Source organism: Nycticebus coucang, chromosome 16 (genome assembly GCF_027406575.1).
Source record: "Nycticebus coucang isolate mNycCou1 chromosome 16, mNycCou1.pri, whole genome shotgun sequence".
NCBI lineage: Eukaryota > Metazoa > Chordata > Mammalia > Primates > Lorisidae > Nycticebus > Nycticebus coucang.
In genome coordinates, this window is record NC_069795.1 from 50057121 (window position 1) to 50270055 (window position 212935).

The 212935-nt window shown below is 39.3% G+C and overlaps 3 protein-coding genes, 1 non-coding gene and 1 pseudogene across 9 annotated transcripts; 3 read left to right on the top strand and 2 right to left on the bottom strand.

Moving 5' to 3' along the window:
- Window positions 1–4237: 4237 nt before the first annotated feature.
- Window positions 4238–187795, bottom strand: SENP7 (SUMO specific peptidase 7). 6 transcript variants are annotated; one of them, XM_053565517.1, is made up of 24 exons: window positions 187668–187795; window positions 173862–173914; window positions 152439–152543; window positions 129298–129395; window positions 109145–109342; window positions 94101–94295; window positions 66333–66427; window positions 60420–60595; window positions 59012–59336; window positions 57727–57884; window positions 55064–55210; window positions 32951–32984; window positions 29210–29389; window positions 27359–27627; window positions 24977–25110; window positions 21758–21874; window positions 17909–18031; window positions 13131–13223; window positions 12372–12496; window positions 10471–10523; window positions 8957–9000; window positions 8796–8864; window positions 7411–7561; window positions 4238–6042 (listed from the first exon to the last, which is right to left on the bottom strand). In XM_053565517.1, exons 1-24 carry the CDS (start codon window positions 187705–187707, stop codon window positions 5905–5907), a joined length of 3120 nt encoding a protein of 1039 aa, XP_053421492.1. In that variant the 5' UTR covers window positions 187708–187795; the 3' UTR covers window positions 4238–5904. The 6 variants fall into 6 exon arrangements, with proteins under 6 accessions (XP_053421492.1, XP_053421493.1, XP_053421496.1 ...); XM_053565518.1 differs by lacking the exon at window positions 152439–152543; XM_053565521.1 differs by lacking the exon at window positions 109145–109342.
- LOC128568060 (protein NipSnap homolog 2-like) lies at window positions 81570–90037 on the top strand (annotated as a pseudogene).
- LOC128568235 (U6 spliceosomal RNA) lies at window positions 132670–132774 on the bottom strand. Its single transcript, XR_008375056.1, has one exon. It is a non-coding gene; the product is annotated as a U6 spliceosomal RNA (small nuclear RNA).
- LOC128567909 (heat shock factor-binding protein 1-like) lies at window positions 135360–135590 on the top strand. Its single transcript, XM_053565523.1, has one exon. It carries the CDS (start codon window positions 135360–135362, stop codon window positions 135588–135590), a length of 231 nt encoding a protein of 76 aa, XP_053421498.1.
- A 23659-nt stretch (window positions 187796–211454) lies between the features above and the next one.
- Window positions 211455–212314, top strand: LOC128567633 (putative protein FAM172B). Its single transcript, XM_053564995.1, has one exon. The coding sequence runs from the start codon at window positions 211511–211513 to the stop codon at window positions 212312–212314; it is 804 nt and encodes a 267-aa protein (XP_053420970.1). The 5' UTR covers window positions 211455–211510.
- Window positions 212315–212935: the final 621 nt, after the last annotated feature.

Sequence of the window (212935 nt, forward strand, 5' to 3'; positions counted from 1 at the left end):
ATTAAATTAACTAATTAACTTTATCCTTACATTGTTTAGAATACTGCCTGGAACATATTAAGCATTTAATATAAATAATAGCTACGTAATGTTTACTTTCTTGTTTAATTTACTATCAAATGTGATATCCAGTTATTCAGTGTGTTTATCTACAGAACTTTTTTTTTTATTGTTGGGGATTTGTTGAGGGTACAAAAGACCAGGGTACGCTGATTGCATTTGTTAGGTAAATTCCCTGTTATAATTGTGTCCTGCCCCCAAGAGGTGTGTCACACACTGTGACTCCCCACCCCTCCCTCTTTCCTCGCCTCTCCCCACTCCCCTATACCCCACCATGTACTAGGTCATCAATTGTCCTCATATCAGAATTGAGTATACTGAATTCTTGCTTCCCCATTCTTGTGATGCTTTGCTAAGAGGAACACGTTCCACCTTCATCCAGGTTAATACAAAAGATGTAAAGTCTCCATCTCTTTTAATGGCTGAGTAGTATTCCATAGTATACATATACCACAGCTTGTTAATCCATTCCTGGATTGGTGGTACATGAAAAACTCTTAACCAAGAAAGTATTTCCTCCACCCCATAGGATCAGATGAAAGTCTCTAAATAGGATAGTTGTTTTTATCAAATAAACCTAGTAGAAAGCAATTAAGTTAGTCATAATCCCTGTGGAAGCTAAGATTTGCTAACAAATAGTAATGAATTTATATTTTATTTCATGCATCTCTGGAGAGATTCTCTGAAAAAAAAAACGTTTTATAAAGCTCTAAGCCACATTTCTATTGAGAATCCTTAATTAATGTATTAGCTAAATCACCTTCAATGTTATTTTACACTTGAGGAAAAGCTCATTGAGTGTATTTTTCAATACAACCTCAAATGAACCATATTTTCAGCTCTTGTTTATAAAAGCTAACAAATCTAAATGACCATTAAATACATTTGCATAGTTCCATTTGCAAAACGTTGGTGAGTTTATACACCAATTGTATTATTCTCCAAATATTGGAGAAATTATTTGCAATACTTTATTGTATGAGTAGGAGAAAAAAGCTGAAATTTTTGTTCACTAAGCCAAATTTTAAAGTCTTAAGAAAAGCTTCATGTTGACAATTCAGAATAAGAGAGAACTTCTGGGTAACAAATATTAGTTGGATATTATTATTTTTTTTTCTTTTTTGCAGTTTTTGGCCGGGGCTGGGCTTGAACCCGCCATCTCCGGCATATGGGCCAGCACCTACTCCTTTGAGCCACAGGTACCGCCTGAATATTATTCTTTTTGATGGCCTAGTCCAAAAGGCTGGAAAAATCTTCTGAGAATCACAGCAATCTAGAAACAGTTCCATATCCAAATTGAGAAAACCTGGGTTCAAATCCTGTCTTTTACCACCTAATATTTGATTTTGGTAAATCACCTAAGCTCTTTTAGCTGGTTTACTTACAAGAGAAATTAGGTATAAGTTCTGTATTACAGAGTTGGTGTTAAGAATTACAAAATATGACAATTTTTTTTATAAACTAATGTATTGCATACTAGTTGTCTTGTATTACAAATGGAAAATTCCAAAGAGGCTTCCAGCTTTGGAATTCTCTTTTGTTCAAGATCCAGAATGAAATAAGTTTTTTGGTTTTTTTTAGACAAAATCTCACTGTCATCCTCAGTAGAGTGCCATGGCGTCACAGCTCACAGCAACTTCTAACTCTCGGGCTTAAGCGATTCTCTTGCCCCAGCCTCCTAAGTAGCTGGGACTACAGATGCCCGCCACAATGCCCAGCTATTTTTTTTGTTACAGTTGTTATTGTTGTTTAGCTGCCCTGGGCCGGGTCTGAACCCGCCAGCCTGGGTGTATGTTATTGGCATCCTACCCACTGAGCTACAGGCGCCGCCCAGAAGAATGAAATAAATTTTTCCAAACTTATATTACAAGTAGAGAATTTATGTTAAGAACTTCAAAAATATTCATTATATTCTATAAAACATTGTTTGTAAAATTTCAGAAACCTGAATATACTCCTTTTTAAAAAAACAACAGTATAAAAAAATTAGCTAGGTTCACGTTTCCAAATAGGGTCATCATTTGATCAATTCATTTTGACATTTGATGTAATTGTAACTTTGCGCCATTCTTAGAATAACTGTATTTGTGATAAAAAAAAAAAAAAGTAAATGATAACTGCCAAAAGTTTGTGCCATGAGAACTCAAGATTAACTCCAAAGTGGAGAGGGTTTATTTCAGCTGGGCCTTCAGTGGGTATAGGTGGGCATAGTTAATGGGTCAAATTAAAAATTAGTAAAGAAATTCATGGTCATGATCAATAAACTGGAAAAGTATACTGTTTATACAGAAAATACACAGTTACTTGCTGGAGCAGGATTGGCACACACAGTAAACAGGCTAGAAAAAAAGGCTGACAAGTTTATAAAGATAATATAATACCTTGAAAGTCTTACCAAGAATTTCGCATTTTTACCTACAGGTGACACAGATGATCTCTTTAATGTTTAAGTACTCAGAAAAAAATATTTCTTGAGTTTTTAAGGAGATTCTTAAAAAAATATTTCAAAATATCATATGATAGTTCTTGAACCTTGTTGTGCTTCAAGAAATAGCCCCAAATCAAAAGATGTAAGAAATTAAACATAAAACTCCTTGCTCTGGAGATAAGTACAGATTCCTTCATCTATACTTAATTCCAACTCAGCTGAGGATCATTTACTGACTCAACAAAATTTTCTGAAATGTTTATTGTATTTTACTAATATACTTAAAGGAAACAGAAAATGTTTCCAGTCTTGAGGAGTTCACAGTCTAAATGGAAAAACATGTATACAAATAATGTAATAAAAGTGATTACAGAGGTACATATAAATTGTTATGGGACAGCAGGAAAATGAATCATTTTGTGTAAGCAGGTGTGGGAGTGGTGACATTTGAGATAGATTTTGAGAAAAATTAAGTTCACAAGGAGTAGTGAAAGGGAATACCATGTGTGAGGCCCATAGGAATAAAGATATAATTTCATAACTACCACCCACACAACGATTTATGGTTTGGGGCTTAAAGTAACATTTACATTCATGGGGCAACAGTCCATAACCTGGCTTTGGGCTTACTTTGTAGATACAGCACAGGAAATAATGTTATCATGATAATTTCAGATAAAGTGCCTCTTGATCTGGGGTCTTTATAGGAGTTCTGACTCTGATTTCTCCAGCCGCCAAAAGTTATGCTCTAAGTTGTGAGAGAAGAGACCACCCAGGTGAGTATAGGTCACAGCAGCCTCATACACACAAAACCATTATCTCTCAACAACCCATGGGCAAAGTTTCCACATCTCCACAAGGACAAGTTCAGTTACAAGAGACTCCAAAGTGACATACTTAATGCATAAATGAATTTTTTTTTTTTTTTTTTTGAGACAGAGTCTAACTTTGTCACTCTGGGTAGAGTGCTGAGGCATCGTACCTCACAGCAACCTCAAACTCTTGGACTCAAGTGATTCTCTTGCCTGACCCTCCTGAGTAGTTCACTCTGGCTCAGGGCTGGTCTTGAACTTGTGAGCTCAGGCAATCCTGTCACCTTGGCCTCCCAGTCCTTGGATTACATGCATGAGCCATAAACGAATAATTTTATATGACTGAAAAATAGGGGACAATGGAAAGATGAGGATAAAATGCAGGCTGGAACAAGATTCAAATGGGCTCTACATGACAAGTCTAAATCTTTTTCCTCCTGACATAAAAAGAAGCTAATTTTAAAAGATATTAAAGTCATAATTCAGTAAATGGAAATGTTTTTTAAAAACCTGCATTTTGTTTAATCACATTATCTTCTCTAGAAAGGATTGCTGTGTCCATGAACAAACCTCTATCTACCTCTCAACCTCCTGTTACTAACACTCACAACCTCCTCTAGGCTGAGTTCCCCTCTGTATTGCCAAAGAAACTCTATGATTGTTCTTACCAGAGAATATTAAAATCATTCACACGTCCATAAATGACTCAGGAATAAAAGCTGTAATTCATTTTTTTGTGTCTAGGAAAATGCTTGCTAGCAGTAAATGCTAAAAAAATTTCCATGAATTAACATTCAAATAAACTATACAGTTATGAAAATAGGAAGGAAAACTAATTTAAATGTTAATTATATGATATGCACTGGGCATCATACAATTGGAAATTCATTCCTAACAATGGTTCATGTTTCTTAAGAAAAATATTACACTTCTTTGCAATGAATTGGAAATATTTTTAATATAAAATGTTGATATCATCAAGGCATTATTTGTACATGAATTTAGGAAAATGAATTTTAAACAATCTTCCATACATGATAAAGGACAGTGGTATCTTTGAAAAACATACAAACAAAAAAGTTCAGAAATCACAAGGTATCTTACTTGCTTTCCCAAAATTAGATGTACAAAACAATTAATAGTCACCTTAAAAAGTCTCACACACACAAACACACAAATTGGGAATGAAATATGTAATTATGATCATTTTTCTATGAAACCTCCAAAAGACAACTATCTTTAATAATATAAAGATGGTGACAAGATAACAAAAGCTTAGGACACAGGCTTAACTGACAATCTCAATTCACATGATTTTGAAATAATACGTCCAAATGTTTTAGCTTTATCTTAACTTGCTTTGCTTCACTGCTTTACACACAGTTACAATGTAAATCCAAGAGACGCTTAACACAGAGGATTAAAATAATATTGTTAAAAAGTATTTTTCTTATCTGAGAAAATACACTATAATCATGTCTCCCTCAAAATATTCCTGATAACTTCAGAAGGTTCTGAAATGTTTAATCATAGGTAATACCACCATCATCACATGAATTTAGAGCTGTTACCTTAATATCTGATAAAAAAAATTAAGCTCAATGAGGATCATAGGTCTCTTAAAAACTACAATTTAAAAATATAAAGGCAATGACAGCAATCTGGCTTTGCAGATGAATACTGGCTAAACTGAGCTATAAAATTATATATTTATTTCTAGCAATAAATAGGACATGAGGGTATTTTTTGTTAAAGTGTGAGGACATCAGTTTTATCTTCTATATTGTAGAAACTGTATACATATATTCTAGAATACTGTAGGAGTGAATATTTATACAGCTATACCTCAAATAAACAAAGGTGAGCTACATGTATAATTTTTAAAAACCTATTTTGGAAAGCTAAATGTTTTTGTTCCAAATTTTACCCTGAACAAATGAATTAAGTTCTCAGACCCCAACATATGATATCAAAAGAAATGGGAGAAAATGCATTTAGCAATTAAGAATAATAAGCTGCGCTGTAAAAGAGTGGATTTCCGTCATCTTCCTGACATTATGAATGTCTTTTTTTACAACATACAGAAGGGATGCCGTAAATGGCATTTTCTGAAGCCTTGATACTAAATTCTTTTCTAAAAAAAAATACACAGTATTCATACTGCATGCTTGAGCTGCAAAGAATAGAATTACAATATGGTGTGACTTGTCAACAAATCTGACAAGCTCTGGGGCTGGCACTGGGAGGACCTAACTCCCCTCAACACCCAGTCATGTGGAAGTACAGATCACGTAGTTTTATTATCTACAAAAACATTCCCACATTACATATACTATTGCATAATCCAAGCATATTTACTCAGAAAAATATGAAATATTTATGAAATTTTAATTTCTATCTAATAAGTTTATATCATCCCCATTCCTACACCATCTATAAGATCCAAACAATTCTAATAATATATCTTATATATTTTAAATAATGTCCAATGACTTATAAAACTACCGCAAGTTATTTTCACTCTGTGAGCTGGCTAACACAAATGCTGGTAAGAGGCTTTCCAGTAATCTTAGAGAACATCTGTGTCATGTTTGTACAGATTAACTAGTTACTGCTGCCCTTCTGTTGCTGTAAATGAAGTTTCAAAATGAGTTCTCGAATATCTTCCCGTTTGGTCTTTATTACATGACGAGGAAACCACTTCTCCAAGTGAATTGGAAGTTCAAAATTCACAATAGGATCCTAATGAGAGAAAAGAAAGAACGCAATCACCTTAGCTGCATAACTTCAAATTTGTTTTAATTTTACAAGAAATAAAAATTGCTAACTTTTAAAAAATAACAGCTTTATTAAGATATAACTCACATAATTCACCTAAAGTACACAATACAATGGTTTTTTAGTAGACTCATAGAGTTATATAACCATCACTACAATCAATATTAGAACATTTTCATTAAGTTGCTAACTTTTGAACATCAAAATTAAATACTGTCTGTTCTACTCTGCATGTTCAAGGGAATCAGCACAAACAATAGGGAGAGAATGACTCAGAGTAACACAACACAAAGGATCAGGAGAGAATGACTCAGAGTAACACAGAGGTCAGGTTTTGTCACAATTGTATCACAATTTTTCCCAAGATGTTAATATTTTGAAAGTACTAAAACTAAAAGTACTAAGCTTTTTTTATCTGAGATTCTTCATTTATTGTTTGAAAATAACAGCCATGTTTATAATTCTTCCAGCTACAGGTCTCTGAGCTTCTTGAATGAACAGGTCTTTCAGTTTTAGAAAAAAAATTTTTAAATATTGCCCTTATTCTGTCTCCCAATCCTTCTGGGACTCCAATTACATGAAAATTATACCTTTTGACTGTTTCACACTTGTCTGTGATGCTGTGTTTTCTCTTTGCATTTTTCGTTCACTTTGAGCTGTAGTTGGATACTTTATATTGTCCTTTCTTAAAGTTCATTTAATCCTATTTTCTGCTGCATCCAGTCTGCTATTAAACCCACCCACTAAATTCTTAATTTCAAATATATCATTAGATATTTCACCTCTAAATGTCTATTTGAATTTCTTTTCTTTTTCTATACTATATCTCTTTTTTTTGGAGACAGAGTCTCACCATGTCACCCTTGGTAGAGTGCTGTGTCATCACAGCTCACAGCAACCTCCAACTATTGCACTTAAGTGATTCTCTTACCTCAGCCTCCCAACTAGCTGAGACTACAAGCACTTGCCATACACCTGGCTATGTTTTTGTTGCAGCTGTCATTGTTGTTTAGCTGGCCTGGGCCGGGTTCAAACCTGCCAGCCTCGGTGTATGTGGCTGGCGCTGCAACCACTATGTTACAGGCACCGAGCCAATATATACTTTTCATCCATTTTGTTCATCTTTGGCTTTATTTTTTCTGACATATTAATCAAATCATTTTAAAGTTTTTATCTGCTTGTTGCACTATATAGATCACATATGATTCTATTCCTTTCTTTTTTTAACTCTTGATTAGCTATAACATTTTCTTACCTCGTTGCTTGCCCAGTAACTTGTGATTGTCTGCTGGTTAATTGTGAACAAAAAAACTTATTTATACCTTCACATACCTCAAAGAAGCTTTCCACATACTGCAGTAAATATACTCCACAATCACTGCTATTGTCTTGTTTAGGAACTTTCGGACATAGGTCCACCATGTTTGTTTTGCTGAATTCACGATGAGTTTTTCTCTTAACTTCCCACTCTACCTCTAAGTACCTGAAATTATCAATAAACAGAGTGACTCAAGTAGAAATCTCTTTATCTATATGCAACATTTTCACAAAGGTAGGAAAATATTTGCTGTCAGATGTATTATGCTGTCAGATGTATTATTATCTCAAGCCAAATTTCCACAGACTGAAATTTAACAGTATAAACTATATTTTGTGAGCCTTCCCAAATGCCACCATAAATATGCAATTTTCAAACCAAATGCTAAACTTTTTCAACAATTCCACTTTCACATGTCAAATACATTATGCTATTTATATAATAAACTAACAAATTATTTTTAAAAATTCTTTGTTAGATTTTTCCAGACCCCAGAGTAAATTACAAAATAAATTACAAAAATACACAAACAATACAAATGTGAAGACTTATTATTTTTTTCTAAAGTAGTATTTTGGAAAATAGCTAATATTTGCAATGTGTTCATAAATTCTGAACTTACTTTTGATATAATCCTTGAGAATTTTTTTTTTTTTGAGACAGAATCTCATTTTGTCTCCCTCAGTAGAGTGCTGTGACATCACAGCTCACAGCAACCTCTAACTCCTGGGCTTGGGTGATTCTCTTGACTGAGCCTCCCAAGTACCTGGGACTATAGGCACTCATTATAACACCTGGCTATTTTTTGTTGCGGTTTGGCCGGGGTCCAATTCAAACCCACCACCCTCAGTATATGGGACCGGCACCCTACCCATTGAGCCACAGGCGCCACCCAATTCCTTGAGAAATGTTAATACTTTAATATTAACACAGAATACAGTTATTAATGATTAAGGTTCATCAGCCTCATTTTAATTTAAAATTAAATATAATTCCTGGTACATGTCAGATCTATTAGTATAGAGTGTAAATGTCTTAACACAATAACTAAGTAAATGATATTAACCAGTGTGATGTAAGCATTCCCAATTCTATATGAAATCAGCACATTGTACCCCATAAATGCATTAATATATACATGATCTATGTGTTTATGATTTAATTAAAAAAGGAAAAAAAATTTTTATTTTTTGGCCGGGGCTGGGTTTGAACCCGCCACCTCCGGCATATGAGACCCGTGCCCTACTCCTTGAGCCACAGGCGCCGCCTGGAAAACAAATTTTTTTAATAAATATATAAATATAATTCCTGATATGATCGTTTCAGTAACTCTTAAAGTAGCTTCAAACTTACTGAGGTTTTACATAATAGACTAAACAATAAAACTGTCTTGACTTACTCTCGTAAATTCTGAACTGTGTTTTGTATAGAAGCAGCTTTCAAGGAGTCAAGTATGAGAATACATGGCCTGTGAAAAGTAAGGAATGAAATCAAAATTTATGTAGTTGTATATGAAGTATATCTAAATATCTAAAAAGCTGTTTTATAGCATGAACATACCTTTTACACATTTTCTTTGGTACTGACATGTTCATCTCGGTACTCTGAAATAATATGAATATTTGTGACTTTGCAATTAAAGCTAGTTTGCATAAATTAATATTTAAATTATGGAATAAAGCGATTATGAATCTTTACGGTATGTTTAATACACATCATTTAGATAGGTTTTAATTGTAATTTTTATGCACAGTAGCAATTAAAAAATACTTGAGGTCTATTTAATTTTTTCGTGGTCAATGTTATGAATAAAAATTCAATCCTTAAGACTGTGTCAAACAATTTTGAAATTAAAATTTCAAATAAGAGTTCTTTCTATTACCTAAAGTGAGCTAACTTCATTTTACAAAAATTCATTAATTTATTTTCTTATACTAGCAAAACAGCTTATATACTTTTGATTGTGACCTCAAGCAGTTATGGAGCTTTAAGCTGGCGCAAAAAACAATCTGGAGCTTTACTTCTATTCAAATCATCTTAAGCAAAGATAAACAAGTTAATTTAACCTATCTTTATATACATTCTCTAGTATAATTTATGATGTCAGAAGAGACATTTTTCTTCCCCTTGAAGCACAAGAAGCAGAGTATTAATGTATAGGAAGGGGAAAAGGATGGGAAATTTTATTGTTTTTTTATTGATGAAGTTTGTTTTTGTTCATAAATTCAAGAAACAAAATACCAAACTTAAACAGATTTCTTTAAGTGTAGATCTCTGCAGTACCTTTATTATTCTTATATACACAGTGAATCTCCAAGAGATGAATAGTACCCAGGATTTTCCCAATTTAACTGACCTTAGAATACTTTTTATCATAAACTGCATTTGGAATTAGCATTCCAAGGCACTCAATCTGAGAAACCTGGCCCTAGAAACAAGAAGAAACTCTCCTATTTTGCCACTGTGACAGCAGAAGTGATATTCATTACCAGCGACGGTAAAGACATAGGCCTGTGCCAGGAAGGCTGCTGCTGTCTGTACATACAAAATATTCATTTGGTGGCCATCTTAATTAGAACACCGAATCTAGGTTATGCACAGTAGTTTGGAACACCATATAAAGAAGAGTTAACAGTAACTATTTTAATATACAGTCATATGGGTTGACCTTGAGTCTAACTTGAATGATTTTTACCAACAATTTACAATAGAAACTAGAATATAAAATCAGCTTAAGATTATTAAGTACACTAAATTCAAAAGGTTACAGACATAATTAAGAATAAATGCAAACATGATCCTTAAAACTTAGAAAGTAGTTAACCAAGATGGACATCAGATAAATTACTAATTAAACAAACATAGGAAGTAAAGAAAAACTAAACATAAAAATGACAACCTCTCTTGTTCTCTCTCCTAGCCCCACAAAACCCCCCAAAGAATCATAAGGCAGCACAGTTTAATGATGGGCCACTAATATGCAGCATAGTGCAACTAGCCATGCCCTCTTTTATAGTTAATATTATTATATTTATGCGTGTTCCTTTCTTCACATCTGTAAAGAACATACTTACTGGAGAATCCTCTGCACTCAAAGACAGTGCTGAAGTAGCTTGTGGATCATTATCTAGAAATTAGTTAAAAATAACAAGGAAATTATGAGTATTGTATTTTTTTCTTTTTTTTTTAGAGTCAGAGTCTCACTTTATTGCCCTTGGTAGAGTGCCGTGGTGTCATAGCTCATAGCAACCTCAAACTCCTGGAATTAGGCGATTCTCTTGCCTGAGCCTCCTGTGTAGCTGGGACTACAGGCACCCACTATAACGTCCAGATATTTTTTAGTTGCAGTTTGGCCAGGGCCGGGTTCAAACCCGCCACCCTTGGCATATGGGGCCGGTACCCTACCCACTGAGCCACAGGTGCCACCCAAGTATTGCATTTTTAATGCAAATAATTTAGTTAAGCTTAAATTGTAATGTGTATGCACAATGGTAATTAAAGAAAAAAATACCTGGGACCTATTTGATTTTTTCATGGTTAATGTTATGAATAAAATCCGGTCAACATAAAACTGACAATGGTTGGCTGTTATCAGACAATACATAAACCCCAGAGCCAAAACCTGAAATACCAGTTAGCTGGTCCAATTTCCTATAAAAAGATAGTTTTCAAATATAACTCATTAATCAAAATGTCTGCTGTTTTCATGTGGAGGACAAATTGCTTAGTAACTGTTCTTCTAACTATGACCACAGAGTTCTGTGTTAAGTACCTACCTCACTGAAGCTCAAGAGAATCAGAGAACTAAAAATAATTTGTTGCTTTATTATCAGTTTTTCTTTCTTCCCTCCTAGGTTTTAGCCAGCACTAATAGTGATGGATATTATTCTTTCTGCTTGTTACTCAGGCTACAGCTATAAAACATTTAATTCTGATAATTTTTTCTTAAACAAAACAGGCTTATTTGCTCACTTAAAATTTTGGGTTACAATGTAAGAAAAACCATGGAAGAATTATAAGAGATACTGTATTATGTAGCCAAATTATTAAATTCCACAAGACTCTAATAAGTAAAAATGGGAAACTCAAGCTATGCCTGACAATAGGTGGCATGAATTCTTTCTTAGTCATGTTAGCAAAACTATTTTATTTAAAAATGCTGTAATTGGCTACATCCAGTTATTCCAGAATGTATATATACTTCAAAACACATGCTGAACATAATAAAGAAATCCAATTTTTTCTGTCAATTTAAAAAGAGTTAAAACAAGCAAAAAATGTCAATGGGAATAGTAATTTGAAATACATGGGAATAAACATCAAATTTAGCTTGATGGTTACTTCTGTACTAAAGAAAGAAGACTGGGAAGGACCACAGAGATTTTTATTATATCTGCAAATTTAATTTCTTACAATAAGTAAAATGAGTATCAATTGTTGGTTATGTTATAACTATACTTTTTATACATTTGCAATATTTCATAATAAAATCAGTAATAATTTTTTTTTTTTTTTGTAGAGACAGTCTCACTTTATGGCCCTCGATAGAGTGCCATGGCCTCACACAGCTCACAGCAACCTCCAACTCCTAGGCCCAAGCGATTCTCTTGCCTCAGCCTCCCGAGTAGCTGGGACTACAGGCGCCCGCCACAACGCCTGGCTATTTTTTGGTTGCAGTTTGGCCGGAGCTGGGTTTGAACCCGCCACCCTCGGTATATGGGGCCGGCACCCTACCGACTGAGCCACAGGTGCCGCCCAAATCAGTAATAATTTTTAAATATAATAAAACTTGATACAATGGTATAACTTAAGAATTACATGAAACTGGGTTTTTATTATGAAAATTTCAGCCTTTTTCTTCTTTCTTCTAGTAAGTTAATAACAAATAACCATGCTACGTTTAACTTCATAGTTCCCTGTAAGCATTGTACTACCGTCATCATCGTTAAAAACACCATCTACATTAGGATGTCACCTATTGTTTTGTTGTCATGTTGGGAGTCCTGAGCCTGTGACTGCTGGGATATAGTTTGTGGAAAATCTTCATACACAGCCTCTTCTAACCATGGAAAACAAATGACTGCAAGATACCAGTGAGACCTGTTAAAAAAGAACTACAATCTTAATAACATGCAGTCGAAACAATGTTGAAGAATACATTCTAGAGCTATGTCTGAGAAAGTGAATATGATAAACTTCATATTAATTGTGAAAATGCCCGTAGTAATATCTGATTATAACATAGAACACACATTCTAAAACTAATTAAATATCTAAAAATACCAAGCCATAAGTAACACTATTTAGGGTAACATCTTAATAATTCAAACTTACTTGTATACACAGTAAGTATTTCCCCTAAAGGAACTGCTTTATTAAACAAACTCATAGTCTCACCTTTTTCATACTAGTCCTTAAAGAGTTTATTCTCTTTAAGTATTTAAAATCTACCCTAAAAATATTTTGATTATTTATTTTAAAAAGTCCAAAGTTTAGTCATTATAGTCTTGTGATCATTTGTCATTTGGTTTTTTCACTCTATTTACAACATAACCATTGTCAAACCAAAATCAAAGATAAGTAATTTGTCTTAACTACATTGATAGAAAATAAATTTATATAATACCTGAGATCTATGTACCAATACTTGTTACTGATTATTAATCTAAAAATGCTACAAGATATTTTTTTCTGAACTCTCTCAATTTATTCTTCAATAATCTGAAATACTCACGATTCATTTACAGGTACAAAGATGTAATCTTTATTAAAAATGTTTATGTGACGAGTCCATGTTCTTACTCTTTTATGTCTTCTCTGTGCCATTCTGGGAAAATTAAAAATAGATTTGATATATAAAAATTTATAAATTTAAGATAAGGACTTCAAGAACCATTTTTATATACTGAAAAATGTTAGGTTTATTTGCCCACCTTCCTCTCGAGATATATACTATTTAATGCACTAGAAATACATTCCTTTTCATTGATTCCTGGTTGTTGTTGAATTTAATCACTATTAATAAACAATAATGAAATGGACAAAATAAAGACAGTGATTTATTGAATGCTTTATGGATTCCAAAACTGACTCAGCAACTGAACACAAGAAAGTTAAACTTTTCTATTCTGCTTAGTTCCATCTAGGTTGTCCAAATGTTGTATCTATAAGGAGAGAGGTTTTAAAACTTAATGGAGAAGAAATGAGGCTTCCATTCTTAGATTTATAAAAATAAAACTAACTCATCTCCCTTCCCGTCATATGTAAGGAAACTATAGGACAATGTAGTTAAGTATACCCACCATTCATCCATCTTTCCTTTTATTTCTTCAACAAATATTTACTAGGTTCCTAAGAACAAATAAAGAAAATCACCTACACTGATCTAAAACAATTTATATACTAATGAGAGCAAAAAAAAAAAAAAAATCCCAACAACAAATAACTGAAATATAAATATTATAAGGGGTACAACAGAATTATGTTAGAGCATCTAAGACAGCCACCTACAACAGGGTTGGCATGCACATAAACAAATAATAGTTTCTTTCCTTTACCTGATCAGAAGAATTAAGGGGAAAAAAAACCACACCAAGTTTGGATGTCAAAAAAAGTCTTAGTTCATTTCTGAAGGATAGGATTTTTTTTTTTAAGTCTTAAAAAATGATATTTAGGGCCGGGCACAGTGGCTAATGCCTGTAATCCTAGCACTCTGGGAGGCAGAGGCAGTGTATTGCTTGAGCTCATGAGTTTGAGACCAGCCTGAGCAAAAGAGAGACCCTGTCTCAACTAAAAATACAAAAAGTGAGGCAAGAGGATTGCTTGAGCCCGAGTTGGAGGTTGCTATGGGCTATGATGCCACAGCATTCTACCCAGGGTGACAGTTTGAGACTCCGTCTCAAATAAAAAAAAGAAAGAAAATGATATGCAGGGGCGTAAAGGAGGTGGTATGTGACTTCTGTCCTTTGGAAAGAGCTCTTTATGCAGGAGGGGGGGGAAAAACCATTAAGTCCTTATACACTTATTACCAAGTAATGGAGGAAATGAACACCTTTGCCTGATCCTTGTACATCTGAGTAATATCTAACCAAAACCACAAGGGGTAAACATTAGGTGTACATTAGAATCCAGAATAAGGTAAAAGATGTGATAGGAATTAGACACTATGTGGGAGATTATACTAAAAAGATCAGAAGTCACATCTTTGTTGAATTTTCTCATTTCAGAAGGACTCAACCATCATGATTACTATAACTAATTACTTTCAACTAGTACATAGTCTATTAATTTTTTTTCATTTGAAAAGCTTAAGGATAGACATCTGGTTTTCTTTGTTTTGTTATGTTACTGTTTGTAGAGCTTCTGAGTATACTAAACTTATTGGACTGGGAATATATTAGACATAGAATGGTGGTGGAGAGGAAAGCAGAGAATTAAGCCCATATGATCTCTCAGTCTCAGTTGTTAATTGTATAGAAAAACCTCAGTTAAATGCCAACAGTTCTCTTATTATTCAATAACAGGCATTATTATTCTCTTTATTTTGAATTCCTAGTATGTTCCAAGCACTGGGTAAGGCACTGGGGATAAACAGAGTGAAAAATAAGACAGACAGTCCCTGACCTCATGGAGCTTAGGATATGAAACCGAAAATGAGCAAACAAACAAATAAAATGACTAGAAATCATGTTGTGAGACCAAAAACAAAAAAAGTGCCAGGAGAAATGGCTTCAGATGGAAAATAGGGAAGAACTTTTAAAAACTGAAAGGAGGTAGCTTGAACTGAAACAGGGAAAATGAGGGGAGAGAATGTTATGAGTTTAGGGTGATGGGAAGCTCTTGCAGGATCTCATAAACCATGGTAATGAGTTTGCGAATCATTTAGTCTGCAGTTTCCTAATACTGGTACTTTGAACCCTTTATTGTCAATTTATCGTCTATTCAGGTTTGGATCTCTTGCCTCTCTGCCTCTGGGTTTGTAGGGATTCTTTTTGTAAATAGTAATACTTGGTCTGATATATCAGACTGTCTGAATACCAATGCTTGATCTGCTAAGTATTCATTAGCGTCCACACAGTTTATTAACATGAATACGTGACTGTTTATCAGACCAGGCAATAGTAAGGGTACCTAGAGTATACTGCTCATGTAACTTTGTTTTTATTACTTTATATATAATCAGGTGCATAACATCTAATATGTATTTTAAAAACCTAATAATACAGTAGATTCTACCTACTTTCATTTCATTAGTTTGAAGGTGGGTATGCCAAATTCACAATTTCTACATTGAATAATCTTAAAACAAAATGCCTATTAAGTGCCTGATACTAACCATTAATTTCGGCATACATAAAATAAAACAAGAACATCAGAGATGTTAAGTATCAAATTTACTTTAAAAATCTTCCCCTTTCATATAACTCCCTCTCCAAAAACCCTGATTATGAGGAATATTTTCAAATTGTGATTTTCTCCCTAATTGATCTGGGCAGGCCTTGTCCATCAGCACAAATTCCAAACCCATTAAGACACTCAAAATATAGTTGATTATACATCCCAGTATATGTAATAGTGGCCCAGTGTAACTATTAATAGAATCTCCTATTATTTCCACAAGTGTTCAAGTTTAGACCATAAGTTTCATAGTCACAACACTGTAAAATGAAAGAGCTAAACTTTGAAAACTGGAAAACTATACTCAACTTTGGAAAATTTATCTAACTTCTTTAAGCTTCAATTAATAAAGACAATGACACTTATCTAACAAGAATATTGCAGATGGAAATAATTTCATGTTCACTGTCTTAGTTACAGGCAGACATTCAATATTTATAGTTTACCTATTCCAACTCTCTTTCTCCAACAATACAACAGTTGAAACAGTTTATCTATTTAATCATCTTCTTACATGTTTATTATTCCTCTTGTTTTAATGAGAAAAAGCAAACTTTCATATTCATTTTTCAAAGCACTCTAATACAACGAAAACTTTAGACTAATTGGCTAAAAGATATGATTTAAGTACCAATCAGTTCTGCCACTCACTAGCTATTTGTCCTCCATCAAACATCAAAATTCTTAATCTTTATTAAATTGCTTTCTCATCTGAAAAATTAGGATATAATTTACATACCCTATCTATCTAAAAGCACTGCTATGAGAAGAAAACTTGAAATAATGTACATAAGTATATCTTATAAACTGTAAAGTAGTAGACAAAAATGTTTACACTAACTTCTTTTTTTTTTTTTGTAGAGACAGAGTCTCAACTGTACTGCTCTCGGGTAGAGTGCCGTGGCATCACACGGCTCACAGCAATCTCTAACTCTTGGGCTTACGCAATTCTCTTGCCTCCGCCTCCCAAGCAGCTGGGACTACAGGCGCCCGCCACAACGCCCGGCTATTTTTTGGTTGCAGTTTGGCTGGGGCTGGGTTTGAACCCGCCACCCTCAGCATATGGGGCCGGCGCCCTACTCACTGAGCCACAGGCGCCGCCCTACACTAACTTCTTACAAAATAAAAACTATTAATTATATCATAAGACTACTCAAATAGATTATAATATTAGGCCTTGGGAAAGAAGAAAAATGCTCCATGGTTCAATAACTATCCAAGTTACTGCTATCTAAAAAATAATACCTCCTTTTTCCTTTTTGCCCATCCCTATCCACTGCTCCAGGTTTTAGTATTAATCAAAAAATTCTTGGGTAGCAGGGTGCTGTGTTATATGCGTATAGTTCCAGCTACTTAGGAGGCTGAGGTGGGAGGATCACTTGAGGCCAGAAACTGGAGGCCAGCCTGGGTAATATAATGAGACCCTGTCTCTAAAAAATATCAAATAAAATAAATACTTAAGCAGAAATTCAGCTAAATTGTATAAACAAATATGGTATTTAATATTACATATAATATAGTTAATTAAATAGAAGTATGTCAATGAATAGGCAACCAGGAAAAAGAAAACAAGTCCACATAGTTATAACAGAATGGAATGCAGGGAACTGGCAACAGAAGTGACAGAAAAAGTACAAAGCTGAAAAGGGGGACAGTGGGACATTGAAGCAACAAACATCAACATACTAGAAAACCACCATACTCTTAAAGTGGAGGCCAAAAGGAAGCAGCAGTGCCTCCAGGTAGAAGCTGGAGCTCTAACAGGTCTGCCCAGTGGGAGATGGAGGAAATACAGGCACTACGGGAATCACTGCGCAAGGTAAGAGGGTAGGGAAAACATTCTCTGGCTTCCATATTCCTTGCCCTCCAACTTCCAGTATCCCCCGGGGACATGCAGCTGGAAATGCAGCTTGCAAGTGTCAGCTCCCTGCCATAGGGAGCAGAACAGTGGAAGGATGAGAAATGGCTCTCATGGCAAACAGACCCAGGACCTGCACAAATGGTAATTCTGCCCATGCTAGGAATTACTATTAATATAAAGAAGCCACTTCATTAGGAGCTTCAAAAATAGTATACTTTCTCTTAAAACGTAAGTACATTAGAGGATTAACTTACGAAAGATTTGGATTATCTTCTGTTAAATTATTTTCCTTCCTTGTCAAGCACTTATAGAAAAAGCTACTAAAAATGTGACTTCGTTCAACAAGTTCATCCGATGCCTTCTCCAATATAAGATACCTGTAAAGTAGTAATCCCACAAAAGTAAATTATTTTAAGATTTTACCTGGTCTTCCCCCAATTATCTTGTATGTTCTTGAAATCATTTTTATATACAATTAGATTTCACAGCAATCTTGCTGATCCCTCTCATTTCAGCTTTAAGTTTGTTCTTTAGTTACTTCACCTCTATCAACATCATTTTAAGCAGACATTGCCCACTTATTCCTTAATTTACTTACTACATATTTATCAAATTCCTACCACGTGGCAAACACTATGTTTACTCCAAAAACACAAAATAAAAGGGGAAAAAATAAAGTATCTGTCCCCATAGAACTCATAATCCAGAAGATTGACTTTAGAAGAAAATATTCATCAATAATCACACAATAAAGTGTAAAACTGAAACTATGATCCTCTTAAATAAATCCAGAAAAATTTAATAACTGAGCTATGACTAATCTCTAAATCTTTATTCCATTTCTATAGTAAAACCATTATTCCACATAAGCTTATAATTCAACCATGTAATGATTAAACCCTTCATAATTAGAAAACTCTGCTATTCTTGATAGTTTTTTGCAGATTTTAAAATGCCCTTGCAATTGTTTTTCAAGAACTAAGTAGCCAGAGTCTTCAGATTAGTACACTGATAAGGAAAGCTGTATAGGAGGGAAGAACTCCAAACAGCTGCAGAGAGTCCTCCTCAAGTATTTAGCAGAGTATCGATCACTGCAGGCATGTAAGAAGTTCCCCAAAAGACTGGAGGGAATGGTATCAAGCATTCACTCAGACCAGGAATGGTGCCTGTTCCTATAAGCCAGATTGGAAAACCTCATTAATTCATGAGGCATTGGGTAAAGTACTCAGAAGGGTCTTTCCACAATAGATGAGGATTAATTTGTTGGTTTCAACTAATAAATCTTAAATGTATCAAACTTCCAAATAATTTGTGTCCAAGAACAAAATTCAAGTATGCTTACAGGAATACAAAAATACCCTACCCAGCACTCAGTAAAAAACTACAAGACACATGAAGAAGCCAAAAAATGATTCATAGTGAAAAGAAACATCAGTCAGTTAAAATCAACCTGGACTGGCATGTTAGATAAGCAGAAAAGGAAAGTATGACAGTTATAACTGTGTTCCATACATTCAAAAAGTCAGAAACATGGAAGGTATTTTTTAAAGGTCAAAATTAAATTTATAAATATTAAATATACAATATCTCTCTATATAAATAACTGTGTAAAACTGTAAAAATGTGACTCTAAACCACTAGAATAAAGACAGTGTTATCAGTAAAACAGTAGAACTTAGGTTAGATGATGGTAAGTTTGGTTTGAGAGGGATCTGGGAAATAATTAGAAATATCTCAATCAAGTATCAGAAATTTAGATCTAAGGATACAGCACAAAATGAAAGCTAGAAACAAATTTCCTTGGCATAAAACTTTTTAAGGCTTCCATATCTATTCCTTCATCTTTGGGAAAAGCTGAAAAAAATTTTTAAGAGAATAGTGATAGAGTTTTTTTAAATGACAGTTAACTCTCATGTTGCTTAAAGACAGAACAGACAACTGCACAGAGCAGCTTCTTTTTGGATCCCCAAGTGATCTGTAATTATAATTATGCAAAGTGGTCTGTATAATAACATAGTAAAGAAGTATTAGGTTATTAAGTAAGAAATGTCTGATTTCCTTAAGTACTAAGTTTGACAGTTGGTATCTTGACATTTCACTTTGACACTTCTTTTTTTTTTTTTTTTTGTAGAGACAGAGTCTCACTGTACCACCCTCGGGTAGAGTGCCGTGGCATCACACGGCTCACAGCAACCTCTAACTCTTGGGCTTACGCGATTCTCTTGTCTCAGCCTCCCAAGCAGCTGGGACTACAGGCGCCCGCCACAGCGCCCGGCTATTTTTTGTTGCAGTTTGGCCGGGGCTGGGTTTGAACCCGCCACCCTCGGCATATGGGGCCGGCGCCCTACTCACTGAGCCACAGGTGCCGACACTTCTTATTTTTTATTTTATTGTGAAGGTATATCCTCATTCTTTCAAACACACATTTTGGCTTATGATTATCTTTCAATTTTTTTAGAACAATTTTTGTAAAGCCATGAATAAGTCAAAAATTTGTGTTCAAATTCATTTTCAAATATGAGCTCCATCGTGGAATAAATTTAGTGCAGATAGCTGGAAATATCAACTAAGTGGAAAGAACGTGGCTAATGAACACACAGTACCTCAATGGTTTGACAAGTTCCATTCTGATGATTTTAATCTTGAAAATGAGTCACGTGGGCGACCTGAGACCAAGGTGGGTAATCATGAGCCAAAAGCTGCAGTAGAAGTGAATTTATATCTCAACCTACGTGTGAATTAGCAGCAAGATTTGACATTATTCTTCCGAAATATTGGACTATTTGAAACAAATTGGCATGGCAAAGAAACTGGATAAGTGGGTTTCAAATGAATTAAACAAGCATCAAAAAAGAAATAGTCTCAAAGCTTGCCTGTCTTTGCTGTCATGACATAAAGGTGAATCATTTCTACATTGTATTGTTACATGTGATGAAAAAATGGATTCTTTTTGACAATCAGGACTGTTCAGCACAATTACTAGATAAAGATGAAGCAGCAAAAGACAGTCCAAAACCAAATATTCATCAAAAAATGCTGATGATGGGGCAGTGCCTCTGGCTCAGTGAGTAGGGCGCCGGCCCCATATACCGAAGGTGGTGGGTTCAAACCCAGCCTCGGCCGAACTGCAACAACAACAACAAAATAACCATGCATCGTGGCGGGCGCCCATAGTCCCAGCTACTTGGGAAGCTGAGGCAAGAGAATCAGCTAAGCCCAGGAACTGGAGGTTGCTGTGAGCTGTGTGATGCCACGGCACTCTACCAAGGGCAATAAAGTGAGACTCTTTCTCTACAAAAAAAAAGAAGAAAAAATGCTAACAATGTCTGTTTGGTGGTCCAGCACTGGTATCCACTATACCTTCATGGAGCCAGGTCAATTATGGTAGATATATACTGCACCAAATAGACGACATGATGAGGAATGTTGTGATTAAGCAGCTGAGACTGGTCAACAGAAACAGGCCAATCCTTTCCCAAGACGACACTGTTGCACAAACAACACTGCTCAAACTACGGAAGCTGGACTTGGAAACTCTCTGCCATCCTTCGTATTCACCAGACCTTGCACCAACTGATTATTACTTCTTCTAGGCTTTGGACCACTTCTTGTAAAGAAAAATGTTCAATTCTCAATAAGCTGTGAAAAATACCTTTTGTGATTTCATTGCCACTCATTCTCCAGACTTCTTCACTGCTACCATACACGAACTACCACTAAGATGGTAAAACTGTGTTGGTAGTTTAGGCACATACTTTGATTAACTGTACTGCTTCTTGTCTGAGATGTAACAAACTAAACTTCTGATTCAAAATCAGACATTTCATATTTAATGACCTAATATAAAGACCAACCAACAAAAAATAAAACAATAAAAAAGCCATATATCGCCTTAAGTAGATAGTATCTATGAGAAGTAAAACAACAAAACTGATTTAGTCACAATTCTAGGAAACCCTGACAGGCAAAAATTTTCCAGATCTGTAATCTAGGCACATTATTTTTAATTAGAGTTCAAATAACTCAAAGATAAAGACATTTGTGTTAAGTTTCTCAATAAAACCTCTAAAACAAATGAGAAGACCATTTATCATTGTACTTACTTAAGGTAAAAATCAATGATTACATCATTAAGAAACTCTCCTTCTTCTAAACACTCCAAATCTTCATTAGTTACCCCTAATCCTCCCTTGGTAGGTGGTGGAGGATATACAATCAACCTTTAAATGTAAAAAAAAAGTTTAAAATGTTGGTATTGAAAATTTTAGTTATCTAACAGATTTCTATATGAAACAATAACTGTGCTATGTAATATTCTATCAACTAAAATCTGTAAGGTAAAAAATATTTGGCAGGACACAAGCAATTATATTTTCCTACTTTTACTTTCACAAGCTATTAACGTCATTTTAATTGAGAATCATCTTTTCCTTTCCAATTCTTTACATGTTGACTTATCTCACCAGACTACTACACAGTTACAATACTACTAAAGATGTCTCTTTCTGCATAATTTTTAACTTTCAACAGTTGATGTAATAAAATGGATTTTCTTATGCTCAATTTTCTAATTCTAGAGTTGGACCCTCAAGACTACACTAGTTCCTTAATGCTCTCCTCTGGTGGCTAGTCTATACAGGGGCTTGTCAATAAAGAAATAGCATGGGAGCTTAGGGGGCAAGCTCCCCCATAAGAAAGTGCTTGTAATGTTAAAATTAAGAGAACTTACAGGAAATGAAAGTGCAGATCACAGCTAGAAAGTAGAAAAGAACAGATGACAACAAACTCTGGCACTCTCTCTTAAAGTTTAGAAATTAAGAACAGTGTGAATTCCTAGCTATAATCTTGGAATAGACAGGGTGGTCCTTGATGAGCAAATGTAGACAATAATAGACATACACTATGTATTTCTTGCACCAGAAAGGTTCCAGAAAATAAGAATTATCTACACTGATTTAATCTCTTGGTACCATAGCATCTAAATCATATAACAACACCAAAAATTGTAAATGATACCATGATAGTTTCTATATTATTGGCTATTTCCCTATCCTGTGCTTTCAATTGCCTTTTTTTAAAAAAACAGAAGAATCACATGGAGATATAGAAACCACCCTCAAATGCACACTGTATATTCCACTTTACCACCATAAGAAGACATATAAAAGACAAAATATAGGGTGGCACCTGTGGCTCAAAGGAGTAGGGGGCTGGCCCCATATACCGGAGATGGTGGGTTCAAACCGGGCCCTACCCAAAAAAATAAATAAATAAAAATCTGTATAAAAAAAAGACAAAATAGAAACAAAGAAGAAACTTCTGAAAGGAAACATGTGACAAACTTTAAATTGCGTGTATATGCGTATAAGACAATGGTTTATAGCTTAAGATGATAATGGCTGTTATCCTTCCATGGTTGGAGTATAAGCTTTTTTTCCCATTATGCTTTTTCTGTATTTTCAACAAGGAACTGTTATTACTTTGAAAATTCATTAAAAAGTAAATGTAATATAAAAATTGCAATATATCTGGGTGGTGCCTGTGGCTCAGTGAGTCAGGCGCTGGCCCCATATGCCAAGGGTGGTGGCTTCAAACCCCCCAGCCAAACTGCAACCAAAAAAAAAACATTGCAATATATCCAATCAAAAAAGTTCATGTCCAAAGATTATAGAAACGGAATACATCTGAATTAGTTTCCACTTCATTCCAAAACCCCAGAGTAGGGCAAGAGACATGAACAGAATCTTTTCTCATGAATGGCCCACATCCCAAGGTCCCAAAGCAACAGATGCTGGCATGGGTGCAGAGAGAAGGGAACACTCATGTACTGTTGGTGGGACTGCAAACTAGTTCAGCCTCTATGGAAAAAAGTACAGAAAATTCTCAAAGAACTAAAAGTAGACCTTCCATTTGATCCTGCAGTCCCATTACTACGTATCTACACAAAAGAAAATAAGTCATTTTGTCGTAACGACATTTGCATTAGAATGTTTATAGCAACCCGATTTATAATTGCAAAGGTATAGAAACAACCCAAGTGGCCTTCAACACATGAATAGATCAATAAACTGTGGTATACGCAACCATAAAAAGATGGCTTTTTATACAACTTGGATGGATTTAGAGAACACTTTCCTAACTAAAGTATCACAACAATGGAAAATCAATCATCTCATGTACTCAATACTAAATTGAAACTTATAGATTAACAATTTACACAAATGAGAGAAAAATGCAATTAAATTCAAGAAAAGGGGAGGAACGAGGAGGTTTGGTAATTTCCCATTTAATTACCTGTACAAGGTACAGGTGAACAGCACACTTTCTGGGTAAAGGTCTCAACTACAACTTGGACTTTACCTTAAATGCAAACAATATAACTTAATCATAGGTACCCTTATATTAATCCAAAAAAGAAAGAACAGAGTAGAAATACCAGGCCTTGTTTGACTTTTCTGATTTATGGAATTAGATTCATGTTCCCTCATTATGAAAGGGTAATCTTTAGCATCATTGAGTTGATGAGGAAATGTTATTTAGAATCAGGATGTCATCATCCTCTATTACATTTATGAAATAAAAGCAAATTAACAAAGCTATATATATTAACAAAGTAAGTCTACAGGGCCTCCAGAAAAGAATATGTTCTATATGTGAAGATAATCATGGCACTATGATCATGTTTTGTGTATCCAAGTACAAAAGAAACTGTAGTAAACATTAGCAATTATGTGTGGGTACAGAACGTGACTAATAACATAAAACTGAAATTTGATGAACTATCACATATATTATGTTAAGAAATCGGTAAATATAATGATCATACACTGCAAAGAATGACGAGGAAGAAAACTGTTTCAATATTCAGGTTTAAATACTAAACAAAAGTATACCAAATTCTGTGTCTACAATAATTTTTGAAGTATATACAAGTGCAGTGCAAAAAACAAAGTTTTTAAAAAAAAATTTTTGAAGTACCTTAAGTTGAGGCATATTTTAGCAAGCAACTTTCTTTTTCCTATCATACATTCAGATATGAACTTATCATCAAATATTTTCAATAAATATTTGAATATAATATTTTGGCTCACATTTGTTTTACTGACATAAAACTAAACAAAAATGGCACCTATTATTTTCTTAATAAAATTTTTAATTTCCTCATACGTTTAAAAAACACAAAAATTATTTCCATTGTTAACCATCAGCTTGAAAGTAAAACTCAAACATTTCAAAAGGTAATCTACTTAAAAGCAGCAACGTGAATAAAAACTACTAATATGCCCACCTATTATAAAAACAGGATACGACATAGTACATACTTCTGAACAGGTCCAGTGTGCCTGACTTCTTGCCATTCTTCATCTGGGTTAGATGTAATAGAAAATGAGTAGCAACCACTACTTTGCTTCTGCAGGAAGGTGTAGGTAGGTCTGGTTGCATCTGTATTAAAGGGCTGACAGAATGTAGGAAGGAAAAAGATCTTATGAATACATAAATACAAACATATTAACTGTCAAAAGAACAAAGTCAAAACATAGCCCGCTAAGAGAAAATGTAACTAAAAGAAATCTCTCTAAATGAGTTATATCTACGCTTTCAGAATTTCTATAAAGATATAACCAAGCCTGGCTCAGCACCTGTAGCAAGGTGGTTATGGCGCCAGCCACATGCACTGAAGCTGGTGGGTTCGAACTCAGCCTGGGCCAGCTAAACAACAATGACAACTGCAACAAAAATATAGCCAGGCATTGTGCGCAGGTGCCTGTAGTCCCAGCTACTTGGGAGGCTGAGGCAAGAGAATCGCTTAAGCCCATGAGTTTGCAGTTGCTGTGAGCTATGATGTCACAGCACTCCACCGAGGGCAACACAATGAGACTCTGTCTCAAAAAAAAAAAAAAATATATATATATATATATAAAACCAAGCCAAAAATAATACTTCTCATCAAAAGATACTGTATAAACAACGGTCCAAGTTTAACTTGAAGTGCTACTTCGTCATTTAGGCTCTATAATTAAAGAAGAATTTGACAGCTTTTCAGTTGAAAATAATCAAGACAAGTGACAAATTAACAGGAAAAAGTAAAATTTAAAAGTAAGGGAGGCTGAGTTTAAAACAACATAAATTGAAATTCTATTACTAAATGAAAAATAATATACAAATTTGTATATACAATTAATTAGCATGGAGAGTTTTTGCAACATTATGCATAAAGCGAGATATGGGTGAAGGCTTATGCCTTGTCTTACACTAACATGGCTTTCTATAGGCATTTGATTAAAGAATTAGGCCCATACCAAACCTGTGTATGTGTGCATGAACATGCTTGGGTATAATTATGCCATAGCTTCTTAATAAACATTTTTCTCTCTAGAAGTATTTGGCAGAAATATACAGACTACTTGTACATTGCCACACTCCTATAACGACAAATATAGCATCTTAAAACTTACTACTGTTTTCAAGATAATTTTAGACTAATAGAGTTACAAAAGACAAACCTCACCCAGATTCCCCTAATTTTATCATATATAACCATAATACAATTATCAAAACTAAGAAATTAACATTGGTATAATACTATTAACCGAACTACAGACTTTAATCTGATTTATTTAGTTTTTCCACTAATATCCTTTTTCCTTTTCACGATCCTACAATTTCTCCATTTTTCCTTTTCTTTCACAACTTGTAAAGAGTATTGTTCAGTTATTTTGTAACTGGGTTTGCCTTACTTTTCTCATTACTAGACTGAAGTTATACATTATCAAGAAGAAAGCTATAGAAGTGATGCACCCTTCTCAGTGCATGGTACAAGGGGTACATTATTTCGCTGTATTTTATTACTCATGCTGTTAACTTTGATCATTTGGTTAAAGTGATATCTGCCAGGTTTCTTTGCTATGAAGTTACTACTTTTTTTTTTTTTTTGAGACAAAGTCTCACGTTGTTGCCCTCAGTAGAGTACCGCAACCTCATAGCTCACAGCAACCTCAAACTCTTGGGCTCAAGTGATCCTTTGTCTCAGCCTCCTGAGTAGCTGGGACTACAAGTGTCTGCCACGATACCTCGCTATATTTTTAAAGCTGGGGGCTTGTTCTTGCTCAGGCTGGTCTTGGACTTGTGAGCTCAAGCAATCCGTCCACTTTGGCCTCCCAAAGTGCCAGGATTAAAGGTGTGAGCCATGGCACCTGGCCCACTACTTTTCTTTCTGTAGTTAATTATTTGGCGCCAGAGACTTTAAGAATATGTACATATTTTCTTTCTTCCTCAATTTTCAACCATTAAATTTGACATCCATCAGCAGACTTTGTAACAATCACAAATATAGTATCCTAGTGGTGGTAATACATTTCCTTTATTCCTTTTGCATTTATTAATTGGATTCTTTTCTAAAAAATAATTGCCCCTTATCTACCATTTATTATTTAATAATTTATTCATTAACTCAGTTATCAAGTTACATCAATAGAGACTCATAGATATTTATTTTATTCATTTTATTCATGGGTTATAATCCCATGCTATCATTACTGATGTTGGTGAACAAACTCTTCCAGCTTTGACCTCTGAGCTTTCTTTCAAGCTGGTCCCTGTGCCCTTTTAACAAAACACAACATTTTGAAATCAGCCTAATATCAATGAAAGAATTGTCACTGAACCTCCTCACCCCTTCCCAATTATATTAATCATATGCTAACCTGAGATATTGATTTCATCTTCACTTCTTCAATAGCAGCAGCAGGAGCAGAGAAAGAATGAGTTGGAACACAGTAATAATGAATAAAAGAACTTTCTTTTGAAGAGAGGCTCTGAAACAAAGGAAGTGCCTGAACCCAAGACAATGGGTAAGAAAGCTCTAATTCTCCATTGGTTGCACTTATTTCCATCATAATATCTTTCAATTTCAATTCTTCTCTTTGTGAAATAGGATTGTGTAGCTCAAGGAAAATGAATTCACTGGATTTTGCTATAAAAGAAAAAAATTATCAATGCTATTTTTAAGGGGATAATAATTACAATAATTTAATTACTAATTACTGTCAGACTGATATGTAACCCTAAGTATTTTGTATGTTAGGTTAAAAACCCAGGCAATTTAAAATCCTGAAATAGGGCATTCGTAACCAAGAACTAAAACTCACAATTTTTAGACACCTGTTTTACTGAACTAAAATGGAAATTCCACAAAGAGATTGATTGCTATTATCACCAATGCCTGGCATTTAGTAAGTGGTAGTAAACATTTGGTAATTAATTTATACATGGATGAATAATAATTAAGCAATTAGTTATTTTTCTCTACCTCCTCTACTGATCAAATCTATCAACTAAGGAAGTATTCCAATCAAATACTTTCTACATTTTCTTTCCTCAACCATTTTAATGGTGATCTCAAAAGACATTCTCTCCCCCCATAATGATTATAAATGGCTCATTATGTTTTCCCCAATTTCTTTGCTATTTAGTCATAAATTTTCCTAATAAAAGTCATTAGGATAGGAAAACGAACTAAATTTAAAGGTATAAAATTTACTTTATTACTTAACATCTTTAATGTGCAAGAGGGTAGGAGGAAGGAGGCAGAGAGATCAAAGAGGTGAGAAAGGGGTAGGCCATGGTGACTCATGCCTACAATCATAGCACTCGGAGAGGCTGAAGCAGCAAGACTGCTTGAGGCCAGGAGTTGGAGACCAGCCTAAGCAAGAGTGAGACCTGACTCTATAAAACAGAAAAATCAGTCGGATACGGTGACATGTGACTATATTTGCAGCTACTTGGGGCTGAGGCAGGAGGATCACTTAAGCCATGGAATTTGAGGTTGCAGTGGTGCCACTACACTCTAGCCCAGGTGACAGAGCAAGACCCTGTCTCAAAAAAAAGAAAAAAAGGGCAGCACCTGTGGCTCAAAGAAGTGTGCTGGCCCCATATACCAGAGGTGGTGGGTTCAAACCTGGCCCCCCGGCCAAAAACTGCAAAAAAAAAATTTAAAAAGAGGTAAGAAAGAACTTTATTAATGTGACTTATCCAATTCTAAACCAAATTCCTTTACAATTTGGAAACTAAACAAAGTTAGAAAATATCTCAAAATGCATATTACGTAAATAGGTACTGTAGGCACATAAAGAAAATTATTCAATCCAGTCTTTGAGAAATGATATATAAGAAATTTGTTACTGATCAACTCTATAGCAGTTCATTATGAAACAATGTCAAGAAACCCATCAGGTCATCAAGGGTGACAACTGACTAAAAGATAGGCATTACTTTATTTTATAGTATAGGAACTTTTTATTTTCAAAGTAAACAACATTTAAGATTTCTTTAAGGTATTATTTTTATTTTAGAAGATAATTTCACTTGAATAAAATTATCAGAAATTAAGTAGGCAATAATTTATATAATACAGTAACAGGATTATTTCTCATTCAATGAAATTAATTTCAATTCACTGAAATAATTACAATGTATTGAATTATTTTAGAAGAAAACTACTTTACTCATATGACTTTTCAGGTTTGCCAAAAATTTAGAAATCATTTTATACTCACACTGATGGCTTAATATAGAGTTTTCTAATTGGGTCTGAATCTCTTGAAGATAATTTGAAGCAACCCAGAGGAAAAGGATAGCAGAACTCCTTTTACTGTGATCATCATCCTTACTTTTCCATAACCCGAACCTTTTTAAATGTGTGGTATCCACTAGCAAGGAAACCTCATTCAGAGATACTGAAACAAATAAAAGATAACAATTTAAAAATTAACCTATTTAATATTATAGCCTCTAAGCACTATATGACACTTCTTAATATATTATATATTTTTTAAAAGAATTATATGCAAAGTTTTTAAAAAATAATATAAATATAACATACATTATAATATATTTCACTAAATTTAGCTAAAATACCCCAAGCAGTATTATTAGAGTAAAAAAAAGAAATCACATTACAATTAGGAAGAGCTAAGTAATTATTAAATAATAATTAGAGATTTAGTCTCTCATAGTTTATCATTTCAGTTATATCCCAAAAAGATAAATTTGAATTTAAATATCCATAGCATAAAAACCTTGTCTAGACAGATTTCTCAATAGGAATTTTGAAATTACTAGCAAAAGAAAAAAAGCAGTCTACCAATGCAGAAAATAAAGTACACAAAACTTTAAAAATTATATATTTCCATCTTTTCTACTTGATCAATGCTATAAAGTAAGATTCCAAATGCTATCTTAAGCCAATTTCTGTCCATCTTTCTTCTCCCAAAACATTTACATTCCACTATACATGTACAGATAAGCCACTGTCAAAAGTGTCTCAAGAATAATACAAAGTTCTGATTGGTCTATGAAGATATTTCTTGTAAAATTCTTACAGGTTTTATTTCTTAAAACTCATAGGTAATCATTCTAAATTATTAGTCTTTCTCCCTCTTAGTGATCCAAAGGAATCTCTTCTGAAGACTTTTTTTAATTCAAAGAAACATAGAAAACTGATTTAAAGAAGTCCTGAAAGTCATCTAGTTCAACTTTAAGAAAGCAAGCAGCTAAACCAGGAATGCAAATATATCAGTTAAGTATAAGCCCAATATGGGTGCCTATTTGAAACAAATCTCTCAATACTCCTCCCTGCTTTATCCTTGCCTTTTGCCTGCCTGGAACTGTGCTATTCACAGTGTGGGTCCCTAGCCTGTAATACTGGCATTACCATGAAGCTTGTTAGAAATGCAGAATATCAGACCCCAGCCTAAATCTACTGAATCAGAATCTCCATTTAACAGCCCACCCCCACCCCCACCCCTAGCATTCACATGAGTATGAACATTAAAGTATGAAATTATTTTACAATGAGGATCAAATAACCAGTCATCTCAATGTTCCTAAACCAGCCGTTCTCTTCTTTAACTTTCCCAATCTGAAAACTATCAGTAAACTGGCAACAAAAACAAGCAGATTAAATTAAAAGAAAACAGGAATGAGAAGCCTCAGAAAAATCTGCTCAGCCTTTCCTCCTCATAAAGCTTATAGCAGACTTATTATTCCAAACTTTTGAATTGAAAGCTAAAGTTTCTTAACAAACACTGATTTAAAGTTTCTCTTCTTAAAAAAAGGAATTCAATACCATCATGAGAAAAATGTACACCTCATTACCAAATCTTCCACCAATATGTGGTCAATTCTGTTACAGAGATACAGCAGCTAGCTGAAAGCAGAAGTTGCTTACCCACTTTGTCCTTAGTAAGAGAACCCTAATTTTATTAAGGGAAGCAAGATACTCAGCTTTTAAGAACTCTATTTCCTAGCTTCCTTTGCAAATAGGTGAGTGATCATATGACTAGTTAGCTAATAAACATAAGCAGAAGTCTGGTGGCATGCACATCCAAAACGGCTCCTTAAAAGGGGCATGAAATAGGTAGCATGTGATCTTTCCACCATTTTCCCCTTCCTCCTGTTTATGCCTGACATGCTAACATGATGATGGAGTTAGCAGCCACAACAGCCACAAGACAAACTTGAGGATACAAGTCATGTGTTAGGGATGGTAGAGAAGAAAACTAAAAGACCCTGGACCCTGATGACCAAGGAAACACCATATCAGTTCAGCATGCCTCTAGATTTCTTCCATGTGAAGGCAAAATAAACTTTTCTTTAAGCGACTGTTACTAACAACCGAACGTAATAGCTAATTTGAAAATTTAATATTTTCCCTCAACTGCATGGAAAAGGAGTAAAGATTTAGAACTTTAGGCTCCCATCCATAAAACCTTTTATACACATGCCTTGGTTTAAAAACATATTGCATATGAAAATATGGACAGGACTTGGAGAAGAACATTTTCTTCTTCATGATATAACTATAAACCTATTATCACTAAAAAGACTATTTTTCCATAATTAGTAATTGAAAATTTCTTTTAAAAATCTTGTGGGATTAAAAAAATCATAAATAAGAGAGCAACATTTGAAAAAAGTACAAACACTAACTATGAAAACCTAAAATATTATTTTTGACATCTACATCACAAGAATTTGAGAGGTAGCACTCTCTGTTATGCAGGTCTTCAACTATATATTATATAAACCACTATCATTTCGGAAATTATTCCTTTAAAAATCAAATGTCCTTTTGTTTCTTCCAATATTATCTTAATCCTTAATAATTTATTAATATTTACTAATATTACTAATACTAATTGATTAACATTTACAACTATCAATATGCTTATTCTGTGCTTTATATAGTCTTATTACATATGTGATAATCTAAACACTAGAATCATTATCATAACTTAGTTTTGGATTCTTTACATGAGGTATCTGGAGAATCCAATTAAAGTTACTCTGATCACATCTTCAATCTTGAAACAAAAGCCTCCTCTTCTCTAGTTCATAGCTAAAGTGTTATTTATGTTTTTCTTCCTCATTCGTTTTATAATTCATTATCCAAGGAGATTATTCTCTATTATTTTTTCTCCTTAGTGTCATTTCTTATTCTGGAAGATTTTTAGTTGAAATGAGAGTAAGAAAATGGTCTGGGTCTTGTAAGTTGCACATACATTTTCTTTTCTTTTCTTTTTTTTTTTTTTATAGAGACAGAGTTGAACTTTGTCACCCTCGGTAGAGTGCCATGGTGTCACAGCTCACAGCAACCTCCAGCTCTTGGGCTTAGGCAATTCTCCTGCCTCAGCCTCCCAAGTAGCTGGGACTACAGGTGCCTGCCACAACGCCTGGCTATTTTTTTGTTGCAGTTTGGCCAGGGCAGGGTTCGAATCCGCCACCCTCAGTGTATGGGGCCGGTGCCATACTCCCTGAGCCACAAGCACTGCCCAGCACATACATTTTCTTACTCATATGAGAAATGATTTAAAAATCTTTCTTAGTCTGTACATTAAAACACTTTAATATGTACATATTAGACATTTTTCTTATGCTTCTTTCCTTATAGTTTCTATTTTCATCCATTTTTATATATACCAAAATATTTTTGCTATCTACCAAAGCTGTTAATCTGAAAAAAATCACTATGAATCCTTTAATATTGTTTGACTGAGAGTCATCAAAATAATAGTGTATTATTTTCAATGCTGGTGTATTATAAAACATTTTGACTCCCTTTGTAGCTGTTAAAAAATGTTAAGATGAAACACTATTAAACTTAGTTTTATTTAAGTTCTATACTGAAAAAAATTATGGAAAACTGGTTGCAAAAGGATTTTAGAAGTTTTGCTGACCATTATTTTACAGTAAAAATTACAATGAAAAGACAAGGTCACAATAGAATGATAACTTACCTTGAAATGGGATCTTTACATACTTTTTTGTGAACTAAACAAAAAATTAAAAAGCAATAAATGAGTTAATCAAAATGTGTTACTATTCAAATTTTTACCTTTTTTCTTTTTCAAACCATAAGCACATATTCAAATTCCCTTTTATCAATAAATCAAGAAAACATTTCACTGTAAAGACTTAGTTTTATAGAAGTTAAAGAATCCCAAGCAAGTAATTTAATTCTCAATGTGCTCATTTATAAAAACCAGTTAAGACTTTACTTAATATATTTTTCAAAAATGTTTTCTGAAAATTTAAAGAAAAAAAGACGAAGTATATATATTATGTCTGCTGTGACAAGAAAAAAGACAAAACTGCAGAGAAACCCCTAAGTAACAAGGACTCTAGTAAACAGACCATAAAGCATAATCTGAGTCTTGGCTTTGCTGACTCAGCAGCACACGACCATTCTCTCAGGGATGAACTTATCACAAGCAAGTACTGAAGAAACTAAAATGCCAATATTGCTTATATTGAGAAATTAAAACTGTCAAAAGACTTAATCTGTGGCCCACCTGGTATGTACATTTGTTTCTGCAGAAAAACAACTAATTACAATCAAAAGGTTTAATGTGAAATGGCTAAAAAAGATCTAATTCCATAACAGTGATGAACTTGTCAAAATTAAAGTCCCTAAGCCGGAACACCCTCTCCTCTGGATGCCTTTTTGGTGGAGACCACCAACTCTTTCATCCCTAACATTCATCTAGCTCTGTTTCAATGTTATGAACTCCTTTCTAACTGAGGCTTTTGCTCTTTCTGCTCCTTCTGCTCCTGGAGAAACTACCTTTCGTATATATCTGACCTCCTTCAGTCTTGTCTTCATAATAAACTGTCAAGAATTGTAGAGCACCTGGCTAAATCTTGCATGTACCATCTAAAACACAAGTTTGTTTTTCCCTAATGCGCAGTGAATTTGTGCTTATTTTTTGTTAAGTTTATCTTGTGATCAATATAATTATAAATAAACATATTCATAATAAATGAATTGATATCAGAGGTAAAGTCTGTAAGTACAAAACAAAATCAAAATTGTCTTGGTACATGAGCTCCCTATCAGTAGAAAACTGAACCTGTGTTTCATTGAAACCACAGGTTTATTGTGACTCCATTTATTTTTCTAATTTAAAAATTATTTTATACTTCACTACATTATACAATAGGATGTATTAACTAAAAACCAAGTTAAAATTCTGCTCTACAATCTATACCAGTTACATAAATACTAACTAGATGAACTCAGGCAACTTACAGAACCTTTCTCAGCTTTAGTTAAGATCCTTAAGAGTAGGGCAGCGCCTGTGGCTCAGTGAGTAGGGTGCCAGCGCCATTACAGAGGGTGGTGGGTTCAAACCCGGCCCTGGCCAAACTGCAACAAAAAAATAACCGTGCATTGTGGCAGGTGTCTATAGTCCCAGCTACTAGGATGGCTGAAGCAAGAGAATCACCTAAGGCCAAGACCTGGAGGTTGCCTTGACCTGTGACACCACAGCACCCTGATGAGGGTGACCAAGGTGAGCCTCTGTCTCTAGAAAAAAAAAAAAAAAAATCCTTAAAGTAGCTATTATCCCCGGAAGAACTGCGCTGCGACCCACAACAGGCGCCCGCCCAGACCTCCGAAACTGCTGTGCCACAAACGCAACCCACGATTGGCGCCTCCCCGGACCTCCATAACAGCTGCGCTGCGATCCGCACCTGCCCAGAGGACTTCCGTATGAGTGGCTCCACGACCCGAAACCCATACCTGCCCGGCCTCTGCAAGCCCTGAACAGGAACTCCGTGAGCTGCACAACCCCGCATCCTCCCTCCTATACCCTCCCTTCCTCCACACCGGGCTGCTCATCTGGCCAGGGACTATGGTAGCCGTGTGCCCTCCAGAGCCCTCCCTGCCTCTGCACAGAGCCCTTCTCCTGGCCAGAGACTGCAGGAGCCTTGGGCCCTCTGTGGGCGCACTGCACTCCCAGAACCGTATGCACCACCCCCCACCCTGTTGCTGGATCCAGGTGTGTCACACTCAGGAGCTGCTCCCACTACCAGAACTCCCTGGATGGGGCAGCCCCAGAGAAGCTACACAGAGTCACTCCCTACAAAGATTCAGCAACAACAGAGTCATCCCGCTGGGGTCTAATCTTGGAGAGACACCTACCCAACTCTGAGAACGGCCACAGGCAATGATAAAAAACAATCACGAGGCGAAATCAAGGGAAATACTCTGGCAATATGAATAATCAGAGTAGATCAACTGGACCAAGGAACAATGGGGCAGACACAGCCCAAGATCCCATGCACAAACAAATAGCTGAGATGTCAGAAATCGAATTCAGAATCTGGATAGCAAATAAGATCGAACTAGAATTCCAAGCAGTAACCCAAAAGATAGCTCAAGAATTCAACGAATTCAAAGACCAAATGACCAAAGATTTTGACAAATTGAGACAAGAAGCTGCAGCCCTCAAATATCTGAGAAAAACAGTAGAATCCCTCAGTAACAGAATGGAACAAGCAGAAGAAAGGATTTCTGACATTGAAGACAAAGCTTTTGAACGCTCCCAAACTTTCAAAGAGGAAGAGAAATGGAGGGTAAAAACAGATCACTCTCTCAAAGAGCTCTGGGACAATTAGATGAAAATCAATATTCGTCTTATACGGATCCCCGAAAGCGACGATGTGGCTTCACAAGGCAGAGTCTCTTCTCCATGAGATAATGAAGGAGAATTTTTCCAGACATGCCAAGAGATTCTGAAATTCAGATAGCAGACAGTTTCAGAACTCCAGCACAACTCAACCTGAATAAGACATCCTCCAGACACATCATAATCAATTTCACTAAAGTTAATATGAAGGAGAAAATTCTGAAAGCAGCCAGACGAAAGAAAACCATCACCTACAAGGGCAAGAATATTACAATAACTGCAGATCTCTCTGCTGAAACCTTTTAAGCTAGAAGAGGATGGTCATTGACTTTTAATCTCCTAAAACAAAATAACTTTCAACCAAGGTTCCGTACCCACCTAAACTGAGTTTCATTTATGATGGAGAAATTAAATACTTCAATGACATTCACTTGTTGAAGAAATTTGCCATAACTAAACCAGCTCTCCAGGATATTCTTAGACCAATCCTCCATAAAGACCAGTGTAATCCTCCACCACGAAAGTAAACCCACCCAGAAAGTTCTGATCAAATTCCAAAAGGATTAAAAATGTCCACCGGACTCTTGAAAGGCTTATCAATATTCTCGATTAATGTGAATGGTTTAATGTCCTCTAAAGAGGCACAGGTTGGCTGACTGGATACAAAAACTCAAGCCAGATATCTGCTGGATACAAGAATCTCATTTTACATTAAAAGACACATTTAGACTCAAGGTGAAGGGATGGTCATCTATACTCCAGGCAAATGGAAAGCAGAAAAAAGCAGGCATTGCAATCCTATTCACAGACACAATAGGCTTTAAACCAACCAAAATAAGGAAGGATAAGGATAGACACTTCACATTTGTTAAAGGTAATACTCAACATGATGAGATCTCAATTATTAATATTTATGCACCCAACCAGAATGCACCTCAATTTATAAGAGAAACTCTAACAGATATGTGCAACTTGATTTCCTCCAGTTCCACAGTAGTTGGAGATTTTAACACCCCTTTAGCAATGCTGGATAGATCCTCCAAAAAGACGGTAAGCAAAAGGAATTTTATATTTAAACTTAACCATTCAACATCTGGACTTAACAGACATCTACACAACACTACATCCCAACAAAACTGAATACAAATTCTTCTCATCAGCCCACAGAACATACTAAAAAATCGACCACATCCTAGGCCACAAATCGAACCTCAGCAATTAAAAAAAATGGAAATAATTCCTTGCATCTTCTCAGACCATCATGGAATCAAAGTTGAACTCAATAACAATAGGAATCTGCATAATCACACAAGAACATGGAAGCTAAATAACCTTATGCTGAAGGATAGATGGGTTATAGACGAGATGAAGAAGGAAATCACCAAATTTTTGCAACAAAACAACAATGAAGACACAAATTATCAGAACCTCTGGGATACTGCAAACGCAGTCCTGAGAGAGAAATTTGTAGCACTGCAAGCCTTCCTCAAGAAAACGAAAAGAGAGGAGGAGGTTAATAACATAATGGGACATCTCAAGCAACCGGAGAAGGAAGAACATTCCAACCCCAAACCCAGCAGAAGAAAAGAAATAACCAAAATCAGAGTGGAATTAAATGAAATTGAAAACAAAAGAATTATACAACAGATCAATAAATCCAAAAGTTAGTTTTCTGAAAAGGCCAATAAAATAGATAAACCTTTGGCTAACCAAACCAAGAAAAAAAGAGTAAAATCTCTAATTTCATCAACCAGAAATGGTAATGATGAAATAACAGAACCCTCAGAAATTCAAACAATCCTTAATGAATATTACAAGAAACTTTACACTCAGAAATATGAAAATCTGAAAGAAATCGACCAACACTTCGAAGTAAGCCACCTACCAAGACTTAGCCAGAATGAAGTGGAAATGTTGAACAGGCACTTATCAAGTTCTGAAATAGCATCACTATACAAAATCTCCCTAAAAAGAGAAGCCCAAGATCAGGTGGCTTTACGACAGAATTCTACCAAACCTTTAAAGAAGAACTAGTACCTATATTACTAAACCTCTTCCAAAATATAGAAAAAGAAGGAATACTACCCAACACATGCTACAAAGCAAACTTCACATTGATCCCTAAACCAGGGAAAGATCCAACAAGAAAAGAAAATTATAGAACAATATCACTAATGAATATTGATGCAAAAATACTCAATAAGATCCTAACAAACAGTATCTAACAACACATCAAAAAAATTATACACCACGACCAAGTGGGATTTATCCCAGGATCTCAAGGCTGGTTCAATAAACGTAAATCTATAAACCTAATTCAGCACATAAACAAACTAAAAAATAAAGACTATATAATTCTTTCAATTAAAGCAGAAATTTTGATAATATCCAGCATCCCTTCATTATCAGAACACTTAAGAAAATTGGTATAGAAGTGACTCTTCTTAAACGAATACAGGTCATTTACAGCAAACCCACAGCCAATATCGTATTGAACGGAGTTAAATTGAAATCATTTCTACTTCGATCAGGAACCAGGCAAAGATGCCCATTGTCTCCATTCCTCTTTAACATTCTGATGGAAGCTTTATCCATGGCAATTAAAGAAGAAAAGGCGATCAAGAGTATCCACATAGAGTCAGAAGAGATGAAACTTTCACTCTTTGCAGAAGATATGATCATATATCTGGAAAACACTAGGGATTCTACTACAAAACTTTTATAAGTGATAAAGGAATACAGCATTGTCTCAGGCTATAAAATCAACACCTATAAATCTGTAGCCTTTATATATACCAACAATAGCCAAGCCAAAAAAACAATCAAGGGCTCTATTCCTTTCACAGTACTGCCAAAGAAGATGAAATGTTTGGGAGTATACCTAACAAAGGACATGAAAGATCTCTACAAAGAGAACTATGAAACTTTAAGAAAAGAAATAGCTGAAGATGTTAACAAATGAAAAAACATACCATGCTCATGGCTGGGAAGAATCAACATTGTTAAAATGTCTATACTACCCAAAGCAATATATAATTTTAATGCAATTCCTATTAAAGCTTCATTGTCATATCTTAAAAAAATAATATTTCATTTTATATGGAATCAGAAAAACCCTTGAATAGCCAAAACATTACTCAGCAATAAAAATAAAGCTGGAGGAATCACACTACCAGACCTGAGACTGTACTATAAATCGATAGTGATCAAAACAGCATGGCATTGCCACAAAAACACAGAAGTAGATGTCTGGAACAGAACAGAGAACCAAGACATGAATCCAGCTACTTACCGTTATTTGATCTTTGACAAGCCAATTAAAAACATTCAGTGGGGAAGATTCCCTATTTAACAAATGCTGTTGGGTAAACTGGCTGGCAACCTGTAGAAGAGTGAAACTGGACCCACACCTTTCACCATTAACTAGGACTCCCACTGGATAAAAGATTTAAACTTAAGACATGAAACTATAAAAATACTTGAAGAAAGTGCAGGAAAAACTCTTGAAGGAATCGGCCTGGGTGAATATTTTATGAGGAGGACTCCCCAGGCAATTGAAACAGTATCAAAAATACACTACTGGGACCTGATCAAACTAACAAGCTTCTGCACAGCCAAGAACATAGTAATAAGTAAAGCAAGCAGACAGCCATCAGAATGGGAGAAAATACTGGCAGGTACACCTCCAATAAAGGTCTAATAACCAGAATCAACAGAGAACTCAAACATATTAGCAAGAACTCAAACATATTAGCAAGAAAGGAACAAATGATCCTACCTCAGATGGGCAAGGGACTTAAGTGAAACTTCTCTAAAGAAGACAGACGCACGATCTACAAACACATGAAAAAAAGCTCATTATCCTTAATCATCAGAGAAATGCAAATCAAAACTACTTTGAGATATCACCTAACCCCAGTAAGAGTAGCCCACATAACAAAATCCCAAAACCAGAGATGTTGGTGTGGATGTGGAGAAAAGGGCACACTTCTACTCTGCTGGTGGGAATGTACCCTAATACGTTCCTTCTGTAAGGATGTTTATAGAATACTTAGAGACCTAAAAATAGACCTGCCATTCGATCCTACAATTCCTTTACTAGATTTATACCCAGAAGACCAAAAATCACAATATAACAAAGACATCTGTACCAGAATGTTTATTGCAGCCCGATTCATAATTGCGAAGTCATGGAAGAAGCCCAAGTGCCCATCCACCCACAAATGGACTAGCAAATTGTGGTACATGTATACCATGGAATACTATGCAGCCTAAAGAAAGATGGAGACTTTATCTCTTTCATGTTTCCATGGATGGAGCTAGAACATATTCTTCCTAACAAAGTACCTCAGGAATGGAAGAAAAAACATCCAATGTACTCAGCTCTACTATGAAGCTAAATTATAGCTTTCACATGAAGGCTATAACCCAACTACAGCACAAGACTATGGGGAAAGGGCCAAGGAAGGGGTATGGAGGGGGGAGGTTATGGTGAAGGGAGAGTAATGGATGGGGCCACACCTACAGTGCTTCTTAGAATGGGTACAGGCGAAACTTACTAAATGCAGAATACAAATGCCTACATATAGTAACTAAGAAAATGCCATGAAGGCTATGTTGAACAGTTTGATGAGAATATTTCAGATTGTATATGAAACCAGCACATTGTACCCCTTGATTGTACTAATGTACACAGCTATGATTTAACAATAAAAATAAATTAATTAAAAATATATATATCCTAACAAACAGAATCCAACAACACAACAAAAAAATTATACACCATGACCAAGTGGGATTTATCTCAGGTTCTCAAGGCTGGTTCAATATACGTAAATCTATAAATGTAATTCAGCCCATGAACAAACTAAAAAATAAGACCATATGAATCTCTCAATTGATGGAGAAAAAGCTTTTGATAATATCCAGCATCCCTTGGTGATCAGAACACTTAAAAAAAATGGTAAAGGGCGGCACATGTGGCTCAAAGGGATAGGGCACCAGTCCCATATGCTGGAGGTGGTGGGTTCAAACCCAGCCTCGGCCAAAAACCACAAAAAAAAAAAATTGATACAAAGGGACATTTCTTAAAATAATAGAGGCCACCTATAGCAAACCACATCGAATATCGTATTGAATGGAGTTAAATTGAAATCATTTCCACTTAGATTAAGAACCAGGCAAGGTTGCCCATTGTCTCCATTGCTCTTTAACATTCTAATGGAAGTTTTAGCCTTTGCAATTAGGGAAGAAAGGCAATCAAGGGTATCCACATAGGTTCAGAAGAGATCAAACTTTCACTCTTTGCAGATGACTTGATCATATATCTGGAAAACACTAGGGATTCTACTACAAAACTTTTAGAAGTGATCAAGGCTGAGGAGTGAGGATTGCTTGAGCTCAGGAGTTCGAGGCTTGTCTGAGCGAGAGTGAGACCCCGACTCATGGAAAAAAATGGAAAAACCCAGCCGGGCGCTGCGGCAAGAGCCTGTAATCCCAGCAGCTTCAGAGGCTGAGGCAGCAGGATGCCCATAGCCCGAGTCTGAGGTTACAGAGAGCTACGATGCCATTGCCCTATGCTCAGGGCATAGGGTAGAACTCTCTCTTGACAGAAAAAAAACAAGGCAACTGAGAAGTGATCAAGGAATACGGCAATGTCTCAGACTACAAAATGAATACCCATAAATCTGTATCTTTATATATACCAACAATAGCCAAGCCAAAAAAACAGTCAAGGACTCTATTCCTTTCACAGTAGTGCCTAAGAAAATGAAATATTTGGGAGTTTATCTAACAAAGGACGTGAAAGATCTCTATAAAAAGAACTATGAAACTTTAAGAAAAGAAATAGCTGAAGATGTTAACAAATGGAAAAACACCATGGTCATGGCTGGGAAGAATCAACATTGTTAAAATGTCTATACTACCCAAAGCAACATATGATTTTAATGCAATTCCTATTAAAGCTTCATTGTCATATATTAAAAATCTTGAAAAAATAATACTTCGTTTTATATGGAATCAGAAAAAACCTCAAATAGCCAAGACATTACTCAGAAATAAAAACAAAGCAGGAGGAATCACGCTACCAGACCTGAGACTGTACTATTAATCGATAGTGATCAAAACAGCATGGTACTGGCACAAAAACAGAGAAGTAGATGTCTGGAACAGAATAGAGAAGCAGGAGATGAATCCAGCTACTTACCGTTATTTGATCTTTGACAAGCCAATTAAAAACATTCAGTGGTGAAAAGATTTCCTATTTAACAAATGGTGCCTGGGTGAACTGCTGGGTGATCTGTAAAAGACTGAAACTGGACCCACACCTTTCACCATTAACTAAAATAGACTCTCACTGTATAAAGATTTAAACTTAAGACATGAAACTATAAAAATACTTGAAGAAAGTGCAGGAAAAACTCTTGAAGGAATCGGCCTGGGTGAATATTTTATGACGAGGACTCCCCAGGCAATTGAAACAGTATCAAAAATACATTACTGGGCCTGATCAAACTAAAAAGCTTCTGCACAACCAAGAACGTAGTAAATAAAGCAAGCAGACAGCCCTCAGAATGGGAGAAAATATTTGCACATTATACCTCCGATAAAGGTTCAATAACCAGAATCCACAGAGAACCTCAAATATATTAGCAAGAAAAGAACAAGTGATCCCATCTCAGCGTGGGCAAAGGACTTAAAGAGAAACTTCTCTAAAGAAGATAGACGCATGATCTACAAACACATGAAAAAAAGCTCATCATCCTTAATCATCAGAGAAATGTAAATCAAAACTACTTTGAGATATCACCTAACCCCAGTAAAGGTAGCCCACATAACAAAACCCAAAACCAGAGATGTTGGCGTGGACGTGGAGAAAAGGGCACACTTCTACACTGCTGGTGGGAATGCACACTAATACATTACTCTTGGAAGGATCTAAAAATAGAGATCTAAAAATAGACCTGCCATTCGGCCCTACAATTCCTTTACTAGGTATATAACCAGAAGACCAAAAATCACAATATAACAAAGACATCTGTTTATCGCAGCCCAATTCATAATTGCTAAATCATGGAAGAAGCCCAAGTACCCATCTACCCATGAATGGACCAGCAAATTGTGGTACATGTATACCATGGAATATTACGCAGCCTTAAAGAAAGATGGAGACTTTACCTCTTTCATGTTTCCATGGATGGAGCTGGAACATATACTTCTTAGCAAAGTATCTCAAGAATGGAAGAAAAAGTATCCAATGTACTCAGCTCTACTATGAAGCTAATTTATAGTTTTTATATGACGGCTATAGCCCAACTATAGCACAAGAATATGGGGAAAGGGCCAAGGGAGGGGAATAGAGGGGGGAGGTTAGGGTGGAGAGAGGGTAATGGGTGGGGCCACACCTATGGTGCATCTTAGAATGGGTATAGGTGAAACCTACTAAATGCAGAATACAAATGTCTATGTACAATAACTAAGAAAATGCCATGAAGGCTACTTTGAACAGTTTCATGAGAATATTTCAGATTGTATATGAAACCTGCACATTGATAGAGGTGGAGCATGATGTCGGACAGGATGGACGTGTAGCCTACCTCTCCCAAGCCACCAGGTGAGAGGAAAGGCGGTCTGGACCTTCCCTGTGTGTGGATTATTGGAGTGGACAGCGAACTGGCGGTTTGCTATACATGAGGGGTAATTTAAAATCACAGACTCTGTTGTAGAGATTCTTCCCTGCTCGGCCGTGCTGGCCAGCAGACCCCTCCCCTACGGAGGTCAGCAGCTTGTAAATGCTGACAAAATCCAATTGACAAATAATTAATCCTGAACTGAGGGAGGCATCCGAAAGGAGAGCCACTCAAAACCAAGGGGAGCTGGGCAAACTGTTGGACAATTGAAGGGAAGGGATCCTGCCTGGGAAACAGACATTTTGAACTACCCAAAAGGGCAGGCACCTTTCCCCCAGGTGATGGAGGGGGCTGGCGGTTCAGGCTGCGCGGCGAACTGGCGGGCGCCCATCCAATAGGGAAACTCTGAACCATAAAACTCAGAATAAGTCCACCGAGCACTCCAACCACGGAAACCGGCTTGAAGCCTAGGACCCGGCTTTGGCTTCTGGAGCCGCGAAGCTACTGAAGCCACGGACCGGCTTTGGCTGCTGAAGCCGCAGGAACCAGCTACACGAGATACAGCCGCGAGCCCGCCAACGACCGCACGAACTCAGCACCACTCCCCTTATGGTTGACTGCAGTTGCCAGTTTGCGGGGGAACCTGGGAACAGAGTGGAGGGACTTAGGAAGCATGGACACCTGCACTGAGTGGGAAAGTTGGTGGCAAGTGCTATCTGGAAAAGAACAGCCGAGGTTGCACAATTCTTAGGCAACAAACTTTTACGGAAACTCCAAAATGGCGATTGGCCATGGAAGGTGGTTACCATGGTAACGGTATAAACTGTAAACCAGGTATAAGTCTCGGAACCACTCACAGCGCCACCTGGTGTCCAGAAAGTATATTGCAGTATGAATATATTCCTACAAAAGTTGATCCCTACAGCAGACATATAGATAAATATAGGTACATTTCTACACACAAGAATATTTTTGTAGCTGGTGCCTTTTTTTTTGTTTTGTTTTGGTTTTCGTGGGGGTTTTCTTTGTTGTTCTGCTTGTTGTTGTTTTGTTTTTGTCTGTTTTCTCCTCACCATTTTCTTAGAGGAGATTTCGATAATTTTTTATTATTACTTTTTATATAGATATATTTTCTATTTCTATGTCTTCTAATTTTAATTTCTTCTTTCTTCTCATTTAACATTCCTTCTAACACCACTTTTTTCTCTCTCTTTTTTTTCTTTCTTTCAATTATTTTACCATTATCACTATTTTTATTGCAGTTGTTCTTATATTGCTGTTGTCGTGGCTGTTGCCTGCATGTCTATGTGTTTCCGTCTGTCTCTGTATCTATGGGCCCATGTGCCTGGTAACCTTTGTATCTGTTTATTTGTTCATTTGGTCTCAATGAGCTTGGTGTTACGACCTGCAACTCTGAGCTCCTAACACTCCCCTCCATTCTCACTCTGTGATCTGGAGACCTGCCCCCCCAGGAGTCCAGATTCTTGGGTGAACTCTCGAGAGGTGTAGACAGGACCTGGAATGCAGCTGGCCAGTGCTGACTCTGTAGCAAAGGAGCAAGAAGACGATAGTCGGCTGAGAGGGAATTACACTGGAGCGGTGGTGCTCAGAGGTGCAGAGCAACAGCCGTCTTCAGCAATAACAAGGCCCACCCCCAGATATCCCATAGCCTCTCCTCCTGTCTTCCTGGGCAACCAGATGAGGCCGAGCATCTTCTCAGATGGCAACCACCATGGAACAGACCTGGGACTGAAACACAGGCCCCCTGAGACTTCAACCCAGAGTAACTGTTTCACTAGGGTCACACAGAAACCAGCTGAAAACAAGACAGAACCACTTGGCCCCTCTACACCAAACAGGGCCCCAGTTTCTCAGGCCACAGCACTGTACGGGTCCTCGACAAAACACCAGAGGAAAATCAAAGGGAGTAAAACAATCATGGGGCGGAATCAGCGGAAAAACTCTGGTAACATGAATAACCAGAATAGATCAACCCCCCAAGGAAAGATACGGAAGATGTAATTGAAGATCCCATTCACAAACAACTGGCTGAGATGTCAGAAATCGAATTCAGAATTTGGATGGCAAAAAAGATTAACAAAATGGAATTAGGAATTCGTGGAGAAATTCAAAAGCTCTCTCAAGAATTTAACGAATTTAAAGACAAAACCACCAAACACTTAGACACACTGAAACAAGAATTTGCAGCCCTCAAAGATAGGAAAAATACAGTAGAATCCCTTAGCAACAGAATGGACGAAGCAGAAGAAAGGATCTCCGACATCGAAGATAAAGCCTTTGAACGCTCCCAAACTCTCAAAGAGGAAGAGAAATGGAGAGCAAAAATGGATCACTCACTCAGAGAGCTCTGGGATAACTCAAAGAAGGCAAATATCCGACTCATAGGAATTCCTGAAACAGATGAAGTGGCCTCACGGGGCACAGAGGCCCTTCTGCATGAAATTATGAAAGAGAATTTTCCAGACATGCCTAGAGAACCTTAAATTCAGATAGCAGAGAGCTTCAGAACCCCAGCACGACTCAACCCCAATAAGACATCCCCCAGGCATATCATAATTAACTTCACTAAAGTTAATATGAAGGAGAAAATTCTCAAAGCGGCCAGGTGAAAGAAATCTATTACCTTCAAAGGGAAGAACATTAGAATGACTGCAGATCTCTCTGCTGAAACTTTTCAAGCCAGAAGAGGGCGGTCATCAACGTTTAATCTCCTCAAGCAAAATAACTTTCAACCCTGGATCTTGTACCCAGCTAAACTGAGTTTCATTTATGACGGAGAAATTAAATACTTTAATGACATACATATGCTAAAGAAATTTGCCATAACCAAACCAGCTCTTCAGGATATTCTCAGACCTATCCTCCAAAATAACCAACCCAATCCTCTGCTACAAAAGTAAACTCACTCAGAAACTTCTGATCAAACTCCAACTTCCACGATGGCAAAAGGATTAAAAATGCCCACTGGACTTTTGAAAAACTCAATACCCCAAATTTCACCAAACTTATCAATACTCTCCATTAATGTGAATGGCTTAAACTGCCCTCTAAAGAGACACAGGTTAGCTGACTGGATACAAAAACTCAGGCCACACATTTGTTGCATACAAGAGTCACATCTTAACTTAAAAGACAAATACAGTCTCAGGGTGAAAGGATGGTCATCCATATTTCAGGCAAATGGTAACCGCAAAAAGCAGGAGTTGCAATTTTATTTGCGGACACAATAGGCTTTAAACCAACAAAAGTAAGGAAGGACAAAAATGGTCACTTCATATCTGTTAAGGGTAACACTCAATATGATGAGATTTCAATTATTAATATCTATGCACTCAACCAGAATGCACCTCAATTTATAAGAGAAACTCTAACAGACATGAGCAACTTGATTTCCTCCAACTCTATAATAGCCGGAGATTTTAACACTCCTTTGGCAGTGATGGATTGATCCTCCAACAAAAAGCTGAATAAAGAAATTCTAGATTTAAATCTAACCATCCAGCATTTAGATTTAGCAGACATCTACAGAACATTTCATCCCAACAAAACTGAATACACATACTTCTCATCAGCCCACGGAACTTACTCCAGAATCGATCACATCTTAGGTCACAAGTCTAACCTCAGTAAATTTAAAGGAATAGAAATTATTCCATGCATCTTCTCGGACCATCATGGAATAAAACTTGAGATGAGTAACAACAGGAATCTGCATACACATACAAAAACATGGAAGTTAAATAACCTTATGCTGAATGATAGCTAGGTCAGAGATGAGATCAAGAAGGAAATTGCCAAATTTCTGGAACAAAACGACAATGAAGACACGAACTATCAGAACCTCTGGGACACCGCAAAGGCAGTTCTAAGAGGGAAATTTATAGCACTGCAAGCCTTCCTCAGGAGAACGGAAAGAGAGGAAGTAAGCAACTTAATGGGACATCTCAAGAGACTGGAAATGGAAGAACACTCCAACCCCAAATCCAGTAGAAGAAAAGAAATAACCAAAATCAGAGCAGAACTAAATGAAATTGAAAACAAAAGAATAATACAACAGATCAATAAATCAAAAAGCTGGTTTTTTGAAAAGGTCAACAAAATAGATAAACCTTTGGCCAACCTAATCAGGAAAAAAAGAGTAAAATCTCTAATCTCATCAATCAGAAATAACAAAGATGAAATAACAACAGACTACTCAGAAATCCAAAAAATCCTTAATGAATATTATAAGAAACTTTACTCTCAGAAATACGAAAATCTGAAGGAAATTGACCGTTACTTGGAAGCACGTCACCTTCCAAGACTTAACCAAAATCAAGTGGAAATGCTGAACAGGCCCATATCAAGTTCAGAAATAACATCAACCATACAAAATCTCCCCAAAAAGAAAAGCCCAGGACCAGATGGTTTTACATCAGAATTCTACCAAACCTTTAAAGAGGAATTAGTACCTATATTACTCAACCTGTTCCAAAAGGTAGAAAAAGAAGGAAGACTACCCAACACGTTCTATGAAGCAAACATCACCCTGATCCCCAAACCAGGAAAAGACCCAACAAGAAAAGAAAATTATAGACCAATATCACTAATGAATATAGATGCAAAAATATTCAACAAGATTCTAACAGAATCCAGCAACATATCAAACAAATTGACCAAGTTGGTTTTATCTCAGGGTCTCGAGGCTGGTTCAATATATGTAAATCTATAAATGTAATTCAGCACATAAACAAATTAAAAAACAAAGACCATATGATCCTCTCAATCAATGCAGAAAAGCTTTTGATAACATCCAACATCCCTTCATGATCAGAACACTTAAGAAAATTGGTATAGAAGGGACATTTCTTAAACTGATAGAGACCATCTACAGCAAACCCACAGCCCATATATTGAATGGAGTTAAATTGGAATCATTTCCACTCAGATCAGGAACCAGACAAGGCTGCCCATTGTCTCCATTGCTCTTTAACATTGTAATGGAAGTTTTAGCCACTGCAATTAGGGAAGAAAAGACGATCAAGGGTATCCACATAGGGTCAGAAGAGATCAAACTTTCGCTCTTCGCAGATGTTATGATTGTATATCTGGAAAATACTAGGGACTCTACTACAAAACTCTTAGAAGTGATCAAGGAATACAGCAGTGTCTCAGATTACAAAATCAACATTCATAAATCAGTAGCCTTTATATATTTAAAAATAGTCAAGTTGAAAAAACAATTAAGGACTCTATCCCATTCACAGTAGTGCCAAAAAGATGAAATACTTGGGAGTTTATCTAACAAAGGACGTGAAAGATCTATATAAAGAGAACTATGAAACTCCAAGAAAAGAGATAGTTGAGAATGTTAAGAAATGGAAAAATATATCATGCTCATGGTTGGGAAGAATCAACATTGTTAAAATGTCCATACTACCCAAAGCAATATATAATTTCAACGCAATCCCCATTAAAGCTCCACTGTCATACTTTAAAGATCTTGAAAAAACAATACTTCATTTTATATGGAATCAGAAAAAACCTCGAATAGCCAAGACATTACTCAAAAATAAAAACAAAGCAGGAGGAATTACGCTACCAGACCTCAGACTATACTACAAATCGATAGTGATCAAAACAGCATGGTACTGGCACAAAAACAGAGAAGTAGATGTCTGGAACAGAATAGAGAACCAAGAGATGAATCCAGCTAATTACTGTTATTTAATCTTTGACAAGCCAATTAAAAACCTTCAGTGGGGAAAAGATTCCCTATTTAACAAATGGTGCTGGGTAAACTGGCTGGCAACCTGTAGAAGACTGAAACTGGACCCACACCTCTCACCATTAACGAAGATAGACTCTCACTGGATTAAAGATTTAAACCTAAGACATGAAACTATAAAAATACTAGAAGAGAGTGCAGGGAAAACTCTGAGAAGGACCCCCCAGGCAATTGAAGCTGCTTCAAAAATACACTATTGGGACTTGATCAAACTAAAAAGCTTCTGCATAGCCAAGAACACAGTAAGTAAAGCAAGCAAACAGCCCTCAGAATGGGAGAAGATATTTGCAGGTTATGTCTCCGACAAAGGTTTAATAACCAGAATCCACAGAGAACTCAAACGCATTAGCAAGAAAAGAACAAGGGATCCCATCGCAGGCTGGGCAAGGGACTTGAAGAGAAACTTCTCTGAAGAAGACAGGTGCACGGTCTTCAGACATATGAAAAAATGCTCATCATCTTTACTCATCAGAGAAATGCAAATCAAAACTACTTTGAGATATCATCTAACTCCAGTGAGACTAGCCTATATCACAAAATCCCAAGACCAGAGATGTTGGCGTGGATGTGGAGAAAAGGGAACACTTTTGCACTGCTGGTGGGAATGCAAATTAATACATTCCTTTTGGAAAGAGATATGGAGAACACTTAGAGATCTAAAAATAGATCTGCCATTCAATCCTGTAATCCCTCTACTGGGCATATACCCAGAAGACCAAAAATCACACCATAACAAAGATATTTGTATCAGAATATTTATTGCAGCCCTATTCATAATTGCTAAGTCATGGAAAAAGCCCAAGTGCCCATCGATCCACGAATGGATTAATAAATTGTGGTATATGTACACCATGGAATATTATGCAGCCTTACAAAAAGATGGAGACTTTACCTCTTTCATGTTTACATGGATGGAGCTGGAACATATTCTTCTTAGTAAAGTGTCTCAAGAATGGAATAAAAAGTACCCAATGTACTCACCCTTATTATGAAACTAATGTAGGACCTTCACATGAAAGCTATATCCCAGTTATAACCTAAGAATAGGGAGAAGGGGGAAAGGGAGGAGAGGGAGGGGGGAGGTAGGTGGAGGGAGGTGGATTAATGGGATTACACCTGTGGTGCATCATACAAGGGTATATGTGAATCCTAGTAAATGTGGAATGTAAAGGTCTTAGCAAAATAACTAAGAAAATGCTACGAAAGCTATGTTAACTAGTGTTATGAAAATGTGTCAAACGATCTATGAACCAAGTGTATGGTGCCCCATGATCATACTAATGTACACAGCTATGATTTAATAAAAATAAATTTAAAAAACCCTGCACATTGTATCCCTTGATTGCACTAATGTACACAGCTATGATTTAACAATAAAAAAAAAGAGTAGCTATTATCATTAGACGGTAGCATCTGATTAACAATGTTACCTAGTTTAATGTAATCAAATATGCCTTATTATTCTGTTATTTTCACATAACCACCATCTATATTTAATGAATATTTTTGCATTGTAAATTCTGGCATGTATCTCTCTTTAATATCATAAAATATGTCTTTTAAAATTTAAATAATTATTCCTAGAAAGTAAATATAAGAGGTGTTCGCATTTCAGAATTTACACAGCCATTACCACAAAATTATGAAGTAGAAGTACAACTGTATGTCCATAGCATCTATTTCTGTACTCTTCTCTCACCACCCCCGCCCCCAACAAGTACTCTTGTCCTCTACAACTTTCCTACTTGCCAAGGATCTGGTATACATTTATACCTATGAATGATGACTGGACCAACATGTTATCTCTCCAGAGTTAAAACTCTGTTCCCAACAAAAATGTAATGCCTGGTTAAGAAAGAAAGTAAGAAAAATGTTTTTGTGGCAGTAAGGTAAAAATAGTCCTTTGAAATCATAACATATGTTTAAACTTAGGAATAAAGTTAACCATAACAGCTATTTTACAATTTCATACAGTAGCTAGTATAGTTCTCTGAATATAGAATAAACATTTTTCCTACTATCAACGAAAATTTTAAGAAAGAAAACGTTGAGCTTAGGACATAATGAAATAATACCTTTTACAGCAATTTGGATGAAGCTAGAGACCATCATCCTAAGTGAAATATCTCAGGAATGGAAAAACAAATACCTCGTGTTCTCACTTAGAGGGAGAACATAATGATGGGTGTACATATATATACAAGATATATATAATGTGTCATAATGACATTAGAAACTAAGTAAAGTAGAGGGTGGGAGGAGGGTGAGGGATCAGAAATTACCTATCACAAACGATGTACAAGATTCTGGTGAGAGGTACACTAAAACACATACAACAAAAACTAATACCACCTAAATCTGAAATTTAAAAATTTACTGCAGTACCCCTTCAACAAGGCCAGATGTGGTGGCTCATATTGTAATCCCAGGACTATTGGAGGCCATAGAGTTGAGAATCATTTGTGGCCAGGAGTTTAAGAATAGCCTGGCAATACAGTGAGACCCTGTCTCTTTAAAATGTGAAAAAATTAGTTGGGTGTGTTGGCATATGGCTGTAGTCCCTGATGCTCGGGGATCTAAGTTAGAGCACTGCTTGAGCCCTGTGTTTGAGCCTGAAGAGAGCTATGAAAATGCCACTGTACTCCAGCCTGGGTGACACAATGAGACCCTGGTCTCTAAAAAGGAAAGAAAAGGAAAAAAAAACAAACCTAAAAACAACTTAAATGTCCCACTATAGGAAAATGGCTCTAATTTATGTAATAGTTTCTGACCAAAGTGTTAATTCAGCTAAATTTTAACTGTCATGAGAGTGAGAACAATATATCTAGTGTCCACAACAATGTCTAACACACAGTTGCCACTCACTGAATGTTCAGAGAATAACTAAATTTAATTCCCTAACATAAAAAGTTCTTTAATTTCTCCTAAAGAGCATTCTTAATTCTTTCTGAAGAAGAATACATATAGAAAGTCTTCTGAAAAACCTGAATGTTTTTGGGTTTTTTTGGCAGTTTTTGGCTGGGGCTGGGTTTGAACCTGCCACCTCTGGCATATGGGGCCAGCGCCCTACTCCTTTGAGCCACAGGCGCCACCCAAAACCTGAAATTTTTAAGACTTTTACCCTTTTCCCTTTTTTATGTTATGCTTAAGTATCATTGTAAATTTTTAGTTTTCAAACTGCTTGTATTCTTTCCTTCATAACTGTCTTTATTTTTATAGAATTCCTCTCAACCTTGATCCACATGTATAAATTTACTCTGATTTACTAAATCACTCTCTCATAATAAAACATTTAAGGTTTTTATTTTAATTAGAAATGTTCCAACAAACATGAGACAATAAAATTTTAAAACCTACTTTGTAACACTTACTGAATATTTGCCCTCCCCAACTATTTGTAAAGGCAGTATTAGGATAACTGAAATAACCAACAATTGAAAAACTTTTTTTTAATCTGATTCAGGTTTGATTAAAACAATTAGAAATTTTCAAAGACTCAAATATCCAAACAGAGGCACAGAAATTAATTTAATTTTGGTAAACTACAAAATATTATTATATAATATCCTTTTGTTTTAATATACCTATGGAAATGAGGAATATGGAATGATATACACTATGGAGTTAGTGATGGCTACCTCAAGAATAGCATATCACATGTGTTCTTACATTGTTCCTTTACTCATTGTAGTCTAGTATTTTTTGTTTGCTTTTATTATTTAACCATAACATGCCCATGTGACTATATAATAATATGATTAATACATCAATTAATGAAATCCCATTGTTGATTTTTTTTTTTTTTTTTTGAGACAGAGCCTCAAGCTGTCACCCTGGGTACAGGCCAGGGCATCACAGCTCACAGCAACCTCTAACTCCTGGACTCAAGCCATTCTCCTGCCTCTGCCTCCCAAGTAGCTAGGACTACAGGCACCAGCCACAACTCCCGGCTATTTTTTGGTTGCATTGTTGTTTGGCGGGCCCAGGCTGGATTCAAACCCACCAGCTCGGGTGTATGTGGCTGGTGCCTTAGCTGCTTGAGCCACAGGCGTCAAGCCCCATTGTTGAATATTTATGTTGGATTTTCCTCCCCTGGCTAATCAATTATCGTCATTTAGTTAAGCTATCCAATTTTTTGTCATTATAGGGAAATCAACAGAAATAACCAGTTGAACCTAAATTTAAAAATAAAATAGCAAAATACAGGAGAAAATTCTGAAAAATTCATAAAATTCTTTACAGAAAAAAACTAGAAAATCACCTCATGCATGCCAAGGTAATTATTATTTGAAAACCAGTGGCCAAGAAATATTAATTTTAAACCAAATCATTCTTGGGTATTTAATCAAAGCAATTTTGACTATATCACAAGCTACCATTATTTGCTGTTCTCAGAATTTGCCAGATTTGTACATGATATTTATTCCACGAGGATTATGTTTTACCCTGCATGATCCCTAAGTAAAATCTACTTTATGTCTTAACGCATGTGCTGTCTTCTCTGTGAAGCCATCCTTGATTCCTCTAGACATGTACAGATAGCCATTCCCATATGCACCTTTATTGTACATATTTCCACCGTACGTTTTACCATGATGTAAAGTAAATATCTATTTACACATCTGTCTTTTCCATTAGACTACAAGTTCCTTGGAAGCAGAAACCTTGTCTTACTATTTTTATGTTCTCTGCCCCATCCTATCACAGTAAAATGTTAATAAAACTGCTAGAAAAATACTTGAGTTACAATCTGACATAGTCAATTCAACATTTATAAATGCCTATTTAGGACTGGCCATTTACAGAAGGTATAAAAGGTTATGAACAAAAGCATGGATCTTCACCATAAGAAGCTTAAAGGTTAATGGAATATAAGTAATTATAAAACCCATAAAATAAATCTTATAACAGATGTACAAATGAAGTGGTATATGTACACAGTAAAGAAAGAAATTAATTCTATATGGAAAGGAGGGATCAGGAAAGAGTTCCTAGAAGAGGTAGTAAGTATTTCAGATAAACCTTAAAAAATGATAAGGACTTTGAGAGACAGAAATGGTAAGAAAATAGAGAACTAATTGAAATGCAGTCTGGCTTTCATATATAATATGTGAGGATGAATACTAAAAAAGAATAAAAAATAGATTAGGCAAGGGAAATATGGGGTGGGCAGTGGGGAGAAGGAAGCCAAAGGTGTCAACCATAATGCCATGAACAACTACACAAACAAGAGCTGTGGTTGCAGTGAGTATTTTTTTTTTTTGTTTGTAAAATGCATGTGTTCATTTGTATGTAATAGTCATTCTTTTTACCTTTCTCATTCCCATTAAAAATGGATTTATATATGAGTAAAAAAAAATAGATTAGGATCAGTTCCTGGACATACTTTATTTATTTATTATTTATTTATTTATTTATTTTTAGAGACAGATTCTCACTTTATCACCCTCGGTAGAGTGCTGTGGCATCACAGCCCATAGCAACCTCCAACTCCTGGGCTTAGACGATTCTCTTGCCTCAGCCTCCCAAGTAGCTGGGACTACAGGCCCCTGCCACAACACCCAGCTATTTTTTGTTGCAGTTTGGCCAGGGCCAGATTCAAACCCGCCACCCTCAGTAAATAGGGCTGGCGCCCTACCCACTGAGCCACAGGCACGGCCCCCTGAATATACTTTAAACGATTTGGAATTTAGAGAAGTCAGTTTGTAACAATTTAGACTGGCAAATGAGATTTCTTCTTTGTATTCTAAACTACACTGTCAAAACTATTCACTATCAAGTAACTTTCAAAGCCCAAAGAATAGCAATACTACATGTGATTTTTTTATATGTATTTTCATCCAAGTAGTCAAATCAGATAGGATTTTAGGAGGGGGGAATTAAAGACACATTTCAAAGTAGGGATAATGAGTTTAAACATATCCAAAGTGTCCCATATAAAATTAATCTCAATTATATTTTCATTTACACTACAAAAAAACAGAAAAAAAAATAAAAAAGTTAAAAAATATATATACTTACTGTAACACAGCCTTTTGAAGCTCCTTTTATTTTACCAATATAGACAGAAGTAAAAATGAAATCCAGTTGTAGATCCATCTCATTACTAGGCATAATACAGGAAATGTTTTCCATGACAGGATTATATGGACATGATTCAGATGATGCCTGACAAGGAATAAATTATAAAATACATATAACCCTAAACATTATATAAATGCCAAAAATGATTTTTCACAAATTCTTCATTAAATTACTCTTAATGAATATTGAAGGATTTTATACTGTTCTTACTGTATAACTATCCAGATTTTTTCTTTCTGAAAAGGTATAGGTATATGATTTACCTTGAGAAAATTATGCCAAATAGTTGAATCCAAAATTAAGCCATGGTATCCCATCTGATATTCTCTAATAAGCTTTATTCATATTCTTAACTCTATAGAAATAAATTTAGATTTACATAGTGCTATAGTTTAAAATGAGTTTTAAAATATGTTATCTCTTTTAATCTCCACAACCACCCCACAGGTAGGTTTTTCTCCCCTATTTCATGAAGAAAGTTAACAGACGTTTGGATTGGTTAAGTGACTTACCCAAGGTCATGCAATTTGTAAAAAACAAAACTAAGATTCAAACCTAGGCCTCTGATTCCAAGTCAAGTGTTATTTCATTCACCTAAGATTGCTTCCATTGACCAAGATAATGTTCTTGCTTTTGCAATGAAAAGATCTAAGTGCCTAAGCACCAGCTGTTACTATGTATATCAAATCTATATGCTTCACTTGAAGACAGCCAAACAAAAATGGTTCTGACTTGCCTAAAACCTCAAAAATTCATACCATTTCCACTCAACTACATAACTTTGCTTTTAAATTATAACAGACCACCAGGCAATGTCAGTGGCAATTCTTCCACCATCTTTTACACCGCTTTCAGGTCACTTATTAACTCCACATTTGCCTAGAGCCTCTGCACATTATCTTTTTCCCAACACTAATATCACAAATGACTAAATAAATTACCACTACAGCAATTATTATGCATGTGTACTCACTCCCCTTCTACTTTTAATGAATGTGATTATTCCTCATCTAAAACATATATCATACTCATTTTTAACCCAGCTCACGATGCCATTTACCTGCTTAATTGAATTTCCTTGTCATTCTCATCTTTTATTGTATCTTTTTAGTATACTATCTTCTTATTCCCTAAGTAAAGAAGGGAATCAAATCAACTATAAGTGGCTCCAACCAATCAGACAAATAACTGTGATTTTTTTTTTTAATGATACAAGGAAGGAAAGTCTAGTTTAGAAATAATTTCTTACTGGGTCTCATATTTCATAAAGACTGCCTCCTAAAAATGACCAATCCATGTTTCTCATAACTCAATTAAAACAGGAAACAAGGGAGGGCATGAAGATATGACATTCTGTCTCAGATGTCCTGACAGATCTCTACAGTATTTGCTGTTAATCTATGATCATGAATTCTGTAAATTCTACAGGAGCTGTTATTTTCTTATAATATGAGCATTTCGTACTGCCTTGTCAATTTATGTACTGCCAAGGCAACTATAATTCTTCTGTAAGTTCAAATTCATTATCAACAGTGATAACTTTAAATATAAACAAAATTAAGCCATCATCAAGTAGGCTATTGACCCAATCTGGCAAGAATGTTTATATTTTTGTAGTCATTCAGAACAAAGCTGCTGTGGTGATTTCTGTGTGGAGTGCTAAATGCAAAAGAAACACTCATGAAACAATAATCAGACCAAACTTTTTGCATAGATCCAGCCAAACTGTTCATCACATGCTCTGACAGCCTCTGACATTATTCAAATAACAAATCAATAGAATTTTACCATAATTCTGCACTAGGAGTCACTGCCAAACATGTCTTACAAATAGGGTAATCAGGCTAAACAAGAAAGAATACAGACAATAAATGCTTTGAACATTATTTTGGACATACATTCTTCAAAGGACTGAATTAACTAGCTAACTTAAACTGACACACTTACATTTATTATTTTCTATAAGAAGAGACAAAGGACTTATCAAACTTGATGGATTTTTGACACTGTTAGAAATGCTTTTGTGTACTGTATTATTTAATACTTAAAATAATCTTGTGAGGTAGATGCTATTATCCTCATTTAACATATGGGAAATTCAGAATTAAGGAAGTTAAAGTGACTTGCCCAAATGGCACAGCCAAGATTTGAAAACAGGTCTAGGTATCTTCAGAAGTCATGTTCTTTCCTCTATCTCATAATGCCTTCTGGCAAGTGGGGAAAAGGAATAATTCCAAGTAGCCATAATACTCCAAGACCAGACAGATAAATACCAGAAACTGTTTAATTCTAGAAAACGTTTTGATGAAATAGTTAGAAATATCCAATGAGAACCATTAAAAAATTGAAAATCATTCAAGTCTTAGGCTAGATTGAAAAAATATAATTATTTGTTGACCAGGAAAAAAAATGGTATAATCCTTTTGTTTCAAAATAAAAATAATTACGTACTTCACTCAAACTAGCACAAAAATCATAAAATCCAAACTAAGAAAATTTGTAATTTTTATTACAGTATTCTGGTTGATAAAACAAACAATAGTCATTAGTCAATAATGTATATTTTGCTGTTAATCTGTGACAAGGAAGAAATAAATTACCTGTACAGATTCACATGTAGTCAATGGTAATTCTGACAACACTGATTCTGAGGTACTCTGATTTTCATTAGTGATCTCATAGTCTTGCTTAGGTTGTAATTTAAGAATTTCTGAATCTTTATGTTCGATGGGTCCTTCTTCATCACTGGAAACAACAACTAAAAAGGAAAAATATATTTTAAATGTGTCACAATAATCATATTAAAAGAGAACTTTTATTTATTTATTTTTTTTTTTTTGAGACAGAGTCTCATTTTGTTGTCCTCGGTAGAGTGCTGTGGCGTCATAGCTTTCAGTAACCTCAAACTCTTGGGCTCAAGCGATCCTATGCCTCGGTCTCCTGAGTAGCTGGGACTTACAGGTACCTGCCACAACACCTGACTATTTTTTTAGAGAAAGGGTCTCATTGCTCAAGCTGGTCTCGAACTCCCGGCTCAAGCAATCCACCCTCCTCGGCCTCCCAGAATGCTAGGATTACAGGTATGAGCCATTGCGCCTGGCCGAGAACTTTCACCTAATGCAATATATCTTTAATAAGCCCGTTAAATTTAATCATCAAAATTTATTCAATTTAGAAACCTGCCTATCAAGTTTCTAAATCTGATTTATACTAGTTATATACAATGTCCCCATATCAGTGTTATTATTCAACAGTTATTTGTAACCTTACTTTCTAGAGAATAAAGCCATAAGGAAGCCTTAAGTACAAGTTCCAGCTCTAACTATAGACCATGCCATCACTCTAAATTGTACTTTAAATCTTGATACTTCTGGAAAGGTAAATGGATAGCTAAGGAGAGATGTGGGATGCTATTGACTATGTATCCTTTCAAACATTTTAAACTTTTTGTATCATATGACTACATTAACTACTCAGAAATAATTAAATCAAAATGATAATAGTTGAATAGTATTCAAATTCTCCATACTTCAGCTTCCTTAACCAGCTGACAATAATAATAGTCCTTGGAGTATATATTGAAACTACTGAGTTACACTACCAGTGTACTAATGAAAGAAAAAATTAGCTTCTCTGCCAAGTATTCCATTGGAATACCTAAATCAATATTGAAATATTTATGAAGGAAATCCCAAAACTCCAAGTCTTTTTTCCTACAGTTAATATATTCCATAGCAATGTTATAGACAACTTATTTCCTTAGTAAAATTTGCTCAATAACAGAAGAAAGAAAAGAAAAGAAAAGACAAGACAAGAAAAGAAAGAAAGAAAAAAAGAAAGAAACTAAGTAAAGCAGAGAAAATCGGTGCCTTTCCTGTTACTTACTTGGTTCAGCAGAGATGAATGAATGGTTCCCTTCACTGTGTCCACTTAGAATAGGCTTTTCTATTGTATTCAACTCACTCTCATCCTTCTCAACCACAGTATCACTGAAAATAGAGCTCTCAAAAGTTTCGGTGGTTGAACAGGCAGAGGCACTTTTGGAGGCAGCACTCAAATCCACCTCTTGACTATTTGGTGAGGGTGGTTTAGGAAAATCACTTTCTATATGTTTAGGTATAATTTCTTCAAGCATTTCTGAGTCCTGTTGATAGCTTTCACTTGACTTTTCAAATTCAGTGCATACTGTTGAGTCATTTTCTTGTTCTTTCTGAATATAAGCATATAAAAAAACATTTTTCAAATTTGGCTTGTTTAAACTATAATTGTGAGATTTAAACTTAAAAAAAGATAAAAGTAAAAATATATCATTTCTGTAACTACATGGGTAGAAAACTAGACAATTATATTACATTATGCCTGCCAGTGTCTCCCAGGTATAAAAATGTAGAAATTGGTCTGTCCAATCTAATGCCTTAATAATGATTATGAGAGATTCCCATCTTTTCAGATGGTCTCTCACAACATATATCAACTTCAGAATGACATTCTTTTAACATTTTTTATTTTGCAAAAGTAATAAGACCTTGTGAACAACTGCTTTAGTAACAAAAGCAAAAAATTTAAACAGGGTAACAACATTAAATAATTATGAAAATCAACCATGGTCGTCAATATCTCCATTACTATATCACTCTGAATTATGTTTATAATTATAACCCAAAGCCACTACAAGGTCCTGAAACAGCTTGCAAATTAAAAGAATCAAAAAGCTATCTTACAGTATCATTGTTTTATAGCTAACTACATGCTAAGGCTTTGAAAAACAGGTAATGTATATACAAGGTATGGTAATTATTACTTACAATAAATTGCATAAAAAAAAAAAATAAAATAACAAATTGCCTAAACTCTAGATAAGTAGAAGCTCAAAGAATTTGGTAAGTAAATGGCTGCTGAAAAAATAAATCCAATATTTATTTTACAGAGCAAGTGAAAAAAATAAATGACTGGACAGCATGAATAGCATAGCTAAAATAAGGACAAAGAAACAAAAATAAATCTGGAAGATGTACACCAAACTACTAAGAAGAGACTGGTATTGGAAAAGGAACAATTTTAACTTTTTACTCAAGTATAACATTTGAAATTTGTTCAAAAAACTGTATTACAAATAAAAGTTACATTTAAAATGTTTTTTTTTTTTTTTTTAAATAAAGCTAGCAGAGAACCAAAAAAGAGAGAAATATGATCAGAAAAGCAGGAAGCTGGAGGAACATTATTTGGCTATGGTCAGTTCATTTTTATTATAGTACAGAAATATTTACTATGACATTTGAATACCTCTACTTACTATCTGTTCTGTTGACATATCCAAAGAAGGAATAGAATTACAAGAATTAGGTAAATTACTTCTCATCTTCTTTTTTGTCTTCCTGGAAATCTGAGCAGGTTCCATTTTAAAATCAGAACATGTAACATCCTTGTTTCTACTGCCCTTTTCAAGATGATCACTGCCATTGTTAAGGTCTGAATAAAACAAAAGATATATAAATATGACCAAAAAGTATAGAAAGAGGGGCTGGATGTGGTGGCTCACACCTATATTCCTAGCACTCTGGGAGACCAAGGCAGGTGAATTGCTTGAACTCAGGAGTTAGAGACCAGCCTGAGCAAGAGCATGACCCCGTCTCTAAAAATAGCCCAGCATTAGGCTCCTGTAATCCCAACTACTTGGGAGGCTGAGGCAAGAGAATCACTTGAGCCCAAGAGTAAGAGGTTGCTATGAGCTATGACACCATCGCACTCTACTGAGTGTCACAAAGTGAGACTCTTGTCTTCAAAAAAAGAACAGAAAGAAGAGCTCAAAAAAACATCATTAAATTTACCATACTACTTCCAAAGGTCATTAAAACTAAGCCCACTGTTAAATTCTCAGATGGACACCACATAAAGTAAGGCATGCCCTATTTAATCTATATAAACAAAGTAAATGTTCATCATACAATAGATATGAAGTAACAACACATAAAGGAGTATCCTTTTTTGAGAGTAACCAAAGCAAAGCAACCAAACTATATTTTTCCATTTGCTATAAATGCATTGGGTATAACACCAAAAAGGTCTTAATAAAATTTGGAAAATTCATGTCTTAAAAAAGTTTTGCTAATTCATTGTGATTTCATAAACCAGCCTTTTAAAAATGTAAGTCACATAAATACATAAATTTTTAATAGGAAAGGAACTATATAACTTGAGTAGAATGTTCATTGCTACTCTAAAAAGGAGCCAAAACACATTTCCTTAGCAACTGACTGTAATCATTCACGAGGCTATCAATTTTCTTGACAATTTGTTTCTTCTTAATTATCAAAGCCCTGTCATTTTAAGTTTCCAATAAATCCATGCCTCTAAAGAGAAAAAAGTGCTTCTTTTTGTAAGTGAACAGGCATCATTTTGAAACCCATGCCAATTATTACTAAAAATACTTAGTATTTCAGTTAGCAAGTAAATGTACTGTACAAAAATACTTTCCAAATACTTCTACTTAAGTAACTGAATCTGTATTTTGCTTTCTGAATCTGTATCAAACAAGTACTAACTCAAAATTTATATACAGTGAGTCACAAAGCAGTTTTCTTTAATTCACAACTTTTAATCTTAAACTGGCCTGACTTCTCCATTCAATGAAAAGTTCTTCAACATCACACTTTCTCTTCAAACTATTCTTGCTCTTAACACTACCTTGAGCAACTGATAATAACTAACATTCATGATAATCTGTCTTCACTGTTGCTTGAAAAGAAGGAACAGAACTAAAGGCAAAAACTCCAAGATAGTCAATTGCCTTTCAATTTCCAAAAAAAACACTATACTCGCTCTTAGAGAAATTAAACCCCCCTCTAAATTATGAATACAATATTTAGAAAAGCCCATTAAATCTTATTTGCAATACTATAAAGTAGTCAAATACAATTGCTAAACATAAATAACGCATCATATTATAATTTCTAAACATAAACACTAGAGTTTAAAAAAACTGATGAAAGTAAAAGGGGCTTGAGAAAAAATAATATTGGAATTTTCCTTTAAACAATTCGTTATTTGTATACCAGTCAAATGTATCTCATGGGAAACAGGAATAACTTTATTATATAGAGCTAGACATTGTAAAAATAGGATTCTAGCTACAGAATGCAATTTAGTCTGCAAATATTACCAATATATAAAATTAAAGAAATGGGAGAACAGACAGAGAAAATACACCGTGACACACCTTTTGGGAGCAGGACACAACTATAAGAGGGACTTTACTAACAAATGCAATCAGTGTAACCCAATTCTTTGTATCCTCAATGAACACCCAACAAAAAAAAAAGGTATTTCCTATTCCAAGGGTACATGAATATTAATCTATATTTTAGTCAGTATCTTAAAAGTGCTCCCGATAACTAATTCTGAGTTTAGTAAGAAGTAGAGCCTTAAATGTATTTTTTTCTAAACAAATATCAAATTATCTGATCATTACATATTAATCAGTCTATCCTTTGCCCAATGATTTGAAGTGGCATCTTTATCATACCATAAATTTTATATATATATTTGAATTACTACATTGTTATATTGATATATTTTCATAATATGTTTTAACATATGGTAGAACATGTTCACCCATTAATGCAAAGAGTTAATCTTCAAAGAGTTTTTATTCTCTTTTGAATTATTCTTAGCTACCTGCACAATTCTTCCAGATCAATTTTTTTTTTTTTTTTTTTTTATAGAGACAGAGTTTCACTGTACCATCCTCGGTAGAGTGCCGTGGCGTCACATGGCTCACAGCAACCTCTAACTCTTGGGCTTATGTGATTCTCTTGCCTCAGCCTCCCGAGTAGGTGGGACTACAGGCGCCCGCCACAACGCCCGGCTATTTTTTTTTTTGTTGCAGTTTGGCCGGGGCTGGGTTTGAACCCGCCACCCTTGGCATATGGGGCCGGCACCCTACTCACTGAGCCACAGGCGCCGCCCCAGATCAATTTTAAAATAATTTTATCTAGCTAAAAAACTGCCAATGGTATTTTTTTTTTTTACAGACAGAGTGTCACTTTATCGCCCTTAGTAGAGTGTGGTGGTATCACAGCTTACAGCAACCTCCAATCCTGGGCCTAGGAGACTCTCTTGCCTCAGCCTCCCGAGTAACTGGGACTACAGGCACCCACCACACGCCTGGCTATTTTTTTTATTGTTGCAGTTTGGCCAGGCCCCCCACCCACTGAGCCACAGGCACCGCTCCTGCCAATGGTATTTTTTTTTTTTTTTGAGAAAGAATTTCACTATGTCACCCTCAGTAGAGTTCTATGAAATCACAGCTCACAGCAATCTCAGACTCTTGGGCTTAAGTGATTCTCCTGCTTCAGCCTCCCAAGTAGCTCAGATTATAGGCACCCACCACAACAATCTAGGGCTATTTTTTGGTTGTAGTTGTCATTGTTGTTCAGCAGGCCCAGGCCAGGTTCAAACCTGCCAGCCCCAGTGGATGTGGCCAGCGCCCTAGCTGCTGAGCTATAGGTGCCGAGACTCAAGCTCTCTTTTTGATTATTCAATAACTTTTACAGTTTTTCATATTAATCCTACATATTTTTTTTTTTTTTGTGGTTTTTGGCCGGGGCTGGGTTTGAACCTGCCACCTCCGGCATATGGGACTGGCGCCCTACTCCTTGAGCCACAGGCACCACCCCAATCCTACATATTTTTATTGAGTTGCTGTTTTTTTAATATAATGCCTTTCATGGCATCTTCTAATTGCTTATTGTTATTATAAAAATGCTGTTAACTGGCTCAGTGCCCATAGCTCAGTGGTTAGGGTGCCAGCCACACACACAGAGGCAGGTGAATTTCTAACTGATTCATTTAGGTTCTATGTTATCTCTAAATATAATGTTAATTATTTTCTCTTTGCCAGTACATCAAGTTTGCTCTATTGCCTTATTGTTTTGGGTTGAATATTAAAAATAACATTAAACAATAAAAATAAATCAATTAATTAAATTAAAGAAGTGGCTCGGTGCCTGTAGCTCAGAAGCTAGGGCGTCAGCCACATACATTGGAGCTGGCAGGTTCAAATCCAGCCCGGGCCTTCCAAACAACAATGACAACTACAACAAAAAAAATAGCCGGGCATTGAGGCAGGTGCCTGTAGTCCCAGCTACTTGGGAGCCTGAGGCAAGAGAATAGCTTAAGCCCAAGAATCTGAGGTTGCTGTGAGCTGTGATGCCATAGCACTCTATCCAGGGTGACATAGTGAGACTCTGCCTCAAAAAAAAATAAATAAAATAAAATAAAATAAGTGATTAAAATATTGTAAACAAAAGAATATTAAATATTTCTAACATTATTTTGGTAAAATCAAAAACCATAACGAAAACTTAGTACACTACAAAAAGAATGGTATACCTTGTGTTTAATTCAGAATTCTCATTAATTTATGGGTTTATGTTATACTGATAATAGACACAACTATTTATACGTGAAGAAATATTGTGATTTTTAATAAAGGTTCGATAGCTAATTGTCTTTAAAACACTTTACCTATCAGTAGTACCTTTAGGGATATTAAAACATAAAGTGTCCCTTTTATTATGTAATCTTAGCCAATGCACATCTAAAATTTCACAGTAATACTCCAGTTTCTCTTTAGATTGTATAAATCTTTCACCTTTTTAAAAAATTCCACTGTAATCTTGAGGTAGTACACATAGACACAAATAAGAAAGCTTTTAATTCAAATATTCTTCTACTCTTCCCAGGAAAACAGTGGAATCTAAGTCTAACAATTGTTTTAATAGTATCTCAACTGAGCCCACTTGTACAAATACTTATATTTTTAATTGGTAATAAAAGAGATAGTCCTCTTCAGTATCTGCAAGGGATTTGTTCCAAGATCCCCAGAACAGCAAAATCCAGGAATCCTCAAGTCTTTAATGGTGTCGTATTTGCATATAACCTATACACATTCTCCTATATATCTCATACCATTTCTAGATTATTCATAATACCTAATACAACATAAATGTTGTGTACATTGTTATTACAGTATATTATTTTTTACTGTTGTGTTATTTTTTTTCCCCAAATATTTCCCATCAGTGGTTGGCTGAATCCACAAACATGGAAATCATAGATAGAGACAATCGACTGTAATTATTTCTGACAAAAGTACAATTCATTTTCTAAAATGTCTTTCATTATATACTGAGAGTACTTAGTGACTAATTGGATATTGTCTTTATAAAGTCACAATATTTTCTCCAAAGATTGCCCTCATAAGAGGTTCAGCTGGGGGCAGCGTCTGTGGTTCAAAGGGGTAGGGCGCCGGTCCCATATGCCAGAGGTGGCGGGTTCAAACCCAGCCCCGGCCAAAAATAAAAAAAAAAATTTAAAAAAAAGAGGTTCAGCTGATTTCCTATACACCCAAAAGTTATTAGTCTAGTTTCCTTTTTCTTTCCTATGAAAAAGGCTACTAATAGAATATAGAAATAGCTGTGTTCCAAATTGAGTATAATAAATTTTTATGCAGTATCATTAAAGAACTTTTATTATTATGAATATCATATAAAATCATTCAGAAAATTAAATACCTGAACTGTTTGAAGCTATCTATTATCCATGAGACCCCTGAAGGTGTTAGTTTCATAAATGAATAATATGGTAATTTTTCTACAAGTTTTGGTAAAATATTTTTAAATCATGAAAGAGAGATAAAAAGGAGAAAAGTCAAATCATTAAACCAATATGCAAGGAGGCCTACAAAACATTTTCAGAAATCTGGACTGTGTTTACCTTCAAATTTGCTAATAGTGGCTTGTTTTGGCATCTCCTAGAGCTAAAAGAAATTCTAATAAAAAAGGTAAAAAGAAAGATAGCAGGAAGCTAATAATAAAAACTCAGTAGTATGATCAATATCGATGGAAATAACATTTAGAAATACCTAAGCATTATAACTTTACACCTATATCTTCAGCCTCCACAAAAAAAGAAAAAGGAAAAGAACATTTAACTTCAGGGATTAGTAAATTTAACATTTAGCATTAGTGAATAAATCAAGAAATGTGTACTACAGTACATAAAGAGGTTTAACAATTTTCTTCATGTTATGAATTAATCTCCCTTTGAAAAAAAATAAGGTGAAATAAAGTTATTTATAACTTGAAAACTATTATATATGCAATAATCAAAAATCAAAATTCCAAGTTTTCTAAGGTTCACAAACCTTTAGGCTCAGAATCAGACATTAAAACAGAAGGGTCATCATCATCTCTTCGCTTTTCTTTACTGCGTGCTATCTGCTTTCCTGACTGTGAACCCCTGCAAAATAGAACGATATTATACTGAATTCTAATAAAGCCCACATGAATTTAGAAGCCACATGGCATATATTCAAAATAAAAAGTTACAAATACATTCCTGTATGGCAGACTGTATGACCTGAATAGTGCAAAAAATACTGAACTCAGATATCAGAAATAATTTATCTTCCCCATTCTACCTTTAAATTTCCATGTGTCACTGGGGAAAAAATAGGATATCCATGCTGCAGGATTGTGCACATGTGAAATGAGTAAAAGAGTAATACTATGCAAGTATTAAATAAGTCAAAGAGGTTTAAAAAGTAAAACTCCAAGAACACAAGTACCAAGTTAAATGAACCTATGTGTAATCAGAATTGTAAGCCAAAGCTAATTTTTCTTTTTTTTTTTTTTTTTTTTTTGAGACAGAGTCTACTTTATCACCCTTGGTAGAATGCTGTGGCATTATAGCTCACGGCCACTTCAAACACCTGGGCTTGGGACTACAGGAGCCCACCACAACACCCGGCTATTTTTAGAGACAAGGTCTCCCTCTGGTTTAGGCTGGTCTCGAATCTGTGAGCTCACGCAATCCACCCACCTCGGCGTCCCTAGTGTTAGGATTACAGGCATGTCCCACCACACCCGGACCCCAAAGCTAATTTTAAATATATTTCAAGCCTGGTTCATATATCAAATAGTGAGTATAAAACAAAGTATAAAGTGTGGTAATGAATTCTGCCTACAGAGAAAATAAGTTAAACCATCTAAGGTACTACATAATATTAAAAATATAATGTTAAGTGGAAAACAAACAAGTTTTGGAATGACCAGCATAATGTCACTAGTAATAAATATTTAGAAATGGAAAACATACTATAACATGTAAGTACATACATGTGAAATAAAATATTATATAAAAACTTAGACCAGAAATATCCAAACCTATTTGGATAGTGGATAACTCCAAGGAGGAACAGTAATAGAATCAGTGAACACAATCAAAAAGAAATACTGGCAGCCAGGCACAGTGACTATAATCCTATAATCCCAGCACTCTGGGAGGCCAAGGTGGGTGGATTGCCTGAGCTCACAGGTTCGAGACCAGCATGAACCAAATTGAGACCCCATCTCTAAAAACAGCCAGGCATTGTGGTGGGCACCAATAGTTCCAGCTACTTGGGAGGCTGAGGGAAGAGAATGGCTCAAGCCCAAGAGTTTGAGGTTGCTGTGCACTATGATGCCATGGCACACTACCAAGGGCAACAAAGTGAGACTCTGTCTAGAAAAGAAAAGAAAAGAAAAGAAAAGAAAGGAAAAGAAATACTGGAGATCAAAACACTGTAATAGAAATGACAAAAGCTTCCGATGGGCTTACTAGTAAGCTGGACATGAGAAAAAACAAAACCTTGAATCTGAGTATGTATTAATAGAAATTTTTAAATCAAGCAAGAAAAAAAGAGAAAAAATGTAATATTGAAGAACATTATATCAATTACAAAAGATGTGCTACAGACATAATTGGACTACTACAGAGAGAAAGAGAGAAATAGAAGAAATACATGAACCTAAAAAATGTCCCCAAATTATAGACCAGGAAGTTCAAAGGACACCAAGCAGGATAAATGCTCAAAAAACACCACCTAAGGCATATCATACTAAACTGCAAAAATCAAAAAAATCAAATCTTTTTTTTTTACATATTCATAAAATGCAGAGGGGTAAAAATCCTTAATTACAAAAGAATGAAGATAAGAATTACATCTGGCTTTTTCTCGGAAACCATGCAAGTGAAAAGAATGTGGAGTGAAATCTTCTAAGTGTTCCAAGAAGAAAAAAGATTCAACTAAATTCTGTTTCCTACGAAAATATCCTTCAAATATAAAGAAGAAATAAAGACATAGACAAACAAAAAATATACATATCTATTGCCAATCAGCCTTTCAATGTTAGAAATTCTTCAGAAGAGAGGAGTCAAGATGGCCAACCAGAAGCAGTTTTTGCCAAAAGCTCCTGTCCAGAGGGAGAGATATTAGACTGAAGTGAACTCAGAGAAGCCAAAGGAGGGGACCTGAACACAGAAAGAAGAAAGCGAGGCACACATCATTCCTGCTAAGGCAAGTGGTGGGGCCAAAAAAGAGGAAGAAAGACAACTAAGATCAGGTAAGGAGCAACTACTTGGAAGGGACCATTGCCAAGAGGATGGGAGACCCCTCCCCCAAGTGGGAGGCCCACAGTGGGCTTTTCGGAGCAAGCAGGGAACAAAAGGACCTCTCACCTCACCCATAAGAGAGAGCTGCTAAATTCTAGGCCCACACCAGTGAGGTCCCACCTCCAAGCCTAGGCCCCATCCTACCTGGCACAAAAATGAACAAGTATTTTCTCCACAGTTCTGAGCACACAGCTCACCACTCTCCCTTTCCTGGCTGCCTGAAAGACTGCCCCCTGCAGAGGCCAGAGTGTTTGGAGAGTTTGTTGAGAGGCTGGGGCATTATGTGGCCGCTGAACTACAGCCCAGAAACAGTGGTGCTGCAGTTCTAACTTTGGTGGGAAGAGGAGTGAAACTTCCTGACTCCCTTTTCCACTAGAAAAGACCCTTCTCTAAAAAAAATAATAAAAAAAGAAAAGACCCTTCTCTAGCCCCTCAGGATTTCTCAGACAGATCTGCCTGCAGATTTCTGTTTCCTGTCCACCTGGCAACCCCCTGAACACCACTGGAGCAAGTTTGAGTGAACTAGTGGCCAGATTTTCAGTCCAGTGACCCTCTGAACTTGTTTAGGTGGGCGTTGCCAGCACAGCCTAAGCAAATTTGTCGGGAACTCATAGCCAAAGGGGTAGAAGATTGAAACTGGACCCAACCTTTCACCATTAACTAAGACTGTCACTGGATAAAAGATTTAAACTTAAGACATGGTGGCGCCTGTGGCTCAGTGAGTAGGGCGCCGGCCCCATATGCCGAGGGTGGCGGGTTCAAACCCAGCCCCGGCCAAACTGCAACCAAAAAATAGCTGGGCGTTGTGGCGGGCGCTTGTAGTCCCAGCTACTCGGGAGGCTGAGGCAGGAGAATCACCTAAAGCCCAGGAGTTGGAGGTTGCTGTGAGCTGTGTGACGCCACAGCACTCTACCAAGGGCAATAAAGTGAAACTCTGTCTCTACAAAAAAAAAAAAAAAAAAAAGAAACTATAAAAATACTTGAAGAAAGTGTAGGGAAAACTCTTGAAGGAATTGGCCTGGGTGAATATTTTATGAGGAGGACTGAAATAAGTATCAAATTGAAACAGTATCAAAAATACACTACTGGGACCTAATCAAACTAAAAAGCTTCTGCACAGCCAAGAACACTGTAAGTAAAACAAGCAGACAGCTCTCAGAATGGGAGAAAATATTTGCAGGTTATACCTCCGATAAAGGTCTAATAACCAGAATCCACAGAGAACTCAAACGCATTAGCAAGAAAAGAACAGAAGTAACAGAAAAGACATTGCATGCGAGTAATAAAATACAGCAGAAATACCTAGACTACAATCAGAGAAAAAAGACCTTAAAATCAAAAGAGACAATAAGAGCCAGGCATAGTAGTACATGCCTATAATCCCACCTACTCAGGAGGTTGAATTGGGAGGTCTAACTCTGAGACCAGCCTGAGCAACATAGCAACTCCTCATCTCAAAATAAAAAAAAAGAAAAGAGGCGCCAGCCCCATATACCGGAGGTGGAAGGTTCAAACCCAGCCCCAGCCAAAAACTGTAAAAAGAAAAAGAAAAAGAAAAGAAGGGAACAAGAGACAAAGAAGGATATTATATAACAGGCACCATCTCAGGGTGGGCAAGAGACTTGAAGAGAAACTTCTCTAAAGAAGACAGACGCAATATCTACAAACACATGAAAAAAAGCTCATCATCCTTAATCATCAGAGAAATGCAAATCAAAACTACTTTGAGATATCACCTAACCCCAGTAAGAGTAGCCCACATAACAAAATCCTAAAACCAGAGATGTTGGCATGGATGTGGAGAAAAGGGCACACTTCTACACTGCTGGTGGGAATGCACACTAATACGTTCCTTCTGGAAGGATGTTTGGAGAATACTTAGAGAGCTAAAAATAGACCTGCCATTCGATCCTATAATTCCTTTACTAGGTTTATACCCAAAAGACCAAAACTCACAAGATAACAAAGATATCTGTACCAGAATGTTTATTGCAGCCCAATTCATAATTGCTAAGTCATGGAAGAAGCCCAAGTGCCCATTGACCTACAAATGGACTAGCAAATTGTGGTACATGTATACCATGGAATATTATGCAGCCTGAAAGAAAGATGGAGACTTTACCTCTTTCATGTTTACATGGATGGAGCTGGAACATATTCTTCTTAGCAAAGTATCTCAAGAATGGAAGAAAAAGTATCCAATGTACTCAGCCCTACTATGAAGCTAAATTATAGCTTTCACATGAAGGTTATAACCCAACAAGAAGATGGGGAAAGGGCCAAGGAAGGGGAAGGGAGGTGGGAGGTTTTGGTGGAGGGAGGGTAATGGGTGGGGCCACATCTACAGTGCATCTTAGAATGGGTACAGGTGAAACTTACTAAATGCAGAATACAAATGCCTACATATAGTAACTAAGAAAATGCCATGAAGGCTATGTTTAACAGTTTGATGAGAATATTTCAGATTGTATATGAAACCCGCACATTGTACCCCTTGATTGCATTAATGTACACAGCTATGATTTAACAATAAAAATAAATTAATTAAAAAAAAGTAAAGAAATCAAAATAAAATTCTGGAGCAAAAAAGAACAACAACAGTTATTAAAAATTCTAAAGAGGTACTCTAAAGTCCCTCTGAGCATATCTACAGAGCCCTGAGCATCTTACAAGGTATCACCATGTTTGGATACTCCATGGCAGTGGCCGACAGGGGAGTCTTTGCTTCCTACCATCTTCATCTGGATCTGCTGTACAGTGTCCTATGGTCACCTATGAGCTTCTTCAAGCAACTCCCTCCCCCAGGAACCTAGTACAACACTTTTCCCAGGAGCTGGACACAGTGGACTCTATCCTACAGGTCATAAAGATGTTCATGGGCTCACGTTCTTCATATAGAATGATAGTGTACCCTCCTTTCTCCTGGAGGTAACCCAGCAAATAAGCAAAGCCTTATGTCTAGAATGGAAATTGCATACATGCTGGAATTGATGCAGGAAATCCCTAAGTAGGATAAAGTTGCCCTCCTCCAGGTAAGGGTAGCCCCTAGAAACAGGCTTAAGTTAAGCCCCTAAGAAATAGTTTATAGGAGACCCTTCATAGCACCCACAGAAAAGTATGGTAATATAGCCACAGATGAGGAAAACAGACTAAAGCAATATGTCAAACAGATAAATTAAATTCTAACTACTATGCATGGGTTTGCCTCTTTCAGGTTCCCACCCTAGTTGGAAGCAGAGAAGTGGAAGGGACAACTTATATCTCACTGAAATTGTCAGGAGTAAAACCCTTGAGTCCATCATACTACAGTAAAGACGTGTCCCATGGAAGAAGAGGACCTGGCCTCCAGTGGATGGGCCAAGTGGATGGGTGATATAAAGTATCTATTTAAGAAGGAAAAATGAGTATTTAAGAAGGACAAATGAAAATGTTAATACGCTTGCTAATCTTTCCTCCGTTATTTGTTCCATCTATAAAACAGAGAGGCAATTCCTCAGGAGGCTAAGGCAGGAGGAGCTCTTGAGCCCAAGAGTTTCAGGTTTCCATGAGCTATGATGCCACCACATTCTACCCAGGGTAACAGAGTGAGATTCTGTCTCAAAAGAAAAAATGAAGTAACAGAAAAAGACATTGCATGCGAGTAATAAAATAGAGCAGAAATACCTAGACTATAATCAGAGAAAAAAGACCTTAAAATCAAAAGAGACAATAAGAGCCAGGCATAGTGGTACATGCCTATAATCCCACCTACTCAGGAGGCTGAGTTGGGAGGTCTAACTCTGAGACAGCCTGAGCAACATAGCAACTCCTCATCTCAAAATAAAAAAAAAAGAGGCGCCAGCCCCATATACCGGAGGTGGCAGGTTCAAACCCAGCCCCAGCCAAAAACTGTAAAAAGAAAAAGAAAAAAGAAAAGAAGAAAACAAGAGACAAAGAAGGGTATTATATAACAGGCACCAAACAGCAAGAAGATACAACAATTATAAACATGTACACATCTGGGCAGCGCCTATGGCTCACTGGGTAGGGTGCCAGCCTCATATACCAAGGGTGGCAGGTTCAAACCTGGCCCCAGCCAAACTGCAACAAAAAAATAGCTGGGTGTTATGTCTGGTGCCTATAGTCCCAGCTGCTCAGGAGGCTGAAGCAAGAGAATCGTCCAAAGCCCAGGAGTTGGAGTTGCTGTGAGCTGTGATGCCACAGCACTCTACCAAGGGTGACACAGTGAGACTCTGTCTCCAAAAAAAAATGTACACATCAAATAAATAGATGTACACATCTATAATATATAATAAATGTATAATAAATGTACACATCTAATAAAAGACCACCAAAATATATGAAGCAAAAAATAACAGAATTAAATGAAACTGACAGTAATATAATAACAAGTGAAGACTTCAATACTTCACTCTCAAAATGATGGACAAAACCAGACAGAAGATAAGAAACAGAGGACTTAACACATTAATCCAACTAGATCTAACACATACAGAGAACACTTTACCTAACGACAATTGAATATACACTTTCTTCTCAAATACATGTGATACATTCTCCAGGGAAAATGATGTACTAGGCCTCAAACTGCATCTCAATAATTTTAAAAACAAAGACACCATAAAAAATTTCTTCTGCGGAGGAGGAGCAAGATGGCAGCCAAGTAACAGCTTCCTTACATCTAGGCACCGAGAGTCTGGGGATATAGGACTCCAGGCATCTCTGGCTGGTGGGATCTGCCTATCATCACCCCTGAGAGGATACAGGGAGTCAGCGAGAGACTTCTGGACCCCAAGAAGAGGACTAAAACAGTGGAAAACCAGCAAGTGGTCGCATGTGTTCAATCCGTCTAAACCCGCCCGCAACTGTAAGTTCAGTAGCAGCGAGACTGCAAACCAGAAAGGCCTTACCTGTGAACTGTTTTGGTGTCTTTGGACTTCGCACTCAGCTGAACTGCCTTGGGGAGAGCCTGAGCGGGAGTGCGGAGAACTTTGGCCTTTGTCTAGGGCCCCAGTCTGAGCCACTGAGCCAGACGGAGCTAATAGTGTTTGGCTCAAGGTCACAGGCAGCCATTGTGAGCGATCTGCCCTGGCAAGCTCCGCCCTCAGGGTTGCAGAGCTGGAATTGGGTGGGAGCTGGTAACCCAGCGACCAAGTAGCCTAAGGGCGGGGTCTGAGCCGCCTTGCAGCCCTAACCCTCGGGGGCAGAGGGAGACCAGTTTTGGCACACAGGGTAAGTGGATAGCCACTTCAGCACCGATTCCAGCGACAAGCACTTCCCTGGGAAAGCTTCTGCTCAGCAAGTGAACAAGCGCAAAGTGCCTTTTAAGTGGGCTGAAGAGAGATTTAGGGTGTCTACCTGCTGGGGTTTGAGAAACTAGCAGCCTCCAGTCGTATCAGAACTGTGATTAACATCTCATACCCCAGAAGACCACGTGTTCCCCAGACAATATTCAATAACATATACATACTGCTTTGGTTTTGGTTGTGTTTTTTTTTGTTGTTTTTCTTTTTTTTGGTTTGGTTCTTTTTTTTGTTTATTTTGATGTTGTTGATTGTTGTTTTGTTTTTTAAGTTCAACCTTTTCCATACAGATCCTTTTTCTTTCTCAATTTTTCTAGTTTAATTATAATTTCCCATTGCTGCCTATTTCAATAATTAGAACTTCATTTTTGTTAGTGTTTCTACCGCTATTATTTGGTTTTGCCAGCCAATTTTATCCCGTAAAGTTTTCTGTTTGCTTGTTTTGGTTTGATTTATAGCATTTTTGTCTTTCCTCTCTACTTCTCTATAGCATTTTGTCTTTCCTCCACCTCCGTTTGGTGGAGGTGGGGTACTGTGTCTGATCAGGTTAGCAAAGAGCTGCTGACCTCAAGGGAACCACCCAAATGGGCACCCCCAGAAGGTTGTTTCTTTTTTTAAGGTTGTATCAAAGTACCCTACTGTACACCTATATTGCTCTGTCACCCTCTTTCTGTGCCTCTCTTCTTTTTGTCAATATTCCTTTTACCCACCCCCTCTCCTTTCTCTATTTTTCTTTTTTTTTTTTCTTATCACTCGGTCCTCCTTTCTTTCATCCCTTTTTTTCTCTTCAACCTTCTCACCCTTCTGGTCCTGTAACCCGTAGTCCACAGGCACGAAAACTTAAAGAGCAAGAGGAAGTGAAAGGAAAATTAGGGCAAGGAAACAGATAAAAGAAATCACTCATGAGGAAGAATCAGCAGAAAACTCCAGGCAACATGAAGAACCAGTCCAGAACAACCCCGCCAAGGGACCATGAGGTAGCTACTGCAGAGGATTCCACCTATACAGAAATGTTAGGAATGACAGAAAGGGAATTTAGAATACACATGTTGAAAACAATGAAAGAAATGATGGAAACAATGAAGGAAACTGCTAATAAAGTGGAAAATAACCAAAAGGAAATTCAAAAACAGAATCAAATAAGAGATGAACGATATGAAGAATATAAAAAGAATATAGCAGAGCTGAAGGAAATGAAACAGTCAATCAGGGAACTTAAAGATGCAATGGAAAGTATCAGCAACAGGTTAGACCATGCAGAAGAAAGAATTTCAGAGGTAGAAGACAAAGTTTTTGAGATAACTCAAATAGTAAAAGAGGCAGAAAAGAAGAGAGAGAAAGCAGAACGTTCACTGCCAGAATTATGGGACTTTATGAAGCGTTCCAACATACGAGTTATAGGAATTCCAGAAGGGGAAGAATAATGCCCCAGAGGAATGGAAGCCATACTAGAGAATATTATAAAAGAAAATTTCCCAAATATCACCAAAGATTCTGACACACGGCTTTCAGAGGGCTATTGGACCCCACGTCGCCTCAACTCTAACCGAGCTTCTCCAAGACACATTGTGATGAACCTGTCCAAAGTCAAGACAAAAGAAAAGATTCTGCAAGCTGCCAGGAGTAAGCACCAGTTGACCTACAGGGGCAAATCCATCAGAGTGACCGCAGAATTCTCTAATGAAACTTTCCAAGCAAGAAGACAATGGTCATCTACCTTTAATCTACTTAAACAGAACAAATTCCAGCCCAGAATTCTGTACCCTGCTAAGCTAAGCTTCAAAATTGACAGAGAAATCAAATCATTTATGGATATACAAAATTTGAGGAAATTCGCCACAACAAGACCAGCTCTACAGGAAATACTTCAACCTGTTCTGCACACTGACCACCACAATGGATCAGCAGCAAAGTAAGAACTCAGAAATTAAAGGACAGAACCTAACCTCCACACTGATGCAAAAGATAAAACTAAGCAATGGACTCTCACAAAATAAGACGAATAGAATACTACCACACTTATCAATTATCTCAATAAATGTTAATGGCTTGAATTCCCCACTGAAGAGACATAGATTGGTTGACTGGATTAAAAAACACAAGCGATCCATTTGCTGTCTGCAAGAAACCCACCTGGCTTCAAAAGACAAATTAAAGCTCCGAGTCAAGGGTTGGAAGACAATTTTTCAGGCAAATGGAACTCAGAAGAAAAGAGGAGTTGCAATCTTATTTTCAGATACATGTGGACTTAAAGCAACTAAAGTCAAAAAAGACAAAGATGGTCACTTTATATTGGTCAAGGGAAAAATACAACAAGAAGACATTTCAATTCTAAATATCTATGCACCCAATTTAAATGCTCCCAGATTCTTGAAACAGACCTTACTCAGTCTGAGCAATATGATATCTGATAATACCATAATAACAGGGGACCTTAACACTCCTCTTACAGAGCTGGACAGATCCTCTAAACAGAAATTAAACAAGGATGTAAGAGACTTAAATGAGACCCTAGAACAACTGTGCTTGATAGACGCATATAGAACGCTCCATCCCAAAGATAAAGAATATACATTCTTCTCATCACCCCATGGAACATTCTCCAAAATTGATCATATCCTGGGACACAAAACAAATATCAACAGAATCAAAAGAATTGAAATTTTACCTTGTATCTTCTCAGACCATAAGGCACTAAAGGTGGAACTCAACTCTAACAAAAATGCTCGACCCCACACAAAGGCATGGAAACTAAACAATCTTCTGTTGAATAACAGATGGGTGCAGGAAGAAATAAAACAGGAAATCATTAACTTCCTTGAGCATAACAACAATGAAGACACAAGCTACCAAAACCTGTGGGATACTGCAAAAGCAGTTTTGAGAGGAAAATTCATCGCTTTAGATGCCTACATTCGAAAAACAGAAAGAGAGCACATCAACAATCTCACAAGAGATTTCATGGAATTGGAAAAAGAAGAACAATCTAAGCCTAAACTCAGTAGAAGAAAAGAAATATCCAAAATCAAATCAGAGATCAATGAAATGGAAAACAAAAGAATCATTCAGAAAATTAATGAAACAAGGAGTTGGTTTTTTGAAAAAATAAATAAAATAGATAAACCATTGGCCAGACTAACGAGGAATAGAAAAGTAAAATCTCTAGTAACCTCAATCAGAAATCACAAAGGGGAAATAACAACTGATCCCACGGAGATACAAGAGATCATCTCTGAATACTACCAGAAACTCTATGCCCAGAAATTTGACAATGTGAAAGAAATGGATCAATATTTGGAATCACACCCTCTCCCTAGACTCAGCCAGGAAGAAATAGAGCTCCTGAACAGACCAATTTCAAGCACTGAGATCAAAGAAACAATAAAAACGCTTCCAACCAAAAAAATGCCCTGGTCCAGATGGCTTCACTCCAGAATTCTATCAAACCTTCAAGGAAGAGCTTATTCCTGTACTGCAGAAATTATTCCAAAAAATTGAGGAAGAAGGAATCTTCCCCAACACATTCTATGAAGCAACCATCACCCTGATACCAAAACCAGGAAAAGACCCAAACAAAAAGGAGAATTTCAGACCAATCTCACTCATGAACACAGACGCAAAAATTCTCAACAAAATCCTAGCCAATAGATTACAGCTTATCATCAAAAAAGTCATTCATCATGATCAAGTAGGCTTCATCCCAGGGATGCAAGACTGGTTAACATACGCAAGTCTATAAACGTTATCCACCATATTAACAGAGGCAAAAATAAAGATCACATGATCCTCTCAACAGATGCAGAAAAAGCATTTGATAATCCAGCATCCTTTTCTAATTAGAACACTGAAGAGTATAGGCATAGGTGGCACATTTCTAAAACTGATTGAAGCTATCTATGACAAACCCACAGCCAATATTTTACTGAATGGAGTAAAACTCAAAGCTTTTCCTCTTAGAACTGGAACCAGACAAGGTTGTCCTCTGTCACCTTTACTATTCAACGTAGTGCTGGAAGTTCTAGCCAATACAATTAGGCAAGACAAGGAAATAAAGGGAATCCAAATGGGAGCAGAGGAGGTCAAACTCTCCCTCTTTGCTGATGACATGATCTTATACTTAGAGAACCCCAAAGACTCAACCACAAGACTCCTAGAAGTCATCAAAAAATACAGTAATGTTTCAGGATATAAAATCAATGTCCACAAGTCAGTAGCCTTTGTATACACCAATAACAGTCAAGATGAGAAGCTAATTAAGGACACAACTCCCTTCACCACAGTTTCAAAGAAAATTAAATACCTAGGAGTATACCTAACGAAGGAGGTGAAGGACCTCTATAAAGAAAACTATGAAATCCTCAGAAACGAAATAGCAGAGGATATTAACAAATGGAAGAACATACCATGCTCATGGATGGGAAGAATCAACATTGTTAAAATGTCTATACTTCCCAAAGCAATCTACCTAGTCAATGCCATTCCTATCAAAATACCAACATCGTACTTTCAAGATTTGGAAAAAATGATTCTGCATTTTGTATGGAACCAGAAAAAACCCCGTATAGCTAAGGCAGTTCTCTGTAACAAAAATAAAGCTGGGGGCATCAGCATACCAGATTTTAGTCTGTACTACAAAGCCATAGTGCTCAAGACAGCATGGTATTGGCACAAAAACAGAGACATAGACACTTGGAATCGAATTGAAAACCAAGAAATGAAACTAACATTTTACAACCACCTAATCTTTGATAAACCAAACAAGAACATACCTTGGGGGAAAGACTCCCTATTCAATAAATGGTGTTGGGAGAACTGGATGTCTACATGTAAAAGACTGAAACTGGACCCACACCTTTCCCCACTCACAAAAATTGATTCAAGATGGATAAAGGACTTAAACTTAAGGCATGAAACAATAAAAATCCTCCAAGAAAGCATAGGAAAAACACTGGAAGATATTGGCCTGGGGAAAGACCTCATGAAGAAGACTGCCATGGCAATTGCAACAACAACAAAAATAAACAAATGGGACTTCATTAAACTGAAAAGCTTCTGTACAGCTAAGGAGACAATAACCAAAGCAAAGAGACAACCTACACAATGGGAAAGGATATTTGCATATTTTCAATCAGACAAAAGTTTGATAACTAGGATCTATAGAGAACTCAATCCACATGAAAAAAGCCAACAATCCCTTATATCAATGGGCAAGAGACATGAATAGAATTTTCTCTAAAGACGACAGACGAATGGCTAATAAACACATGAAAAAATGTTCATCATCTCTATATATTAGAAAAATGCAAATCAAAACAACCCTGAGATATCATCTAACCCCAGTGAGAATGGGCCAACTCACAAAATCTCAAAACTGCAGATGCTGGCGTGGATGTGGAGAGAAGGGAACACTTTTACACTGCTGGTGGGACTGCAAACTAGTACAACCTTTCTGGAAGGAAGTATGGAGAAACCTCAAAGCACTCAACCTAGACCTCCCATTTGATCCTGCAATCCCATTACTGGGCATCTACCCAGAAGGAAAGAAATCCTTTTATCATAAGGACACTTGTACTAGACTGTTTACTGCAGCTCAATTTACAGTCGCCAAAATGTGGAAACAGCCTAAATGCCCACCAACCCAGGAATGGATTAACAAGCTGTGGTATATGTATACCATGGAATACTATTCAGCCATTAAAAAAAATGGAGACTTTATATCCTTCGTATTAACCTGGATGGAAGTGGAAGACATTATTCTTAGTAAAGTATCACAAGAATGGAGAAGCATGAATCCTATGTACTCAATTTTGATATGAGGACAATTAATGACAATTATGGTTATGGGGGGGGAACAGAAAGAGGGAAGGAGGGAGGTGGGTGGGGCCTTGGTGTGTGTCACACTTTATGGGGGCAAGACATGAATGCAAGAGGGACTTTACCTAACAATTGCAATCAGTGTAACCTGGCTTATTGTACCCTCAATGAATCCCCAACAATAAAAAAAAAAAAAAAAAAAATTTCTTCTGCAACCAGAAGATGAAGTCAGAAATCAGTAAAAAAAGAAAACTTGAAAATTTTAAAATTTATGAAAATTAAACAGCACCTTCTCTTTTTTTTTTTTTTTGGAGACAGAGTCTCATTTTGTTTCCCTTAGTAGAGTGCTGTGGCGTCACAGCTAGGCTTAGGCGACTCTCTTGCCTCAGCCTCCCAAGTAGCTGGGACTACAGGCACCCACCACAATGCCCAGCTTTTTTTTTATTGCAGTTTAGCCGGGGCCAGGTTCGAACCCACCACCCTTGGTATATGGGGCTGGTGCCCTACTCACTGAGCCACAGGTGCTGCCCAAACAACACCTTCTTAAACAACCATGAGTCAAAGAAGAAATCACACCAAAAAAATTAGAAAATGCCTACAGGTTAATAAAAATTTAAACAAAATATATGGGACACAGCAAAACGTGCTAAAGAGAAAATTTATAGATGTAAATGTGCCCATCAAAAAAGAAGAGCTAGGCACAGTGGTGTGTGCCTGTAAGTCCCAACTACTCTAGAAGCTGAGGTAGGAGGAAGGAGGAAGAAGAAAGAAGGTGGAGGAGGAGGAAAGCAGGAGAGAAGGAGATGATCAGGAGGAAGAGCCAGGAGAGGAGCAGAAGAAGGAAGAAAAACAAAAAGAAGAGGTGGGAGGAGGAGGAGAGGAAGAGGAGGAGAAAGAGGAGAAGGAGGAAGAAGAAGAAACATCTCAAAACAACAACCTAACTTGAAAACTTAAGCAAGCATAAAGACAACAACATACTAAACTCAAAGCTAGCAGAAGGGAAAAAATGTTAATAATAAAGAGTATGTCAGAGGTAAATAAAACAGAATAGAATAACAGAGAAAATCAACTAACCCAAAGTTTGCTTTTTCAAAGACAATTAAAATCAACAGACATTTAGCTAAATGGACTAAGAAAAAATTAGAAAAAATCAAACTGCTAAAATCAGAAAGGAAAATATGGGCTGGGTCCAGTGGCTCATGCCTATAATCCTACCAAATCTGGGAGGCTGAGGAGAGGATTGCTTGCACTCAAGAGTTCAAGAGCAGCCTGAAAGCAAGAGCAAGACCTCATATTTCTTTCTTTCTTTTCTTTTTATTTTCTCTCTCTCTCCTTTCTTTCCTTTCTTTCTTTATTTTTTGAGACAAAGTTTCACTATGTTGCCCTCGGTAGAGTGCTGTGGAGTCACATCACAGCAACCTCAAACCCTTGGGCTTGGCAGTGCCTGTGGCTCATGAGTAGGGTACCGGCCCCATATACCAAGGGTAGCAGGTTCAAACCTGGCCCCAGCCAAACTGCAACAAAAAAATAGCCGGGCACTCTGGCAGGTGCCGGTAGTCCCAGCTACTAGGGAGGCTGAAGCAAGAGAATCACCTAAGCCCAAGAGCTGAAGGTTGCTGTGAGCTGTGACACCACAGCACTCTACTGAGGGCAACAAAGTGAGAGTCTGTCTCTAAAAAATAAATAAATAAATAAAAAATAATTGTCATGTGGGAAGGAGTAAGGTCCCTGAAAGCCCACTACAAATGCTCAAGGCATTGAGCCTGTGATTTTAAAATTACAGAAAATCATCACATGAAGATTCCCTCTTCCCAGCTCCAACTGAATGCTGCATGGACAGAAACAAACAAAGCCCTCCGAGCAACACAGATAAGCCAACCAAGTTGAAACCTGCACAGGTGAATCAGAAAGAACACCACTATCAACTATATTTCTTAGAAGTGAAATAACGGACCAGAACACAATCTGTACCAAAACTTTCATAGTGTCCTTCATATATCGTGACCAAGTGAGATTTATTCCTGGAATGCAAGGACAACTCAATATATAAAAATCTATCATTGAGATGTGTGTGACACACCTCTTGGAGGCAAGACACAATTGTAAAAGGGGCTTTACCTAACAAATGCAATCAGTGTAACCTGGTTTCTTATACCTTAGATGAATCCCCAACAATTAAAAAAAAAACTATCAAAAAAATAAAAATAAAAATAAAAAACCTATCAATGTAGTAAACCAAAACAATGGACTAAGTCAAGCCCCATACCAATTATAACAGAAAAAGCACTGACAAAATTCAATACCTTTTCATGGTTTAAAAAACACTCAACAAACTAAGAATAGAAGGAAACTACCCCAACATAATAAAAGTCATATATGAAGAACTCACCGCTAACATACTTAGTGGTGAAAAGCTAAAGTTTTTCCTCTAATACCAGGAACAAGAAAAGGATGGCCACTTTCACCACTGCTATTCAACGTAGAAGGTAGAGCCAGAAAAATTATACAAAAAAAAAAAAAAAAAGGAGAATTAAAAAGCATTGACAGTGTGCACCTGTAATCCCAGCTATTTGGTAAGCTAAGGCAGGAGGATTGCTTGTACCTACCCATGAGTTCAAGACCATCCTCACCAACATGCAAGACCCTGTTTCAATGTTAAAAATTAAAATTAAAATTAAGCATCCATTACAAGAAAAGAAACAAAATAATCTGTTCATAGATGGTGTGATTTTGTATGTAGAAAACCTTAACTAGTTCATGCAAAGACACTCTTAGAGGCAATAAATGAAAAAGGAAATTAAGAAAACAACTCCTTCCTTGATAGCATCTATGGTTGTCTTGGGATATTGTTCCCCTCCAAATCTCATGATGAAATTTGATCCCCAGTGTTGGAGGTGGGGCTTACTAGGAAATGTCTGGGTCATGGGGGAGGATACTTTCATGAAATGTTTGGTACCCTGTAGGTGCTAAAGAGTGAGTTCTTGCTTTATTAGAGCTCGTTGTTTAAAAGAGCACAGCACCACTTCCCCCTCTCTTGCTCTGTCTCTCGCCATGTGACATGCCTGCTTTCTCTTCACCTTCCAGCTTGATAAGAAGCTCCCACCACAAGATGATGCAGGTGCTATGTTTCTTACACAGCCTGCAGAACTGTGAGCAAAATAAACCACTTTCCTTTACAAATTACCCAGCCTCAGGTATTTCCTTTATAGCAATGCAAACAGACTAATACAGCACCAAAAACAATAAAATACTTGGGAACTAACCAATAAGTCAAAAGACCTGTACATTTAAAACTAAGAAACGTTGTTAAAAGAAATTAAAGTTGACATAAATAAGCGGAAAGCCATTCAGTGTTCATGAATTAAAAGACTTAATATTGTTAAGATTTCGATACTACTCTAAGCAATATAAAGATTCAACAAAATCCCTATCAAAAACTCAGAGGTATTTTCTATAGAAATAAAAAAATCCAACCTAAAATTTATAGAGATTCCAAAACAATAAAGAAAAACGTTGAAGAACTTACACTCTCTGATTTCAAAGCTTTCTACAAAACTTCATAATCAAAACAGTGCTGGCAAAACGACAGACATTTAAACCAACAGACAGAATAGAGAGCCCAGAAAAAATTAACTAGGCTTGGTGGCATGCACCTATAGACCCAGCTACTCAGGAGGCTGCGCCAGGAGGATTGCTTGAGCCCAGGAAATTGAGGTTACAGTGAGATATGATGATGTCACTGCACAATGGCCTGGGCAACACAATGAGACCCAGTCTCAAAAGTAAAGAAAGAAAAGAAAAGAAAGGAAAAGGAAAGGGGAAAAGGTAGGAGAAAGGAAAGAGATAGGGAAGAAAGAGAGGAAGAAAGGGAAGCAAGGAAAGAAAAGGAAGGAAGAAAACACAGGGAAAAACCTGTATGACACTGGTCTGAGCAATGATTTTTTAGATTATGACCCAAAATGCACAGGCAACAAAAACAAATATAGACAAATGGGATTACCTCAAAATACAAAGCTTCTGTACAACAAGGAAACAATTTTCAAAGTGAACAATCTATGGATTGGGAAAAAATATTCACAAACCATATATCTCATTATAGATTAACATCCAAAACATATAGAGTTGTCAAATTTAATAATCCAATTAAAAAATGAGTAAGGGACCTAAATAGACATTTATCAAAAGAAGGCATGCAAATAGCCAATAGATATTAAAAATGCTCAACATCACTAATCATTAGGGAAGTGCTAATGTATTTGTTTTGTGTTGCTGTAACTGAATACCTGAGACTAGGTAATTTATAAAGAAAAGAGGTTTAGCTCATGGTTCTTTAGGCTGGTAAATTCAAGTTTGGATGGCCACATCTGGTGGCTTCTTAAAGACCTAATGCTGCTTCGCTGTACGGTGGAAGAGAGAAGTTAAAGTAGGGCATGCAAAGAGGTTAAATATGAGAGGCAGCCTTGATTTATAACAACTCATTCTCACGAGAACTCAGTCTCAGAGAAAGACATTAATCCATCTTAACCACCTAACCATTCTTAGAGGCACCACATCCCAACACTACTGCACTGGAAACCAAGCCTTAACATCAGTTTTCATGGGGACAAATCATATTCAAACCACAGCAGCCAATTAAAATTGAAATAAGATACTGTCTCATACCGGTCAGAAAGTTAGTATCAAAAAGACGAGAGATAACAACTGTTGGCAAGGATGTGGAAAAAAGGGAACCATTATACATCGCTAGTAAGAACATCAAATAGTACAGCTATTATAGAAAACTCTGTAAAGGTTCCTCAAAAAGCTAAATTAGAATTAGCTTATGATCCAGATATCCTACCCTGGGTATCTACCAAAATGATTTGAAATTAGTATGCCAAAGAGATTGGAGATGGACATGTGGGTACTTAAGGGAAGAGTCATATCTTCATGTGCTTGCATTGCTAGAAGTATGATTTAATAAGCTCAAAACCAATTTTCAATTGTTTATTGTAAGTAGGTTAGGAATTGAATTAAGAAAATGATTGCAGATAATGGACAAAAGGGAACAGAGACAGGAGAGAAGTGGATCAGAAAAACTCAAAATCTGTTGCAAAGTGCATCAGCCTAAAGCCTGGTGTTTTCAAGCAGATTATCTTGCTGGAGCTTCACCCCTCCCGGAGCACAACTGGGCTCAGAGGTCACTGAGCACTGAGAGACAAGGCTCACCTTGAGCAGGGCTGCCCTCTCAGGGAGAATTAGTGCATTCAGGGAATTATCAAGGAGTGATGAAATTGCTGGAAACAGGGAGGACACCTAAACCTTGTTAAGAGAGAAAAGGTCTATAAGGAAGATAAGCAGGGAAATACCTCCTTTCTTCTGTCATCTCAGTATTGGCAACAGTGCCAGTTTGGCTGCACACAAAGCTTCAGGGGTGGGAGGAGGTGGTTTAATCGCCACTCCTGAGATTTGTGCGCATGGTATAATTGAGGTCTGCTTTGACATCCTGTTCTGGACTGTGTTCCCTGTCCCACGCTCTGTGTTAAGATGATAAATAACTTAGAGAAATAAAAGTAAGAGGTAAATCAGTTTAGTTAACGTAGTTAAGGAAACAGTTTGGTTAGAAAGTGCAAGCTCGGGCGGCACCTGTGGCTCAAGGAGTAGGGCGCCGGTCCCATATGCCGGAGGTGGTGAGTTCAAACCCAGCCCTGGCCAAAAAAAAAAAAAGAAAATGCAAGCTCAGCAAGCACCATGATGTAAAGGTTTAGCCTTCCTCTGTTAAGACTGATGATTAAAACAGTGATGTGTGAATAAAAACAGAGCCCAGAACTAAGGGGCTTTCCATCCTCACGCTTGGAGGTAGACAATTTCCCGGCCCAGCTTTAAAAAACTTTCTCTTTGTGTGTTGACTCTTCATTTTCCCTCGTCCTCTGGTCTCTGCCAGTCACAGGGAGAGAACTCATGGGGTAGTTCGGAGCCGGTCCCCAACAGAGATGTCTGTACTCCCATGGTTATTGCAGCATTATTCACAATAGCCAAGTTATGGAATCAACTTAAACATCCAATAGCAGATGAATGAATAATGAAAAAAATCTGGTGTGTGTGTGTGTGTATTCGTTGTTTTTTTTTTTTTTTTTCAACAGAATTTCACTTTGTCACCCTTGGTAGAGTGCTGTGGTGTCATAGTTCACAGTAACCTCAAACTCTTGGGCTCAAGTGATTCTCTTGCCCCAGCCTCCCAAGTACCTGGGAGTACAGGCACCCACCACAACACCTAGCTATTTTTAAAGACCGGGTCTCATTCTAGCTCAGGCTGGTCTCAAACTGTGAGCTCAAGCAATCCACCCGCCTCAGCCTCCCACAGTGCTAGGATTACAGTGCTGTACTTAAAACGTATTTCCATGGGAGCATTCTGGATTTGCCTCAGAATGAACTCATTTATTTCTATTTTTTAATGATACATAATATTTGTACATATTTATGGGATACATGTGACATTTTGTTACATGCATAGAACGTGTAATGATCAAGTCAGGGTATGTGGGATATCCATCACCTCAAATATTTATCATTCCTATGTGTTGGGAACATTTCAAGTCCTCTCTCCTATTTTGAAATATACAATACATTGTTGTTGACTATAGTCACCCTACTCTTCTATTTAGAACTTATTCCTTCTATCTAAATATATATTTGTAATCATTAACCAATCTCACTTCATCCCCCGCCCCATCCTATACCCACATACACACCATTCCCAGCCTCTGGTAACTATCATTTTACTCTGTAGCTCCAGCAAGTCTTTTTGACTCCCACAGATGAGAATATGCAATATTTGTTGTTCTATGACCTAGCTTATTTTACCTAAGATAATGATATACAGTTCCAACAATGTTACTGCAAATGACGAGGTTTCATTCTTTCTTTTTATGGCCAAATAGTATTCCACTTTGTATATATACATTTTCATTATCCATTTATCACTAATGGACATTTAAGATGATTCTATGTCTTTGCTCTTGTTAACAGTGCTGCACTAACCATGAGGATGCAGATGTCCTTTGATATACTGATTTTCTTTCTGCTGAATAAATACCTAGTAGTGGGAATGCTGGATCTTATGGTAGTTCTATTTTTATATTTTGCGAAAAATCTCCATACTATTTTCCACAGTAACTGTGCTAATTTAACATCCCCACCAGCAGTCCCTGCACTCTTGCCAGCATCTGTTCATTTTTGTCTTTTTAACAATAATCATTATTACTGGGGTAAGTTGTTATCTCATTGTGATTTTAATTTGCATTTTCCTGATAATTAGGATGCATTTTTTCACACACCTATTGGCCATTTGTACGACTTCTTTTAAGAAATGTTTATTTGTGTCCTTCACCAACTTTTTTTGTTTTTGAGGCACAGTCTCACTCTGCCCAAGCTAGAGTGCCATGGCATCCTAACTCACAGCAACCTCAAACTCCTGGGCTCAAGCAATCCTCTTGCCCTAGCCTTCCCAGTAGCTGGTGCTACAGGCATGCACTACCATGCCCAGCTATTTTTTTATTCTCTGTTTGTTTCTATTTTTAGTAGATACAGGGTCTCACTCTTGCTCAGGCTGGTTTCCAAGGCCTGACCTCAAGCAATCCACCCACCTGGGTCTCCCAGAGTGTAAGGACTATAGGCATGAGCCACCACACCCAGCCCTTTGCCCACTTTTTAATGGAATTGTTTGATTATTTAATGTTGAGTTCCTTATATTTTCTGGATGCTGATCCCTTGTCAGACAAGTAGTTTGTAAATACTTTCTTCCATTCAGCAGTGTGTCTTATTATCTTAATGAGAATGTTTCCTTTGCTGTACAGAAGCTTTCCAGTTAAATATAGTCCCATTTGTCTACTTTTGTTTTTCTTGTCTAGGCTTTTGCAGTCTTAGCCATAACATCTTTGCCTAATCCATGTAACAAAAACATTTCTACCACTTAGTATTTTGAAATTTTATATATATATATATATAGAGAGAGAGAGAGATATCTTTGCCTAATCCAGTGTCCTCAAGCATTTCCCCTATGTTTTCTTCTAATAATTTTATTGTTTCAGGTCCTGGGTTTAATTAAGTCTTTACTTCATCTTGAGTATGTGGTGAGAGATAAGGGTCTAGTTTCAATCTTCTACATATGGATTACCAGTTTTCCAGCAACATTTATTAAAGAGGTATCCTTTTTCCAGTGTACGTTCTTTGCACTTTTGTTGGAAATTAGTTGGTACCAGGTGCAGTGGCTCAGGTCTGTAATCCTAGCACTCTATGAGGCTAAGGTGGGCAGATCGCCTGAGCGCCCGAGTTCAAGACCCTGTCTCTATTAAAAATAGAAAAAACTAGTGGGCACTGTGGTGGACAACTATAGTTCTAACTACTTGGGAGGCTGAAACCCAAAAGTGTGAGGTTGCTGTGAGCTATGATGTCACAGCAACAAAGTGAGACTCAGTCTAAAAAAAAAAAAAAAAAAATCAGTTGGCTATAAATATGTGGATTTATTTCTGGGTTCTCTAATCTGTTCCATTTAGTCTATGTGTCTGTTTTAATACCAGTAGCATGCTGTTTGGGTTACTATAGCTTTGTAATGTATTTTGAAGTCAGGTAGTGTGATGCTTCCAGTTTTCTCCTTTTTGCTCAGAATTTCTTTGCCTCTTTTCTGGTTTCATACAAATTTTAACATTAAAATAAACTTATGTTAAGGGAAGAAAAAATTAAAGCTTAGCTTAAGGAGCTCAATATTCTTCCTTAAACCAAATGGTGATGCAAATGAGGCTATATTAATTGCCTCAGGACCAACGGTCTCAGGATCAGACACTGGCATTCTCAGAATATAAGATTTAAGTAGCACCAACTATAGCAAGAGTATTTAATGGTACTTTTGATATTAGCAGCAATAAGAGAGAAAACTAATGACTACCATTTAATAATTACCTACTATGTTTCCACTATTATCTTAAGAACTTACATAGGTCACCTCCTTAAATTTCCACACTAATCCTTTAAAGTATGCATTATTCTGTTTTAAAGATAGGATAAGTAGGCAGCGTGATACCATCATGCTCCAGCCTAACGTCCGTGGGTCACGTGGCTACACAAAGCTGGTAGAGGTGACCAAAGCCACATAATGTCTATAGTTCGTTTATCTGTCCTTGCCAAATGGATCATGGGGAAGGTGATTGGGACAGCAATGCAAAAAACTGCTACAGTGAGAGTAACCCAGGCTTGTTCTGGATCCCTATTTATTGAAGGAGACTGACATCTTCCAATAACAGACCTTGAGAAGGTCTGGTTTAACAGCTGGTTAAAGTTGTTATTTGTCTAGAAAGTTTGATCTAAGAAAAGATGTTCACTCTAATCTCCTAGCCAAAAAAGAAACAAACAGTCTATGCAAATTGCAGTTTCACAATGTTAAACCAGAAACCCTACAAGCATACAACAAAATTTGCAGCATCCTGTTTCCAGAACATAAAGACTTAACTCCTACCTGGTTTTTAGGAGTCACAATAATGAGATTCTGCCCAACCCATCCAGTTCTGGGTACAAGTACTGCCTGCCTTACAACTTCCATTCAGTCAAGAGGTATTGCCAAAGATTCATGAAGATAAACATTACCCTTGTTCTTTGGTGGGGACTTAGAACATGTGGGATAGAGAGCAGCACTGAGCTGTCCACCTCTGGAGGTATGAAGGAGGGTATCCAGCCCTGACGGAAGTTATGAATAAACTCAGAGGAAATCAGGAATTTGTGGAATTCCATAAGGCAAGAAGCAGTTGGAGAAAGCTTGGAGAGAAGCATGCTTCTCTCTAGAAAGAATCAGCTGCAATTGGAGTTCAGTTTCTGGAAAGAGCCTGTCTTATGGTCAGGGCCTAATATATATATGAACTCAGGTCTTATCAATTCTGACCAGGAACCATAATGGAATGGGGCAATTACTGGGCTCGTACAATTTGCCTCAGACAAGACTGCAATGAAGCAGTTGGAGGATTCTTCTCTCAGATTCAGCAGCTATACATGGTGCATCATCTTTGGGCTTACAAGATCTTCAGACCAGGGAAAATACATGGAATGCAGCATGGCATAAACATGGCCGGGAAGAAGTGGTATATTATGCAGTCCCACTTATTCAGGAAATGGATCCAGGATCATGATCCCATGAAGAACTCACCCTTCCAGTAAAGCTATAAAACTCTATGTACCTACATACATTTATGTGACAAGTATTTGTCATAAATTAATTTTAACTGTATATCAAGTGAAAAAGAAAGAGGTGTTAACTGATGTACATAGCTTATGAGAGACCTCTTTCTTTTCTTTAAAATTTACATGATCACAAGAAAGGAACAATTATAGTTTGATGGATTGAAACGGTGCTCTATTGTCCTCTTTGAAACATCTCTCTGTTGAATGTACCTTACAATACTCAGCTACACCTTCCCATCCTCCAGAAGAGAATCCACATTAATGTCTGAATCACTTCTAGGTAATATTCCAACCCCGAAAAAAAAAAAAAATCTATTTCTTTATAAAAAGCAAATCTGTTTTATAATTATAGGTTTTTAAACAAATTTCTTGTATCAGGAAGAAATACAAATTTTGTTATGTTTCTATAGCAGCTTTGCGTCTCAAACTAAGAACAAATTATGAGTGTACCTAATACCTGAAAACGTTTTAATTCACTCTCATTTTCAATCAGTCAGCAAAGTAAACGGTGTGTCATTACCAAGCTGATAATGGTGGGCAAACTACATTTAATCAGTCTTCACATACTGCATTGTGATGGCTCTAAGAGAGAGAGAAAAAATGGCTTGAACCTATGTATCATATTTGACTTTGAAATGAACACATTGAATAGCACTAATTTTTATTTGTAATATTCTTCTATAACAAAACAAGTAGCGCTAGGAAAAGAGATTTTATTTTATAAACAATCATTTGTAACCTCGGACATTCTCTAGTTAATATTTTAGTAAGTTCACAGCAGATTCTTCCAGGGTCGTGTATGCAGGGTGGTGCATGTTGAGATTTAAATTGGCATAAAGTTGCATAAACTTTGTCTAGCTCTGTTTGACTTAGTTTTTTAATATAGTGTGCCTATTTTGTGACTATAATCATGTGAAAGTCCTGTTGAAATGAAAAATTATGTCTGCCCTACAAATTTATACGTAAAATGAACTGTGAATAAATCTCTTATCAAATACAAAATAAATAAATAAATAAAGATAGGATAAGTAACTTGCTGAAGGTAAGTCAATGTGTTAACAATACAGCTAAGACCTTAAATCAAATGTCTAGCTCCAAAATTTATACTTATCTAATGCAAGAATCAAAGAAAATTGCCACCAAGGGAATGAATTTTCAAGGCCCACATGAAAACCACCTGGAAATTTCATTACTGTTTAGAAAGGACTTGAGGGAAAGCTAAAGTCCCACTGAATAGATTTTGGGAGCAGCCAGCAATTTTGCACCTCTTATTATTAAACCTTAGCCCCAGACTGGTAAAAAGCCTGAAATTTGACAGTTTTATAGAACCTTCACAATAGAGCTACTTTCATAACAGCATAAATGTGCATTCATGTCTCAATTCCATGGCAATAATGCATCTTAAATTTTTCTACAGAAAGTACCTTCAATAATAACATTTTCATTTATATAATATGTTATTCCACAAAGAATTGTCACAAGTGAGATTTAAGAGAGATAATAGAACAATTTTGTGAGGGAGAAAGGGCATTCAAAATTACTTCTTTTTTTACAACTCAGGGTACAAGGTTCAATTAATCAATGAGCATTAATCCAAAATGCACAAAATTCAATATGTATTGAGCAAATGGCTATAAATGCAAATGACATATTACTTCTGCAGAAACTCATAATCTAAGTAGAAGAGGCAGAAACAAACATCTATAGTACACAGTGGACAAATTTCTAATATCTTTAATTATACATTAACTTTAGTAACTGGATAATGCCACTGACATTCTCATTTTTCAAAAGAGACCTGACAAAGTATAAAGTTGAAATTGTCACTAAAGTGGAAATACAAAATATTTTCCAAAATGAAAAAAATTCAAAAGTTTATTAAAAATAGTCAAAAAATAAAAATGGTTAGAAATAAAAGAAATTGGCTGGGTACAGTGACTCACACCTATAATCCTAACACCTCTTATTATTAAACCTTAGCCCCAGACTGGTAAAAAGCCTGAAATTTGACAGTTTTATAGAACCATTTTCTCTACTAAAAATAGAAAAACTACGCAAGCATTATGGTAGGTGCCAATAGTCCCAGCTACTTAGGAGGCTGAAGCAAGAGGATTGCTTAAGCCCAAAGAGTTTGAGATTGCTTGGCTTGGCACCTATAGCTCAAGTGGCTAAGGCACCAGCCATATACACCAGAGCTGGCAGGTTTGAATCCGGCATGGGCCTGCCAAACAACAATGACAACTACAGCCAAAAGAAAATAGCCAGGCGATGTGGTGGGCGCCTGTAGTCCCAGCTACTTGGGAGGCTGAGGCAAGAAAATCACTTAAGCCCAGGAGTTGGAGGTTGCTGTGAACTGTGATGCCATAGTACTCTACCCAAAGTGCAGCTTGAGGCTCTGTCTCAAAAAAAAAGAAAAGAAAAAAAGAGTTTCAGATTTCTGTGATCTATGACGCCATAGCACTCTACCCAAGGTGATAGAGTGAGACTCAGTCTCAAAAACAAAACAAAACAAAAAACCCCACAAAATAAAATAAACTTGTTACAGATTTAAAAGGCAATTATTAATATATATTCTTTACTGTAATTAGATTTATAATAGAAATATAAACCAGAAGTTACCTCTGGATGGTTCCAGAAGAAAAAATATATAAAACTGGATAAATCTTTCACTTAGATAAAAACCCCTTATTTTGTAGGCTGGAAAAAAAAAGAAAAAGCGGGGCGGCGCCTGTGGCTCAGTCGGTAAGGCGCCGGCCCCATATACCGAGGGTGACGGGTTCAAACCCAGCCCTGGCCAAACTGCAACCAAAAAATAGCTGGGCGTTGTGGCGGGCGCTTGTAGTCCCAGCTACTCGGGAGGCTGAGGCAAGAGAATCGCTTAAGCCCAGGAGTTGGAGGTTGCTGTGAGCTGTGTGATGCCAGGGTACTCTACCGAGGGCCATAAAGTGAGACTCTGTCTCTACAAAAAAAAAGAAAAAGCTTCAAGAGTCTAAGGCAAATGAGAGTTTAAAAATCTAATAGAGGGACAGCACCTGTGGCTCAAAGGAGTAGGGCACCGGCCCCATATGCCGGAGGTGGTGGGTTCAAACACAGTGCCAGCCAAAACTGCAAAAAAAAAAAAAAAAAAATCTAATAGAATTTGGGCGGCACCTATGGCTAGTGGGTAGGGTGTCAGTCTCACATACCGAGGGTGGCAGGTTCAAACTCGGCGCGGCCAAACTGCAAAAGAAAAAAATAGCCCAGCGTTGTGGTGGGAGCCTATAGTCCCAGCTATTCAGGAGGCTGAGGCAAGAGAATTGCTTAAGCCCAGGAGGTGAAGGTTGCTGTGAACAGTGTGATGCTGCAGCACTCTACCCAGGGAGATAAAGTGAAACTCTGTCTCTTTAAAAAAAAAAATAAAACTAGTAGAATTTACTAATTGATCATCCCTCAGCTTTTTTCTACAAATTATTTTTTATTTCCAGTCCACACACAATGGATTCCTAGTGCTTAAAACAAGGGCATCTTCGGGCGGTGCCTGTGGCTCAAGGGGTAGGGCGCCGGTCCCATATGCCGGAGGTGGTGGGTTCAAACCCAGCCCCGGCCAAAAACCAAAAAAAAAAAAACAAAGGCATCTTCAGATAGGCATTTGTCTTACAGGCACAGTAAGCCACATTTGTGTGTAATTCAGCTATCTCAAACCATTTTGGTAAGGAATGCATTCAGCTATTCAGGCAACAAATATTTACTGAGCAATAAGTACCAGGTATAGTTCTAGAACCTGAATACAAAATAGTAAATAAGACTGGATGGGTGAACAGACAAAGAGATGGACAAATAGGATGGAGAAGACGAGAGGAATAGACTGATGTCAGGGAAATGGACTTCAATTATATACCAGGCAAATAAACTGGGAGACTAAAACATAAAACTAAATTTTCATTAAGTGTCTGCATCTACTTTCCCAAACTACAAAATGGTGACTGCTACTTTTGAAACTAATTATTAGCAAGAGACTGTTGGTTCCAACAGCCATTCCAGCCACGAGGCAAGAAAAGGCGCAATCCTATCAGAGCACATTTACCTCACATTTAGCAATAACCTATCTATGGGGAAAGAAGAGGGGACAGTACATGAAAATAAATAAGATATGTGAGTAAAATTATCACTAAACATACCTTTCAGATAAAAAACAGCTCTTGTGAGGATTTAGATTTTGACAAGATTCTAGGCTGCGATCAGATGATGAAGAAAGTTGCTCTGACTGCAAGTTGTCTGTACCACTCAAACTTCCCTCAGTTACAGGTGGGGTCTTTATGTATTTTCTTCCTAACTCCGTTCCCAGGACATTCGTCAATATAACTCTGGGTATCCTGTCACACAGAACAACAAACAGTGTACTGTACTGAAGTTTTCAGTAAAAAAAAAAAAAAAATGTATTACAGGAATACAAACTTTCAAACATTGTCATCTTAGCACAAGTAAACTATTACACCTATACCACCCTAGAAATCAATACAAATACTCAAAATTTTGGATAAATACAATGTATTTATTTCTTACAAATTATAGTATACATTAGCCTCCACTACGATGTCTTTAATTATACTCATGGTTGCTTTTAAGGGCTTTGACATTTTAATCAATTTTTCTCAAAAAATGCTTTCTTTTTCTTTTTTAGTAGTTATTAAAGACAAAGCTTACTACAACCAATTCAAGAAATCTTTCTTTTTCTCATTCAACAGAAAGGTCCTTGATAATCACATATTTCCAACTGGCAAATGACAAATGCATACAGGGAAAACGTCATTCACATGGCACCTATGCTAACGACAGATTTCATAAATTAAACAGGACATATGGTGATAATGTACATGCTAATATGTAACAGTATCAGAGAGTCAATAAAATGTTTAGGAAGTTAAAGTATACTTTTAATGCTCCAAACCTTTTTAATTGGTGGGGTTTATATGTGTATCGAATGGACTGTATAAGCCTGATATTATTCTTAAACAAAAGAAGATAGAGTAATCATTGTTTGGTTAATCAATTATTATTATGAACAACAACTGATACACTTTGCCACGCTACAGTAATGCACTGAATACTATTATTTGGTCCCGAATAGGCTTGCCCACCTCAAATTATTACGATATTTTTAGTTCTTATTACCGTATTTTTAAAGTTGTCCTAACTCCTCTTTATTGGATACCCTCTTTAACTGCTATCAATATATCACTAGAGTACTTTGCTGATACTTTGTGAAAAACAGATACACTTAGAAGGGGCCTAAGTGCAGGCATACCTCACCTTACTGCACTTTGCAGATACTGCACGTTTTACAAATTGACATAGTTTGTAGCAATTGTGAGTCAAGCAAATCTATCAGCACCATTTTTCCAAAAGAATGTGTTCACTTTGTGTCTGTGTCACATTGTACTGATTCTCCCAATATTTCAAACTTTTCATTATCATTATATGTATTACAATGAACTGTGATCAGTGATCTTTGATGATATCATTGTATTTGTTTGGGGGCACCAAGAACTGAGCTCATGTAAGATGTTGACCTTCTGGGTGGCACCTGTGGCTCAGTGAGTAGGGCGCCGGCCCCATATACCAAGGGTGGCGGGTTCAAACCTGGCCCTGGCTGAACTGCAAAAAAAAAAATAGCTGGGCATTGTAGCAGGTGCCTGTAGTCCCAGCTACTCGGGAGGCTGAGGCAAGAGAATTGCCTAAGCCCAAGAGTTGGAGGTTGCTGTGAGCTGTGATGCCACAGCACACTACCGAAGGTGACGAAATAAGACTCTATCTCCAAAAAATAAAAAAATGGTGACCTTCTGTATCTTCACTACTCCACCAACAGGCCCATCTCTCCCCCTCTCGTTGGACCTTCTTATCCCCTGAGACACAGCAATATTAAAATTAGGCCACTTAATAACCCCACAAGTGTTCAAGTGAAAAGAAGAGCTACACGGCGGTGCCTGTGGCTCAGTGAGCAGGGCGCCGGCCCCATATACCGAGGGTGGCGGGTTCAAACCCAGCCCCGGCCAAACTGCAACAAAAAAAATAGCTGGGCGTTGTGGCGGGTACCTGTAGTCCCAGCTACTCGGGAGGCTGAGGCAGGAGAATCGCCTAAGCCCAGGAGTTGGAGGTTGCTGTGAGCTGTGTGACGCCACGGCACTCTACCGAGGGCGATAAAGTGAAACTCTGTCTCTACGGGAAAAAAAAAAAAAAGAAGAGCTACAAATCTCCTACTTTAAATCAAAAGTTAGACATGATTAAACTTAGAGGAGAAGGCATGTGAAAAGATGAGATTGAGGGGCGGCGCCTGTGGCTCAGTCGGTAGGGCGCTGGCCCCATATACTGAGGGTGGCGGGTTCAAACCCAGCCCCGGCCAAACTGCAACCAAAAAATAGCTGGGTGTTGTGGCGGGTGCCTGTAGTCCCAGCTACTCGGGAGGCTGAGGCAAGAGAATCGCTTAAGCCCAGGAGTTGGAGGTTGCTGTGAGCTGTGTGAGGCCACGGCACTCTACCGAGGGCCATAAAGTGAGACTCTGTCTCTACAAAAAAAAAAAAGAAAAGATGAGATTGATAGCTAGGCTCTTATAACCAAATTTAAATGCAAAGGAAAAGTTCTTGAAGGAAATTAAAAGCACTACTCCAGTGAGCACATGTATGATAAGAAAGCGAAACAGTCTACTGCTGCTATGGAAAAAAGTTTTAGTGGTCTGGATAGATGATCAAACCAGCCACAACATTCCCTTAAGCCAACGCCTAATCCAAAGTAAGGCCTTAATTCTCCTGAAGTTTATAAGCTTGACAGGAGCTGGGTGCAGTGGCTCAGGCCTATAATCCCAGCACTCTCGGAGGCCGAGGAGGGTGGATTGCCTGAGCTCATAAGGTTCAAGACCAGCCTACGCAAGAGCGAGAAACCTCGCTCCAAAAATAGCCAGGCATTGTGGCAGGCACCTGTAATCCCAGCTAATTGGAAGGCTGAGGTAAGAGAACTGCTTGAGCCCAAGAGTTTGAGGTTGCTGTGAGCTATGACGCCAGGGCACTCTACCAACGGCAACAAAATGAGTTACCTGAGCTTGGTTCATGAGGTTTGAGGAAACAAGTTGTCTTCAGAACATAAAAGTCCAAATAAAGCAGCAAGTGCTGATGCAGAAGCTGCAGCAAAAGCTGATGCAGAAGCAGCAAGTTACCCCCAAGATCTACATAACTTAATTATGAAGGTGGTGACACTACACAACAGATTTTCAGTTAAACGAAATAGCCTCCTACTGGGCAAAGATGCTAATTAGGACTTTCTTTTTTTTTTTTTTTTTTTGCTAATTAGGACTTTCATAGCTAAAGAAAAGTCAACATCGAGCTTCAAAGGACAGGCTGATTCTCTAATAGGGGCTTGAATTGGTGATTTCAAGTTGAAGTCAATACTCATTAACCATTCTGAAAATCTTTGGACCCTTCAGAATTATGAAAAATCTACTCTGTTCTATAAATGAAATAGCCTGGTATCAACACATACATCTGTTTACAGCATGGTTTACAAAGCCTGGTGTCAACATACAAAGCATACAAAGCCTGGTGTCAACACATACATCTGTTTACAGCATGGTTTACTGAATCTTGTTTTTCTTTTTTTTTTTTTGAGACAGGGTCTTGTTCTCTTGCCTTGGCTCCAGTATAGTGGCATCACTGTAGCTCACTACAACCTCAAACTCTGGGCTAAAGAAATTCTCCTGCCTCAGTCTCCTGAGTAGTTGGGATTACAGGAGCATATCATCTCACCCACCTAATTTTTCTATTTGTTGTAGAGATGGGGTCTTGCTGTGTTGCTCAGGCTAGTCTCAAGCTCTTGGCCTCAGCAATTCTCCTGCCTCTGCCTCTAAAAGTGCTATGATTACAGCCATGAGCCACAGAATCCAGTTGGTTTACTGAATCTTTAAAGCCTGCCTTTAAGAACAACTGCTCAGAAAAAGAAAAAATCCTTTCAAAATATTACTGTACATTTAAAATGCACCTAATTACCCACAGTCTTTGATGAAGATATACAAGGACATTAATGTTGTTTTCAAGCCACTAAAATGACACCTATTCTGCTGCCCATGGATCAAGAAGCAATTTCAGTTTTCAAATGTCATTATTTGAGAAGTATATTTCATAAAGCTATAGCTGCCATAGTGATTCCGCTGATATGAACAAAGTAAGTTCAAAACCTTCAGAAAGGATTAACCATTCTAGATGCCATTAAGAATATTCACCTTTGGGCAGTGCCTGTGGCTCAGTGGGTAGGGTGCCGGCCCCATATACCGAGGGTGGAGGGTTCAAACCCAGCCCCGGCCAAACTGCAACAAAAAAATAGCCAGATGTTGTGGCTGGCGCCTGTAGTCCCAGCTACTCAGAAGGCTGAGGCAAGAGAATCGCCTAAACCCAGGAGTTGGAAGTTGCTGTGAGCTGTGATGCCACAGCACTCTACCAAGGTGATAAAGTGAGACTGTGTCTCAAAAAAAAAAAAAAAGAATATTCACCTTGACTCAAACTGGACAAAAAGTAATGCATGTAACTAAAATGTCTGTACCCCCCATTATATTCTGAAATAAAAAAAGAAAAAGAAAAAGAAAGAACATTCACGATCCCTGGGTAGAGGTCAAAATATCAACATTGACAGGAGTTTGGAAGAGGTTAATTCCAACTCTCATGGATGACAACTTTGAGGTGTTTTAGACTTCAGTGGAAGAAGTAATTAGATGTGGTGGAAATAGCAAGAGAACAGAATTAGAAGTGAATCTGAGGATGGAGCTGAATTCCTACAGTCTCATAATAAAATTTGAACAGATGTGAGTTGCTTCTTAAGGATGAATAAAGAAAGTGGTTTCTTGAGACATAATCTATTCCTAGTGAAGATGCTGTGAACATTCTTGAAATGACCACAAAGGATTTAGAATTTTACATAAACATAGTTGATAAAGCAGTGGCAGGGTATAGAGGTGTCCAACCTTTTTTCTTTCCTGCTATACATTGGAAGAAGAGCCACCCTACTCCACACATTAAACGAACACTAACAAAAGCTGATGAACAAAATAAAAGTCTGTGCACAATTTTTGTGATATCCAACAGTGCACAAAAACAAAACAGTCCTCAAATAATCCACATGCAGACCATCGGCCACAGGTGGGCCATAGGCTGGACACCCTAGAGAAGACCTGACTCCAATTTTGAAAAGTTCTACAGGGGGTAAAATGCTATCAAACAGCATTGCAAGCTACAGAGAAATCCTTTTTTTTGAGACAGAGTCTCATTATACCATCCTTCGTAGAGTGCTCTGAAATCACAGCTCACAGCAACCTCAAACTCTTGGGCTCCAGCAATTCTCTTGCCTCAGCCTCCCAAGTAGCTGAGACTACAGGTGCTTGCCACAACGCCAGCTTTTTTTTTTTTTTTTGGTAGTTGTCATGTCAGTTGTTTGGCAGGCCTGGGCCAAGTTCAAACCCACCAACCCGAGTGCGTGTGGCTGGCACCCTAGCTGCTGAGCTCAGGTGCCAAGCCTACAGAGAAATCTTTCATGAAAAGAAGATTCCGTGAATATGACAAACATCACTGTTGTCTTATTTTATGAAATTGCCACAGCCACCCCAACCTTCAGCAACCACCATCCTCCATCAACATGGAAATAACCTCCACAAGCAAAAAGGTTATAAATCTCTAAAGGCTCAGATGATTGTTAGCGTCTTTTAGTAATAATGTGCTTTTAAAATAAGGTAGGTGCTTTTTTTTTTAGATGTAACACTATCGAACACTTAATAGACTATACTATAGTTAAACATAACAGTAATACGCACTGGAAAACCAAAAATTTTGTGTGACTCATTTCATTACAATATTTGCTTTATTATGGTGAGCTGCAATATCTCCAAGGTACGCTTATACTTTTTTTGGGTGGAAACATGAAATTCACTGTACGTTGTTACATTTGTTGTATTATTAGAGATATTTTATTTAGACTATATAAAGGCACTATATTCTTTTCACTATGTTCCAGATAGCATAAAATTTCAGATCTTTGGAGAACTTTAAAATAAATTAGTCCTTTCATTATTTTAAACATGAAGAAACCAAAGTTCAGAAAAATTAAATGGGCCAGGTGTAGTAGCTCACTCCTATAATCCCAACATTTTGGGAGGCAAGAGAATCACTAAGCCCAGGAGTTCCAAGAACAGGCTGGACAACATAGTGAGACACCTTCTCTACAAAAAACATTAAAAATTAGCCAGAGTAGTAGAACACACCTGTAGTCCTAGCTACTTGGGAGGCTCAGAGAGTAGTATCACTTGAGCCAGAAGTTCGAGGCTACAGTAGCTAATGATCAAGCCACCATACTCTAGCCTGAGTAACAGAGTGAGACCCTCTCTCAAAAAAAAGAAAGAAAGAAAATTAAATTATTTGCCCAATAAGCAGCACTTCCTAATGGAAGGACCTGGGCCTATTATCTTTTAGTGTTTTCTGTTTGTTTATTTGTTATTTGTTTATTCTATTATACTTTATCCTCAATACTTATTTGCCAAAGGATTCCAGATAACTGAGCTTTTTCATAGATAATTCAGAAAACTCTTGAAAATATCTATTTCTAGAGTAATCACCATTTTATTTTATTTGAGACAGAGTCTCACTCTGTCACTGTGGATAGTAGACTGCTGTGGCGCCAAAGCTCATAGCAACCTCAAACTCCGGGGCTCAAGCGGTTCTCTTGCCTCAGCCTCCCAAATAGCTGGGACTACAGGTGCCTGTCACCAGGCCCAGCTAATTTTTTTTTTTTTGTATTTTTGGTAGAGATAGGGTCTCACTGTTGCTCAGGCTGGTCTGGAACTCCTGAACTCAAGCAACCCATCAGTCTTGGCCTCAAAAAGTACTAGGATTACAGGCATGAGCCACCAGGCACCCAGCCCAATCACCATTTTAAAACAGGGCTGCAATTTTTTTTTTTTTTTTTTTTTGACAGAGTCTCATTTTGTCACCTTGGTAGAGTACCATGGCGTCACAGCTCACAGCAACCTCCAGCTCTTGGGCTTAGGCGATTCTCTTGCCTCAGCCTCCCGAGTAGCTGGGACTACAGGCACCCGCCACAACACCCAGCTATTTTTTTGTTGTAGTTTGATGGGGCCGGGTTCAAACCTGCCATCCTCGGTATATGGGGCCAGTGCCCTACTCATTGAGCCACAGGTGCTGCCCACGGCTGCAATTATTAAGTAGTATATACAACCTAAAAATAAAAGCTAAGAGTAAATTCAACTCACTGGGTTTATAAAAGAAGAAAGAAGAGAAAGGCAATCTGCCACCTAGTATACCTCTAATTGGGAGCAAGGGAGGGCAGAGATACTTTTATTTCTCTTATCATAAGATCTGATACTTATTGTATCAAAATAAAAGAAGTAAGTATTGTCTGCTTTTTACACTTGATGCCTGACAGAACTCTCCTTAAAAATGCTAGATTTGTCAGAAAAAAAAAAAAAAACTAGATTTGAAGTAGAAAAAGGAGCAAAGTAGGAACAGTAAGGAGTTTCAAAATTTCTTTCATCTGATCTTACACTATGTATTGCTATGAAATAAATTATTAATAGAAAGTCAAGTGTGGGGTGGAGCCTGTGGCTCAGGGAGTAGGATGCTGGCCCCATATACCAAGGGTGGTAGGTTCAAACCCAGCCCCAGCCAAACTACAACAAAAAAATAGCCCAGGCATTGTGGCGGGAGCTTGTAGTCCCAGTTACTCGGGAGGCTGAAGCAAGAGAATCACCTAAGCCCGAGAACTAGAGGTTGCTGTGAGCTGTGACATCACAGCACTCACTCTACTGAGGGCAACAAAGTGAGACTCTGTCTCTAAAAAAAAAAAAAAAGAAAAAAAAGCTGGGTGTGTGGTTGGTGCCTGTAGTCCCAACTACTTGCGAGGCTGAAACCAGAGAGTCACTTGAGCCTAGGAGTTTGAGGTTGCTGTGAGCTATGACGCCACAGCCCTCTACTAAGGGTGACAAAGTGAGACTCTATCTCAAAAAAAAAAAAAAAGAAAGTCAAGTGTGATTCTCCATACTAAAAGAAAAATACATGGCTCCACGCCTGTAGCTCAGGGGCTAAGGTGTCAACATACACCAGAGCTGGCAGGTTCGAATCCAGCCCGGGTCTGCCAAACAACAATGACAAGTACAACCAAAAAACAGCCGGGCGTGGTGGCAGGTACCTGTAGTCCCAGCTACTTGGGAGGGTGAAGCAAGAGAATCACTTAAGCCCAAGAGTTTGAGTTGCTGTGAGCTGTGAAGCCATAGCACTCTACCAAGAGCAACATAGTGAGACTCTATCTCATAAAAAAATAAAAAATAAAAATAAAGGAGAAATACAGAAATATTAGCAGAGAATATTTCAATCAAGTTAGAATCATTTTTTTCCAAATAATTATAAAATCTTACTTTAAAGAGATGAGAGAATCTGATATACTAAATTCGGGGTTATCCAACCTTTTTTCTTCTGTGCTGTACTTTAAAAAAAGAAGAGTTATCCTGAGCCACATGTTAAATACACAAACACTAATGAAAACTGATGAGCAAAAGAAAAGATCCATGCATAATTTTCATGACATCTGCCACCACAGATAAGTATTGGTCTCATTTCTAAAGGTGAAGAATAATATCTACCTACCATTAAGTTAAGACTAAATGAAATCCACAAGTTGGACCTTCTGCAAGGTCCCCTATCATTACTGAATTTGTAAATGTTTCTCACAATAAAAAAATCACAAGTCTATAGTATTTAAGTATAGAAAAAATTCGGAACACATCTAGAAACACATCAAAGAAATGTCCAATGTTTCTGTCAACCAAAAAATTTATATGACTCATTTTATTGCAATATAAACATTTAGTATCTCTGTTTAAGTACCCACCTACAACATTATTCATATATGTTTTAAAATGTTGTGTCACTTGAAAAACAAGCGGTCTCTCCAAAATAGAGGAGTTGGAGTCAATAGATCAGTCCCACATAAAGTGTTGAAAAGAATAATTTAACTGAAATAGCAGTGGAAATATCAAGAAAGAAAGGGAAAATTTCCAAGGGCTAGAATTCTTCTCTGAAAAATAAATGATCATCCTATTATTGCATGATTCCTTTTGCTGCTAGACTTTAAAAAAAGAAAAAGACAAAAAAAAAAGGAATGAAAAAAGAAGAGAAGGAGATCTTCTAAGACAAACAGTTGAAAGTCTTTCTTAGACGAGAAAAATTTCAAAATTCAACCAAAAACAACTTGAAGAGATTATATCAAGCTGTGCTAGAACCTCCATCTCTGAAGCCCCAGAGCTGTGTGAGGTTCTCTGCGTCCATCAGAAGATTCAAGACACTACCTCAGCCTCTACCATAGTATAACTTTCAATGAGAAAATATTATTTTACTATGTGAACAAATCCCACAGGGAATATCTAAAAAATAAGTGGAAATTTTCAATTAATGAATTAGATGTGGTATACATTATGTAGTAAAGTCCCTACTTTAACATGAGAAAAATTAAAGTTCTGAAGTGTAGAAAGGAAATAAGAGTTATGGGGGCAAGACATGATTGCAAGAGGGACTTTACCTAACAATTGCAATCAGTGTAACTGGCTTATTGTACCCTCAATGAATCCCCAACAATAAAAAAAAAAAAAAAAGAAAAAAAAAAAAAAGAAAGGAAATAAGAGAAGGATTTTGGGAACAAACAGATTTGGATTCTGATTGCATCACTCACCTATTACTATATAACTAACCTTGGGCAAGTTAATTTACCATAATTTCTATCTCTTAGTATTAGTTGCATCTCTAAAAGGAGAATAATAATGTCTACCTAACATGAGGTTAAGACTGATGAAATAATAGATATAAATTAGTTAGCATAATTCCTGGCATATGGTAAATACAAAAAAATGAAAATTCAGGCCAGGCTCGGTGGCTCATGCCTGTAATCCTAACACTCTGGGAGGCTGAGGCACGCAGATCACCTGAGTTCATGAGTTCGAGATCAGCCTGAGCAAGAGCGAGACCCCATCTCTAAAAATACTAGCCAGACATTGTAGTGGGCACCTGTAGTCCCAGCTACTTGGGAGGCTGAGGTAAGAGGATCACTTTAAGCCCAGGAGTGGGAGGATGCTGTGAGCTATGACACCACGACACTCTACTGAAGGCAACATAGTGAGACTCTGTGTCAAAAAAAAAATTTTTTTTCACTTCAATTTTTTTTTTTTCTTTTTTGAGACAGAGTCTTATTATGTCGCCCTCAGTAGAGTGCTGTCGTGTCACAGCTCACAGCAACCTCAAACTCTTGGGCTTAAGCTATTCTCTTGCTTCGGCCTCCCAAGTAGCAAGGACTACAGGCACCTGACACAACACCCAGCTATTTTTTTTTATTTTAAAAACACCGTATTTAATAAAAGTTAAACATACAAAACTGAAATTAACATACATCCTAAAATTATCATCTTCCATTAATAGAAAGACCCTTTTCTATGCATGTGTTTGGCTTAAACTCAACTGACAATAACTGTGATGTTCACTTACATCAACAAATGCTAACTTGATCTAGTTAATGAAAATTATAAACTAAGCTACATGAACATAATATACAGGGAAACTATGGTCAGATTCATGTACAAGAAATACAGGAAATTTTAATGAAACATTCAGTGCTCTTGTTCATTAATTTAGCCTTTTTTTTTTTTTTTTTTTTTTTTACAAAAATAGTATCTACACTGTATGCAGGTCTATACATCAGCTTTTTGTTTTCCCATATAAACATCACATACCCCAAACATGGTACCACAACTAAGTGAAAAAAATCAACACTGGAAAAAAGCAAACGTACAGAAAACAAAAATTCTTTGGAAAAAGTAGCTCATCCTAAACATGGTTTCTTACATAAAACTAAAATTCCAATGAAAAAAAAAAGAGCTGGATCAACTTCAGAGATGGCATAATAGGCCTAAGAAACAAAGTATTGAAGGAAAAACTTCAAACTCTGCCATTTACAAATTAACCTATATTTAGGCTTTAACTGGACAAAAGCTAGGTTTTGAAAGTTGAAAATTAAAAGATCTCTTCAGCAGGCTAGTATTTTGCCTTGATGTTCCAATGAATTGCTAGAGTTATGGATCAAGGTGAAAGCATCTGAAAATTCCAAGTTATGACTTACAAAAAGTATACGCCACAGGTTAACTGGGGGCCTGATAATAGGAAGATCAATAATTCATCTAAGTGCTGTATTAAGCAGCATCTAGAAAAGTTGCTTTATTCAACAAACTTTGAGGGAATTGTGGTAGTAGTAATGAAAAAGTTAAACAAATAACAGTTATCAAATTCGATTTCTTCGAGTTTCATTCTATTGAAGTCAAACAATGAGGACAATGGTATCTTCCTTACTCATCTAACAAATAATTTACCTTTAGAAAAAATATAAGGATAAAAAGGTAAATGTAGGGTGCCGGTCCCATATGCCGGAGGTGGTGGGTTCAACCCAGTCCCGGCCAAAAAAAAAAAAAAAAAGGTAAATGTAAAGCCCTGCAGAGATAAAATCCAACAGTTTTTCCGATTATTAAGGCATCAAATGCCTGACGGTGTATTTAGAAGTATCTTGATATTGTGTCATAGGTTTAGCTGACCCGGGCTGGGTGTCACTGTGCCAGTGTACCTGCCAGCCTCAGTGTATGTGGCTGGTGCCTTAACCACTGTGCTACAGGCTCTGAGCCTTCAGTTTTCATATTATTGAAATGTTACTCAAAGTTGTAAACGTCCCTTTCAAGTAGTGCTTATGATAATTTATTACATTCTACAATCTTGATGAAAATAACATTAGAAAAGTGTACATGTATAATTAAGCTGGGCACAGTGGGCACACACCTATACTCCTAGCCACTCTCTAGACTATTGACAGAGGATTGCTTGAAGCCAAAAGTTTAAGGCTACAGTGAGGCATGATCACACAACTGCATTCCAGCCTGGGAGATAGGGTGAGACCCCATTTCTACAAAATTAAATTAAATTAAAAGTGTATAACTGAATAGTTAGCAATGAATATATTTTTTTTTTGTTTATGTATGTATCTTTTTTTTTTTTTTGTATGTATTGTTTTTTTTTTTTTTGTTTTTGTTTTTGGGTTTAAGTGATTTTCTTGCCTCAGCCTCCCAAGCAGCTGGAAGCAATGAATATATTACATCTAGCTCGTTGTTAACCTTACAAATTTATGAAGTAATAATTAAATCATGGCCAGGCGTGCTGGCTCATGCCTGTAATCTTAACACGGTGAGAGGCCAAGGTGGATTGCTTGAGCTCACAAGTTCAAGACCAGCCTAAGCAAGAGTAAGACATCAGCTGTTAAAAAAAAACAAAAAAAACTAGCCAGGCATTGTGGCAGCACCTGTAGTCCCAGCTACTGTGGAGGCTGAGGCAAGAGGATCACTTGAGCCCAGGAGTTTGAGGTTGCTATGAGCTATGACTCCACAGCACTCTCCAGGGCAACAAAGTGAGACTCTGTCTCAAAAAAAAAAAAAAAAAAAAAAAATTAAATTCATAATACGTAAGCTGTCTTTTGGGGTATAGCTATATAAATTCGTACTGCCCTGGATAGTCCAGGACTAGCAAGCACTTCAAAAAATTCTATATTTTGACCAGGAATTAAAGTATAGCAAACTACACATTTCATCTCTGACACTCTCTTAATCTGGAAGAAAGAACTAAAATTTGTCACTTCACAGATTGTGTACAATTTTTTTCCTAAGTATATAAATAGTATTAGTAAGTAAAACAAAATAGAATTTGTTAACTTTATTTACTAATATTATAAAATCACATCTCAAAATATCATAAATAGGCAGGCACACCTATAATCCCAGTACTCTGGGAGGCCAAGGAAGATGGATTGCTAGACCTCAGAATTTCAAGACCAGCCTAAGTAAAAGTGAGACTCTGTCTCTACTAAAAATAGAAAAAATCGGCTTGCCGCCCGTAGCTCAGTGAGTAGGGTGCCCGCCACATACAGCGTGGCTGGCAGGTTCCAGCCAGGCCCAGGCCTGCTAAACAACGATAACTGCAACTAAAAAATAGCCAGGCATTGTGGCGGGCATCTGTAGTCCCAGTTACTCAGGAGGCTGAGGCCAGAGAATCTCTTGAACCCAAGAGTTTGAGGTTGCTGTGAGCTGTGACTCCACGGCACTCTTCCAAGGGTGACATAGTGAGACTCTTGTCTCAAAAAAATAAATAAATAAAAATAGAAAAACTAGGGCAGCGCCTGTGGCTCAGTGAGTAGGGCGCCGGCCTCATATGCCGAGGGTGGCGGGTTCAAACCCAGCCCCAGCCAAACTGCAACAACAACAAAAAAATAGCCGGGCATTGTGGCGGGCGCCTGTAGTCCCAGCTGCTCGGGAGGCTGAGGCAAGAGAATCGCGTAAGCCCAAGAGTTAGAGGTTGCTGTGAGCCCTGTGACGCCATGGCACTCTACCCGAGGGCAGTACAGTGAGACTCTGTCTCTACAAAAAAAAAAAAAAAAAATAGAAAAACTAGCCGGGCATAGTGGCAGGTGCCTATAGTCCTAGCTACTCAGAAGGCTGAGACAAGAGGATTGTTTAAGCCCAAGAGTCTGAGGCTGCTATGACACCCTGGCAACACTCTACCCAGGGCTACATGATGAGACTGCGCTTCAGAAAAAAAAAGGTCAACTTAAGGAGGAAGGGGTCAATGTAGGGAGATGGTCAACTATGGAGATTCTATTGTAGTCTTCTGAGAGAATGGAACACTACACTGTTCCAACTGGAAGAAGGACAATGACAGTATTAAGAGACTAGAGAAGGGTTAAAGCTTCTTTCCAAAAGAGTCAAAGATCAGTTTGTTTATATTATGTCTTTGTGAAGTCTTCTTTGAGTTAAACCTAATCAAAGACTTTTGAGCTTCGGGGAGGTGGGTAGGGGACAAAAGAGTCAAAGATAATACAAGGGTCATTCCTTTCACTAGCCCAGTTACTTAGACTTGTCAACACAGTAAGGGATTAGTTCACCTGCATTGAGAAAAAAACTGCCAGAATCCAGAAGTATGAGAGCAAGCTGCTTTATAAATTACTGATGCTAAATTGTATAACTCCAAGATATACAGTGTTTTAGAAAGTTAGATTTATACCAGGTATGATCTAATAAGGAATGCTTTCTTAAACTTAGCTTTTTATGATTTAATCTTTTTTAAAGAAGTGCCCTTTTTAAAAATGGAATGTGTAATATCATATTCCAAATTCTGATGAGTTCTACTTTTGTTTAAAAATAACTGTATTGAAAGTCAGTGATTTTTATCTTATCTTGGCTTAGAACACTTGTATACTATCACTCAGATTATAGACCACATAACCAAAGTATTGTCTAGCTAATGGTAAGCTACTCTAATTGAAAACGAAGCATCTTCCAAAAAATATAAATATTTCAGAGTTAAAACTGTAAATGAAAATATAGAAAAGATACTGTTTCAAATCACAAATTCCTAGAGCTAATTCCTGCTTTTCAGCCCCAAACTTCACATAGAATTCTTTCCAAAAATACAAAATAAAATTGGTCTTGTTAGTTTTCAAAATTAAACTGAATTATTTACTGCTAAAAACCCATAGGTAATAATTTCACATCATCTTTTCTTTAAAAAAAAAAATGCACCTAAAATACAAAAAGCTTACAATGTTAAATGTGGTAAGTATCTAAATTAGAAATCTAGATTAGATAACATTTAAAAGGATGTTAAAGATGTGGAAAATATAATGAAGGAGTAAATCCTTAAAAAATAAAAAGATGTTGAAAGCAAGAAATATCTGCATGCAAATATACATATATTCACACATATATATTTACACAACTATGTGCATATATGTATCTTTGTTTTATAACATTAAAAAATCTGCAAAAATGTATACCCAAATCAAATAATTAAAAGTAAATGAGTTAAACATACTAACAGTACTTGCTTTCAAATATAATTCCATGTCAATCTGCTTAATGAAGTGTAGAACCATTATCTAGGTTTGTAAATTAATACAGGCAGCTATAAGATCTGCTTTAGAGTGGGGTACACCTCCTGTATATGCAGATCTTCTTCACGATCATCTCAACAATCGTATCTTTAAGAATAGTGGATTTATATTATTTCAAATGTGGTAAGTTGAACAAAATCAATACTGAACAACATACCTTTCAGATAAATTAAGGCTTTGGTGAAGAGGTTCTAATTTTTGACATGTCTCTAGGCTGTCAACAGATGTCGAAGGCAATGAGTCTGATTGTACCTTGTTGGCATCACATAAATTAGCATCGTTTCTAGGTAGGGTCTTTCTGAATTTTCGTCCTAAATCCGTCCATAGGACATTCGTCAACATAACTTTGAGTTGCCTGTTACACACATAAATAATTAATACATAGAGTACCAAACATTGTATAATATATGAATTCATAACAAACTGTAACAAATTAATTATCTCCAGGAATTCTAAATTTCAGTTCTTTAAGGAATTAGAGTGATAAATATTCTAAGTTTTTTAAAATGCCTAACTATTCTCAAATATACCTTAGAAAGTATTATTTCACTTAAGTTGGGAATTCTGTCCAGTAAAGTCAAGTCTACTTCACATAAGTTCAGAATTCTGTCAAGTATACTCAACTGTCATCAGACACATGTACAGTTGCCGGATTACTGGCAACCCATTCATGCTTATTCACAATGTTAGTGGAAGGACAATGTGCATGTGTAGATCTCATCACAGATGCAACGACTTTCTACACTAAAAACTACATTTTTGTTTTAGCATTTGCCAACTCAAAAAACTATTAAAACTAAGGATTCATGATTTATAGTCTTCGGCCTACATAGTCTTGAGATACAGTTTAAAACATTTGCTTTTACTGCACCTATACCAACTTCAAAAGGAAGACATAAAGGCAAGTACTTCCAGCTTTGTGTTTACCATGTCTTCTCCATCTGCTTATTCAGAAGACAGAATCTTTTCTTTTTTTTAAGACAGAATCTCATTTTGTCACCTTTGTTAGAGTGATGTGGCATCACAGTTCACAGCAACCTCAAACTCTTGGGCTCAAGCGATTCTCTTGCCTCAGCCTCCCAAGAAGCTGGGACTAAAGGCGCCTGCCGCAACGCCTGGCTGTCTTTTAGAGACGGGGTCTCTCTCTGCCTCAGGCTGGTCTCAAACTCCTGACCTCAGGTGATGCACCCATCTCAGCCTCTCAGAGTGCTGGAATTACAGATGTGAGCCACCGCGCCAGGCCTCATTCAGTGCATCTTTGTGCTAATAATACTTTAAGAACTATACTCAGTTCTAGAACCATGAAATATAGTTTTTTTCAGGGAAGATTTTACTGAGAATATAAATTTAAGCTGAAGTTTCAAAGAAGGATAGGTACTATCCAAAGAAAGCAAGTGAAAATGAAGAAAAATCTTAAAAAGGGAGAAAATGCAGGCCAGGCATGGTGTCTCAGGCCTGTAATCCCAGCAGTCTGGGAGGATGAGGCAGGTGGATCACCTGAGCTCGTGAGTTTGAGACCAGCCTGAGCAAGAGTGAGATCCCATCTCTAAAAATAGCCAGGTGTTGCGGCAGGCACCTGCAGTCTCAGCTACTTGGGAGGCCGAGGCAAGAGAACCACTTGAGCCCAAGAGTTTGAGGTTGCATTGAGCTATGATGCCAGGGCACTCTACTGAGGGCAACAGAGTGAAACTCTGCAAATGCTCTGATACGAGTTTTGTTCAAAAAAATTAAAGAACTCACCTGCCTCCCGGGCTTAAAGTAAAAAGGAAATATGTATAAAATAAGAATGAGCAGTTAGGCATTAAGGTTTTGAGACTTTATGTCAACAATACTAGAAATCTACCAGTTTTTTTTTTTTTCTTTTTTTGGCCGGGGCTGGGTTTGAACCCTCCACCTCTGGCATATGGTACCAGCGCCCTACTCCTTGAGCCACAGGCGCCGCCCAAAATCTACCAATTTTAACAGAACAGTAAGATCATACCTGCTTCTTTTTAAAAGACCATTTTGATATTTATGAAAAAAAATGAAAGTCCTAAGGATAATGGGAAGTAAAAAATGAATTTAGAGAGGTAATGATGACTTTGCCAAAGGTAATTTAGTACACGACTAGGAGCAGAAACCCAAATATACTGGGATGAGCACATGGGAAAGTAGAACAACGATATAGCAAACACAGGCAGGTGAGAAATATGACTATGAAAATGGGAAATAAGACAAGATGTAAAAAAAGTAGATGTAAGATGCAGGAAATGGTCTTTGATAGGAAGAATTTATGTAAGTTTAAGTGGTTATGAGAAGAGATCAAAAGAGTGGGAAAAGTAAAAAACATACCATATTAATACGGTAAGGTTAATTAACATGGTAAGGTTCCTAAGAAATGGCATAATAAGAGCTAATATTTACTGAACATGTACTATATACCACCAGGCGCTATGCTAAGCATTTTACAAGGGTTTACTTCATTTAATCCTTATTACTCTATGAAGCACTAATATAATTCTTCTTTTTCTATAGTTGAGGGGACTGAGGTACAATAATAATTAATATGTGAGACCACAGCAAAATCCCGAGTCAGTAGTGAAATTGGGATCCTGAACCATACACTCTGAATTCTATTGCTAGTACTCTTAACTTCTCCACCATGCTAGTTTATGATAGGAGAAGAGGCACCCCTTCCTTTCTTCCAAAAGAATTCTTGGGTTCGCAGATAATTATTAGTTACAAAGAAGAAAAGGCACCTTTACAATGGAGAGATCTAGCAAGCATCACTTTAGCACAGTGGTTCTCAACCTTCCTAAGGCCAAGACCCTTTAATACAGTTCTTCATGTTGTGGTGACTCCCAACCATAAAATTATTTTTGTTGCTATGTCATAACTGTAATTTTGCTACTGTTATGAATTGTAATGTAAATATCTGACATGCAGGATGGTGTTAGGCAACCCCTGTGAAAGGGCCTTTCAACCCCCAAAGGGGTCACGACCCACAGGTTGAAAACCACTGCCTTAGCAAGTGATCAAACACAATACTGCCAAGAGTGAAACAACCAGAAATATGTATTCTGTGATCTGTGCAATAAGAAGTACATGATGTCAGGTATGATGTTCTCTTTCTAAAAAATGTAACATGAATGTAATCATAAGGGCAAACCCAGGAAATAATAACAATACAGAATATGACTCCTCAAAAGTCAATGTCATGGTTAAAGAGAAAGGGCAGAGCAGAAGTAGCTGTCTTAGATTAAGAAACTAATGGGGTATAATAGCCAAATATAAAGCATGAACTTCAATTTGATCCTATTTTAAAAAAAAAAAGACATTTTGGGAACATTTAGGGAATTTTTGATTATGGACTTTATACTAGATAATGTTATGAAATTACAGTTAACTTTCTTTCTTTCTTTTTTTTTTGAGGCACTATGTTGACCTCCATAGAGTGCTAGGGTATCACAGCTCACAGCAACCTCAAACTCCTGGAGGTTGCTGGAGGTTGCTGTGAGCTGTGACACCACAGCACTCTACCAAGGGCGACAAAAAGAAACTGTTTCCAAAAAAAAAAAAAAAACCTGATCAAATAAAAATACATATACAATTTTAAGTACATAAAATATAATTTTAATCTAATAAGAAAACTATATAACTTAGTTGTTTAATAAATTATTTGGGAAATTATTATTTCAGTGGTAATTTTAATTATTTTAAATAAGAAAATGTTCAAATATTCAAATATTTTAAAAAGCCATTTTTGGCTAGGTACCCATACTCAGTGGTTAGAGCACTGGCCCTGAGCACCAGAGGTAGCAGGTTCAAACCTGGCCTGAGCCTGCTTAACAAAAAACAAACTAACTAACAACAAAAAAAAAACTAAAAAGCCATTTTTTTTTTTTTTTTTTTTTTTGTAGAGACAGAGTCTCACTTTATGGCCCTCAGTAGAGTGCCATGGCATCACACAGCTCACAGCAACCTCCAGCTCCTGGGCTTAAGCGATTCTCTTGCCTCAGCCTCCCGAGTAGCTGGGACTACAGGCACCTGCCACAACGCCCAGCTATTTTTTGGTTGCAGTTCAGCCGGGGCCAGGTTTGAACCCGCCACTCTCGGTATATGGGGCCGGTGCCTTACCAACTGAGCCACAGGCACCAGCCCTAAAAAGCCATTTTTCTATTCACTCTGACCAAATAAGAATTTTTGTTGGGGAATAACAAAACATTGATAATTGTACTGCTCATTTTAACAGTGAGGCTCTATCTAAATGAAAAGGACAATTTACCATCTCTGTGAAAATACTTATTTTGTGTTTGGCTTTATTACGCTGACTAAAAATATCCTAGAACAGAAGTCAGCAAACTTTTCCTCCAACATTAATAAGGTAAAAAAAAATGTAATTTCTGCAACATTTAAATACTACTAGATTACTTTAAATAATAGAAATTCAAGAATGAAGAACATTCAAAATAAAACCTAAACTTAGTATTTAGGGATACATACTTAGGCAACTTAGATGGCAATATTATCCAAGAAAAATAACAAAGTAACTACCTTCCTCACAAGTTAGTTTTGTGTGTGTGTGTTTTTTGTTTTTTGTTTTTTTTTGGCCGGGGCTAGGTTTGAACCCGCCACCTCCGGCATATGGGACCAGCGCCCTACTCCTTGAGCCACAGGGGCCACCCTTTTTTTTTTTTTTTTTTTTTGAGACAGAGTCTCACTATGTCACCCTGGGTAGAGTGCTGTCATATCACAGCTCACAGCAACCTCAAACTCTTTGGGCTTAAACAATTCTCTTGCCTTAGCCTCCCAAGTAGCTGGGATTACAGGCGCCCACCACAATGCCCAGCTGTTTTTTGGTTGTAGTTGTCATTGTTATTTGGCAGGCCCAGGATGGATTTAAACCCGCCAGCTCCAATGTATGTGGCTGGCTAGGGCTGAGCTACAGTCACCAAGCCAGGAGTGGTTACTTTTAAAAGGTTATCACCTGCAAAGATTGTGACTGCAAAGGCACAGGAGAATTTCAGGGGTAATTTTCTATTTCATAGAAATAGTGAGCAGTGGTTATATAAAAAATATTAAATTTAATAAGTAATTCATTAACTTGTTTACCTTAATTCATTTTCTAGTAGGTACATTGTATTTCACAGTAAAAATAAAAGACAGCTAGAAAGAACACTCCACCTAACTCAACAATCTAGGTACCATTTCTGCTTCTTGCCCTGCTTTTTAGAACCACCCAATTATCTGTTTATAAAATGTCCCTACATCATTACACTAATATTTTTTAATTTCACCAATGAGGGTAAATAATCAATGACCCATATACTCAGATTCTAAAGAAAACAGCATTTCTAAAAAATAAGAAATATACTACATCTCTTCTTTAGTACATCTCTTCTTTAGTCCCATTTTATATCTATAATTGTAGAAAAACTCAGCATAACCACAGGAAAAAAATCATTTTGTCCATGAATTTAAAAAACATACATAACGGGGCGGCGCCTGTGGCTCAGTGAGTAGGGCGACGGCCCCATATGCCGAGGGTGGCGGGTTCAAACCCGGCCCCGGCCAAACTGCAACAAAAAAATAGCTGGGCGTTGTGGTGGGCGCCTGTAGTCCCAGCTGCTTGGGAGGCTGAGGCAAGAGAATCGCGTAAGCCCAAGAGTTAGAGGTTGCTGTGAGCCATGTGACGCCACGGCACTCTACCTGAGGGCAGTACAGTGAGACTCTGTCTCTACAAAAAAAAAAAAAAAAACATACATACCTTTCTAGAAAAGCTCAAATTCCATTAAGTATTTCAATAGAAGTAGTTTATTCAATGAATACGTAAGTATGACTTAATATATAACTTGGCTAAATACATTCAGTAATCAGAAAAATATAATCTGGGCGGCGCCTGTGGCTCAGTGAGTAGGGCGCCAGCCCCATATACCAAGGGTGGCAGATTCAAACCCGGCCCCAGCCAAACTGCAAAAAAAAAAAAAAGAAGAAGAAGAAAATCAGAAAAAAATAATCCTCAGAGTCCTAACTTTTTGATTCTGAGAACTAAACTAGCAGAAGCTGGGATGAAGCCATTGTTTTCATTTCTTTTTTCTTTTTTGAGACAGAGCCTCAAGCTGTCGCCCTGGTAAAGTGCTGTGGCATCACAGCTCACAGCAACCTCAAACTCCTGGGCTTATGTGAGGCACCCAGCCCTCTTTCTGGTCTTTAAAAAAAAAAAAAGAAAATCTCTTGGCTTTTTTAAAAAGGGAGGAGGGAGCAAAAGACTTCAACAGATACTTTAGAGAAAATAAAAATGTCCAATAAAGCATACAAAAAGATGTTCAAGGCTTGGAGCCCGTAGCACAGTGGTTACAGCCCCAGCCACATACACCAAGGCTGGCAGGTTCAAACCTGGCCTGGGCCAGCTAAACAACAGTAACACTGCAATAAAAAATAGCCAGGCATTGGCTCAGTGCCTATAGCTCAGCGGCTAGGGTGCCAGCCACGTACACTAGAACTGGCGGGTTCGAATCCAGCCCAGGCCTGCCAAACAACAATGACAACCACAACCAAAAAATAGCTGGGTGTTGTGGTGGGCGCCTGTAGTCCCAGCTACTTGAGAAGCTAAGGCAAGAGAATCTCTTAAACCCAAGGGTTTGAGGTTGCTGTGAGTTGTGACGCCATAACACTACCAAGGGCAACAGTTTGAGACTCTGTCTCAAAAAAAAAAATAAAAAAAAAGCCAGGCGTTGTGGCGGGCGCCTGTAGTCCCAGCTACTTGAGAGACTAAAGCAAGAGAATTGCTTTAGCCCAAGAGTTTGAGGTTTTTATGAGCTGTGACGCCACAGCACTCCACCCAGGGCGACAGAGTGAGACTTTGTCTCAAAAAAAAAAAAAAGATGCTCAACATTATCAATCATCAAGGAAATGCAATTAAAACCACAAAGAGACACCATTACATCTCCTTTAGAAAGGATAATGATAAAAACATTGACCACATAAGTTCTGACAAAAGTGTGAAGAAACTGAAACTCTCTCTCATTGCTGGTAGGAATGCAATATGGCACAATCGCCTTGGAAAACAGTGTGCAGGTTCTTACAAAGTTAAGAACATACTTAACATATGACCCAGCAATCCAACTCTTAAGTATTTACCCCAAAGATATGAAAACACGTCCATGAATATTAATAGCAAATTTCTGAGCCCACCCTAAAGCTACCGAACTTAAAACTCAGTGAGTGGGAACCCAACAATCCATATTTTTTGTTGTTGTTGCAGTTTGGCCGGGGCTGGGTTCGAACCCGCCATCCTCAGTATATGGGGCCAGTGCCTACTCACTGAGCCACAGGCGCCGCCCCAACAATCCATCCTTTTTTTTTTTTTTTTGAGACAGAGGAGCCTCAAGCTGTTGCCCCGGGTAGAGTGATATGGCATCACAGCTCACAGCAACCTCCAAGTCCTGGGCTCAAGCCATTCTCCTGCCTCCGTATCCCAAGTAGCTGGGGATACTACAGACGCCCGCCACAAAGCCCGGCTATTTTTCGGTTGCAGCCATCATTGTTGTTTGGCGAGCCCGGGCTGGATTGGAACCCACCAGCTCAGGTATATGTGGCTGGTGCTTTAGCCTCTTGAGCCACAGGCACCGAGCCAACAATCTGTATTTTATTTTATTTTTTTTTGTGTGTGTGTGTGTGTGGTTTTTTTTTTTTTTTTGGCCGGGGCTGGGTTTGAACCCGCCACCTCCGGCATATAGGACCTGCGCCCTACTCACTGAGCCACAGGCGCCGCCCAACAATCTGTATTTTAATAAGCAATCGGAATCACTGTCCAGACCTGATACATGCTGAAGTTTAAGAACCACTGACTGAAACATTACTGCTTAAGCAAATTGTTATTCAAACAATTGCTCTCAGTTGTATCAGTTATTTGTTCTCTCAATGATATTTTATTTGTCTTGACTAGAGTGTGTGATTTAACTTGGAATACTGGTTTCCTGTTTGCTGTGTTCTCTAACACTATAAGTTATTAATCGATATTTCAGAAGGTCTAGCAGCAAAGCAGATTCAATTTAGGGATATCTCTAAGGGTATCTTGAGTTTGGTGTCATCTGTAGAGGGTATGGGGTCTGAGACATTTATCCTTTCTGGGTTTGTTTCTTTTGTCAGCATTGTTATGCAAGCAGGAGTGGCTATGATGTGATATCTAGAGCAAAATGATAATGCAGGACCTCTAGTTCAAAAAGCAGGGAAAAGGCCTATCAATTCAGTGAGGGAAAGACTTCCTATTTAACAAATGATGCTGGGTGAACTGGCTGGTGACCTATAGAAGACTGAAACTGGACCCCTACCTTTTACCATTAACAAAAATTGATTCTCACTGGATAAAAGATTTAAACTTAAAACATGAAACTATAAAAATACTAGAAGAGAAGGCAGGGAAAACACTTGAAGAAATTGGCCTAGGAGAATATTTTATGAGAAGGCTATCCGCCAGCAATTGAAGCAACACAAAAATATATTAGTGGGATCTGATCAAACTAAAAAGCTTTTGCACAGCCAAGAGCACAGTAAGTAAAGCAAATAGACAACCTTCAGAATGGGAGAAGATTTTTGCAGGTTATGCTCCCAACAAAGGTCTGATAACTAGAATCCATAGAGAACTCAAACTAATCAGTAAGAAAAGAACAAATAACCCCATTTCTATGTGGGCAAGAGACTTGAACAGAAACTTCCCTGATGAAGACAGGCATGTGGCCTACAAACACATGAAAAAACACTCATTATCTTTAATCATCAGAGAAATGCAAATCAAAACCACTTTGAGATATCATCTAACTCCAGTAAGATTAGCCCACATCACAAAATCCCAAAACTACAAATGTTGGCATGGATGTGGAGAGAAGGGAACACTTCTACACTGCTAGTGGGAATGCAAGCTAATATGACCTTTTTGGAAAGAAGTTTGGAGAACACTCAAGGAACTAAAAACAGACCTACCATTCCATCCACTATATCCTTCAGTCTTGCCATGGCAGCTTTGACCTCTGGGGACACTGTTGACCTGGGCCATGCCATTCATCCCCTGTCCTGCCCCCTCAAACCCAAGCCCTTCTCTTTTTACAAATCAATCAAATAATTTTTAATATGTTTATCCTTAAATAAATTTGTGTTCAAGTATTCTCAAAAAAATTTTTAAAAGGGCGGTGCCTGTGGCTCAGTGAGTAGGGCGCCAGTCCCATATGCCGAGGGTGGCGGGTTCAAACCCAGCCCCGGCCAAACTGCAACCAAAAAATAGCCGGGCGTTGTGGCGGGCGCCTGTAGTCCCAGCTGCTCGGGAGGCTGAGGCAAGAGAATCGAGTAAGCCCAAGAGTTAAGAGGTTGCTGTGAGCCGTGTGATGCCACGGCACTCTACCCAAGGGCGGTACAGTGAGACTCTGTCTCTACAAAAAAAAAAAAAAAAAAAAAAATTTAAAAAAGTAGACCTACTGTTCAATCCTGCAATTCTTCTACTAGGTATATACCAGATGATCAAAAACTATGTTACAACAAAGACATTTGCACCAGAATGTTTACTGCAGCCCAATTCATAATTGCCAAGACATGGAAACAGCCCAAGTGCCCACTGACCCATGAATGGATTAACAAATTGTGGTATATGTACACCATGGGATACTATGCAGCCATAAAAAAAGACGGAGACGGGGCGGTGCCTGTGGCTCAGTGAGTAGGGCACTGGCCCCATATACCAAGGGTGGTGGGTTCAAACCCAGCCCCGGCCAAACTGCAACATAAAATAGCTGGGCGTTGTGGCAGGCGCCTATAGTACCAGCTACTTGGGAGGCTGAGGCAAGAGAATCGCCTAAGCCCAGAAGCTGGAGGTTGCTGTGAGCTATGTGACGCCATAGCACTCTACTGAGGGCGATAAAGTGAGACTCTGTCTCTAAAAAAAAAAAAAAAAAAAAAAAACACAAAGATGGAGACTTCACATCTTTTATGTTTACCTGGATGGAGCTGGAACATATTCTGCTTAGTAAAGTATCTTCAAGAATGGAAAAAAAGTATCCAATGTACTCAATATTACTATTAAATAAATACATAATCACCTACACATTCATATGAATGGTAAAACATAACTATAGTCCAGAAATTAGAAGGGAAGGTGGGGGAAGGCGGGAGGAGGGAAGATATTTGGGGGACCTCACCTAATGTGCATGATGCAATGGTACATTTCAAAACTATTAAGAAAAGGGGGTTCGGCGCCCATAGTATAGTGGTTACGGCACCAGCCACATACATCTGAGCTGGCAGGTTCGAATCCAGCCTGGACCGCCAAACAACAATGGCGGCTGCAACCAAAAAATAGCCAGGTGTTGTGGCAGGTGCCTGCAGTCCCAGCTACTTGGGAGGCAGAGGCAGGAGACTCACTTGTGCCAGGAGTTGGAAGTTGCAGTGAGCTGTGATGCCACAGCACTCTACCCAGGGTGATAGCTTGAGGCTCTGTCTCAAAAAAAAAAAAACAATAGCCAGGTGTTGTGGCAGGCGCCTATAGTCTTAGCTATTTGGGAGGCAGAGGCAAGATAATCGCTTAAACCCAGGAGATTGAGGCTGTTGTGAGCTATGACGCCACAGCACTCTAAAGGGCAACATAGTGACACTCTGTCTCAAAAAAAAAAAAAGAATACAAAAAATAAATGAAAAGAGTATAATTGTGATAGATGTGTTAATCAATTCAATGTAAGCATGTCACATTATACCTGAACCCCATAAATGCATCAATGTACACAGTTATCATTTAATAAAAGCAAAAAAATAAAACAAAATAACTGGAATTCTTTAATGTGTCAGCATACCACAAGGAAAGAAAATCAAAAAAGGGTTCCATTAGCAGATACCAGTAAAAGCAGAGTTGACGATCCCTCTGCAATCATGTTCAAAACAATAAAAACAAATGGCAGTTAAAAAAAAAAAAGGCAGGGAAAAAAGTGCTATTAAAGATATTCAACCATTTTCAGTCTCCTGTATTCTCAATAAGTAAACAAATAGGCAGGGTACAGTGGGTCACGTCTGTAATCCCAGCATTCTGGGGGGCCAAGGCAGGTGGATTGCCTGAGCTCATGAGTTTGAGATCAGCCTGAGCTAGAGAAAGACCCCTTCTCTAAAAATAGCAAGGTGTTGTAGTGGGTGCCTATAATTCCAGCTACTCAGGAGGCTTAGCCCAAGTCTGAGGCTGTGAGGTATGAAGCCAGGGCATTCAACCAGGGGCAAAAAAGTGAGACTCTGCCTCAAATAAGTAAGTAAATATATAAATAAATAAATATAGCACATTGGAAGGCTAAGGCAGGTGGATTACCTGAGCTCACGAGTTCCAGACCAGCCTGAGCTACAGCGAGACCCAGCCTCTAATAATAGCTGCATGTGGTGGTGGGCACTTATAGTACCAGCTACTTACACTCTACCGAGGACAACATAGTGAAACTCTGTCTCAAAAAATAATTAAATAAATAAATAAAATAAAATCGAGAACAAGACAAATGTTCTTACCATTTCTATTCAACATAGTACTGGAAGTCCTAGTCAGAGCAATCAGGCAAGAGAAAAATATAAAGGGTATCCAGGCCCAGCATGGTCTGTAATCCTAGCACTCTGGGAGGCCAAGGCAGGTGGATTGCCTGAGCTCACAAGTTTGAGACCAGCCTGAGCCAGAGCCAGACCTGTCTCTAAAAATAGCAGGGCATTGTGGCAGGTGCCTGGAGTCTGCTTGGGAGGCTGAGGCAAGAGAATTGCTTGAGTCCCAAGAGTTGGAGGTTGCTATGAGCTATGATGCCACAGCACTCTACCAAGAGTGACAAAGTAAGACTCTACCTCCAAAAAAAAAAAGGGGGGGGGTATCTAAACTGGGGAAGAGAAGTAAAACTATGACTTTTCACTGATAATATGAGCTGGTATCTAGACAATCCCAAAAACTCCACCAAAAGAGTCCTAGAATTGATAAATAAATTAGCACTGTCTCAAGTTACAAAAATCAATTACACAACTCAGGAATATTTTTATAAACTAACATTAACTAATTATGTTATGTTAACTAACATTAACATAAGCTAACTATCACACTTAAGCTGAAAGTCAAATCAAAGACTCAATACTATTCACAATAGATACAAAGAAAATAAAGTATTTAGAAATATACTTACGCACAAAGGAGAAAAATCTCTAAAAGAAAACTATGAAACACCGATGAAAGAAATTGCAGATGCTACAAAAACAACCTCATGCTCATGGATTGGTAGAAATCAACATTTAAATGTCCATACTATCCAAAGTGATTTACAGACTCAACACAATCCCCATCAAAATACCAAAACATATTTCACAGGTTTAGAATAAGTTTATGCTTCATTTGGAACCAAAAAAGAGCCCAAATAGCCAAAGTAATCTTAAGCAAAAAGAATAAATCTAAAAACATCACATTACCAGACTTAAAATTACATTTGAGGCTACAGTAACCAAAACAAAATTGTATTGGTACAAAAGTGGAGACACAGACCAATGGCATAGAATAGAGAATCAAATATAAAACCATCTACCTACAACCAACAGATCTTTGACAAAGCAGCTAACAATATACACTGGGGAAAGGAAGCCCTAGATAACAAATGGTCTTGGAAAAACTGGATAGCCAATTGCAGAATGAAGTAGGTCAGCTATCTCTCACCACATATAAATATTAATTAAACATGGATAAAAGATGTAAATGTAAGGCATGAAATTATAAAAAAATTCTAGAAGAAAATGTAGGAAAACTGTTCTAGACATCTGCCTAGGCAAAGGATTTATGACAAAAACCCCAAAGGCAATTACAGCAACAATAAAAGCAAATAAATGGAACTTCATTAAATTATTATTTTTTTTTTTTTGTAGAGACAGAGTCTCTCACTTCATGGCCCTCAATAGAGTGCCGTGGCCTCACACAGCTCACAGCAACCTCCAACTTCTGGGCCCAAGCGATTCTCTTGCCTCAGCCTCCCGAGCAGCTGGGACTACAGGCGCCCGCCACAACGCCCGGCTATTTTTTGGTTGCAGTTTGGCCGGGGCCGGGTTTGAACCCACCACCCTCGGTTTATGGGGCCAGCACCCCACCAACTGAGCCACAGGCGCTGCCCAAACTTCATTAAATTAAAGGGCTTCTGCACTTAGCTGGGAATGTGTCTGAGCTACTTGACAGACTGAGGCAAGAGGATTGCTTGAGCTCAAGAGGCTGAGGTTGGTTACGGCACCAGCCACATACATGAAGGCTGGTGGGTTCGAACCAGGCCAGGGCCAACTGCAACAAAAAAATAGCCAGGCGTTGCGGCGGGCACCTGTAGTCCCAGCTAGTGGGAGGCTGAAGCAAGACTTTTGGGCTTAAGCAAGTCTCTTGCCTCAGCCTCCCAAATAGCTGGGACTACAAGCGCCCACTGCAAAGCCTGGCTATTTTTTTGTTACAGCTGTCACTGTTGTTTAGCTGGCCTGGACCAGGTTCAAACCCGCCAGCCTCGATGCATATGGCCAGTGCGGAAACCACCATGCTACAGGCACCAAGCCAGAGAATGGTATTATTAAAAAGTAAAAAAACAATAGATGCTAGTGTGGGTACAGAGAGAGGAATGCTTACACATTGTTGGTGGGACTGTAACTTAGTACAAGCTCTGTGGAAAACAGGTCAAAGAACTAATAGACCTAACATTTGATCCAGAAATGCCATTACTGGGTATCTGCTGAAAAGAAGTCATTTTGTCAAAAAGATATATGCACGTGAATGTTTATTGCAGCACAATTCACAATTGCAAAGATGTGAAATCAACCCAAGTGCCCATCAATTTGTGAGTAAATTAACAATATGTGGAAGATATATACACACATACACATACATACAGATACCACAGGGTACTGCTCAGTCATAAAAAGAAATGAATTAATGTCTTTTGCAGTAATTTGGGTGGAACTGGAAAACATTATCCAAAGTGAAGTATCTCAGGAATCGAAAAACAAACACCATGCATACTCTCAAATAATTCGGAACTGACTGATGGGTACCCATGGGCACTGAGAGAAGAAAAAATCCCTGGAAATCAGGATGGGAGATGGGATAGGATGGAGTGGTTAAAATCTACCCGTCAGGTACAATGAACACTATTCAGGTGATGGGCACACCAATAACCCCGATGTAAGCATTATAAAAGCTATCCATGTAACAGTAACATTTATAACCCCTTAATATTTTGAAATAAAAGACAAAGATTCAGTTAACATTAAAAAAAAGACCCACAGTGAGATATTTTATCACCCCCATTAGAATGGTTATCAAATAAGAGAAAAAATAACTATTGGTGGCAATGATGCAAAGAAAGGAGAGCACTTACACACTATTGGTGAAAATGTAAATTAATACAGCCATTATGGAAAACAGTATGAAAGTTTCCCAAAAAACTAAAATAGAACTACCATATAATCCAGTAATGCAACTACTAGATATATATCCAAGGAAAAGAAAAAGGTGTATCAAAGGGATAACTGCACTCCTTGTTTACTGCAGCACTGTTCATAATAGCTACAATTTGCAATCAACAAAATGTCCATCAACAGATGAATAAAGAAAATATGATACACACACACACACATACATACATACACATACGTTGGAATACTATTCAGCCATAAAAAAGAATGAAATTCTGGTGGCACCTGTGGCTCAAAGGAGTAGGGTGCCAGCCCCATATGCCAGAGGTGGTGGGTTCAAACCCAGCCCCCGCCAAAACAAAAAAAAAAAAAAAAAAAAAAAAAAGAATGAAATTCTGTCTTAGATGGCAACATGATGAGTCCGGAGATCATTATTTTAAGCAATGCAATTAAGCAAGGAAGATAAATACTGCATATTCTTTCTCACACCTGGGAACTTCTTTTTTGTTTTGTTTTGTTTTGTTTTGTTTTGTTTTTGAGACAAAGCCTCAAGCTGTTGCCCTGGATAGAATGCCATGGCATCACAGCTCACAGCAACCTCCAACTTCCGGGCTGATGCAATTCTCCTGCCTCGGCCTCCCAAGTAGCTGGGACTACAAGTGCCCACCACAGCACCCAGCTATTTTTTGGTTGCAGCCATCATTGTTGTTTGGCGGGCTTGGGCTGGATTCAAACCTGCCAGCTCAGGTGTATGAGGCTGGCACCTTAGCCGCTTGAGCCTGAACACAGCCCTCCAATCTAGCTGGAATTTTGTGTCTGTCAAGCAGGCATCTCTCCTTCTTCCTCTTTTCCTGATCCTTCCTTGCCTCTAATATGTACAGTTCTACCCTCTACTTCCATGGGCTCATTTTGTTTTTTTTGTTTTATTAAATCATAGGTGTGTAGGGCGGCACCTGTGGCTCAAGGAGTAGGGCACCAGCCCATATGCCAGAGGTGGTGGGTTCAAACCCAGCCCTGGCCAAAAAAAAAAAAAATCATAGCTATGTACATTAATGTGATCATGGGGCATCATACACTAGCTTCATAGACTGTTTGACACATTTTCATCACACTGATTAACATAGCCTTCCTGGCATTTTCTTAGTTATTGTGTTAAGACATTTACATTCTACATTTACTAAGTTTCACATATACCCTTGTAAGATGCACCGCAGGTGTGATCCCACCAATCACCCTCCCTCCGCCCACCTCACCCCTCCCTCCTCTCCCTTTCCCCTTTCCCCTATTCTTGGGTTATAACTGGGTTATAGATTTCATGTGAAGGTGAATATGGTTAACTATAATTTATTTTATATTTTCATAAAGCTACAAGAAATTTTGGATTTCATAACACCAGGGAATGATAAATATTTGAGGTGATTAAATGGTAATTATACTGATTTGATTGTTACATATTGCTTATACAAATCAAAATATCACTGTGCATCCCATTGATATGTACATTATTGCATGTCAACTAAAAAGAAAAATAAAACAAGTCAGAAATAATACGTTGAGGACAATGATTAGTGAAAGAAAATATTATCTTCTAAGTTTATACAAAAAAGGGGTTATGTGGGAAAGCAGGTTTTTAATCCTATCAGCCTAGCTTATTTTACAAGGATGCTGGCACATAAACCTATAAATGCCAATGGAATTAAGATTACCAAAAATGGCAGGGCATGGTGGGCTCACGCCTGTAGTCCTAGCACTCTGGGAGGCTGAGGCGGGTGGGTTGCCTGAGCTCACCTGTTGGAGACCAGTCTGAAAAAGAGCAAGATCTCAGTCTCTAAAAATAGTTGGGCACTGTGGCGGGCACCTGCAGTCCTAGCTACTAGGGAGGCTGAGACAAGAGAATCACTTGAGGGCAAGAGTTGAAGGTTGCCATGAGGCCATGGCATTCTACCAAGGATGACAATGTAAGACTCTGTCTCAAAAAAAAAAAAAAAAAGATTGACAAAAATGTGAGCAGAGGGCAGCGCCTGTGGCTCAGTGAGTAGGGCACTAGCCCCATATACTGAGGGTGGCAGGTTCAAAACTGACCCCAGTCAAACTGCAACAAAAAATAGCTGGGTGTTGTGACGGGTGCCTGCAGTCCCAGCTTCTTGAGAGGCTGAGGCAAGAGAATCGCCTAAGCCCAAGAGTTTGAGGTTGGTGTGAGCTGTGACGCCACGGTACTCTACTGAGGGCGATAAAGTGAGACTCTGTCTCTAAAAAAAGAAAAATGTGAGCAGAGACTCAGGAACCTACTGTATTTCTCCTTAGACAAAGAGTTCAGTATGCACTAAGTGTCGGTGGTGACTTTACAGAACCACCTCGATCAGTAAGAATTGACTTACCATACTTGGAAAAAAAGTTTTAGTCTAATTCAATAACTGCTTAGCTTGCTTAACTTCTGATAGTGGTTTTTAAAATTTAGTGTTGCTAAAATCATCCAGGAAGCATATTTATTTCATAGTTTTCTCAGGCCTCATTCTCAGATATTCTGATTTAATAGGACAAAGATGAGGATAAAAATCTTTACATTTAGCTAGCAGAATTCATAATTCAGGTACAAGCAGTCTGATCTTTGAGAAACACTACATAACTGAAATGGTGCTGCTTTCAAGTTATAAGGATATTTTTGGTTTTGTTATAAATCGAACCCATTGAAATTATTAATTAGACAGACATCACAAACCACCCATATTTCAAAAACATCATTGTGTTTGCCCAACCTAGTTGGTAACAGGAAGACACTAAAATTTTTTTTTTTTTTTTTTTTGAGACCGAATCTCACTTTGTCATCCTTGGTAGAATGCCATGGCATCATAGTGCAGAGCAACCTCAAACTCTTGGGCTCAAGTGTCTCACTCTCCCAAGTAGCTGGGACTATAGGCAACCACCACAATGCCCAGCTATTTTTTAAAGACAGGGATCTCACTCTTGCTCAGTCTGGTCTCAAACTCCTGAGCTGAGGCAGTCTACCCACCACAGCCTCCCAAAGTGCTAGGATTACAGGTGTGAGCCACCGCGTCCAGCAAAATGAAGCAATCTTAAATGTATGTAAACCTTTCAAAAAATGTAATGGATTTAATTAAAAAATTTGGATACATCAGAGCTGGTTGTTTAAGGAGCATGGATCCTTCCCCTAATCTCCCTTCTTCCTCCTTTCTTGATATGTTATAAGCCTATTCCCCCTTCCCCTTCTACATTGATTGGAAGCTCTCTAAAGCCCTCAGCAGAAGCAGATGCTGGCACCATGTTTCTTATACAGCCTGCAGAACCATGAGCCAAATAAATCTCTCTTCTTTATAAATTAAAAACAATTTTTTTTTTTTTATTCCTGGATGGGAGTAGGGTCTCACAACTTTAATCCTAGCACATATCCTAGCACATATGTAATCACTTGAGGTCAGGAGTTCGAGACCAGCCTGGGCAATATAGTGTGACTCTGCCTCTACAAAACATGGAAAAAATTAGCTGCATGTGATGTGCACCTGTTGTCCCACCTATTAAGGAGGCTGTGAAAGGAAAATCACTTGACCCCAGGAGTTTAAGGCTACAGTGAACTATGATGGCACCACTGTACTCTACCCTGGACAACAAAGTAAGACTCTATCTCAATAATTAATAGATAGATAAGTAAATAGATTCTTTTACTTCTAGCATTCCTTTTCTCAAATCAAACATAATTTTTTATGTAAAGGGATTTTTTTGTTTTTTTCTTTTGAGACAGAGTCTCACTCAGTTGCCCTGGGATTGAGTGCCATGGTAGCTCACAGCAACCTCAAACTCTTGGGCTGAAGCAATTCTCTTGCCACCAAAACGCTCAGCTATTTTTTAGAGACAGTGTCTCACTCTTGCTCAGCATAGTCTTGAACTCATGAGCTCAGGCAATCCAACCACCTCGGCCTCCCAGAGTGTTAAGATTACAGGCATGAGTCACTCCACACAGCCTAATATGAAGTTTTAAACAAATCAAGTCTGCAAACTGACTTTGTGGTTGTTCTAAAAATCAAAGCATCAGGCCAGGCCCGGTGGCTCACACCTGTAATCCTAGCACTCTGGAAGCCGGAAGCAGGTGGACTGCCTGAACTCACAGATTCAAGACCAGACTGAGCCAAAGTGAGACCTTGTCTCTAAAAAACTAACCAGGTGGGCAGCGCCTGTGGCTCAAAGGAGTAGGGCACCGGCCCCATACACCAGAGGTGGCAGGTTAAAACTCCGCCTCAGCCAAAAACTGCAAATTAAAAAAAAAAAAAAAAAAAAAGCCAGGCATTGTAGCAAACACCTGTAGTCTCTGCTACTCAGGAGCTAAAGCAAGAGAATCGCTTGAGCTCAAGATTTTGAGCATTTTTTTCACTGGTTTGAGGTTGCTGTGAACTATGAAGCCACAGCACTCCACCAAGGGCAACAAAGTGAAACCTATCTAAAAAAAAAAAAAAATTAAAGCATCATCAAAGCATCTTTTTTTTTTTTTTTTTTTTTTTTTGCATTTTTTGGCCAGAGCTGGGTTTGAACCTGCCACCTCCAGCACATGGGGCTGGCGCCCTGCTCCTTTGAGCCACAGGCACTGTCCCATCATAGCATTTTTTTTATTATTATTATTATTTTTTGAGACCAAGTCTCACTACATCACCCTCAGTAGAGTGCCACACCATCACTGCTCACAACAACCTCAAACTCTTGGGCTTAAGTGATTCTCTTGCCTCAGCCTCCCAATAGCTGGGAGTACAGGCGCCCGCCACTACGCCAGCTATTTTGTTGTTGTTATTGTTGTTTAGCAGGCCTGGGCCGGGTTCAAACCCTCCAGCCTCAGTGTATGTGGCTGGTGCCCTAACCACTGAGCAACAGGTGCTGAGCCATAGCATCTTTACTTTTTTTTTTTTGAGACAGTGTCACTTTGTTTGCCCTTGGTAGAGTTCCGTGGCTTCACAGCTCACAGCAACCTTAAACTCCTGAGCTGAAGTGATCCTCTTGCCTCAGCCTGCCGAGTAGATGAAATGACAGGCACCCACCACAACACCTGACTATTTTAGCACACTGCCATGTTTTCTATTTTAGCATAGTGAATGGAAAGATAATGACAATAATAAAGCAAAAATTATAATTACCGGAAATTGACACATATTTAGAAAACCAAGTGCCTGGCATGGTGGCTCATGCCTATAATCCTACCATTCTGGGAGGCTCAGGCAGGTGCCTATTATCCTAGCTAGCACTGGACTGCTTGAGCTCAGGAGTTTGAGACCAACCTAAGCAAAAGTAAGACCCTGTCTCTATTAAAAATAGAAACACTAACCAAGTGTTGTGGTGGACACCTGCAGTCCCAGCTACTCAGGAGGCTGAAGCAAGAGGATCACTTGAGCTCAGGAGTTTAAGGTTGCTTTGAGCTATGACACCATGGCATTCTAGCCTTGGGGCAACAAAAGTGAGATTCTGTCTCAAAAAAAAAAAAAAAAGAAAAGAAGGAAGAAAGAAAACACAATATACCTTTTGATTGTAAAACAACAACTTTCTAATCATTTACTGATGTCTAATTCTAAAATGCTCTACATTCTTTTCCAAAACAAATTCAATTGCAATTGAATGTTCCAGCATTTTTTTCACTGGTGACCACAAATGCTTCAAGCAGATGCTCATCAGTCTATGTATGACTCTTGTATTATCAGTAAAAAGTTTATCAAGATGTTCCAAATGTACAAAACCAAGGAGTTAAGATGACTTAGAGTCACAGAAAGAGCTTAGAAGTAATCTTAGAGGATACTGAGTTCAACTCTTCTATTTTAAACTTGTGGTAATTCAGACTCAAAGAACTGAAATGAATCATCCATGGTGACACTATACACAGTATAAGCCCATTCAATGTCACACACACGTCTATCTTACCTTTCTGGTGATAACTTGGAAGTGACAGTGCACCCATGGACAATTTTTTTTAATTTATGATCTCGAGAGATGACTTTATTTCTTAAGCTTCTTTTCCACTAGAAAAAAAAGTGAGATTTTTATAATAAATATAACAAGATGACAAAAGGCTCCCAAAATGTTCTCTTTATTTAGAAGTTTAAGATAAATAGCCAAATTCATAGCAGTTCACAGAGAAAAAAATAATAAGTGCAATCTACAGAATAGCTTGCTCCTTTGCAACTAAAGAAATATAAGTCCACCAAAATATATTAAGAAGGTATTTCTAAATCTCAAGGTAAGTTTAGTCAGGAAATCAACACACTGAGATTCCAAAGCTTAAATAACTATGAAAATATGAAATGCATTTAAAGGAATTAACAAAAATTATCATGTGCAGGTTGAATAGGGCCTATGATTCTGAAATAATTGCATTTATAATAATTGGAAGAGATTAAAATGGTTTCCTATGAATTGCTACATGAAAAACATTAGAGATGAGCCAGACACCTTACTACCAGGGTTTAGATTAAATATGATTAGAAAAATATGGTTAAGGCTCGGCACCCATAGCACAGTGGTTACAGCGCCAGTCACATGCACTGAAGGTGGCAGGTTCCAACCCGGCCCAGGCCAGCTAAACAACAATGACAACTGCAACAAAAATTAGCCAGGTGTTGTGGCTCTAAAAATAGCCTCTAAAAATAGCTGAGCACTGCGGCAGGCGCCTGTAGTCCCAACCACTTGGAAGGCTGATACAAGAGAATCGCTTGAGCCCAAGAGTTTGAGGTGGCTGTGAGCTATGATGCCACAGCACTCTACCGAGAGTGACAAAGTGAGACTCTGTCTCAAATTAAATAAACAAATAAATAGGGTGGTACCTGTGGCTCAAAGGAGTAGGGCACCAGCTCATATGCCAGAGGTGGTGGGCTCAAACCCAGCCCCGGCCCAAAATAAACAAACAAACAAAAATAATAATAATAAATAAACAAATAAATAAAAATAGGCTGTAGGAGAGAGAAAGAAAGGGAGAGAGACAGAAAAGAGGGGAAGGAAAGACGGAAGGGAAGGGAAGAGGGAGGGGAAGGGAAAGAGGGGAAGGGAAGGGAACATCATTTACACTAGTGAGTCCTAGACTATGAACTTAGTATAAGGGCAGGGAAGGGAAGGGGAGGGGAGGGGAGGGGAGAAGAGCGAAGGACAGGGGGGAAAGAGAAAGGAAGGGAGGAAGGGAGAGAGGAATAACAAAAAAAAAAAAAAATTACTGGTAATTCCATTCATATGAAGTACCTAAAATAGTAAAATTTACATAAAGTAGAATGATGACGGCCAGGAGTTGCTAGAGGGGACATTGGAGAGTTATTACTTATGAACAGAATTTCAGTTTTTCAAGATGAAGACTTCTGAAGACAGATCATGGTGATGGTTACTCAACAATGTAAATATACTAAATGCCACTGAACCATCCCCTTAAAAATGGTTAATACAATACATTTTATGTTATGTGTATTTTATAACAACTTAAAATAATTTTCAAAAACTAAAAATTTTTGGGCTGGAGGTTGAGCGTAGTGGCTCACGCCTATAATCCTACCACTCTGGGAGACCAAGGTGGGTGAATTGCCCTGAGCTCAGAGGTTCAAGACCAGCCTGAGCAAGAGCAAGACTCCATCTCCAGAAATAGGCAGGCATTGTGGCAGGAGCCTGTAATCCCAGCTACTTGGGAGGCTGAGGCAAGAGGATCACTTAAGCCCAAGAGTTTGAGGTTTCTGTGAGCTATAACACCATAGCACTCTACCAAGGACAACAAAGTGAGACTCTGTCTCAAAAAAATAAATAAAAATAAAGTAATTAAAACTTTAACAATTTCGAGTAATAAAAAAAAAACTCCACTGTCTTGAATATGATAGCCCACAATAAGCATTGTCTTATGATGCAGGCATTAATTCGTTATCACCACAGCCCTATATGGTATAAAAACACAGCACTCAGTAAGAAGGAAGCGAAGTTCAGAGAATAACCTTGCCCAATTGAACCCAAATTTGACATAACAGCTTATGTTCTCCAATGATCTAATCCTAAATTGTACAAATTTTCAGAAATCCTTGTTATCAGTATTTCAACTTAAACACATCTGTCACTCATTTCATTACAAAATGTAAACTTATCAATATAACTAGATTAAAAATACAGTAAAACCTCTCTCTGTAAGTTGACCACCTAAGGGACTGGAACAAACTGGTCAACGTACAGAAGTGGTCAATATAAGGAGCTAAGCCTACTGTACCTATAACTGTCTATGGTGCATGTCCAGTCTATGGAAATTGGGTCAACTTAAGTGGTCAATGCAGGAAGGTGGTCAATTAGAGATGTTCTACTATATTTACAAAATAGTGGAATGACTAGTTCTTGAGACTAGATTTCTACAGAAAAAAAAAAACATTATTCCTACCAAAAAGGAGAGGGGCTACAGCACTTAAAAAAAAGGAAAGAAAAAAAAAAACACAATGAGATAAACTAAAGATAACAGATCAGGAAAGGAATTGACTAAAATGTTTTTTGTTTTTGATACAAGAGTCTCATTCCACGGCCCTGGGTAGGGCCATGGTGTCATCATAGCTCACAGCAACCTCAAGTTGGGCTCAAGCGATCCTCTTGCCTCAGTTTTTCTATTTTTAGTAGAGATGGGGTCTCACTCTTGCTCAGACTGGTCTCAAACTCCTGAGCTCAAGCAATCCACCCACCTCGGCCTCCCAGAGTGCTAGGATTACAAACATGAGCCACCACACCCAGATTAAAATGTAATTAACTTTGAATAACAATAAATTGTATTAATTTCTATCTCTAGGTCTACCATTATCTAAGGGTAACCTGGAGTATATCTAGAGGTATTATTGGGGGGGAAGGGGGGAATTCACTTCAATTTTGATCGGTTCCTTATATTTAATATCACACCAAAATATTTACTCTTTTTTTGCAGTTTTGGCAGGGCTGAGTTTGAACCCGCCACCTCCAGCATATGGGGCCAGCGCCATATTCCTTTGAGCCACAGGTGCTGCCCAATATTTACATATTTTTAAATGGGATTATAATTTCAGACTAGATAATAATTTGTATTTTTCATAGTAACAATTCGCAATTCATTTAGACTATAAACCTTTTATTAAATCATAACTGTATACACTGATGCATTTATAGGATACAGTGTACTGATTGATATACAATTTCAAATGCTTATATCAAACTGATTAACACATCCATCACCTTGCTTACTTATTTGTTATGATAAGACAATTATACTCTTTTCTTAATGGTTTTGAATGTACCATTGTATTATGCACATTAGGTGAGGACAAAAATATGGAACACTTCACAAATTAGCGTGCAATCCTCAAGCAGGGGCCACACTAATATTCTCTGTATTATTCCAATTTTAGTATATGTTCTGTCCAAGCGAGCGCTAGATTATTAACCTATTATAAGCTATCTCTAAAAGAAATTTCTCTATTAAGAAATTGACTTGGGGGCGGCGCCTGTGGCTCAGTCGGTAGGGCTCCGGCCCCATATACCGATGGTGGTGGGTTCAAACCCGGCCCCGGCCAAACTGCAACCAAAAAATAGCCGGGCGTTGTGGCGGGCGCTTGTAGTCCCAGCTACTCGGGAGGCTGAGGCAGGAGAATCGCTTGAGCCCAGGAGTTGGAGGTTGCTGTGAGCTGTGTGAGGCCACGGCACTCTACCAAGGCCATAAAGTGAGACTCTGTCTCTACCAAAAAAAAAAAAAAAAAAAGAAATTGACTTGGTGCCCATAGCTCAGTGAGTAGGGTGCCGGCCACATAGACTGAGGCTGGTGGGTTCGAGCCTAGCCCAGGCCTGCTAAACAACAATGACAACTGCAACCAAAAAAAATAAATAAATAAAATAGCTGGACGTTGTGGTGGGTACCTGTAGTCCCAGCTATTTGGGAAAGCCCAAGAGTTTGAGGTTGTTGTGAGCTGTGATGCCACAGCACTCTACAGAGGGCAACACAGTGAGACTCTTTCTCCAAAAATAATTAATTAATTAATTAATTAAAAATCAGGTAACAAAGAATTCTCCCACAATTTGGTTATGAATAGGACTTTATTCTACATATTTTGAAAGCTATCTGATCACACAGCTCACGCCTGTAATCCCAGTACTCTGGGAGGTCGAGATAGGTGGATTGCCTGAGCTCACAGGTTTGAAACCAGCCTAAGCCAAAGTGAGACCTCATCTCTAAAAAAAAAAAAAAAAAAAAAAAACAGCTGGGCATTGTAGCAGGCACCTGTAGTCCCAGCTACTTAGGAGATGGAGGCAAGAGAATCACTTGAGCTCAAGAGTTTGAGGTTGACGCCATGGCACTCTACTAAGGGTCACAAAATGAGACTCTGTCCCCTGTCCCCAAGAAACAAAGACTGTGATAAGTAAAATTAAGTATTCTATAGGAACTCGACAAAAATTTTTGACAACCAAAGCAGTTAACTAGAGATAACTATTAAAAGAGTTAATGTAAATTTTCTTGGACATTAGCCAGACATGGTAGCATGCACCTTGTGAATAGTCCCAGCTATTCTTGAGGCTGAGGTGAGAGGATGTCTTGAGCCCAGTAGTTTAAAGCTGCAATGAGTTATAATTGTGCCACTGCACTCTAGCCTGGGCAACACAGTGAGATTCTCATCTTAAAAAAATTAAACAGGGGCAGTGCCTGTGGCTCAAAGGAGTAGGGCGCTGGTCCGGTATGCTGGAGGTGATGGGTTCAAGCCCAGCCCCAGCCAAAAACCGCAAAAAAAAAAAAAAAACTAAATGGGCTCAGTGCCTGTAGCACGGTGGCTATGGCGCCAGCCACACACACCAAGGGTGGCAGATTCAAACCTGGACAGCTAAAACAAGGGCAACAAGAAAATAGCTCAGTGTTATGGCGGGTGCCTGTTGTCCTAGCTACTTGGGTGGCTCAGACAAGAGAATCGCTTAAGTCCAACGGTTTGAGGTTGCTGCGAGCTATGACATCACAGCGCTCTACCAAGGGCAACACAGTGAGTCTCTGTCTAAAAAAAAAAAAACTAAATAAATTTCTTGGACATAATCGACTCTGCATGCAATTGTGGTGTTCCAGAACTCAAGTCAGCACCTTATTGGATATTTAAAAAAAGTTAAAGCCACCTCCTAAGGAAATTACTGACTTTGGTCACATCAGCTTATCTCTGTTACAGCTTACTGCAATATAGAAGAATGATAATTTTCCAACTAATTGAGATTACTGGTCAGGATTTAACATTTATGTCAAAATTTCAAGTCTGCTGACTATTCATCTGATTTCCAAAGTAAGCAACATATAATGCCAACACAAAAATTACTTACAAATGCTAAAATTTTCTGTTTACCAATTTCTTTTTTGTTTTTTCTTTTGAGACTGAGTCTCACTTTGTTGCCGTGGGTAAAGTGCCATAGCATCACAGCTCAAAGCAACCTTAAACTCCTGTGCTTAAGTGATCCTCTTGCTTCAGCTTCCCAAGTAGCTGGGACTACAGGCACCCACCACAACGCCCAGCTAATTTTTTCTGTTTTTAGTAAAGAGAAGGTCTTGTTCTTGCTCAGGCTGGTTTTGAACGCCAAAGCTCAAACAATCCCCTCACGTCAGCCTACCAGAGCGCCAGGATTAAAGGCCTGAGCCACTGCACCCACCTGTTTACCAATTCCTGTGGAACTACTAGATGAACGGGGCAAGGGAATCAAGAAGAACTAAACAGCTTGGCACCAGTAGCTCATGGTTAGGGCGCCAGCCACATACACCCAGGCAGGCAGGTTTGAATCTGGCCTGGGCCTGCTAAACAACAATGACAACTACAACGAAAAAGCAGCTGAGCATTGGGGCAGACGCCTATAGTCCCAGCTACTTGGGAGGCTTAAGCCCAAGAGTTTGAGATTGCTGTGAGCTGTGATACCATGGCACACTACCAAGGGTGACACAGTGAGACTATGTCTCAAAAAAAAAAAAAAAACTGGCCGCCAAGCTAGGAACCGGGGAGATGGCCGAGACTGACCCCAAGACCGTGCAGTATCTGGCCTCGGTGGTGCAGACCCTCCTGCAGCAGATGCAAGATAAATTTCAGACCATGTCTGACCAGATCATTGGAAGAAATGATGATATGAGTAGTCGCATTGATGATCTGGAGAAAAACATCGCAGACCTCATGACACAGGCTGGAGTGGAAGAGCTGGAAGGTGAAAGCAAGATACCCGCTTCACAAAAGAGTTGAAGGTTGCTAATTTACACTGAAATCTGGAACACCTTTTTTCCAAGCCAAGAGAAGATTGAATGGCTTTTTGCAACTAACTACTATGTGTAGACAGGTTTTATATTATAAAATGTGTGTTCTTATCACATACTATATGGTTAGTTTTTAGAGTGATTTACCCCCTAGTTGCTTGAACATGGTATCTTTATATCTTGGACCTTGGTCAGTTAAGCTATTAATTATTAAACACTAAAACTTTGGCAGTTCCTACAAAAAAAAATTGTCAAATTTTTTAGTGTATTTTTGTGAAGTCATTTTTTTCCTGCCATTCCTGTTATAGTAGTTGCTCTTTGGTAAAAGGCTGTATAATTTTTTTAATTAAACAGTAAATCCTTCCGTCGTAGTTAGCCCTGGTGAAGTGAGACATGGGTAGAGTTTAGGGTTCTTCGGTTCTCAACACAAAGTGACCGCAGCTAACACAAGACAGTGTGTTGGCAATACTTTTCAAAATGGCTAAAAACATTTAAAAATTGTTTATTAACAAATATCTGTCACTGCTTTGTGCCAAAACTCAGAATTAAAGTTCCTGAGGTCAGATGCGAAAGTCAATGAAAAGTAATGACCACCACTTTCCTGTGTTATAACTTAGTTAAAATACAGAAAATAACAGAATAGCCTGATGTCATGAGGTGTTCATTTGTTAGAGTTTTGCATGAGATTCTGATACTTCAGTGGGACCCTGCATAACCATCTACAATGGTTATAAAATATCTGGCAGGATTTTAAAAGTGTTACTCCATCTTTTCTTTGAGTGAAATAGAGAAAAGAGCTAAAGAGACATATTAAGTCTGCCAGTTGCTTGGCTAAAAAAATAATAAATGGTTGATGCAGAGGCTCAGGGTTTTAAGAAGTACTCTTTGACAAACTATTTCTTACCAAAATTCTTGCAGAGTAACAGTTTCATTATTGATCATGGAAGGCGGGAATAATAACTCTTGCCCCTCAAAAACGCAGTGTCCAGTAGGCCAGGCCCAGAGATCAATACTGATGACCTGGAAGGCGATCCACGTGATTGTCACCACAGAGTGATTTTATACAACAAAAACTAGAGAAATTGTAAAACTTGAGGAATGGTATGGTCCTTGATAGAGGGAAACTCTTGATGAAAACAGCAGATTTTTTCCCATATGGCCAGTCTTGATTACATTGCAAATATATGATAATAGGAAATAATTTGTTCTATTTATAAGTTATATGAGGAACAAAAAAGATTGAGGCGTTTTTATAATAAAATGAATTCACCACTATTACTACCCAACTATAAAACCTCCTTTGATGGGTCCAGTCATTATGCTGCAGGGTTTAGCCCCTAAATGTCTCTCTCAAGCTGACTGTGACCAGACTACCTAAAACCTGAGGGCAGGGTGGCGCCTGTGGCTCAAGGAGTAGGGCGCCGGTCCCATATGCCAGAGGTGGTGGGTTCAAAACTAGCCCCGGCCAAAATCAAAAAAAAAAATAAAACCTGAGGGCAGGATTTATTGAGAGCCTCATAAATGGCAAATGGAAATGATGTTGCTGGTTGCCATGGTAGGAGAGTCAGGGCGTGAGCAGGAGTTGGCTTCCTGATATAACAGGTTTCAAAGGCAGCCCCCCACCCCCAACCAAAAATACCTGCTGTGAATAAAGGGCCTGAAATCCTGCTACTGAAAAAAAAAAAAGAAGAAGAACTAAGCACTAAATTGTAATGAGCACTGACTCCAGGTGAATGACAAGTATATGAGGAGAATGGAGTGAGATACTACACACTTCTTTACAGTTTATATTTCTTGTAACAATCATGTGTCACTTTTATAATTTTTTTTTTTTTTTTTTTTTTTTTTTTGTAGAGACAAGAGTCTCACTTTTATGGCCCTCGGTAGAGTGCCGTGGCCTCACACAGCTCACAGCAACCTTCAACTCCTGGGCTTAAGCGACTCTCTGGCCTCAGCCTCCCAAGTAGCTGGGACTACAGGCGCCCGCCACAATGCCCGGCTATTTTTTGGTTGCAGTTTGGCCGGGGCCGGGTTTGAACCCGCCACCCTCCGTATATGGGGCCAGCGCCTTACCGACTGAGCCACAGGCGCCGCCCCTATAATTTTTTTTAAAAAGCAACAAATCTGGGGCCATGCACAGTGGATCACACCTGCAATCCTAGCACTTTGAGAGGCCAACACAGGAGGACTGCTTGAAGCCAGAAGTTTGACAGCCTAAGTAACCGCTAGATCCCATTATTACAAAAGAAAAATAGAAAACAAAAAATTAGCTGGGCATGGTGGCACACATACCTACTCAGGAAGCTAAAACAGAAGAATTACTTCAGCCGAGAAGCTTAAGTTGCAGTGAGCTGTGAAAACATCACTACCCTCTAGCCCAGGTGACAGAGACCCTGCCTTGAAAAATAAAAGGCAGTATATTGTTTTAAACTTGACTGAACAAAACAATTTTTAGAGAAGATAATGTTCACAGTTAAAGATATATTTTCCTCTTTCTTTGAAATTACTTTTTTTTTTTTTTTACTTTATTAACTTTTTGCATACACCCTTTGCTGCAAGCCACTTCCTCAACTTCTTTTTGAAAAAAGGCAGGATATAAATTAAGTTTTATATTAGTAAGATAAGTCAATACTAAAGTAGCAGCCTCTGGGCCGGGCACAGTGGCTCACACCTGTAATCCCAGCACTCTAGGAGGCCAAGGCGGGTGTGTTGCCTGAGCTCACAAGTTTGAGAACAACCTGAGCAAGGGCAAGACCCCATCTCTTAAAAAATAGCCAGGTGCTGTGGTGGGTACCTGTAGTCCCAGTTACTTGGAAGGATGAGGCAAAAGGATCTCTTGAGCCCAAAAATTTGATGTTGCTATGCACTATGACACCATGGCATTCTACCAAGGGTGACCAAGTGAGACTCTATCTCAAAAAAATAATTAAAATAGCAGCCTCCAGCTACAACAAAAATAGATCCATAGAAGAAAAATATAGGATGACAAGAACAGAAGAGCCCCAAGATTAAGCTGTTTTTCATACTACAATTCAGATTTGTGAGTATCAAATTGAGTAATTAATGTTTTTCTTTTCTTTTTTTTTTTTTTTTTTAGTGAGATAAGAGTCTCACTATGTTGCCTTCAGTAGAGTGCTGTGGTGTCACAGTTCACAGCAATCTCAAACTCTTGGGCTTAAGCAATTCTCTTGCCTCAGCCTCCCAAGTAGATGAGACTACAGGCACCTGCCACAAAGCCTGGCTATTTTTTGGTTTTAGTCAGCCCAGGCTAGATTTGAACCCACCAGCTTAGGTGTATGTGGCTGTCACCCTGGCCACTGAGCTACAGGCACCGAGCCTTTCTTTTTCTTTTTTTGAAACTAAAACTAACTTTTGTGTATAGAATTTCAATTCAAGATGATAAAAAAGTTCTGCTGATAGATAGTGTTGATGGTTGCACAGTAATTTGAATATGCTTAGTGGCAATGAATTGTATACTTAAAAATACAATTATTTAAAAGTTATTTAAATGGACTGGGCACAGTGGCTCAGGCCTGTAATCCTAGCACTCTGGGAGGCCAAGGTGAGTGGATCGCTCAGGAGTTCCAGACCAGCTTGAGCAAGAGTAAGACCTTGTCTCTACTAAAAATAGAAAAACTAGCTGGCATCTGTGGTAGATGCCTGTAGTCCCAGCTACTCAGGAGGCTGAGGAAAGAGGATAGCTTGAACCCAAGAGACTGAGGTTGCTGTAAGCTAGGCTGATACTGTGGCACTCTACGGAGGACTACAGAATGAGACTATGTCTCAAAAAGAAAAGAAAAAATGGATGACAAACCTTTTGAAAATAGAGAAAGACAAGGAGAATAACCCCTTTGGGGCATCTGAGTTGATTTATGTCACTTCTACATGCAAGTATTTGTATAAGGTTCAAAGGCATTCCAGGTTTTCTAGGATAGCCGATTCCTACCTATAAGTTTTACTAAGAAGCAAATTATATCAAGGAAAATTCAAAGCACCAATGATTGACCTTCTACCACAGAGTTGGAACGTTGCATCTCAAACTCTCTACTTCAGATAAATTCATTGTGGTATGGTTTGAGATAAAGTCATTGTTTATGATATGTGGGGGGGGGGAATTATACTAAATGTATAGGCTAAAATTATACAGATCCTAAAAGATAATGGGGAATAATAGCTTTACAACAGAAAAAAACACTAATGAAAAGGCTCAAAAAAATACATAAGTAAAAATGAAAATAAAAACACTCAATACATAAAGCCTTAAAGACACACACACAGGAGAAAATTGTAAAACCTTGAACATTTGTTATATATATATATATATATATATATATATATACTTTTTTTTTTTTTGTAGAGACAGTCTCACTTTATGGCCCTTGGTAGAGTGCCATGGCCTCACACAGCTCACAGCAACCTCCAACTCCTGGGCTTAAGCGATTCTCTTGCCTCAGCCTCCCGAGTAGCTGGGACTACAGGCGCCCACCACAACACCCGGCTATTTTGGTTGCAGTTTGGCCAGGGCCGGGCTTGAACCCACCACCCTCGGTATATGGGGCCGGCGCCTTACCGACTGAGCGACAGGTGCCGCCCTGTTATTTATATTTTTAAAAATAAAAAAGATCACTATGTTTGTGTGCTAACCACTTATTAGATTCTATTTTGTGGTGGACATAGATGATTATGTTTGAGCTTTGTATTTTGTGAAAACCTAAATGAAGAATTCCAAAGAGAAAAAAAAAAGAACACTCAACAACTGGGATTAGAAAGTTATTTGAATACTCAAGTAACTAGGATTAGAAAACAACCAAATTGAAAAGAAAATACAACTACCTCTACTTCATATCCTCTCAGGATAAAGGGCATATGTTTAAAACACACATACTAATATCACAGTTTTTGTTTTTGTTTTTTGAGACAGTCTCACTATGTCACCCTTGGTAGAGTGCCATGCTGTCACAGCTCACAGCAACCTCCAACTCTTGGGCTCAAGCAATTCTATTGCCTCAGCCTCCCAAGTAGCTGGGACTACAGGTACCCACCACAATGCCTGGCTGTTTTTAGAGACAGGGTGGTATTGAACCCATGAGCTCAGGCAATGCACCCACCTCGACTTCCTAGATGGCTAGGATTACAGGCGTGAGCCACCACACCCGGCCCTAATTTCATAGTTTTTAATTATGATACTATGACACTCCAAAACACTCTTGTGTTTAGATGAAACACTAAAAGCTTTTCTTCTAGGATAAGGAACAAGACAAGGAAGCTGGGCAGCACGTGTGGCTCACTGGGTAGGGCGCTGGCCCCACATACCAATGGTGGCGGGTTCAAACCCAGTCCCGGCGAAACTGCAACAAAAAATATAGCTGGGCAGTATGGTGGGCACCTGTAGACTCAGCTACTCAGCAGGCTGAGGCAAGAGAATTGCCTAAGCCCAAGAGCTGGAGGTTGCTGTGAGCTATGATGCCATAGTACTCTACCGAAAAAGATAAGGAAGCCAATTTTTGCCACTTATAGAATTGGAAGTTCTAGCCCACATACTATGGGGGGGAAGTAAAATAAAAAACAACCAAATTGGAAAGAAAATACAACTACCTCTACTTCACATACAGCATGGATCTTACATATAGAAAATCCTAATGATTCCCCCTTCAAAAAAAATAAATTAAAGTTAATAAACTACATCACCAAAGCTATAGGATACAATATCAACTGGCAAAAAATCAATATTATTCCTATATGATAGCAATTAAAAATCTAAAAAGAAGTTTTTCTAATTCTATTTACAATTCTTATTTTATTCAGTAAGAATAAAATACCCAACAATCAATTTAATCCACACAGTGTAAAACTTCTATACATAATCTAAGAAATTGAAAGAAATTTCTGAGTTTTGAGCTCAGGCAATCCACCCCCCTTCAAAACATAATCTAAGAAATTGAAGAAACTCTAAATAATTGGAAAGACATTACAAGTTTATGTATTGAAAAAAAGAGACTCAGACTAGCTAAAGCAATCCTCAAAAATAAGAACAAAGGCTCAGTATCCATGGCTCAGCAGTTAGGGTGCCAGCAACATGCACCGGGGCTGATGGGTTCAAACCCAGCTCAGGCCTGCTAAACAACAATGACAACAACAACGACAACAAAAAACAGCTGGGTGTTGTGGCAGGCACCTGTAGTCCCAGCTACTTGGAAGGCTGAGGTAAGAGAATTGCTTAAGCCCAGGAGTTGGAGGTTACTGTGAGCTGTGAAGCCACAGCACTCTACCTAGGGCAACATAGTGAGACTCTGTCTCCAAAAAAAAAAAGAACAAACTCATAAGACTTACATTTCACAGTTTCAAAACTCATTAAGAAGCTAAGGTAATCAAAACATTGTGGTATTGGAAAAAAGATAGACATATAGATCAATGTAATAAAACTGTCTAAAAATAAATTCAAGTATTGATGGTCAATTTATTTTCAACAAAGATGCCAAAACCATTGCTGAGAAAAGAGTAAACCTTTAATAAATGATTCTATTTAATAGAACAACTGAATACCCACATGAGAAAGTACAAGGATGGACTTGCCACATATCATATTTAAAAATAAACTCTAGGCCGGGCACAATGGCTCATGCCTGTAATCCTAGCACATGGGAGGCTGCAGCTGGTGGAATGCCTGAGTTCACAGGTTCAACACTAGCCCAAGCCAGAGTAAGACCTCATCTCTAAAAATAGCCGGGCATTGTGGAAGGCCCCTGTAGTCCCAGCTACTTGGAAGGCTAAGGCAAGAGAATCTCTTGAGCCTATGATGCTGCAGCACTCTACCAAGAGCGAAAAAGTGAGACTCTGTCTCAAAAAAATAAAAAATAAAAATAAAAAAACTCTAAAAAATCCCAGGCATGGTGGCTCATGCCTATAATCCTAGCACCTAAAGACCAAGGAGGCGGATTGCTCGAGCTTAGGAGTTCAAGATCAGCCTGAGCAAGAGCAGAAAAACAGAAAAACTAGCCAGGTGTGGTGGCACATGCCTGTAGTCCCAGCTACTCAGGTAGCTGAGGCAAGAGGATCACTTGAACCCAGGAGTTTCAGGTTGCTGTGAACAACCATGATGTCACCATACTCTACCCAAGGTGACAGAGTAAGAGACTTGGTCTCAAAAATGAAGAAAAATGAACTCTAAATGGATGAAAGGCCTAATTATAAGAGCTGTATCTATAAAGTGCTTAGAAGAAAACATAGCAGAAAATTTTCATGATTTGAAATTGGCAATGGTTTCACGGATATGACTCCAAAATCACAAGTAAAAAGTGAAAAAATAAATAAATTGGATGTTATTGAAATGAAAAACCTTTATTCATCAAACGACTCTATTAAAAAGTGAAAAAACAACCTGCAGAGTAGGTTGGCAAACAATATAGCTGATAAAAGGATGGTATCCAAAAAAAAAAAACTCTTACCATTTACCAAGAAAAAGACAAAGAAAATTAAGAAATAGGCAAAGAACTTGAAGAGACATTTCTTCAAAGAATATATACAAACAAAATGAATTCAGTAAAATTTTAGAACACACAACCAACATAAAAAAATCAGTAACTTTTCTACACAGCAATAACAATCCAGCTGAGAATCCAATCACCTTCACAATAGCCACAAAAAAAAAAAAGGTACCTGGAATAAATTTAACCAAGGTGAAAGATCTCTACAAAGAAAACTACAAAACAGGCTCAGCGTCTATAGCTCAGCAGCTAGGGCACCAGCCACATACACAGGAGCTGGTGGGTTCAAATGCAGCCCAGGCCTGCCAAACGACAATGACAACTACAACCAAAAAAAAAATAGCTGAGCGTTGTGGTGGGCACCTGTAGTCCCAGCTGGGAGGCTGAGGCAAGAGAATCACTTAAGCCCAAGAGTTTGAAGTTGCTCTGAGCTGTGATGCCTCGGCACTTTACCAAGGGTGACGTAATTGAGATACTGTCTCAAAAAAAAAAAAGAAAGAAAATTACAAAACACTTACTACAAATGAAAAACATCCCATATTCATGGATCAGAAAAATTAATATCATTAAAATGACAACACTACCCAAAGCAACCTGAGTCAATGCAATCCTTATTAACCCTTCCTGATCCTACATAATGACATAATCCAAAATAATGATTTTCCTGTTCCACAAAAATGTTGGAAGACGGGAGGCGCCTGTGGCTCAGTAAGTAGGGCGCCGGCCCCATATGCCAGGGGTGGAGGGTTCAAACCCAGCCCCGGCCAAACTGCAACAACAAAAAAAAAATAGCCGGGCGTTGTGGCGGGCGCCTGTAGTCCCAGCTGCTCGGGAGGCTGAGGCAAGAGAATCGCATAAGCCCAAGAGTTAGAGGTTGCTGTGAGCCGTGTGACACCACGGCACTCTACCCGAGGGTGGTACAGTGAGACTCTGTCTCTACAAAAAAAAAAAAAAAATGTTGGAAGACATCTACAACTTTTTTTTTTTTTTTGAGACAGTTTCACTTTGTTGCTCACTTTGTAGAGTCTTGTGGCATCACAACTCACAGCAACCTCAAACTCTTGGGCTCAAACCATCCTCTTGTCTCAGTCTCCTGAGTAGTTTTTTTTTTTTTGTAGAGACAGAGTCTCACTGTACCACCCTCGGGTAGAGTGCCGTGGCGTCACATGGCTCACAGCAACCTCTAACTCTTGGGCTTACTCGATTCTCTTGCCTCAGCCTCCCGAGCAGCTGGGACTACAGGCGCCCGCCACAACGCCCGGCTATTTTTTTGTTGCAGTTTGGCCGGGGCTGGGCCTGAACCCGCCACTCTCGGCATATGGGGGCGCCGCCCTAGTCTCCTGAGTAGTTGAGACTACAGGTGCTAACCACAATACACAGCTATTTTTAGAGAAGGGGGCTCACTTTTGCTAAGGCTGGTCTCAAATTCCTCAGTTCAAGCAAAACACCCTCCTGGGCCTATAGGTATGAACCACCTTACCTGGCCTCCAAAACACTTTTTGTTGTATCTATTTGAGGACAGTGAGGTTAAAGGAGAGTTTAGTGATGAAAATGAACATGAAGAAATTCCTGTATGCAATGATATTAGTTCTAGTAAATCTGAAACTAGTGATGAAGAGAAAGTGATGATAATATGCAACCTGTAACAAGCAGCTGGAAGGTTTATCGTGATGTTATCTTATAAAGTTCCCATGCTCTGTCGCACAAGGATTCATCTGTCCTCAAAATGCTTGGCCAAAAACTGAAGTTGAATATTTTCAGCTCTTCTTCTCTGATGATCTTATTGGTGAAATTGGGACCGCAACAAATATGTATGCAGTGAAAGAAATACAGAAGGTGATAACACTAACAAAATACTCAATGTGGCACTCATGGAAGGATTTTCACCAGAAGAAATGGAGGCATTCTTTGGTGTAATACTGAACATGGCTCCAAATTTGAAGGTGCAATTAGTTGACTATTTATCAAAGACTGGCTAGACTGAAGGATGTTTTCTCTTATCTTCGTTTTTTCCAAATATTTGAGGTGCTGCATTTAGTTCCTCCTGTCACAGCACAAGGGAATGTGCATACCCATAGGAGCAAGACGAAAAATGTTAGTGAAGGCTCGGTGCCTATAGCTCACATACACTAGGGCTGGCAGGTTCAAACCCAGCACTGGCCTGCTAAACAACAATGACAAGTGCAACAAAAAAATAGTCAGGCATTGTGGCGGGCGCCTGTAGTCCCAGCTACTTAGGAGGCTGAGGCAAGTGAATCACTTGAGCCCAAGTGATTGGGTTGCTGGGTTGCTGTGAGCTGTGACACTAATGAGACTTTGTCTCAAAAAAAAAAAAGTTAGTGAATATACTGACAGTAAATGGAAAGAATTTTACGCACCAGTAAGAAATGTAGCTATAGATGAGAGCTCAAAGGAAGGATTCAAAGGTAGGTTTCAAAGGAAGGATTCAATTCAAGTGCTACAATCCAAAAAAGGCCTCTACTAAGTGGGTCCTGCAAATGTTTTCCCTGTGTGATTCAGAAAATGGTTATGTGCTTTCTCATGTTCCCTATTGTGGCAAGACAACAACAGAAAATCTTATTTTTCCTAATTTGCCATTTATGTCTCAAATAGTGATGGCACAAGGTTTGCAAAAACGTATGAGTCAGTGGTTCAGCCTGTCACATCTACATTGACAGGCTCTACACAAGACCTCAACTTGCTCGGGAATTCCATAAAATGAAAATACATATAACAGGAACAGTTACAGATTATAGGAAGGATTTTCCAAGTGATCTGAAACAGAAGAAACTTCAAGAATATGAATTAAGTGCCAATCAATGTGATATAAAAATGATGCGCCTCTCATTCCATGACAAGAGGTTAGTGACAATGCTGAAGACATTCTTTGACCCTCAAACACAGTTGATCACTGGTTAAAGGAAGAAACAGCCTGTTCCATTTGGAAAAACAACAGTTATTTTAGAATGCACAAAGTTTATGGGAAGAGTAGACAGAGCTGATCAGTACTGTAGATGTTGCAAACTTACAAGGAGGTCCTACGAATGGTGGAAAAAATTATTCTTCTGGTTGAAGGCCGGGTTTGAACCCGCCAGCCTGGGTGCATGTGGCTGGTTCCATAACCACTGTGCTAGAGGCACCCAGCCTGAATAGACAATTTTCAAAAGAAAATAGACAAATGATCACGCCATATAGAAATATGTTTAACATTACACACAAATCATCAGAGAAATGTAAATTAAAACAAATGAGATATCATCTTACACCAGTAAGAATGGCTTATATAAGAACAAAAAACAACAGATGTCGGCAAGGATGGGGAGAAAGAGGAACAGTTGGTGGTAATGTAAATTAGTAGAACCTCTATAGAAAACAGTAGGAAGATTTTTCAACGAACTAAAAACAGAACTATCATTCAGTCCAACAATCCCACTACTGAGTATCTACCCAAGTAAAAGAAATCATTTCTGGTAGGACACACTGGCTACGCCTGTAACCCTAGCACTCTGGGAGGCCAAGGTGGGTGGACTGCCTGAGCTCACAGGTTTGAGAGCAGTCTGACCCAGAGGAAGACCTCTGTCTCTAAAAATAGCCAGGCATTGTGGTGGGCACCTGTCATCCCAGCTACTTGGGAGGCCGAGGCAAGAGAACCACTTGAGCCCAAGAGTTTGAGGCTGTGATGCCATGGCACTATACCAAGGATGACAAAAGTCAAAAGCAAGACTCTGTCACAAAAAGAAAAAAATCATTTCTATATCTGTACTCTTATCATTATCTCAGCACTACTCACAATTGGCAAGCTATCAAATCAGTCTCAGTGTCCATCAACAAATGACTACACCTGAAGATATGACCAAATTGCCGCAATGTCATCATAAAACTTGAAGAGAGGAAGACTTGCTTCTTATGGAGAAAGAAAGTGGTTTCTTGAAATAGAATCTACTCTTGGTGAAGATGTTGTGAACATTGTCGAAATGACAACAAAGGATTTAGAGTATTACATAAATTTGGCAGATAAAGCAGTAGCAGGGTTTGAGAGAATTTGTTCCAATTTTCAAAGAGGTTCTACCATGGGTAAAATGCTATCAAATAGGCTATAGAAAAATACTTCATGAAAAGAAGAGTCAATTGATGTGGCAAACTTCACTTTGTCTTACTTTAAGAAATTATCACAGCCACCCCAATCTCAGCAGCCACCTCCGTAATCAATCAGCAGCCACCTCCATAATCAATCAGCAGCCATCAAGTCTGAGGCAAGAGTCTCCAGCAGTAAAATGGTGATGACTCAGATGGCTCAGCTGATGGTTAGCAACAAAGAATAGAAGGCATGCAAATTTTTTCAGGCATAATGATACTGCACACTTAGCAGATTACAGTATAGTGCAAACAAAACTTTTACATGCACTGAAAAACAAAAATCAATCATGTCATTCACTTTATTGTAATATTTGCTGTATAATGGTAGCCTGGAACCAAACCCGAAATATCACCAAGGTATTACTCCACAAATTCTTTCTCCCTCCCTCTCTCTCTATCTGGCCACACACACACACATCTTTATTATAGCAGAAGTCACAAAGTATATACATTTGTCAAAACTCACAGAACACTTACAATGGATGAAAATGCTTGAATGTAAATTACTCTTCCATAAAATTTATTTTCAAAATGACAAAAAAAGTGAACAGATACTTCACAAAAAAAAGATACGCAATGGCATTTGCAAATATCTTAACATCATTAGTCACCAAAAAAATGAAAATTAAAACCAAGGTTCAGTGCCCATAGCACAATGGTTACAGCGCTGGCCACATGCACGAAGGCTAGCAGACTTGAACTCAGCCTGGGCCAGCTAAACAACAATGACAACTGCAACAACAACAACAACAAAATAGCCGGGTGTTGAGGCGGGTGCCTATAATCCCAGCTACTTGGGAGGCTGAGGCAAGAAAATCACTTGAGCCCAAGAGTTTGAGGTTGCTGTGAGCTGTGACAAAACTGAGAGTGACATAGTGAGACTCTGTCTCAAACGAAAAAAGAAAATTAAAATCAAATACAAAACTCAATCAACACAGAATCAGATAAATAAAATGTGTTATAGTCATATAATAGAATATTACACAATAAGGGCGGCACCTGTGGCTCAAGGAGTAGGGCGCCAGTCCCATATGCCGGAGGTGGTGGGTTCAAACCCAGCCCCAGCCAAAAACCACAAAAAAAAAAAAATAGAATATTACACAATAAAATGAAAAACCACTGATAGATATAAAACATGGATGAATCTGAGCAACATTATACTAAGTGAAAAGAAAGCAAACCATAGCACAGTGGTTGCAGCGCCAGCCCTGTACACAGAGGCTGGCGGGTTCAAGCCCAGCTCAGGCCAGCTGAACAACAATGGCAACTGCAACAAAAAATAACCAGGTATTGTGGTGGGCACCTGTAGTCCCAACTACTTGGGAAGCTGAGGCAAGAGAATTGCTTAAGCCCAAGAGTTTAAGGTTGCTGTGAGCTGTGATGCCATTGGACTTTACAGAGGGCAACACAGTGAGACTGTCTCAAAAAAAAGCAAACACAGGTGGCACCTGTGACTCAGTGGGTAGGGAGCCAACCCCATATACGGAGGGTGATGGGTTCGAGCCCGGCCCCCACCAAACTGCAACAAAAAAATAGCCAGGTGCTGTGTCAGGCACCTATAGTCCCAGCCACTCAGGAGGCTGAGGCAAGAGAATCACCTAAGCCCAGGAGTTAGAGGTTGCTATGAGCTGTGACACCACAGCACTCTACTGAGGGCGTTAAAGTGAGACTCTGTCTCTAAAACAAAAAAAGAAAGAAAGAAAGAAAAGAAAGCAAACAGAAAAGAGTATGTATTATACAATTCCATTACGAAATTTAGGAAATGACAAAACTATAGAAATAGAAATCGAAAGACTGTCAGAAGCAAGGTGGGGCCAAAGGTAGTAGGCAAGGAAAAGATATAATGGAAAGGGATACAAGGAAACTTTCTAGAACATGGCAATGCTCAATTTAATGATTGGGATATCCTGTACATATCTTATTCTACTCAGAGCTCATCCATCTATATGCCTAAGATCTGTACACCCTGTTTAATGAGGCTATATGTCAATAAAGACTAGAAATAAAGCTAGGATCACTGGCTCATGCCTTTGTAATACCAGAACTCAAGCCAATGAGAGAGGATCAACTGAGACCTCAGTTTGAGACTGCCTGGGCAATAATGAGACCTTATCTCTATAAAACCTAAAATAAATTAGCTAGGCATGGTAGTGCATGTCTGTAGCCCCAGCGATTTGGGAGTCCAAGCTAGGAGGAACACTTAAGCACAGGAATTTGAGGCTGCAGTGAACTATAATTGTCCACTGCACTCTAGCCTGGGCAACAGAGTGAGATGTTGTCTCAAAATATACATATATATAAAAAAAAAAAAATACATATATACATACACACACATACATATATATGTGTTTTTATATATTTATACATAATTATATTTTATATGCATATTTATATTTTAAATTTATATTTGTATTTATATTTATATAAACAAATCAAGATTACAAATAAATAAATGGTAAAGATTCTGCTAAAGACTATGGAAAAGGGCATTTATTCCTTTCTTTTCCATTGAAAGTCACCAAAAACAACAAAAATGGTTTTGGGGGACAATGCAGCAGGACATAGGTACAGTCTCAAATTCCTCAAAGATCAGGAAGTATTCTTTTTTTTTTTTTTAAGAGACACAGTCTCACTTTATCGCCCTCAGTAGCACCAGTGCTGTGGCATCACAGCTCACAGCAACCTCCAACTCCTGGGCTTAGGCGATTCTCTTGCCTCAGCCTCCCAAGTAGCTGGGACTACAGGTGCTCGCCACAACACCAGGCTATTTTTTGTTGCAGTCTGGCTGGGGGCCAGGTTGCAACCCGCCACCCTCAGTATATGGGACTGGCTCCCTACCCACTGAGCCACAGCCACTGCCCTAGGAAGTACATTTAATAATGTGAATGCCAAACCAACCATACAGCATGGTAAGGTCAACATGTGCCTCTTTCAATCTCAAACAGGATGCAGATTTTCTGAAGATATATATTCCCATTCTAAGGAGGCCATCAAACCAGGGTACTAAACTAGTCACCGAAAAGAAAATTAGTCTCAGAAAAAACCTTGTTTCACTTAGTATGTTAGAGGGAACTACAAGAGAAAAGCCATTAGCTTCCCAGGAAAAGGACACTGCTGAAATGAAGAGGGGGTAAGGAAAAAGAGAAGGGACCACACTATAATACACAGATCTCATACCTAAAGGGCTCTCCTGTGACATAGCTACATTTGCCTCTTGAAGGCCACAAACTAACAAACACATGTATGCCCCAGAAGTAAAGGAAAAAAGACGTTAGAGCAGGGGTCCTCAAACTGTGGCCCGCGGGCCACATGAGACGGTGTGATTGTATTTGTTCCCCTTTTGTTTTTTTACTTCAAAATAAGATATGTGCAGTGTGCATAGGAATTTGCTCATAGTTTGTTTTTTTTAACTATAGTCCGGCCCTCCAACGGTCTGAGGGACAGTGAATTGGCCTCCTGTTTAAAAAGTTTGAGGACGCCTGCATTAGAGAGATACTGCTTAAAAAGTAAGAGATACTACTTAATAAAACAAACCCAACAAAAAGGATGTATCCTAAAAACAATATGTATACACAAGTATAAAATTTTTATCCCACAATGAATTCAATATTCTTTTTTTTTAGAGATAGAATCTCACTTTGTCACCCTTGGTAGAGTGCCATAGCATCACAGCTCACAGGAACCTCCAGCTCTTGATTGTAGGTAATTCTCTTGTCTCGCCTCTTAAGGAGCTGGGATTACAGGCACCGCCACAATGCCTGGCTATTTTTTTTTTTTTAGAGACAGAATCTCACTTTGTCACCCTCAGTAGAGTGCCATAGCATCACAGCTCACAGCAACCTCCAGCTCTTGGGTTTAGACAATTCTCTTGTCTCGCCTCTGAAATAGCTGGGATTACAGGCACCCTCCATAATGCCCTGCTATTTTTTTTTTTTTATTGCAATTTGGCTGGGGCCAGGTTCGAACCTGCCACTCTTGGTATATGGGGCTGACACCCTACTCACTGAGCCACAGGCACTGTCCTGAATTCAATATGCTTTTTTTTTTTTTTTTGAGACAAAGTCTTATTTTGTTGCCCTCGGTAGAGTGCTGAGGCGTCATAGCTCATAGCAACCTCAAATATTTGGGCTCGAGGGATTCTCTTGCCTGAATCTCCCAAGTAGCTGGGACTACAGGCACCCGGCACACTACACGGTCCTACTACAACAACACCTGGCTATTTTTAGAGACGAGATCTCACTCTGGCTCAAGCTGGTCCTGAACCTGTGAGCGCAATCCACCTGCCTCAGCCTCCCAGAGGGCTAGGATTGTAAGTGTGAGCTACCGCGCCTGGCTGCTAACGAGTTTTTGAAAATAGTTAATTTAGGCTTGGCGCCTGTAGCACAGTGGTTACAGCACTGGCCACATGCACCGAGGCTGGTGGATTTGAACCCAGCCCCAGCCAGCTAAACAACAATGACAACTGCAACAAAAAAGAAAACAATAGCTGGCATTGTGGTGGGCTCCTCTAGTCCCAGACACTTGGGAGGCTGAGACAAGAGAATTGCTTAAGCCCAAGAGTTTGAGGTTGCTGTGAGCTGTCACACCACAGCACTCTATTGAGGGTGACACAGTGCGACTCTGCCTCAAAATAAAAAAAAATTGACAACGAATTGTTCTAGACAAGAGAAAATAATACTTGAAGTATTATCTTAGGAAAAAGAGGTGCTGTTAAGCTTTATGCCTCAGAGCCCTATAATAATACTTAACAGCAATAAATTAAAGTCCAGACTTAAGATGAGAATATCTTTTGAAATATATTTGTTAGCCATTAAAAGATGCTCTCTCAAATTTAAAAAAAAACAGGTAAAAGGCAAACGAACAGATTATTCTACCAAGCTTAAAATTTTAGGCTTAAAATGTAATTTATTTTACCATAATGAGATTTAAATTTCATGAAGAAATCAATCATAAATAATAATGTACACTTAGATTTAAAATTTAAAAGAAGACCCTAACTTTAAAGTACCATTTCAACTTGTAATATGTTGAAATGATACTTGGACATATATACTTTGACATACAAATAAAAAATAAGCTCACTTAAAATCTGCAATTAACACGAGAAAAGCAAATAAAAAAAGACATGTATGAAACTAAAAATTCAGTTTTACTGAAATATATTTTAAACACACCAAATAAAAGTAGATACTTAAAAGATTTTAAATTTTATTTACCCCCTGCAAAGGGAGATCCCAGCATTCTGAGCGTCTCAATTTGTACAGTGGTGACTGAACATGATCATCTTCTGGTTTTGCATTTAACATCTTTCTTATCTGAAACTAGGATGAAAAAATAATAAATTTAATCAAACTATGTCTAAGAGCTGAATCAGCTAGCAGAACCATTACATTATCCTGTATTAATATTTTGCTAACAGTTTTTAAAGAGTTTTAAATTCAATTCTTAATTTATACATAATTAAATGTAATTTTATAAAACACCTCTCATTGAGTACAAAAGTAGATAAATGAAGACTCACGTCAGTTTCTTAACTATTCTCTTGCCTGCAGTCTCTTCTAATCTTTCAAATGCTCACCCCAGCATTCTCTAATGCATAAATCTAATTGTAGCTCCAATTCTCAAAATACAGGCAGTTCAAGTTACAAATATCTAACTTATGTACAATTCGCACTTACGAACAGGGCTATTACACGTAATAGATAAATATATCTGTTCCAACTTTTTTTTTTTTTTTTGAGACAGAGCCTCAAGCTGTCACCCTGGGTAGAGTACCGTAGCATCACAGCTCACAGCAACCTCCAACTCCAGGGCTCAAGCAATTCTCTTGACTCCGCCTCCCAAGAAGCTGGGACTACAGGCATCCGCCACAATGCCCTGCTATTTTCTGGTTGCAGTCGTCGTTGTTTGGCAGGCCTGGGCTGAATTCGAACCCACTAGCTTGGGTGTATGTGGCTGGCGCCTTAGCTGCTTGAGCCACAGGTGCCGAGCCATGTTCCAACTTTTCGCATACAAATTCAACTTAAGAACAAACCTATAGAACTTCTCATTCCTATCCAGAGGACGGCCTATAAGAGCCTCATGCTCTACCAACTGAGCTAGCCCGGCAGCACCTATTCCTTACAGATAAAACTCTTTACAGTTTGGACTCTTTCATATTACCCACACATCAAAAACTCTATAACCCAACTATGTACATTTATTCAAACTTCTTTACACATGTCATATTATTTTATATCTCTAGATCAGCGGTTCTCAACCTGTGGGTCGTGACCCAAAGGAACTCTATTAAAGGGCCACGGCATTAGGAAGGTTGAGAACCACTGCTCTAGATTTTTGCATATACTACTCCCTCAATTCTCTACAATTGTACTCTCTACAATTCCCTCCTCTCCCTCTCTTTCTCCCTGGTGAAGTACTGTACTCCAGTTTCTTCTCAAAATTATTCTGTTATCCACATAACCGTCACCCCCACATCATGGCATTTCCTTCTCTGGGTTTTAGTATTTGGTACATTTATATTATTTATATTATACATATTATGCAACATTATAGTCATTTGTCTATATGTCTGTCTTTGGCTCCAGATTGTAGCACTCCTTAAGGAGAGATTCCTGCCTTATTCACCTTTATTTAATATAAAAGGTGAATCTCCTTTTATATCTAAAGTATGTAGCTGAGTAAACAAAAATGAATGCATGGGTTATAACCACAAGTCTGATACCAGTTTTTCAGCACTTTATTTTTTTTTTATTATTTTTCAATTTTTTTTTTTTTTTTTTTTTTTTGAGACAGAGCCTCAAGCTATCTCCCTGGGTAGAGTGCCATGGCATCACAGCTCACAGCAACCTCCAACTCCTGAGCTGAAGCGATTCTCCTGTCTCAGGCTCCCAAGTAGCTGGAACTGCAGGTGCCCACCACAACGCCCGGCTATTTTTTGGTTGTAGTTGTCATTGTTGTCTGGCAGGCCCAGGCTGGATTCGAACCTGCCAGCTCTAATGTACGTGGCTGGCGCCTTAGCCACTTGACCTACAGGCGCTGAGCCAGTTTTTCAGCACTTTAAAAATCCTACAGGCGGGCAGCGCCTGTGGCTCAGTTGGTAAGGCACCGGCCCCATATACCAAGGGTGACGGGTTCAGGCCTGGCCCCGGGCAAACTGCAACCAAAAAATAGCCGGGCGTTGTGGCGGGCACCTGTAGTCTCAGCTTACTCGGGAGGCTGAGGCAAGAGAATCGCTTAAGCCCTGGAGTTGGAGGTTGCTGTGAGCTGTGTGAGGCCACGGCACTCTACCGAGGGCCATAAAGTAAGACTCTGTCTCTACAAAAAAAAAAAAATCCTACAGGCGCCGAGCCAGTTTTTCAGCACTTTAAATATCTAATTTTCATGTTAAAATGAAGTTATAAATGATTAAGTTTCAAGTTTAGCCTACAAAATATATAATAAACACAGCATCAAATACAACCCGTAACAATTCATAAAATTATTTCAATGAGAAAAAAGCCCAAATCGAAAGGACACAATAAATTTGAAGAAAGTATATCTCAATAATTCATTTTACTACCACCTCTGAGGGACAAAGTTAATCCTCCTGGGTACCAGTTACTACTTAATTATTTATTCCTATTCTGCATTAAAAGGTGCCTCTTGGCTCAGCACCTGTGGCTCAAGCAGCTAAGGTGACAGCCACATACACCTGAGCTGGCAGGTTCGAATCCAGCCTGGGCCCACCAAACAACAATGATGACTACAACCAAAAAATAGCCAGAAATTGTGGTAGGCGCCTGTAGTCCCAGCTACTGGGGAGGTGGAGGCAGGAGAATCGCTTGAGCCCAGGAGTTGGAGGTTGCTGTGAGCTGTGATGCCATAGCACTCTACCCAGGTCAACAGCTTGAGGCTCTGTCTAAAAAAAAGGTGTCTCTTTACAAAGGTCACTAAAAAGTTTTGAGACAGACTATATTATGGTCCATTATTTCACTTCCAAGAAATACAGTCAACAGTGACATCCTTTCTCATTCACCCATGCAAGTTTCACCTTCTTTTGGCTTTTCCGTATTGTTGGGAGAGCTTCATTTATTTCTATCCCCATAGCACTCAGTCAACATCAGCTACGGAGCTGGGAAGAGACTACTTTCATACAATGATTTTCTAATTTGAAAAGTGGGTTGTCCAGGTGTGGTGGCTCACGCCTGTAATCCTAGCACTGTGGGAGGCTGAGGCAGGTGGATTGCTTGAGCTCATGATTTCGAGACCAGCCTGAGCAAAAGTGAGACCCCATCTCTACTAAAAATAGAAAAACTGGCTCAGCGCCTGTAGCTCAATGAGTAGGGCACAGGCCACATACACCGAGGCTGGCAGGTTTGAGCCTGACCAGGGCCTGCTAAACAACAACAACTGCAATTAAAAAAAAATAGCCAGGCATTGTGGTGGGCACTATAGTCCAAGCTACTCGGGAGGCTAAGACAAGAGAATCACTTAAGCCCAAGAGTTTGAGGTTGCTGTGAGCCATGATGCCATAGCACTCTATTGAGGGCGACATAGTGAGAGTCTGTCTCAAAAAAAAAAAAAAATGGGGCGGCGCCTGTGGCTCAGTGAGTAGGGCACTGGCCCCATATGCCGAGGGTGGCGGGTTCAAACCCAGCCCCGGCCAGACTGCAACAAAAAAATAGCCAGGCGTTGTGGCGGGCGCCTGTAGTCCCAGCTGCTTGGGAGGCTGAGGCAAGAGAATTGAGTAAGCCCAAGAGTTAGAGGTTGCTGTGAGCTGTGTGACGCCACGGTACTCTACCCGAGGGCGGTTCAGTGAGACTCTGTCTCTACAAAAAAAAAAGTAAAGAGGCATGGGTCATGTTGCAACTGTTCCTCTGGAGAAAGAAAAGCCTGTTTACTGCTCAATGGTACCCAACAGTAGGCCTACCAAAAGTTTTCAGAAAGCTTCAAGAAGGCCAGCCCAAGACAAGACCGTGGAGACTATCTTGCACCATGACAACGCATTAGCCCACATACCCAATATCACCCTTGAGTTCTTGGATTCACAGAGGTTAAACTCATGACTCATCCAGCCTGCAGGCCTGACCTAGTCCCATGAGATTATTTTCTGTTCCCTATAATAAAAAAATCACAGGCGGCGCCTGTGGCTCAGTGGACAGGGTGCCGGCCCAGTATACCGAGGTGATGGGTTCAAACCCAGCCCTGGCCAAAATGCAACAAAAAAATAGCCAGGTGTTGTGGCGGGCGCCTGTAGTTCCAGCTACTGGAGAGGCTGAGGCAAGAGAATCGCCTAAGCCCAGGAATTGGAGGTTGCTGTGAGCTGTGCGATGCCATAGCACTCTACCATGGGTGATAAAGTGAAACTCTGTCTCTACGAAAAAAAGAAAAGAAAAAAAAAATGGCTCTGTGCCTGTAGCTCAGCGGCTAGGGTGCCAGCCACATACACCAGAACTGGCAGGTTCGAATCCAGCCTGGGCCTGCCAAACAACAATAACAACTACAACCAAAAAATAGCCAGGCGTTGTGGCAGGCGCCTATAGTCCCAGCTACTTGGGAGGCTGAGGCAAGAGAATACCCAAGAGTTTGAGGTTGCTGTGAGCTATGACGTCATGGTACTCCACCCAGGGGAACAGCTTGAGACTCTGTCTCACAAAAAAAAAATCACATGCGCTTAAGGTTTTCCAGCTCTGAAGAAGCTGTTCATGCCTATGAAGTGAACTTAGAGCATTTGAAGAAAATGAATGGAAAGAGTGTTTTCAAAAGCCGAGCATGGTGGCTCATACCTATAATTCTAGCACTGTGGGAGGCTAAGGTGAACGGATTGCTTCAGCTCAGAAGTTTGAGACTTGTCTGAACAAGAGTACGACCCTGACTCCACAAAAAATAAAAAACCCAGCCAGGTGCTGTGACAAGCACTTGTAATCCTAGTAACCTGAGGCAGCGGGATTCCTGCAGCCCAAGTCCAAGGTTGCAATAAACTTTGATAATGCCACTGCACTCTGCTCAGGACATAGGGTGAGCATCGTCTCAACAACAACAACAATAACAAAAGAAAAACAAGGACCAGGCGCAGAGGCTCACACCTGTAATTTCAACACTTGGGAGGCCAAGGCAGGTGGATTGCCTGAGCTCACAAGTCCAAGACCAACCTGAGCAAAGCGAGACCCCCTCTCTAAATAATAGCCAGGCACTGTGGCAGGCACCTGTAGTTCCAGCTACCTGGGAGGCTGAGGCAAGAGAATCACTTGAACCCAAGAGTTTGAGGTTGCTGTGAGCTAAGATGCCACAGCACTGTACCAACGGTGACCAAGTGAGACTCCTGTCTCAAAAAAAAAAAAAAAAAGGCAACTTCACACATCTCAAAAATGGTTTACAAGAAGGCAAAATTGCATACAATGTCACGATGATTATTTTGAAAAAATATAGTAATCAGTATGATTTTACATTTCTTAATTTTTGTTTATCTCAAAACTTTCCCTAGTATCCCTCATATAATTCTTCATCTGTAAAAGAGAATATTATCTCTAAATCAATTGTCTCATATTTTCTTTTTTTCTTTCTTTTTCTTCTCTTTTTTTTTGAGACAGAGTCTCACTATGTTGCCCTGGGTAGAGTGCTGTGGCGTCACAGCTCACAGTAACCTCAAACTCTTGGGTGTAAGCAATTCTCTTGCCTCAGCCTCCCTAGTAGCTAGGACTACGGGTGCTCGCCACAACACCTGGCTATTTTTGTTGTTGTTGTAATTGTTGTAGTTGTCGTTGCTTAGCAGGCCCAGGCCAGGTTCCAAGCCTCCAGCCCCGGTGTATGTGGCCGGCACCCTAACCACTGAGCATGGGAGCCAAGCCAATTTGTCTCAAATTTTAATTAGGAAACAACAGTTGTTTCTCGGGAGTAAGGCAAGGGCTCAGGCTATTTACACCCATGGATGCTTTCTAAGTAGGTTATTCATCATACACTGGATTCTGGCATGTTTTATTTTCCAAAAATGGCCATACTGATATTCCACATTCCACATACTCCTATTTTCCCAGATTCTACAATTTTGGGGACCACATGTGTGCTGTAGCATCACAATGACAGTCCTCCAACCATCAGAACTATGTTCCTGCTTCTTGAATCTGAGCAGGCCTGTCGTCATGAAAGGCAATAAATATAGCTTCAGCCTGGTTTGTACACACTCATGCAATCTCAATCTCACTCCTTTTCTCTTCTCTCTAATTCTCTCCCTTATTCCCTCCCTTTCCTTCAGTACACACACCTTGGGAGCCCTGAGCCAAAACATGAGAAACCTAGATATCCTGTAGCCACTGAGCTGGGAAGATCATACAGCAAGGCTAAAAAGAGATGAAGATCCACCAAGATGTTGGAGTCTTTCCAGCACAGATATCAAGACAAGTGAGTGAGCCCTTAAAAGATGATTTAAAATGTGAGATACACACACACAGAGTCTTTAAAAAGAAGTAAATCCTGCCATTTTCTTTTTTTTTTTTTGTAGAGACAGAGTCTCACTTTATGGCCCTCAGTAGAGTGCCGTGGCCTCACACAGCTCACAGCAACCTCCAACTCCTGGGCTTAAGCGATTCTCTTGCCTCAGCCTCCCGAGTAGCTGGGACTACAGGCGCCCGCCACAATGCCCGGCTATTTTTTGGTTGCAGTTTGGCCGGGGCCGGGTTTGAACCCGCCACCCTCGGTATATGGGGCCGGCGCCTTACCGACTGAGCCACAGGCGCCGCCCAATCCTGCCATTTTCAATAACAAGGATGAACCTGGAAGACATTATACCAAGTGAAATCAGCCAGACACTGATGAACAAATACTACATGACACTACTCATATGAAGAATCTAAAATAGTCAAACTTGGCCAGGCACAGTGGCTCATGCCTATAATCTCAGCACTCTGGGAGGCTGAGGCAGGTAGATTGCTTGAACTCAGAAGTTTGAAACCAGACTGAGCAAAAGCAAGACCGTATCTCTGAAAAACAGCTGGGCATTGTGACAGGCACCTGTAATCCCTGCTACTCAACAGGCTGAGGCAAGAGAATTACTTGAGCCCAAGACTTTGGGGCTGCTGTAAGCTATGATGTAGCACTCTACTGAGGGTGATAAAGTGAGACTCTGTCTCCAATAAAAAAGAAAAAAAAAGTCAGACTCACAGAAGCAGAAAGTAGAATGGCAGTTCCTAGAAGTGGGGGAAGAGGGAAATGAGGTGATATTAACCAAAGGGTACAAAGTTTCAGTTATGCATGATAAGTCCTAGAGATCCACTGTAAAGCGTGGTGCCTATAGTTAACAATACCGTACTGTAAAATTTGCTAATAGGGTAGATCTTATGTCAGTGTTAGCACAAAGAAAATAATAATAAAGATGTAAGGAGGAAACTTTTGGGGGGGATGCACACATCTATGCACATAGAATGTAATGACAGATTCACGGGAGTATACTTACCTCCAAACTCATCAAGTTGTCTACTTTAGATAGTTACATCTTTTTGTATGCACATTATGCCTCAATAAAGTCGTTTTTACAAAAAAGAAGAAAACATAGAAGAACATACACAAAATATGTTTAACTGTGATTATCTCTGAGTGGTAAGATATGACTTTTATTTGCAGTTTCTTATTCTATAATCTCCTTTTTTTTGAGACAGAGTCTCACTCTGTCACCCTAGTAGAGCGCTGTGAAATCATAACTCACAGCAACCTCAAACTCTTGGGCTTAAGCAGTCCTCTTGCCTCAGCCTCCCAAGTAGCTGAGACTACAGGGGCCCACCACTATGCCTGGCTAGTTTTTCTATTTTTAGTAGAGATGGGGTCTTGCTTTTGCTCAGGCTGGTCTCAAACTCCTGAACGCAGGCGATCCACCTGCCTCTGCCTCCCAGGGTGTAGGATCACAGGCGTGAACCACTGCACCCAGCCTTCCAATTTTTTTAAATGGTTGAGTTTCTTTAAACTCACACATCATACAAACATGATGGAATCAAGGCAAGGAAAAAAATAAACATTCGAAGCTTCAGAAAAACCTCTGCTGCAGCTTTATGGTTAATAAGCTAATAATCTAGATCTCTCACACCAATGTTGTATATAAAAAGCAAACAAATTTCAGGTACAACTATTCTACTGATGAATTTCCCTAACAATTAACTGATGAAAAATTATATAAGCCTTTTGAAACAATCTTATCTATTCTTTTTTTATAGAGACCGAGTCTCAATTTGTCACCCTCAGTAGAGTGCCATGGCATCACAGCTCACAGCAACTCCAACTCCTGGGCTTAGGCAATTCTCTTGCCTCAGCCTCCCGAGTAACTGGGACTACAGGTGCCCACCACAATGCCCAGCTACTTTTTTGTTGCAGTTTTGGCCGGGGCCGGTGCCCTACTCACTGAGCCACAGGTGTCATCCAATCTTATCTATTCTTAGACTAATTTTTTTTTTTTTTTTTTTTGCAGTTTTTGTCTGGGGCCAGGTTTGAACCCGCCACCTCTGGTATATGGGGCCAGCGCCCTACTCCTTTGAGCCACAGGCACCACCCTCTTAGACCAATTTTAATCATGGTTTCAACTGTGTATAATCAACAAAGATTCTAAGCTATTAATAATACTGCAAGGCTTCTATTATAACTCTATTATAAGAATTATCACTGTTTACTATTTTAAAATTTGAAAACAGTTCAAAAGTACAAATAGGATTGTGGTTAAAATAACTGTGATACACACATATAAAGGAATATAATGTAACCACTGAAATGTTCACCATCATTCCCTAGTACTTATGCCTGGTATAATGTCTAACACTTGTTAAGTAGCCACTTAGTATCTACTGAGTGATGCTTTTTTTTTTCCTTGAGACAGAGTCTCACTCTGTCACCACTGATAGAGTGCCATAATGTCATAGCTCACAGCAATGTCAAACTCCTGGGCTCAAGCAATCCTCTTGCCTCAGCCTCCCAAGTACCCAGAACTACAGGCACTGTCCACAATGCCTGGCTAATTTTTTCTATTTTTAGTAGAGGTGGGATCTTTTTTTTTTAACTGAGGGTACAAAGAATTAGGTTACAATGTCTGCATTTGTTAGGTAAAGTCGCTCTTATAATGGTGTTCCACCTCCAAGACGTGTGCTATATCTACCCTAACATTGCGCCCATTAAGTGGGAACACCCCCTTCCTCCGTCCTCCCTTCTCCCTGCTCCTTCATTCCTCTGCCCCCCACCTTGACTTGATTTGAGCTTTTCTCTTATGTGGATGTGTTATAGATTGTCTACTGGCTTCATATTAGAATTGAGTATGTTGGATTCTTGCTTCTCCATTTTTTTTTTTTTTTTTGAGACAGAGCCTCAAGCTATCACCCTGAGTAGAGTGCTATGGCATCACAGCTCACAGCAACCTCCACATCCTGGGCTCAAGTGATTCTCCTGCCTCTGCCTCCCAAGTAGCTGGGACCACAGGCACCGGCCACAACACCTGGCTATTTTTTTTGGTTGCAGCCATCATTGTTGGTTGGTGGGCCGGAGTTGGATTTGAACCCGCCAGCTCAGGTATATGTGGCTGGCGCTCTAGCTGCTTGAGCCACAGGCGCCGAGCCTACTTCTCCATTCTTGTAATACTTTACTAAGAAGAATGTGTTCCAGATCCACTAGAGGTAGGGTCTTGCTCTTGCTCAGGCTGGTCTCAGCCTCCTGAGCTTACGCAAGGCTGAGGCTGAGCCTCAGCTCTGCCTCAGCCTCCCAGAATGCTGGGATTACAGGTGCTGGCCCTGCGTGATGCTTTAAATTGATTTGATTTCAGAAAATGATGTTCACAACATATAGTTAAGTAGAAAAAAACACATTATAAAACAGCACTTTGTGGTTTCTATTTTTTTTTTTTTGAGACAGAGTTTCACTATGTCACCCTCAGTAGAGTGCTATGAAATCACAGCTCACAGCAACCTCAAACTTTTGGGCTTAAGCAATTCTCCTGTCTCAGCCTCCCAAGTAGCTGGGATTACAGGTGCCCGCCACAACACCTGGCTATTTTTTTTTTTGTTGCAATTATCATTGTTATTTAGCTAGCCCGGGCCGTGTTCGAACCCGCCAGCCTTGGTGTATATGGCCAGTGCCCTACCCACTGAGCTACGGGCACCGCTATGGTTTCTATTTTTTAATATTTATTTGTTCATTACAGATAGACTAGAAGGATATAATCCAAAGTATTATAATAATTCTTTTTTTTTTTTTTTTTGAGACAGAGTCTCACTATGTCACCCTTAATAGAGTGCCCTGGTGTCAAAGCTCATAGCAACCTCAAACTCTTGGGCTTAAGCAACTCTCTTGCCTCAGCCTCCCAAGTAGCTAGAACTTCAGACATCCACCACAAGGCCTGGCTATTTTTTTGTTGCAGTTGTTTAGCTGGCCTGGGCCGGGTCCAAACCCACCTCCCTTGGTGTATGTGGCTGGCACTATAACCACTGTGCTACAGGTACCAAGCCAAAGTATTATAATAATTCTAATTGTAGCTGGGTGGTCATCACTTTGCTCATTTGAATTTCAAATATCTCCATACAAATGAGTATTGCCTAAGAAATATTCTTTAAATACTTTAAACTCAAAATGTATCAGTGTCCAGGCTCGGCACCTGTGGCTCAGTGATTAGGGCACCAGCCACATACACCAGGGCTGGTGGGTTCAAACCTGGCCTGGGTCTGCTAAAACAACAATGACAACTACAACAACAACAAAAAAAAAAAAAAAAAATAGCCAGGCATTTTGGCGAGTGCCTGTAGTCCCAGCTACTTGGGAGGCTGAGGCAAGGGGATCACTTAAGGCCAAGAGTTTGAGGTTGCTATGAGCTATGACACCATGGCACTCAACTGAGGGCAAAAAAATGAGACTCTGTCTCAAACAAACAAAAAGAAGCAAAGAAGGAGGCTAGAGGAAGCCTTGTGGTATTGAAATGGAATCAAACATATCAGTATTCAACTTACAGGTTTTTTGTTTGTTCAGGGTTTTTTTTTTTTTTGAGACAGAGTTTCACTTTGTCACCCTCAGTAGAGTCTGTGGTATCATAGTTCACAGTAACCTCAAACTCTTGGCCCCAAGTGATTCTGTTACACCAGCCTCCCGAGTAGCTGGAACTATAGGTACCTAACATGATGCCCAGGTATTTTTTTTAGATTCAGGGTCTTAATCTTGGTCAGGCTGGTCTCAAACTCCTGAACACAGGTAATCCACCTGCCTTAGCCTCTCAAGAGTGCTGGGATTACAGGCATATAGTTTTTTTTAAATAGATGTACAGATAGATAAGAGAAAAACACTGATACACAGGTTTACATTTGTTACTGTAAATTTGTATCATGTAAATTTGTTGCTGTACATATATTTTTCTAGCCCCTGTCTACTGATGTGTCAACAGAAACAACAACATCCCAATGGCAAGTACATCTAGCACACACATTTGGGTCTCTAAATACCATTCGCTTTTTAATTTTTTTTTTTTTAATTTCAGTGTGCTTGTTCATTCTTCTTTGTTTGAAGTACTCCTTTTTTGTTGATTTTCTTCTTCCTCTGGCGGTGCTGGCTGTTTTTGATGTTGTTAGTAGAGACGGGGTCTTACTCTGGCTCACTGCTGCTCATACTGGTCTTGAACTTCTGAGCTCAGACAATCCACCTGCCTCGGTCTCCACAGTCTAAATACCATTCTTTTATAATAACAACCAGTACTCCCTGGAAAAGTCATTGAGTCCTGGCTAAAACTGGAATACTTTGACTAACAAATCAGTAAAAGTAGTAGTAGATTATAATCCATAAAATAAAATGAATATACGTGAGCCTGTACTGATATAAATAAATAAGTGGGGGAAGAGGGACAGCTTACTACTTTTTTTTTAGAGACAGAGTTTCACTCCATTGCCTTCTGTAGAGTGCTGTGGCATCACAACTCACAGCAACCTCCAGCTCTTGGGCTTAGGCGATTCTCTTGCCTCAGCCTACCTGTAGCTGGGACTACAGGCGCCCGCCACAATGCCCAGCTATTATTTTTGTTGTTGTTGTTGCAGTTTGTCGGGGGCTGGGTTCGAACCCGCCACCCTTGGTATATGGGGCCAGCACCCTACTCACTGAGCCACAAGCGCCACCCGGGACATCTTACTATTACAGAAGAATTTCAATTAATAAACATAGAAGGAATAAGGGAAATAAAAAATCAATAAAAGAATATCACATGTATAATGGCAAGATCCACTGACACATGCTAAAATAACAATTTTGAGAAGAAATAGCATATCTATGTGGGTGAACATTAAGGATGTTAGGATTGTGGGAACAGAATTAGATTGATATAATAATTAAATGATTGTGCTAAAGTTTTGTGATCAGGGTCAGGATCTGAGTGAGGATAATGGGCGAGGACATGAGCCTCCATAAAGAACATACTATACTGGGGTCTTCATGAGACAGCTTGGCACAAACATCAAAGGGCTTCAGGAAAAAGCCCTGCAAAGGCCTGGCTGAAGTCAAGGAAGGCTTCAGGAAAAAGGTCCGTAAGGGCCTGGGTAGGGCCTGAAAGGGCTTGAGAAGCCATTTTAAGATTAACTAGGACAACATGTGCAGCTAACTCATTGAGCAAGAAAGACTAGTTCTTATGGATATGAGTAGGGCATCAACTAATCTGCCCCGCAGAAGCACAGAGAATTAACTGGGTGGTATCTAGCTCCAAAATCCGTGTTCCCTTTTCCTTTATTTTCGGTAATCCTGTTAGTGATTGATACGTATTTTGTAATGAAAATAGCTAAAAAGTAATTGGGTAGGTAATGGAGGGAGAATTAGGACATAAGAAACCACAAAGATGATGTATGTTATAGCCGTTGTGAACACCCATTTGCTGAGCAAGGGAAGTAATAAAAACCAAGTACATCCAGAGTTCAGGCCATCAATGTCCCCCAGGCCCACTCTGTAAATTCTACTTTATTTCAATTATCTTTATTTTCCTCATTCCCTCATCAGTGCCCAGCACTGGGGACACTCACAGGTTGTATGGAGGCTGGCTTCTACATATCTGCATATATTCAAAGTATCTCCCCAAAGATACCTACCATTTATAAAGGAAAAAGGAATACCTTTACAGTGAAGTATACAGGCATACATAATACTAACCAAACAATTAAGGCTGACATCACCACTAAGAAGGTATATCATGATCATATTATCCCAATGTGATACACTGAAAAGGGCACATCACTTCTGTAGTATATTTCAAAAAAAGGCATAATCTTAATTCACTCGTGAGAAAACTAAGACAAACCCAAATTGGGAGATATCCCACAAAATACTTTCCAATACTCTTGAAAAGTATAACTATAGTCATTGGAGAAGAAAGACTGAAGAACTGTCACAGACTGAAAGAAACTAAGGAGAAAGAAAAAAAAAGAAAAACTAAGGAGACATAACACTTAAATAAATGCAATGTGGGATGAATTGGATCCTGATTTAAAAAACAAAAAAAAAAGAAGAAGAAGAAGTAGACATTAGTGAAAACAAAAACCGAAGAAATCTGAATGAGGCTGGACACAGTGGCTCACACCTCTAATCTTAACACTGTGGGAGGCCGAGGCAGGTGGACTGTCTGAGCTCAGGACTTCAAGACCAACCAGAACAACAGCAAGACCCCATCTCTAAAAATAGCTGGGTGTTGTGGAAGGTGCCTGTAGTCCCAGACACTTGGGAGGCTAAGACAAGAAAATCACTTGAGCCCAAGAGTTAGAGGTTGCTGTGAGCTATGATGCCAAAGCACTCTACTGAGGGCAACAAGCGAGACTGTCTCAATAAAAAAAAAAAAAAAAAAAAAAAAAAAGAGAAAGAGGCGGAGCAAGATGGCAGCCAAATAACAGCTTCCTTGAATCTGGGCACCATGAGTCTGGGGATATAGGACTCTAGGCATCTCTGGCTGGTGGTATCTGCCTATCATCACCCCTGAGAGGATACAGGGAGTCAGCGAGAGACTTCTGGACCCCAACGGGAGGACTAAAACAGTGGAAAACCGGCAAGTGGTCGCGTGTGTTCAATCTGTCTAAACCCGCCCACAACTGTAAGTTCACTAGCAGCGAGACTGCAAACCAGAAAGGTCTTACCTGTGAACTGTTTTGGTGTCTTTGGACTTGGCACTCAGCTGAACTGCCTTGGGGAGAGCCTGAGCGGGAGTGCGGAGAACTTTGGCCTTTGTCTAGGGCCCCAGTCTGAGCCGCTGAGCCAGACGGAGCTAATAGTGTTTGGCTCTGGGTCACAGGCAGATATTGTGAGCGATCTGCCCCGGCAAGCTCCGCCCTCAGGGTCCCAGAGCTGGAATTGGGTGGGAGCTGGTAACCCAGCAACCAAGGGCTGGGTCTGACCCTCCTTGCAGCCCTAACCCGTGGGGGCAGAGGGAGACCAGTTTTGACACACAGGGTAAGTGGATAGCCACTTCAGCAGTGATTCCAGCGACAAGCACGTCCCTGAGAAAGCTTCTGTTCAGTAAGTGAACAAGTTCAAAGTGCCTTTTAAGTGGGCTGAAGAGAGATTTAGGGTGTCTACCTGCTGGGGTTTGAGAAACTAGCAGCCTCCAGTCGTATCAGAACTGTGATTAACATCTCATACCCCAGAAGACCACGTGTTGCCCAGACAATAATAACATATACATACTGCTTTGTTTTTGGTTGTGTTTGTTTTTTTTTTTTTTTGGTTTGGTTGTTTTCTATGTTTATTTTGATGTTGTTGATTGTTGTTTTGTTTTTTAAGTTCAAACTTTTCCATACAGATCCTTTTTCTTTCTCAATTTTTCTAGTTTAATTATAATTTCCCATTGCTGCCTATTTCAATAATTAGAACTTCATTTTTGTTAGTGTTTCTACCGCTATTATTTGGTTTCTCCAGCCAATTTTATCCCGTAAAGTTTTCTGTTTGCTTGCTTTGGTTTGATTTATAGCATTTTTGTCTTTCCTCTCTACTTGGTGGAGGTGGGGTACTGTGTCTGATCAAGTTAGCAAAGAGCTGCTGACCTCAAGGGAACCACCCAACTGGGCACCCCCAGAAGGTGGGTTTTTTTTTTTTAAGGTTATATCAAAATACCCTACTGTACACCTATATTGCGCTATTTCCCTCTTTCTGTGCCTCTCTTCTTTTTGTCAATATTCCTTTTACCCACCCCCTCTCCTTTCTCTATTTTTCTTTTTTTTTTTTTCTTATCACTCGGTCCTCCTTTCATTCATCCCTTTTTTGCTCTTCAACCTTCTCACCCTTCTGGTCCTGTAACCCTTAGTCCACAGGCACGAGAACTTAAAGAGCAAGAGGAAGTGAAAGGAAAATTAGGGCAAGGAAACAGATAAAAGAAATCACCCATGAGGAAGAATCAGCAGAAAACTCCAGGCAACATGAAGAACCAGCCCAGAACAACACCACCAAGGGACCATGAGGTAGCTACTGCAGAGGATTCCACCTATACAGAAATGTTAGGAATGACAGAAAGGGAATTTAGAATACACATGTTCAAAACAATGAAAGAAATGATGGAAACAATGAAGGAAACTGCTAATAAAGTGGAAAATAACCAAAAGGAAATCCAAAAACAGAATCAAATCAGAGATGAAAGATATGAAGAATATAAAAAGGATATAGCAGAGCTGAAGGAACTGAAACAGTCAATCAGGGAACTTAAAGATGCAATGGAAAGTATCAGCAACAGGTTAGACCATGCGGAAGAAAGAATTTCAGAGGTAGAAGACAAAGTTTTTGAGATAACTCAGATAGTAAAAGAGGCAGAAAAGAAGAGAGAGGAAGCAGAACGTTCACTATCAGAATTATGGTACTTTATGAAGCGTTCCAACATACGAGTTATAGGAATTCCAAAAGGGGAAGAATAATGCCCCAGAGGAATGGAAGCCATACTAGAGAATATTATAAAAGAAAATTTCCCAAATATCACCAAAGATTCTGACACACTGCTTTCAGAGGGCTGTCGGACCCCAGGTCGCCTCAACTCTGAGTTTCTCCAAGACACATTGTGATGAACCTGTCCAAAGTCAAGACAAAAGAAAAGATTCTGCAAGCTGCCAGGAGTAAGCACCAGTTGACCTACAGGGGCAAATCCATCAGAGTGACCGCAGACTTCTCTAATGAAACTTTCCAAGCAAGAAGACAATGGTCATCTACCTTTAATCTACTTAAACAGAACAATTTCCAGCCCAGAATTCTGTACCCTGCTAAGCTAAGCTTCAAAATTGACAGAGAAATCAAATCATTTACGGATATACAAACATTGAGGAAATTTGCCACAACAAGACCAGCTCTATAGGAAATACTTCAACCTGTTCTGCACACTGACCACCACAATGGATCAGCAGCAAAGTAAGAACTCAGAAATTAAAGGACAGAACCAAACCTCCACACTGATGCAAAAGATAAAACTAAGCAATGGACTCTCAGAAAGTAAGACGAATAGAATACTACCGCACTTATCAATTATCTCAATAAATGTTAATGGCTTGAATTCCCCACTGAAGAGACATAGATTGGCTGACTGGATTAAAAAACACAAGCGATCCATTTGCTGTCTGCAAGAAACCCACCTGGCTTCAAAAGACAAATTAAAGCTCCAAGTCAAGGGTTGGAAGACAATTTTTCAGGCAAATGGAATTCAGAAGAAAAGAGGAGTTGCCATCTTATTTTCAGATACATGTGGATTTAAAGCAACTAAAGTCAAAAAAGACAAAGATGGTCACTTTATATTGGTCAAGGGAAAAATACAACAAGAAGACATTTCAATCCTAAATATCTATGCACCCAATTTAAATGCTCCCAGATTCTTGAAACAGACCTTACTCAGTCTGAGCAATATGATATCTGATAATACCATAATAACAGGGGACCTTAACACTCCTCTTACAGAGCTGGACAGATCCTCTAAACAGAAATTAAACAAGGATATAAGAGACTTAAATGAGACCCTAGAACAACTGTGCTTGACAGACGCATATAGAACGCTCCATCCCAAAGATAAAGAATATACATTCTTCTCATCACCCCATGGAACATTCTCCAAAATTGATCATATCCTAGGACACAAAACAAATATCAACAGAATCAAAAGAATTGAAATTTTACCTTGTATCTTCTCAGACCATAAGGCACTAAAGGTGGAACTCAACTCTAACAAAAATGCTCGACCCCACACAAAGGCATGGAAACTAAACAATCTTCTGTTGAATAACAGATGGGTGCAGGAAGAAATAAAACAGGAAATCATTAACTTCCTTGAGCATAACAACAATGAAGACACAAGCTACCAAAACCTGTGGGATACTGCAAAAGCAGTTTTGAGAGGAAAATTCATCGCTTTAGATGCCTACATTCGAAAAACAGAAAGAGAGCACATCAACAATCTCACAAGAGATCTTATGGAATTGGAAAAAGAAGAACAATCTAAGCCTAAACTCAGGAGAAGAAAAGAAATACCCAAATTCAAATCAGAGATCAATGAAATTGAAAACAAAAGAATCATTCAGAAAATTAATGAAACAAGGAGTTGGTTTTTTGAAAAAATAAATAAAATAGATAAACCATTGGCCAGACTAACGAGGAATAGAAAAGTAAAATCTCTAGTAACCTCAATCAGAAATGATAAAGGGGTAATAACAACTGATCCCACAGAGATACAAGAGATCATCTCTGAATACTACCAGAAACTCTATGCCCAGAAATTTGACAATGTGAAAGAAATGGATCAATATTTGGAATCACACCCTCCCCCTAGACTCAGCCAGGAAGAAATAGAGCTCCTGAACAGACCAATTTCAAGCACTGAGATCAAAGAAACAATAAAAAAGCTTCCAACCAAAAAATGCCCTGGTCCAGATGGCTTCACTCCAGAATTCTATCAAACCTTCAAGGAAGAGCTTATTCCTGTACTGCAGAAATTATTCCAAAAAATTGAGGAAGAAGGAATCTTCCCCAACACATTCTATGAAGCAACCAGCACCCTGATACCAAAACCAGGAAAAGACCCAAACAAAAAGGAGAATTTCAGACCAATCTCACTCATGAACATAGACGCAAAAATTCTCAACAAAATCCTAGCCAATAGATTACAGCTTATCATCAAAAAAGTCATTCATCATGATCAAGTAGGCTTCATCCCAGGGATGCAAGGCTGGTTTAACATACGCAAGTCTATAAACGTTATCCACCATATTAACAGAGGCAAAAATAAAGATCACATGATCCTCTCAATAGATGCAGAAAAAGCATTTGATAATCCAGCATCCTTTTCTAATTAGAACACTGAAGAGTATAGGCATAGGTGGCACATTTCTAAAACTGATTGAAGCTATCTATGACAAACCCACAGCCAATATTTTACTGAATGGAGTAAAATTCAAAGCTTTTCCTCTTAGAACTGGAACCAGACAAGGTTGTCCTCTGTCACCTTTACTATTCAACGTAGTGCTGGAAGTTCTAGCCAATACAATTAGGCAAGACAAGGAAATAAAGGGAATCCAAATGGGAGCAGAGGAGGTCAAACTCTCCCTCTTTGCTGACGACATGATCTTATACTTAGAGAACCCCAAAGACTCAACCACAAGACTCCTAGAAGTCATCCAAAAATACAGTAATGTTTCAGGATATAAAATCAATGTCCACAAGTCAGTAGCCTTTGTGTACACCAATAACAGTCAAGATGAGAAGCTAATTAAGTACACAACTCCCTTGGGGTGGCGACTGTGGCTCAAAGGGTAGGGCGCCAGTCCCATATACCGGAGGTGGTGGGTTCAAGCCCAGCCCCGGCCAAAAATAAAAAAAAATAAAATAAAAAATTAAAAAAAAAAAAAAGGACACAACTCCCTTCACCATAGTCTCAAAGAAAATGAAATACCTAGGAATATACCTAACAAAGGAGGTGAAGGACCTCTATAAAGAAAACTATGAAATCCTCAGAAAGGAAATAGCAGAGGACTTTAACAAATGGAAGAACATACCATGTTGATGGATGGGAAGAATCAACATTGTTAAAATGTCTATACTTCCCAAAGCAATCTACCTAGTCAATGCCATTCCTATCAAAATACCAACATCGTACTTTCAAGATTTGGAAAAAATGATTCTGTGTTTTGTATGGAACCGGAAAAAAACCCGTATAGCTAAGGCAGTTCTCTGTAACAAAAATAAAGCTGGGGGCATCAGCATACCAGATTTTAGTCTGTACTACAAAGCCATAGTGCTCAAGACAGCATGGTACTGGCACAAAAACAGAGACATAGACACTTGGAATCGAATTGAAAACCAAGAAATGAAACTAACATTTTACAACCACCTAATCTTTGATCAACCAAACAAGAACATACCTTGGGGGAAAGACTCCCTATTCAATACATGGTGTTGGGAGAACTGGATGTCTACATGTAAAAGACTGAAACTGGACCCACACCTTTCCCCACTCACAAAAATTGATTCAAGACGGATAAAGGACTTAAACTTAAGGCATGAAACAATAAAAATCCTCCAAGAAAGCATAGGAAAAACACTGGAAGATATTGGCCTGGGGAAAGACTTCATGAAGAAGACTGCCATGGCAATTGCAACAACAACAAAAATAAACAAATGGGACTTCATTAAACTGAAAAGCTTCTGTACAGCTAAGGAGACAATAACCAAAGCAAAGAGACAACCTACACAATGGGAAAGGATATTTGCATATTTTCAATCAGACAAAAGCTTGATAACTAGGATCTATAGAGAACTCAAATTAATCCACATGAAAAAAGCCAACAATCCCTTATATCAATGGGCAAGAGACATGAATAGAACTTTCTCTAAAGACGACAGACGAATGGCTAACAAACACATGAAAAAATGTTCATCATCTCTATATATTAGAGAAATGCAAATCAAAACAACCCTGAGATATCATCTAATCCCAGCGAGAATGGCCCACATCACAAAATCTCAAAACTGCAGATGGTGGCGTAGATGTGGAGAGAAGGGAACACTTTTACACTGCTGGTGGGACTGCAAACTAGTACAACCTTTCTGGAAGGAAGTATGGAGAAACCTCAAAGCACTCAACCTAGACCTCCCATTTGATCCTGCAATCCCATTACTGGGCATCTACCCAGAAGGAAAGAAATCCTTTTATCATAAGGACACTTGTACTAGACTGTTTATTGCAGCTCAATTTACAATCGCCAAAATGTGGAAACAGCCTAAATGCCCACCAACCCAGGAATGGATTAACAAGCTGTGGTATATGTATACCATGGAATACTATTCAGCCATTAAAAAAAATGGAGACTTTACATCCTTCGTATTAACCTGGATGGACGTGGAAGACATTATTCTTAGTAAAGCATCACAAGAATGGAGAAGCATGAATCCTATGTACTCAATTTTGATATGAGGACAATTAATGACAATTATGGTTATGGGGAGGAAAACAGAAAAAGGGAAGGAGGGAGGTGGGTGGGGCCTTGGTGTGTGTCACACTTTATGGAGGCGAGACATGATTGCAAGAGGGACTTTACCTAACAATTGCAATCAGTGTAACCTGGCTTATTGTACCCTCAATGAATCCCCAACAATAAAAAAAAAAAAAAAAGAAAGAAAAAGAAATCTGAATGATATCTATAGTTTAAAGTATTGTACCAATATTAATTTCTTATTTTTATAATCATTCAATAGTTATATAAAATATTAACATTAAGAGAATCTGAGTGACAGATATATAAGAACTTAGTGCAATTTCTATAACTTTTCCATTAGTCTTAAGTTCCCTATAAATAAAAAAAAAAAAAAAAATTTAAATACCAGAGCACATCTAAAAATCAGAAAGAGACATGTAAGCCAGGCATGGTGGCTCAGGCCTATAGTCTTAGCATTTTCGGAGACTGAGATAGGTGGATCGCTTGAGTTCAGGAGTTTGAGACCAATCTCAGTAAGAGCAAGACCTTATCTCTACTAAAAATTGGAAAATTAGCTAGACACGTTGTAATAGGCACCTATAGTCCCAGCTACTTGGGAGGCAGAGGCAAGAAGATCACTTGAGCCCAAGAGTTTGAGGTTGCTGTGAGCTATGATGATGTCACAGCATTCTACCCAGGGTGACAGAGTGAGATTCTGTCTCAAAAAAAAAAAAAGAAAGAAAGAAAGAAACTATCTCAATAATATGAATTATAATGGTGGAATTTCAGATAAATTGCATGAAGGATACAATAGCTTAAAGCAGAGCATTTCACTTCACTGGACTGATTAAACAGAAAAGTAGTAGTAGTCAATACCAAGATATTTAAAACAAGATATGATAGTATTTATACTGGTAATGTAAAATTTTCTTTTTTTTTTTTTTTACTCCATCTGTGGTGTTATTAATGAACGAGCATGAGGCACTATAATATATTCAATCATCAAAACAATGCTAAGTTATATTTTAAATAAAATCTAAAATGGAGACTGTAATACATCTTATAATAATTTAAACAAGGCTGGTCCCAGAAAGGGTTTCCTGGTTAGCTTTCAGTGAATTAGAATATATTATCTCCCAAAAACAATGATTAAAGTTTTATAGTATTTTCATTAAATTTTTATTAAAAAGACAAAAAGAAAAATACTTTCAATATCAGTAATGCCAAAGATAATGGGTTAAAAGCAAAACTAATGCATACCTCTGATAAGTCAGACTGTGAAGACTTTTTCCTTTTTCCTTCTGTGACAATTTCTACAAAAACAAAAGACATGGTAAAAATTATAATTTAAACTCTAAATAAAACAAACAATTTAATCAGAGACCATTTCACATCCATCCCCTGTTTTAAGTAACCTCATGTCAGATTTAGACATTATACTGATAACATTTTATAGAAACAGAAGAGATTGGCTCGGCACCTGTGGTTCAAGCGGCTAAGGCGCCAGCCACATACACCTGAGCTGGCAGGTTCAAATCCAGCCCTAGGCCCACCAAACAACAATGATGGCTGCAACCAAAAAATAGCCAGGTGTTGTGGCAGGTGCCTGTAGTCCCAGTTACTTGGGAGGCAGAGGAAGGAGAATCGCTTGAGCCCAGGAGTTGGAGGTTGCTGTGAGCTGTGATGCCACAGCACTCTACCCAGGACAACAGCTTGAGGTTCTGTCTCAAAAAAAAAAAAAAAAGAAGGGTGGCGTCTGTGGCTCAGTCGGTAGGGCGCCGGCCCCATATACCGAGGATGGCAGGTTCAAACCCAGCCCCGGCCAAACTGCAACCAAAAAATAGCCGGGCATTGTGGCGGGCGCCTGTAGTCCCAGCTACTCGGGAGGCTGAGGCAAGAGAATCGCTTAGGCCCAGGAGTTGGAAGTTGCTGTGAGCTGTGTGAGGCCACGGCACTCTACCAAGGGCCATAAAGTGAGACTCTGTCTCTACAAAAAAAAAAAAAGAAAGAAAGAAAGAAACAGAAGAGATAAATGAAAAGGTCAAAAAAAGTTACAAAAATGTCCCCAGTAAACAATATATGTAAAATGACAATTAAAAAATGAGGGAAACTGGCTCTAAGAATTGAACAGAAATTTCTTGATAAAAGACCTTACACCTAGTAGAATCATCTGAAAGGATAAATTCTTATGATGGCAGGGAGCAGAGAGCAGGCAAAATCAAAATTTGGTAATATTTTACAAAAACATTTTCGAGGCCTGGCCTGGTGAATTCATGCCTGTAATCACCACCTTTGAGAGGTTGAGAAGGGAGGATTGCTTAAGGTCAGGAGTTCAAATACTACTGTGTCTGAGCAACACAGACTCTGTGTAAACAAAAAAAATAGAAAACCCAGTCAGATATAGGGGGATGGCACACTATTCAGGAAGCTGAGGCCAGAAAATCACTAGTGCCCAGCAATTTGATTACATACTCTAGCCTAGGAGACAGAGTAAAAATCTGTCTCAGAAAACAAAGCAAAATAAAAAACACTTCCAGTTTTATGATGTATCTGTATCTAAGAATGTTATGCATCTAAGAATAGCTTAATTTTTTACTCTACAACATTTTTCAGACTTCCTGTGGATTTTTTATGAATTATTTCTTTCAATCAGCAAATATTTAATGTCTATCATGTGCATGGCACTGTGAGAGGCAGTGAGTGAAAAAAATTAGACAAAAATCCAAGCTATCTACCTTGGAATTTATAGTCTACTGTAATACAACACATTCATAATAAAAATAAATGGTAGGGGCAGCACTTGTGGCTCTGTGGGTAGGGTGCCAGCCCCATATACCGAGGGTGGTGGGTTCAAACCCAGCCCCGGCCAAACTGCAACAAAAAAAAGCCGGGTATTGTGGCAGGCAGGCACCCGTGGTACCAGCTATTCGGGAGGCTGAGGCAAGACAATCACCTAAGCCCAGGAGTTGGAGGTTGCTTTGAGCTGTGATGCCCTGGCAGTCTACCAAGGGTGATAAAGTGAGACTCTGTCTCTGAAAAAAAAAAAACTCTCCTCAAAGAAAAGGCAGCACAACCCAATCTTCAAGATGAACAAAAACTCTGAATAGGTACTTCACAAAGAGAATATCCACATGGCCAATAAACATATGAACAGGTGCTCAATTGTGCTCAATTCAATATTAAGGAAATGCTAATTAAAATGATAATGGAGGTGGCATCATAGTTCAATGGGTACAGCGAGGGCCACATATACACAGAGGATAGTGGGTTCAAACCCAGCATCCCAGGCCAGCTAAAACAACAATGACAACTGCAACAACGACAACCAAAAAAAAAAATAGCCGGGCATTGTGGCAGGCACCTGTAGTCCCAGCTGCTTGGGAGGCTGAGACAGGAGAATCACGTAAGCCCAAGAGTTTGAGGTTGCTGTGAACTGTGATGCCATGTACTCTACCCAGGGCCACAGCTTGAGACTCTGTCTGAAAAAAAAATTAAATTAAATTAAATTGAAAAATAAAATGACAGGCTCAGCGCCTGTGGCTCAAGCTGCTAAGGCACCAGCCACATACACCTGAGCTGGCGTGTTCGAATCCAGCCCAGGCCTGCCAAACAACAATGATGGCTGCAACCAAAAACAGCCAGGTGTTGTGGTGGGCGCCTGTAGTCCCAGCTACTTGGGAGGCAGAGGCAGGAGAATTGCTTGAGCCCAGGAGTTGGAGGTTGCTGTGAGCTGTGATGCCACAGCACTCTACCCAGGGTGACAGCTTGAGGCTCTGTCTCAAAAAATAAAATAAAATACTACTGTTAATTCCCAAAATTTTAGAGATTTTTATAATTCAGTTGTTCCATCTCACAATAGGTCAAGTTTAGAGTAATCTAATAACCATATTATATTACTCAACTTCAGACTGTCTAGCATAGCACTGTACTGTGTTCAAGAATACAGATTTTAAGCTAAGCCTGGTAGCTCATGCCTGTAATCCTAGCACTCTAGGAGCCCCAAGCAGGTGGACTGCCTGACCTCATGAGTTCCAGGCCAGCCTGAGCAAGAGTGAGACCTCATCTCTACTAAAAATAGAAAAACTTGGCTAGGCGCCTATAGCTCAGCAGCTAGGGCACCAGCCACATACACTGGGGCTGGTGGATTCGAACCCGGCCTGGGGCCTGCCAAACAACAATAACAACTACAACAAAAAGATAGCTGGGCGTTGTGGTGGTCACCTGTACTCTTAGCTATTGGGGAAGCTGAGGCAAGAGAATCACTTAAGCCCAAGAGTTTGAGGTTGCTGTGAGCTGTGACGCCACAGCACCCTTCCGAGAGTGACATAGTGAGACTCTGTCTAAATAAATAAATAAATAAAAATAGAAAAACTGAGACAAGAGGATCGCTTGAACCCAACAGTTGGAAACTGCTATGAGCTATTATGGTTACTGTGAGCTATGATGACGCCATGGCACTCTACCCAGGGCAACAGCTTAAGACTCTGTCTCAAAATAATAATAATAATACAGATAGAATACATATTTTAAACCTAGACAATCTAAGTTTTTGTCTTGGTTTACTAGTTGCAACTTCTCTGAGCCTCAGTTCTGATTTGTAAAACACAGAGAATACTTGCCTTTTCAATCGTTAAGATTAAAGTAAAAAAATAAAGATTAAAGTAAGATAGTCTATATCAAAGAAGTTAGCATTATGCAGTATGTCTAACATACAGTTAATGCAAAATAAATATTATTACAATATTTTATATGAAAGTATCACTCTTCAAGAGACTATAGTATACCAGTATTTACATATAGGAAAATCTTTCCAATTATTCTCATTCAAAATATGTGAGTCAAAAAATTAAAAAGCATAACTTTTCCCAAGTACCTTGTGCAATCAACATCTGCTTATTTATTCCATAAAAATGTATCTGAGATAATAGTAATTACCATTGCCAGGTACCATGCTAAGTGCTTTACACAAATTATTTTATTTAATTCTTACAAAAGCTGTATGAAATCAGTAATGTTATTATTTCTATCTCACAAATTAAAAAATTTAGGTTTGAAGAATCCAAATAACTCCAACATCATCATGGTGATCCATCACTGGTCTGATTCCAGAGGTGGTACTCCTAACCAGTAGGATGCCATGGGAAGGTAAGATGAATAAGACAGTCTCTGTCACAGAGTTCATAGTATAGCAGCAGAGATTAGACAATTCAAGAAGCTAGAATATAGATGGAATCTGATCACATAGGAGTCACAAAGACCCATTAAAGTTCAGAAATAGGCATAACTTTTTTTACATTTGAGTTAGATTGTTCTTGGAAAGGCAAACCTGAACTGGGCTTTAAAGAATGAATACGTTTTAGACACAAATGAGTGGAAGGACATTTCAGTGCCAGGTGCAACACAAGCATAAGTTATCATTACAAGCACACATAAACAAGGACGAAGTACCCCATATTAGCCAGATTCTTAAATTATTTAAAACTCCAATTAGAGTTAGCCATCTGGCACGCAGATTTATGACAGCACCACTTTAATAAAGTTCTGGTCTAGCTCTTTGGAGCTACTCAATCTTACCCATAATCCAGTCTCTGTGTCACCATGCCCCTGTAATCAATGCCTTCCCTTCCATCATCAGGCTTAGTGATCATATTCATCACCCAAGATGCCAATCCTGATGGCCTATTAGCTTCTCATTCTCTCACCTTATGTAATTTAATTCTATCCTCTCATCTACATCTTTTCTACCTCTTCCCTAGTCCATACAATTTCTTAGTGTTTTGGTTTTTTTTGCAGTTTTTTTTGTTTTTTTTTTTGGCTGGGGCTGGGTTTGAACCCGCCACCTCCGGAACATGGGGCCAGTGCCCTATTCCTTTGAGCCACAGGTGTCGCCCTTCTTAGTATTTTTTTCAGACAGTCTCACTATGTCACCCTCAATAGAGTGCTGTGGCATCACAGCTCACAGCAACCTCCAACTCCTGGGCTTAAGCAATTCTCTTGCCTCAGCCTCCCAAGAAGCTGGAACTATAGGCACCCACCACAATGCCAGGCTATTTTTTGGTTGCAGTTGTCATTGTTGTTTAGCGGTCCTGGGCTGGGCTCAAACTCACCAGCCTCAGTATATGTGGCTGGCACCCTACTCACTGAGCTACCGGTGCTGAGCCGATAGTTTTTTTTTGTTTTTTTTTGTAGAGACAGAGTCTCACTGTACCGCCCTTGGGTAGAGTACCGTGGTGTCACACAGCTCACAGCCACCTCTAACTCTTGGGCTTACGCGATTCTCTTGCCTTAGCCTCCTGAGCAGCTGGGACTACAGGCACCCGCCACAACGCCCGGCTATTTTTTTTGTTGTTGTTGCAGTTTGGCCGGGGCTGGGTTTGAACCCGCCACCCTCGGCATATGGGGCCGGCGCCCTACTCACTGAGCCACAGGCGCCGCCCCCGACAGCTTTTTGTTGTTGTTGCAGTCGTCATTGTTGCCCAGCTGGCCAGGGCCAGTTTTGAACCCACCAGGCTTGGTGCATGTGGCCAGCGCTGTAACCACTGTACTACGGGCGCCGAGCCAGTTCCTTAGTATTTTCTTTGAACATTTATTCCACTTTAGGTCAACTGAATTCATTCCTTTTATTGATTACATTACTTTGTTAAGACTGCCACATTAAAAAAAAAAAAAATGCTGGGTGCAGTGGCTGACACATGTAATCCTAGCACTATGGGAGGCTGGGGCAAGCAGAATGCTTGAGCTCGGGAGTTCCAGATCAGCTTGAACAAGAGCAAAACTCCACCTCTAAAAATAGCTGGACATTGTGGTGGGTGCCTGTAGTCCCAGCTACTCCAGAGGCTGAGGCAAGAGGATCACTTGAGCCCAAAATTTTAAGTTGCTATGAGATATGACACCACGATACTCTACAAAGGGCAACAAAAGTGAGATTCTGTCTCAAAAAAAAAAAGAAAAACCTCTGCAATTTACAAAACAGGAATAGAAAGTAACAATCACTCACCACCACCATTTTCAGTTAATATTCTTACTTTATTGCAAAATTCTTCCTGTAAAATTCCCATAGATTGGGCTCAGCGTCTATGGCCCAAGTGGCTAAAGCGCCAGCCACATACACTTGAGCTGGCAGGTTCGAATCCAGCCCGGGCCCACCAAACAACAATGACAGCTGCAACCTCCCCACCAAAAAAATAGCCGGGCACTGTAGCAGGCACCTATAGTCCCAGCTACTTGGGAGGCGGAGGCAGGAGAATAGCTTGAGCCCAGGAGTTGCAAGTTGCCATGAGCTGTGATATCACAGTACTCTACCCTGGGCGACAGCTCGAGGCTCTGTCTCAAAAAAAAAAAAAAAATTCCCATGGATTGGATGTACTCTTACCCTTATCTACGATTATCATGTACTGACCCAAGATCCTCTCCAACATTTCAAGAATACTCTGACACTCCATTCATAGTTTTCCTAGCATTAAAATTTACCATATTTCTGGGCAGTGCCTGTGGCTCAGCGAGTAGGGCACTGGCCCCATATACCGAGGGTGGCAGGTTCGAGCCCAACCCCGGCCAAATTGCAAAAATAAAATGGCTGGGCATTGTGGCAGGCACCTGTAATCCCAGCTACTCCAGAGGCTGAGGCAAAAGAATCACCTAAGCCCAAGAGCGAGTTTGCTGTGAGCTGTGACACCACAGCCCTCTAACGAGGGCGACAAAGTAAGACTCAGTCTCTGAAAAAATAAATAAAAATAAAGTGTATAAAAAAATAATTTACTGGGCGGTGCCTGTGGCTCAAGCAGTAGGGTGCCGGTCCCATATGCCGGAGGTGGCGGGTTCAAACCCTGCCCTGGCCAAAAAATAATAATAATAATAATTTACCATATTTCAGAAGCACTAAATGTCTAATTAATTAACTCACTCAAAATAATGGACCCACCTTTATTTACTCCAACAAAATTCTATAATCCCCATTTCAGCAGTATATTCAGGAAGGTATTTAAGGGAAACCGTTTCACTTCTAAGGCTTCCAAGTGTGAACCTCTCATTCTACAACATACTGTCCTGTGATCCAACTTCCTCACTCCCACTGAATCCATTCTTTGCCAATTCCTTGGCATACTCTTTAAGTAAAACTAAACTCATTTTTTCCCAAATTCTTGATCTTGTACTGCTTAGCATTGAAGAAACACACATAGTTGCAGCAACTACAACTACTACAAACTCATACTTATTTTATCTGACTTCAAAATTACTTAATAGTTTTTATTCATCCCTATTTTACATCCGACTCTACTTTTTTTTGAGCTCCCAATACCATTTAAGTCTCTCTTTCAGCTCGGCGCCTGTAGCACAGTTGTTACAGCCCCAGCCACATACACTGAGGCTGGTGGGCTGCAACAAAAAAATAGACAGGCGTTGTGGCGGGTGCCTATAGTCCCAGCTACTTGGGAGGCTGAGGCAAGAGAATCTCTTAAGCCCAAGAGTTTGAGGTTGCTGTGAGCTGCAACACACAGCACTCTATTGAGGGTGACAGTGTGAGACTCTGTCTCAAAAAAAAAAGTCTCTTTCTCAATAGATTACCTTGCCTCCTGTTTCACTTAGAATCCACGATTGTGATACCTTTATCCAACTTCCCTCCCTTCCCCCGTCTCTTCAAAGTGTTCTTTCATTCCACCCTCCATTTCTTCTGGGACCCTACTCCATTATTATCTCCCACCTGATAGATAGTCAATCTTTGCCTCTGCCACTTTCCTACTCAGGTCACCTTCCTGACCTGATTTAAGTCTCTCATATCCTTTAAAATTTTTTAAATAAAAATAAAAACCTTTCTACCTAATTTGATCTTTCCTTTCCATGTCATTTTCTCAGCTATTACCGCCTTCATTTCCTCACCACCACTCACCTCCTGAAATCTGGCGTTAGTCTACTGCTCTACTAAAACCACTTTTACCACTTGTAAAAGTGACCTCCAGATTGCCAAATTGAGCACCCTCCTCACACTATTTAACTCTCTGAAACAGTCACATTTTTTTCCCTCTCCTCCCTTTCTTCCCTCTCCTCCCTTTCTTCCCAAACTTATCACATCCCTTGTCTGCCTGCCTAAGTACCAATCTCTGTACTTTTTTCTTTTAGACAGAATCTCACTTTATCATCCTCAGTAGCATGCCCTGACAAAGTAGCTCAGAGCAACCTCAAACTCTTGAGCTCATTTTTAGTAGACAGGGTCTCACTCCCAGAGTGCTAATCTCTGTACTTTGAAATTAATTGTATGTGATTTAAGACTTTTCTCACTCCGTACTAATTCTATGGGCAAGTCCATTCATCCAAATAATGCAGAGGTTCAAAAGATTCTCATTTTGAACCTCTATTATGATTCATTATACTTCCAATACAAAGTAGATATCACCTGGACCTATCAAAAGATGTAAAAAAGGTATGTATCATGAGACAATGATTCATCCCTCAAGATGAAACTAAGGAAGGAGAAGTTTCAAAATTAAGCAAGTTTGAGCAATAGTGCATCCTCAGTCACTCTCTTGAAGAGGCACAATGTACAATAACATGTCAAAGGTCCTGAAAAATCTTGCAGCAAAAAATATTTTAAACTACAGTTATCACACTTATTCTTCTGTGGAATCTTTTCTTTTTTCCAAGGCTCACTTACTATAATGGTAAATGATAATAAAACCACAGATTTTGTAATTGGAAAAACCAGATTTGAATACCAGCTGCTTGTTACTAGCTATTGCTAACATCTCCTTATTCTCCCTAAATCCCAGTTTCCTCATCTGAAAGTCAGAAATAATAACCACCTTATGAAAAGTTTGTAAAGTTGGCTCGGCGCCTGTGGCTCAAGCGGCTAAGGCACCAGCCACATACACCCGAGCTGGTGGGTTCGAATCCAGCCCCGGCCCGCCAAACGACGACGGCTGCAACCAAAAAATAGCCGGGCATTGTGGCAGGCACCTGTAGTCCCAGCTACTTGGGAGGCGGAGACAGGAGACTCACTTGAGCCCAGGAGTTTGAGGTTGCTGTGAGCTATGATGCTACAGCACTCTACCCAGGGCAACAGCTTGAGGCTCTGTCTCAAAAAAAAAAAAAGAAAGAAAGAAAGAAAAAAGAAAAGTTTGTAAAGTTGTAAAGTTCTTAGCACAGTGCCTAGACACAAGTGCTCAAAATTATATATTCCTTTTTTTTTAGAGACAGTCTCACTTTGTCACCCTGAGTAGAGTTCCATGGTGCCATAGCTCACAGCAACCTTAAACTCTTGGGCTCAAGTGATCCTCCTACCTCAGCCTCCCAAGTAGCTGGGAACTACAGGCACCTGCCACACATCCAGCTACTTTTAGACACGGGGGTTTGCTCTTGCTCAGGCTGGTCTCGACTCCTGAGCTCAGGCAATCCACCTGCCTCAGCCTCCCAGAGTGCTGGGATTACAGGCATGAGCCACCGTGTCCATCCGAAAAAATACATTTTCTTAACTGCAAATTAAAGTGACACACATCTCCAAAGATGTTACCTGAAACAATGAGTTGAAAACTGGTTGCTTGAACTTTCCTGTTTTGAATTCAAAAATTCATTTGAAAATTGTGATCTGTGACTCTTAATGTATCTAAATTATATTTTTGTTGTTAATCATTTTAATGGTCACTCTCCCTTACCCCAATATACTTTATTTTATTTATTTATTTTTTTTGTAGAGACAGAGTCTCACTTTATGGCCCTCGGTAGAGTGCCGTGGCCTCACACAGCTCACAGCAACCTCCAACTCCTGGGCTTAAGCGATTCTCTTGCCTCAGCCTCCCGAGTACCAATATACTTTATTATTTGATTCAACTGTTAATGAAATTATCTCTGGTGCCAGGCCTTTTTTTTCTTTTTTTTAAAGATGGCCTTGAAAAGGGCCTTTGGTGAATTCTTTATTTTATTTTATTTTTTTTTTGTAGAGACAGAGTCTCACTGTACCGCCCTCGGGTAGAGTGCCGTGGCGTCACACAGCTCACAGCAACCTCTAACTCTTGGGCTTACGCGATTCTCTTGCCTCAGCCTCCCGAGTAGCTGGGACTACAGGCGCCCGCCACAATGCCCGGCTATTTTTTGGTTGCAGTTTGGCCGGGGCCGGGTTTGAACCCACCACCCTCGGCATATGGGGCCGGCGCCCTACTCACTGAGCCACAGGGGCAACCCGCCAGGCCTTTTTTTTTTAATCTGTATTTCCATCTACTTTACTGCTTTTAACATGCTACAGTTATCAGCTATGTGAGTTACAAATACTCATTTTGTGTTCAGCTTAAACTACTTGGAATTGGTTACTGCTACTTGCAACTGAAAAAATCCTCAGTGATACACTATCTAATACACTATGCAAACATTTGTGGTTCTTTCTTGTTCAGGAGAATGTTCAGGGCAGCCTGGTATAGTCTCACACAAAACTTCAAATTTTGTGTCTTGTTTTCTTTCAACTGCTATCCACTTTCTTTATACCTCTTCCTATTTTATTAATGAAATTCTTCTTTTCATACTTATGAAATGTTGATGATTATGAATGTTATTTCACTCGGGTTCCAGTTAGTAACACTCCTAATGAAACAGCAACTGCGTGCATATAACCATTACACAGAATCCACAGAATCTTTCAACCAACTGATGTTTTATTTCTGAGAACTTTTATGAGAAAATTAAACACACACTATTAAAAAGTAGCATTCTTAGTGGCTATAACACTCGCATTCTGGGAGGCTGAGGCAGGCAGATAACTTGAGCTAAGGAGTTCAAGATCAGCCTGAGCAAGAGCAAGACCCCAACTCAAAAAATAGCAGGGTATGGTGGTGCACACCTATAGTCCCAGCTACTCAGGAGGCTGAGGCAAGAAGATCACTTGATCCCAGAAGTCTGAGGTTGCTATGAACTTTGATACCAGGGCACTCTACCAAGGGTGACAGACAAAGACTCTGCCTGAAAAAAAAAGAAGCAGGACCCAGCAAGGTGGCTCACTCCTGCAATCCTAGCACTTTGGGAAGCTGAGGGGGTGGACTGCCTGAGCTCAGGAGTTTGAGATCAGACTCAGCAAGAGCAAGACCCCGTCTCTAAAATTAGCTAGGTGTATGGCAGGTGCCTGTAGTCCCAGCTACTTGGGAGGCTAAGGCAACAGGATCACTTGAGCCGGCTTGAGCCCAAGAGTTTGAGGCTGAGGTGAGCTATAACAGCACTCTACCCAGGGTGACAAAGTGAGACTCTGTCTCAAAAAAAAATAAAATAAAAATTTTTTAAAGGCAGCAGCATTCTTAAAAATTAACATTCATATCTAAAATCTAGAGGCATACTGAGGAATAACTAGGTAATATTAGAATTGGGAATGATGGGCGGCGCCTGTGGCTCAGTCGGTAAGGCGCCGGCCCCATATACCGAGGGTGGCGGGTTCAAAACCCGGCCCCGGCCGAACTGCAAACCAAAAAATAGCTGGGCGTTGTGGTGGGCGCCTGTAGTCCCAGCTGCTCAGGAGGCTGAGGCAAGAGAATCGTTTCAGCCCAGGAGTTGGAGGTTGCTGTGAGCTGTGTGATGCCATGGCACTCTACCGAGGGCGATAAAGTGAGACTCTGTCTCTACAAAAAAAAAGAATTGGGAATGACGTTTATTATGTGTCATATCTCAGGGAGAAAAAGCTTGAAAAGGAAGGTCATCAGGAAAAAGGAAAAAAGAAACCCTCTTTAAAGACATAATAGAAATATCAATGTCCTGCCTCAGTGCTGTAGCTCAGCCGCTAGGGTACCAGCCACATACACCAGAGCTGGCGGGTTCAAATCCAGCCCAGGCCTGCCAAACAACAATGACAACTACAATCATAGCCAGGCGCTGTGGCCCGCGCCTGTAGTCCCAGCTACTCAGGAGGCTGAGGCAAGAGAATTGCCTGAGCCCAGGAGTTGGAGGTTGCTGTGAGCTGTGTGATGCAATGGCACTCTACTGAGGGTGATAAAGTGAGACTTTGTCTCTATAAAAAAAAAAAGAAATATTAATGTCTTGAGCCGGCTTGAGCCCAAGAGTTTGAGGCTGAGGTGAGCTATAACAGCACTCTACCCAGGGTGACAAAGTGAGACTCTGTCTCAAAAAAGACAGCTGCTAAGCTGCTAAGCTGTCTTAGCAGCTTTATTCTCTAAATTCACTTCCTACCACTGCATATATCACACTAACTGTAATAAATAAATCAAATGTAATCAGGTAAAGGGGATGGGATTTGCTGAAGTACAAAGCTAATATCTTAACCTTCCCCCAAGAAAAGATATTAAGGCAAGATGAAAAGTATTTCTTGAAAAAAGGCTGTACATCTTAAACTGAGGTATGATTACACCTAAAGTTCAGTGTTAGAAAGTGTGTGAATGATACCAGATAAACACTGCTCATTTTCCCAATGCATCAATTCTACTCAAAAATTTTGGGGGTTAGGGAGAAGTTATTAAAACAAACCTTGACCTTATTGGAGGCATAGGCATATTTATATGTATAAATATATATGTATCACAAACACATATACTTTTCTTTTGAGATAGTCTCACTTTGTCACCCTCGGTAGAGTGCCATGGCATCATAGCTCTCAGCAACCTCAAACTCTTGGGCTCCAGTGATTCTCTTGCCTCAGTCTCCCAAGTAGCTGGGACTAAGGCACCCACCACAATGCCCAGCTATTTTTAGAGACAATGTCTTGCTTTGGTTAAGGGTGGTCTGGAACCCACGAACTCAGGTGATCCACTCCCCTTGGTCTCCCAGAGTGCTGGGATTTCAGGGGTGAGCCACCTCACCCAGCCCAAATACACTTTCAAAGGAAAAGAATATCTACTAAACCTAGAATAGACACGCACAAAAAAATGATTAACATTAGTTGCATATGAAAAGGGATTTCAGGTTTTCTTTTTTTTGAGACACTCTTGCTCAGGCTGATCTCTAATTCCTGAGCTCAAGCGATCCACTCACCTCCGCCTCCCAGTGTGCTAGGATTACAGGCGTGAGCCACCACCTGGGCCGGATCTCAGATTTTCAACTGCTTCAGACAATGTCCCCAAAGATCTGGGGGTCACTCTCCTTTGCAGTTAAGTCTGAAAAATGTTTGAGATGACACCAGCACAGGACAAAACTAAATAAACTTAGAATTCACACTGTCTCTACAAAAACAAACGGTATCATAAGAAACGAAAAAATGAAATGAAATAATTGATTCACTGAGTGTTAGTGTGCTGGACTGTAATCTTATCAGTCTTGGTTCTGTCTTCCCTCTACAGGCCTTGGGGTACCCTTAATGTATGAAAATGACGAAAATTTGTTGACTGGGAGGAGTTCTATCTCACGTCTTGTAACTCCACTTTCGCGTTTCTAAGACGTAGTACGCAAAACTGTAGAGATGGTCATTTAAAACTTACAGCAATTTCAAAAAACAAAAACATGTTGAGATAAAAAAAAAAAAACCACACACACAACGAATGCAACGGCTTCGAATCCTTTGTTCAACTCTGCAATCACTTTTGGAAGATGCAGGCGGAGGCTGGAGAAGAAAAAGGCTATTAAGCCGGCCTGTTCAGAAGAAAGAGACACGGGGAGGCTTTTATCTGAAGAAAGAAGTGTCAGCTAGCAAGCCCCACCTTTCCTCCTGAGCTGCAGCTACCACCTGCCCGGGTGGGGGAGAGGGGAAGGGAGACGAAGGAATAAAAGAAAGTGGGGTCAGACGCTAAGAAGCTAGAAATGAAACTGAACATTGGTGGAATTATCAGGAAGGCGTGGCAGCAGAGTGGCAAGCCAACCCGGACCATCTGCAGGCCGACGAGACACAAGGAGGGTGTTCGCGGGAGGAGGGAAAAAATGAAAGGGGTGTCAAAGGAAAGAGCTGCCGAGAGATAGCTGACAGCTCCGACCGGGTCTCCGACTCGAGGGGCGGGGGCGACCGGAGAGGCTGCCATTGTGCGCGCTCCCTCCACCCCCAGCCCCCGCCCTCAAGCTGGCCCTGGCCGCTGGGAGCCGCAGCCCAGCCGCTGCCTGCGCCTCCCGTTTGCCCAGGGTAGGAGACAATATCTCAGTGTTCCTCCGACCCTTTCTCACCGGGTGAAGATCGCCGTCGTCCGAGCTTCCTCTTGCCCATCTTCTTCTCCTGCTGGAGTCGCAGTTGCAGGCGCTGTCACCTCAAGACCCCTCCAGCTCGGGGGAGGGGGGAGGGGAGAAGGGGAAAAAAAAAAAACAGCGAAGTGCGAACTGCGCTTGCGCAATAGCGTCCCAGGCTCTTGGACCGGAAATCAGCCGCCCCTCCCACTCCGCCCGGAAATCACTTCCTGGGACTTGGTTTGGTTTCTTGAGAGTGTCTCTGCTACACCAGGTTAACTCACAGTTGCCTGAAACTCCTGGGTTTAAGCGATCCTCCTGCCTCAGCCTCCGGAGTAGCTGGGACTACAGGCACCCGACACCCCCCTTCTCGCCCCCGGCTAATTTTCCTGTTTTCAGCAGGGACGGGTTTTTCTGCAGAGATGGGTCTCAGGTCTCGCTCCTGCTCAGGCCAGTCTGTCCAATTGGAGCTCGAAGCAGTCCTCCCGCCTCGGCCTCCCAGCGTGTCAGGATTGCGCAGTTGCTCCAGAAATTATGAGAACAAAACATTATTGTTTGTGCAGTTTTACATCCTCACGCATTCTTCTTTATAATTTGTCTTCAAGGCGCTTCCTCAAACTCAGAAACAAAAGATTTTGAGTTGGCAGAGTTACCTATTTTAGTCTAGTATTTGGGGTGGCAATAAACAGATTAGGTCAGCTGACGAAAAAATGTCACAGTAATAGATGTCTTTTTTTTAATTCAAAATCGTTATTTTTAAAGCTCCCCCCTAAAAAGAAAAATAATCCCCCCCAAGCTAGACATCAAGAGGTTTTTATTTTTTTTTAAGAGGTTTTTAAAGATAAAATGCTGAGATAAGAAAACGTGGAAGGTTTCAAAACTGAAATTCGTTCAATTAACCTTTATTACAGTACTTAAGGAATTAGCCCTGGCCCAGTGAACTTCACATATGGTACTTTTCTCCTGATTTTTGTTATTTATTTATATATATATATATATTTTTTTTTTTTTTTGAGACAGCCTCACTTTGTTGCCCCAGCTACAGTGCCGCCCTGTCCTCGGCCAGGCTCACAGCAACCTCAAACCGCCTAGGTTCAAGAGATCCTCTAGCCTCAGCCTCCCAGTAGCAGCAACCATGAGCACCTGCCACACCGCAAAGCCTGGCTAATTTTTCTATTTTTAGGAGAGAGAAGTCTTGTTCTAGCTCAGGCTCATCTGTAACTACTGAGCTGTAGGACTTCCTCCACTTCAGAGTCTGTGCTAGAATTAAAGCCCTGAGCCACCACCCAGCCAGCCTGATAGTTTTTTAAGTCTTTTGAAATAACTGGTCAATTTAGAAATTGGTCCTATTTTAACTACGTGATGTATATATCTGAATAATTTAAAAATGAGTGTGTGGGGGTGGCACCTGTGGCTCAGTGGGTAGGGCACCAGCCCCATATACCGAGGGAGGCGGGTTCAAACCCTGCCCTGGCCAAACTGCAACAACAAACTAGCCGGGTGTTGTGACGGGGAGCCTGTAGTCTCAGCTACTCGGTAGGCTGAGGCAAGAGAATCACCTAAGCCCAAGAGCTGGAGGTTGCTGTGAGCTGTGATGCAACAGAACTCTACCAAGGGTGACAAAGTGAAACTCTGTCTCAAAAAAAAAAAAAAAGTGAACTTTAATGACGATTTAATTACAAAATTCAGCCCAGGGCTCTAAGCAGGCAAAACTATGCAGGAATGTTCCAATTCCAAAGAGGGAGGTGAAATAAGAATTTGACACCCACCCACCCCCTACCCTCCAACCCCTATCTCCCGTCCCACCAAGGGACTACCCAGTTCACTTAAGGCAGAGCTTGAGTTGACCCATCTTACTTATCATGTGGCCAGTGAGATAGAGACAGAAAGGGTTGGCGACTGGAGGGGCTTACTATGTTGCTCAGGTTGGTCCTGAATTCCAGTCTAAAGTGATCCACCTCAGCCTCCCAAAGTGCTAGGAGGCATGAACCACCACACCTAGCCTAATTTGTGCTTTTGAGGAACCCATTTGACAACCTCACTTTGCCTTTTATGAAAGACTAATTAAATGACCGTTTATTTTAATAATGTTTTATGATGTTCAGGTGAAAACTTCCGTATTTAAAAACTAAAAACAGCGTACGAGGTGGCTCATGCCTGAAATCCTAGCACACTGGGATGCCCAGATGGGAGTTTCATGACACCAGGGCACTCTACCCAGGGTGACAGAGTAAAACTCTCTTTCATAAATAAATACATACATACATACATACATACATACTAAAGACAAAAAAAAAGTTTTTTAGCATGTGGTTGAGAATAATTTACTTTCTTTCATGAACAGTGATCATTTAACTCACAAAACCTTTTAAATTAAAATGCTTTTAAGATTAGAAATTCATCAGCCTAGCAAGCATTTTGTTGTAGGAAGAGGATGAACTAATCCTAATGGGGATGATTATTTTTTGCTAAACACTTTAAATTAGGTATTGAGTATATTTTTGTTTTCATCAGTAAGTATAGTTTTAACAATATGTCAAGCCATATTCCCAGTGTGAAATTGATTGCACTTTTATTTTACCTGTTAACAATTAACAATTTCTCTGGAGCGCTCAATAAAATCTGCAAAAGGCCCCCCTCTTATCACAAGTGAATTAACTTTAAGTATAATTTAATGAACCTTCATTTGGATGGGCGCTGGGGACATCTTGGCTTCCTAAACTGTTTTTTGTTTTGTTTTGTTTTGTTTTTTTGAGACAGCGTCTCACTATGTCACCCTCGGTAGAGTGCCATGGCATGACAGTTCACAGCAACCTCCAACTCTTGGGCTTAAGTGATTCTCTTGCCTCAGCCTCCCAAGTAGCTGGGACTACAGGCACCTACCACAACGCCCGGCTATTTTTTGTTGCAGTTGTCATTATTGTTTAGCAGACCTTGGCTGAGCTCAAACCCACCAGACTTAGTGTATGTGGCTGGCGCCCTACTCAGTGAGCTACAGGCACCACGCCTCCTAGACTGCTTTAAAAATTAAAATAAACCATCTGAAATTCCTTACCAACAGGCTCCAGGAAAGCTTAGATTTGCAAAGGGCATTTGGAACACTATCATGTTGCTATTCACCTAATTTTCTTTAGTAATTGATTCTTTAAAATATTGCGAAAAGTAGATTCCACCCCTTGAAGAATTCTTTCCTCCAGGAAATTTTTTGTCCATGTATAAATGTTGTAACATTATGGTTTATGAAAAGATACATGTAAGTTGTTTTGGTTTCAAAGTTATCTTCTTTTTTAAGATAATCAGCAATGGGAATGGTCCTGCAATAAAATAGCCTATTCCCAGAAATTATGAAAACCTACAGTAATTCAAGCTATTTGAACAACTGATAGTTAATCTCTTGTCTAGGAGGCTACAGAGGAATCCATGCCCAGCTTCTCAAACCTTTAATGACCTAAGATACCTACCTGTCACTCTGTTCTTTGGCTGAGACAAAGGTATGCAATGTATGCATCATTAATTTCTTTGAAGTGGTCTATCTCAAAATGTAGCATATATATAACATTTCTACGTAATAATACATTTGGTTGACTTTAATGGAAAGGTTACATTTTATGTTAGTATTTAGTAAAATTAAGGATTTAGGCAGTCTCTCCTTGGTTTCATAGCTTTGGGTGCCCACTGACACACCTCTGAAGAAAAAAGCATAAGATCTAAGACTGGACAAAATCTGTAAAACCAAAATCTGACTGTCATAATTACTTGGAAATATTTTTATAAATTATGTCCAAGTCCTACCTCAAACGTTTGGATCAGAATCTCCTAAAAATGGCTGGGCGCAGTGGCTCATGCCTATAATCCCAGAACTCTGGGAGGCTGAGGCAGGTGGATTGCCCTGAGCTCACAGGTTCGAGACCAGCCTGAGCAAGAGCAAGACCCCCATCTCTAAAAGTAGCAGGGCATTGTGGAGGGTGCCTATAGTCCCAGCTACTTGGGAGACTGAGACAGGAGAATTACTTGAGCCTAAGAGTTAGAGGTTGCTGTGAGCTATGACACCACAGCACTCTACTGAGGGACACAAAGTGAGACTCTGTCTCAAAAAAAATAAATAAGGGCGGCGCCTGTGGCTCAACCCGTAGGGCGCCGGCCCCATATACCGAGGGTGGCGGGTTCAAACCCGGCCCCGGCCAAACTGCAACCAAAAAATAGCCGGGCATTGTGGCAGGTGCCTGTAGTCCCAGCTACTCGGGAGGCTGAGGCAAGAGAATCGCTTAAGCCCAGGAGTTGGACATTGCTGTGAGCTGGGTGAGGCCACGGCACTCTACTGAGGGCCACAAAGTGAGACTCTGCCTCTACAAAAATAAATAAATCTCCTAGAAATGGGGCCTAAAAATCTGTGTGTTTAAGTTTCCCAGGAAGATGTAAGTGGTAAAAATTATATATATGTAAAACTAAACTACAAAACTGTAGGTTCTGGGCTTGCACACTTAGGAGATAAAACCATAAAGAAACACAAAAGATTGCTGTTACAACCCAACCAGGTTCATTGCCCACTGCTTAAGAGGAAAATAAAACACTGACACTCAGGTGTCACAGCAGAGAAAGAATTTAATATTACAGGCCAGGCACCTTGGCTCATGCCTATAATCCCAGCACTCTGGGAGGCCAAGGCAGGTGGATAGTTTGAGCTCAGGAGTTTGAGACCAGCCTGAGCAAGCCTAAAAATAGCCAGACAGTAGCTGGGCATTGTAGCAGGTGCCTGGAGTCCCAGCTACAAGGGAGGCTGAGGCAAGAGGACCTCTTGAGCCCAAGAGTTTAAGGTTGCTGTGAGCTACAATGCCAAGGTACTCTAGCAAGGATGACTGAGTGAAACGCTGTCTCAAAAAAAAAAAAAAAAAAGGGCGGCGCCTGTGGCTCAGTGAGTAGGGCGCCGGCCCCATATGCCGAGGGTGGAGGGTTCAAACCCAGCCCCAGCCAAACTGCAACAAAAAAATAGCTGGGCATTGTGGCGGGGGCCTGTAGTCCCAGCTGCTCGGGAGGCTGAGGCAGGAGAATCGTGTAAGCCCAAGAGTTAGAGGTTGCTGTGAGCCATGTGACGCCACAGCACTCTACCGGAGGGCGGTACAGTGAGACTCTGTCTCTACAAAAAAAAGAATTTAATATTGCAGGTACCATTCAAAGAAACAAGGAATTTCTCTCTCTTTTTTTTTTTTCTTGAGACAGACTCTCATTATGTAGCCCCTGGTAGAGTGCTGTGGCATCCCAGCTCACAGACAGCAACCTCAAACTCTTGAGCTTAAGTGATTTTCTTGCCTCAGCCTCCCAAGTAGCTGGGACTACAGGCACCCAGCCACAATGCCTGGCTATTTTGTTGTTGTTGTTGCAGTTGTCGTTATTTAGCTGGTCTAGGCTGGGTTCGAATCCACCAGCATTGGTGCATGTGGCTAGCGCCGAAACCGTTGTGCTACAGGAACTGAGCAGCGAAACAAGGAATTTCTCAAATTCATCTCCCCAAGAATTTGGGATAAAGATAGTTTGGCAGGGAAAGGGCTAAGCAATTGTGTCTGCTGATTAACTAAGGATGAATTCATACGATTGGGAAGCAAAAATTGTTTTCTTGTGCTGAGTCAGTTCCCAGGTAGCAAAACCAGTTAAGTTGGTTCCTTTGGCCACAGGTCTGGTTGGGTCACTTGGTCCACCAAACCAGCCTTAGGTTTCACAAGGATACTGTTATCTATGGGAGCAATGAAGAAAAAGAATCTTCATGACCCTAAGCGATGTTGCTCTTCAGTAAGAAGCAATTATATGAAGCAAGGTAGGGAACGATGGCTGGTAATACAGATAGTTTTTTTTCTTTCTGTTTTTAACTATGCCTACACCTTTGCAGAGCTCAGGTCCCTACCATTGTTTCCACCTTACAGTCTTTCATGAATTTCATAAAGGACAGTTTCGTTACTACAAAAGTCAGGAGAGTGGGGTGGCGCCTGTGGTTCAGTGAGTAGGGCACTGGCCCCATATGCCGAGGGTGGCGGGTTCAAACCCAGCCCCGGCCAAACTGCAACAAAAAAATAGCTGGGAGTTGTGGCGGGCACCTGTAGTCCCAGCTGCTTGGGAGGCTGAGGCAAGAGAATGGCGAAAGCCCAAGAGTTAGAGGTTGCTGTGAGCCATGTGATGCCATGGCACTCTACCCAAGGGCGGTAAAGTGAGACTCTGTCTCTACAAAAAACAAAAAACAAAAAAAAAGTCAGGAGAGTGATTACTTTGGAGGAAGAGACAGGGGTCACTTGGAGGTATTTTTGAGGTGCCAGCCTGGGTTAGTTAACAAGAATGTTTCTCTTTATAATAGTTCACTAATCTATTTGTTAAAAAAAGAAAAGAAAAACTTTCCCAGAAGATTCTGTTGCATATTTAAGTTTGGGAAACTCAATGTTTGGTGGCGTCTAGTTATTGCTATGTCTAATATTCTATTTCCGCTGTCTTTCCATCAGGTCTATTAAATAACCTTCATTAGTCTTTCCTAGGGACACTTCCCCTAGTGGGGAAGGACACTATTTAGTTTTCTCTTTTTTTGAAACTTCCACAAATGTTAGTTGACAAGCACTTTTTTTTTCTACAATTTACTAACTGGAGTTTTCTAAAATCTACAGCATACGGGGCTTGGCGCCAGCCACATGCACCAGAGCTGGTAGGTTAGATTCCAGCCCAGGCCTGCCAAACAACAATGACAACTACAACCAAAACAGAGAATTGCTTAAGCCCAAGAGTTTGAGGTTACTGTGAGCTCTGACACTACGGCACTCTACTACCAAGGGCTCTGTCTCAAAAAATGTAAATAAATAAATATAAAAATCTACATCATAGCAAGGCACTGTGGCTCCCACCTGTAATCCTAGCATTCTGGGAGGCCGAAGCAGGTAGATCCCTGGAATACAGGAGGTGGACACCAACCTGAGCAAAAGTGAGACCCTGTCTCTACTAAAAATAAAAAAAAACTAGCTGGGCATTGTGACCAGCGAGTGCCTGTAGTCCCAGCTACCTTGGAGGATGAAGCAGGAGGATAGCTTCAGTCCAGGAATTTGAAGTTGCTGTAAGTGAAGCTTAAGGCCATGGCATCCTAGCCTGGGTAATACAGTAAGACTCCATCACAAAACAAAACAAAAAAGTATTCTTTTTTAAAAATATATTCTCTGCTCTGCGCCTGTGGCTCAAGTAGCTAAGGTGCCAGCCACATACACCTGAGCTGGCGGGTTTGAATCCAACCCGGTCCACCGAACAACAATGATGGCTGCAACCAAAAAATGGCCAGGTGTTGTGGCTGGTGCCCGTAGTCTCAGCTACTTGGGATGTGGAGGCAGGAGAATCTCTTGAGCCCAAGAGTTGGAGATTGCTGTGAGCTGTGATGTCACAGCACTCTACCTACGGCGACACCTTGAGGCTTTGTCTCCAAAAAAAAAAAAAGTATATATATATATTCTCTAGGAGTTTTGTTTTGTTTTTATAAATATGAAAATAGGTGAACAACAGGCTTACTGTAAAAAAAAAGAATCATTAGATATTTTAAATTTTTCAGAGTAGGCTCGGTGCCCGTAGCACAGTGGTTATGGCATCAGCCACATGCACCAAGGCTGGCGAGTTTGAACCCAGCCCAGGCCAGCTAAACAACAATGACAACTGCAACAAAAAAAAAACAGCCAGGCATTGTGGCAAGTGCCTGTAGTCACAACTGCCTAGGAGGCTGAGGCAAGAGAATCACTTAAGCCCAAGAGGTTGAGGTTGCTGTGAGCTGAGATGCCACAGCAATCTACTGAGGGCGACATAGTGAGACTCTGTCTCAAAAAAAAGTAAATAGGGCGGCGCCTGTGGCTCAGTCGGTAAGGCGCCGACCCCATATACCGAGGATGGCCCCGGCCAAACTGCAACCAAAAAATAGCCGGGCGTTGTGGCAGGCGCCTGTAGTCCCAGCTACTCGGGAGGCTGAGGCAAGAGAATCGCTTCAGCCCAGTAGTTGGAGGTTGCTGTGAGCTGTGTGAGGCCACGGCACTCTACCGAGGGCCATAAAGTGAGACTCTGTCTCTACAAAAAAAAAAAAAAAGTAAATAAATAAAATTTTCAGAGTAATGGGATACATAAAAGGGTCTGTTTCTCAACAGGGTCTGTTTCTCAATCCTTATAACAAAGGATTGCAGTTACTGTAATAGGGTATTACTAAGGGAATTCTGGAGAACAGTGAGAGTAGCCGCTCCAAGACTGTTCTGTTCTTCCATCTCCAGAATTAAAGTTTTTTATATAAAAGTGCAAAGTAAAAGCGCCAGGCATGGTGGCTCACGCCTGTGATCTCAGCACTTGGGAGGGTGAGGCAGGTGGATTGCCTGAGCTCACAGATTGGAGACCAGCCTGAGAGAGAGGGAGACCCTGTCTGGAAAAAATAGCCAGGCGTTTTGAGATTGCTGTGAGCTGTGATGCCATAGCACTCTACTGAGGGTGACAGAGTGAGACTCAGAAAAAAAAATTTCCAAGCAAAGACCACATTAATCCTTATTTTACACTTGATCTTAGCCAAAAGGCCGAGAAGCGATAATCCTTATTTTAAATAATAATCAGTGCTCAGCACCTGTAGCTCAGCGGCTAGGGCGCCAGCCACATACACTGGGGCTGGCAGGCTCAAAGCCTGCCCAGGCCCGCTAAACAACAATGACAACTACAACAAAAAAATAGCCAGCGTTGTGGTGGGCACCTATCGTCCCAGCTACTTGGGAGGCTGAGACAAGAGAATCGCTTAAGCCCAAGAGTTTGAGGTTGCTGTGAGCTGTGATGCAATGGAACTCGACCAAGGGCGACATGGTGAGACTCTGTCTCAAAAAAAAAAAAATTGGGGTGGCACCTGTGGCTCAGCGAGTAGGGTGCGGGCCCCATATACCGAGGGTGGTGGGTTCAAACCTGACCCCGGCCAAATTGCAACAAAAAATAGCCGGGCATTGTGGCAGGCGCCTGTAGTTCCAGCTACTCAGGAGGCTGAGGCAAGAGAATCGCCTAAGCCCAGGAGCTGGAGGTTGCTGTGAGCTGTGATGCCATAGCACTCTACCGAGGGCAACAAAATGAGACTCTGTGTCTTAGAAAAAAATTTTTAGAGTGGTGCCTGTGGCTCAAGGAGTAGGGCTCCTGTCCCACATGCCGGAGGTGGTGGGTTCAAATCCAGCCCTGGCCAAAAACCACAAAAATAAAAAAATTAAAAAATAATTTTTTTTAATTTTAAAAATAAGTAATAGTAATGCAAATAAAGTAACATTCACATTGTCAAATAAGAGTATGTCTATTGCAGAATGCTTTGACTCTGAGGTTCAGTATGGAGTCATCAATTAACTACTTATTATTTTTTTCCCCAAAGTATCAAAGAACAAACAACTGATAATTATAAATACAGATAAAAGATAATTTAAAAAAATAGATCATGCCAAATCTTATAGACAATAGAAAAAGAAGAAATATTTCAAAATCATTCTACTTAATCTGGATACACCTGATTAAGAGTATTTTTGCATTACTATTATTATTATTCCTTAATACTTTGTTACAGCAATCGTCTGATTTCTTTTCTGAATGTATTTGTCTTCATTTGTTCATTGCAAGGTTTTTGTTTCTGGTCCCTATCTTAAACATTGTTATTGTTGTTAAAGTTTAAGCCTTTCTTTTTTTTTTTTTTTTTTTTTTTTTTGTAGAGACAGAGTCTCACTGTACCGCCCTTGGTAGAGTGCCGTGGCATCACACGGCTCACAGCAACCTCTAACTCTTGGGCTTACGCGATTCTCTTGCCTCAGCCTCCCAAGCAGCTGGGAAGGTTTAAGCCTTTTTAATTTTTTTTTTTTTTTTTTTTTTGGTAGAGATAGAGTTTCAGTTTATTGCCCTCGGCAGAGTGCCGTGGCATCACACAGCTCACAGCAACCTCCAACTCCTGGGCTTAGGCAATTCTCTTGCCTCAGCCTCCCGAGTAGCTGGGACTACAGGCGCCCGCCTCAACGCCAGGCTATATTTTTGTTGCAGTTTGGCCACGGCTGGGTTCGAACCCACCACCCTCGGTATATGGGACTGGAGCCCTACCCACTGAGCCACAGGCACCGCCCAGCCTTTTAAATTTTGTGAAGGCAAAAAGTGGAAGCCTAATGAACACATGTATATGTGAAAAAAATAAATAATAATCAGCATAACTCAGTGACTATTACAATATTCCCATTCAAAAATTAATCTCCTAAATCAATCTACCTAAACTACCAAAGACAGGAGTCTTTCCGGTGGGAGCTAATTTTACAAAACAGTAAGAATGGGAGATAGGGAGTAAAGGTCAGGCAGGATATAAACCTACCAGACCAGCTGTGTCATGTCTGCTGTAGCCTGCCTGACTCCATCCTATTCTCATTAACGTGTGCTTTTAGCATAATGATAGCTCAAAGCAACCTGTGGGGCTCAGTGATCCTCATGCCTCAGCCCCCCAAGTGGCTGGGATTGCAGGTGCCCAACACAATGCCTGCCTAATTTTTCTACTTTGGTAGAGATGGAGTCTCACTCTTGCTCAAGCTGGTCTCAAACTCTTGAGCTCAAGCAATCTGCCCACGTCTGCCTTACAGAGTGCTAGGATTAGCAAGAGCCACCATGCCTGACCTCTTTAATTAGTTTTTTCTTTTTAAAAAATAACCTAGAGCAGGCGGCGCCTGTGGCTCAAAGGGGAAGGGCACCGGTCCCATATGCCGGAGGTGGTGGGTTCAAACCCAGCCCCGGCCAAAAACCACACACACACAAAAAAATAAATACATAAAATAAAATCTAAAAAAATAAAAAAATAAAAGCAAAATGGCAAAAATTAAAAAAAACAAAAAAACCTAGAGCAAAGAGTAATAGCTGTGTTACCACCTAACCCAGGTTACTAGAAAGGGCCTAATTTTAAATTCTAATTAGAATATGGTATTCTTTAATTTCAATCTGTATCAAATAACTGGGCTGCTTAATATAGGAAACCAAGTGCCTACTAAATGACCTCACTAAATTTTTGGTGAGTTAATGAAATAAAAAGTCTAGGCTAGCTGCAGTGAATCATGCCTGTAATACTAGCACTTTGGGAGGCCCAGATGAGCACAATGTTTGAGCTCAGGGGTTCCAGACCAGTCTGAGTAAGAGCAAGAACTGTCTCTACTAAAAACAGGAAAAGCAGTCGGGCATTGTGGCAGATACCTGTAGTCCCAGCTACTGGGGAGGCTGAGGCGAAAGGATTGCTCGAACCCAGGAATTTGAGTTTGCTGTAAGATATGACATCATGGTATTCAACTGAGCGTGACAGAGTGAAGACTCTGTCTAAATAAATAAATAAATAAATAAATAAAATTCTAACAATATTTAAGTGTCTACTATGTACCAGGCCCAAGCACTATTTCTAGGAACTAGATATGCAGTAGTGAACAAAACAAGCTCCTGTCCCTGCTGTCATGGAACTTACATTTTATTTATTTATTTATTTATTTATTTTGAGACAGAGTGTCATCCTGTCACTCTCAGCAGAGTGCCACAGTGTCATAGCTCACAGCAATCTCAAACTCTTTTTATTTATTTGTTTATTTTTTAAGACAGAGTCTTGGCTTGGTGCCCGTAGCACAGTGGTAGGGCACCAGCCACATACACCAAGGCTGGCAGGTTCAAACACAGCCCAGGCCAGCTAAATAAAAATGGCAACTGCAACAAGAAAAAAAAAAAAATAGGGGCGGAGCCTGTGGCTCAAGGAGTAGGGCGCCAGCCCCATATGCCGGAGGTGGTGGGTTCAAACCCAGCCCCAGCCAGAAACTGCTAAAAAAAAAAAATAGCCAGGCGTTGTGGTGGATGCCTATAGTCCCAGCTTCTTGAGAGGCTGAGGCAAGAGAATCGCTTAAGCCCAAGAGTTTGAGGTTGCTGTGAGCTGTGATGCTATAGCACTCTACCAAGAGAGCGACATAGTGAAACTCTTGTCTCAAAAAAAAAAAAATAAGAAAGAAAGAGTCTCAGTCTGGCACCCTGAGTAGAGTGCTGTGACATCTTGCTCTTGCTCAGTCTGGTCTCTAACTCCTGACCACTCTGCCTCCCAGAGTGCTAGGATTACATGCACGAGCCACCACACTCAGCTGCCCAAACAATCTTAAACTCTTGAGTTCAAGCAATCCTCTTGCCTTAGCCTCCTGAGTAGCTGAGACTACTGGTACCTGCCACAACACAAGGCTATATTTAGTAGAGACGGGGTCTCACTCTTGCTCAGGCTGCTGTCAAACTCCTGATCTTAAGCAATCCACCCTGTCTCAGCCTCCCAAAGTGCTATGATTACAGGAGTGAGCCACCACTTGGGCCTGCAACTTACATTCTAATAGAAGTATAAGCAAATTTAATACTCAAAAGAAAAAAAAGGTAGGGAAGGAAGAAAAAAGAGAGTTGCCCCTTTTCTCAGATAAAAAACTCAGAGAAAGTTGTTCTGATGATAGGTGGGCACAAACTTGAAGGAAAATGAAACCCCATAGTTATCGAGGGGAAGAGTGTTCCAAGCTGTGACCATATTGGACATATGCCTTAAAGAGGAGCTTGTTCACAAGTAGATGGCAAAGAGGCCAGGTGCGGCTGTGTTGAGGTAAGCAAGAGAGTGATGGTAAATGACACCTGAGAAAGCTAAGACCAGGTCGTGTCATAGATGAGTAAGCAAGTGAGAAGATGGAAGGAAATGACATTGGTGAGGTAAGTGTTATGAGGAACCTTGTAAGCCATACTAAAGACTTAAGCTTTTATTTTGAGTGAGAGAGAAGGCTGTTAAGAATTTTATTTTAGGGCGGCGCCTGTGGCTCAGTCGGTAAGGCGCCGGCCCCATATACCGAGGGTGGTGGGTTCAAACCCGGCCCCGGCCAAACTGCAACCAAAAAATAGCCGGGCGTTGTGGCGGGCGCCTGTAGTCCCAGCTGCTTGGGAGGCTGAGGCAAGAGAATTGCTTAAGCCCAGGAGTTGGAGGTTGCTGTGAGCTGTGTGAGGCCACGGCACTCTACAGAGGGCCATAAAGTGAGACTCTGTCTCTACAAAAAAAAAAAAAAAAGAATTTTATTTTAGGGCGGCGCCTGTGGCTCAGTGAGTAGGGCGCCGGCCCCATATGCCTAGGGTGGCGGGTTCAAACCCAGCCCCGGCCAAACTGCAACAAAAAAATAGCCGGGCGTTGTGGTGGGCACCTGTAGTCCAGCTGCTCGGGAGGCTGAGGCAAGAGAATTGCGTAAGCCGTGTGATGCCACGGCACTCTACCTGAGGGCGGTACAGTAAGACTCTGTCTCTACAAAAAAAAAAAAGAATTTTATTTTATTTTTATTTCAGAGTATTATGGGGGTACAAATGTTTTGGTTACATGAGTTGCTTTTGTACAGTTCAGTCAAAGTTATAAGTATGCCCCTCACCTGATACCGTGCATTGTACCTCTTAGGTCTGAATCTGCCCCCTCCCACCTGCCATTAAGAATTTTAGTGAGGGCAGCACCTGTGGCTCAAAAGAGTAGGGCGCTGGCCCCATTTGCCAGAGGTGGTGGGTTCAAACCCAGAGCTAGCCAAAAACTGCAAAAAAAAAAAAAAGAATTTTAGTGAACCTGACTCTCTAGATCAGCGGTTCTCCACTGTGGGTTGCGACCCACAGGAACTGGAAGGTTGAGAACCACTGCTCTAGATGTGAACTTCACACATCCTTCTCAGTTTTCCCCTACTTCTCCTAGGTGGGATGAGACGGCTAGAGTGAGTTGGAGTTGGTCATTTCCCTTCCCCCAGATCACTTAGGCTCCAATAAAAACTCCAGCAGAGTAGGCTTTGGTTAAATAGTTTCTCCTGTGGGCAGGCCTTGTTAAGAACAAAATTGCTCTGGTTTATTTCAAAATGGAGCCTTTTCCCCCTCTTCTTACCAGAGGCACGGATAGTCACCCTCAGGACCTGCGGATCTGTTAGAACTCTAGGAGGTAAAACTCACAAAGGGTATTGAGGAGGGACAATGTTGGTTCTGAGTTTTTATCCCTCAGACTTGTGCACTTTCAGCCTCCAGCAAATTGCCAACTATAGTTCAGGTTTCCCTATCTGGGCACTGGTTCCTTTGGGGCTTTCAGTTTCTAGTTTGTGCTCCAGTAAATTTTGATTCCCTGCCTCGGCGCCTGTGGCTCAAGCAGCTAAGGCACCAGCCACATACTCCTGAGCTGGCGGATTTGAATCCAGCCCAGGCCGCCAAACAACAATGACGGCTGCAACCAAAAATAACCGGGCATTGTGGTGGGCGCCTGTAGTCCCAGCTACTTGGGAGGCAGAGGCAAGAGAATTGCTTGAACCCAGGAGTTGGAGGTTGCTGTGAGCTGTGATGCCATAGTACTCTACCCAGGGTGACAGCTTGAGGCTCTGTTTCAAAAATACATATATATATATATATATATATTTTTTTTTTTTATTCTCTACATTCATCTGTCAGCCTCACCACTTCTGGAGGCAGTGGTTTGCCCAGTGACCTCACTTTATTTGTGGATCTAAGAGTTGCTGATTTTCAGTTTGTTCAGCTTTTAACTCGTTGTTAGCACAGAGCAGCAATTTCCAAGATTTATGCATGCCAGACCGGAAAAAGGAATTCAACAAGCATCACCATTAATAATTTTGAACAGGGAGGCGATGGCTAACACCTGTAATCCTAGCACTCTGGGAGGTAGAGGTGGGTGAATTGCTTGAGCTCAGGAGTTTGAGAACAGCCTGAGCAAGAGCAAGAATGTGTCTCTAAAAATAGCCAAGCTGGGTGGCACCCAGAGCTCAATGGGTAGGGCAGCAGCCACATACACCAAGGCTGGCGGGTTCCAACCCCGCCTGGACCAGCTAAAACAGCAATGACAACTGTAACAAAAAAATAGCCAGGTGTTGTGGTGGGCACCTATAGTCCCAGCTACCTGGGAGGCTGAGGCAAGATTTTGAGATTGCTGTGAGCTGTAACACCACGCCACTCTACCCAGGGCGAAAGCTTGAGACTTTGTCTCAACATAAATAAATAAATAAATAGATAATAATGATAAATAATAGCTGAGAATTGTGGCTGGCGCCTGTAGTCCCAATTACTCAAAAAGAACTTTGAGCAGAGGTGTACTATCTAATGTAAATGTCTTGAGAGGATTTTTCAGACTGCTATGTGGGAAACAGACTAGAGGGAGATGAGTTTATGTGGAGACTAGGTAGTAGACTATTTATTAATGAAGGTGAGAGCTGATGCTGACTTGTTTGCTTTGGTTAAGGTAGAGGGGTGATATGTAATTAGATTATAGATACATTTCAAGTAACAGAACCCATAGATTTGCTGATTGATTTGGATATATTTGGACTGTGTAAGAGAGAGGAAAGTTTACAGCATGAGCAAGAAAAAGAGTGGAGTTACCATTTACTAAGGTAATTGGAGAGAGTAGATTGAAGGGAATTTTGTTTTTGTTGTTGTTTTTTGAGACAGAGCCTCAAGCTGTAGCCCTGGCTAGAGGGCCGTGCAAGCATAGCTCACAGCAACCTCAAACTCTTGGGCTTAAGCAATTCTCTTGCCTTAGCCTCCACGTAGCTGGGACTACAGGCGCCCACCACAACGCTCGGCTATTTTTTGGTTGTAGTTGTCCTTGTTGTTTAGCTGGCCTGGGCCAGGCTCAAACCTGCCAACTCTGGTATATGTGGCTGGCGCCTTAGCTGCTTGAGCTACAGGCACCCAACCTGAAAGGAATGTTTTATGCATGTTAAATTTGAGATGGTTGTTGGACATCCAATAGATAATAAGCAGACAGTTGGATAACTTGTCAAGGAAAGAATTATAGGTTAGAGTATATTAGCCAAGCAAAATGAACTACACTAAATCCTAAAGGATTGTCTAGCTTTTTATTCTAGGAGATGCCATCTTGCTCCTATTCAACCCACCTCTGCCCATCCTTTATCTATCTGTGTGCTATTTGGGTTTGGTTTTTTGTTTTTGAGACAGAGTTTCACTTTGTCACCCTCGATAGAGTGCTGTGGCATCATAGTTCACAGCAACCTCAAACTCCTAGGCTTAAGCGATTCTCTTGCATCAGCCTCCACAGTAGCTGGTACTACAGGCGCCCACCACAACGCCTTGCTATTTTTAGAGATCGGGCCTTGCTCTGCCTCAGACTGGTCTCAAATCTGTGAACTCCGGCAATCCACCCACCTTGGCCTCCCAGAGTGGTAGGATACAGACGTGAGCCACCGGGCCCAGCCCCGGGTTTTATTTTTGTTTAATTTACTTTTTTGAGACAGAGTCTCACTCTGTCACCCTGGGTAGAAGGCTGTGGCATCATAGCTCACAGAAACCTCAAACTCTTGGACTCAAGCAATCCTCCTGCCTCAGCCTCCCAAGTAGCTGGGATAACAGGTACTCACCACAATACTCAGCTTAGTATTTGGGTTTTTGTTTACCAACTCCTCTTCTTTCCCCTGAGAATTGTCTCTCAACAAACTAGGTACATAAACAAATAACAAAGTGAAAAAGAGTACGTGGATTCTACTAGAAAATACTGATTTTGTTTATTTACTCTCTTGCTCAGAGAGTTAACCCAATAGTTAACTAACAACTTGCTTTGCTTAATTTGAGTTTTAAATATTCTGTATCTTTCTCTGTATTTTTAGTACAGAAAAAGGCAGTGTACAGCACGGTACCTGAATAAATATTTTTAGATTTGAGAGATTGCTGCTTTTCTGTACAAACCTTCTTCTCTTCCATTCCAAACTATAAAATAGACTTTCCTTTTGCAGAGCAATTTAGCACTATCTGGTAAAAAGAAGGATGCTAAAATGACCCAGAAATTAAACAGCTAGGTGTATTGCTTAGAGAAATTTATAATATATACACAAAAGGATATGTACAAGGATATTTATTGGAGCCTTGTATTAATAGAAAATTGGGGCAACTCTAATATTCTTTTTTTTTTTCTTTTTTTGAGACAAAGTCTCACTTGGTCACCCTTGATAGAGTGTCATGGCACCTTAACTCACAGCAAATTCAAACTCTTGGGTTCAAGTGATTCCCTTGCCTTAGTCTCCCACATAGCTGGGACTACAGGCACCCGCCACAGCACCCAGCTATTTTTTAGAGATGGGGGGGGGTCTCACTCTTGCTCAGGTGTTTCAAACTTGTGAGCTCAGGCAATCCACCTGCCTCAGCCTCCCAAGTGCTGGGATTACAGGAGTGAGCCACTGTGCCTGGTTTTAACATAAATGTTCTTAAAAAAAAAAAAAAATGGTTAGGGTGGCGCCTGTGGCTCAAAGGAGTAGGGCACGGCCCCATATGCCGGAGGTGGTGGGTTAAAACCCAGCCCCCGCCAAAAACTGCAAAAAAAAAAAAAAAAGGTTAAATTACAGAGTATTCAAGCATTGGAACAGTATAAACATAAAATGAATAACATAGAACTGTATTTGTTAGTGTGGATAAAAATCATAGGTAATGTAGAGAAAAAAGTAGGATATAAAATATATATATAGTTTTTCTGGGGGGGTGTTTTTTATTTTTATTTTTTTATTTTTTGAGACAGAGCCTCAAGCTATAGCCCTGGGTAGAGTGCTGTGGCGTCACAGCTCACAGCAACCTCAAACTCTTGGGCTTAAACGATTCTTTTGCCTCAGCCTCCCAAGTAGCTGGGACTGCAGGTGCCCACTACAATGCCCGGCTATTTTTTGTTGTAGTTGTCATTGTTGTTTGTCATTGTCCTGGCTAGGTTCAAACCCACCAGCCTTGGTGTATGTGGCTGGAGCCATAACCACTGTGCTATAGGCGCTGAACCAAGATTTTTCTATTTTTAGGACAGATAGGGTCTTGCTCTAGCTCAGGCTGGTCCCAGACACCTAAACTCGGGCAATCCTCCTGCCTTGGCTTCCCAGAGTGCTAGGATTACAGGTGTGAGCCACCTTGCTTAGCCTATATATATAGTTTTATTTCTCATTTCTCAAAAAGAAAAATCATCCCATTTAATTTCCAGAGACTTCCATGTGAGACACTATGTAAAATTATTATTATTATTATTTTTTTTTTTTTTGTAGTTTTTGGCCAGGGCTGGGTTTGAACCTGCCACCTCCAGCATATGGGGGTGGCGCTCTACTCCTTTGAGCCACAGGCACCGCCTTGTAAAATTATTTTTAAATACATTAGTTCATTTCATTTTTTTTTTTTTTTTTTTTTGTAGAGACAGAGTTTCACTTTATGGCCCTCGGTAGAGTGCCGTGGCCTCACACAGCTCACAGCAACCTCCAACTCCTGGGCTTAAGCGATTCTCTTGCCTCAGCCTCCCAAGTAGCTGGGACTACAGGTACCTGCCACAATGCCCGGCTATTGTTTGGTTGCAGTTTGGCGGGGCCTGGTTTGAACCTGCCACCCTCGGTATATGGGGCCAGCGCCTTACGGACTGAGCCACAGGCGCCGCCCTTCATTTCATTTTTTTTAATTTTAATTTGAATTTCATTTCAAATTTTCTTTTTTTTTTGTAGAGACAGAGTCTCACTTTATGGCCCTCGGTAGAGTGCCGTGGCATCACACAGCTCACAGCAACCTCCAACTCCTGGGCTTAAGCGATTCTCTTGCCTCAGCCTCCTGAGCAGCTGGGACTACAGGCGCCCGCCACAACGCCCAGCCATTTTTTTGGTTGCAGTTCAGCCAAGGCCGGGCTTGAACCCGCCACCCTCGGTATATGGGGCCGGCGCCCTACCGACTGAGCCACAGGCGCCGCCCCATTTCAAATTTTCTTAATGACTATGTGAAGTGGTTGATTATTATCCATATTTTACATTTATTCAAAAAAAATTACATAATATGTGCCAGACACTGTTCCAAAGAGTCTGAAGTTACTGTGAGCTATGATAAATATACAGCAATGAACTTTCTTTTCCACCCAGGTAGGGTGGCTCACATCTGTAATCCCAGCACTCTGGGAGGTGGAGGTGGGTGGATTGTTTGAGTTCACAAGTTCAAGACCAGCCTGAGCAACAGCAAAACCCTGTTTCTAGTAAAAATAGAAAAACTAGCTAGGCATTGTGGCAGGGGCCTGTAATCTCAGTTACTTGGGAGGCTAAAGCAGGAGGATCTCTTGAACCCAAGAGTTTGAGACTACTGTGAGCTATGATGATATCTTTGTACTCTATTAAGGGCAACAGAATGAGACTCTGTTTCAAAAAAAACCAAAAAGTTCTTTTTCCCATGGACTTTTAAATCTAATGAGGGTAGACAGATAAAAAATATGTAAATAGTTATGGGTCAGATGGTAATATAGGCTATGAAGAGGAAAAATAAAAGAGCACAGCAGGATGGAGAGTAGTAACAATTATTTTTAGTCAGGGTGCAGTGCCTCACACCTGTACACCTGTAATCTAGCACTCTGGGAGAGATAGATTGCTTGAGCTCAGGAGTTTGAGACCAGCCTGAGCAAGACTGAGACCCATCTCTAAAAAAATAGAAAAGAAAAACTAGCAGGGCACTGTGGTGGTTACCTATAGTCCCAGCTACTTGGGAGGCTGAGGCAAGAGGACAATTTGACCCCAGAGCTTGAGGTTGTTATGAGCTATGATGATGCTATGGCACTCTACCCAGGGTAAAAGAGTGAGACTCTGTCTAGAAAAAAAAAATAATTATTTTCAATAGTTTAAGTAAATTAGGCATGGCAACCCTAGCACAGTGGTTATGGCGCCAGCCACAAACACAGAGGCTGCGGGGTTCGAACCCGGCCTGGCCAGCTGAACAATAATGACAACTGCAACAACAACAAAAAATAGCCGGATGTTGTGGCGGGCACCTGTTGTCCCAGCTACTTGGGAGGCTGAGGCAAGAGAATCACTTAAGCCCAAAAGTTTGAATTGCTGTAAGCTGTGACTTCACAGCACTCTACCAAGGGCGACATAGTAAGACTCTGTCTGAAAAAAAATAAAAATACATTAATTACATAATAACATCTGAGATTAGCAACATTAGAAGCCTTTTTTTTTTTTTTTTTTTTGTAGAGACAGTCTCACTTTTTCGCCCTCGGTAGAGTGCCATGGTGTCACACAGTTCACAGCAACCTCAAGGTCTTGGGCTTAGGTGATTCTCTTGCCTCAGCCTCCTGAGTAGCTGGGACCACAGGCGCCCACCACAACGCCCGGCTATTTTTTTGGTTGTTGCAGTTCGGCCAGGGCCAGGTTTGAATCTGCCACCCTTGGCAAATGGGACCAGCGCCCTACCCACTGAACCACAGGTGCTGCCAGAAGCCTTTTTTTTTTTTGAGACAGAGTCTCACTTTGTCACCCTTGGTAGAGTGCTATAGCATCATAGCTCACAGCAGCAACCTCCAACTCTTCAGCTCAAGTGATTCTCTTGCCTTAGCCTCCCAAGTAGCTGGGACTACAGGTGCCCACACAATGCCCAGCTTTTTTTTGTTGCAATTGTCATTGTTGTTTAGCTGGCCGGGACCAGGTTCAAACTGCCTGCCTGGGGGTGTACCCACTGAGCTACAGCCAACAGCCAACATTAGAAGCCTTTTTACTGGATCAGGAAGGAATAGAAGGTAGTTAGAGGTGGGTGGCCAAGGTGGTGGATTGCCTGAGCTCAGGAGTTTGAGACCAGCCTGAACAAGAGTAAGAGCCCCCCCCCCCTTTACTCCCTCCACCCTATCTCTACTAAAAATAGAAAAACTAGCTGGGCATAGTGGCACATGCCTGAAGTCTCAACTACTCAGGAGACTGAGGCAAAAAGATTACTCAAGCCCAAGAGTTTTAAGTTAGTTCTGCGCCTATAGCTCAAGTGGCTAGGGCACCAGCCACATGCACCGAAACTGGCAGGTTCAAATCCAGCCCAGGCCTGCCATACAGCAATGACAACTACAACCAAAAATAGCCAGGCGTTGTGGTGGGTGCCTGTAGGCCCAGCTACCTGGGAGGCTGAAGCAAGAGAATCACTTAAGCCCAAGATTTTGAGTTGCTGTAAGTTGTGACGCCACAGCACTCTAACAAGGGTGACATAGTGAGACTCTGTCTTAAAAAAGAAAAAGAAAGAGTTTGAAGTTATTGTGCACCGCACTCTACCCAGGATGACAGTGTAAGACTCTATGTCAAAAACAAGAAAAAAAGAAAAGAAGTGAGAAAATAGTTAAAAAATCTAAGCAAGCAACATCATTTTAATTTTGCCTTAGGCTTGCTAGCTGCTTGAGTTGCACTGAAAACCATTTTGAGTGCTACTCATTGGAAGTGGATTGTGGATTGTCAGTGCTAAGAAACTAAGAAGGGAGAGTGTTAATGTATTTAAGAATGGGAATTTGAGAGTCAGCCTCTTACACAATAATTCCACTTAACCTTTAAAAACCTTTCCTTGGGGAGGTGCTTGTGGCTCAGTGAGTAGGGTGCCAGCCCCATATACCAAGGGTGGCTGGTTCAAACCTGGCCCCAGCCAAACTAGAACAAAAAATAGCCAGGTGTTGTGGCCTCCCTGTACTCCCAGCTGCTCGGGAGGCTGAGACAAGAGAATCGCCTAAGCCCAAGAGCTGGAGGTTGCTGTGAACTGTGCCACCACAGCACTCTACTGAGGGCAACAAAGTGAGACTCTGTCTCTTAAAAAAATAAAAAATAAAAGCCTTTCCTTCAAAGAAAAAAAGGCTTTCTGTGTAAATTCACTTCTCAGACTATTTTTTTTGCCTTCTCTAACATGAGAATAACCATATCTTCTAGTATTAGATTAACTGATCATAATCTATACTGCCTGATTTACATTTCACCCTCACTGTGCTGCCATTTATTTAATATCAAAATGTGTTAAGTATCTACTATAGAAATGAAGACCAACCAAATGAGAAAAGAAAAGCCTATTTATTCTGAGCTTACTATAGCAAGAGAGTCAGTCTCTATCCCTTGTGTTTTGGCAGATTCTCAAAGACAGTCAGAGGAGTGGAACAGTTGTATAGTAGAAAAAAATGAAGACTTCAGATTTGGCCCAATTGCAAGCTGTTGCCATGGGGAAGCTGTAGGAGGACTAACTAGAAGGAGGTGGGGAGGGAAACTGCATATGATTGATAAGGGGCTCATATTTGGCTTTCTCTGATTGGTCCCAAATTGGAAGTGGTGACAAAAATTAGAGAAGCTGTCAGTTATTAAGTCCTGGCCATTTAGGGCCAGTTGTTAGAGAAATTATTGATTCATTTTCTGGATTGTCACCAAAGATAGAAATCTTACTTCCTGGCAATCTGACTTATGCCAGGCTGACTTCCTGGGTTTATTATAGATCAGGGGTTGACTTCCTGGGCAGGTTGCTGTAGGTTGTGGGTCAAAGTTCTATATTTATATATGGTCTCTCTTTGTTTGTGTTGATATAAAGGAATACTCGAACCTGTGAAATTTATAAAGAAAAGAGAATTATTTGGCTCACAGTTCTGCAGGCTGTAGAAGAAGTGGCATCAGCACCTGTTTCTGATGAGGGCTTACGGCTACTAGCATTTATGGCAGAAGACAAAGGCAAGCCAGCACATAGCGAGCACATGGCAAGAGAGGAAGAGAAAGAGAAGAAAGAAGAGGGGGGAGCAGAGGAGGTACCAGGTTCTTTTCAACAACTGGTTTTTGCAGGAACTAAGAGTGAGAACTTACTTCTTCTGTGAAAATGGCACCAAGTCATTCCTGAATGATCGCCCTCACCACCCAAACACTTTCTACTGGTCCTACCTCCAACACTGGGGATTAAATTTCAACATAAGATTTGGCAAGGCTAAACAAACCATATCCAAACCATAGTATGGTCTGTCCATTGTCCCTTCATATATTCAGTCTCTCTCTATTTTGTATCATTCGCAATTTTTTTTTTTTGAGACAGAGTCTCATTTTGTCACCCTCGGTAGAGGGCCGCAGCATCATAGCTCACAGCAACTTCAAACTCTTGGGCTCAAGTGGTTCTCTTGCCTCAGCCTCCCTAGTAGCTGGGACTACAGGAGCCTGCCACAATGCCTGGCTATATTTTTAGCAGGCCCAGGCTGTGTTGGAACCCACCAACCCCAGAGCGTGTGACCAGCACCCTAACCATTGAGCTATGGGTGCCCAGCCATACATAATTATTTTGAGTTAAAGTCTTCACCATACATTAATAGTCATTGTTTTTTTTTCTGTTTCTTTGTTTGTTTTGTGAGACAGAGTCTCACTCTGTTGCCCTGAGTAGAGTGCTGTGGCATCACCATAGCTCACAGCAAACTCAAACTCTTGGGTTTGAGCAATCCTCTTGCCTCAGCCTCTCAAGTAGCTGGGACTACAGGCACCCACCACAATGCCCAGCTAAATTTTTTCTTTTTTTTTTTTTTTTAGAGATGGGTGTCACTCTTGCTCAGGCTGGTTTCGAACTCCTGAGCTCAGGCAATCCACCAGCCTTGGCTTCTCAGAGTGCCAGGATTGCAGGTGTAAGCCACAGTGCCCAGCCAAAAAAAGGTTAAGGTCTTTCTGAAGTGCTTAATTTAGTTTGATATCCCACGGAAAGAATTTAACAACCTGAAATTTTTACTTTTTCTAGCCCTAATAAGTTATTGCTCTTTTTACTTTCAGTGGCTATCAATGACTCAGGAGCTAAGCTTCCAAAAATTTATTGAACAATCCGACTTACAAGAAGAACTGAAATATGACTTCAATGAAAATGCCGAATTGAGACACACAGAGACACAACAGCCTTTTGTCTTTAACTATTATAAAAATGTCCTTGAGAGAAACAGCAAACGCTATCAAGCTCTTGGCCATCTGCTTGAACAATACATTTATGAGCTTTTGGAAAAAGTGTGCAAATTACAAAAAGTACATATCCCACCTGAGGCTGATGAGGAACAAAGAAGCTTTTTTTTCATGAGTGAAAGAGCATTAACAAATCATCATTCTGCTCTTCTTGTCCTTCTTCAAGACCATGGGGTCTTCCGAGCTGGTCAGTGGAGTCAGCAGGCAATAATACATCATGGTCTTCAACATGGAAGTCAGATACCATGTATTCAGATGGCATTGCAGGCACATCATGATGTAATTGTGCTAAATCCCAATGACAATTTTATGGACCTAAATATGGCAAAAAAGTGGAACAACCTCTTAACACAAAATATTGAGTCTTCTTCCCCCAAAATGGCTCAAACTGAGAGTTTTTTCTCTCTTCAGCATCCTCCCCAATGCATTCCAAAAAGATACAGCAACACCCCTGAAGAACACATGGCTTACATATGGGATTACTTCATTTCAAAGACTGAAGGCAAGGATGTTGCCTTCATCGTACATGGTTATGGAGGCTTGGTTTTTATGGACTTGCTTGTTCGTAGAAAGTGGGAAGTGATGAGCAAAGTATATGCTGTTGCACTTATTGACTCTGAACATCACGTAGGACACCAGCTGGGAAGTGATGTACAATTATTAGCATGGGTAAAGCACCACTGCCGTGAATGGGTGACAAGTCCTAAGCCTTTGGATAAGCCTGCAGCTTCTGTTTTGAAAAAGCAGTTTCCTATGGTTTCTGCTGGCACAGAAAAATACCACTTAGCTCCTTCCTCTAGCCTTCAGTCAATTTTTAAATACTTACAAAAAGCTTTGAAAGCCAAAACAACTATTAATTTTTCACGAATGCCAATAGTAACTAGAAGCTCCACAAAAAGAAAGCAAAGTGCCTAACCTACTTTTTTGTCATCTAAGTTTTTTTTTTTTGTCTCCCTGAAACTTTGCTGATACAGATGCCAGCTAATAGTAGGTACTAGGGACAAAGTAGCAAACAAAGCCAACATTGCATTTATCTTTACAGAGTTTGCAATGAAAAAGAAATTAGCTGGCACCTAGTAGGCAGTCAAATATTAGTTGAATATATGAGCGATCACACACAGACCAACATTTTTAAATGAAAGGACATAAAGAATTAAGTTAGCTAATGATACCTAAATTTTGTCTCCACTAGAGTAATCACTACCCTATCTGTCTCCGGAACTTTCTCATCATCCTATACTTAAACTCTAAACCCATTAAAAAATAATTATCTGGGCGGCGCCTGTGGCTCAAGGAGTAGGGCGCCGGTCCCATATGCCAGCGGTAGCGGGTTCAAACCCAGCCCCGGCCAAAAACCACACACACACACAAAAAAAATAATAATAATAATTATCCATTCCCCTTTTCCCCAGCCCCTGTTAACCATTATTCCACTTGCTGTGTCTGTACTATTCTAGGCACCTCATAAAGGTAGAAGCAGCATACAATATTTCCCTCTTAGTGTCTGCCTTATTTCACTTAGTATAATGCCTCCAA

Bases quoted from the DNA above. Each gene is read 5' to 3' on its own strand.
- LOC128567909 (XM_053565523.1), top strand. From the start codon at position 135,360: ATGGCCGAGACTGACCCCAAGACCGTGCAGTATCTGGCCTCGGTGGTG.
- SENP7 (XM_053565517.1), bottom strand. From the start codon at position 187,707: ATGGGCAAGAGGAAGCTCGGACGACGGCGATCTTCACCCG. The intron at 57,885-59,011 runs GTAAGTAACAGG...TTTCCTTTTTAG, and splicing joins ATTCATCTCTGCTGAACCAA to TTGTTGTTTCCAGTGATGAA. The intron at 10,524-12,371 runs GTGACATCCTAA...ACTAATTTCTAG, and splicing joins ACATGACAACAAAACAATAG to ATAATGATCCACAAGCTACT.
- LOC128567633 (XM_053564995.1), top strand. From the start codon at position 211,511: ATGAGTGAAAGAGCATTAACAAATCATCATTCTGCTCTTCTTGTCCTT.